The 237,910-nt window shown below is 38.8% G+C and overlaps 2 protein-coding genes across 3 annotated transcripts in view; one reads left to right on the forward strand and one right to left on the reverse strand.

The window, feature by feature from the left end:
- Positions 1-225: 225 nt before the first annotated feature.
- LOC119883478 (cell adhesion molecule 2-like) lies at positions 226-152,321 on the reverse strand. Of its 2 annotated transcripts, XM_038694128.1 has the most exons (11): positions 151,931-152,321; positions 38,970-38,996; positions 25,740-25,889; positions 16,476-16,628; positions 15,628-15,765; positions 8,020-8,178; positions 7,616-7,706; positions 7,220-7,398; positions 2,597-2,623; positions 760-882; positions 226-645 (listed from the first exon to the last, which is right to left on the reverse strand). In XM_038694128.1, exons 1-11 carry the CDS (start codon positions 151,989-151,991, stop codon positions 527-529), a joined length of 1,227 nt encoding a protein of 408 aa, XP_038550056.1. In that variant the 5' UTR covers positions 151,992-152,321; the 3' UTR covers positions 226-526. The 2 variants fall into 2 exon arrangements, with proteins under 2 accessions (XP_038550056.1, XP_038550057.1); XM_038694129.1 differs by lacking the exon at positions 2,597-2,623 and having other exon boundaries at positions 151,931-152,318.
- A 37,463-nt stretch (positions 152,322-189,784) lies between these two features.
- gbe1b (glucan (1,4-alpha-), branching enzyme 1b) overlaps positions 189,785-237,910 on the forward strand; it is an 85,221-nt gene continuing 37,095 nt past the window's right edge. Inside the window, exons 1-12 of the mRNA XM_038694127.1 lie at positions 189,785-189,985; positions 200,437-200,606; positions 203,464-203,579; positions 205,873-205,998; positions 206,771-206,906; positions 210,396-210,486; positions 213,600-213,809; positions 223,977-224,092; positions 225,100-225,227; positions 225,532-225,630; positions 235,435-235,545; positions 235,637-235,808. Coding sequence (XP_038550055.1) covers positions 189,888-189,985; positions 200,437-200,606; positions 203,464-203,579; positions 205,873-205,998; positions 206,771-206,906; positions 210,396-210,486; positions 213,600-213,809; positions 223,977-224,092; positions 225,100-225,227; positions 225,532-225,630; positions 235,435-235,545; positions 235,637-235,808 — 1,573 coding nt within the window. The 5' untranslated portion in view covers positions 189,785-189,887. The remainder of the gene's footprint in view (positions 189,986-200,436; positions 200,607-203,463; positions 203,580-205,872; positions 205,999-206,770; positions 206,907-210,395; positions 210,487-213,599; positions 213,810-223,976; positions 224,093-225,099; positions 225,228-225,531; positions 225,631-235,434; positions 235,546-235,636; positions 235,809-237,910) is intronic.

The raw sequence follows: 237,910 nt of genomic DNA on the forward strand, positions 1-237,910 counted from the left end.
GTGTTTTGTTTTGTCAAAGTGTTTGGTCTATTTTACGATTTTTTGAATTTATTCAGTATGGCTGTGGTGGGGAAAATTCCAGGCAACATCCAAATCCCTAAAAAGATTCTTCTGATATATGATGAATTGATGTATTTAACATATTCTGTTCTTAAAGCAAAACAGTTTGAAAAGCTAAGACTTGAATCTTACTTGAGTTTAAGCACATATCTGGTTGCTTCTGAATAAAAAAAAAAAAACAAAATCAGCAAAAACAGGTAATAGGTCAATTAAGAGAGTAGAGAAATAAGCGAATGCAAGCCATTAAAGAAATGCGGAATAATGTACAGCATTTAGGCACCGTAAAACTTAAATGGAAATTATCCAACAGCTTTGAAAACAAACATATCCAAGCATGAGTTGTCTGGAGAAGACAAAAGAATAATAAGTAAAGTAAAACAAATCATAAAGTGACGCTGAGGCAGCTTAAAATTGCATGTCCGCTGTCAAAAGTTGTCATTAAATGAAGGAAAAGAGTAACAGAAGTCTAAATGAAGTACTCTTTCTTTTCTTCTGCATGCACATGGTTTCCCTCAGCATTGATGATGGCTGTGTCTGCGTCGGGGGCATCCTCTGCTCCTTTGGCCTCGTGTGTTAGATACGTCCCTGTAGACATACAGAGCCACAGCGAGTTATCCACCTGCTGAATCGCACTGGACATATACATTTACGCCAAGCAAGGAACTTGTCATTAAAGGGAGCTCAAGTGACCTATTTTACCTTTATGTCTGGCCAGATATCGTCCAAGGACTATTATCAGACATAAGGTGATGAAGACCACGACTGCAACAACACCGCCGATTAAAGCGTGGTCAGGTCCATGTTGTCCTAAAGCATTAGGATCTGAAACAAAACAGAGACAGAGATGGAGGGAATGGAGGGCAAAGTGGAGAGACAAAATAACACCAGCAAGATGTTTCGCTGCTGTCTAATGCAGCTGTTGAGATTTATTAAAATGTAATCCTGCAATGGTCCTGAAAAAATCCAGATGAAGCTTTAACACGCGAACAAAGCACAACAGTCCCAAATGAGCTTCTGTCATATTTAGAGAAACATGACATTGCTGCTTTGAAGTGTTTGAATTGAGGTATAAAATAAGCAATCATAGGAAATACCACAAATCTCTGCAGTATTCAAAAATGTGCATTAGCAGCAACGTGCCGCAAGAAAACTGAAGTCTAGCTCTGAGTGATGTTTTAGGTTTTTTTGCCAAAGCCTTAACACATTCTGTCTTTTTTGCTTTCACTATGCCTGCTGCCACAGCAGCTGCTGCTGCTGAGGATCAGGTTTTAAAAATAAGTTTTATTTAATATGAAGCGTCCTCCGGGCAGAGAGCGAGCTGAAGGTTTGCAAGGCAGGAGCATGCCTTTGTCTCTGCTGTAATAAACTGTAAGTGGATGTGTCTTTACTGTGCACCTTGTGTGCTCTCATTATCTCAAGCTGATGAATGGCTATGGCTTGTGCTCAGTTTTGCAAAGTGACCCTGGGAAATGACGGCGGGAATGTTCCTACAAACCTCATTATACTCCTCTGCTAACGGAATGCAACCCTCATTTTCAGCAACCCAAAGTGTGGGACGTTCAAAATAAAGATGAAGTTGTGAAACATGCAGTTTATTTAACTCCATGCAGAATCGAACCACCACAATTGTTTTATCAGGGCCCCACAAGCCGGTGCTTCAGACTTTGACACAATAATTAGCTCAGTTTTGGTTGGATATCGATGGATATAATGATCTGTACAGATGATTCCACTGTCAACAAGGGGCATAAGCAATTTTCATATCATACTTGGCCGGTGCACACTGCTCACAGGAATGAAACAAGATGAATTGCTCTTGCTCACACTGCAGCTGAACTTGTCATCTTAACAGAACTTGCTACTTATTCTTTCACCTTGAGGTGTGAGTATTTATACTTGTCCAACCAAATATTTGAGCTTTGAGTCACATGTAAATACACAGATTATTCTTATGTCAATCCTGTAACAAAATACACAGAGGCAACAATTAACATCAATCCTTAAACTCTACACACTGTCACAAAAGGAAAACAACAGACATTTCAGCGCCACACAGGGACACCTTGTGTCGGTCCTGTATATATCTCACATATAAATTGCATATCAAACTAATTTGATGCAACCACATGCAATGCACAGATTACAACAAGAACGTACCTAAAAAAATATAAATAAATATAAATAGTTCCCAAGAATACCTTTGGACTTTCCCTTCCATTTCTGCTGTAATCACATGATCTGAAATCAAATATTTACACACCGGCACAGATACAATCTCTAGCCCAGCTCCACTGAGATAGAGCCATCTATTTCATTGTGCAAAGACAAACCAAACCAGAAACATATTGTGTGATAACTTATGCAGCCTGTGACATGGCTGGAGAGAAAGCAGCTGGTGTCAGCAGAGTGAGCATCCATGCATGGTGATGGTTTGGCTCATGCTGTGTGGAGGTCGTGATGTGTCCTGACCCAGATCCAGATCCAGCATCACACACTGTAAATCTGGCTAGCAATGATCATCTAATGGGATATTTACCTGTTGTAGGCCCTGGAAAGTCTTTGGCTGTTGCCATGGTTGCAGACAGTGACAGCAGTAAGGGAAGACGAGGGGAACAACACCATGATAAAAAGGTGACCACAAAGTTCAAAGGAAATATGAGAAATTAGCATGGTCTGTTTTTCTGAGTTTTTACTTTGACAGCGTGCAGAAGTGACTGAAAGCGAAGCTTGCCGTCAGAGCCAAACGCATGCTTAACTGGAGTAACTAGAAACAGTCACAAGGAGAGCAGCACAAGATACATCGACAATTACAAGATGAAGAATAAAGGTGTACATACTAAGATTTGTGGTGTGTAATTGACAGTGTACATCCTTAATAAAGATGGGTCAGTTGACCAAAAAAATAAACATATTTTTTCACTTACCACTAGTGGTGTAGCCATACAGATAGTTTTGGTATTTGCGCTTGTTGAAAGAAATCTGTCTAATAATTTGTAACATGTTACAATCTTAATTTAATGCTTTAAACATGACAAATGAAAATTCCATTCATCGCCATTGTTTTGGGGTGGAAGCATAGATCTTATTGGGATAGTAAAGCTCTATGATGTATAAGTAATAATAAAAATGCAGTCAAATGGCAAAGTTGTAGCCTTTATCGAAATGTTTTCTTCTGCTTCATTATGAGAGGCCAAGAGCTTACTGTTTAAAAGGTACCCTTTGGCATTTTTTTTTCTTTTAACCACTAGTAGTACTATGAAGCAATGTTTTTATGAGTGGGTTTTTATTGTGAGTGTGCACAGGGGACTTAAATGCTGCAATACACATTCCTGCCGCCAATTTCAAGCTATTCCACTGATTGACAGTTGCATTTCCAAAGGACAACTGCAAGCTGGTAAACAATGCACAATTTAAAATATTAAACCAAAAAAGCTTTGCAAATAATTTATGACGAAGAAAATGCATTGCAACACGTTTGTACCTCAAGGATACATATAATGCATTTTGGTGAGAAACAGTGAATATAAACATAACTTTTGTTTATTTACAGAAAAACTCCACAGGTCGACTTTGGTTGACCATCAAAGTGAAGTATATCCCAAATCTAAGTGACTGTTTTCTGCGTTTTCTTCATCACAGTCTTTTGACTGTCATGGCAACCATTTAGCATGTACTACCAGCAGAATGCTCTTGTGGCTCAATAGAACAAAGTCATACACAAACATTACATTTTGGTAAACATTATTCAAAGGTAAGTGCATGTGTCATTATTGTTTGGTTGTAATGGTAGATACCATTCAGCCTAAGAACAAAAGAGTATGAACTCATGAGTTTTATTTTCTGCTTTTGCAAAGATTTTCTGCTCTGTGAAATGCTTTACAAACAGTAACTATCACTTACTCTTAAAATGTATGCATATTATAAGTTAGCAATAATAATACTAATCAGAAACAGTAATAAAAATGCTGGTCAGGTAACTTTGCTGTGTATAAAAAATAAAGCAGAAAGCAAAGCAAAAATAGAGTATTGAAATCATGCAGTAAACGAATGCTATTTTCTAGCTCAAAGCCTGGTTGTTAGATCATCAATCATCAACTGTGTGTTCAGTGTGTTGTTTGTTAGTGCATGGAGCGTTGAGGTGGGGCCATGGGGGGGTACGAGCGTACCTGCGAACGCAACTGTGACTACCTATGCCTGATGCGGGAATGTTGCTTTAGCAGAAGAATAGAGGCTAGAGGGAGACAGAGGAGTAGTAGATGGAGGCACTAAGGTGACGGCGTCTGCTAAATGAAAACAGGAACAACAGGGAGCAAAAACAAATCTCTCCATGGGGAACAAGTTCAACATGCAAAAACTTACAGGAAAATCAAACAGCACAAATCAATTACTGCATGTGGCTGGTGCAGTGGGTTAATTCTGGCATTTTACCTCAGTGAATACAGGCAAAATAATGAAAAGAAATGCAAAGATAATAAAATAGAACAGTTGCATAAATGACTCAAGCTAAGAGTGAGTAAATTATTTCACTAATAACACTAGAAAAAGGATGAATCATACATAAAGGACTCATCAGCTGTTGAGGAGGAAATGTATAATAGACGAGTGAAATGTAAGGGTAAGAGGGTGAGAAGCAGGGCTGCAGCTACACAAACAGATGCATCTGTTACAATCTCTATTACATCTCACTCAGAGTAATTATCATATATGCCTTTTTTCTGCTTTATTTAATACGGTGTATTAAGGACCATAATTCCAGACATTGATGAATTGCGGCAGAGCAATGACATTTATTGCTGCTCAGCTCTCCTGTCATTAGCAAATTAGGCTTAGAGGCTGAGATGATCCGAAGAGACCCGGTAAGTATTCAGCCAGACACGGTGTAGCTCTGAAGAATGACTGTCATCATCAGTGGAAATGAGCTTGTCTCACACATTTTTTACCTGCTCGACTCAATTTTTCATCCTTCCCTAGCAACCAAGACTTTTGTATTTAGTGTGAGGGCTGCTAAGGCTTATACGTTTAGCTATTTTACTCTGTTAATCTAAAAAGTGAAAAACAGCTCCCTGGTATAACTCTAACAAACCAGGTTAATTCAACAAAATTAAAGTGTTTCTTTTTAATTTGAAATGTAATCTGACTGTGAAATGTGAAAAGTGAAACGTTGGTCCAGCACATGACTCCCAGATATGACAGGATGATATGGGGTAGCCTGACGTTATTGCCCACCCTTGTTCAATCAGCATGCTGAAAGAAGACACTAAGATAACAAAAGCGAAAAGAACAAATGAACATCCTCCTTTTCCTTCGTTTTTTACCAATGAAGGGCTTTCTCTCCGGAAAAGCCTTTGCCTTTAAAATCGAACGAAGAAGCTGCTGTGCATCCAATAACTGCTTGTGAGCTCGAATAAGTCCAGCGTCTGAGCTGTGATAAGTCGCTCCCAAACAAACCAAACTCTCGTGTGGGAATGTTTAATTGGCAAAAATGGAAACAAATAAATCCATGTTGAATTTTAATATTCTGTCCTTGTTTTTGTATTTTAACTTGGCTGTATTTGACAAACGTTATAAACATGTGCTGCATAGGCCTTAATGATCCGTTTCCTGCACCATGCTGTCTTTATTCTCTCAGCCGCTCCACTGTCTCAGGATTAACTTATCTCTCCTCCAGGCGGTACTCGGAAGCTAAATTCTGCATCCTTAACACTTTTTTCCCCTGTTTCCTCATAGGAAGAGTCCAAAAGTTAAACCTATGTAGCGATATGTACAGCACAGTTTACAGAGGTAAACTGGGTTATCCTACACAGTGCCAAGGCAAGATTTGGAAGTGAATTGGAAGTGCTAAGTTCAGTGCTAGTCCTAAAATGATGTTAGCCTTGATTTTATATTTGATCCACAAAATGAAACATATTTAATAACACTTGAAAATAAACTTACTATCCTTATTTTCACATTTGTGGTCAGATGTTGGAAGCCACCTGTTATTCTATATTTTATCCAATCCTGCACCTGGTACAAAATGCAATGCAATGTAATCATTAACTACAAATCACATATACTTCACATCACAGATAACCATTTGCATTCACAAATGGGTTCTAAGAGGTAGAGCATGTCATGGATTAATCTCAGAGTTGGTGGTTTGATTTACATGTCGAAGTGTGTTCGAAGTGTTCTTGAGCAAGACACTGAAGCCTAATTGGTGTGACCAAGAAGCTATTGGTATGAAAGTGTGAATGGGCGAACAAGAGGCAAATTGTAAAGCGACGTCAGGGTTTTTTCCTATGTTTCTAGTAGTAATTACTACTACTAATAACTACTATTGTTTTGTTATTGATTTATTTTCCACTGATTGAGGCCATGACGCCGATAGTGGTGCATACGGTTAAAGGGCTACCACGGAAACCCATGCATGTTATGGATTCACTGTGGTTGCGCAGTAGCATTTATATCACAGACACAGTACTTAAGTAACAGTCTTCTTGTACTTATTCACCAACTACCTAGCTATTTGGCACTCAGTTAGTGTGATGAACATCGTTTTATCAGTGCTCATCATTAGTGAACGACAACTCCGACCTCAGTAACGGAATAACTGGTAAATTGTTTGCTCTCATCTGTGATATTGTTAACTACTTTCTACCTGTAGGGCTAGTATAGTTTCTAGTCGATACATTTATTTTCCATTTACTGAGATTTATACCATTTTACCAGAGATTGGTTAAAGCCAACTTTTAGCTGGCTAGATGACAAAAGTTCACTTATTGAGAGGGCTTTGCTGCTTCACTGTGGTAAATTATGCTAGCTAGCTTACAGCTAGACCATCTGATACCTGTCACAGTGGGCTTTGGTCAAGAGATCTTCTGTGGACCCTTGTTGAAGATATACCAACAGTGGGCGATGTTTTTTTTTTCCAGCTAAACAGTTATTTTTACTCAAACTGTGCTGCGGTGAACAGTGTGGCTAAGTTACCAATAGGCCAAAATGTTAAGTACACATTGAATTGAATTGAATATCGTCCCTCTATGCAGGCTTTGGGTCATTATCTTTATAAAGAACACCAGCCATTTTTGATTTAGCACACAATGTGCTGCAAAGCCTTAAATATGAAGCAACAGAAAAACTGATCATCCATAACAAGACTAGCCATTACTGTACCCACCATATACAAACAGTACATATTCAGCACCGCTGGTCCCCAGGTGGTTGCTGGCCTCGCAGCGGTATGTGCCATTGTCTGTTTTGTTTAGTGTGGTGATGGTAAGTTCCCTGCCTTCCACAATCATACGCTCGATGTCTGGCAGCTCTCCTCCATCTTTAGACCAAAGCACTGGTTCAGGTCTGGGAAAGAAATCATTTAATATTATATATGATATTTAATTTTTTATCTTGCTGCTTATGATTCCCTAAATGTAAAGAAATAATTATTAGACTGAATAAATAGTCTTGAAAAATAACATTCTGTAGTCAAAAGAAATCACATTTCAAGTCTAATTTCTGTTCTATTTTCATGCCAGTTGATGCACCAAATTGAAGTTGTAAATAAATGCTAACTTACATTGGGTTGCCTATGGAAACACACTCCAGTTTGAAGTATTGCCCTTCCTGTGGAATAATCAGTGAATGCGTGATCTCCAGATGGGGAGCATCTGTGAAGAAGAGACGAAAAAATCCAAAGTACTCTGTGTTAGAAGCTTTAACTTTAACACTGTGTTGGAGGTTTTAACTCTAACACTGAAAAAGTATAACAGTAGTTAGTTCTTAACTCAGTGGGCAGCTCTTAGCTTTAGCCCATATCCCTGTTCTGCTTTGGTACTAATCCCTTACCTGCAAACTAATCCTACACTAATCCTGGGCAAATGCAAAGCTAAACCTGCAGACATAAATGTAATCTCATTCCTTGTTTTCTTCTCAATGCTAATCTTGCACCTAATCCAGCTTTGTGTGTATGACTGCACTCACAGTGGACCTCCAGGACCTCGGTTGTCATGTAGGGGTTGGAAAGAGACACATGCTCCACACTGCAGGTGTAAGCGACGCCGTTGTCCCGTCTGTCCACCTGGAACTGAAGGCTACTCCTCACTGTGAACGACTTTCCTGTTGCATTGACCTCTGTAGTGCCTGCAGAGAGTCAGTAAATGAACAATAAAAAAATTATTAAAATTATTGGGGAAAGGCCTTCAAGCAAATGTGTTTTTGAAAAAAAATGTAGAGAACAGAGCAGAAATCAGCTTGTATGTTAACGAGAACCTGAGAAACATCAAATTTTATTTCAACATGTTGCTTTTCTGACAGACAGTTGCAGTGTTGCTGTTGTTGTTTTTCTCTGAATCTCCTTTGAGGGAGAGAATCCTTGGCCTTTGAAAGTCAAGTCAAAGAGTGAATAGTGAGGGGAGAGCAGTATGAGCGTTGACTCGGTTGGTTGGGTGTGTTTGCTCCTCCAGGACCATCTCTCAAACATCCCAGTCAACACAAACAGGCACACACTCCCCTGGCAGTGCGTAGTGGATTTCCATAGTTGTAGTCACACCTTTCCTTTCTTTCCCTCCTTTGTCTTAGTTTCATGACCAAACATTCACCCTTTACACAGCTTCAGATCTTGATTTGTGTTTGTTTTTCCCTGCACTGTGATGTCGTCTTCATTTAGAGATGCCTTTTAACTTATAATTGGAAACATTTCTTTGTAGTTTGCTGCTGCTCTCCTGTCAATGCTTTGTGTGGTAGCGTCACTTTTCTCTGGAAACAGCTGTACAAGGCTAATGCGCCTGAACAAGGAAAAAAGGACAAAGGCATTACTTGATGACGGCCTCAGAAGGACTTTTCACTGGAGCTGCTACCCTCACTCACCCCCTTAGATCTTCTCCGCACTACATCCTCCCCCCTCCACCTCTCTACTCTCCCTGGACTTACTGCCATCCAGTGCAAACCCGAGTCAATCAATACATTCGTATGTACTCACTCCACTCCTTCACTCGCCAATACGCGCACACACACACACACACACACACACACACACACACACACACACACACACAATTGTTCAATCCCTCGGTCTATTAAATACTAAAACCCTTTGCAATGAAACCCAGATCCCCCATATCATTACTATTTTGGCCTGATATGACCCATTTGTTCCACTCCACTGATTATCTTTGATTTTGTCATCTGCAAGGGTATTCATTTTTTAGTGGAATTTTCAGTGGAACTACTACCATTACCACTACTTCTACTACTACTACTACTTCCACTGCTGGTACTTTTACTAGATATGACATTTTATTTTTTCAGCAATCTTTGAAGTGTGTGCTTCATTCTGGGTCTGACTATTAATTAAGTCTTTTGTATGCATGACACAAAAGTAATAATAGCATAATAGCAAGACAAGGAAGATGATAACTACATAAGAAGGAAGAAGAAACAAAAAATTGCCTTTTACATCCAACCTCATCGGCCTTCAGGACATTGCGCTCTTATTGATTAATGCATCACAAATATGACTATTTTTGACACCTAATTTTTTATTTCATATCATTTGAGTAAACAGGAATGTCAGAGGCCTTGCATTTGAGAGTCAAAGGCCATGCATTTTGCCCTGAAGTACAAAGGGGGTATAGTAAGTACCTCTGGTGCGTCAAACACAAATCTCTCTAGCTTTTCCTCTAATTCATCAAGTCGCCTGCAGCATCAGAGCTCCCATAGAGAAGCTGTCAGTTTGTTTCAAGGCGGCTTCTAGCATCGCCAGAGAGCATGCATGCGGCAGCTTTCATAAGAATGTGAATGTGCCAAGGTGCACCTGCTTTGAACCAGAACTCCAAGAGGCAAGCAGATCTGCATTCAAGCAACTGGGGGTGCTCCTGTAATCACCACCTCTGCATCTGTTTTAACAAGGCTTTCCAAAGTGTAGGCCTATTATAGTTTAATAAGAGTGATATTAGGGTTTAATTTTGGCTTCCCTTCAGATTATTATTGTTTTATGTTCTGTGGGTCAAGTTGTCTTCAGCTTTGAAGACATAACTGCATAACAGTTTGAGCCTTTGTTTATTTCATGAAGGCATCAGAGGCATTCTGTAATAGCACATTCACTTTTTACACTATTTCAAACTGTGCCGAGCAGGAGGTTCTGGCATTAAAAGAAGCACAGTTTGCAACCTACTGCCTGCTGACCAGTAATTACAGCCTAAAATGTTCTGAGAAATGTTATGTTTTCTTTTTCATTCCGTGACCTAATTTCTCTATTAATTTGCTGTTGAAAGCCTTTTAAATATAAACTCATTCACAAGAAAAAAGGCAATTTAGCAGTTGTTAAGGTCTTTAATTTTACATAGAAACTTGTTTCCTTAATGAACATTCTTGCACATTTAGTATTTTGGTGTTTGTTAGTTAGATGCTAAAGAGGCATAAGGGACATCCTAACAACTGCTCCGCTGGCAAATTTGTGGTTGGGTTCCTGTGTGAGATGGCAAATGTAGTTCATTTTCTACCAGTTTCAATCAATGTGGTCTTGGGCAGCGCACTATAATATCCAGGCCCTTAAACATGATTGGTTTCTAAATTTTATTCTACTAAGGAGAAGTGAGCGTACATCATCTAAAATAGCTCAAAATTACTTTGAGGTTCTACAACATATGCTGGTATATTCCTATAATGTGACTCATTTGTAAAATCCCTCAATAATTCGGCCCCCTATCTTAAAACTCAGAGAGTGGGTAAACAAAGGAACTATAGAAAACATTATAAGCCAGGGAATTGTGTGTTAAGAGTTACAGATGATAGGCTCATAATGGAAAAAATGTCAGGGTTAAACTGTGCGCAAATATGTGCAGCAACACATAGATCATTCCTGCTGCTGTTGGCTACAGGTACTCAATACAACGGACATATCATTCATGCTCATATACCCTTTTGTAGCACCATAATGAGCTCCCTCATGAAAGCGACACATGATATAATTTCGTATCATGGCCTTGATGAGGATGAGAATATTCAATCTAAAGAAGGGAAGTACAAGAAGGTAATCCTCTCAGACATAGAGGACAAACAGACAAATAATAAACAGACCACAATCCTGAAAACAGATGATGTCACATTCTGGTCAACACTGTCAACACTATGCCATACTGCATCTCATGTCTATGAAAACACACACACTTGCAGCTAGAGGAGAAAAAATGCCCTCAGGCCCATTATTCTACAATTAAAGTGGTTATTTATCAAGTTATGTAGCTGTTCATGTTGTTATGTTATGGTTTCAATCAACGCAACAGTTTAATTATAAATGTTAGAATAGTGTTTTTGTTACAATTGTGTCTAAACTATGACATATACTGTACCAGTTCCCCAGGTAGTTAACTTAGGCAAATAGTTGAGTTAATTAAAGCTATTCAATTAATTAAAACAATTAAATAAGACCTACACCCTTCTGAACAATAAATTCCCTATCCATATACATTCCATTTGTATAGATCTTGTTATGTTTCATACTGGAGATGATGGCGCAATGGATAAGACACATGCCAATCCCCCACTGTGACCCATGCACCATTGTGTCCCTGAGCAAGACACTTAACCCCTAGTTGCTCCAAAGGCATGCGACCTCTGCTATGTATAGCAATTGTAAGTCGCTTTGGATAAAAGCGTCAGCTAAATGAATAAATATAAATGAAATTGCTTTAATGAATAAGAGCAAAGTTAGTATAATATCATGCTATCAGTTTTGTACAGTGACACAGCATCAAACATATTCCAGATACAACATGAAGGCCAGAAGTTGTCTGATGACATGATGCACTGATTTGCATATGAAAATACTTAACCACAGCCCCCGCTTTTCGCTACATTAGATGTTGTGTATAGAAAACGCTGTGATCATCAGACGTCTTCAGATTAGAGAACCATGTAAGGCAAACATGAATCAGCTGGACCAATTTGATTCTTTGGTAGTAAACACTTCTTAACATGTTTTTAAACTGATTGGAGAAAGTTGCAACTTTTTGCCGCTGTTCACATTTGATAATTAGAAGTTGCAACAAAGTCGATATGTTGATGTGAGCAATCAGCAAACAGCAGAGAGAAAGAGATGTACAGTATACATCTGTAACGTAAGGGTGCAATATTGTTGAAATTAGAAACAAAAGTTTGTGATTTTTCATCTTTGTTCTGCTTGATCTTACAGAACAGGATGGGAGCCCAAATTCAAAATGAAGAAGCACACAGATTTAATGGGTCATTTCTGTATTTTTAAACCGGGTCACTATTTTCACATATTTTTGTGTTGCAATGACTAGTTGGTACAAAAAGTTTTGGAATCCATGCAGTAGATGGCTTCAAATGGCAGCCAGGAACTGGCTGCAGTGGCTGCAACGTATTCCTTAGGGGCAATTGAGCCCATCAAAATTACGTCCACAGGCTCAGACTGTTGTATGAGATGCCAAACAACATCATGGAAAGGATCCCTACGAGTCACTCCCAGTGTGTTTGTTTTTAACAAGAAGTCTCACTCAAGGAAAATTCTCGCTCTAAAATCTCGTGAGATGCGAGTTGTTGCAGGAAGATGATGGTGGAAATGTGAGTCCGAGTTGAAGAGAGGTGTTTGTTGCGTAAGGAAATAAAGTCTTGTTAGCATTTTCTCTATGTACACAACAAACCTCTCTCTCTCATTTCCACTGGTGTTTACTGCAACAACACGCCTCGCACAAGATTTAAGATCAAGAATTGTCCTTGAGCTAGACTTGTGTTCCCTTCCAATAGGCATCACCAGGAGCCACTCACAGGTATCCTTTACATAATGTTATTAGACACCTTGTATAACAGTCTTAGCCTGTCATTGGCGAAAAGAAGCATTTTTGTGGACGTAATTGCCCCAAAGGAATACGCTGCAGCCACTGTCGGCTGAAGCAATCTACTGCACGGATTCCAAACCCCTTTGTACCTACTAGTCATTTCAACACCAAAATATGTGAAAAGGGTCCCAAGGTTTAAAAACACCAAATTCAAAATAATATCAATAATATATATATTTATTGTCTAGATTCAAATGTCTTGATACCTTTGAGTCAGTGTGAAAGGAATATATAGGCCACTTTATGTATGCGAAGAAACTGACAGTGGGTGGATTTTTTTCCTCAATAGATTACAATTTGAAGCCTGGCTGTCATTCAGCGACACAAGTAATTTGTATGGCTCTATACACTGCAAACAAATTATTTGACATTGGATGACAGTTGCATTTTGAGGTTTGTAATGCTGTGTGCTTCTAATATAAATTGTTGAAAAACAAATCATCAGAGCATGAAATAAATATGACATGTTTTTGCTATTACACCTACTGTCATCTTGGAGCTTTGTAGACTGGTTCCCCAGTGGGGATAGATTTGACTGACAGCAGACACTGGCGGCAATGATCTACCGCAGAAGAACCAATGGCAAAACATGCTGCTCCCAGCACATACTCACTAAAGAAAGCTTTAAAGCAGCACCTACAAAAGACTTGGATTTGGAGCACTGATTGACATTCCTTCTCTTTGACACTTTGACATGGAAATGAAGTTTTTAAGTTGAGCCCTCCAGTCTCTGCTTTGTTCTTTTGACTTGGAGATGCATCACACCAGGTCTATTTGCCCAAGTGGTGTAATAAAACCCACCATACACAGGTAAAATGAATAAAAGCACATTTGTTAAGATACCAGTTAGGGGCAGATGTGGGGCATATGATGTTTTGTCTTTTTTTAGATATATGCAATTCACACATCACACATTAATGCCATTTCATACATCAAATATAAAGGTAGAGAATCTTTCTTTTGTTTTAATTTTCTTTCATGCATCTTTGTGATGCCTGTTAATCTGGGAATGAGAGGAAGGTATTACCATTTTTATTTTTATCCACAAAGGATGGAAGTTGAGTAATGAGTAAAATTATGGCACCCCTTGAACTCTGTTACTTTATATTGTGCCATTTGATTTATGTGCACATGTCCATATATGTTCAGCATATTACATTTTGAGCTTTGAGGATTTATTTTGAAGCATATCTCAACACACAAGTAAAAATAATAGATTATCTCAGTGCCTCTTGAGATGGACAGCAAGTCTGGATATGCTGTGTGCCAGTGCTCCACTGGCCTTTCAGGAATCTACGTGCATGTCATTTCAACAAGAAAACTTCATATCCCAGCCCCTCTCCCATCAATCATCATGCCATGTTGGGCAGACACAGACAGAACCACCAAGAAAAAACTCTCTGGTGCAAATCTTCAATAAAGAGCTACTGTCACACTGAGTCTCCACAGCAGGCTCCATTACATTAAAGAGCTCCACACAGCTTACCTCTGCCATCAAATTGAGGAAAAACATTCCATTCCTATTTCTTAATGTTTTTGAATGTTTTGTGCTTTTTAAAAGCAGAAATAAGATAAGTGATAAAAGCTACAAAAATACAAAGTGGAGAGCTTCAGACAGTTTGGAAAGAGGTATGCAAGAAAGTGAAAGCTTGTAAGACACACAGTGTGAAACCACAGAAAACTTCTGCTGGTTTAGTGTGATCAGCACACATTACCCTGCACCATCTGCTGCCTAATGCATTGTCTCTGTCATTGTTTTTTTCAGTCTGAGTGAAGCTAGTTACGTTGCCTTTCTGAGTTTGCATTATTGTGCATTCTTGTATCCTCCTTGACTTGTTTGACTAATCAAATCACTGTTGCTGCAACGAAAAAAGAAGCACTCTGCGGAAAGAACAGGAAGGCCAGCCAGATCAACTCATCACATGCAAACAGCGCTAATAGTAGTGCAGAGAATTTCAAAGCATGGAATACATTCAAAATGATCGTTTTAAGGTAAACAAATACATGAAGCACACAGCCTGTCACAAGATTATGAGCACAACTGCATGCTTACAGTTTAAGAGGCAGTTCCTCTCTAAGACAGTTTGGGGTGGGATAGCCTACCTCTAATTCCCCATGGCATACTTGACCAGTGTCGAAATGATTTGTCAATTTATCACTGAGTCGATAGTCAATCAACAGAAAAAGAAGTGCCAAAATTCTGGGGGGAAACTGTCAAACATTTGCTAGTTTCAGCTTTTAAAATGTGAAGATTTTCTACTTCTCTATTCTATTTCATTATAAATTGAAAACAAGCAAGAGCTGACCTTTTCATTTTTGATGATCACCTTTAGTATTCTGTGATTGTGTTTGTGTGATTGTGCTATTAATCAACCAGCTGCATGCATCAGCACCACTAACAGTGAAAACAGAATGCTGTGCAGAACTTGTTGTTGATGTACACTTTACAATTAGAATCAATACGATGCACTCCTATATGTCTTCACCTTGGTTGGGTAGTGAAATGTGGACTGCTCCGCCACAGTCCAGCAACATTTGGACAGCTTCCAACGATAGCAGCAATGCTGGCTGTGAGCCAGGAGAATCATGGAACTGCTAAACAGCGGCCAGCAGAACAATGCATGAATATGAGCACAAAAGAATGCAGCAGCTGAATGACTTGACAGTAATGATGTCTCCAAGAGGGTAAGGGAAGATACAATGCTCTGTGAAATCCACACCACATGCTTACCTTGGACCTCCTTGTTATTTCGGAACCACCGGATGTTGGCAGCTGGTTTGCTGCCCAGTGTGGTGCATGTCAGGGTGATTACATCCCCCTCCATGGCAGGCTTGGTGAATCCTGTGATCTCTGGTCGTCCTGGCACTCCTGTTGTGCATGGAAATATAATTATGAATAACATACTGAATACATTGATATGATGAGCTGAGTAATAACCCAGTAAGTGGTATAGGATGTATTCCCATGACAATAAAAAACACAATTTACTGACTGACAATAATTTACAGATATTCATGCCACCTTCTTCTTTCAGTGACAAGATCAAGTGTTACATTTGCTGTATATTAATTTTTTTTTTAAGGCAGGACAAAAAGAAACAACACAGAAAATGTAGGAGTATCACAATGAAACAGCCACCAAAATCAAAACAATAAGGAATTCTATGAAGCAGATGGTGACTACCAATAATTGGGAAACTAAATATGTACAATTTGTGTGGTTTATTAAATACAGTTAATAAACGCAGGTTTGAAAAATGTAGTCAGTAAGGGTTGAGTGGGATTTCTGCATATCCTTAAGGACACCTGTCTTAAATAGGTGTTGAGACACTCATTGAGCTTTTTGTGGCATTGCAAAAAATTAAATATAACACTACTAGCTTGCGAGCTTAACTGGCATCCTTTATTCTAGCAGACAAGGGTAAAATGTAATGCAGAAATGTTATTTTCCTACAGCGCATGCTGAAGAAAAACAACAGACTATAATTCAAAATGTCCAGGTATTCATGCTGTCAGAACATGAAGAATTAGCCACAAGTAATTGCCCTGTGGAGACTGGGCCAAAACAGAAATGCTCACCCAGAACAGTGAGAAAGGCCTTGGTGGTCTTGACAGGCATGGTGAAGAGCGAGCAGGTGTACTGGCCTTCGTCTGACAAGCTGACGTCACCGATTCTGATGGTGAGCTCCTGCCATGAAGCTCGCACCAGCTCAATTCTGTGGTCCCTTAGAGCTGTATAAGGAGGGATGGATGACACAAATAATCACAAAGCGCACAGAAAAAAAATGACAGAAACAAGGTTTACTAATAGGCAAATTCACACTAAATTCAGAGACGGCAATTCACTTGTAGAAGTACATTTTGTAATTCAGATGACCTTTAGCAGAAAAAGGGCGAATGCACTCTGCTTTCAGTTATTTCAAATATTTGTCAAATGCTGCAAACACATACTGTGGCCAATGGTTTGAAACATTTTCTTTGCATTTGCATTCTGGGGTGACAGTCTTATTCACAGTCAGTGAGAAAACAGAACACATTAGCGGGATGCACTGAAGCGTAACAGCAGAAAAAGCTTATAGTCCTAGATTACAATATCTATTTAGGTAATCACTTACATTCCAGGTATTGATTTACACTCACTTTAACACTTTTAGCAACTGGCTCTGCCTGTGACATTTCTCACTTTGAACATTTATACCAAAACCTTACTGGCTTAGAACCACTTAGCCTACAGTTACTGTGAAAAAAAATTAAAAAAAATTACATAGTGTATTAGTTCTGGGCTGACTAATAATTCAATATAATGTTTATTAAATGATATTGTATCATATTAATTAAATTATTTTTGTACACATTTCTGTTGTTAAAATTAAATTTTAGTTTAAAGAATTAATTAATAATAATTAATCAGTAATTAAAAATAGCTGCTACAGCTACACACAAATAAACCTCTACTTCTAATAAGATTCATGATAGAATAGTCATGACGAATAAAACCTTTCAGTGTGTTCTTAATATACCGCACACCTTCACTACTGCTCATTCAGTTGTGACTACAACCTCATAAAGCTGAGAAAACCACACAGCTAAGCTGAAAAAGGTCATCTTGCAGTTGTCATCTCTTATACAATTTCAAATTCAGAATCACCTGCTCCCACAAGCGACCAACCACAGAGGGCAGGAAGGAAAGTGCTCTTCATTGAATAAATTACACATTCTTAATCCCCACTCCCTTAAGGCCTGGCCAGCTTTCTCCCTGGACACTCTTTCATCTGAAGTAATTTGAATTCAATTGGATTGTACTACATGGGGCAAATCTGGCAGAACGCAGTAGAAGTAGGTGTTGATTTGGATTTAATTAATGTGGCAAATGTAAAATGGCAGCAGATAAAGAAGACATCTCTATGAAAATCATTATTCACCTGTTCTGTCCCATTTATTTGATATTAGTGATAAATATACAGCACAGACATGTGATACGCAATTCAAATAGATTGGCTGAAATGATTATTAGATTAACACAGACATAGGTCATTATCAACATACTGTTCTTCAGCTTCAATTACACCATATCATTTGATGATCATTATCTTATAATCACAGACACATAATAAAAAGAAAAAAATAAAGATTGGCCATAAAGATTTTGATGGCCCTAAGAAGTTTCTTATTAGTGACTCTTTGTTATCCAAGAACAAAAAGTAGTGTAAATAAAAACAATCTTCAAGCCAGAATTAAAATTTAATAGCAAGTTGTGCCATCAGAGAGCCAGCATATTATGTGCTATGGGGCTTAATCCAAACATTTGATAGTCTTACTGTAGCAAACCGCATCCTGAAACAAAGCTGCCTGATGTTCTTTGTAGTTAAGCATCCTCACTACAGAGAATGAAAATGCCCAGAGGCTCTGGTAGAAAACAGCAAACCCTTTGGTGGATGGATGCATTGGAGAGGTGATGGGGTCTAAGCAAACATCGTACAGGAACTAAGGAAGATATGGAAGTACAGGCTTAGAGGATCAAAGCTTTGGACAAGATGACATACTGTACTTCCCCTGACCCATATCCCTCTATCTCTGCAATGCACAGAGAAAAGACAGGGAGAAACAGACTCAGACTTTTCTTCTTCTTAACCCCTGTTCCTCAAAGCACAGACACATTTGAGATGCTGATAAATGTTCTGGCTGTTTCTTAAGAGGGATTTGTTAAGAGAAAACAGACATATTTTGGTTAAAGTAATATTCCGCCCACAATCTGTAGGTGTAAAAAGTGAAAAATTTGCTGTTTACTCAACTGATCAGTTTGATTTTATGCTACAACAGATTTAATGTGGACAGGATTATTTGGAGAAAAAATTATATAACCAAAATGCTCGTGGAAACTTCACAAACTACTGTAGCATGATGAACTTTTCTGCTGTCCATTTAGCACCATTGCTACCTTCGATGCTTAATGTTAATGTATTTAGCCATATTTCATTAAAATTATGACTGTTTAGAAAACACTCAGCATATGGTTGGATAAGAAATGGATTATGCTGCAGGAGTGGTTCTAGAAAGGTCTTTGGACTTTCTTTAAATGTGTTTGCTGAAACGCATTGCCTTTCAATGCATTGCAACTACCAAGAAATCAACCTGACTGTTCTCTGAAATTAAAATGACCTTTTACATTTACAGTCTGTTTCTCTCAACACGTAAAGTGTCACTTTAAATACCAAAAAAGTGATCAAATACAGTCCAGACCACTGATAGTTTCCAGTGACATTTAAAGTACCAAGTAGGCTACATGTTTTCTATCTATAGAACAATATCACATTACCATCCATACACATACAAGTACATTTAACTGTCAGTTGCTGAAATACTGTTTCAGATATTTTGAAGTAGTGGCTGAGAAAAAACTAACAGTTAAATAAAAGATGGACTTGACTGATGCATTTTTGTTAGACAGCCACTGGCACTACACAGCACGTGAATCACTGACATATTGATAGAATGAGATGTACAAAGGTTTGAATAACCCAAAGACAAGTGTTATCTATTACTCAAACAGCATATGGCCAGGAAAACCATACTACTAGATTCCAATCCAGGCTAGAGGCCCAGATTGTGGTCAGATTCGTCACAATCAGACCCAAATGCCAGTGGCTGACAAAGCTTTTTTCCAGGTGCTTTAGGAAATCAATGTGATGAAAAGGTTCATTTCCCCCAAACCCTAGATAGCTCCTGCGCTGTTCATTCTGCTTAGGAGGAAGCATAAATCTGCACCCTGACCTTGTGTATGCTACAGCCTTGCAGCATGGCAGCTTAATGTGCAGTACATCTCCTGTGATGGAGGCCTTACCAAGGCTGTCTCAAATCAGTAAAACTGACACCGCGGCTCCCCCCCAGGGCAAGGCATACTGTTGTATGGTCCTTTGATGCAAAGTAATGTTTGTCTTGTTTCCCTGACAGTTTTGCACGAACAACCATGTCAGTGGAAGACCAGTCTGAAATCTCCCAAGACAAGTGTAGATGTAGGTTTGTTAGATTCAGTTTTAACAACGTAGGTCAATTTTGCTAAATGTTACAGTAGCTGGATGTACTGTTCCACAAATGGTTTTAGAAGAAACAGCTGTTAAAATGACTTATTGTAATATGGTGCAATGTTTTAATGTGTAAGAGAATAGCTTCCAGTCTAGTTGGTAGCTACATTAGCTCTGTCCCCAGATGAAACTGGAAGCAGAGGAACTCTGAAGTACACTTTTTACATGGCATTCACTTCTACACTCCACTGAGCAGCAGACAGATGTTAACCAATGTTTTTAATCCAAAATGATGAAGTATCTCCTGACAGTCCAGATAGAAAAGGACATTTTACATCTATCCATTAGTCTTGGAAACAAGCCGATGGCTCTCGGGTTCAGCCAAAATATGTTACATCTGCAATACCGAGTGTCCCCATTTGGCCATTTTTGCATGGCCTGTAACCACTTTGAACCAGTCCTGGAATGTGAAAGCACTAGCTGTCCTTCAGCGAGAACACAGGGTCCTGGCGCACCCCCCTACTCTCCAGCCAGGGGCTCCACTCTTTGCAATTAGAGTGTGTTTGCTACTGGCTGTGCGCACTCAGTGACTGTGTGGGCGATTGTGGACATGTTCCAGGGCTAGTGGTGCAGGCAGGGGGCTCTTTCCCACCACACATGTGGCTGCAATTAAGAGAAGGAAAGGGCCTTGTTCCAGAGGGCCATTGTTACTGCCTGTGCTCTCAGAGATCCCACAGAGCAGATGCTACTCAAATTGGGCTCATTTTCAGTGCTTGAAGGACGGAAGGAAAGAAAGGAGGAATTCTCACAGCAGCTACACTACGTCTCTTCAAGTGGTGAATAATGACACTGAATATATTTTTGTCCGTCCATTTTTCAACCCACTGACACAAGCTTGATTGTACACTGTGGGATTTTTGAGTCCCATTTTTACATATGAACTCTCTAAATTAATTTTTTATTAAAACAAGTGCCAGTGGGGTTACATAATTATGTTGGTTTTCAATGCAGTTTTACACATTTCTGGATTTGTGAGCGATATTACAGTACACACATAAAAATGACTTAACCCCTGTAAAAGGATCTAAACATTTTTCAGGAAGGTCTCAAACTTCATTTTCAACATATTTCTATTTCATTGTTCTATATAGCTAATATATATTACCCATGAGAGTGCAGTGTGGCACAAAGCTAAGTATAGTACATACAAGAGCAGCTCTTCACATTAGTGATAATAGCCTGATGTCATAATGGTAGATTCACATTTCAGTGAAGCTGGAGATAAGTCTTGTAAGAACAAACCAGCATCACTTCAGAGTAAGAGATATCCTGAGATGTCTGAAGAAAATCTGCAAAAGCCTCACCTGAGATATCCATTAATGAAATCAACTTCATGGTATGTTTAAGTCTTACACATTTTTTTTCTCTTTTAGTTTATATATGTTTGTCAACTGTATTTGACTTTTTTCCTTTTACACTTTCCTCTTGCTTTCCAGATATTTTCATAAAATAACAATACAAAGGTAAATCCAAAATAAATAAAAACAAGAAAACAACAATAACAATTACATTTAATTAAATTATATAAATAACAATAATTATAATAACAACAATGAGAATAATGACAACAACAACAACCTGAATATGACAGTTCTTGTCAATTTCAACCGAAGAATAGATTTACACACTGAGACAGAGCTGAGGTAAGTGTCCGCTACACTATGTTCATCACTACACCATCAAATGTTGTGTGTTTACTAGAATGGACGTTTAAATGTGCTTTCATTGGTGCTCACTCCAGTAATTGCATCCTTGGTAATTATCCTTCATTCTCTCAAGCTAATGAATGTTTTAATGCTCACATTAGAGCATTAATTTAGCACATAACAGCATTTTGATTACTACAAGCCAATTAAGATCAATTTTGCTTTGTGACCTTTATGATCCAGGCTGAATGCCCCAATTAAATGTCATGAATAATGAACCATGAATGTCTGAGAGATGGAATTGAGATGAGGAAATGAGACACACAATTTGTCAAAGCTCGAATGTATATGTTACATGTCTCCATATCTTTGGTACAAACAAATACTGTAGATCAAATGATCAATTTGTTATCTGCAGTATCTTCCCATTAATTGTATTATTCATATCACCGTGTCTGACAAAAGATTCGACTTCCATCCTGCATGCCTCCAGGAATGTCAACACCACTCTCTAGCATCACTACTTAGGTTTTATCATTTTCCCACAGAAGCCAAACGTAAATCATAATGAAGACAGCAAAGGACAGCTCTGGTCTCATTTGTCCTGCTCAGTAATAATAATTCATAACCCCAGCAGCTTATAAAAGGGATAATTCTACAAAAGACATACAGTATGGCCCAAATCGATTTCTTCATCGTGGCAGACCACCACAGAGCTGCTCCCTTCAACAGCCCCCGCTAATTGGTCTAATGTATGAATGATGTGTTGGCCTGGCTATTAAGGGGATCCATCTCTGCTGCCTGAGGTCTGTGGCGGTAGTGCGTAGGAGTCTGCAGGCTGGACTTTGCCATAGTGTAGTATGAAGCCTCTGAGGTGGCAACAATCAACTAAGACTCAGATACATAATGGATGAGGAGGAGTGTGCCAAGGAACCAGCTGGCATGATATAAGAGGAGGGCTGTGTTCAGCTTTAGACAAATGTGCAAAGACAGTCAAACCCATATGGATCGGCTTTGGGAACCCAGCAAGGTTAACAGTCTCTTGGAGTTCCACAAGGTTTGACTGAGCCTCTTATGGGATAGGATGAGATAAAGGTCTCTCCTATCATTTAAACTGTCAAAGATTTTTAAACAATTGAGCTGTCACATGCCCACTATTTCTTTCTCACCTGCAAGCACATCTCTTATCCTCCTTCCAGGTCTGTCACAAGACGTGACATTGCTGTGTAGACAAATTATAGGTCACAACGCACTGCTGGGATTATGTTTCACCTACCTACCTGAGAACTCCCAGTGGGTTCATAAACTAATAGTGCACCATTGTGATCCCTCCTTTTTTGTATGTTGCAATTAAATGAACAGAAGATTAATTTAATGACCTATGGTTTTGTTGTCTATAGGTGAGTAAACCAAAGGCAGAAGTACTGTGACATGATGTTGGGGTCAATGACTGAGCATTCATTTTCTGTCCCCTACCAACTGTCAATATCATATCTTTTCCTGATCTTATCCAGGTAGTTTAAATGGCCTAGACATAGCCAAACCTTTACCATAGAGGTAGACGATGCACTGACAAACAACCATTATGTACTAGGACTTCCATTACTGGCCCTCATGTATGATTAATAATATATGTTTGCTGCAAAAGATACACATATTGTAACACTGGAGCATTCAGTGTGCATTCAGTGGTATTCAGTGTCTTTAAAATTCAAAACACACAGAGATCCCTTTCTCCTTGGCTGTAAAAGCTACTCTTTGGGGCTATTTTCATATTCTCATTTGTCAGACCTGAATTAAAATGGAAAAAAATTATTGTCAGGGCAAAGATCAGATTTTGTCTAACTTTACCCAGCAGCTGTCTCAATTGATATAATAAGAAACTTCAGCCTCTTTACAGATAGTTCTCTTTACTCCACTATAACTGCTCAAAAGGATTTAAAAGGTAATAATTTTATATATATTTTTTATTTTTATTTTATATTTAAATGTCCTTATCTTTAATAAGGAGGTTGATGGAAAGAGCAAGAGTGGATTTTAAAAAATGCCTCACAGTGCATTTTGTCTAATGTTAAGACAACAGCAAATGTATTTTTATCATCATAACTTGTATGTGCTGAGCATCCGGAATCACACATAAAAGCTGAATCTCCATTGGATTACACATGCACAAAGACAAACCTTTGTGAAGAGTGAGTGGGGGAAACTTGCATGTGTTTCAAACAGTAACATATGGCCGTGCTGTCATGGACACCCAAGGGAATGGTAGTAAGCAGAGAGATGGACAAGACAGACAATGGACAGAGACAATAAGCACAGGGAAAAAGACATTTTTCTAAACAGCAGGTAAAAAAAGATACCAAAACATCTTGAACTGCATTAAACTAATCTACTCACTGACAGCAGTCTATGACCAGCTGTTCATCAGAGGGAGAGAACAGCCTGCCCTAAAGCTCAGCCAGTCTGCAGTTAGTTGTTGGACTGAAAGGTAGCATAAGGTTGAATCTAACATTTTTCATTGGCTCCTACAAGAAGGCACAACAAACGGTGGAAGAAGGACAGTAGCAGCCCTCTGCCAAGCAATTAACTGGTGATTTGGCACAGCAGAGATTTCTTCCCAGGTGTCCCACCCTCTTCCTCGCATGAAGCTTGTGTTGTTCCACACCTCCCATTTCTCCTGATGGCCTCACAGGCATCGTATTAGTTGTGCCAATAAAGCTTTTCATTTGGCTGTTTAAAAGGAAATGGAGAGGAAGTGTTCCCACACTTAGCCCTGGCAACCTCTGCTGAGTGGACTACATTCATTTTGTCATCCGTATTGCTCTGAAAAAGGATTCTGTCATGCAATATAAATGGCTGCCCAAGAAGGGCAAAGTGGCTCATACATATTGTGCTCTTCAAGCTTTCCTAACATGCATATAACAACAGCATTCTGGGAATACATGTGGACACAGATTATTGCTTTGTATTCACAGGAGATCAGAAATGTGAACAAACCACAGTTAACTAGCTTCAGGCAAAATTAAATAACCAAAAGATAAGATTTAAATGATTCATCATGTGTTACATCTCTTTAAAGTACAAAGAAGCGAATGTTTTTGGGTGTTTTCTGATATCAATTTTAAAACTAATATTTCACAGGGAAAAGGTAACAAAAAAGAATGGATGTGGTTCATTGACTTTTGCTTGAATTCAAATCCTTTGGTCACATGCACACCACTCACACAAGAGTATCTATTTAAGATTCAGTTAACTTTCGTTTAATTGTATTTGGAAGTAATTTCATCTAATAAAAACACCTTACACCTCATTATTAAATCCAATCACTTGTGAGGGAGAGTGTATTTCTTCAAACCACACTGTGACTCTCATTCTGCTGGTTCACTCTGGCGTCTCTCTCTCCTATCAATTGTAATTCAAATAGAAAGCTAATCTTCAATCACTGAACCAATGATATTGTATTAGCAGCTACAGCATAAATGAAATGGGTAATATGCTGTGAGAAACACTGAAAGATGGACACCCCAACCCTTACAAGACCAGTCCACTGTTATATTCCCTTTCACCCCAATTCCAATTTATCAACTCCAGACTCTTGTCACCTTTATATTGGATTTGGCTGGTGAGAGCACATTATAATTCATTTTGGCTCGCGCCTTGTTTCACGAGGTTGCAACATTGTGCTTCCTTGTCAGTGACATCCAAACAGCTATACAAATGTAGGGCAGCTAAAATGCTAATTAAGCCCAATCATCTCACAATCCACAGACGCTACTGGGTTGTAAACAACACTGTCAGTGTTGCATGATTACAAAAGTTCAATTCAAAAACAGTCTATTTCTGTTTAGTATGTGCCCTAGGACATCAATGGAGACATAAATTCATTAAAAGTCTGCTTTGACATTACGAGTAATGTATTTCCCTCTTATTCTGTTTTCTTCCTGTATTCATTCAAATTGTGTGCTCACAGGCTGGCAGGCAGGGAGAACTTTGCACATTCCAAACTTGGGATAAAAAAAATTAAGAAGACGACTCCTGTAGTAACATAATCTGGATAAGACATCATATTTCATCATTTTATCATTACGACCATCATCCCCAGGAATATTACTCACCTTTCTTGTCCCCAAAGAATAGGGTCTGTTGTGCAGGATTTGACCACTGGAGGGAAGTGTTATCATTGTAATCCACACGACAGGTCATGTTGGCCGTGCCCCCCTCCACCACCGTCACATTCTGAGTTATGGGGAACTGACCTTGGCTACCTGTGGGATTATGAGACAGAGTTTGAGGTCATGGCCGTGACATAAATAGACTGCTATTTTGTACTGGTTGTTACTGTCTTTTCATTGAATCACATTAATGTACCATTCAGACTTGACACCTTTCAAAGTTAATGTTCTGTCATCATACAGCCCAATTACCTTAATGTCTTCATTACATCACAGTAAAGCAAAGATAGCTTAATGGAAGTCAGGTTGACATGGACTCTAGCCTTCGACAGCTGTTGGAGCTAGAAAACAGTGGGGGTTTTTTCACAGTGGAAACAATGGTAGGTTTTACTCTCCCAGAGCGCCTTCCTTACTGCCTTATTGCAGGGCCCTAATTGGTAGCATGGCCTAATTAGAGGTAGTCATGTTCTGCTGTAGTCTAGAGCTGCAGCTGGGTGGTAAATTGACACATAATCCTAGACACTGTGGGCCTTCGATCCGAGCGACTGCCTTGCCCTGAAACAGCCGCTCGTCACAGTGTGCAGAAGACATCCAAATGAGGCCTTATCACCCAGCCTTGCTGGATTGTACCTTCTTATTCCACATTTGTACTTGTCGTCTCAGCAAAGTCCCCTAATTACATTGCAGAAGCGTTTCTATCCTGCCTGTGTTTTACTGAACCCTGCCAAGCTTCAGAAACAGATGTCTAAAACCAATATTCTTGTGAGGAATCATGAGAAGACAAAGTGTAGGCTAATATGAGCCCGACCAGAGTGGCCCTTTTATGGATGACAACAGTAAACAACAACTGTGTTGAACTTGAGTTCATGCATGAAGCTAAATGTGCTGTATTTGCCTGGGAGCGTTTCACTGTCCACAAGCTAATCTTTGTGCATGTTGTCTCTTGATTTCACATTTCTGCTTTGTCTTCCTCTTGTAACGTGCCTGAATGTGAAGGTGACATTGTCTCTGCCTCTCCCAGGTACAGTTCACCACGGGGACATTTCAACTAAGGGAGCAGCTGCCTGCCTCATTAGTCCTGCTCAAATGGGGAAGCAGAGGAGGCTGGGACAGCCAAAGGTCTGTGGACCTTCCTTGACCTCGACTGTCCTGATGGAGACCATTGTCAGTTAGAGGTGAAGGTGAGGCGGACTATAAATAGCAATGGGACAATGATTTCAACAGTGCGCATTACTTATCTGCTCATTACACCCAATCACACAATATCACATCAACAACCATGTCACCATCACAAGCTAGGTAGTACACCAAACCAGCTATACACGTCATATTAAAAATGAAAATGAATGCGGATGCATTGTATGCCGGTACCATGTGGAGGTTTTGTCAGTTCCTGCATGACTTTCATTTTTTTGTCATTATCTACCCCACCATCTCTCTAGTATCTTTGCTGTCTGTCTCCAGTGTATACTGCTCACTATTCACAGAAATGCTATGAAAAAAAGTTAAATCCAAACAGTAATGAATAGAACTCTCAATCCCTCAGGTTTTACCCTGGTTGAGGTATGTAGAATTGTAAAAACCCTTTGCTGAAATACCTTTAATTTGCCTGCAAGGCCAATAAAGGCTGTTCACATAATAAGTACAGGTCGTGAGTGTTGTTTTAAAATAAGAGTCATTGCAGGTTATTGTTTTTTTTTAGTGTACACAATTCTGTCTTGACATTCTGTAGCAGAGTGTGGCAAATACTGCCCTTTTTGTGGAAACATAATCCCCAGCGCCATTTACAGTGTTTGTTTGTTTTTTGAGATGTTGATTGGAGGGTGGTCAGCGTTACTTCTACAGTACAGTGCCAAACTATATTCTAGAAAGTCTGAACCGCAAACTGTTCCAAGGACGCTACATTGTGCTGTGTGTCCATATACATTAACCTCACTCTAAAGAAGCATAATGTTCAGGTGTGTGTGACAAGGAGAGATTTTCCACAACATGTTTAACTTGTAGCACATTTTTGTGTGACTTGTATGACAAGTCAAAATTACTACTGGGAAAAAAGGCCTATTAGTTTTATTGCACCTGTTATGGAAAGTCATAGTAGTTATATCGTTGATTTTTTTGAATGAGTGAAACAAGACATAACATGCATTTGGTACATAAAAAGGTTTATAGAGTTTGGTGACCTCGTAATCCCATTGAAACTCCTCCAAACTTTAACCTGACCAGAGGTCTAACTAGCTACATTAAGACCTTGGGTGTGCGACTTTAACGATTGGTGGAACAAGTGTGCAAAACTTTGCTAAAAATCAAACCAGGTCGAGCTGTTTTTCAAGCAAGCAACACATTGCTTTGCCAAGATAGGACATCTTCATTGGGAAAAACTGAAACAACGTTCTCTCGTTCCAGTTAAGAAGCTGTGCTACACTGCACATTTATTTACAAATAAAAATGATGACATCAGAATAAAAAAAACACATTGACATCAACAGTAAATAAACAATATATAATGTAGGCAAGGAAAGATGCAATAAAATCTTCTAGGTAAAAGTGTAGATTATGTATAGCCATGGCTGTGTTTTCCTATAAAAGCAAACCCAGTGAAAAGGAACAAACTCTTCTGAGAGAAGTAAGTAGTAGGTATAAAGGTTGTCTGCTTCACTGATGATCCAAGACGACTCAGTGAAGTGCAGTGATGAAATGAGGAATAAACCTGCACTTTTGCAATATGCCTTAGGGGAGGATAGGACATCGTTTAAGCACAAAGCATATCATCTCTACAGGCTAAAGGACTTCAACATTGCTGTATTCTTTTTCCAGAGCTTAGATATATTATACTGAATGAATGAGAGGGAACTACTTATTTTCAGTCAAGGCCAGCTGCAGGTTGACAGCTTGCTCATACAACACACAACATGCCTGCCATGACAGCAAATAGGTGAGGTGAGGATTGAATAACCCAAGATATTTTGATGAAAGTAGCTGGCACCCTCTGAAACACGAATACCATTAGCTTTTGTTGTTCTCATGCCGGCGACTCTCCTTTAATCCATGGATATCATGAAGTGCTTTAATAAAGAAATTCAACATGTGTCACATCAGTGTTTCACTCTCCCTTTTTCCAATCCAGCCTCCTTACAGCTTCGCAGAAAGGGAGGTTAAGATAAAAAATATGGAATGATGAACTCTGAACTGAAAATGAACTCATTTTCCCATTAAAATTTAATCAATTAAAAGCCAAGCTTTTTATTGTTTTGTTTTTGTGTGTATGTGCTTTTAATCAAAACATTTCCAACATCAGCCTGCTTATGGGCCTAACTCTTAAAGCTATAATTGGTCCCTTGGCAGAGCTTTCCCCTTTCACACAGTTTTTTATGACAGTAACATGGACCTGAGATCTGCTGGGGTTTTTTTAGTGCTAAAGGAAAGAGCCCACTCCAGTGAAAGCTGAAACTGGCAATATCACCCTGAGCTGGGAGATTATGGTCCACATTCAGGTGGGCCACAAGCACACTGATCATCAGTCACAATGTCAGCACACACAAGATTAGTCAAGTTGTTTGCTGTGCTTCACACTGTCAGAATGTTGCTGACACATCTCCCCACTGTGACATAAACTTTCATACAGATTCAAGTGACACTGCCTCATGAATCAAATATTTACCTGCACGGCTGAAATTAGGTAGACATGTAAATGCGGGGAGAGGATAGGATCTTTATTGTAAACACAAATATTTGATTATTAGATTTTAAAGAAGAAGCACAGAAACAGATGTCTGCTAAAACCCAGACTAGATGTAGATGTCTGCTCTTCATCTCTATACATTCTGGTGTTTGATGAGATCTGTGCAGCAGGTGTATAAAAATGAATACAGATGTTCAGAATGGCTTGCATTAACGATTAACTATTTCATTTCATCTCAACCAGCCTCTCTTCATGCTGTTATCAGAATGCAGCTTAAACCGTACCCTGATGGAGTCTGAGTCTGACAATATTAGAAGCCAAGAATATGATACTTAGGTTATTGATTTTGCAACTCTTCTGGTCTGGGTGGGTATCTAGCAGATATAAGAAAATGAGGGAGATAGAAATCTTTATGACTGTACTTAAAGGGAAGATTAAGAGAGTTAGCTGCTGAATGTAAATGGAGGGCTTTATCATTATTGATGATGTGGAAATCTTTTGGTTCTGTTTTGATGCGATACTCACGGAAAATCATGGCATGCTGGGATACCAGCTCTGAAAACCAGATAATTTGAGAACTGTGTTGCATATATCATTTCACTGATTGGTCTAATGACCACTGATCCAGGGCATAAGGTGAAAAATACAAGGAACATCTCTGTTGAGGAAAACAGAGAGTTAGTGGAGGAAGAATGAGCCATACCACCCCAAAAGCCTTTCTCAGTTTCAGCTGACTGCACCAAATAATGGAAAGCAGTGCCTTGATGAATGGCTGGAGAGCAGTCAAGCACACCACTGCAGAATAAACTGTAAACTGCAGGCAGGATAAAAAGAAAACAAATAACTCATAAAATAGTTCAAGAAATAGACGTTGCCTCCATTCATTACAGAATAATAACAATTATTAATTTTCATATGAAATAAATTCCAGGCAGTTTATCAAACCACCAAGTTCACCTCTGGTGCTTGATTTTACAAGGGCTCCTTTGCAAATAGAGACATTGGAGATGCTGAGCTCCCGTCTGCATACTAATGAGTTATAGCAACTTCATACAGTACCAATGACAAACTGCTGTATAATAACATGTCTACAAATCACATATGTATTAGAAGTCTGACATGGATTTGTTGGTATTGTAATGTAAAGGCTGCCAAAAAAATATGATTTACAAATTACTTTTATCTACACAATTTCCAAATTTTTGGAAGGAGATAAAAAAAAGGTTCTTGAATGTCAAATATGTAAATTATTGCAAAACTTTCCCAAACAAAAACAACAAAAACAAAATTACATTTTTATAACTAAAACACACACAATAAATGCTGTGAAGCTGAAAACTAAAAGTTTGAAAATCAAAATCAAATGTCTTGCCTTAATACTCACAAGGTATCTAAACAGACAATAACTCTTGAGAACACAGTAATTAATCACTGAAATTGCTTGACAAAATTGTAATTAATTGGCTAGCTCTAAACTGTGTGGCCTATTTACCAGCATGTTGAGAGAGAAGCAAGTTGAACATCCGCAGTGTATAAATATTCCATTTAATTAAAACTTGAGGCCACTTGTGGTGTGCATTCCTTGGTGGAGAGAACAAGAAATAATAGAGCTTGCTGTCTCCCATGTGAGACAAATACAGACAGCTCTCTGTTCCAAATCAGTGTGAAGATTTGTAAAAGCGTGGCTTACATTTTGCTCTTAACATCCTGCTAGATTCTCAGTGGTACTCCTCTTTTACTTGTCCTCACTTGGCTCACTCACTTTCTCCACAAGAAGGAACACTTCATCATATATGACACATCAACCAGTACACCAGACATTATACCCACTAAATTCTTCAAAGAGGTCGTTGTAAATATCTCCAGAACTAATGGTTGTGTCCCATATTTTACAATCCAGTATAGCCTCCTCTTGATTCAATCTTCCTTATACAATATAGACCTATATTACTCAATGCTCTTTTATCTCAAAGATTCTGGAGAAAATCATTTACATCACATCACTTAGCATGATGTGTGAAAGTGCATGCTCTTCAATAAACATCAAGGAAAGAATTGTTTGATATGAGAGCAGAACACTCCGAATAGACATGACACAAACATGTTTTTCTTCTTTTGGTGACCCTGATTCCTCCTCCTCAACAGTTACATGTGGTATACACCAAGGCTCAATTATGGGACCTGTTTTAATCTCATTACATTCCAGTCATACTGATGTTTCCTCCAGTACTATGTACTAAGTGGGCTGTTTCACACACCCTGTTGAGCTGGTGTCCTGGACTACAAATATCAGAATATTCTGTAGTTAAACCCCCGAATTGACAAAGCTGAATTTTCTGTCATTTCAACTGGATGCTTTTCAAAACTGCTTATGACCTTCAATTCAAGCTTAAATGCCAGGTGGTAATTTTGGTTCAGTGAACATTTTCTGTAAACAGGAAATCCAGCCAAGACGAAATTGCTCTACTAATGCAGAGAGTCATACAACCTTTTATATCTTCTTGTATTATAACTGTCATGCTGTACAGATTCTAAAGCTCCTTAAGGCTTTGTGACTGGACTATATAAATAAAACTGGCTTGACTTCTTTATCTGTTTTAGCAAACAAGCAGACAATCAGTATAACATCCAGGAAGGTTTTTGACCAGGGCTAAGTAAAGGAGCCATATGACACCCACTTTGGCAACCATTCATTTTTTTTAACTGGAATTTTTTCCCCCTAACTGTTATGGCTTGTCAGGGTCTTGACCTCAGCTATGTCTCTGACCTTTGGACCCTCATGAGTCAGGGTGCAGCTTTAACACCACAGGCAGGGCTCTTGGCAGTTGCTAAGTCTAGGCTCAAGATGAAAGATGACTGGATTTCACTGTGAAGACACCTAGGTTGTGAAATGTCCTGCCATACATGCTCAGATTGCCAAATCAGTATCACCCTTTAAAATCATCTCTAAACTCCCATCTGAACAAATAAAATTGTTTGTATTGCTGTTTTATTTTTCTAATGCTGTTGCTAGAACAATAAACACTGTACATACTTAAGCCAAATATAACATGCGGTAAAAGCAACAGTGTGAGATCTACTATATAGCCACTCTGACAATAGCAGATATGTCAAGGGAAATAACTGATGATTACCACATGAATTCAGCTTTTCTTATTAATTTTTTCTTAGTATTTTTCAATAAGGTTATTGAAGAGGCACATGAGAGTGAGCCGAGGGAGCTGTGAAAATTTAACAGACAATATCAAATCTGTGAAGCCTTGGTATAAATGGCTTCCAAGTTATGCTCAGTTGTCCACTTATAACCACAATACCAGCACATTTCAGGAGGTTTTAATCTTTTATATCTTCACATTGCTGCAAACAACAGCATTTTCTGAAGTTATGATGAAAGCAAAGTCAATCTGTTTCAATAAAACTGGTCACTGTGATAAAAATAATTTTTATTTTGGCAACTTGGGAGCGGTAACAATGCAAAGGTACATGGTTCAACCACCGAAGATGGGGGTAAGAGGGTGAAACTACAAAAATACACGAAACACTTCTTTGTATTTGAGTTTTAAATCTAACTTTGGTTAGATTTAAAACTGCTTCAACTTATAAAAGCTTTTAACTGTGTAAAGACAAATTCACAAGCATCATGTAGCATGAACTAAAAATTATCAGCTTCTCATTTTTTCTCTCACTTTTTCCAGCACAATCCAAGACCATCTAATCAGGACAAACCATTTTATAGTAGGTTTATTAATGTAAGGAACGCACACCTCTGAGTATATCATCATGTTTATGGTGTAGCATGGTTCAAAAACATTTCTCTATTTCAATAATCAAATATCTGTTTATAGTTTGGTATGAATGTTGAAAGTACTGGTGATGTGGCACAGTTTCAATATTGCCTTTGTACAATATACTGCATATGAATGCATGTTAGTTACTGTAGGTGGTTAGTAAATATAGCTACTAAATCTTTCTTATGGTTGTATTCCTGCATTTTATTGTTATTTAATTATCTGAAATAAATAAAATGAGCACCTAAAAAAATGAGGTTAAGATCCTTTAATATGAACTTGCAAGGTCACGTACTGTATAGATGTGCTTTGTTCTACAGCACTCTTTTGTTCCTTTAAACTTTGCTCACTGACATAAAATAAAATAAAAATTACATCATCAATACGTACATTATCTAAAGCGGATCCCCAGAGAACCTACACTTTGATTGAACATCATTAATAGATTATAGTCAGACATGTGTGTTAGCACAGAGCCAGACTAAATTCCAGAGTGATACTCTGTTTGTTCCTACTATATTTTAAGTTAATATGACTGTTTTTTGCAGCTTAATGTTCATGTCTAAAATGATTTACTGTGATTTGTGTGATTCACACGTGAAAAATCCAGAGACCTGGATGATTCATAGAAGGTAAGGATAATGTGTAATTGTTCAAGATAACTAGTAAAAAATGTATTAAAACTGAGTAGTTCTCAGCTCAGAGAGACCCATAATCAGTCCTGAGAGTATCTGTCTTGGGCTGTCCAGATAATGGCTGCCTGTCACATGATTGTCCACAGCAGTATTTATATTATCACTTATTATACCATTTATGTGACCTTCCTGCCAAAACTAACACCACTCCTTCAAAGGGAGTGAAGTGGATTAGATTAATGCTGACCCTTCTGTTGAAAATAAATACACACAACCCTCCATTCTAAGACACTTAAACCAGTTCATACAATGGTTCAAGAAATCTGCTAAACTAAGTCATCTGTAATCTACAGATCCACTAAACTATATTTTAAGTCAATTTCAATACGTATTTAATGAGTATATTTCACAAAATTTTCAAAACTACTAATGGCAGCTCTGGCTTATCTGCTGATTCTAAATAGATATCACATTAATATTGCCTGCTATATGTTACTGGGGTGTACCAACACTCTCTTTGAAGCATATCATGTAAACAACATGTTCCATTCATGAGTCCAAATGAGACCACTTCTGAAAATTCAATTTTGCCAGCTTGTACAATACTAATGCATGCAAACCCAGTATGGTGGTTACTGTCTGTCGCAATTTTAAATCTTAAGATTGCAACAGCTTTGTTAGTAGCTGGTACTAATTGATAATTGATTTGGGGCTTATGATAGAACATAAAGCTCATGTAAGTAGGGAAAGTGATGAAATTATGTGAAAATTACAAAAATATATCTGTTTGTATTAACAAAACAAGAAAAGAAGATGCAAACAGTTACTGATCAAGTTAGTATGCAATGCAAAACTGCAGCTTTCAACTTAAACATTAAAAAGCTAAGTACAGTGTGTAAACTAAATCCACGCATACAGGCACAACTCCAGCCAACTCCTAGTCATTCGTTATCTTGTCTGCCCTGTTTTTACGTGCCACATACCAACTCTCCTGTCATTTCAGAACCAGACACTCCTTGCACTGCAGTAACCTCTTTCACACCTTTTCCATCACCTGACCTTCCCCGCCTACCTACTTCCCACTTTCTCATTAGCCCTACAGTATAGGCCGGCCCATTTCCACTTATTCCCTGATTCCCTATTCCCTTGTCTATTGTGCGTATGCCTTAGCTTTTCAGCCTTTTATTCTACCTGTCTGACCTAGCCTATATGATCCTTTGCCTCACCTTTGGACTTCTGCCTCTCTGCCTGACTCCTTTTTGGATAAGTTTGCTTGTTTTGATCTACCTGCCTGGTTTTGACTATTAGAAAACCTTTAACCTTTACCTAACTTGCTTGTCTTTGTATTGTGCTTTTGGGTTTATACTTATCTACTGAGCCTTTGCGTGATGAATCTGACCACGCCCATCATTTGAATAATATCTGAATTAATATGCTTACTGACACGTTCATTAACTACCTTAAACTGTAAGTGTTGATAAAGGAAATGGTTTCAATGATGATCAATTGCCCCGTCAAAACTGATTGTTTTCACCTAAAGTGACCTGAACAGTCTTATGAGGAAAAACATATTTCATATACTTTATTTATATAATGACTGAGATGTCATGTTGCCAAAAACCATAAATGATTTATGCTGACAGTGTAATTTAAGTCCTTTTGGTTCAACATCAACAGATATGCTTCTTATGTTTATGGCAAATGATTATGGTCTGAGGTACTCAATAAGCTGTGCCAAAAGCTATCAGCGTAGTTGACTGGAGAGATTTAAGCAACTATTTAAGGGCAACAGCTAATTAGCACTAAATCTGATCCATTAACTGAAGCTAATCTGTAAATTACCTGTCCAAAGTGATTCATGTTTGAAAACGACAGCTACTGGTTTGAACATAGTCAGCTTCAGATAATATCACAATTTAAAATCAAAAGGGAACATTTGAAATCTTGCTATACAGGCCTTTATTCAGTCATAGAAAATCCATATGTAATTAAGGTAAAAGCAAAGGCTGTGAGTACTTTCGTCCAGATTAGTGATGTACTCCATGTCACTCTCTTCTACACCCAGTTTGCATCTGGCAATAAAGTACAAATGCGAAGAGGCTAGAGGAGACAATATTAACAAAATGGATTCAGATGCAAACCCAGCTGCTGCTTCTATCTTAACTGCAGTTTTAATCCCAGATGCAAATGGCTCCTGGGTATTTTTTTCAAAATCAAATATGAATATTTCTTGCATTAAATGTGTTTGTGTGGAACCTTCTAAAGACATTTGACAGTAAGCCTCCTCCTGCACTGGGATTATAGTGGTATTCTACAATGCTTCCATCACCTGTAAACAAGGACATTCACAGCAGATCAGACCAGGCACAACACAAATGTTGTGATGACCCACCACCACACCACAACTGTGTATCACCTCTGTATTGTATTCTTAGTCAGCACAGATAGTGTGATCTTAAATGATGCAGTCAGTTGATTGAGCTGTTACAGAGCCCGATGAAGCCTATTAGAAAGGAAATAACCAAGACGGAGTGAGCTGTCTGTCAGCTTTACCCTCCATCAAAAAGGACATTTGGTGCCTGTTACTGAGTAGCACCTGAGCAAAAGTGAACCTCCATCGACTCAGAGGTGGTACTGAGCGCAGTCTACCCCTGTGATTTGCCACAGTGGGGGAGGTAGGGGGTGGACAATCCACAGAACTGGCAATAAATATCCCAGCTGGGGAAACTCTTAGGAGTGTTTTTTTCTGCTGTGCGGGAAAGGGGAAGTGGCGATATATCAGTTTCAGAAAGTGGGTCAGAAATACAGTACTGTCTCCAGGTGAAACAGGAAATTACACGTTCAACTGGTGTTACTTACAAGACTGTGCATGTGATGCGCCTTAATAGAACTTTGGGAATGTGTTTTTTGTCAAATCCTGGAGCTTGTAGGGATTCTGCTACACACAGATAAACTGGCAAAGTCTACATAGTGAGAAACAAGTGGCAACACTGACAACAACAAATGCTCCTAATAGGGATCAACCCAACTCCAGAAGACTGATAAATCCTTTAATTAATGTGAATTCAGTGGAACGTAAGCTTGATTGTGATTTATGTGGCATATTTTCTGCAATAACCACAAGTATGGATTTCCTTTAAAATGTTGAGGAGCCAAGTGGTGGGAATGCATGAGACTAGTTACCACATGCTCTTCAAGTACTACTTACAAGGACTGTTGTGTGAGATATATGCATTCATCTTTCATCTCCACAAAGCCCACTGAATAATGTGGTCAGAAATATGCTGCTCTTTTAGATGTTCCATAAAACCTTATCACAACAAGAATCTTCGCCCTGTAAAATGCACATTAAACCTGCCTAAATGTGCCCTTCATAATGTTTACATAAGAGAATTGTAAAAACAACCTCTATAATTTCAGTTTGGTGTTTTACCCCTGCCATCCAGTTTACAACTAGTAGGGAAGAGCTGCATTTTCTCCCATTTGCTTAGCAAAAATGCCCTGTTACAAGTTGCCGACTACTTCTAGCCGAAAAATGTGAGTTTAGGATGGCCATGAAATGGAGTTTACCCTCAATTTATTCTTTATACAGTGTCTTCACTTAATAAAAATGATTCTCCTTTTCTCTGCACTGGTCAAAGCATTCATACGCTCAAGTGAGTCCTCAGAAAATAAATAAATCTATTCATAAGGTCTCGGTAAATAAATCTGTGATGATTATTATCTTGGCCGTTTAGACCTTACAGTTTTTCTTCAACAGTTACTCCACAGGGTAATTAATCAATATTCAAGACTGATACATGTGGTTATATTCATTATCTTCATCGTTATTAATAAAAGTTATTAACCGTAATTAGAGTGCGAAAAGTGCTGTTGAAAAATGCTTCCCAATGTTGAACTAGATTCCAGAGGTACGGATGCTGAATGTGTATCTTCTGTTAATTAAAAACTGGCCCCCTAATTACTTCTGTAATTAGAAAACACTGCATTTTCAAAAGGGGGGGGGGGACTCACTGTTCATTCATGAACATTAACAGCATTAATTAGAGGTTTTGCTTGAAGTCATGTCCAAAAAACAAACAAAAGAAACGACAACAAAAAACCCTGAGCAAACAACACTTGCCTAAATAATAAAGTATATTATGTTTATAAGATGTTAGGAAGCTAGATTTAATTTCACTGTACAACACAGAAATGACAACAGTAGACTCCTCAAATGTCAGACTGGTCAAGCAAAAAAAACTGAAGAATGACATTTTTACAGAATTCATCAGTAACCACATTAACTGTGGAATCAATAATCACATACGTGTCATTGAGACTGTTAGGATGCTACATTAGTACCAACCAGCAAGAAAATGAACAATAAGAGAAAATGTATATATGAAAGGAAGAGAAATGTTCTGTAAATCATCAAATATTCTGTGGCAGGATTTTTTTTCCCCAAAAGTTAGAAGTTATTTGTCAGTGAGCAGCAGGAAAGAAAAAAAGTGCTTAATTTCTCTGCTCAGTGTATAATGGATCTGAAAATAACAATTTATTAGGCAATAGATCAGGTTCAATGGCAATGAAGTGAATACCTACACCACCAAATATCAGGACAAGGCATTAACTACTGAAGTGCGGCAGTAAAATAAAAAAGTGTGAGAAGCAGGCGTGTAACCAGAAGGTCTCCAGTTTGAATGAACAATATGTCTGGGAAAATCTGGTTTGGGAAATAAATGAGAAACGCTCACCTCCCTCATCTACCACTGAGGTGTCCTTGAACCAGGAACAACCCCCCAGCTGCTCCAGTGGAGCTGCACACTGGCCAAATAGCAGCTCCCTGGTGTGAACATGTGAATCTATACATATGTGAAGCAGGCTGTATCTGAGAAAGAGCAAGCATGTTTTGCAAACATCTCCCAGAGAAATAAAAGGTTAAAATAATGCCCAGAAATCTTTGCAGCAAGCAGTGTATGTTAATGCTTCCCAGGCTCCAGGGGGAGATAAAAGGGCGATCCAAACATTGTTTATTGGGAACTGTGTGCAACATAAATCATGTAGCAAGAAAATGGAGGCAATAACTCACCTTTCGCTTTGCTTTTTGTTCCAGCCACTGATAGCATGAGGGGGTAAAGCAAGGAAACAGCAGGTTAGATAAGTCGTATGAACGAGAAACATTGATAGCATGATTATTTGCTCTACCCTTGGTGACAGGATATTAAAGATTAAATGTTGTGAATGTGGAAATGTGAGTAGTAGTAGTCCGTATTAATGTATACCATACCCTGTCATGACACGTCAAATTTTAGCACTTAACATAAATACAACATTACAAAGAGACAAGAAACAGATAATGGTGGATAATGGTGATGGCGCAATGGATAAGATACATGCCTTTGGTGTGAGAGACGTGGGTTCCTCACTGTGACCCATCCACCAATGTGTCCCTGAGCAAGACACTTAACCCCTAGTTGCTCCAGAGGCATGCGACCTCTGACATGCATAGCAATTGTAAGTTGCTTTGGATAAAAGCGTCAGCTAAATGAGTAAATGTAATAATAAGAAATACAAATATTACAGCTTTATTTAATTAAACCCTCCAACAACTTTAGCAGCCCAGTCTTCTAGAAATTAAAGTGGTGGTATTATGCTTTTTGGCTTTTTCCCTCTCCTTTATTTAGTTATATATATTTTTTGTGCATGTAACAGGTTTGCAAAGTGAAAAAGCCCAAAGTCCAGCACAAAGGGAGTTCCCCTCTCCCACAGAAAACTCTGCTCTGAACCGCTTGAAAACAGCTCGTTTGTAGTCCAGCCCCTCGCTTTCTTTACTTGTGACATCACAATGAAAACACGTCATAAAGCTTGCCAAGCGGCTAGTGGGGTCTGGCACGCCCTCAAACCAAGCTAGTCTGAGCGGAGGCCCTTTGGCTCGACTCGCCTTTGTTTGGGTTTCCATTGTAGAAATGTTGTACCTGTACCTGCTTCCAGGTACTTTTTTTCATATCACCTCACCTCCATCGAGGTTCCAAGCAAGCTGAGGGATACTAAAATGTAAGGTGAAAACACGACCGTCTGCTGATTGGTCAGAGTGAATTGTCACTATTCACTGCATCATCATTGCGTGCGCCAGACAGAGGCCAGCAGTTTTCATATGGAATTTCATCACTAAATCCACTTCTGAGAAGTTTTGAAGTGAGAAATCAACTGTATAGATTTCGAATATTGACAGTTTTACGAGAAGTGATGGCAGAACAAAAATGTGAGTTGAGGAGCTCCGCAAGTAGCTGCGGGGGATGCCTGTGCCAACCCGCGGGAGGAGCGTGCGAGGCCGGCCAGCCGCCCGCTCACAGAGCCCTCTGCTCCCGCCGTCACACAGACCGCTGCAGCAACAACGGCAGAGGAAAACACAGCTGGAAGGTTTTCATACCGCTTATCTGTCTTTACATTCTGAGTAATGTTGAAACGTTTTAACTTAAAAAACAGAAAGCTGTGTGGATCACTGGTGTGTGTGTCGCACTGAACATTACGTCGTGGCAGTTGTGTGTGGCGTCGCTATGACGACAAGCTACGTACTATCTCTGGGTACTATCTGCAATGGAAAACGGAGCAGAGCCGTGTAGAGTCGAGTCTATCGATTTGTGCTATGGTAGCATTTTTTGGCAAGGCAGCATAGATCGTCAGAACACCGGCAACAGTTCAGCATTTAGTCCTGATGGTAAGATGTGGAACAATGATGTTGTGTGGTTGTGGACTTGTGAGTAACTTATACCATCTGTTACGGTTGAACCATAAATGGATGAACAAAGAGTTTTAGTTGTTATAGTTAAACAAATGTCGTTAGAGGTCACATGGTGAATTAAACTCATGTATTTTCTTTGTACAACCTCTGTTTTACATTTGTATTTACAGCCCTGTGTCTTTGTCTTTACAGCCCTGTGTCTGCTGTGGAAACCTTCAGGTTTCTGGGTTCCACCATATCCCAGGACCTGAACTGGGAGCCCAACACTGACACCATCATCAAGAAGGCCCAGCAGAAGATGTACTTCCTGCGCCAGCTCAGGAAGCTCAACCTGCTGATCCACTTATACACAGCCATCATCCAGTCTGTTCTCTGCACATCCATCACTGTCTGGTTTGGATCTGTTGCCAAAAAGGACAGGGACAGACTACAATGGACAGTCAGGACTGCAGGAAAGATCATTGGTGCCAACCTGCCCTCCATTCAGGACTTGACTAGAGTCAGGAAACGGGCAGGGAACATCACTGCAGATCCATCTCACCCCGGACACAACCTGTTCCAGCTTCTCCCCTCTGGTAGGCGCTACAGAGCACTGTACGCCAAAACCAACAGACACAAGAACAGTTTCTTCCCACAAGCCATCACTCTGATGAACAGCTGATTTCTGAGCCACAGTGTCAGAACAATTCCTATTAATAATCCAGTAACTCCAATCAGCCACCTGTTTACTGGTTATCACTTATTATTTATTCACCATTCTCTATTTCAGTGCTGTTCATACTGTTATATTGTACATCCTTTGCACTATTCTCCATCGCACTGTGTACATGTATGTGTACCTGTATATCACATCCACCTCCGACATGTACAAAATAATGATAATATTTTACTCCTGCATCCTTTGCACTCTGCTCACTGCATTTGTCAATATGTCTATATTGTTTTGTTGTGTTGTTCATAGTGTGTATATTTGTGTTGTCTACACTGTAGCCTGTGTCTGATTTATTTTATTATTGTATGAGTAAGCACATCGTGCGCAATGTACAATCCTGAGTCAAATTCCTCGTATGTGTACACATACCTGGTGAAACTTACTTAGGGGCAATACTAAACAACGCTTTACTAAAGCATCTACTGGGACAATGAAACACCAGCTTCAGTTATCACAAACAATTATTTGGTGTCATAATTTTGATATGTATAGATACAATAAGTAAGTTTGTCATTCCTACAACTTTACCAGGATGTATTGTAGCTCTGCTATGCAATGTATGATTAAAACAAAAAATTGGGGCATCATTTATAAATTGTCATTTCTTTTTTTTACCTTTATATAAGTGGGGTAGAGATTCATCCATCCTCTATACTGGCTTAACGCTGGTCAAGGGGGGATAGGGCCTATCCAATGGTCTATTGCAGCTAACTAAAGATTTGTGCCCCTTAGGATTCGCAGGCTAGGCGAAACCTGACATGACACTAACACTAATGATGTCTGTGAAGGTTCTCAGTCATCCAGGAAATAGTTATCCAATGAAGGTTAAAATCAAGGGCAACTGGACTTGAAGATACTCAAAGACATTTCGCCTCTCATCCAAGGGGCTTCTTCAATTTTGAACTGAACCAAACTGTACAGAACTTAAATAGCCTCTTCAGCCAAGTGCAGTTTCCCTTGATTTTAAGCATCCTTAGACAACACTAATGATGCATTTAGGCAGTTCTAGATAACTCATGAACTTGTGGCTAGCAGTTCCTGGTTTATCACTAAGAAGTTGAATGAAAAGTAGTATTAAAGCAAATAGTAAGTATTTACTTAAGCAGGTTCCATGATACCTGAGTGCATAATACAGCAAACTATATACCAAGTTACCAGTAGAAAACGTCTTTTCAGGTGTGGGGGCAAATTGGAGCTTCCAGTCAACTTAAACTGCATGTCCACACAGAAGAACCAAAACTGAAACCAAGGACCTACTCTGAGGTGTCAGTGTTAACAATTTAGTAGGTTAAATGTCATTGGAGAAAACCTGTTAGGTTCCATTTACGTTCAACAGCAAAATGAAATTAAACATCAGGCGTAATAAAAGAAACTGCAATAATATGACCAACGTTGTAAATAAAGAGTTTAAATTACAATTTTCTCATAATGTGTGTCTCTATATTTGCTGTTTGTCTTGTCTTTGCTTGTATAAGATTAGTGTGCTATGGATAATTATGTTAAATGTGCTTGTTGTTTGGATTAAGAATACTTGTTATCACTATGTAAAGTTACATATAGCTAAAGGATCAGGTTATAGCAAATAAACCAAACAATTAAGTGCTGTAAAATTGTAAATCGAAAAATAAACTAGTAGTTCTTTCTAATCTGTCTGACAGTGCCTGGGAAGAATTCTGCTCAATGACGTTCAACTTTCACCTTCTGTGCAAATTACACGCTGCTCAGGGTAACATGGCAGACTGGTAAACAATTTCCTTTCATCATCACTCTAGAGACAGGCACTTTGTTTGTCTCCAGTAGTTACATAAAAGAAGGTGCTGTCTTTCAGGTAGAGACACTTAGTTAGAGATAATGAGGACAGAACATTGTTACCAAAGGCTTCAGACAAGAAGAGATTAACAGTAGATTCACCAGTAAATCTCGAAAAGGACTTTGCATAAACTGCTAAATCAGCAATGAATGTTAATCAGCAGTAGAACTACGCCCACCATAAGACAAACCAACATGAAACACAGAAAATGACCAGTTTCAGACAAGTTACCACCCTCCAACTAGACTTGTTCCGATTAGCGATTGGATCAATTATCGACGGTTGAAGGGATGATCAGCGATTGATTTTTCATGCGCCAATCTGAAGGCGATTTTTAACTCACTCACTATCAGAACTAAGATGACATAAAAACAGTAACTGGAATTTGCACCACACTGCAGCGTTTCCCATTCAGTGATTTATTTGAGGTGACACGCCACAGTATCAACTTTGACCGCTACATACTAAATACTATTTAATATGAGGTAAAATCATAATTCACGGTGGAGCTGCGCGCAGTGCATAGATTCACTCAGCACCTCCTCTTGCTCACTCCCGCTCCGTCACAAACACATTGAAAAGGAGCCGTGTGTATATTAAAAAAAAATAATGCATTCAGGTTAACTCTGAGAAGTTAGTTTATCTATATTCTTAACACAATGCTGTCACTGTTGGAGACCCACCTTCAAATAAGTTATAAGCAAGTATGTGTAAGGAGCCTAGTTAGACAAACAACAGAAAGAAAGTTAACAGACAGAAGTTAAATACTAGGATGAATTCAAAATTCACATTTAGCTGTCCCCAGGTCATAAGATGGGAAGAGGAAGATCAAACAGGCAAGCACACACCTCAAAGGTGACAAGCTTACGTCTCTGTCTTGTACACAAAAAATAAAACATGGTAACACTGTTGACATCATGACTTTCATTGACAACATTTGGCCCAGATGTTACACATTTCACAGCACACATCAACAAAACAGAAAACTGTCAAAGAACAGAACCTTGAAGGTAAACTCACTGCTGGTCCTTCTGCAAGATCTTGCATGTTAAAGTCAGTGAGGTAGGAGATTATATTGATTTACAGCTCATATCTGATTTCTCCGGGATGTTGCTGACATTTTTCTAGCATGATCTTTAGTTAAAGTAATTATCTTGATGATTGTAATTTAAAAAAAATGTCTGTTAAGCCACTATCTATCTTTGAATCAGGTCATTCAGTGATTATTGAGCCTATGGCCTGCAGATTAAAGCCCTTGCATTATAAGTTTTACAAGGTGGGTGACGACATTCCCAGAAAAAAATGCAGTATTAGGTTAGCTACTGTTAATGCAAACCAAACATTTCCTACTGCTGCAGCTTCACATTAAAAGCATTTACCTTGCAAAATACAAGTTGACTTTTATTATGAAGTAGTCACACAAAATGAAATGTGTTTGTCAGTGAGATTAGCACTGATTGCTATCATTAGTCAAGAATGTGTTTTTTGATAGCGGATCAGTTTGAAATATTGCAGAAAGTAATGGGACAAGAAGAAGCAGCCACAGTGAGCTGATAGATGAAGAGCTGCAGGGGACAGGGGGCACACCTCCAACTTCTCAGCCAGGTAACCAACTCCTTTCACTCCGCCCTGCTGTATGTAGACATCAAGGTTGCTCATAGAATGAAGGAAAAAGGCCAGTTACTGTCTGACTCCTTATTAAAACAACAATAGTTAGTTTTGCTGCCCCTAAACTGCCCGCTAGACATTTATCTAGTGTAATGATACACACTCACAGAAGAGCCTAACATTTAGCTATTTTTATCCATTTCTTTTGTTCAACACTGAAGCGTCTGACAGAGCTGCAGGTGAAGCAGGACTGGGGGTTTTATTAAAAAGCCTCGGTCAAATCTAAACTGACTGTGGGTCACACAATGTGCTGTTTCTTGAAGACGCAGAGGTTGACTGACAAGAGCACTTCTTAGTTCCTTGAGATATAAGCTCCTCTTATAGTATTTACCTCTCTTCCACCTCTGGTCTACAAAGGCACTGTGTGCTGACACATCCTGTCTATTATGGGAAATATCTAACAGCTAACAGGCCACCGTTCACTTCCAGCTGGAGGTGCCGGTGACATTGTTCACGCTATGCACACCTCATTTCTGTTGTTGTCAAGGATCATTTTTGGCTCCTTTTTTGGCTGCTAAAAGTTGCATCTGTAGTGCAACATGCTCATCAATGCTGCATTCGTGTGTTTCCCCAATGCTGATATTTGAGAACCGCTGGGCATCCATCATAACAATAATGACATGTTTGCAGGGAAGGCTATTTCAGGGGCAAGGCTCCGTGTGTGTGTGTGTGTGTGTGTTTATATTTTGGTACCTTCAGTATTAGGTAAGCTGAGGCTAAAAGATTGTCCTGCAATCTGCATTTCTTTCCTCAGTAACCACCATCAAAAGGCCAATTTAGACACAACACATTTCGTTTTACCAGGCTAGGCCAAATATTCAATAGAAATAGTGATCATTTCACTCATTACCCATAGCTGTCGGTGGAATAAGGCCTGGTGGAAAAAAAGTACTATTTCTGACTTAAAAATAGGTCAGTGTTAATCTGAAGTCTGCAGAAAGGACAAAATGTTTATCTATAAAAATAGGTCATTTCTTGGTGATCCTTGAACAAGCTCTTATCTGATGAGGAAACTGGGAAGACCAAACAAGTAACGTATGCCATTCTACAATCTAATGGAAAATTCATTGTTTTTGACACTCATTAATCTTTCTGTATGCTCCCAAGCCTGCGCCTCTTCCTATTTTCTTCTTACGTGGAAGTTATTAATCTCTGACTCCCTCTAAATTTAATAGTGTTGACAAAGTCAGACACCATGATAAGATTCTCCTTGCTGTGAACTGGAAATGTTTGCAAGCACATGGCAAGCATATCAATATATTCTATCTGAAAAGTATAACGCTTTGACATTCCTAAGAGGACTTTCACTGAAAATCAATAGCAAGGCACATATACAACACACTTCTCTTCAAGAATGTCAATATGTTTAACACATTTATCGCATGGATAAATTACGGCATTTTTACCATAATCAGCAAAATTATATTACATTTGTGTCTCTTCAGCTACAGTCACTCAGTTATATTAGCTTGGACAGGCAACATGTAGAGCGCAGTCATTAACACTCCTGAACACTGTTTATCACGTAAAACCATGTACAGATTTTTCCAGGTACAGGTTGTTTAGTGAACAATTAGAGCTACATGCTTAAAGCATACTCATTAAATGATTCACAACAAAATTCAAATGAGGATCAAACAATGTGTAGGTTATCTCTAAGTCTAGTCATAGGTGTTACGTTGTGCTATTTCAGTTGTTTTTCAAAGCGGAAATGGCCCTGTACCTACCAATTTGTCATGCCCATGTCTAAAGTTTAGAACAGTAAACAACAAAACATGTACAGGTAAATTTGCCATAGTTTCATAACATTCTGTTAATTTTCTTCCTAGAAAACAGTGCATCATCAAGTTGATTACTTAAGTTGGCATGAATAATATACTCAAATGAACTAGGCTTTTTAACAATACTGCTTTACTGCCTCCTCGTGGAGATTTAAAAATGCACGTCATTATGACCTGAGTAGGAAAATGGCAACATAATGTTGGTTCAGAAAATAACTCCTGAAATAACATGAGAGTTTTAATTCAAGATAAAATTATGCTGAAAAATTTGTTCTAACAAGAGTCCAGCAATCATACACAAGTGATGTTTATTGATGATGATTTTGTATACAGGCCCATATATTGCAAACAATTCCTCAAATGTTACTGAATGAATAAAAGAAATGTCGAGTACCAACCCAATAAAAACAAAATAAAGAAAAGGGAACAATAGCTTACATAGCTTTACCTAACAACCACAGGGAGAACACCTTGAGAGAAAAAAAACTGAAGAAACCATTTGCAGGATAAACAGGGATCCCACACAAGACATATAAGTGCAATATGTGCCGGAACAAAACAATAAGATAATAGCATGACAATGGGATAAGAAAGTAATAAGGAAAAGAGAAACACAACGAAGCAGAAAGATGGGACTTTTGCCATTTTGGCCACCAGAGGCATACATTTGGAGCAGGTAGCCTGCTTGTTAGCTGTATTTGCATTGTGTGCGCCTCTAAGTGTAGCAGAATGAAGTTCATTCATTCTGCAGACTGTCATACTTATTTCTGAAGTGGGGATGCAGGTCTATAACGGTAGTCCCTGTGGTGATTAGTTTAACCGACCACTGAGAGGTTTGTCCTCTAACACAGTGAGAGCTGGCCTCTGTCCCTCAGCTGGCCATCACAGGGGTCACTGCTCTCCCTTTGCCAGCGTCACACAACAAACTCTCCTGGGACAACGTGGCTGTAAGTAACCCTTTGACAGTGAAGCACTTCATCATATTCAGCTCACACACACACACACACACACACACACACACACACACACGAGTGGAATAACAAGGCCTTTTTAATAGCTGCTCTAGGAAGCTGTGCATGTTGGTGGCCCTTAAACAGCAGCAGCAGAAATCTTGTGAGATAACAGTGATAACAGAGATAACCAGTTTTAGGGCTGCCTAACAGTATTACTTTGTTTTGACTTAAACAATCAACGGATTATCAAAAGACCCAAACCCCCCACCCCCATTTCCGTTCCTGGATCTACACAAATTACCTACTGTATTTTGAATTCAAAATGGCAATTTTTGTAGTTTGCACACCTGGTTTATAGCAGACACTAGAATTTTATTTGATAAAATGTGGAGAATCTGTAGTGTCTCATTTAGAGCATTTTGAGTGTTGCAAATCCAGTTCATGATACAGACTTACACAGTAGGTTTGTAGAACAAAATCTGTATATCTTTTAGCCAGTCACAAAAGATCGACACAAAGCTGTAAGTGGAAAAAGTAGAAACTTTGGAAGGGCAATCTATTTAACATAAGGTGACACAGCTGGTAAAGTTCAACAGTGGTAATATCCTATCACCTGTGTCCAGTTTTGTGAGTAATTTAGTGCTTGGTGGATTATTGACGAGGTTGAGACATAAGCTCCAGCTTTTTACAGCGATAATACCAAATGAATTATCCCATTAAAAGAGCCAACTCCTCCATAAAAAGCAGCGTCTCCCTTCAGAGCAACACAAGCATGTTCTCCTTTCTCCTGGCAGCACATGCTGCTGCAGAGGTTTGTATCTCTACCACAGTTTAAACACACCTCTAGAGCACTGTGAAAGGTAGCATTACAGGCACACATATTGCACCTCCCGATGATGCCCCAAACCAATTCCTTCTTCAATTTTCTCATCTTGTCTCTACTGTGTTTCCATCGAAGCTCTTCATGTAACGAAAGCCTGCGAGTGTCCCTCCAGTTAGAGCAACACAAGCATGAGAAGGCAAGCCAGTGTAATTGAGAAAACTTGTTTTCACACAGCATCGTCATGGTGTAGACACTGTGTGTTGAATAAGACCTACTCATCTTATCATGTCACACTGGTAAAGAAAATTCAACATACAATCCTTGTACACGGTAATTGAGCCTGTCAGTAAAACCTGAACTTCACTGAAATCCAGACAGTAAAACAGAGGTTTATTTTTCTCATTTTCTTCAACTCGTTTCTTGACATCAAGTGCAATTTTAAAACACAAGATGTCACATATTGGTCTTCATTTACACTTTCTGCAATGTAAAGAAAATAAATAAAAATGTGATATGTAAAACTACTTTATAGCCATTTTGCAATTTCATCATGTTAATCAGTTAACCTAAGATCTACAGCTATTTTTTTTTAAGTCTGACAAATGCAAATTTGCTCACATACATTCAGGGTACTATCAGACATTTTTGGTTGATACTTTTCGGTGTATGCCAGTCAAGCTGAACTTGTCTGTTCATTTCACTTTGGCTGTTCAGTCCCTTTTACATATAGCTACAACTGTATTACAATATATACAACAATATGACAATACTTGGGTTAATGACAGCCAAGAGATATTAGCAAACCACCTCTGGAAATACAGAGGTAAGGATATATTTTGAAAGTGGCCAAAATCATGACATGGGTCTACTGAAAGAGCATTTAACCCAAGTTGAGTAGTACCCAAGTAGTTCACACAAGTCAGCCATCACAAGTTGATATCTGATTGTCACCGTTAGTATAGACTCTTGTATTCACCTCTGCTAAACCACAGACTTAAAAATAATTACATGAAACAAATATGTCAAGTTTCTGTTTCACTTCTCTCCTTGTGTCCATACAGTACACTCTTACTCACTCATATGCGCAGTGATCCATTCAGATAGACTAGTGAAACAGGTTTGACCCACATCTCCATATTGGGCTAAATCGGGTAATAGACTCATCTAAAGAATGTGACTGAACCTGGCATTACATACATGTGCATTACATTAGAAATAGAGCGCTGATATAGTAGTACTGTATGTGTACACTCAAATAGCAGCATTTTTTGTGTGACAAGTTTCCTGGTTTGCTTGTTTGATTTAGTTTGTTTTGGTCTGACTTCAAAAGTCTTAAAATTTATATTTAGCATCAAATAATTGGAAGCTTTTAAGACCCTTATTTAATACCTTATATATAATTAATCACCTAACAATTAGGCTGGCAGCACTGCAATTTTAACGTCAGCAGCCACTAAAAAATGCTCATTGGTTTTAAGTCTGTCAACTGTCAGTATAAGTGCCACCTTAAACATTGTACTGACTGACCCGATCATTGCTAAAGATGCTGTTTAAGCTTACAGCTATGGTAGAGAACCTGCCCTTTGTTTAATTCATGAGCATGGTTCTGAAGTAGTAGCTTGTATGCAGCCATTAATCATGCTGGTGAGAACAGACGTCATGGCTTTCAGACTGGAGTCAGATTGATGCCAAGATGAAACTCAAGCATTTCCCATGATGTGGTGGATTGTGATGCCTATTACTTTTCTTCTACACCATTCTGTCCATAACAGCCTTGAACTTTACCATGACACTTAAATCAAATCTTTGTTTTTGCTTCAGGCACAACCTTTTAAGATTTACCATTTCAGTAGCCCATTAGACACAAAACTGCCTTTTCAACGGAGGCTGTAATAAGATGTTTTCAATACAGCATGAAAGATTCAGACCTACAATTTAATATGAAAAGACATGCTTACTTCTGTTTCGTAGTTGTACTGCCCACACCCTCCAAACAAATCAGGTGTATAGCAGAAATCCTTCAATAGACCAAACTATTCAATATTATTGTACAGGTATGCTAGACAATAAAATCCCTGTTTCTATGGCAGCCATGACAAAGGAAATACACCACAACAAAGCCAACCACAGTTCCTGCAGTTCCCCTATCACTCAGCATTACCTGCAAGATGGTTTATGGTGTGCACGCCATGGGGTGCGTGACATCATGCCATGAGGATACGCTTCAGTCCAGCTGAGCTGTATTTGATATAAACTGAGATGTTTCAAAATGATTTTAGAGTGTCCATATCTACTCCCTGCTCTACTAGAAATCAAATTTCCTTGTGTTACAGAAAATTGCTTGACATTATGTGACTGCACCAATGCCTTGCAGAGGCCCTGTGCATGCAGATGAGGGTCCCCCGCTTAAGGCAATCTAGGACTCAAACCTCCCAAGTCTTTATCTGCCAAGCCCCAGGATAATGTCAGACCTACACACACACACCACTCCTCTCCTCTGACTTCAGTCTAGCATGATGCGACACTGTCAGACTTCATATCTTCACATAGCACATAAGGGAAATGTCTAATGCCAAGCGTCAATTTTCAGAATCAGAATCAGGTTTACTGTCAAGTAGGTTTACACATAAAAGGAATTCGCTTTGAGAACCTGCAGAGCTGCAGTCTCTTTAGTAGGGATGGGGATTGTTAATTTTTTATTGATACCCTTATTGAGACTGCTAAACGATACGATTCTTTATCGATACTTTACTATTATTTGGTGACTGTTATTTGGAAAGAGCAGACCCAACAGGCATGAGGTAGGCCTGTACAGTATGAGAAAAATATTCAATGTGCGATAACATTGCTATATATTGATATGACATATCACTTGCAATAAATAAACAAATATTGAAGTGTGGGTACGAATGGCCTGGTTGTTTTTAAATCAATTATAGGATTAGAATTTAATATTTTAAATACAACTAAATGTTGTTTCTAGAGATGCAACATTAATGTTTACAACAGCAAAGTCACTATATATAAACTCAATATCTGACATCACAATACTGTGATGTTTAGAAAGAATTAAAACTCTGTATCAGTCCCTCCTCCTCCCCCCTGTTATTTACTGCCTGCAGGTAACGTTACCTGGTCGAAGGCTGGTTTGTCTGAGAAATTTTGGTACCAGGTCCTTTTAGAACCAGGTATCGATCCCCATCCCTACTCTTTAGTCACTCTAACACTGTACATACAAGCTACACTGAGACTTATTGTTGACCATTTTCTCTCTGCTCTGCTTGCCTGCCATTCACCAGTCTAGTGCAGAATTGGGCATGTCCGCCGACTCGCCGATTGATTGATGGATTAAATGATTCGGTCGTCCCGCAAAGTTTACGCTCAACTCTGCACATCACCGGCACACCTGGTGCTCTGTCTCCCTCCCTCTTCTACCACGCACCCACCCACACCCACCCACACGCTGTGTCACACATGCGCACTGACTCCCCCCTAAAATTTTGAATTTATTCAAGCATTTTAAAAAGATTTATTTCACTTGTTTTTTCACAGCATTATATGTTGATACTAATACCAAAACAGGCTGTGTACCCCGGTAAGAAGTGAACCACGTCCTTACCCTGAAAACCCAGGGTTAAACCCTGAAGTTACCTTGCTAATCCCAAATCCTGCTTCTTAGTACAGGCTTCTGGTGCTGGAGGATGTGAAGGGCAATATTTACAATTACTCCTGTAGGACTAATTATAAGAACAAGAGTAATAAGAATAATTTGTCATTTAGCTGATGCTTTTTTCCCCACCAAAGGCATGTATCTTATCTACTGCATCATCACCACCCCCATACTGCAGGGGGCCTATCACCTATGTGACAGCACAGGGTGCTCAAATTACTTCTTTGCCACAGAGGTCAGGGCAACAGGTCTGTAGTTGTTAAGTCTTGTGGTCCCTTTTTTGGGTACAGGGATGATGGTGGAGGATTTGAAACAGGCCAGCACATAGCATGTCTCCAGTGAGGTGTAGAAGATGTCTGTGAACACGGGAGACAGCTGATCAGCAAAGTGCTTCAGGGTGGATGGAGAGACAGCGTGCTGGTGAAAGCCGTTAATGGAGGGGTGGGGGTTGGGCTTTAGGTTTGTAGTTGGTGATCTGTCTGAGCCCCCTCCAGAAAGAAGCAGACTCATTAGCTGAGAACTGATGTTGAAGTTTCTCAGAGTACATTCATTTAGCTTGTCTCACCTAAACCTGTACTTTGACTCCCTAATACTGGCCCTGTCCCCAATCCAAAACGCTTCCTTCTTTTCCGACCTTAGCCATCTGTCTTCTGCAGTGAAACAAGGATTGCGACTGTTATAACTTATACTAGTGTGTGATGGTATACAGCAGTCCTCACAGAAGCTGATGTAGGTATCAGTCCTGAAAACGCCCCAGTCAGTACAGTCCAAGCTTACAATTTTACAATCAATGTAGAACAATCATGATGAAAATGAGGCTTATCACAAGTTTAAATGAGAAAAAAACCTACATATTATGCAGACATTTTCACTAAAGCATTTTGACTATAGCACTGCACAGTTGGAATGCACAGGGCTGTGTAAGTTAATTCAGTCAGAATTGGGCACTAAGAAGGAAATATGCAGTGGAAAGTATTTTCTGGATGACTACAAGTGTAAGACTTTAATGTTGCATGAGCACATTTAGGCAAAACGTGTGTGGTGTCAGGAATGGGTTCCACAGGAGACTATTTATGTTCAAAGTGTAACCTAATATTCAGGAAAGCAATCTTAAGAGAAATGTGATCAACAGCAGGAGAGAGTAACAGATGCAAAATATCTCATCACGTTTTGCTGTTCAGAGGAATGAAAGACTGACACAAAACTGATTATTTATTTTTTTTACAGTTGTCTTAATGTGAGTCGAAGTCAGTTTTGGATAGATTTGCAGGTGTTTACATGAAGTTTAAACCTTGCATGATGCCTGACCGCTATAATGGGCCCAAGTTTTTGAGATATTTTGTAATGTGTTATCAAGAAAGTTTTTAAAAGGTAAAACTGACTGTCTGCCCTTCTTTTCTGAGAGGATTGCTGGTCACTTGGAGCAAATACGTCACATCTGTTGAATGAAGTGTTTCTCGCCAAGTACTTTACGTTTATTTTAGTGCTGGGCAATGATAAAAAATTTTAATCGCGATTAATCGCATGATCTTCTGCGTTTAATCACAATTAATCGCATAGTTATGCGCTAAATTGAATAATGAATTCTAGTAGTAGTAGTAGTAGTAGTGTATTGCGCACTTTTAATTTAAATGCACTGCTATATACACAAAAGTGCAATAGCATGTGGTTTGCAAACACTTTAAACAAATAAGGTGCTTTTTACCAGCAGTATTCCCTTTACACAGTAGCAATAAAATATTTCTTGTAAATCTTAACTTAAACATTAATGTAATCAAATCAAATATAAAACCAAAGCTATTTGCCACTGCCAGGGCATTACCTTTTATCTACCATCAGAGTCCAGAGCCACGATCATAATATCATAACAGGCACCTTCTGAGCAACAGGTTAAGATGTGGTTTTTTTTCCTCAACAGGTATCAGCAGAAACATTTCACTTTTATCAGGGAGCAGCATAAACAATCTATGTTCAGTAGCAAGTGTCCCTGTTAGAGTGAAGTGGTCGCCTCACGCACACGTCTGCCCGCTACTGAAGTTGAATCGTCTTGAACGTTTTGTATGCGACGTGAAGCACAAATCATTGAAAGAGAGACTGATCCTCACTGTTTGTGAGTTTCCAAAATCTATGACTGTTTACTAAATAGGACATCAACAGGAGGGAATTCACATGGCAGAGCATCCCCACAAAAATAGATGTAGGCCTATCAGGTAAAGTTATGTAGCCTATAATTTTAACTTAAGTTAAATAGGCTACAGCTGTTTAGTGCACAGAAGCTGTTCCCATGGTTACTATCCATAGAGCACCTGCCGTTTACTCGTGGAGCGCTAGTCTCCTGTTCACCTGAGGAGCACAGAGCAACCCAGCGGGGCCAAGCGACTATGTTGTGATTTTAAGAACGTTCTTAACGTTGTCTTGCTTTTGTTTATCTACTTCTCCCACACACTGCAGCCAGCGTAGTCTGCCGAAGCCTCCCTCCGCTGCTTGTTTGGGTGGGTGATTTGCAGGCTGATCAAAATCCCACCCGTCCTGACCCATGGTTTGACTGTATGTGCATTCAGAGCCAGTGAGCAACGGACTTTCAAAATAATAAAAACTGTGTTAACATGCAATAAAATAATTATCGTGTTAATTAATTAATGCCTTAACGCGATAATAATGCGTTAATGTGCCTAGCCCTAGTTATTTGTCACTAGTCTGTCATGTCAGGCCTGCATTCATGTCTTCTGCCTTGGAGGTAGAAAAATGGATAGAAATGGAGGATGAAGAGGTGGTGACATTCTCAAGGTTATTACATGCTAGAAACATGGGAGAGAGCATGTTGTCATTGGTGACGTACCTTTCAATTTAATGTAATTCATTCAAATGTTCTTTATCAAAACTGTGTGTAGTGCTATGTTATATGTAACCACATGCGAGACACACACACTCTCACTTCATCATCCTCCTGTCACATCAGTCCCTTATCTTTCAAAACACACTCACAGTTGTGTTCCATGTCCCAGTGATGGAATTCTAAAGAAGGTCAACCTCTGGAGAGTACTTTCGGCCGCAAAGATAATCCACTTTGATGAATCTGTTCACATTCTCAAAGTGTCATCCTTAAAGCCTTTTGGAGGCATCGACTTCCACCTTGATATGAAATAGATGCTTCATAAATCACCTCGGCTCGCAAACACTGATGGTGCTTTACGACACATCAGCCTGAATTGAAAACTTGTTGAGAATGACAACATGATGTGTTGGTGATGTTAAAATGAGGAGCACTTAACATTCTCAGTTGTTTAAAAACAAAACACTGCAGCCAAAATAGTGACTTTGTTCTTTGGCATTTACAACAGAACTGTAGCATTAAATCTAAAGTTGAAAAAAAAAAAAAAGCAAATATTGGAATTGGAAAAACTTTTGTGGCTGAAAAGTTTTGAAATGAAACAACACCATAAAACAACCGGCTCCCAGTACAACACAGACTCCAAAATAAACTCCACATAAGGATACAAAACAACAATAAAGGTTTATGTGCTGAAGCCTGTCAGGCCAAACAAGATTCAGACGATGTCGGTTGAAAACACAGTGAACATCAGAAAGGCTGAAATCACGGAGAGAGTCACGTTAGCTCGCCGAGCAGTTGCTAACGTTATCCGGTGCAATGTATAATATGTAACGTTATGGCTTTCCATATTACTTCACCAGCTAATGTGAACCACATTACTATTTTGTGTACCACAAGTGTCAAAGTGTTGATTTAGCCTGCAAGAAATTATGTAACGGTACAAAGCAAATGTGGAGCAGTTTGTTTATACTAGCCTTGATGCAAGGCAGGAGCAGCCAGATAACGCACCTTAGCACGGATCTAATGCTGTTTGCATTGTAACGTTACATTTGGATTTATTGTTGTTTTACTGATACTTAGGTAGACAGTAGGGGTGCAACAACTATTCGACGTAGTCAACGAAAATCGATTATTAAATTAGTTGCCAACGATTCGTTCATGACGTCATCAGGCCATAACGTCAGCTTAACGGAGTAAAGTGATGTGATCAGTAAAGTTACTAAAACAACATCAGCGCTACAGTTACACAACCCAAAACCTCCAAAGTCTGGGACCATTTCAGTCTTCACTCAAATGTAATGCATGACGTTATTCCTTTCTTTGTATATAGGGGCAGTTTGTCCCGGTGTGTTGCAGTACTGGCCTGTAAACTGTTCCGTCACTAAACAGCACATCAGGGCTTGATTTCAGTGGAACTTTCTGTTGCTGCAGCAGAAACGTTCATTAAAAGATGCAGGCAATTTTTGAAAGCAGTATTTATTTTATTGTTGTGACCGTTAATAAGCACTTGCCTAAAACAACATCATGTTTGTTGTGTGAAGCTGTCTCCCTGTCTGTCTATAGAAGCTGTCACACTGCCTTTTGTCCAGGAGGATTGTGCCAACATGCAGCTCGCTGCGCTGTATGATCAGGGACGTTGATAGAAACAGAGCCTGAACATGTCTGTGTGAAAAGCTACAGCCGGCATGCTGGTGTTTCCTGCGATTGCAGGATCTCTGAATGAAAGCGGTTGTGTTTCAGATTATGCTCGCTCATGAGTTCAAGTGATCATGTGTACGAGCACACACCTGGTTGCAATCTTAAAACCCCTTTAATGACATTGTCTCAGTGTTTTTCTTTTAGGCTTGTTTTCCCCCTGTCACTCTTGGCAGAAAGAGGAGGCGTTTGAAGTTCGGGAAGTTTGGTGATTTCCATATACTCTATATAATGAGAAGGCAGCATGACTGGTTGACCACCTTTTATGCCTTGTATGTTAACTTTTTCATTAAAGGACAAGCTCATAATCACCATCTCCATGTTCCGCATTCTTTATGACACCACAGGTGAGCTTACATGCAAAAAACATGGTGAAGAAAAAAGTTGTAAACCAGAAAATCTAATTTTATTCATGCCTCTTACCAAGGATTAAAACTTCAAGAACCATCATTGATGAGTTCTTGGAGAAATAAAAATTATTGTGCTGTGTTGGCTCAATAGACTGTCACCCAGTTTCCACCACACTCAGGGTTACAGTGCTGTAAAATATAGTTAACATTTCATGGCTGGTGTAGATGCAAACTACTGCTTCCAAGTAACTGATACTTAGGGTGCCTGTGGCAAGGGAAGTGATTCTGGTACACAATGTGAATCTGCTTTTCGACAGAGAATTTTACCACCTACTCTTATTCTTAAAGCTTAAGAGCTGGGACCCATTTGTCAGTGATGAGGCATTCCTCTTGGAGCTCTACTCAAAACACCAGCTCCCAAGATCCCATTTAACTTTTAAATACAGGCTATCCAGGTTCATTAGTGATTGCAACTTTGGGATTTTGGCATTTTTATGTGCTTGGTCTCCACCCTACAAAGTTGCACTACAAGAAGGCCACATGTGGTCTATAACTACAACAGGAGAAAAAGAGAGAGCCTCCTGGAAAGGATTTAAGCAAGGCAGTTGGTATTCTATCGAACGCAGGTGCCAACAGTACCACCAGGTAGGTGCTCAAGGTGAGGAGGAAGATGACCAGGTGACCAGGAGTCTCACAGCAAAGTGGAATGCAATCTGCCACAACTGCTTCAGTTGAAACTTACTCCACCCAAAGACCCTTTTATGGACCAGGCATCACTGTAATAAAGCAAATCCAAATTTTTATTTTTAATTTCTATATTTGCTTTTAATAGGAATGGTATAAAACGCAAGCTGAGGAAATATATTTAAGTACATGGTCCTTGAGTTAAGATTATTTTGTCAAACTATATTTTCAAGAATGAAATTAAGCTGTTAAAAAATTTAAATGTGAGCATAGTGTTTTGTGCACACTATTGCCCAACTGAAACAGGGTTTTTGAGGCCTATACAGATATTGATAAGAGTTTGAATTTCACAGTACTCTAGAACTTGAAATATTTCAATATAAAACTACATAGAATTAGACTTTAAGGCCATCAACCACAAACAACTGTAGTAATTTTATATTTTTATACCAAAATGGTAGAATTGTCTTTTTGTGTCAGTGTACAGTAAAAGTTTGAAAACCCTCTTAAAATATTATTGTATGAATAAACATGAATACCTATTCTCTCATTGTGACAGACAGGCCAGAGATAGAAATAACAGTGAACTCTAAGAGAAAAAACACAAACAGATACACAAGGGTTTTTTTCTCCTTAAAACCTTAGTTAGTAGAAACTGTATATTAAGGACAAACTTCAGTTATTATAGTCTGTGTCATAAAGGAGTTGGTGAATCTTAAGCTTCACAGTCACTTTCTTTAGCAGTGAAAACAGTTTGAGATTTGGCGTCAGGCTTTTGGCAAAAAGTCCAGCTCCCTCATTTGCCTCATCTTGTGCCTATTTGGAATCCCTCTACACAGCCTTCAAAAGCTGCCGCTGGAAGAAATTAAGAGGCCGTTTGGATCCGTGGTGCCTTTTACCTGGTCTCACCTGGCTACAACAAGGTGCAGCTGCAGCTGAACCAGTAACTTGCCAGAGGACTGTGGCAGTAAAAACATAAAGAGGGTCCACGTAATGATGGATATCTGTTGCTTTGTCCAAGCAACACAAAATGATAGAGTTAAATCAAGTGAAAATGTATTTTATTTAGCCCCACATCAAAGAAATGTCCCATTTTTTAAACACAACTACATAATTTTAAACATTACTACATAACATACTGGATCATACAGCTATCTACGTTCCCACCGCTTATTGTTTAACACATTCAAAACAATCCAAGAATTTTTAGAATTCTATAACTGGCAGGTGAAATTCCCCTAAATGGTTTTAAAATCTTTGCTACGTTACTGTTAGCAATGCTAGCATGTGGTGTTTGCTGCCATTGCTTAATGTGCTCATTTCATGCTTTTGCAAAATGTACATGCAAACTCACCTGGGAAGCCCAACTTTGCTAAAATCTTTTCTCTCAGGTTTTGACATGCCAAATGATCGCTGGCTTTTGCCTTTGTCTTTTCTTCTTGCCTGTGACTTAGCTTTTTAAAAAAAACTTTTGCAATAAAAATGTTTATGTAACTTTTTTCAGTTAATGTTTTTATCTCAATGCCAGTTTCTGTTGTTTAATACAATTTTATTTTCAATACCGAATATTAGTTATTTTACAGTAGCTCATATTCACTTCATATTGCAGATGGTGTTTGATGTTGATGAATTGGTCATCTCACTTTGAGATATTTTCTACAGTGGAGTCCTTTGCATTTAAATTTTGATACTTCTTAAAATGCAGTGCTACAATGGAGTGAAAAAAAACAGCCCTTGTCAGCCCTTTATAAACAAAGGCTTCTTCACTCTGGCTTTGTCTGCCTTTTTATTACTAATGCTAGCCATGCTAATAATGGTCATATAGATAAAACCAATACCAATAAGTCAATGAAGATTTTCTAGATGTTGTTGAAAGTAATTTTGGCAGAAAAGAAATCATCAATATTAAGCAGTAATATGGGGTGAACCATGTTTAGGGAAAGTCTGTGTGATGCTCAAGGTATTGATACCTGAAGAATATCCACAAGAGGACTTAAGGTTTAAAGTTTACACTTGTAGCATATACTGTATATCATTTTATTGTTTATTTATGTATCACTTTAAAATAAATTTTGAAACATTGTTGCAATTTCCAAAAACAAATAATGTGGTTGTTCATCTCTTTAACTGTATATAAAGATGGATGACATGACAGCAAAAGGGTCAAAAGGGAAGGCTGACATCATGACTGACAGCTTAGCCCTGTTCTGATCGAGCTGGCTCCAACCCTGATCACTACTGTGCAGACTAAATGACGTCACCAGCAAAGGATGATAGCGCCCGTCTCTGGGATATTTTGGCTTGATCGTAGTGGGAGGAAGTAGGGACACGTTGTCCATCTTTACATACAGTCTATGGTTCAGATGGTCAGTAGCCCAAATCTCATGCCAGTGATGCTGTCACTGCTATGTGTCTCTGAATTAACACATCCAATTTCATTCTAATCAACCATGTTTGTTCTTGTTGCCAAGATAGTGCTGCTCAACACTATCACAACAAATTGACCTAATGAAGCTAATCGCTTCATTTATGTCAATGCTTTACAGCATTAGGATAAGTAATGCAATTAACAGCTACTGTGGCCCCAGTCTAAAATTCATTAGTCATGCTTTTGGTACAACCACCTATTTTGATATTATTATAATATATTATTGCATATTTTTCCCACAAGATATTGGCGAATAACAAGTATATCAATGCAATAAAGACACAGTGAGTAAACACGCTATCCCCGGACTAGTGAAGGTACTGCATGGGTCAGAGGGTTTAAGGTGCACAATTAAGGGAAAATGCTACATTTTAAGTAATTTAGATGCAATCACTGAATAATATTTGTACATTCAAAAGAACAGCTCAGTGTATCTACAGTACCGCATACTGGTGTAGTAACATGATTTCATAAGGGGGACACCAAGGCAGTACAGCCGTCTCATGTTTTTGTGGCAGTCGATTCGCCTGATACTTTGTTGATGGCCTGAAGAGTAATTTTGAGTTCATGTCTGAATATTTCCTGCTGAGAGCTGTTAGGGATATGAAATCGTTCACTGATAAAAGTGAATCAGCATGACCAAACATAGCTTTTATTTTTTTGGCTCATGGCAGGACTCAGTCACTGCTTAGTGCCAGCTGGTCAGAGTCGCTCTGTGCACTAAAAAAAACATTCATATGATTTGGGCATTCGGCAGCCTTCTGTTGTCTTTAATGGGAGTGTAAAATCAATTTCATCCAGTTAGTCAAAAATCCTTTCATTATTATTGTGGTTAGATAATGAGAGTTAGTTTTCTCTTTACATCTTTTTATTTTTTATCATTATTGCCTACCTACTGCTCTTCCCTTTATATGGCAAATGGGGAGGTGGTAAAGGATTAATTATTATTTGTAAATGAAAAAAGGCAATTTAATCATGAAATACAAACTAATATCCAGTACCCCACATAGTAGTGATACAGTTTCAGGAATACAAAATACAATATTTGAAGCAGTTGAGAGAACAAAAAATTATTTGTGTAGCACATTTTCCCATTTAAATTTTTCCCCTCAGTGTCATTGTCAATGTGACTGTCCCTTTTGGAGACTGACTGAGAAATCAGCTTCATTCAGAACTAACAACAATTGTGACACTAGCTGGCACTAAACCCAGCAGTATGGTCAATACTACTATGTTTTTTCCTCCCTTTTTTAGCGTAATCAAGTAACCACCACAGTCATACAGGCCAATCGAGTCAAGAACAGTCCAGACCAGAAGTGAGCTTGGGGATGAGAGGAGAGGGAAGGGTTGGAAAAAATTACTACCACGACCAGAGACACGCCCTGCTGTGGATGAGATGATGTGTCTGCTGGAAATTAGCCAGAAGACGCACCCAGACTGGGTCTGAGACAGAGTGTGTGGGAATTCACTTTCCTTTGACACCAGTCACACCATGGTTTCTGGCAACACGGCAGCTACTTGGCTGACAGTAGGAATTCCAGGGAACCTGCTCGCGTCAAAAACATCCCCGTCGACAGGGTCATTTCCAGTAGCTCAGTTCCCAATGCCATAATTTACTCTTAAGCTCTAAAAGACACTCTCTTTCCTTTCTAAAACAATGTATAATATCTAAGCAGAGCTCTAAAAAAGAGAAAACACAATTCTTATATGTAGCTTTAGCAGCCCTATTATGTTTATTGCTGGATTTACTGCAATAAAGGACACAGTTTGACAGAGAAAGAGATAGGCAGAGAAAGAGAGAAGAACATGGCACAAAAAACAAAATAGCTCGAGGAAGAGATTGTTTGGGTTCAAACAAGGAAATGCTTATCCACTTTCATCCACATATGGATACGGTGGATTATTACTGACACATTCACTGTGTAATTGAGTAGATTTTCAAGGTGACAAAAGCAGAATGCAGAGCATGTACATGCACTCAAAGATGTGCAAAATCTTCCACCACGACCTACACGCTTTGTCTTCTCAGGTAAGTATTTCAGGTTACCTGTGGAGATTTTGAAATATTTGCAGATTTCTGCATCCATCCCAATTCAATGGATGTTAATTGCATTTTTAAATCTATATTCAAAGAAATTCAATAGTAATGGGTCTGTGCTGATACACTGTCCCCTTACTTTGGTTAATCCAAGACCTCCCAAAGCAGTCATTATAAAACTGTTGACACTGTGTTCTGTGGATTATCCAAAATAACACAGACACTGATACTGGCTGTGAAACACTATGAAAGAAGATTCTGCATATAGATTTTTCTGATGAATTTTTATTAAAGGTGATTAAAAAAAAATAAATCATAGAAATGTTATTGTTAAACATAAATGTAATTCTGAAGCTAAAAGCACCACAAGTAAAATTCCATTCAACTGCGCTGTATTAGGGTGGTGTCAGAAATCAAGAAATGCTTTGCCATTTGGATGAACTGATCGTCTTTGAAAAATAGATGGGTTTGAGACAGACTACCTGTTTTATTAACTGTTTTAAAGGAGTTCTTATCGCTGGCTTCACTGCATGTCACTGCCTATGAGGCATCTTCCTCTGAGAACTGCTACATATTCTAATTAGTGAGCACACAGGCTGAGTGGGCTCTTTAAAAATAGCTTCCCTGTAGATTAGCACAGAGAGGTACAGAACAAGTACAGTAGAAGAATATGATATGCTCTTTGTGAAAAAAAACATCCAGTGGCTCTGCCTTTCAAATGTAGGTATTCTTCATGAGAACAAAAACTGTCATGCAAATATTGTTCAAATAGAAGAAAAGATGGCCCATTAAAATATGTATTTTAACAGGTGACTTAAAATGGCCTCAAGGTACTATATGGTACTAGAAACCCGCGATCACACATCGGAGGAGTGGACATATTCTCATCTGTGACAAAACTTGAGTGTGCTGCAATTTAATGGATCAGAGTTCTGTGCATGGCAACAGATGGGGGTCTAGCTGGCATACCCCTCATTATTGAGCCTCCAAGCCCTCCTCTCTAGCATTGCCACCTGTCCAGCAGGTCTAATGTTATTCTCGCACCTGGGCAGGCCATCACAAGCCATCATCAAAGTTGTGCTCTGAGGGCATCCAGTCTTTCTGCAACATGCCACAGAGAATAGAAAGAGAAATGACACACATTCACCTTGAGACTGCACCATCCTCAGATTACAGTTACTTATGTGCTTTGAAAGAAGTTGTCAAGTGTCTTGGCAGCAGGATATTGTTTTAAATAACCTATGACTGTAGGTAAACTGAAATATCCCTTGGCTAACCACAAGGGCACATCCACATGTATTTTGTTGATTAACAGGATATGCCTTTATTCAAACTATGTATTCACACACTAGCCTAAATTTCCTCTTATCTGTGATCAGGAGCAAAACTGTTCCAATCATAGGAAAGAGCTGCTGACAATGATTCAAATCGGCTAGAACAATGCTCTCAAGCAACTGAGAGATCCATATGTATGAAGATAACCGTTGCAACAAACAGCTGAGTCCACTTGTTTACGTCTCTCTAAACAGGAAACTTTGCCACGTCTGCCATGCCTTCATGATTATTCCCGTATTTTGTGTAATGAACAGTCTTGAAAATGAGTCACCAGCTAAGCATCTTTTTCTCTCTCTGTGTCTTCCTTGATGCATCAAACTTGTGTGGAAGTGTAATGTGGCATTACTGTAATAAAAGGTGCATTCAACATGTTGTGGTTTTTCATACTATGTCACCACATAATAAGAAGATATTTACTGAATCCTTATAAAATGGATGTCAGCATTCTGCTTATTAGACTTTTTGGAGCCTTCATTCAGGCTGTTCATCCATCATATGTAATCTGTTGTTTTTGCAACAGATATCTTCAGCTGAGAACAAACACTTCATCTGTCATCAGGGCTGTGTTGCACCATTCAGTCTGTCCACCTCAGATGAAGCCAAGAGTATGAGGAGAGACATAAGTTGTTAGGATGATAGCTTTGCTAACATCTTTTGCAATGTGCTGAACCGTCAATCCCTGCCTATGGACGTAGGGTATGTGTTTATTCATTGCTTTCATTAACAGATCTCTAAAGCTACTCTTCAGCACAAGGTCTACAAGTTGATTAAAGGCATGTTTGCTTGGAGGCAGGAAGAACAAAAGGTTCCACAGCGATGCACAGGGAGCACAGTATCTGCACGGCTGCCATTAAAAACTGTAATATCGGTTTAGCCTCCCGGACCCCAGACATCAATAAGAAGGTCTTCATGACTGACAAAGGCAAACAGCAAACAGCTCACAGGCACAATCCCACCTGATAAGGCTCATAACCTCATTCACTCTTCACTGGAGGAGTTAATCGAGTCAGGCTGACATCATGAACTGAGATAATGCCAATAAATACCATTTTCTCGCACCATGTTCGATAATTATAGCTCTCTAATCCACAAATTGCCGGGGTCTAAGGGTGAAGACACTGCTTTAAGATAAGTCTTGGTATGTTCATCATTGCAAATACATGGAAACTGTTAGGTCTACTTTTTTGCATTAAAGAATTGATCTGCTGTGTATTAATAGCACCTTTTTACTCCAAGAGAATTTCATGTTGTCAAAAGTTCTTACTCCCCATCCAGCATCATTGAAGAGAAAGTGGAATTAGTTTATTCTTTAGACCAAGCAGCTCATACTAATAGGTCTTGTAGGGGTTCTTGTGTGTACTGGACTATTTCGCCTTTGTTCAATTATGTATTCATGGCTTTACTCTTCACTTCAGAGAAAATAGGAAATACATAAATATTGACTGCTGTTGCCCGGGCAAGCTTCTCACATTCTCAATACAACATCTTCAACATGTTCTGATCTCAGCCCCCTGTCCAAACAAGTGTCTCTTTCACTCGCTTCTCTGCCTCCTGTGCAATGTGTAATTTTGCACTGTCATAACTGATATCTATGGCAGTCTTGCTGATAGTTCCTTCATAGACTAACAATCACCAGATTTGCTCATGTCCCCATGTTGACAGAAAAACAAGAGCTTCAATTTTATCAGCATTGTCAGTTCAGCAGTCATCCCAGTCAAGCCACACTGAATGCCCTTGACTACAAAATGCTCTTCGGTGCAGGCAATTATTCTTGTTTGTTTACTACATGCCACAAAGAAAAGGCATAGCGTGATGTTTACCCTGCGTTTATCAACCTACCTTTAAAGCAACATCTTTGCAATTAAAATAAAATCACCTTCAACTAATGTGTCTCGATTGTAATGTGTCTGTACTGATGGATGCATGATGTGGGAAGGGGCTGTACACACACCGTTGCTGAAGTATCATTTCAGCCCCTGTAGAGAGAGCAGAGTTGGGTTGGGGTGTTGCCTAAGTGATGTCCCTGGCTGAGCCCTCCATCACACTCCTCAGAAGATGGACAGAGAGAATACTCTTCCTCCGCATAGATTGATTGCCAGCAGTCAGCTGTCGCAAGAGATTAACCTTGTGAGCTATAAAATGTATGGATCTATTTGTGAGCAGGGTACTTTTCATATATCAAGTATTTACATCAAAAACGGAAAATCTAATATATAATAAGAATATTTAGGTTATCAAGGCTATTCTAATAAAGGTGTGAAATCCAAATGGAGGAGATCAATTGATGTGTAAATGGTATAGCTAGGCTAAGTGATTATTAAACACATTCTTGAATGACTTGTTTGATTATTTGCACTTCAACAGACTTGAGTTGCCTTTATCATTTGACCCCTGCAAAGGGTCAAACAGAAGCTATTTTTCAAATGTCACAACTGCCTATTTTCACTGAAATTCAACAGAACATCACGAAAACAAACATTTCACATATCAGACATGAGATAGTCTTCCATTTTTTTGTTTTACAGTTTAACTACTGATCTAGCTTCAGTCTATCAAGCCAAACTCCACCTGCTTGAGATTCATGTCATCTGTATCACATAATTAATACCAATCCTTAATTATGGGCTCATTCATGATAGCCTGTTATGTTCCTAATGGAGGCAGTCTGCATGGATTCACATCTTCAGCAGAGTAATCACTGTCGCGTTTCAGAATCCTGAACATATGCCAACCACATACACACTGCAGCTGCAGCAGGAGAGACTTAGGCAGTTACAGAATGCCCCATATCAGAGGAATTCATATATTTCTCTGTTTTTTCCCTTTTTTTAAATTAACATTATTGATGCTGCTTAATACAATTTTCATGAAAATGGTCAAATTTTAAGTAATTGCAAAAATTTACTTGATTTTACAGGCAGTTTCAGATTTGCAACAGTGATCAAATTACAAAACAATTAATGGAAGTAATTTATCCAATCAGACCAGTTTGAAGCACTTAAACCTCCACTCAGTATGTTTTCCTATAACAGTGAAGTCCGTGTTGTCTGCCAAAAAGGGTCCAGTATTATTGTAGTTCTGGTTTAGAAATACACTGAATTTAAATAAGGCAATTCAAAGTAGGGCTGAAACGATTCATCGATGAAATTGATTAATTCGATTACTAAAATGCATCAACGCAAATTCTTTGCATCAAGGCTTTGTTTAATCTATATAACTATATAGCACACTGTTTCGCATGGACATTTATTACTGTCGCACACAGCGATTACCTGGGTGAACACGATGTGATTATAATGGCGCTGTTTGCAAAGTGGAGAAAGAGAGAGAAAATAGCAAGGGACGAAGAACAAAGTGTCCAAAGTATGGGATTATTTCAAGCTAAAACAAAACAGCTCTGTAATGTTACAGTCCGTCCACCGTAAAACGAAACTTTTGTCGCCTAACGTTACCGCAACAGCACGATGGCACCTGATCAGAAAGCACCCGGTGTTATGCCAGCGGACCACACACAAGGTAACTATAACAGCAACTTTAGCATTTAACTGAAATCATGGTTGATAGTTGAGTTGAAGGCAAGCCAAAGAAAGCCCTCAGCTGAAAATGTACACACGTGCGTTTGTTATTCTCCCAGTTGGGCTGTGAGTTTGGGTTGTAACATCACAGTGATGAGTTAATTGGGTGTCGGGGAGTTGTAGTATAACTTGTTTAGCACGGTGATGTTTGTGTTGGTAAAGCAGTTGTCTGGTTGTTGGTCTGTTGATCTTGTTGGTCTGATGTTTGCTGTATGACACACTATGAATCTCCGAAAGGACTTATAAATATCTATCATCTATCAGCGTACACAGCTGAAGCAGTTACCAGGGTGGGGGGCGCCGCCGCCAAGCAAAAGTACTTCTTAAATGATGCATCGATGAAATAATCTATAGCTTTGAGTACTAAAATCCATTAGCTGCAGCCCTAATTCAAAGTTTACAATATTTCTTTGCAAAACATCACGGAGATGATTATTCTTATCCTTATACCCAATAGTGTTTGAAAATAAAAATATGAAAAATGTATATTGTGGGAATTTGAGCTGAGATTACAGAGCAACTGTATTTGAATTCCCTGCAGATGCAATTAGTTAGCAATAACAACTCAATGTGCATATTAACTCTTCCCAATTACTGACTCATCTGCATTATAAGTCAGCTAAAACTATTAACTTTTTTATTTAAAAATGTTGATGACAAGAAACTAACTACTATTGTGTGCGAATACAGAATGTGAGTGGTTTTAATACAATTTGTAGATATTGGGTTTTTTTGGAACAAATCTGTCACTAAACTTTGTGACTACCTAAAAACTTTGTGTAGCTGCTTCACAACTAAATGGGCAAAGTTACAAGATATTAGAGTGATCTAATACAGGGAGGATGGGGATACCTCTGTGGGATGAATGCTACAGCAATCCCCTACACATTACATAAAGTCACTTGATTCAGTGTTAATATGAAATGATTAATGGGGCTTTAACTAATCAAGCCACCCACAAAATTTAAAGTGTAACCTAAAGTGTAAGGTAATGTGTGAAATGTTTTTCAGTGTTATTCATCTAGTACAACCACTCAGATAATAGCACAAAATGTTTTGAAGCAATCAATTTCTCTTACTGTTATGGTAATATGACTCAGGGTCAAAAATGTTTTAAGTGGAACTGAATCATTGTCGCAGGATGGGCTGATCAAAGATGATGTCCCTGATGAAGTTAAACATGACTTACAAGGCCTCAGTTTATGTCAGACTATAATACCTACAGTTCCAGTATCTGGCCCACAATACTGACACATCTGTTGTGAGATGAGCACCCCATAACAGAGCCGCAAGGAGAGATTGCTCTGGTTTTACAGGGCAGCAGATATTGGACAAGAGATTGCAGCTCAAACAACATTTTACACATGAACTACAGTAAATGTGAAGGTTGGAACAGCATCAGAACCATCAAAAGTGTGCTACAAGTTTATAATGATTTGTTGACACGGGTGACAGAACATCAGTTTATCTGACCACTTGTAGTCACAGCTGGCTGCTACAGCCAACCTCAACAAAAGTGTAAAGATAAGACCAAATTTGTCACATTGTTTCAGTCATTGTCTGTGTTTTCTCCCAGTTACTTCATGAGTCTGTGTTCAGGCTTTAGCTGACAGAGTTTGGAAATATAACACTAACCAGGACAGCAAGCATAAAGTATTTCATACTGAAAGTCTATATTTTGAGTCTTAGGGGAATAACATTTAACTTTGATATTGCTTGGGTGCATTTACACCTGTCATTGATGTGATGTGAATAATGTCCAATTAGGTCAGACAAAAATAGCAGAGCAAATAAATCATGTTCTCTGCTCCTGAGAAAGGAATGCACATCAGAGACTGTCATGTGTGCAAACGAAATTACACCTCCCATGGGGAACGCGGACCATGTACTTCATTATTCCTCTTTTGGAGAGGGATAGAAAGTGCACTCATAGCACTTTTCTTACCCATACACCTACAGTACCATTATTTCTGACACCAGCAGCTTGGCCTGACAGAACTACTATAGCATAAGCATCTGGGCCAAGATCCATGACGAAAAAGAGAACTAATGAGCTATACTGTAGGTATGCTACTCGACTGGGGAAACACCAGATGAGTTCTTCTGTGTCTCAGCGTGTGTGTGTTTAAGGAGGGTCAAGGCAGGGTAAAAGTGTGGTCTGCTGGCTCCACAAGACCTGTTTTTTCAAGAATCAACAAGCTGCATTTGGATAATAACACTTGTTTGTTGTACTTTTCTGTTTACAAGTTAAAAGATGTAACTTGGGGTAAAGCTACAGTATCACTTAGGCAAACCAATGTTCTTTCATGAATAGTAACAAATTATTCTGTTTCTACAAGCGTTCTGTTCATTCAATTTCATAGGCACACAAGAAGGAGCCAGACTGAACAGGTTTAACATCTCTGAAAAGAACCAATGACTCATGACAGAAGGACGGTCTCCAATTTTGGCGAGGAAGCACAGGCAGAAGACAGAGGCACAAAAATCACTGAAGTTCCAGTTGACTGTATCATCAGCTCGGCATGAACGTTCTCTTTCACTGGAACTATCGAACCTTGGCTTCCCAGGACTCCAGCGTAACTCACTACGACAGCTCCTCCAACTCTCCCGCCCAACACACCGCTCAGACTTACATGGTAGGGGTAGTTAGCCACAACACTTAGACCTCCTTCTCCATGTAGAGGACAGTATTTTCTTTAGGGAATGGAAATTGTTTCTAATGGTACAAATGCACCTTCTTGTCCTACTACTTCTACTAACGTGACTACTTGTGGACTAGAAGTGGAGGAGGAAGTATTGAGATTTTTTACTTAAGTCAGCAGCTCTCAGTCTTTGAGTTGTCCCTGTGCACTACCACTACTAAGACAGTAATACCGATACTATTTATAATATTATCACAATAGACTTGCAACTATAGCCATACACCAAATTAAATAATAATAATATTTTTATATATAAAGCACATTTCATACTCAACATAAAGTTTGAAGTGCTTTACATTTAAAAAGGAATAAATACAGGAACCAAATTAAATTGAAAAGAAAGCAGGTAAAGATAAAGTGCTTAGCGTTGGAGAGAAACAAGACTCATTAAATGAAGGAGAAAGAACACATTTTAAAAAGCAAGACTAAAACAGTAAGGTTTTTGAAGTGGTGCTACAGGATTTGACAAGCCTGGTTGCTTCAGCAAGTTGTCTCAATGTGTGATGGAAATTGTCTAATTACCTTTCACAGATAAATCAGCACATTGATTGATAAAAACAAAATACCACCTAGATTTACCAAATCTACAACAGACTTGTACGTTGTGAGCATTTCAAAAACTGAAGATTGTACAGTCAATGAACCTTGTGCAGACAGATCAATGTGCATCAGGACGGCTACGGCGTGTGACCCCAGTTCATCACCCCCTATACCCAAATCCTCCAGCTGCGTCCAGAATATCCATATGATCACGCACACACACACACACACACTATGCGCTTTTCTATTGTATGAGGTTAGGAAGCCACACTCTTAAATTAACTGGTCTACTGAAGCAGTCAAGGATAAGCTGACACTCTTAAGAATTATCATTATACTGCTCCGTCAGAAATGGGTATCAGATTATCAGTGATGAGAGTGAATACTAACAAATCTCCCTGCAGCCAAGTAGCTTGAAGAAAGCAGGGTGGCAGCTGTTGCCCTATAAATCTGATCATGTTTCTGCTCCTGGAGGGGCCCAGGAGGCTTCCAGAAAGAGCAACCAGAGCTGCCCAATATGTTGGCATCGAGTATCAGTGTTCAGTTGCACCAAATTCACAACTTCCTTTCCTTCTTCTCTTTGACCTTAGATTTAGCAGTCATTCTCTATGGCAAATGCCTATGTTAACTGATTATGCAAGGGATGAATTATCTATCAATTTTAAAACCCTTGGGCTTTTCTAAGTATAGCATTTTTATTTAGACTATAATGACTATATCCAGGTTTGCACTGTGGTTCAAGGAAACTGGACAACAGCAATGCAAAAACTAAAAGGAACAGCTCTGGCAACTTTACCAATATCACTGGTATTGTACTGTACATATGATATCTCACAACATTTTCCTTTTCTCATAAGTGCTTAGCTGAAGTGAGAAGCACTTCTTACACTAACTTCTGAAAAATCCCTCACAGAGAGCTCAGACAGTCCTCTGGAGCTCTCAGTGATGCGTCCATCAAAACCATTTTCTCTCCTTCCATTCTCTTATGCTATAGGCAAGGTGTTTGTCCCTAGCTAGGGAAGACAGACTGTAAATACGACCTGCAAACAACCTAAATATATTGAACATAGTGCATGGGGAAAAAAAACAAGAAATGTGTTATGATCCATTTTGGCTTTCATCACAATCCTGCAAACACACAATTTGATATCAAAGAAAGTGAAAGAGCCCAGGCACTTAAAAAGACATCAGTAAACCAACAGTCTGCACTGTGAGATGCTAAAGGCTATTAAAGAAAGCCACACATTTCCACTCATTCTGAATTATGAACAATACATCACTGACAGACTGACCATAAAAGAAGAACAGCTCTTCTGTCTGTGTAGCACATCCTCAGGGTAAACTCTATATCACATCAGACCCACAGGCTGTTCTGTAATAATGTCCACTACCCAGTGGTGGTCTGTGGTGCCATGGGGTCTGCACATTGTGATCTGCGGCTCCATGACAAAGTGCTAAAAACCAAGGGCATTATTTCATGCTGTTCCACAGGCCCATAGCCTGACTCATCTTTTCTGATATATATCTAGCCCTAGGGATGATGTTCAGTTTAATTATGGATACACGGGACATCAGTCAAAGTTAATGTTGTTCTTGTTTTACACAGCCATCCATACAAGCTGCCTCTGCCACGCCGTGAACATCCCAAAGAGATATGAAAGGAGCGTCTCAGAATCTTAGGGCCAGGAACTGAGCAAAGAAGCCAGGTGAATCTTTGAATAATTGATAGGGTCTAATTTTCAAACCGGAGCATGTCTCCAGCTGCTGTCATCTAATCATCATTTCACATCATATCATAGACAGACATCATAGTGGTGTTGCAGCAACGGTTAATATCAGTGGGATTTTCCTCCGTCAATACTCAGGAACGCTCTAAGTTGGAGTAGGGATCTTAAAATGGTTCTTATACAGGAGCCATGACAAGTACTGCGCTCAGCCTTCCTCTCCTGACAGTGGCCTCCAGCAACACTCATCCCTCCCCTGGTAAAGCTGCCGGCAATATGGCCATTACCGTCAGCCCTGTGGAGCTATACTTCCCTGGACAGCCACACACTCCGATGCTGATGCTCCTTATAAAGGCTCTTCCTTATGGCAAGAATATTAAAAATGTGCCTGGTGGTGCCCACTTGGGAAGATGTCCATCTTTATTGTGTGGGGATGTGAGCAAAGGAGCTAATGCGCAGGTACTGCTCTCTCCCTGAGCCGACAGGATTAGTCTCACTCGGCAGAGACCACTTAATGTTATTGTAAAATGCTAAATTAGACAGTTTCGATTGTCTAATACATCTACGAATTTGTATATAATTTACCCATTCCTTTGTTTCAACGGAGTATGCAGCCAGCTTTTCATGGAGGCTCAGATTTCTTTGTAAAATAACAAGCAGTGTAGATTAATTGCAACAGTTCCAGCAACAGAACAGAAGCGATTTCTCCAAAAATATGCTGCTAATGACTGGGTGTCAGCCTCGCTCTCTGTGTCTATATGTATGCACCTATGTGTTCGTGCCAGATTGTAACAAGCCAGTCTGATGTGATAAAAGAACAGGAAGATGCACAGATGGCTAAGGTCATTACTTGATTGATTTTCATTGTGATTGTTCTTAAAATGGACCATTACACTGCATTTGTAGAACAATAAGGAAAGAAAGCTTTCTCCAAGAAGAGTTAATGACTACCTTTTTATCTTTCTGCTGACATATTCCCCAATTACCTCCACGATTTCCAAACGGATGATGAAGACTGTCAGCAGCGAAAATGCAAAGTAACTCCAACATCGAGACCAACACATGCTCTCCACTGCTGGAGCCAGAGACTCTTGGCTCAGAGTGAGAGCTTCCCAGCCAGCTCTTCTTGGCACTGCTGGCTCTCTGTCCTGGGCATACTGATTCTCATATCAGGGTTCATTTACATAATCCTGCCTGCAATTGGTCTCAGTTTAATGAAGGGTGGTAATGCATTTCTATAACAATGTTTCACCCCGCAACATGCCAACATAAACAGAATGGTGTGATGACATCTGGCGAAGCACTTGCTGACTCTATAATCATAAAGAAGAAAAGCAAGTCGTCGTTCAGCGGTGTCAGGGCGCCGGCATTTTCAGAGACAAAGGAGCTGTCAAACTTTTTTCTGGATTCGTGCTGCTGGCTTCCAATGTGGCAAAGTGAGCAGATCCAGCCTACAGTGGAAGCCACCAACAAAAAATCCATCTCTTCTGTATCTCTGCTGCAACTATCATCCAAACAGTGCTGAGAGTGACACTGCAGCACACTCTCTAACCCTCTTAAATATTGTAGATTAGAGAAATGTAAATGGTTATTTGTCTGTCAAAACCATAGTCTTTCAAAGTACTGGTGTGTGCCAGCTCCTTATGTGCTAGTGCTTGAACAGGGAACACGTTAAATGTTCTAAATCATGACCATTAGAAGGGGAGCAAAAATGCAGCAATAGAGATATTTATAGTAAAATAATTTGTGATAATCTCAGAGAATCCTATTTGACTTTGTACTTTTAGATACCCTATAACGTGGATGATTGTGAAACATCATAGATACTCTTAATTAAAGAATAACTAGACATTTTTTTATGATTTACCCTATCCCAAAAACAACAAAACCAAAAAATATTTTCCTATTATCTTGTGCTATCAGTGGTCCAGTAAGAAGTTAAAGATCTAGGTAAAGGAGTACAAAGATTTTACAGATGTTACAATTGCACTAATTAGAGAACCACCACACATAATTCTGCGCGTCACACTTAACAATCAAAGTCTAAAAAAAAACCAACACTCAAACAACTAAAACAACAGAATTCAACTTTGACTGAACCCCAGTTGCAACACGTAAACAGATGGCACCTTATGTTGACTCTGGGAACTCCTAATGGGAAGTTGGGCTCACACTTCGAACCTCCCAACGCAGGGTTCCTCCTGAAACAATGCAGCCATAGTGGGGAGATTAAGTAGGCTGCCATGGGAGTGCACAATGCTTCATTAGGCCTAGCAAGGAGGGATGTCTGAGCCCGAGTCAATCTGGGACCCAGCAATGTGTCGAAGGACCTCTAATGCAATCTTGCATGCTACTCATTACAGCCCACTGTATTGACTATATTAAAGAGAGCTAGAATGATTATTCAAAGGATCGAATCAATTCTTCACATAATGCCTTCACTCAAGATCTAATCACGGCATGCTTAATGTATTTGATGGTGCTAAGGCCAGCAGTGCAAAAAACCATATATGTGAAGGTGGTGATGTTAATGACTTGAGTAACTTGTGACTCCTAAGAAAATCCTTTAACCAGTGCTGCTGTGCTGTGACAGTGGAATCCTATCAAGAAACTTTTCAGAGTGTTAATTATACTGAACAGTTAGCTCTGTCAGTCAAGCTACATGTCTGCTACCAGAAACTTCTCTTTTGGACTCACAAGGGTACGTTAAATTAGGGCTGGAAGATTAATTATTAGGAATAGAAACCAAAATTTTGCGCCTCTAACTGACGTAACCTCCCCATGTCGGTTATTTAATCCTGTTAATATTGTGTGTGTTTTTATGATACTTTCCTTGAAACATGATACTGCATGTGTCGTCACGTGACTCCACCCCGTCCAGTCCTGCTCAGCCTTCAGGCCGGAGTCTGAAGCATGTGAAATGTTAGCCAGCTCTAACCGCCTTCATTTTCCAGCAGTTATGGAAACAACAGAGATACTTTAAATAACGGACACACTGTGACCTATACTCCTACACTGTACATTTACTGCCAGACTAACAACTTATTATACGCTCACTTTCAGCGTCACTTTCTGCCACTCGCTCTCTCTCATTTGCTCGTCTACTCACTCACTACACAAACACATTGCACTGCAGTTAAAAGACCTAATTCTGCTGCTCTTATAACAGCCAGGTCTGTCACATAGATGTGAAATCTTCAATCAATCAATCAAAATCTATTTACACAGCACTTTAAACATCCAAAGTGGACACAAAATGCTGTACTGAATAATAAATGAAAGACACTAAATACATAGCTCACACGATACATAAAATATAAATAAAAACAATAATAACCATACATTAAAACCAATACAATCAAAAAAAAAAAAAAGAGTGGAGCAGAGGAGGACACAGAATAGCCACAGCTGACAGAAAGTTCTACCTTCCAAGTAGGACCTGAACCATTTGACTGCTATGCCCTTGATGCCCACCCACCTCTCCAAATGAGAGATCAGGATTTCATGGTCCACTATGTCAAATGCAGCAGTCAGATCAAGAAGCACAAGAATGACACAATCCTCAGAATAAGTAACTAAAAGGATATCATTAAAAACTTTTATAATTGACTGCAAACTATATTTACAAGGATTTTTTACAGAAAGGTTACTTTGGAGATAGGCCTGAAATTAGCGAGATCTACAGGATCAGATTTTTTTGAAATGTCGCAAAAAAGAAAAAAATTAGGTGTGTTTCCATCAGCTGGTTCCACATGGCTGTAATAAACATATGCATTCCAAACCAGAAACATTTAGCGCATTTACTCTTTTTCGACAAAGGCAAAACCAAAGTTAAGGATTTTTTACCCTGAATTTAGCTGTTTCCATCAACCTTTTCTAATGCGATACTTCAAAATACGCATAAAAATGCTGATGGAAACACGGCTTCTGTAACGTGCACGTCAACATTAGCTTATTAATTAACATTTAGATAGTGGATTTGTGAAATCTCTGATTCAAAAAAATAAGTAAACCCAGCTTTAATAGTTGAGCATATTTACAGTACAAACCTTGTCAGTGTCAGGATTAGGCTTTGCCACCTCCCCCTTCCTTATGTTTTCTCCGTTTTCCCTTCCCTGCTGTCTCTGTCAGTTTTGTCTGTCATGTCCTGTCTGTGGTCGTGTCTGGCTCCGGCTCCTTGATGAACCGATTTGTTTTTGTTTACCTGGTTGACATTTGTCATGTCCGCCAAGTTCTTAACAGACTATATGTTAAGGCTGAGAATTTCATTCCAGCTCAGTAACCAAACGCCCTGTCCAGAATGCACCATTCACCCGCAGACATGCCCAGCTCGGACACCATCCGTCCCCCCAAGTGTGTAGTGGCGGCCATTTCTTGGGAGATCGAGTCAGTCATGAGGGAGGCCCAGAGGACTCACCAAGATCCAGGTAAGAGATGGTAGGTTTTGCATTGTGTGTTCAATTGTTGCCCACTGTCACTTTAATATATACTGTATGTAATAGTGATAGAAATGTGTTGAATGCATTTCCATCCTCATAAAATATTTGGAGAGCTGACTTTTTAAATATTTTGTAATCTGCATGATTTAAATCTATGTTTACTTTGGCACCATGCTCATGTGCATGCACAAGATACAAATACAACAGCAAACCAACTCATCAAAGCATTGCTCCATAGTGATACTTGTGGTTAATAATTGCATTTTTATTAAATAAACATGCATTTGACTAAAGCCAATCTCAGGGATAGTGGTTATGTCTCATATGTGTGCTAATTAGGAGTTATTGGCAGTAAATCTAATTTCAAAAATAAAACTACAGCTGGTCAGTTGGTTTTGAAGCTATTGGTAAGACAGTGAATGTTAGTATTTATAACTTTAGTATTAGGACCAGACAACTGCTTTACCAACACAAACATCACCCAAGTGTTACACAAGTTATCCTAAGATGTAGCTCCCCGACACCCAGTTAACTCATCACTGTGATGTTACAACACAAACTCACAGCCCAACCAGGAAACAACAAACAAAGGACTGCGGCTTACTTTGGCCAGCGTTCAGCTTAACAATCAATCGTGATTTCAGTTAAATGCTAAAGTTGCTGTTACTGTTACCTTGTCTGTGGTCTGCTGGCATAACACCGGGTGCTTTCTGATCAGGTGCCGTCGTGCTGTTTCGGTAACGTTAGTTGACATAAGTTTCGTTTTACGGTGGACGGATTGTAACATTACAGAGCTGTTTTCTTTTAGCTGGAAATAATCCCATACTTTGGACACTTTCATCTTTGTCCCTCGCTATTTTCTCTCTTCCTCCACTTTGCAAACAGTGTCATCATAATCACGCCGTGTTCACCCAGGTAAGCGCAATGTGCGACAGTAATAAATGTCCGTGCGAAACAGTGTGCTATATAGAACAAAGCCTTGATGCCGTAGATGCATTTTAGTAATCAAATTGATTTATGAATCGTTTCGCCCCTATTAAATATACATTATTCTAATTATAATATCATGCTACAGTATTTGCTGGTAGGACTAAAGTAGACATAAATGTAGTACAATATATTATATGTTTTATTAGACAACCTATATTGAAACCCATATAGAGGCATTTAAGTACACTGAAGTTTAGTATTTGCTCTAAACATCCATGCTCACTATATTATAAAACGGGAAACATTGTTTAAGTAAAACTTTCTTAATTATGGTGATGTAATGTAAATCCATGTAGCAGAGTCAACAGTGCAGTCTTTCCACAGAATTGTGTAGAAGCTTGAAGTCCCTTAAGAATTGGGGAAAACCCTTATTTTTTATGCAGTTTACAAATGGCACAATGTACAGTAAAAACCCTTTAACCCAGTTCTGTCACTGCATAAGTTACAAGTTATTACACTTCTACAGTTGTTGAAGTCTTATGTATTTATAATGATAACAGATGTTCAAATGTCTGACAATTCTCACATATCCAGGTCATAGTTATCCAAGGAGAGTTAAAATCAAGGGCACTTGGTCTTGGACGTTTCGCCTCTCATCCAAGAGGCTTCCTCATTCATACTGACTTGCAGGGAGTCCCAGGTATTTAACCTCTGTGCGGTTGTTATGAACATGACATGTTGATAACATATCACATGACATCTCATATGAGGCCATCTCATATGTGACAATGCCAACACCGGTATTTCAAACTTGACCTTAGGTGACCATAACAACTTTCCACCTATTTCCAGTACAAAGGAGGATTCTATAGATAGAAGCATGGCTGTGCCATGTGCTTACCAGTATCCCCTATTGTGGTTAACATCTACACAGAAGAAGTGGAGAGCAAAGCACTCAACTCTTTCAGAGGAACAGCACCGAGCCACTGGTACAGGTATGTGGATGAAACTTGGGTCAAAATTAAAACTCAGGAAGTGCAAACCTTCACAGAACACATCAACACCGTGGACAGTAACATCAAGTTCACACAAGAAGATGTCCACAACAACAGTCTGGCATTCCTTGACTGTGTACACATTGAAGAGGACAGCTGCCTTCAAATTGGGGTTTACAATAAACCCACACACACCGACCTATACTTTTTCCCACCACCCACTGGAACATAAGCTAGGGATCATCAGAAGTCTGCAACACAGAACGGACAACATACCAACAAGTGCACAACCAGAAAGAAGGAATGGAAGCACCTGAACACTTACAACCTGTGGGTACACTAAATGGACCTTTGTGAAAACAGCCACAAAATCCAGGAAGAAGACCAACAGTACAGGGGATGGGGAAAAAAGGTCAAATGCAACAACATTGTGATTCCATACATGTCTGGAGTATCCGAGAAACTCAGGAGGATTTTCAACAAACACCATGTTCCCGTGTTTTTAAACCCAAGAACACGCTAAGACAGATTCTAGTACACCCCAAAGACCGCACCCCCAAACACAAGAAAAGCAATCTAGTGTATGCGGTCCAATGCAGTGAGGAATGCACAGACCTGTATATAGGGGAAACTAAACAACGACTACACAAACGCATGGCTCAACAGAGAAGCGTTAACTCCTCAGGTCAAGACTCAGCAGTTTATTTAAATCTGAAGGATAAAGGACACTCGTTTGTCACCAGGTGTACATTTTAGACAGAGAGGATGGATGGTTTGAAAGAGGTGTCAAGGAAGCCATTTACACCAGGCTTGAGAAGGCATCGATGAACAGAGGAGGGGGTCTACGCCACCACATATCCCCCACTTACAATGTTGGATGAGGGACCAAACATCTTCTAGTATCTTAAACCAAGTTCAGTTGCCCTTGACTTTAACCTTCTTTGAATAACTATGACCTGGATGACTTCACATACCTGTTTGGTAGGGGGGGGGGGGGGGGGGGAATCAATACAGCATAGTATCGTGATATTTGCCATGGCAATACTATATTGATACACGGACGCCAAGTATCGATATTTTATTATATAAATTGCAGATGGAAGTTTTTGGTACTAGAATAATAAAATCTATTGCTTTTTTAGTCCACTAGAAAACTTAACAGGACCATTTAGAGGACTGAAAAAGTGATATGAACAAACAGAGAAATGTATCTTTTTAGATAAACAGATGTTGACAAAGTTTGACTTTAGGGACCTAATTGGAAGTTGGAAAAAGGTAATAAATTGCAATATATCTCAATATATTTAAAATCGCAATAAAATCGAATCGCAACATAAATATCGTGATAATATCGTATCATGGGGCCTCTGGTGATTCCCACCCCTACTGTTTGGACATATGTTCACATGTTCAATTGTGTTAAATTACAACATATATCACTTGTGCTAATATATTAAATACTAATAATTATTTTTTCTTTTCAACATGGGGTGAACTGAATATGGCATTCTAGAAATGAAGGGCACATCCTTAGTATGGATCCCTGGTGTAAGTTTGAATAAATAAAACGAGATAAATAAAGTTGAAAAATATTGGGAGATCAGTGTTTTCCAAAGGGTGGCTTACAGAGAAATGCAATCCAGGAGGAACAGTCTCTTGGCATTTGGAACCAGTGGCCTGAGCTTTGAATTTATTCGGGCTTTATCAGCACTCTGTCAGTCATTTTCAAACAGGATCGAGCAAAGCAGATTAGCCTGGCTCTACACCGGCGACCCTGTTGACTCATTTGACTCACAGATGAATACAAAATTATCTCTAATTTGTTCAGAACAAGCAAATAGAGGAAACGGCATGAGGCTGGATGGAAGGTGTCGTTCCAGGATTGTTCGGCTTTTCACCTCTGCTTGTAGGACATGAAGGTCAAAGCACACGAGGCGGGCCAGCTCTCGGTAGAGAGGCAGGTTGGAGGGACTGAGCTCCATCTCCAGGAGGCCAACAGAGTGCCACTGTCATGGAGAGTATATACCCTCTCTGCCACAGAGAGCGGTCAAGTGGAAGGGGCCAGCTCTTGAGCAGGCAGAGTGTGTGTGTGTGTGTGTGTGTGTGTGTGTGTGTGTGTGTGTGTGTGTGTGTGTGTGTGTGTGTGTACACGTATGTATGCAGAGGGAGCAATCTGGAGCGTGCTGGAGGCTATGGCCTCTTTGACGTGATAGATTCCCTTTGCAGCCTGCAAAGCCAGGAGGGAGCCAGTCAACATCCTGCCACATGCCCCGCTGTTTATCTTCCAAAATCTGGTGGCGGGTTGCATCCTCTGGGCATGCCCCAGCCGCTCTCTCCTCCCACCGTAATCACCATAACTTATGGTGACATAAATGACCATGAGCTTTCTAATGTTTTTGCTAGATTGAAAGACTACGGCACTAAAACTGATTTTTCCCCATATGGATTTCCTGCTATTGAGCTGAGAACACCGTAACCTGCAAGCGGCATTTATATGGGTATGCAAATGTTCGATGTGCTTTAAGAGATTCAAACTGAATCAGGTTTCCCCGGAAAAACAAGGTAGATAGCTCAGAGCTCTGAGATCATAGCCTCTTACTGAAGAGAAAGAGAGAGCTGGGAGGGGAAAAAATTCAATTCCAAATCCGCAGCTTCAAAAGTGGATGGAAGCTGAATGCAAATAAAGTTCTGTTTCTCTGTGTTGTGATTTATCACTGTGCCGAGCAGTAGTGCCGGGGCAGGCGGTGTATTGAACGGAATGACTCTCCTCACATATTGGAAAAGCAACTCAACAACAAAGCATAGGAAAAATGGAGCCAGACAGATGGATGACCTTCAGTCCTCCTTGGTAGGAATAGGTAGAGGAATTTGTTTAGAGAGCTAATCGTTCACTTCAGTAAATTAATTGTCTGGAGAGCCCATCTATACTTCAAAAAAAAAATCATGGCCATGAGTCACATTTGTGAAGTCAAATATAACGACGAGGGGATGAAAGTCATGAATGATGGACAATAAAAAAGAATAAATGAAGCAAGAAATATAGGTATATGCCATTTTTTTTAACTATGTCTGTACAGAATGACAACGCTTTTATCATGAAAAACTGTTATTGAATAAAACTCTGTATCAGTCTGAGAATGAGAATACAAATGCCTTTCTTATCAAGAGCCACATTATGGATGCACCATAACCAAATATTAACACAACATTTGACATTTCTTTGTGGCACAATGACACTGCAGCACTCCACCCCATACCATGCACTGTTAAACAAGCCTGTTGTGGACTGCAACTGTGTACACAGAATCCTGTTTCAGCTAAACTGCCAAATGTCTGCTGAAATGCATCTTTTTAAGCCCCTGATGCTTGTTTTCCTCCATCTATAGAATCTAACTAGGGTTTTCTATGGTTCATTGTTGAACAAAATTGTGAAAAGCATTGGGAATATGGGCTTTGCTGCCGTTAGTTTGAGCCATTATTTTTGTGTTGATTGCGAACCACTGGGATATTGTGCTATTCAGCACATCAAGCAACATTCAGTAAAAACACAAAATCTACAGTCGAACAAACAGCAGCACTGTGTATTAAAAGCAAGTCGGTTCCACGCTTCCCGTTTTACTGTACTCTGATCCTCCAATTTGGTGCTCATTGGGAATTTCTAGTAAACAAGACTGATTGAACATGGGCCTTGTGTTTTCCATCTCCCTTCTCTCCATATAATTCTCAGGTGATGAGTCATCTCACCATTGCTCTGCCATGGCTGAGCCTCAATCTCTGTGCCCAATGACTGCACCAGAGAGCAATCCTTCAGCGCAGTCCTGGCATCAATCTTGCTTGGAAGCAGTTGGCGATCAACCTGGACTGCCTTGAAAAGTTCTCTGGCTGACAGCTTCCATGATCAGCCGTCACAGCTGGCTGTCTGATTCATACCTGAACGCCACATCAAGAGAGAAACAGAGAGAGAGGTCACCCTTCTGCTCTGCTTCCATGTTCAGTGTTCACTACAGAAAACAACAGCGCTCTCAATCCTCCTTCAAAATGCTCCATGAGTTACATGCAAAATAGAGAATGGGGAAACCTGTCATACACGGGAAGACTTGGAACAAACACAATAGAACCTCTAGTTTTATATTCACCTCGTATGTCCAAGTAACTAAAGCTGGTGCCCTGCTGGTCACTTTCATTTTTGTTTCATATTAATTTCCAGGATAGCAAGGAATACATTTTGAAACAACCAAGGTCTGTCAAGTGTTTCATATTTATATATAATAAAAGAAATTACAATGAAGGCCATATGGTAAAAGCAATGTTAAAGGATCAGTTCACATAAATCCCCTAGCAGAGCCGTGCAGATACAGAATTTTTGGTTTCATGTACCAAAGTTTTTAGATATCCATAACTGAACAGTCAACCCAAAACAATGGAGGTGAATATATTTTTGGTTATATTGCTTAAAGCATTTAAAATTACATTTATTCATTTTGCTGACGCTTTTATCCAAAGCAACTTACAATTGCTATACATGTCAGAGGTTGCATGCTGCTGGAGCAACTAGGGGTTAAGTGTCTTGCTCAGGGACACAATGGTGGATGTGTCACAGTGGGGAATTGAACCCGGGTGTCTCACACCAAAGGCATGTGTCTTATCCACTGCACCATCACCACCCCATTACATTTTAATCTTGCGTCTCTAGATGACCCAAGAAAATCACTGATCAATTTTCATCACAAACCAAATTTAATTCACCTCCATTGTATTGGTAAAGCTACAGCAAAAGATATCCCATAATCTCAGATAAAATTTAAACTCACTGCTGCTAGGGCTAAGGTATGCAATATGCCAGTATTTATGTATTGACTTTGGGAAGGCTCACAGAGTTAGGACCACCATCTGTTGTTTAAAGTTTACAGAAACTGTATTCAATACAAATTCTAATGTCATATTTTGACATTAGCAAACAACAGAGATCGAACAATAATGTCTTCAATAATGTCAACAAAGTCTTACGTCTACTGCATATCATATAATACATATAAGAGCAAATATACATATCTTGTGCAAATACTGCAGTAATAACTGCTTTGCATTTGTATGTTTGGTTTAAAACTGTGATTGGCTGAAACTTTTATTTTGAAAGTAAGGAATTTCAAACTGTAGCAAAGTCATTGTTAAGGTGTGGTTAACATCCCTGCAGATATACAGCATTAATTCAGTTTTGTGCCATGTGAGAGTAGAAATAGTACAGATTTCACCTTTAATATTCTAAAATTGGGGTGGTGGAAAAACAAAACTGAAAACGCTGATTGACACACATCTGACGTTGTCAGAGAGCATAAACATGGTGCCTTGTATCTTGATAAAAGGTGTGCAGAAACAGACTGTTCTCACTAACCGACACGCTTCCATCTCCGTATTTGAGCTGAGCGAGTAAGCTCACTGCTCCTAATCCTCTCTGACTAATCTGGGAATAAAATTGTCATTCACTCTGAAAACTGTCTCACAGGTATGCTCAATCCATGCAAAGTCTTTAACGGGGAAATCTTCATGATCATGTTTAAACTCCATTAACCCAGTGATGAGCTTTTAGTCGAGCTCAGTATAAAAGCAACACTGTTCTATAGTCTTGGAAATTTTCTGTAACTAAAAAGAGGCATGTACATGGCCATCTATTATCACATACATATACAACATTCTTTAATCTGGCAATTACCGTGTTTAGATAATGAACATTTGTTTCATTTTATTCACTGTTATTTGAACACTAATATAAAATGTCATGTATGTGTTCCTATATTTTACTAAGGTCATGGCTGCAATGGCTTTGGCAGCTGCATGATAATGAATTATTCTTTGGCCCACTTCCATTACTTGCTGTGATGTTTGAGGAGCCAACATTTGGCTAAGATATACGTGACCAACAATTACCCTTCCTTTGTGTTGTCATGCTGACTCTTGCTGGCTCATTCCTAGAGGAAAAGAAAAATCAATTGCTTCAGCTCATATTTGAACACTGCATTTACATACAAGCCACACGCAGACAGAGACATCTATTTTTTGTAAGACATATGAGTGCCGGAGGAGAACTTAATACTACATCACAATCTGAAGTGAAAAAGGTTATTTAATGTCTGCCATAATACTTGTCCTGCCCATAACAGAGAGAAGGTGTAGAAACTAAATAACTTTCTAAGACAGTAAAGAAATAAAGTAAAGAGTAAAGAAATCAAAACCATGACAAGCTTATAAAGCGGCTTTCTTGTGTCTTCAAGCTATTATGCATTCTTTTGCCAGCACTGCAGAGGGGAGTTGTGCTCTAATTAAACTCACCTCCAAATATCCTTGCAGACACCTCCAGAATACTCAAAAGCTTTTAAAATGTGCCTGTGATGGGAATTTGTTATGCATGTACGCAGCAGTGCTAATAAATTCCCTGTTTAGACTTCAGCCAAGATTAGCGTTGCAACCTGCAGAACACATCTCCAGTGTGCCCACAGAGTCACAGAGGTCACTATTCAAATTCTTTGACACATGAAAGCCTCCTGTGATTGAACCAGTCCTCAGAGGTAACGCCAGCTACCGAAGCAGGGCTGTGTGAACTGTTAACTACCGCTGCAAACATCTGTGTGGATAAAAAGATTTTCTACAATTCAACGTTATCAAAGCTAGGAAAATAAAGCTCAAGCGATGAAGCAGCACTCAATCCAAAAATGGTGGGCGGAAAAATGTGGCACACCCAAGACTGCAACACATTTTCTGGGTGTCCTCTGAGGTAAAGTTGAATTTTAGTTTAGACTGTAAACTGTGAAGTTAACGCTCCTGACCAAATAAAACTGATCTTACTTTTGAGAAACCAGGGAACATTAATAATTGCAGAAAAACAAGAAATTAATAAGAATTAGCTTTCAAATTTCGAGGCTCAATCAACCCATAATCATCTGTGCATTGTTGATCCCTAAAGAGGGCTTTTAGAGCAGGCAGGACCTTTGAATTGATGTTAAACAGTTGAATAAACACACCCGTCAGCGAAGAGAGCAGTGTGTTCGTTCACAGCTCCATCCCCACACAAAGAAGGGAACAAACCTCTTCAGTGATAAAAGCTTATTAACTACCTGCAAGGATTAAATCTGATCACTTGGGGCTGTCGCAGCAACAGTAAATAGATGCGATTCTACTTACCTTTCCAAATCACATGCATTTTGACTCCATTATACGCCCGCAAAAAATCTCTGCCAGGCACCAATTTTTATACCCAGTAAAAATGACATTGTCGTCACCTTTAGAGATATACCTTCAAACATGACTGCTAATCTGCTGCGTTTATTAAGTGCTTGAGGGGAAAGGGTGAGTTATTAAGATTGAAAGTAAAGACATCCTAAACGATTAAACACATAATTAACAGCTACTGCATGAAGGGCATGACTTGTCAAATCTCAAGGGATTCCTGATCGGCCGGCTTATATCTCCCACAAGTAATTCTTCTGCTCAAAACACAACATCAGCTCAGACACATAAACTAAACCACTGCGCCTGAAGCAAATGAAAACTTCTTCAATCTTCCAAAATATGGCTGCTGTTATTCTTGTGATTACACCGTCCAAATATCCCTGGAATCCAAACTTAATTCATCTTTCTGCAGTAGCCTTCTGCAGTATTTTAAAACAGCACTAGAACTACATCTGGGCTTTATGTGACAGCCAAACTAACTAAGTAGGCCAAAGAACTGTTCCAAACAAAAATCGGTGTCCAGCATTTTCAACCCCCAACCAAAACAAGTTCAACAATTACATCTCTTTGAGGAGAGATAATTATTCACCAATGTGCCAAATGAACAATTTTGTTTGTCTGACAACAAAGTATAAACCACCAAGTCTTGTGTGACAATCCAGAAAATCAAGCTGAGCTTTGGCCGCTGCCCCAGAACAAGCATCTGTCAAAACAAATGGATCTTGTTTTCAAAATATATAAATAAATAAATAACTTATGATCCATGGATGTAAAAAAAACATTGACAAAAAACTGTGGCATTTGAACAGACATAAGTGTGACAATCATAGCAATTTTACTTTTGGGCAAACAAGGAAAAACATCAATGGCTTTTGGCAGAAGAAATAATGGCATTATTCCAAACTGCAAGATTACATTATGAAGAAAATAACCTTTAAGGATACTGATGTTCAAGTAATTCAAACAGTGAAAATAACCTCTAACACTGAATTCTTTAAGACATTCTCTTTAAATAATAACAATCAACAGCTGTATTTTATAATTGTTTTATTTCATACAGGGCGAACAAGAGATTTTGGCACTATCCAACAGCTGAAGTACGACAAAGGGCAGACAAAAATCTCAGAAGCTTACTTGCCAACAGAGGATGCATTAGACGCGGACTTTGGCTAATGGGATAGAAAGGGAAGCCACATCATTTACTGTGAGGACAATGCATCACATCCAAAATACACTCTAGTTTGTACATACTGTAGCTGGTTCAATCAGACGGGGAAATTATATAAATAAATAATTCATTCACTTCCTTATTGTTATTCAGGGTCACGGAGACAATCCCAGCATACATTGAGCAAAACGGACAGCTCCACAGTTAATCATAGGGCTTCAACAATCACACTTAAATTTATGCCTAAGGGCAATGAATGTGACTTGTATGTGCTTTCAATATATGAAGGAAACACCATGCCATGATGTCACATTGTCTGTAACCAGCGAGTTATTCATGAGAAAGAGAAAAACACTACGAAACAACACAATTATTTCAATTACAGATTACAGGTCTTGTACGTGTATTTATAAGTCAAATGCATTTTCCTCATGACCTCAGACCTTACATCCTTTCTGATTGACAAAACCTTAAAACACAACTGGCAAAAAAAGGGGACTTCAAAAAATAACCTAAATGAAAGCCTGACTTACTTTTTGGCTGCTGTTGTGATTTTACTAAGCAACAGAGGCAAACCATAAAAGCAGCCACAGGGACACATCAAAACTATCTCACAATGGCCACTTCAACGGGGACATGACACCTCCTCTGAACATTCACGTTGCCTGCAAGGCCCAATAATGTCTCTTCACAAAGGTAGCCACCATTACCCCAGTTAAACACAATTCATTCATAACTAACAGAGGGCCACATGAGGTGATGTCAAACAAGGCTGTGGGTGTTTGCTGGGTGAGTGTAAAGAGGTGTAATTCTCACAATGCTCATAAATGGGACAGAGCCACTGTCAGACAGCATCACAGCCATTGTGTGCTGCTGGATTATTAGCTGCAAACACACACACAAACACTCATGGGCACTGACACACTTTCCCTTCCTCATTGCTTGTTTTTTTATGATGATGTGCATTCTCAAGATTTACAGAACAGGTGAATACTGCAGCACCTCCAGTGTTATAACTTGACAACTGCAGTTGAATTACAGCTGACCTGATTTGGAAGACAGCCGATTTACCATCGGCTGTCTTCCAAATCAGGAAAAAAGTTGCATCAGTTCACTACTTGGTCTGTGTGTGAGTTGAAATGTTTACTGGTTGAGAATATTTCCTTTAAATAGGTGTTTCAGTAAAATGTCTGTGGCACCTATAACTCAAGGGGGTGTTAAAGCATCAGACACAGTAGGCCAATCGCCTCTCCTGTATTCATTTCAATAAAACAAGGGCAAAAAACAGGGTGCGCTGTTACCTAGTGGTCTCAGACACATACCAGGAAACAGCAGCTTCTGAAGTTTGCATACAGTCACTAGGTCTACCAACTTTTCGGATTATGAATTACTCAGTGCTTCACATTTAGCTATCAGCTTCAAAATTTTGTTTGAGGTTGTTTTAGGCTTTTAATGGATGTTTCTGCTATTGCAACAGAATGTTACACTGAAATCAAGTTCTTTCATTGACCAAACAGGTATATACAGTAAGAAATAACTGTGTGTGCAACAGTGTGCGATGCACTCAGCTGTGCAGCTGATCTGTTAACAAGGCATATAATTTATCTCGTAATAGAGTAGCTTACATGACGGTACTGCAACACCTCTGGGACAAACTGACACAATATGTTTATACAAAGAAAGGAATAAGTTAGTATTACATCTGCCAAAATTTACAAGAAGGGAAAATAATAACAAATGTGTAATTGACAGCGTTTTACAAACTTGATAAAATTCCCCTAACTGGACAAGATGTCTGAAGACTCTCAGTCATCCAGGTCATAGTTATCCAACGAAGGTTAAAATCCAGGGCAACTGGACTTGGTTGAAGATACTGGAAGATGTTTCGTCCCTCTTCTTAAGTTCTGACTGACTGGCAGGGAAACTCAGCTATTTAACCTCAGTGGGGTCGTTTGCCAGGATCGTCAATACTGCTGGTTTGTTAGTGTTCCTGGTTGTCGTTAGGAGGAGTTGTTAGTCGTTCCTAACAACTAACAACCCTGGACAACAATTTATTTAAAGAGAATCTGGGGCGAAATAGCCACCACCTCAAATTACCCACCTGGAGGACAGATCTGATAAAATGGATTGTTGTGTGCAATAATTGTTTGCTAGTCTTTACGCCATTAACAAGTCACTGAGCAAGAGAAAATGTATAGAACACATTACAGCTCATAACGTGAAGTAACATGGCTTTTAACATTAAGCTAGCTAGCTTGCTAACTGGCTTACAGAGACGATTCTTCATCATCCAGAGAGTCAACATTACATGCCTTCTCTTCAGATGCTCCTATGCCACGAAAGGTCAGCTTTGCAAATGCTGCAGTTCCTAACCTTTTTGGAGTGAAATGCTGCCACACTTTGGATGTTTTAGGTTGTGGAGTTGAATACCATCGCTGACATTACTAACTTTACAGTTTAATCTATAAAGCTGATGTGATGAATTAATCGACAATTACATTTGCTGGCAACTCATTAATCATCTGTGTTGATTCTTCGTTGCACCCTTACAAGCCACAGACCTCTCCCTCCCCATGTGTCCAGTCCGCCTCCACAATACTATCAAATAAAGGCAATAATGATCCAATAAAGTCTTAATAATAGTCATGAGTCATCTGTTCACAGCCTCTCGAGATCCTGGATCTCACAAATTTTCATGCTCTGGAATGTTCCTTTAATATGCAGGTTTGCAATTCAATCCATCAAAGCAGAAAACTTTTCAACTTCTTATCATTTGTGCCTGATATCGACCCAGGAGTGCTGGTTACATTTACTAACAAGATAACTGCTTGCTGATTATGCCTGCCTCTGATTTCTTCTGTCTAGTGTTGCAACACAGCAACCGATCTAAATGCTCAATATGTACAGAATCATAATAAAAAAAACATTCTATACTTCCTTACAAGGTAATGAAATTTCTTTCCTTTTCTACAACAACCATTCATCAAGCTGTTCACCAAGCTCAACTAGAACAGTGATCCGCTATGGAGCGGCATTCATTGCCAGCCGATTGTTGAGTCCATCACATGGGGGTGGCGTGTTTTAGCAGCCTTTTTCTTCTGTCACCCACCATTTGTCGAGCCCATTACACTGTACTTCCTGTATCAAGAGAGCAGCTTGTCAAAGCAGACTGAATTTCAGTAAATAAAAGCTAATCAGTTGTATCTCAAAACAAATGATCCATGTTACGTTGCCAGATGAGCAGAACTCCATGATGGCACCCACGGGGGTTCGAAATGCTTTATGGACTCCTTTTCAAAAATCACTTAACAAAAAGAATGGAGGTTAACTGAGCAGGTTATCACCTCTTCATCAGTCTTTAGTATTCAAATCTAGGAGAAAATTGGAGAGGAAAGATTTATTTTAGAGCCTTTTATCCACAACTGTCTCTTGAGTTTGTGAAAAGGGTCAACGGCTGTAAAAATAATTATCAATCAGAATATTCCTCATAACTAAGAACACCTTAATTACATTTTAGAGTATTTTGTTTGGCAGGGTGTGTCAACTTGTCTGTTTTACTGCTGTCACTTAAAACATGTATAATTACACTTAATAGAGAACTACAATTTAATTGTTTCATTTGTGACTCACTGTGTGGTATGTCCTGTATTATGAAGCTAATTAGGTCATTTGCTCCATTGAAGACACTGTTTGGAGATTAAGTTGCTCTGACCCATCTGGCTAATGGCCTGGTAGGGTCTCAACTCCTATTAAATATCTGCCACAGAGGACAAAGAAATATACTGAATGCTATTATTGTCGTAATCTAATTATTTAACATCAGTGGAGTATCATTTCCCCATGGCCCCTGACAATGCAGCCATAATTGAATAAGAAATCCAAAAGGATTTTTAAACTTACATCATTTAAATGCTGATAATGTGTGCATATTATATATGTGCGTATTACTCAAATTATTTATTTCATTTATCTGAATAGTCTCATTTAAAAAATGGAATGTATGTCAAGCCATAATCAACTTCCTATGACCATGATGGAATGGATTTTTGAAATGTTATCTAAAAGAATAGAGTTGCATTACAGAAAGCACTGACTCCAGCAGTCAATCATTTTTCATACAACCTCTTAGCTAAAAATGATGACATCCAGTTCTAACGATCCCAAAGTGAAAAAGTAATTAGGAAGATAACGGTTATACCACATAGCTAATGGGAAGCTTCGCAAGTTCCCACCCATCTGCCATTTCATCGACCACTGGTTGGCGTAATCTTCATCTTATGACTCATAACCATCTGTCTAGTCTAAAAAGGACTGCAGTGATACTATGGCCAGCTCTAGTGCCCTTGTAACAAAACAGCCAGCCACTGGCACCAAATCTAAAATGGTACAGACAGATGCTGTCTCTGGCATGTGTTTTAGACATTGGCAAAAAATAGATAAAAACAGATAATAAAACACTTTAAGCAGAGCCTTAGAGGCTGAACTCTCTGCCTTGGTTATGTCATGTTGCTAAAGTTGGATAACTAAACTGAAAATATAGAGTGGTGTTCTGCACACTGATTTCAAATCAGAAGTCTGCCTTATCACTGGGCTGCCAGTAAACTGTCCAGCAATTTAAATCAAATAATTCAACTAAAGTAAGAACAGCAGAGTTGTTCTTGAAGTCTTAACAGGTGTCAAAGGAAAGACATGTGGCTCCACAATGTGTACTGTGTACAAACATCCATTAACCACTTTAGACTGCAACAATTCTGTAGTCCATGTTTTCCAAATTGTTCATCTTTTCGCATCTATTAATGAATTAGCATGTTCCATTTCTATGAGCAAGATCCTGTTTGTGCCAGTGAAAATATTTACTTTACTCCTCCTTCAGGGTAACCCAAAATTATTTTGGTAAATACATGATTTAGAGTACAATTCGTCATGTCTTTAAATAAAGGTCTAGGTAAAAGCACTTTTAACAACACAGTTGTGTTGAGTGAGTTAAAGTGAGTTAATATATTATAATTACATCACAACTGCATAACAAAATAATTCATCATTAATCTATCATGAAGAGGTTATGACACTGTTGTAACTAAGTAACTAGGCCTATGTAGTTCATTTAAAGCACTGCCCCAGTACATTTAAATGTCATTATAAGGGCATCATAATGCATGATGTTACTTTTCTGAAATTCCCCACATACTGGAAAAAGCTAATTATTACACCTGTAAAATAACTGACCAAAATTGGCTTAACAACCTATTTTTTCTTTCTCACTTTTTCTTCCTCACAATGCGAAAAAATTTGGCAGTAAGTGTGAAAGCAAGTTCTTCCAATTAATTTTCCACTAAGGGAATGCTGTGAACGAAGAGGTAAATAAGAAATACCCTTGATTACCAAAAGACTTTGTGAAGTCACAGCCACTTAAATGTACAAGAATCTGCACCATGTAATGTAAATATATACACACTGCAAAGCACATGTTTGTCTAGAGTTATCATGTAACTACTGCATTGCCCCATTGTTCTATTTTCAGGAAACAATTCAAGCTGAAATAATTTATTAAAAGATTTACTGGTTCAATAAAACAGTACTTTTTAAGTAGTGTTTTGTCAGCTGCAATGTCTATCAGTGTTATACAGTTACATGCTTTAATGAAGATAAGAAAACATACAGCTTAGCTTGTCTGACGACAGTCATATTCCTTTCAGTTCTGTTGATAAAGATCTACAACTCCACCTCAGCTGTAGAGGAGCTGCCTTCCTTAAATTGCATAAGATGTTATGCAGAGTTTTCTGAGAGCCCTCCAAGCATGATTTTTGTGATTTTCAGGTCAAACTGCACACTTAATAGAAACAGAGCTTCTAGCTTCAGCACAAATCTAAAGTTTGCTCAATCTCCCTGATTATAATGGGGTCGTTTATATAAGCCTCCCACAATCAGGTAAGACAGAGATCATCTGTTGTCTGCCACCACAACTAATATCAGTGTTATACTCTAATCAACAGCAATCATTTCTGCGATTAAATGGCTATAGCTGGTCGAAACAGGATATGTGAAAAATGTGATCATGTAAAAACTATTAAAGTTGTTTTTCTAAGATGAAATAAATCTTTCAGTGTCCATACTGATCTAATAACTGTTGACACAAACACTATAGCAATCTGAATGAGGTTATCTTAACCTGATAGAAGACAAACTGTGAAAACTTGCAGTAACTGACAACCCCATAGCCTTTTAAATTATGGATCAGTTGTCATTTTATGTTAAATTAGTATGTAATAGCCTCTTTTTTTTACATTTTTATGACAACTTGATTATGTATTACACAAAGATTGAAAGCTGAGTGCTCATGATGGCTGCAATCCTACATTCAGAAAATTAACTTAATTTGCATGGCGGAGTGCTAAGAAATAGCCTCAAAATGGGACATCAAGCCCTGGATGCCAACTCTCCCATCTCAATTAAAAGGCTAATATCTTTTCAAGAAAGACAAACATGGCCACAAGCGGTGCTTAAGTCAAGCAACAGGAGGCCTCGCCAAGGGCAATGTGACTGCTGATAAACCCACGAGTCAACAGCAGATTTAATCTCTCCGTCCCACATGGCACATAATGGGAGAGTTCAGACAGATTTATCTCAGTAAGTCTTTGCACCTACGTCCGCTCTATTTTCTATCTCATCAAGTGAATGTGGCATTGAAGAAAGTATGACAAGTTTCATTTCCAGTGGGTGGTCATGACAAGCAAGCCCTAGATCCCAACACAACAAACAAACTTAATTAGAAAGGAAGAAAGTACTGCGGTGTACCTTCTGTTATGCCTGCAGAAACAAAGCTTTAGTATAGTAAACTTGCAGTAAGTTTAGCCTCGTTATCACCTGTGTCACACATCACCATTCAGGCAATCTGATTCCCTAATTATTATCTCCACCAGGCATTTGGGCGTGCGTGCGTGCGTGCGTGCGTGCCCACTGCTAATCTCGCATAATACTGGACCCATCAGCCTAATTTTTTTTTGTTGCACATTTATGACTGCATGCTGAAGGACCTCTTGTGGTTGACTAATGCAACATTTGACCGCTTCTTCTTTTTAAATGACGAACTGTAACCGTGTGGGTCATCAAGATCTAATTACTCCCACCCGCTTGCAAATGTTTGTAATTTAACTATTGTATGATTGCCTTTTATTTTTGTTATTATATTACGTGGTTGACTGAGGTGGAACTAATGTAAAAAACTGGCAGTTTCTGTGTTTGGTAATCCTATCAGCAGTTTACTGCAAGGTCAATTAACAGTTAGTGATAGGGCTGGGCGGTATATCGGTATAATGAGGTATACCGATATAATTTCAAAAGAGATATAAAATTATACAATACAGTTTATACTGATATAGTTTGTTGTTGAGTTAATTAATATATTTCTGTAGGCCTGCCAGCGTTTGCTCCTCTCTCTCTCCCCCTTACCGTGCAGCCCCGCCCCTCACTCTGCGTCTGCACGCAGCCGTCTACTAGGGTTAGATTTGTACGATGTCTACCATCGTACAACGTCTACATTTAAACATCGGGATGGACGAGGACATCGGGGCACGATAGCTGTCGTCTTATGTGTGGTTCACTCGCATAGACATCACTCTGCTAAAACCTTGGTAGCCTATGACGTTACAAGTCGCGGTGGATAATTTACAAGCACGGACCAGGTAAAGGAGCAGTGAACACACAGGGTGCAGATGTTGGTTTCAGTTGTTTGATAGGCTGCGTCATTAACAACGCCACAAGTGGCTCACCTGCTGCCGTGATAACAGATTGCGGGTGAAAAAAGATGAAAAAAAGATGAGTTCTCTGTCTTTTAGGTGACTTTATAAAACATACTGCTGATGGAGAAAGTGGAGTAGACGGGCAAGGGGGAGACAGAGAAAGGTAGGGCAAGCCGGGGTATTTACCTGATTTGTAGGCCTCGTGTGTCTGAGTGTGGGGAGAAGAGAATTCCGAGGAAGATTTATGGAAAATTTATAATAATAATGTTCATGGTGATTAAAACCTCCTTTACATGGCAGTATTATGTGAAAAATTTAGATTTTTCTTGCCGTCTGTCGGCCCAACCCTACCAAACTCTCTAACAACATGGAGGGAGACACAGTGCCGGTCGACAGTCCTGAATTTTTCAAATCGAAATTGCGATTTGAAACAACGCGATTAGCTCATCGTGAAGACGGTGATTAAAATGTAGGTTAATTATACAGCACATCTGACCCGTTTTAAACAGTCATGCAGTTGCAAATTCATTCTGTTGTCATCCTTGTGTGACAGATCTGCGTACTACTGACAGTAGTCACAGTTGCCGACATATAGGGAGAGAGACGGAAAGAAGCGGGGGATGCTGACATGTTTGCAGCAGAGGTACGTTAGGTCTGTGAGTGTGAAGAGAACTGAAGGACGCGGATTCATTAAGTGAGTCACACTTAAGATGGAGAATGAATTATAATGAAATAAGAAACAAGCTAAGTTACTACAAATAGTAAAAACTATATATATATATATAAAAATCAGTGTTACAGCAGAAAACCATGACAGCAGCAACTGCATTATGATATTGACAAAAATGAAGGCCTGCGGCAGTCTCACTGAATAATTAAGCAGTTATCCACTGTAAAGTAAAAGCTAATCAATAAAATAGTTATGATCTGAGAGTGTTTCAAAAACAGGCTACATAACCTCTCTTCCTGCCTACCATAGTCCTCCTTGCTCATCCTAATCGGGCTGCATGTGACCACGCCTGAGTCCAGGCTTCTCTGTTTGCTTAACAATGCAGTCCTGAGGTGTATGCTGAGTGGGCTGGGCTAGCTGTGGGAAACACAAGCTGATAATATCTAATCCTCAGTGTGAAGGACATATTTGTCTTCCCACCCAGTATCCAACATTTTCATCAACCGCACAATAGCTTGCTGAAATTTGATGCAGCATACCCATTCATATGGTACTGGAAAACATGCTTCTCTTTTCTATTTAAACCTTTGATACATTATGTTGAGATAATATGCAGTAAGAGTATTAACATATACATTTGTGTCATAACAAACATAAGCTTGTCAAATTATACAAGTAAGGGCTAAAAATGGTCAATTGTCAATTGTGTGACCTATAGTGTGTGTGTATATATATATATATATATATTTTTTTTTTTTTTTTTTTTTTTTTTTTTTTCTAAAGACTGATCTGGGTCTAAAAATGGATTTGACTCCATGTTGTATTGAGCCAAATACCTCGCCTTCAAGGTCAAATACAATTCTTTTTGCCATTGTGCCTGAGCCTGCAAGTTGATCTCTATATCCTGGTAAGTTAGATAAGACTTCATAAGTTCATCACAGCGTAAGCTGTATAGAGGAGGAGGAAGCAAGATTTCTCACTCTGGTCGTGTGTCTTGATATCACAGCATCATCACAAGGCTAGCAGAAAAAAAAAATCCAGCTCTACAGTATTCTGGTGCTGAAGAGAAATTTTGAGTGATCTGGATTAACAGATCACAAGCTGAGAGTGCTTCTGGTGTGCCGTCTAAAGGTATGTGGTTGAGATTAAAAACTTTAACAATAACTAGTTGAGCACTTGTTATGTTGTGACTTTTCTGTTCCCATTTTGTGTGCTTATGTGCTTATGCAAGTGAGCTGACACCCACTTTGCAGACAGCCATATTTGAGTCTTTGCATATGCACCATCCTTGGTGAGACACATCTGGCCGCCATCTCCTCTAAAACAATTTCACCCTGCGGAATTGCCACCTTGCAATACTTGCATTATGCTAAGCAGTCAAACCAATCAGGCCAATGCATGCACTGTATGCAAGTACCAGCTGTTGTAACAGATATCACTCATCATTTTCATATTCACGTCTTTGTTTACCTGCCGAGGGCACCTAGTGCTGAATTTTACTCGTGTCTAGCTTAGGTTTAGCGCAGACATTTCACTAACAAATCAATCAAGGATTTCTAGACTTTCTAAGATAAATCTGTGCAATCATTTAATGAATTTACACTTTTTAATTGATTAACCAACGTTTTAATTGATTAACCAACGTACTAAAAAAACCTTCAGCTCTAGGTAGCTGCTATTGTTATTTATAACTTTGCTACTTTGCTGATTTCCATACTCATCAAAACCAACAAAAGCACCTCAGAAGATTTGTCTGGAAAACTGAATGAACTGAAAGGGTTTTCAATTGGCCAGCTTCATGCTGAACAGGGTCAAACGGGTCTTGCTCTCATATGAACATGACAGCTTATCCAGCAAGATTTCCTATTGTTCTGATTGTAAGCTATTGCGGCAGCATTACTGCCAAGATGTGTCACCTAGAAAGCTTTCCCCTCGCAGAATCTGAAACCTTGAAATTTAGCTGCATGCAGTGAATCATGAGGGGAGAAATTTATTTTGCTAACTTTCATCCATTCTTGTCCGTGTCTGCTGTGTGTAATTATATCTGTCGAAGCAAGAATCTTATTGTAAATGCTGAGTAAACAAGTACTGTACCTCAATTTGTCCAAGAACAAGTGAGTGCGAAAAACAACAACACCTGGAGTTGTAATAATGCAGCAGTTTGACAACCATTTATTTGGTTTTATCAGGCAGGACCATACGCATGTGATATTATGTGTGCATGACAGCTTTTGTGTCTGATGTCTGTTTTTATATCCATCATTTATCAAGAAATGTTGAAAATTCAGAGGTGATGGTGCTTCTGTGTTTTGTTTTAATTCACTGCTCTGCCTGAATTTTGTTAACGTTGTTCATAATGTTGTTCTCAGAATTGCTCAGTATGCATCACAGGCCTCTGGCCACAGAGCCGTGGCAAAACAGGACCTTCACTATGCTCCAGACAACTGTAGTGAAATGATATTAAGCTAACACGCTGGGCTTGTTATCAAGCTAACTGCCACTTTATAGAAAATAGCTATTCCTAAGATTGTAGCTTGCTACAAACGGCTTTAATTTAGAGTCCTTGAGTGCCACTGGGGTTTATTGATGTAAATGTGTAAATCAGCATACCATTAACTTTCTTTTTTCATGTTTTCCAACTTACACTGTTCTTTAATTGAGCAACAGATTTCACTTCCAATGGATATTACAGGATATAAAATGAAAAACACCTTCCAGGGGGACTTAAGAAGGCACCCCACTAATGCAGTCTTTGCCAGCAGTCTAGCTTCTCTCAGTCTCTGATCCAAAAAATGAACAAGGAAACAAGGTATGTTTAGCTGCCACAGTTTTAAGGTGATAGCCAGCTCGTGGCATGATATGTCATGACACCTGAGTAATGCTGACAGAACAGATTTTATATGAGGTGCAAAACATAAGGTGAGTGATATACAGTACCTGCTCCAGGGAGGTGGAGGAGGGAAAATATTGACAAGCAAGCACCACTGGAGTGTGTTAAAGCAAACTGAGTGGCTCATAATATATTAAAAAATTATCGCTGCAGCCTTAGTTTCATCAAGCAGCAGAGAAAAAAACTTGGTTTAGGATTGTTTCTGATTGTCACTTGAAACTTGAAGTGCTCCACATTCAGCAGCTCAGACTGCAAACCCTCCACATACACGACTAAAGAAGTTGAATAAAACCCCTTCTTATCCGATTTGCTTGAAAGAAGTCCAACTGAAGTGAAAAAAACGGGGGTTGCAGCAACTGAGGAGGGCCTTTACACAAACCCCTACATTAAAAATGTACTGCAATGCTTCTAAACTGTGTCACCTGCAGCTGAAAATAGTACGGCAACAATTAACTGATCGACAAAACAACTCAGATAAATTCAGGTCATATATCAAGCAAATATTTATTGGTTTAACCTTCTCAAATGTAAGGATTTTCTGCTTTTCTCTGTTTTCTGTAAATTCAATATCTTTGTGTTTTGTTGTCGGTTGATCAAAATTTGAAGACATTACCTAGGTCTCTAGAAACATGTGATTAATTTTTCACAATTTTTCATCATTTTATGGGCCAAATGATTAACTGAAAAAGAACTGATAATGAAAAATATATTAATTATCTATGCTAGTGAATCCTGCAAACATGGAAGTTGTGCAGTTTTAAATCCTTGGGTAAAAGACGTACTAAACTCTGAAAATGCCAGTCAACAAAGATAAGAATTCCAGCGTATCTTCGCTTGCAGCACATAGTGTAAAAAAGATTAGACTAAAAGGGTATAATTTTAAATTAGAATTACCACCTGGCGATTGAATGCCTCTGCTAACCATTCAAGTTGCAGTTTACATCCATGTCTGTAAGGTACTTGATTACTGTGTAAAGATGGTTTCCTATAGAGTATAGCTACAAAATTGTGGTGCTTTGTTTTCTCCTGGCATTTTTTGATGTGACGCCTCTCTATGAGCTGTTAGTGAAACTTACTCTCACTCACTGAGACTGAAAAAAAAAAAAGCACATTCCAATACATTGTTTGCAGTCATGTGATTCTGCTGACGCTCCACATTAAAAATGAGGTGGGATGTAGACAAGATGGAGGAAAGCCCGTACTGTGCTAGTTAATTGTTTACTCATTGTCATCACAGTCAACATGTGTGTGTGAAATCTGGAATCAGCCAATTCATTTTTAAATTAAAAACCCTATTTTGAGGTAACCTTTGAGTCAAAAGTGTCACCTATTCAGTGTCTGACCAACTGTAAAATATGGTCACAATCTCCCCTTCTGTTCCTGATTTATGGTGTTGAATAATAGTAAAAAAAGATATTATGAAGTTGACCTTTTGGGTAAGAAAAAGTCATCACTTCATCGTAGTATCTCATTAAACATCTGGATGATATTTTGTCATAATTACCACATCAATTCTTGAGTTATGGCCAAAAATGTGTTTGTCAAGGTCATTTTGAGGTCACAGTGACTTTCACCTCAGAGACAAAAGTGTCACCAATTCATTGTCCGACCAACTGTGTAATATCAATTCTAGAGTTACCAAAAACATGTTTTGTGAGGTCACAATGACTTTTTACCATCAAATTCTAATCAGTTCATTTTGTGCCAAAGTGGAAGAAATTCCATCAAGGCGTTCCTGAGGTATTGTGTTCACACGAATGGGAAGGATCCAAAAACATAAGGCCTCTGGTCAAGGCTACTGTCGGCATGGAGCTATAAAAAATAAAAATAAAAAAAAAAAATAAAAAAAGGAACCTTTGGTTTAAAGGATTGCTAAATTAAAGGTATTAAGCACTGACCTTGCTCAGACATATTTCCCTGTGAACATGTAAAAATCTACTACAGATCCTGAGTGGCATGTTAAAATGTCCTCTGAGGCCAGCTGTCTTAACAACTTAATGTAAGATTACTATCAAAATCCCAAAGTGAGATGAAGCAGAGCAGCCATCTCTCTGGGGTGAAGTGCTAATGTATCATGTAAGTACAGTATCCGTGTTTAGTGGTGTCCCTAAAGGCAGAAGTGTGCTGCACGTGTACATTTAATAAAATATTAGCTACGCACCCTGTTAGACTATCAATACCAGTAGCAAAATTATTGCAGGTTGATTCTGCAAAGCGATACAGTACAACCTTCCTTTTAACCCTAAAGCTCAATGTTTCAGATCTTGTACGGCTTCACCTTAAAACAAATTGGGGTGATGTTTCTTAAAAGGCCAGTATTGCACTTTTGTTGTTTTCTGATTCCTCTACCTGCAATTCAGCAGAGTCTTTGTGAGAAGTAGTGCTCCCATGCTCTTTCCAGGCCATGGGCCGTACAGTAATCAATGTTGATGAATGAGTAGGAAGGCTCTCTTTATTCCAGCCCTCGCTGAATAGAAAGTTTCCATTATCTCTCACAATGTATTCACTCTATCAAAGTGACAGGGTTGAGGCAAGCCACACTCCATTGCCCTCACTGTGCCCATACCTACCTTCATCCGTCTACTCAAAAGAACAGGGAAAGCCGGAAGAGACTGCTAAAATAACACTGCACAAACCTACAAAATCTATAAAACTTTAACTCTTGAGTCTCATCCATCAAAGCTGTAAGGATACAATTACGTGCATTGCGTTGTGCAAAAATATCCACTGTAACAGGGAATAATGCAATAGAGGATGGAGGTTGCCATTTCTTTTTTTTTTAACAATTTGAAAAAAGTCCCTTTAGTACATTTTTAAAGAGAAAGGAAGAAAACAACAATTTACCTGCTTTTTGTTCAAACAGTATTTCACTTTGCTAAAACAGATTAATTTTTCAGCACACTTTTGTAGCTTGTCTGACTTGGCTAGCCTTCAATCTCTTACACTACTAACACAAAGAAATTTGTACACACCACTGTCAGTCAAGCTGTTTCCAGTGTCTCTGTAACAGAGAAACCTAAAGCAATAAACAAAAAAAAAAGTTACATTATTGGTTTTAATACTGTTCAAGTGTATGGTACTCAAAGAACAAGACAATTACAATCTCACATACATAAACGACACATTTATGTCCACGTGTAAGCCAAAGCCTGGAGAATAACTAACGTACATGACATTACAATCCAACTACATAATTTTTCTACCAGGCCAGTAAAATGTGAAGTTTAGCTGTCTGATCTAAGCATCTGTGCTGTAAGTTACGTTCACGTTTTATTGCCAATTAATTGGCTTATTGTCTCACAAACTAACCAACAGATTTCTGTCCAGTTGCAAAGCCAAGACACAGTTGGAGAACAAAGTTAAAAATTACCCTGGTACTACATATTATTTCTACCAGGGCAGTAAAATTTAGCTGGCTTATCTGAGCTTCTATGCTGTAGGCTACGGTTTTATGGCCAATTAATCAGCTGATTGTCTCATAATGTAACCAACACATTTATGTCCGCAAAGCCAAGGCCTGGAGAATAACTAACGTTATGTGACATTACAATCCAACTACATAATTTTTCTACCAGGCCAGTAAAATGAGATGTTTATCTAGCTGATAGAAGCTTCTATGCTGTAAGTTACGTTACTGTTTTATTGCCAGTTAATCAACTGATTGTCTCACGCGCATAAGCCGCACATTTCTGTCGAGCAAAGCCAAAACACACACTGAAGAATAATGTGAATGAAATTACAATCCAACTATATATATATATATATATATATATAATAAAAAACATTGACAAGGGTAACACCTCACTTCTCTCGGTGATGGCCAGCTTCTAGCTAATGCTATCAAACAACAGTTTGCATTTGCATCGCAACGTAATTACCTGTCCAGCAGAAAACAGGCAACTTTGGCGCCGATTTGAAAACATTTGTCCTGCATCAGCACCTTCCATCTGGGAAAATCCACGACGAAATATCCTTTATTTCTGCCGTGATCTGTCTGTCTCTGTCCCGACATGTCTGGCTTCATCATGTTATCGCTTGTTGACGGCGAAGACGCATACACTTGTCGGCTTCTGCTAAATAATAGGTGTAGCCCTCCATTTGTCTAAATTTTACTTCTCACTTCTAATAAACCAGATGACTGCTCAGAGACATTATATTATTATTTCCTCCTCCTCTTCTTCGTGCACATGCAATGTAGTGACGTGCGACTAGCAGCGTCTACACTGCCGGAATTATACAAGCAGAAGAAGAACCTAATGACGAAACGCGCTCTGTAGCGCTGTTTGTCCGTTTTTGGCTACTGTAGGAACATGGTGACGCAACAGGGCGACATCCATGTAAGGGGGACCCGCGTTTATGTAGACAAAAATGGCTCATTCTAAGGTAATAAAAACATAACGGTTCATTATGTAAAGGTCTTTATACACCACTGAAAACATATATATAATGTTATGGATATTATATTGCATTTCTGTCAATAAATCCACAGAAATATTACACACTGAATCTTTAAGTGAAGACCTTATATTTAATTTGGGTGGAAGAAAATGCTGAGCACTTCTTCTGAAACCCAATCAAAATTTACTGGATTGACCAGAAATTATTAATTACCTTTTGGTTCGGTTGTTAGCTAGGGGTGCTACAGTAGCTCTGGAGGAGCAATGTCTATCTGCTGAGATTCATACAACATACTCATACAGGTGCATCTCAAAATATTCTAGTAACTTGGAAAAGTGCATTGTGAGCACCATAACCAGAGAGATTAAAGGCTCAGGATACCATTGTAGGTGTTTTGAGTTAATTAGCTAATTAGAGTTCTTCTCAGGTCGACATTCTGTATTATAAATTCTTTATTTTAATAGTTTTGAGATACTGGAGTTTTGATTTCCAGCCATAATCATAAAGATTAAAATGAAAAAAAGGCAAAAAAAAAATTATATATTTCACTTTATGTGTAATAAATCTAGAATATATGAAAGTTTCACTTTTCAAAATAAATTATGGAAGAAAATTGACCTTTTCACGATATTCAAAGTGTAGCAGTTAAGCACCCATTTAGGCTACAAGATATAGTGCAGTCAGTGGCCAATTTATCTAAGATTTAGAGATAACATGTAGATTTGTCCACCCCATCGAGCCAATACATTTCAGTCAATCAAGATGTATAAAGCACATGTATAAATAACTGAAAAGGGCATACCTCAGAGTGTCTGGATTTTATATACGTAAATGTGCAGTAGCATAGAAATACAATTTAGCACAATTTTCTCAACTGACTGAAGTACTAATGTCAGAATAAAAACTGGATCTGGGAAAACTGGAGACAAAACCCCTTGGTCCTCAGGATGTTAGCACTGGTCTCATAGTTTAATTTCCTCTGATCATTAGCTAACCAACTTCTTCACATCAATCACAAAAAAATCAATCAGATGTATCAGCAGCAAAATGATTTCTGTCACAAGGATCCCAAAAAAAACAAAAAAAACCAAGGTGAAGATACAACCAGGTGGTTGCATGAGCTGGATTCCTCCATGTGTGTCCATTGGGACATGTTACATTATCATATTGCTCTGTACATCTGCAAATCATTTACAGTCATTTAAAAAAAAATGCTTAAGTGGGTTGCACTGGAAGTGACGCTGGCCATAAAGAGCAGCCAGAATTGCACACCGGGCCCAGCTTCCTTTATCATTATGTTTGTCTGCTGTGGTTGCCTTTTTAGAGGCTGAACTCATTATTTTTTCATGTTGTTGATCTTGGGACTTTACAGTCCCCTGAGAGTAGGGTCATGCTTTACTCTATTAGTTCTGTTAAATGGCCTGCTCCTTCTATTGTTGCAATACAACAACACAAAACCAAGATCAGGTAGTGCATAGATTAGTGAAATGGAGGATGACTTTTTCTTCATACTGTCAGAATTGCAGTGCTAAGACAAAAAAATATTTTCCTCTCACAATTTAATGCTGAAAGAGGAACATGTCTCTTCAGAGTAAGAAGACATGTGTCACATCATCATGATTATAATAGTTTATTTCTGTGAAAATTAAAATTGTGGTGCAAAAATGATCATTCCGACTAATCGTGTCACAAATCATCATCATCTATCAAAATAATCACTCAATAAATTTTACTATATCGTGAAGCCCTACTTGTGATTAAATAATATGTTGTCTTACTCATCTATCATTCATTTGTTTTTGCATTTCTTTACACCGCTTGTTGTAAGTGTGGAGCATTTGGTGATCTAAAATGTCTGTTTTGAGAGAAATGTACTTGTGATATTATTAAACATGACAGCTCAAGGGCCCACTAGCTGTAATTATTAATATCACTGGATAAGTATTAAAAAAAACAATCATGAATGCTGAACAAAATCAAAATTCAGACACCTTTGTAAGTCAAGCAATGAATCTAATTATATCTGATGTTCCACCTCTTCTATTTAACGTAGTGTGATCACGCTGCTACTTATCTCAGGAGCTTAAAGCCACTAAATGCCATTTTCCACTGTGCTACTTTAACTGCTTGCACCTCAACTGTGAAGCTGGTATTTTAAGTTTGGAAGGTCATACACCTCAACTATTAGATTTCAGAATGTAAAACATCAATTAAAACTTTGGTGTAATGGGGGGGGGGGGGGGGGACTTTTGGAAATAGACAGCTGTCTGTGGAAATTTAATTCATAAGGCTCTAATTATTTTTTCCTGGAATCTTCCTGTATTGCTGAAAAGTAAACCACTTAGTGTTTCCACACAACCAGATGGTCTTTCTTGTAACTCTAATACTGAGAAGCATTGAGAGTAAACACGATGAAGAGGCTCAGTCTGAATGCATTTAACCAATCAAAGGCATTCTTAAGGTTGATGATAAAATATTTTCTGTATTACATAAAGCCTAAAAAATGTAAAGCAACAATATGCTTTACAATCAGAATAATGAACACAACACAAAACACAGCAAACTAAAAGAGAACATCAAGAACACTTTTCTTGCAGCTTGAAATTGCCATTCTGCAGGAGATGGATTTCTAATAAAAGTCTAATAAAAGCTGAAATAAGATGAAGAGGTGTCTTGACATTTTAAATTTTAGTTATTCTTCACCAGGCTTGCATCACATAATGGGTAAAGGCTTTAATAGTTGTCTTTTAGCCAAAATAAAGACTTCTTATTAGGATTTTCATTTCTAAATAAACATATTAAAATGCTTATTATATCCTGATATCGGTCTGACCCATGTTTACAACACAAGAAGAGTTCCATTTAACTGTGGCTGCTTCAAAGGACCACACAGTTTACAGTATCAGGCATAAGCCTCTATCCTCCTTATTGTAAACCCTGAATACAAAAGCTGAATTGTCTGTATTACTTGTAAAACTGTGGCATATAAGCACTTTATCTGGACTGTGTTGTCTTTTTCCAAAACATCCCAACTAAAACCTGAACTGGAATATGAAACAGTGCATGAGCAATATTTAGAACACTGCAATACACTCAAAAAAAAAACAGATTGTATTTCCTTCTATCAAGAAGCAATTAGCTGGAATAAAAGCAGGTAGGAAGCTTGAAAAGCTCCCCAAACGTACAATCTGCGTTTAGATCTCATCTAAAGAGAGAGACAGATATGATGGGCATAAAAAGAGATGTACCTATATCTGACAGAGACCAGTTCCTCCTGAACTGCACTTAGCCATTGCAACAGCTTTCATCACTGATCCTCAAGAGACTAATTTCCATCTGCTTCGAATATTTATGTTACCTAAAACGAACCCGATTGCTTACACGCCTCCTCATCAAACAAGGGTTTGCCTGTCAGTGTCATCGGCTTACTGGGATGTAAATACTCCTCATTGTGGCCATAGTTTGTTCCCAGGTGGATGACTGAGCAAAATGATGCGACAGCTCTTTGGCATTAAATCCATTCCCATGTTGTGGAATGTGAGATTTCCATGTTTTTTTTTTTTATTATAAAGCAGGTCTAGGTGCAATGTAAACACTGTGAAAGTATCAAAATCAATCCACAGAGAAATGCACACAGCCGGTATTCAGAAATTGTGCCTTTTAACAAGCTGTAAGGTCATGATGACACAACTATACAGTCCCCGTCCTCAGCTATACACTCAGCACAGTCCACCCGGACCCATGGTCCAACTTTTTTTTTGTTGACATTTTAACTTTTTTAACAGCAGCAGCAACACACCCCCAGTGCTCTGAGCCCCGAGTCCAAGCAGAGTCAGCTAATAGGACAGCTAGCTGCAAAGCTAACTGAGCTAACTTTCTAACGACAGTTAGCGTTAGCAGCAGTTAGCGGCTTAAGTAACTGCTAACAACAAGTAAAGTTATCTGTCCATCAGCAAACGTATCCATTAAAAGTTGAGATGGAGCAAGACATCGGAGGGAAACAAAATGTTTTCTCCATAAAATATAATCCAGTTTCACCCAAATAAGTGAATAAAGTTATAAAGTTGTGTTTTTGTACTGTAATCACTTAGGCCCGGCCCCCAGAAATACTCTACTCCGGCGGCATCTATCATTTTTCCAATCTAATTCTTGTGTGTGTTTTTTAGCACTGTGTTAGTTGCTGCCCCTCAGCAGCTTCCGGAAGTTGGTCAATCAGAAGAAGGTGGACCTTCTAGGGAGGGGGGCCTTAAAGAGGCAGTGTGTAAAGGTTCTGTAGCAATGAACAGTATGAGGAAAAAGTATGTGGTTTTTCAACATTCAAGCATGTACACATGTTTTAGTAGATACCTAAGATATAACTATGAACCTGAAAATGACTATAATATGGGACCTTTAAGCATATAAGGATGCAGGCATAATCACAGCATGCTTATGTTCTTGATGGGAATGACCAGAGTGCTTCCAAGGTGACCGAAAAACCTGTCAAATTAAAATGTTATTTATTGCAGAAAACAGATGCATCGAGGACCAGTTATTCAACTAAATTAACATGCATTTATTCACTGGTACAGTTATCCTTTATCAGTGAGTGCCGTTATATAACTCAGGCAGTCTAACAACACGTAACATAAACCTGGAAAATAGAATTGCAGGTTTTATCAAACAAAATCTTAGATATTCAGTGCAGCGTCCCTGTGCCTTAGATTCAAATAAAGAAGCTCTACCTTTGTACTCCCTTAAAATGGCTTCATCTTTGTTACTCAGAAAGATATGCTGTAATACTGAGCTTTATGGTTAGGATGCTTTTTTCACCTGTGTTTTTGCAGACTTGGAAAGATTTACTCATTGTAGGCTCATCCTGCAGGATTTGTCATGTGCAATTATATCTATTGCACAAGACAAATGTCATCATACGTCAGCTATGCCACAAAATGAATAGATTGTGTCAGTAACTGTCAATTACCATGACTAAGATTTGACAGGTTCGAGAATCTTAAAATTACTGTGTTGTTGATGAGCAAGCAAAGCACCTCTGCCAGCCTCTAAAGCTCCCAAAGCTTCAAAAGCCTATGTTAACACAGACGACAATACTCCAATATTTGTTTAATTTCACACAGCATTTTCAGTCTTGGCTCACATTGTTACCTGCCACCTGTACTGTGTTTGTGCTGAGATCAGTGGGTCTAACTGCACAAACTCTTCCACCATGATCCCTATGCAGACTTTCTAAGAGACTGTTTATCATATTTGTTTTATTCCAAAAGACCAAACTACAGATCTCAATAAGTTGGTCAATTTAGATGATGTTAATCTTCTAACCTGACTATCTTTTACAGCAAGACAGGCCAAGCTTTAAGTTACAGTAAGACCCAATGAATTGCAAGATAACTCAATGAATCCTTAAAAACAAAATTACCAAGAAAATCCGACACTTACAAATCTCCTGCCTAATCACCTCTCACCAGCAACACAAGAAAGCAAAAACAAACACAAAGTATAATGAAACAGGCTGAGCACAAAACCCAAAATAATTAGCCAATTAAAGGTGTGAAGCAACAAAGAAGAGGCAGCGTGTGCAAAGTCTCAAGGTCAAACACATTTAAATGCAAATTCAAATAACCGATCAGTAAGGAGGACATGTGGTTTAACGAGCACATACAAATGAAACCATCTGCCTCCGTATAGCCAAAAGTAGCTGAATAGTTTACAGAAATATGCTTACGTTGTGTATTAAATGAGCAAATTGCCTAGATGAGCTTACTGTGTAATTACCAAACATCAAGAAGTGATATTCATGTAAAAAGGTACAACCAAAGCCTTAATGGTAAATGCAGTTTAGTGTTTACAAAAGAAGCCTGAGAGGAGAGGAACTATTGCTGTACTTACTTTGCTGCATCCTACATGTTTGTTGATTGATAGCATGCGCCAACACACAGCATTTATTGATAAGTGATTTTTCAGGCAAGGCACCACGCAGTAGCTGGCAGGATAAGACAAAGTGCAGGAAAACCACATTTGAAATGCCGGGGGTGTAGAAACATGGATAACAGAATCGATACAACTAAAACCAGGCTACACAATTTCTTTGTGTCAAACTTGTTAAAGGATTTTTGAGAACAGACCTGTCAAATATGTAGAAGACATATTCCAATGTCGGCCGTACGCAGCTTTTGGTCAACCAGAGTTTTCATTGAATTACCCCTAAATCTATAGTGATCACATCAAAATCAGACACTGGTACTGGGGAGAAAAAAAACAACAGACAAACCAATATCATTCTGGCAGCTTAACTCCACATCTGACATAAACAAGATTTACCGTCACTGAAAGTAAACTTGATCCTTGATGATGTGTTTTCGCTTGAGTGTATCACCCATTATTTTCTGCCTCCTCTGTGAAGAACTGCTAAATGAATTTCAGTGGACGCAGCCGCCACACACACAAACACTCAGACGTGTGCACATACAGACACACAGACTGTCTGCACTCAAGTGTGAATTCCACAGATTTAATTAGAACCTAATTTTGAGTCATTATACAACTGCAAACAATATGGAAATGAGCTCATAGGTTCCTGACAGTTCAGTTGACTTTAACCAGAAAGAAGCATGCCGACTTGAAGTAAAATGATATGAAAAATCTCTTGTTTATTAGCGTTACTCGTCTAGTTTACTAACCAATTATCTGATAGCTGAATGGGGCATTATAAGTCAAAAGAGGGGGTTTGAATGGGTCATCTTCAACATTTCTGCGTTTGAAATAACAAAGGATTTTCTCTTCCAGCAGCTGTTTACAGTCAAATGATTTGAAGACTGATCTTCAGGAGCTCTATTAACATTATTTGTAACCACTGATGCATATCCTCGATTATTACTGGCAGTGCACAGTCTTCCAGAGAAATATTCAGATAAGTTTGTGGTTATTTTGCGAGTCCCTGCTAGTGTGGGACTGTTTCATTTCCCAATACACACCACTGTTTAATATTAAAGAGCAATGTGAAAAGTTGGCAAAAAAATTCCATGCTAGCTGAAACTCTGCAGCCCAGAGAGTGTATCTCCCAAAATTTAGTATAATCACAACCATCTCCGTGCACTTTTTTTTTTTTTTACTCCATAGCACACAACTTTGCAATACCTCCTGGACCCAAGTTGTGGGATGTGTAATGTAATCTCTGCTGGAATAGTAAGAAAAATGCAATTGCTGCCACTTACTCCTCTTCTAAAATACTTATGTGAGCAGCAGCAGTGAACATATCTATAGATTCTGTATTATAGGGCTGTGCGATATGACCAAAATGTATATCCCGATATAGGTCATTTCATATCCCAACAATACATATCCCGATATAGAAAAATGTTTGTAAATTCAATAAAATATGGCATTTCCAATTGTAACTCGGGATATTTCTCTGCATTATAAAGGTGGGGTAACTTAAGCGATTCTGGATAAATCCATCACCATGACAAATACAATGATCAAGTGAACAACAGCAAAGCAAGTAATGTAACTAATGTTAGGTAGGTTGTGGATTAGCAAACTGATGCTAGCTGCTGCTGCAAAGCTAACGTGAGAGGAAGAGATTCAGCGCAGCAGCTCCAAACAGCGACACTCACAACTCTCCTGCTGCTACCATTACAGCTTGCATCACAACAACAGCATGTCTTGGTAATCTATAAAGTAAGGCAAGTCATTAAACGTTACCTGACTAACACACACATCATGGCTGGCACTGCTGGATAGTGTTGTGTGGCTCGTCCATTATTTTCAATGCAAATTTCTTCCCTGCAACACCGGGCACATATGGAAGAACGGACTGAAGTTAGTTTTAAGTCGACATCTATGGAATGTCCAACGTAAAACTAACTAACTTCACCACAGGGCATAGCACTGTCCCTCACCAAAATATTTCAGTGAAGTGTGGAATTTGTGACACAAGATATAAATGATAGAGCATAGTTGTAAGCGATAGACATTTTTCTATCGTCAAATAATGAATGTAAAAGATGATCTCTTCACATCTGCACTTGGTATTGTGGCACATTATCTAGACCCCCTTTAGTTCTGGCCTTTATGCATTTTAAACTGGAGTAAGTGCAAAGTTATGAGTTTTTATTTTTTGACATATAAATTAACAACTAACAACTCAGAGCAGAGTGTTTTAATGTTTAAATGTTGATGCTGTCAGTCACCATCACCACTAAAGTAAACTTTTTTGATTACATTATGATATGTATAATGCACAGGAAGCTGTAGATACAATTTACATTGAATCAAAATGCTAATAAGACCTAATTGCACATCAGTTGTTTTAAGCATAAATGTCTAGAAAGGTCACTGACACCAAGACTAACAGTACTTCATACACACTGATTCAGATATTATATTAAAAGCTTTATAAATTAAAAAATATTTTCTTTAATGATACTACTTATAACCTTTATAACCATTTATACATTTTAATTGATTAAAATCTGTCAAGAGACCAAACATTTGAATTTGAAAATTGCAGTATAACATCTGAACAAGGCTTTTATGAACTCTCATATACTGTTCAGAATGTGTGTGGGGCCTGATTTGATGTTGCTAACAGTTTAGAGACTTTAACAGGATTTGCAAGTGCATTGTGCAAGTGCTCATTGAATAACTCCCTTTTAATATTTGATGATAATGTCTGATTTATTGTGTAGCCCTAATGAAATGCTATTTATTTTCAGTGCAGTGTAATTTATATTGACTGTCACTGCACAGAGTGATGATTCCATGATACAGTTTACAACAATATCCTACTAGGATTAGCCTATGTAAAAAAAAATCCAGTCAATAGTTCCAGTACTACCCCTTTCTCTAACAGGGCTTTTAGACAAAAAGTTGGATGTTGTTCAAAGCAAGACCATTATTACCAGGACAGAGAGTGGCTGCACTTTCTTGGGCAGCTGTGTGAGCTATAGCATCGCACACTACACCGACTGTCCACCAGATTGTGTGGCCAAAGTTGAACAAAATTTTACTTTAGCCCCAAACATGTTAACCTCCATAACGTACATCCAAAAAACGTACATCCAAAAAACTGTTCAGTCTTGCACACTATGTCTGAAACCGGCTTAACTGCGTTTCCATTGGTTTACACCATCAGCTATAACCATTTGAACATTTCCTCCATACATTATATTTCATTGCCACATTCCTTTTCAGCTGTAAATGCTTGAAATAACAAAACCTAGTTACACACAAAATACCTTTTATTGTAATAAAAAAAAAAAAACTTTCCTGTATTCCTGTACACCAAAGTGACAAAAAACTATCCTTCTAATTACTTGAAGCAGATAAAATTAGTCCTCCCTATCGCACTATCAATAAATACATACACATGTGAAAAATTGACACATTCATTAAAGGAATTTCTACTTTTGTAATCAAAAAAGCCTATACATCAGGAGGATATTGATAGAGAAAGATTGGGTCTATTCTCTCTGTTCAGTGAGACATGTTAAGGCCCAAAGTATCCTGATAGTGGAAGCCTAACACTAAGTTAGACCCTGTACGTCTGGAGATCAGTTTGGCACAGACACATGATTGTTGGTAGAAATTATACATAATTACTGGTCTGGTTTGTTCAAAAGTTGTCCTTCGCTTGAATATGGAAGACCATTTGCTCAAGCAACCTTCAGCATTTTTCTGTGAAAACTCAAGAGCTCATTGCAATTGCTATATAATGGAGACAAAATAAAAACAGCAGTTTGTCTGAGCTGAATCCATCAGGCTTTTAACCCTGCAAGGATAAGTACATTTAGATGTATATAGTAGTTTTTCAAGTTTCTGCATTGTTCTTAAATCTTAATGTATAAATCCCACAATTAACTGTCAGGCCTGCTGTGTAAGACTAGCAGATCCCAGGTTCCCTACAGCAGCTGCAATGTTCCTAATTGCTGAAAATGTCACATTTTACTGGATAATCATCTTTTATAATAAGAGCCTCTACACCCAAACTGGCAAAGAATGATTATCTTCCTGAATTTAAGTGATTCTTACAAAGCACTGTGCAATGGGATGCACACACAACATATTGCTGTAATGACTGAGCGTGGGAGATCAGATGGAATTGATAATCCCTCCTCTTTTGGCTCCTCTGACACTTCCTTTTATCTGAGTAAGTGCGCTTTTTTGCTGAGTTCTTGTGCCACATGGGGATTATTTGCAAATTTTGTTGGTTATCTTGTTTAGCACATTTAACAAGCTGGCAGGGCATGCAGAAGTGAGAAAACATAGATCCAGCACATGGAATATGACCTGAATACACTGTACATCCAGGCCTTAGATGATTTGTGAATTTGCAAAAGTAAAAAATCTTTAAGGGTCAACTCACTCATAACAAAAAAACATTTTCCCACTTATCATTAACAGTATCCAGCCATGCAGATTGTTTTGGCTTTGTGCATAGAGGTTGTGAGATACCCATCTGTGAAATCAAACTTCTGCTGTCCAAATCAGTGAAGGTGAAACTAATTTTGTTTCTGCTCCTCAAAACAATGTCCTGTGTACTCTGAATAATCCAAAGACCTTGTTATACATTTCAGAAAGACAGTTAGTGGTATAAAGAAATTCCATTGAAACCTAGTTTGTGGATTATCTGAAGTAACTGGGATACTGTTTCTGGAAAGATACCTTGACTTTTCCAAAGCTTTGAGCTTCATTTCATTGACCTCCACTGTATTGGGCAGCAGCAGCAGCAATTTAAAAGATGCATGTCTCAAATCCTCGGGACAATAAGCCAAAGCCCAGCGCTACTAGGGATTAAGTGGAAATAGACTGTATGTCTTGGGTGCAATGATCCTTTAAAGTGCTATGCAATGACTTGGCACAATAGTGACACTATGGAAAAAGAGTAAGAATTTACAACTGTAGTCTGGTGTTTCTGATGACATTAGACAATAAACAAACAATTGCAACAGATTTTCGTGGATCAGGAATCAAATTTAAAACATTGTTTTAAGCCTCCTGGAAGTTTACATATTTGGTTTTTGTGTGAAATGTCTCAAACTGTTTCATCATGAAATTTTGTCAGATATACAAGGTCCCTGGAGGATAAATCCTATCAACTCTGGTGATCCACTTAACTTTTCCTGTTGTGACACCATGAGGCATTTCGGGAAAATTGACTATTAGATTTGATTGCCGTGAAATTTTGTACAGATATTCATCTTTCCCTCAGGATGAATTGTAGTAACTTTGGTGATCCTCTGACTTTTCATGTATTGCCATCATCAGGTCAACATTGAAATTTGACTAATACCCTCTGAGTTAAGGTAAATGCTTACTAACTTCCTGTATGAGCATTGCTAACAATAAAAGTTATTTTACAATGGGAAAAGTAATCAAATGCATTTTTAAAATATCCAGATTCAATAACTTACATAATGTAAGCCTTTAGTTCAAAACTACAGAGGCATCAGTAAACTAATGCATATTTATGAGCACTCATTTGGGAAAATCTGCTTAATGCTTACCATAAAGCTGCCCTTAAGCAAGGCATGTAACCTTCAGCTGCTCCAGAGGAGCTGCTCAGTGATCAGATCAGTAGTATAAGAGTGTAGTTGTACTGGGCAGCTCTCAGGTGGGGTTGTGTTTGAAATCTGTGGTATGGACTGGAGGTGAGCATGTGTGGCCAGCAATCCTTGCCTGAATAAATTTAGATGAGGAAAAATGAGTCTGCTTGCAGCCACCACATCCATGATTTAGAGGTTTGAACATTTGTTTAGAGTTTATTGTTAGAGAGCTTTATTAAGTTACATCTAAAACAATTCACCCTCACATTAGGGGTTTTGTTAAAGGAAAATGAAAATTGTTCTTGCAATTTATCCTGCATCATTTTAAATGACACTAATATTTGGCAAAGTTCAAAGGTGCATTTTTAGTAACAGGAAGAAATATAATTTGTTGAAATCTCCTGAAGAAAATATTAATTTATCACACAGTTTGGATCAGAGATACACATCTGAAATGCATCTCTTTCACTAAAGAGTGGTAAAAATATTTTTAATATTAATAATTTAATGTTTTTGCCACAATTACCACATGCCCTCTGTCTGCTAACTTAGTTTCTCAAATAGTAGTTAAATCCTGCTTCAAATATTGAGAAAAATATCAACAATAGGATTTATATTCTGCTTTTCTGCACATAAATTTCATTAATTTTCAAATAAAGGGTAAGTTTTGAATATGTTTCTGATCCAGTAGCTATGATGCCACCATTAGGACACTTGTGCAAAAATCTGAGTATGCATCGTTTGGGACTGGCCCACACGGCTTTACAAAATGTCATGGGTTTTTGTTCATCAAATGGCAGGTAAAACAAGCAAATTCAACACATTATTACTTCAACAGATAAAACAAAAAATATGGAAAAATAAACAACAAGTTTACAGACTACCACTAATATCGTTTATGACCAATGATGATCAGGTTAAGGCCTTAACTAGGGCTGCACAAATAATCGAATATTGCGTGCGCACCCTCCTGCTGCTACAGTCCTGAGTAGTCCACGAGTCCGCATGCTGCTGCAGCTGGTCGCGGCCCTTCTAGTCAGTGCTTGGGAGTCCATCAGACACAGCTCGTCCCAGAAAAATGACAGATGCAGCTCTCCGCTCCGCGAAGAATACACAAGTCTATTTTTGACAGAACCCGCGTCAAGCTGCATAGAATCCGGTCAATTTTCAAAATAAAACACCCTGTGCATACTCCCAATCATAAATCAACAAAAGACACAGTTGAAAACAGACAAAAAATAACTATTTATTTACATTCCCTAATTAATCATAGAAGAAGCACAAAAATCAAGCACTGATTATCAAATCAACAAAATCTAAACATGTCAGCAGCAAAATCAGGCAGGCAAAACGCTCTGATTTTTGAAATGCTCCCTGTGGCAAATGCAGCTGTGCATATAGCTGAACAAAACCGGGTTGCAGAGAGCCGCTGCTGGTAAGCTGAGTACAAGCCATAGGTAGAAGCACAAAAAGGACAAAACAACAAGCAAACAATGTGCTCAGCTCCTAAAATGCATCTGAGACGCTTCCAGTGAAAGTTAACGCTGTGCAGAGGACAGGACAAACTGTTGTGTAGCAGTAGCGGGACTCAGTGGACTTCAATAAAATCAAATGTTATGTATATTTTGCTTCTAGGAGATGATGCACTTTAAGGACAAGTCTCATTTTAATGCAAAGATTTGTACATTAGCAGAAATGCAGTACATCATGGATGTGAAAACAGTTGCCTGTTTATTTAAATTTTAAAGTGAAATAAAAATATGTTGTTCCTAAATCAATGAATAATCGTGATAAATAATCGTGGTCTCAAAATAGATAAAAATAATCGTGATTATCATTCTGGCCATAATCGTGCAGCCCTAGTCTTAACATCTTTGGTTATTATCTGTTTTCCTAGAGTGCTGTATGTTTTCTATTCTGAGCCGCTTGAGTCACTGCAGTGACCCCAGACACCAAAGTCACACTTACAGGAGGCGTGATTTCCTTGCACTCCTGATGTCTTATCACTTTCCCACTACAGCACATGAGGACAATTATTCAATCACCACTTAGCTCACAGCAAAGGCTTAGGTGCAAATGCTCCTCCAAAGCATTTTATACCTGCTGATCAGTAGGTTTTTACATCGTTTAAGACCTGCAGTAGGTAACTTTGCACTTTCCAGTCCCAAGTGGCAGCAGGAGATAGTCATTTCAATTTATGAAAGTTTGAAAGTCTTTATCATCTGTTATCTAACATGACCTCAGAAAACAGCATATTATTCTGACCTAGAATATTTCTTCTTAGTGGCTGGTGGGAGTGGGGATGGTGAAAGAGGAATATTTTCACTGTAGTGTCCAGCTTTTTCAATAGGTGGCTCACAGCTGCTGTTTGGAGTAAAAATGATTCAATTTAATTTCTTAGTTTAAGCTAACAGGTCAATATAGAGGATCGAAACTGAGGTTGCGTTTCAGCTCCCATTTGTAATGATGACCACTAGGATAGGTTTATTTGACTTATCTCACCGCACCATACCCTGACTTTAGAAAGAGTAATTAGTGAGTGTAACAGATGAGTGGTATGTTAAGGATCTAACTGGCGTTTAAGAAGACTACTACTGTCTTATTTTCTGAGCCAATGGGAAATCCTTAAGTGTGCAGGACAGAGAGAATCACCTTTAGTAAGATAAACCCTCCTCTGTTATTTGGATTGCACTGTTCAAACAGCGACATAATGAAACTAGAAGAGTGCAGATCTCCCCCAGGCCTGGTATCACCAAATGGAGTATGAAAAACATGCCAATCTCTTTTCAAAGTAATTTCGCATGTCATCAAAACACCTATTTTCCTATTCGTGTGTCATTTAATGTGCAAATGTCATAGAGAAATTTTTTTACGTGACGTAGTATAAGAGCGACAAAGTCCGTGTAGGACTTTCACCCAGTATACAGCTGTTCGTATCACAACAACCACGAGAAGTCCTTGAACATGAAGTCAAACATGCAAAAAAAAAACATTAGGCTGATGGGTCCAGTAATATGCGAGATTAGCTGTGGACAGATACAGAAGTTGAATTGTATCTGATAGTCACTATGGCCTTAACACATTAAAACTTAATTAACGGGGTTTTTTTTTTTAAAACATGGTTTACATTTAAAAATATTTTAGATTAACTCATGATTCTTACAAAATTACAAATTGTTACAATAATGTTTCACAATATTGAAATTGTGCCTAATGATTGAAATTACCTGAAAGTTTGACAATCAACAAATGCTATTTTTATCAAATGGTAACAAGCAGTTATATTAAATCTGTGCGTCCTATCTACTGATTCATAAAACAAATGACAAGACAGACACTGGGCTCATTTTCACTATTTCTTATTTTAATAATTTAATCATCAATATTTCAATCACACAGCACATGGAAATTGAAACATCCTATAATCTCAGTAAATTATCTACCTCTTCATCTAGAACAACAAATTGTCTCTTGGGTTTCTTGACCAACTATAGCAGCCTTGAAAAAAGGAAAGACGGTTATCTGAGGTGCCCACAACAACATGACAACTGCCATGCATGGGTTCAACTTCATTTCCTGACTAGTAGCGAGATCGAATGTAAGCAATATGGTTCACTGAGAGCTTGTTTTATCTCGGCCGCAGGCTGCCATGCCTCCGCCAGACACTTGTAATTGCATTGAGTGTCAGAGGGGATGGGATGAGCCCTCACAGTAGATGTGTATAGACAGATGGACTGAGGATCTGCATTGACATCCTGATGGTGACAGGCCATGATACCTCACACTATGTTGGCCTGACAACAAAGGAGCCTTCCACGGTGTAATAATCTACAACAAGCTGTTCCTTAGCCATTCAGACAGCAACAGGCTTACAGCATGACATACAGGACTGAACAATTAATGTACAGAATCCCTGGCGCAATGGAAAGTTGACAAGCAATAAGGAAGCATGACAAAACTTCTGTCTCTTGAGATGACCCTCCTAAAGCCATGGTCATTTTGGGATTGTCTTTCACCTTGTGAGTCTGGCCATATTAACATGCAAGGGGTACCAAGGTCTTGGATCCACAACCTTAAAGGTATGGCAGTTAGTCGATGCAAAATACTGAATAATTTATGGGAGGACAAATAAATTCCAGTCAACAACACAACATCGTACTCTGGGGCCGATTGGTTATTAACGTAAAGTTGGTCAGGAAACTTTGGGCTGTTAAAAAGGCCAATGGCTGAATATCTTACTTGAAGAATTAGTATGGGGCTTGCCAGTGCATACAGAGGCCAAATCAATGTGTCAGGCAATGAATTTAAGCAGCAGTGGGAAGTAAAATACAAATATTATGAATGTCAGGATGCAATTTGATATTTCTTTTATGTTATTTGCCTATCATCTATCATGAATAAGGGTTGCCACTGCATTGACAGGCATTAAATCTGACATTTCTTCACAAGTCCAGGCCCTGTGAACTTTCAGCACCATTTAACCTCTTTCATGCATTTGTGTGGTGATCTGCAAGCAGTTCATTTTATCACTGCTAAGATGCATTTGAGTGACTCAGCAGAACTCCCACAAAAATGAAAGATTTATTTTTAGATCATTTCAGGTTTGTTTGAAGTTGAAAGGAGACTAACTAGACATCTGATTATATGACAAATACGCTGACCGACATACTGGATTAACTAAGTGCAAGTAACACAAGGAGCATTACAGAGGCATACTAAAACTGACTTGTATGGGCAAGCTGTGCATCAGAGTAAAGACACAAGTATAGAATCAAGCTATGTTAGAAGCAGGCTTTTATTTCTAATTTCCCCTGATTTGCAAGTACATTTCATCATATTTTAGTAAGAAACCACGCTGTTTTCAAATCTGTTTCCATTTAAATTTGCTGCTGATGCTGTTTGGTGTTAATGTAAGCTCACAATTGTTCCATATTTAACTGCTTTCTTAATAAATACAGAATCATCTACATTTCTACAGTCCACAATTACAACATGATATTAATGTCATACTCACCACTCTTCTGCTTTGAGCAATACTGTTTTCATTCACTACTTATTTCCAGTCACTTCTGTTTTGCTGTTGATGTGATCGCTGTTAAGCTACCGTCAATGTAACTTAGCGCACCATGCAAAGATAATTCATATTAAAAGCTTTCAAGTGTTTCAAATGGCACAATCCCTCCTTTTCTAGGTTTAATGGAAAATACCCACAATATATAATATAATAATAATAATATAATGTATATAAGTAGTAAGTAAGTTTCATTGACGGTATCTTAAAAGCGATTAAAAAAACAAGTAAAAACTAATTGAAATAATGAATTAAAAAACTCTTTCTGTAAAAAAAAAGGAGAAAAGGAGAAACTTAGAGCAGCAGGTTAGTGATTATACTATGTTGGTGAAGAGATGAAATTAGTCGGGGCTAAGCAACAATAAGGACTGCCTGATTGCCCGGAGAAAGTACAATGCAATGTAAATCTAACCCGATACTGGCTTTGTAGACACTGTACAGGACAGCATTAAGTCAGAGATGCTTAGAGCAGCATTCACAAACACAAGCAGCATTTGAAATGCCGGGTGGAAATATAAAACTATATTTAAAACATTGAACGGCAGGGAAAAATTTGATTGTTTTTGTGTTCTGTGTGGTGAAGACGTCACCAGTGGAAACACTGTCACGCAGCAGCCCCCACGCTGCAGTCCAGCCAAACAGACCACACTTTCTTCCTCTCTTGAAGTCATGAAAAAAAGTCTTGAAAAAGCCAATACCTTATCAATACACCTGTTCAATAAGCATAAAAAAGTACTAAGCAATATTTTATTCTTCTCTTTCCACAGTCTCTTATCCACTGTTGCTATTTTACACAAGAACAGCACGCTAGCTCAGCTAATAGCGAATTGTTAAAAACAAGTACATAATCTCTCAACCATTCTCCACATGCTTTATTTATATTATATCATGATCATGATGCTGTTGTGCTACTACACATTCAGTTAAGGCCCCTGGGATGAGCACCAGAAATTTTTCACAACTTCCACAAAGTCCAAAGCCATATCAGATACACAGAATTGTGGCAACTGCATATGCTTGATGTTGATCAGAAAGTACAGCTGGTCATCTGATATGATAATAACATCAAACTCAAAAAGATGAGGCATCTCCTTGCCATCTGCTACATTATGGCTTTGACATTAATCCCTACTGTGAGAACACTGAAGCACTGCAAAGGGAACACTTCATAGCTATGGTACAGTTACACTGAAGGTAAAAATGAAAATGAATTTAGCTAAAATACTTTGAAAAGTTCCAAATACATAATGGTGCAATTAGAAACACTTCTGCTTTGTCAGCTGACCTCATCCATTCATTCATGCTTTTAACCAATATGAGAGGAATTAAAAATGGTTTGGCATTGTTATATCAAATGAGGACTCATCTGGTGTTTAATATATCTACAGTATAAAGTTGCATATTAACACTGCCAATTTCATCCTGTGAGAATCTGTATTACGCAGACATACAGGAAAAAAAAAATCTCAATTCAAATAACTGGTGAAGCATAAAATGTTCCCTCTGTGATAAGCTCTTTGGAAAACATGAGTGACAGATATCCACAGCATGGGCCTTCCCTGCAGGCTCCTGCGTGGACACACGTACACACACACACACGTGGACACACACACACACACACACACGCACGCACACACACCTCTGACAACTGGAACACAGGACAGCAGTTATCCAATACTGAAGACACGGGTGCTCAACAATTACCTCATGCTACAACGAATGCAATGGTAAAAATGGAAAATAGGTCACACCATGAAATTAGCGCTTAAACAAGAAAGTCTGAAATAATGGGTTTTGTGCTTTTATTACTGATGTGTCACTAGACTTTCTTGTCATTATCAGGGTTTGTCTGAAGGGAATATGATTCCAAGTCAGTCTTAACAGATGTGGAATGTGTTCAGTGTGGGTTTTCAAGTGTGGGATCAACGCATGGGATCACATTTCTAAATCAGATGCATCAAGACAAACAAATATCAAGTTTTATCTTCACGCAATTTAGTTTTGAATGTCAGAGTGTCTCAGATATATAGGGTCATGTCTGTTGGAGCTGACAGGACTAAAAAGTTCTGATTCGATAGAGTAATTTACTTTCTGGTTACATTAATAAAAAGATGACAAGCAGAATAAATTTAATTTATTAAGACGCTAATATTTTCAAGCACTGAGAAGCCTATTGTGTGAAGAACAACAGAAGCTATTGTCAGAGCAGCCTTGCACTACTTTTACTTTGGCTCCTGCTGCTGCTGTCTGCTGTTATATTTAGATAGGATTTGTAGATTTTTTGTAACACAATTAACAGCAAGAGGTCACATACTGATACAGAGAGAAAATTTTCCAATGCAATATTTCTATAAATCATAACAATGACTACTTTCACTGCAATGAGAATCTGTTGTCTTATAAGATGTGTGACTGCGGACTCATACTACAGTGCTTAATGAAATAGTATATCTGTGTTCATGCAATAACAAAGAGGGCATAGTATGTTGGGCTAAAAAGCATCAACACAAATTCTCTGCATCAATGCGCACAGTTTCACACGGACATTTATTACTGTCGCACTTGGCGATTACGCTGTGTTAACACAACATGATTATGATGGTGCTTTTTGCAAAGCGGAGGAAAAGAGACAAAATAGCGAGGGACGAAGAAGAAAGTGTCCAAAGCATGTAGGGATGAAGTATTATTTCAAGATAAAAGAAAACAACAACTACGCAATGTTACAGTCTGTCCACCGTAAAACTAATGTCACCTACCGCAACAGCATGACGGCATCTGATCAGAAAGCACCCAGCCTATGATAAGTCCATGGAGCAGACCACAGACAAGGTAACAATAACAGCAACTAACAGCATTTAACTGAAATCATGATTGATTGTTGAGTTGAAGGCTATCAAAAATAATCCGCAATCCTGAGCTGAAAATGTATACACGTGCGTTTGTTGTTCTCTGCCTGGTTGTGCCTTTTGTTTGGGTTGTAACGTCACAGTCATGAGTTAATTGCTTCTGTAGAAGCTTTGAGTACTAAAATAATCGTTGCTGCAGCCCTTTGTAAAAATGATGTGAATGCAACCAAAATTAAAAAATTAAAACAAAAATGACAAAATGCATCCAGTCAAAAGTCTTGCACAAGCTATACTTTAAAACTTTGGAAGGTTTCAGTATTTGTGAAAGGACAAGAAGAAAATGCCAAGGTCCACAGATGCCATACTGAGCCTAGAGCGCCAACAACCATGGCTGAATGTTGAAATTAATGTGGAAGTGCCTTAAGATCCAGCTCCCTGATGACTGCTAGATGCTGGCTCTGAATAAAACTGTTTTGAAGTAAATGGGAAAACTTCCAACTTCTCTCTAGAAATACAAAGTCAACTGTTTTGTTTTGGGAGTTTTTGCAGAAGTTAGGCTCTGAATAGCTAATGCCACTTCTTCTAATGTGTTTCCTTTTCTTTTCAGAAGATATAATGTATAAGGGTTGTATGTTTTGAGTAGTTTGCATGACTGACAGGGATCTCATGTTTTTACACTCCACTGAGACAGCTGCTGCCCCCCCTTAATACCTCCCAGGCCGGACCTCTGATGTCCAAATTTAGATTTTTTAGCTCCCTGATGAAATGGCATTGAAGTATACCATTTCATATTAATTAACTTTCTTATCATTTTCTTGTTGTTTTGCTCAACCTTCAAACAAGATGACATCTTTACTCTAAAATAGTCTTTATATCATTTTCAATGATATACAAACTGAGAAAGGCAGAAAATCCTTATATTCAAAGAGCCGAAGCCAGCAAAGGCTTGGCCATTTGATGTTTTAAAACATCCCTTCAGAAGCCTATGGATCATATCCCAAATAAAAGTATATTTACTGAGCTTGCATGTGTCAAAGCAGCACGGACCAGGCACATACAACAACCACTACACCTAGAAAAACACAATGCAATTTGAAAATGGTGCCCAGATCTCAAAGTGCTCATCCAACTCTCCTCTCATTCTACTTTCTGGTCAAGTGATTTTTTGGGCAACATTCACACACTTGCGGGGCTATACAGTGGATGAGGCACATGTCTGACCCACCTCCTCTTGCTCAGCTCTGCAGTGAACATTTCAAGACGTCACAATCACGGGCTTGCGGCTTGCTATACCAAAGAGTGTCTGGAAACCTGTCTGAGAGCTCACTCAGGTATAGCAGAAGGCCCAGCAGTGCCTCAATGCAAATCACTTCTGCACATTGGCAGCTCTTTTGTTGTTATCTCCTCTGATACAGTACGTCAAGTTCATTTAGAGATCTCAGAGAAGCCCGGCCAGAAAGCATTCCAGGAGCCTGAAAGTGCCATATTGGCATAGACTGCTCAAAGCCAGGCTTTTCCTTTGAGTATTAGCCTATGATTCATCACTTAAAACTGACTCCTGCCCCATTTCATGATCATGTGCATCCATTCTCTCTTTCCTGTACAATACTGCAAGCCCACAGCCACCCAGCTCACTTTTAAAACCTTCAGCTAAGTTTCACTTTGAATCCGTAATACAAAAGGGTCAATTACAGAGAGATAATCCATAACTAATTTACTTGATTGATGGTCTAATTATGCCTGTTTATGTCATGCTTGATAATTCACTCTTTGATAAGCGTAAGCACCCTCTTGAAACTCAGAGCAGTGGTAATAATGAGCCTGAGAACATGGATATTGCTTGGAGCTTTTCAACGACCCTCAATAGGTGCTGAATCCGAGCTGGTTTAGATCTTGCAATGTCTGTGTCTCACTATTGTCTCCGTACAGTGTACACGCAGAGTACATCTGTGACCAGAGGAGTCTTTTTTGTGTGTTGCTGAAATTGAAAACGCATTTGGATGTCAACATTTTTAGATTGCTTCTGTAAAATCTCTGTCCACAATAAAACACCAAAAACAGTAGTCTTTCTCCTTTCAGCAAACAAAATTGCAGTGAGTGAGACTAAGCAATACTAAAAAACAAACAAACTCTGGATTAGCTAATATTGGCTTTTAAACAAATATTTTGAAATGCATCCTTTTTGTGTGGTTATTCAAGAGTTGTGACCTAGGTACCTGTTGACAGACATGTGTGTCGATACCAAGTGGCAACCTCCAGGTCTGAAAAGTGTGAAGCCAGTGCAGAAGTGAGTTAAACTTGCATTCTTTCTATTGGCCAGCAGGGGCATCTACAATGGCTATAAAATGAAGTTAAAATACGATTGCATTGGAGTCCATGACAAAATGACCTCTAACTTGATTAATTACCTCAGTAAACACTTTCCTAATGAGTTTGTGCTCTGAATTGCTAGTTTCAAGTCTTCAATAAAGCAGGATCATTTGGTAAATGATGGTCCAATTTAGAGTAAAATAGTCGATAAAGCAGGGTATGCTTTAGGGCGTGGCTACCTTGTGGCTGGCAAGACGCTACCATGGTGACCTGTAAATCAGGATGGAGGCAAATCATATACACTGCACTGTGTACATTTAGCTAGGCATGAACTTGTTTTTGGGGTGCTGTCAGTATTTTCGTCAAAGAACACCCTTTCACAGTGTGTTTATAGTTCATTGTTAAAGTTAACTGAAATATTTTGGTCACCTAAAAATGTCTTGTTCAGTATTCAGTTGTACTAAAAGACACTCTAAGGTAGGGCTGGATGACCGATTGAAAAGTAATCAAAACCAAAATTCAGAGCCTCTAAGCAACGTTATTTTCCCATGTCAATTATTTTCGTTTTTTTTATCCGATTAATATTTCCCCCATTGTGTGTGTTCATGTGCTTTCATCTAAAAACATACTACCAAGTGTGAGGTCATATGACTATGCCCCGTCATTTCTATTATCTTTTATACATACATATGTAGAAAAAAATGAGTGAAACAACTGTACAGAGTTGTGTTTAGTTTGGGTTGCAGGAAGTAAGTGACTGTCTTGGTGGTTTTCTTTTCCTTGTTTTGTTCTGTTCTGATGGTCTGGCTTAGAGCTCATCTTGCATGTGAGATGAACTTGCCCCTAGTACATTGACTGTGAGCTCCCATTGCATTGGGTTAACGTGTCTGCTGGTCATTATATTTACTGCATGTCAGCTAGTGTGTGTTTTATGGGCTCATTGAAATCTCAGCCAACCTGTATCTTTGTGCTTCACTTTGTTTTAATACTTATTTTTTGATTAATAAAGGTTTAGATTTTAATATAACTGATTTCATACTTGCCTTCAGGGTGCTAGGGACCTGTTGTTTATGACTCCAAGGGGGCTACACTATCTTCCAATTTCTTAGCTGTCCATCAATTGTATTTCACCTCCATTTATTGTATTTCACCTATTTAACCAAGGATGATAGAGCTAGAGATGATGTAATGAATTTCTTGGGACCACTGAGTAGTAGGATTAGTATAGCTTGCTCTTAGGGTTTTCTGTATGTAGGTTAGAAATTATACTGTAGATTGCATGTGCTTCATTTTTTCGCAGTATTTAGACAATGTGTTAGTACTTCAAAATATATACATATATTTGCTTAGTATGCCAATGTACATGCTTCAAAAGGGTGTCCCTTTTTAAAAATCTGCAATATTTCTAATGATTGTCCTTGTATTGTAATGTTTGATGAAAAAACTAAACTGGAATGAACTAAACTGAACTGAGTTTGGCATCCTGCAGTAACAAAGACTAAAACTAACACTGAAAATAATTAAAACTAAATTAAAACTAAGCATTTTCAAAAAATAAAAACTAAACTAGCAAACCCATGTTAAAAACTAATTAAAACTAAACTGAAATTGAAAACAAAAAGTGGAAATGAAATAAAACTAATGAAAAATCCAAAACTATATTAACCTTGCTTTCCACTAGTGACAATAAATAGCTGATATTACTGGTTGTGTGAAATTTTTGAAAAAGGAGGAACACATCTCTTGTTTTATGCCAGACTGTACAATGTACAGGCCACAAACTGTCTGGCGCTGCACTTCTGAGGTCCGCCATTTGCTTTCCGTCAATATTAAGTTATCAATTAACATTTAAATAACAGATTTTTGACAACTGTGAATCGAAAAAAAATATCCCACCTTTAATAGTTGATTGTATTTACAAAACTTGTGAACTATGAGTGCAAAAAAAAAAAAGTACAAAATTGTTCATTAATCGTAATCGAGGTTAAATGTTCAATGCACCTTACTATCCAAGCTAGCTGAAACCTCTCATCTAAATATGGTCACTTCTGATTCCAAATGGGTGGAGACGGCCAAAATGCCAAATTCTTTGACCACAAACCAATAGGTGACATCATGGTGGATCCACCTCTTTTATACAGTCTATGGTCAATACCCATGTGATAAGCAACCTATCAGCCAAAAACACAGGCTCTGCTGATTAAACCTCTATTTTGTCCCCTCCTGCCCTTCAGTGTGACTTGCAATGTGTATCATTAGAGCCAAACTCACCAGTTAGTTATTCTTGTTGGTATATTCTATTGCAATTAATCCATTCAGTTGTTCATCACCAAATTTCCAACTTGCAAACCACAATTTTCCACATAAGATCATTTCATATCCCGCTATTTTGACATATTTCACTAATTAAAAAGATGCCATACCATACAAGAGCCCTTTAGGACTCTTTATCTGCAATTTACAAGTGACAATCATTTGTGAAATGTGACAAAGCCATTGTTTACAAGGTACTGTTTTATGTTCGCCAGGAAGCATAAATACACCTGTAGTGAACAACGGTGTGGATTTGTGCATTTTACATGGAATAAATGTGGAGCTACCCTAAATTCCTTTCTCCTCCCCAGAGAAGAAGGGGAGGGGTCAAAGTTGCTTTCTCTAAGTGCTATCCCGACCATAAAACTGGCACCTTTTTGATTCCGAAGCTGATAATGTGGGGCCTGACTGTTAAACTGACAAAGGGACACGAGCCAGCCATTGGCATCTCCCTGAACAGCCTATCTAAACTGCCCCCCCCCCACACACACACACGTTTCCGTGGCAACTGACCTTATTCTTTGTTTTATTACCACATCAAAAAGGGAAACCCCTGTCTCACCTAAGTGTGACATTGTCCAGACACTGAACTTTGGATGACAGAGGACTGCAGTCTCCAAATACTCAAAGCATTTAATTAAGTTAATTAAATCTTTAGTTGCCTGAATACGTTTGCCTCTATTTGAGTAGTTATGTTAACTGTTGTTGCTATCTGTTGTTGATATTAGTGCTGAAAGAAGTTACTTGTGCAATGTTTTTATTTTCAGCAAGACACTCCTTCATCTAATGTAATCAATGCTTGTTCATAATACTTTCTTAAAAAATCCCTTTAGAAATGATGACAAAGAAATGTTTTACTATACTCTTAATCGCCAGCTTGAATTTAAGGATGAATCAACAATATTCCCCGGTTCCTAAGGAAAGACGATCTTTGATTTAATCCAAGCTTTCCTCATGTAACCTGAGCTCCCCCAACTGGGCGAAATAAGTATTACATGCCCTCGTTTGGAAATGCCGTTAAATGTATAAACATCCTGACCAATAATGTGACAATTGTTTCCTGTTACCAAATGCCTAGAACAGTACAACCGTTCAACCATTGAGGTTCGATTGTGGAAAATATTTGATTATAATACGTGCAAAAAGATTTCTTAGACATTAAGTTTAGAAAGGCGGTCCCTTGGGAAACCTGAGACGCCCCCTGGGGAACCACGCCCCAGACAACAAAAGAGCGACACGCGACCTGCTCGCTCTCTTCTCTTCGCTGTTGGCTCTTCCACCCTTCGGCACGTGTGGCGTGCCTCGCCAGGCAACGCCCAGACTCGGCCAGCGAAACAAACTTTGTTCGCCTGAAGCTACACACGTGAAGTGCCGCGACATCGATCTGCCTTCAGTTTGTTTTATTTTCTTTATTTCTTTTGTTTGTTAAAGTTATGAGTCCGTTAAGTTACACTGGACTAATTCAGGAACGACCAAGTTCCATTTTAAGCCTTTTTCGTCGAGCCAACTTCACCGAGGTCAGACCAAGCCACGTGGTCTCGCCAGCTACAACGAAGGAAACCTGAAAACAGCCGAATTGCCAGACGGAGGAGGCGTTTTCAATCAGACACGGAGAACCCGAGAATCCCTAGCAAAAAGCCAGGATCGGCAGCTAGCGTGGGACCCGTGCAACAGGCCAAAAGCAAGCTATCGACAAGCAGTAAGACTTAACACACGTCCTGTGATCAGATGTCCATTTTAACTCCTAAATTATAGCATTAGTTTACTCTCATTAGCTCTTCTATGCCGTATGAGTCAAATGCTTCCCACAATCGAACCTCCAGGCTCATTGTTCAGCAAATGTTTATGTTCCCTGTATCCAACCATCTTTTTATCACCTTAGTTAGAGAATAAATTCACTGTAATATAATCAAGAGCTGTGTGTGTTGCCTATTTATAGTTCCTGCCAAGAGAATTGACCCTTTAGATATGAGACTGACTGACTGATTTAAGATAATTGAGCGATTATTAACTAACTGATCACTAGTAATAATGTATAATTATTCAAAACTACCTAGAGGTCCGGAGACTCTAGGATTATAACAACTCCGGTGGTGCCCTTAACGAGGAAAAATTATTTTATGAATCTTAAAAATTCATAATTGGGTATCAATTCTCATAAATTTATTAAAATGCATAACTAATAAATTTAGGTCTACTACACACCTTAATGTTATACAGGAGGGGTTGTCCCTGTATTAAAAGTATGTAATCGGCTGTTAACTGAGCAGGTTATTGTTTTATAAAAGCACTTTTTTACCCATCAACAGCAAAAAATGAGTCAACAGGAAAACATCAGCTTCTGGAAAGTATTTTCAAAATAGGTCTGAAGAATGTGGGCAGAGTGTGGACAATAGGCCAAAACAGAGAGAAAAGGATAAAATGTGATTTTTATTCTTTACACTAAACTAGGTCTAGTTTACATTAGGGGTGTAACGGTACACAAAAATCACAGTTCGGTATGTACCTCGGTCTTGAAGTCACAGTTCAGTTTATTTTCGGTACAGTAAGGGGAAAAAATACAAACATTAAATTGCTGTTGGTTTATTATAAACTTTTGCAAACATCCAAATTAGTTTACAATTTTTTCAGCAAACTTTCAAATTAAACATAATAAATAAATTATATGAAATAAAAAATAATGAGAAATTTACTAATAAAATACTGCAGCAAACTACTACCAAGTTCTCCACTAAATAAAATATTCTCAACACAATACCACATATAGCTGATAAATATATAAAAAATATATATAATACTATGGATTACAAAGCTGCATTCTTCTTCTTTTATTCCGTCTATGAGAAGTATCAATCCCAGCTTGAAGGCCAGCTCAGATAAAAAAAATAAAAATAATTCTGAAGTCCAAAGTCTGTTTAAAGGCCAAAAGGCATTTGCACTATGCTCGTTTTTGTTTGTTTTTTCCCCTTGTAAGGCGGAGATTTGGTCCGCCACCTCAGACGCCATGTCTGTTTGGAAACTCAGAATTTACTTATGTTCCACACAAAACAAGCCTAATATTTAACATTAAAGATTGCATTCGGTGCACATGTGCACCGTTCCGAAAGTCCTGTACCGAATTGGTCCGGTACGAATACATGTACCATTATACCCCTAGTTTACATACAGCTTCTATGTGGTTATGAGTACTAATGTTTAGATTATATCTTTATATCTGAAATGCACTTTTCATCATTCTAGGATACAATTTAAAAAAGTTACTTGATTATTGCTGTCCTCAAGGGATAAGCATACTTCTTTGAGTACTTCATGAAAGATTATAATTCTTAATCTCAGTATTATTACTTCAAATCCCTACATCAAGGCCTAACATACATTTTTGAGCTTGATTGAAAACCGCAAGCAACAGGCACCCCTCTATAATCTCTTGTGAATGCAGGCCAATTACGTAACAGCTGAACACAAACAGGCCTATAAAGCTGCTACTGTGCAGCTTTTCAGACAGTCAGGGCGAAAAGCACTTAAGCACCCTGGTTTTAGAAATAATGTAACAACTGTGGAAAGTTCAGCTTTTATTATTAGTCCATCACAATTTCTGGGATCTGTTTTCCACCATATATATAACAAAAGTAATTATTTCTTGCATATTCAGGGTTTCTCACTTAACTGTAAGATAGTTCCCCAAACAAATCTATACAAAACCATGTGAGAGGCCAGTGTAAAGGTAAGATGAGCCAGGACTTATTGTAAAGATCACCAAAAGTTTCAGTCATGTCAGCACTTCAGGAGGTTTTGTTTTGTCAAACATCGACTATGTGCAGATATGTGACTAGATGTACTCCAAATTTCAACATTTACATTTCTGCAAATGTCTCTACTAATTTGGGAAGCTATTCTCAAGCAAGTGCTCTTTACTCAAGTGACAAAAAAACGTGTAAGATGAATTAAAAAAAAATGTGGAGTGCGCATTACTGTAAATGTATTTTTAAAAACTTGGGGTGCTTCCAGGTAAATGAGTTTAGCTTTAAAGTTTCTGATGGATGACAGACAGAAAGTAAGCTATAATGTGATCACTTGCCGAGAGATTATGAAAAAATCCTTCCTGCCAGTATCCTTAAGGATATAGCAAAGGAAATACATTCTTGATTTGATTAGAATGTAACATGAAGCAGCATCTGAGCACCCCCCACCCCCCAAATGAAGAGTCTAACTCCTCTTACAGTGGAGCTGCTATTCAAGTACAAGTGGTGAAAAAGGAGAGGATTTGATAGCTTTAATGCAAATCTTCCCTCTGTTTTGGTGTATTATATTGAGAAGGGCTACCTTTCACTATAAATCAAATGTCATGGTTATTTTCTAAGCATGGCTTTATAAATAATTGTAAATGTATATAAAATAAAAATAGAACCAATTTTTTGAATAACGAAGGACAAAAGACTGCTGGAAGCTTCTATACAGTTCCACAGTATGTACACACAATCAGAAGAGATGAAAGCAGCAGACTCTGCAGCTCTTACGGGGGTGGTATTTGGTAGAGGCAGGGGAAATAACTGTAAATTAAAGGATAATATAACCAAGGAAAAACAAGTCATAAAATTGGGAATGAATGCAATGCCAGAAAATGATTCATTAGCAGTTTACAATGTTACTTGGACTTGCTGCCTTGTCGCGCTCACGCCCAAACTTAATTACAGTATTTTATCTGCTAAGAGAGGAGACTTGTATTCACTCTTTAAGAACATTAAAATGATACATTCGTCTAAATGTGTCATCAAAACCATGAATAAATGTATCACAGATTGTGTGCTACTGAAGCATTCTAGGGATTGTCTTTGAGTGCCCTTATTTAAACAAATTTAAACATTTGAATTTAAACATTCAAAATCAATATCTGAAAAATAAATAAATAAACACCAATAAGACATGTTAATGCATATAAAAGACCCTGATTAATTAGTAACTCTTTAGCACCTCACATTGCTGATTAATAATATATAAAATCAGTTGTTTTGATAGTAAATGAAAAAGGTTGACTGTTTGCCTCTAAATTCAGAGAGGCATGTTGTGATTAATCTACTGCAGTATCATTATGTACAACCCAGCGCCCAGCAGACCCACTGCTGCTACACTTAACTCAATGTGGTGTATAAATTTAGAGATCATACTGTACTTACAAGAAATTAATTTACATGAATTACACTGACATTAGATATGGTTTCTGTCAATTTAAAGAGGAGCAAAAAATGTTTTTCCTACAGTAAATCACCACTTAAAAGTGGCTTTGTCGTTTCATATCATCTCATCTATGGCACTTTCAGACAGCCCCAATCAGCTGTTTTTCCAAGGTGTAAGGTACATTAATGTAAGCAATGATTAAACAATCTATCAACCTAACTACTTTTGCCATTACAGTCTCCCACACCCATCGCTTCCAATAATATTACACGTCTAAAACATGGAGGGGAAAAAGCGCTGTTTTTTTTCATACTCAGTATTCTGAACGACCTTTGAGGATTTGCTGCAGGCTCTGTCCTTTTTTTTATACAATCAGCTATCTGCATACTTTATACTGTATATTCTATAATCTTCAAATACAGATCTCAGATCAGATCTCTGCATACAAGTAATAAAGTCAGTATAACATCAAGGTAAGTCAAAATAACGGTACAGTTAGAACAGTAATTAAACCAAACTACAGTATGTTGGTTCCAGCAGAAATCTCCCTGTGGCTGAGATGTATTTGGAGAGATCTGTTATAATCTGTTATAATAAGAATGAAACCAATGGTTGGAAACGATTAAAAGGGCTTTGCTCTTTGACTTCATGACAGCATATTGCAAGTGCTGTTTCCATGGTTTCTATTAATTCATAGCAATAATGTATCAACTTATTTTGCTCTTAAATCAAAGGAATTTGAGGACTATTTATAATTTGCAAAGACTAAAATATGAATGCCATACATCACACCACCTGATCCACGCATCATTACCAGGTGTATCAAACAGCAGGGTGCTCTGTGTACGGCAGGATTAGGTCAATAACTCAATACCATGATGTTGTGTGTAGGCACACGCGGGAAACATTTCCCATTATTCCCTGTACTCTAAAGCAATTAATACGAACAATAACTTCAAATACTTTACAGAAATGCAGTTTGGACACTTTCTAAAGACAGAATTTTCTCCCTGTTGTGCTTATTTGTAACTGCAGGAAATTAAAACTGTACTGTCAATAAAGCTTTTATTTATTCACTACCTCTATTATAAAACATATCCGATTCACACATGTCGTAGGGTTAACCGGATAACCAGTTAACCTAGGTTGACCACGTACATCATGTCTTCACTACTTGTTACTTTTATTGTACTCTTCAATGTTTCTTATTAGCTTGCAATGACCACACACAACCAATTGTGTGGTAGGGTGGTTTGGTAGGTGCGAGTCTATGAAATGTAATGTAGTGTAAGTGTATGATAGTACAGTATAAACATAAAATATAACCTCAAATATATAAATTAGTTTATTTAAACAAATACATTTTTCATAAACTGCAAAAAAATTTGTTTCGTTTTCACAAGCAATAGGATTTATGGTTTAATCTACATTATATAAGGGCTGGGTTGCTAAAGAATCCAGGTTTCAAGGTGTAGGCAAAACACACATGCATTTAAGGGTTGAGTGTCTAATCATTTGTGACACATAGTAAAAGAACTACATACTGATGGAAATATTTTAATTATAAATATATCATGCATACATCTCCAAGAGGTTTAGAAAAATGTGCATCTTTACACACATGTTTTCTTAATTGTTCATTCAGTTTAATTGGTCATTTGACCACCATTATCACTACTTAAATTAATATATAGTATAAATAGTTTTTAAATAGGAGTTTTCATAAATAATGTAAAAAGACATTAGGAATTACTAACAAGGATTGTGAAGAGATTGTAGTCCAATATGAGCCTACTCATATCATCTGGGTGTGTAGAAAGGTTTGAATGTTTAACTTCCATTAGAAGAGACACAGTGAGGCTTAGGAAACTGATCAAATCAACTTTACACCATTTTTTGTGTTAACTCTGCATAGTGAAGAAATGACAGTGGGCTATGGTTTCAGTGTTACTTCTGAATGTGAAAATCCCACAGGAGTCTGTCAATCTGGGCTAAATTTGACAAAGTCTTTGTGGAGCAATATATCTTGAAAACCCATATTTCCTATTAGTGCTCCTGCATTGCCATTGGCAAAAGTGTAAGTAATTCAGAATCACCTTAGTACAGTGTTCAAGAAGAATATCTTAAAATATCCTGATGGTGTTTCACTGATTGTGTTTTGAAACTGAGAAAAGTAGAGCACAGAGTTTAAAGTCAGAGACAATTACAAGTATCATCAGTTAGCCTATACCTGCAGTGTGCACATTATTACTTTTTTCATGTGATAAATGCAGTGATGAAACATATCGTTTTCCATTTTCTTGTTGCTCTTTAGGTACATTAGTAATGAAACAGAACTGAATCCTCTCAGTGTGTGCTAAAGTCTTTTTTGTCTTGTAGTCAGTGTGATTATATTATGATTAGATTATGAGTGTGACTCAGAGCCTTAGTTTTCATAATTGTCATGATATTTAAAAATTTTAATGGCAATATTGTGACATTTTCTAGCTACAAAAATGTGAAAAAAAATAGTAATGGTCATCGTGTTGCCTTGTTTACCTTTAGAACTCGCTTTATTTGTATAAATACCCTATATTTCTCTAAATATAATAGCTTTCCTGTTCAATTTCTACTCTGATGCACTCATGCAAACACACAACAACTCCACTAACTGACTATACTATATTTTTAGAGGGAGAGAATTTATCCACCCTCAGAAAAGTGTTGAGAATACTGTGGATTGTGGGACAGACTTTTTGTTGAATGTGAACAAGAATGTGGATCTGCAGTGATGAAGAAACACATGTTAGTTTACTATCACTTAGCTCCACCTACCTTATTTGCAGATTGAGATCCAATCACAATGCAGCCAAAAAACGAGATAAGCAGAACACTAACCCAGGGGTGAAATGCAAAGACCTGTGATCAGAGGTCATTATCCAGATAACATACCCAGATCCAGATGCAAATGTAAATGAGGTAAGAGAGAGTTTGGTTGTGTCACTGTTGCATCCAGTCTGCATTATGTTAAGTTGAGCACAAGGTTACATCAATAATGTAAGCTTGACTACAGTCACTGTGATGTTATCCAGGTTGTTCACACACAGACTACAACACACACACACACACACACACACACACACACACACACACGTGTCTATGTAGACATTCACTCTCACACACACACACTGGGCTGTCTGTCTTAAGTTCATTCAATCAGCCAAGTGTGAAAATATTATAGTAAATTATGCTACTGTAGTTCATATGGAAGTGTTTCTGCACACCACACACATTTTGTTTAGTATTTTTATGGTGTTAAAAGTATAGTAAAAAAAATATTACAGGAATTTGGAATATCATTACATTATTCCATTTCTTGTCTATATTAGATTAGTGTGACATGATAATGTGATGTAATGGTTTTCATGATATTTCACTTATATTACCCTTACACCTTATAATTTACTTTGTATTATAAAGGACTTGGTGCCTTAAGGTACCTTGTGGATATAAAGCAAACCTTCAGATTGTAGATTGGCAATCCCTGGTTCAGTCATATCAGTGCTTCAAGCCCAGCACCGTAGAATTGGTGTGTGTACCACAAAAAGCAATTGTGTCCAGAGAGCCCACTTCTGCATCAAGCTACCTCACACAGTGATTGTTCAATCACAGGGCTGAAACTATACATACAGAAAAACTCCATACACGGTTGCTTTTTAGAAGGAAGATGATCTAAATTTTTAATCAAACTTGAAGCTGTAAAAATCCTGAATTGTTTTATAGAGTTCAATTAATTATTTCAGAGCAACCACATAATTTTTCAAAAACATTCTAAGCATTGTTTCCAAGGGTCACTAACGTATGGGCCATGTGCTGCTGTTCTGACTACAAACATTCTTATGTGAAGTTTAACTACAACAGCGCCTTTGCTACAACATTTTGGGTGTCAGACCCTCTGTTTTTTTCTAAGTAATGTGTTAAAACTCCAATCATTTACAATTTTGGTAAACTTGCCTTTTTGGAAAATAAGAGTCAACATCGTCTGCTACACAATGACCCTGGTTTTGCCCACAACTAGGCACTTTAACACTCTGACAAGCAATTTGAGAACTTTTGCAGATATCTGCCATTTGGCCAGCGTAACTGAACTACAGCTTCCACAAAACACAGTCTTCACAAACATGTGAAAATGCCAACCATGTCTTTTTTCATAGCACAAAAGCCTCCTACAAGTATGCGTCCATTTGAAAAGTGTCTGTCGGCACCTTTCCACTGCGAGTCCATATGGTCCCTGTATTTATGGGGTGATGAGGCCTGCTCCTGGGGTTCAGAGTAGTCATTATCTGGGGGATGCTACAGCTCCAGTAGTTAAGGTCACCTGGTACACACCGGATGTCCTCACACTCCACCAGTAGTGGGGGATACTAAATGTGTAATCATCTCTGAGCCCACAGAAGGCAGGGTCTATCCATACTGGCCATTATTGTAGGGTCCATCCTGGCTTTATATCCTGCTATTTCAGCAGAACAATCCAAAATACTACATCTATCCTGTGGTATTATAACAGATAGCAGAAATAGCTGACTACAGTGAAGGCAGGACTCTTATTGGGCTCAAAGTTCATACTGAGAATAAAACTACTGTCTACTATTCTGATTGGTACCACTGTTTCCTATTCTTGAAACCAATACTTTTCTGATCAATGAGTATTTATTGAATTCTCAAATGTATCTAAATGCCAAAAAAAATATTGATTATTAGCATTAAGCAAAAAGCTACTAAAAAGGTATGGTATATTCCAAGACAAGCAACAGTTTACATTAGAGCTTAAGTGTTTAGTCCATTAATCGATTAGTTGAAGGACAGAAAATTAATAAAACATTTTTCAAGCATTTATTGGTTTAAGCTTCTCCAATGTGAGAATCTTTCTGTTCTATCTCACTGTAAATGCCAATAACAGTGTCAAACAATTAATCAAAATCTTATCAAAATCGCACATGGCCTACTGCAATTTTCAATTCGCAGGAAATGCAAAATTGGCAAAATGTGTGTCAAAATACCATTTTAAATAAAATATTGTCATGCTGCAGAGATGTCCCAGCCTACACCTCATAACCGCAATTAAAAATCGATCAATTTTAGCCAATATCATGACAAATACCATGAAATAGAGAAAACAACGTTAGCTAATGTTGTGCGTTAGCAAACCATCGCTACAGTTGCTGCTGCAAAGCTAACATGCAGAGGTGACAAGATGGTTCCCAGAGCCTGCACACCAGCTCCAGACAGTGATACTCACTTTCCTGCTACTATAGCTAACATCACAACAACAGCATGTCCTGGCGAACTACAAAGTAAGCAGAACGTGGGTATGTCATTTAACATTACCTGACACACAAATAATGTTGTGTGGCTTGGTCCAGAGCCAGGGCTGTGTACAAACACAGAATTTATTTTCAGCACACACATAGAGCGGACAGCAGACTGTGAAGAGGTATTTGCTGAATTTGACTTTTGGATCGTATTGGATTAGAATCGCATACCTCACCTTTAATGGAGAAAATACTGCTGATTAAACAATGATGAAAATAATTAATTACAGCCATAGTGTGCACATATTACAATTACAAAGCTGATGACAGGGGTGGAGTGATAACTGCTAAAAATCAAATGTTTCACAAAAATTACAAATTATTATGTAGTTTTATTTGGGTTTCCATTGCGGTCATTTGCAAATTCAAGACAAAGCCTGCCTTGCTCCACACAGTGGGTGCACCGACATAATATCTGTAGTAATATCGCAATGCCATCTCAAAAAGCTGACAAGAATTACATTCATGAACTTTCCTTTACTCCCCATACCCACTTGGGCTTGGATCTTCTTTGGTAATTTTAACTTCAAGCTCTGCATACAGTCACTTTGAAGGTATAATTGCAAAGAATTTAATTTGCCATGTTTTAGAAAGATAATGACCCTGCTAAACCTAGGTATTTTTACTACAAGGTCGTTGACCCTGTTTTAAATGAAAGACCTTATGACACATCAATGATAATTGCCTGTTCAGCAATTAAACAGCAAAATGCCTTAATGATATAACTTTATTAAAACTGTAGCTCTAGATCTAGCTCTTTAATCTCGAATAATCTGTTTAGGGCTGTCCCGGACTAAGGATTTACATAGTTGAATCAGAATCATTAAGTCCTGCCTATAGTTGACTGATAGTCGAATCATGTGTGTTTTTGTGCACGGAGATTGCGGGCGGGGGGGTGGGTTTACACATGGTGGCTCCGCTTTAATCTTGAGAAGCTGCACAGCTGCAGTCTCTTTTCACTCAATTTACACCGTAAATTTCCAGCTAAACTGAGGCTTTTTGAAGACCCTTTTCTCTTGCGCGCTCTCGCCTGCTATTCAACGGTCTTGTGCCGTACTGCCAACAACTGCAAGCACATGGCGGTTCCTCGCGGGTCTATTTCAAGTAGCCGACTATTTAAAAACGATATAATATTCTTTGTGTGGTTTGTCAACGTTGATAAATTATCGGATAGTCCCGTGAGGTGCGGACAACTCGGCACAACACCGGTGAAGCGGGGGCTCCGCTCAGTCTCTTCAGCAAGTGTTCCTCCACTGCCACTACACATACACACAACGCATACACACGTGCATTGACGACCCAGGGTTACAACTTTAAAACATTTATTGAAAGTTTTTTTACAGTCTTACATTAGACAGTCTTTTTACATGTTTATTTACAGTATTAAACGTTGAAATGTATATTGTAATATGCTGTATATTAAGTAAGTGGGTAAGTAAGTTCAGACGTTGAGCACCCCCATATCGCCAAAATGGCATGATCCTTGTTTCGCTGTGAAGCTTCGACTGTGAAATTGACAGTCAAATCAGGCTCCGCCCATCAAAGCATCAAATCTTCGACTATTAGGGGTCAGCCCTAAATCCGTTACACCAATCAATGATCCACGATCAAGGCTGTTGTAAATAAGGCTGCAACTGACAACGCCACTGTAGATACAATGATAGCCAAGCAAATCACACTTCTGCTGCAGTCAATTTTGGAGGGTTAAAGAGAACAAAACTCAACTGGATTCTCACCTTCAGCTCTGTTGAGTCTTTAAGACTCTGAGGAGTTTAACATTTCTAGTTTTCTGTAGACCACATCTGCTATGTGACTACTTTTTTTTTTTTTTTTACCTCCAACATATTTTTATGTACCTAACTTTTGGCATATTTGTTGTGCTTATATTTACTGTAATTAAATATGTATTTTTAGTGCCGTCATTGTACTGTTCAAAAAGGTCGCCTCCCTCCCTCCAGAGCCCAGTTCGGCCCAACTATGGAGTATAGAAGCTATAAATTTTGTACTTGGCATAATACAACTGGTTAGTGTGTCTTCCCTACCCTCTCTATAATCAATCATATGGAGCATATGGATTTCTGCTGTCTTTTTTACTCTACTGAAGACAAACCGTGTCAAAAGTTAGTCCTTGCAAAGTAATTTTAAGAGGCTCTGTTTGCTCCAGTTTCACAAAAATGGAAAATCAAAATGTGCAAGGTATCATGCTGTATTGTGGCTTCACCTTCATTCTCAGAGCGGTTACTTGCACACCTGCACTTCAGAGGCATAGTTCATGCCAGCCAAAATAAACCAAACTGAAATAATAATGCTTCAGGGTTCGAATAAACTGCTCCGAACATGCTCAGTGTGAACACACCCCAGAATGTCACGCTCGTGCAGCAGTCAGCATGTGGTGAAACATTTTCCATAAAGACAACTCCCAATGTAATGTAGTCTCTTTGAAGAGGAGGTCACCTATCTTTTTTAATTGTAATGCTTCACTGAACACAGGAAACTCACTAAAATGTGTATTTATGTTTTCCTTAAAAATCTTAAGACTCTTGTCCTCACAAAAATCTGTAAAGAAAATTAAATTTTTCTCCTTTCCTAAAGTCTCACCAAAATCAGAAGTAAATCTATAAAATGATAAAGTACTATGTTATTATATGTGTAATGGTTTAACCTTCATTTTAAAAATGCATTAACCCCTTTTAAATATCCCATTCATAGCAGGTGAAGGAAATGGTAGATGCATCTTACATTACACCATGACACTTCTCTCTGCTTTTTGCAGTTTGTGTGCCTTCCTGCTTCACACCTTCTCTTCCTTTCCCCTTCTACCCCTCAGCTTAGCGGCTTTAAGGCTTTTTTTCCCCTCAGCAAAGCATGCTCCCTGGCTCTGAGCACTGGCATCTCTTGCATCGGTATGCAGCTCCCGTTCAGACTGCTGATCCCTCTTTATGAGGACATGAGTTTCAATGCTTTTATCCCCCACCTTCAATTGCAAATATGCCTGCATTCAGTATCTATACTCCAGCTTTAGAGACCCGTGGGAAGCTTTTCAAGAGGAAGTCAATAAAAGTGTATAAACATGCATGAGCTTAAATTTGTGCTTTTTGCATCTTTATTCTAAAGTTAGGTTTTTGAGATGGCGTTGGAAAACAAAATAATTTTCCAGTTGTTACACAGAAGCAGAGCTTTTAATATTTCTGCTTCTGCATTGCATCAAATTCAATACCTTGTGAGCAGTGATTAATTGCCGGTTTAAAACAATTCAACACATTACACTTGTGAAGACATTTAAATTTTAACATTTGTGTAAGCTTTAACAGATTTGGTTAACATTTTATTTCTATTAAATAACTGATCTGCACATTATGTTCATATTTGAATTATAATGGACATTGTACACTGGGCAGAATTAACTATAACCTTCACTCTCTAGTCATTATCTATAGACTACACAGCATGATACGGATGGGTGTGCGAAACAGTCTTTAGTCCATCCCTATGCTAACCTGGAATGAAGCCAAGTGTCATATATAAGATACTCCTCTGTGGCACCAACAATAATTCTTACCAGAACATTTCTTACCAATGCAGCAGTGAACTTGATAAACTGTCAGGGACTGGTTCTATAATGCGACTGAAGATGCAGGGACTCAGTTGCATGTTCGACTGCCTTCAGACAGTGTACGCAGTGGAAATTAGTCTGATAACTACAAGCAAGTTTGCTCAATAAAATTGTCAAATTTAATTGCTGTAAGAAAATAAACAGGTTGGACTGGTGCAATTTTTTTTCAGGATGCTCTCAGGCAGTCGCTTTACTTATATTATAGTGATAACACCGGGGAGTAGAGAAAAACCAAGAGCACATGGGAAAATGTCACAAAATACTCTGAAATACTGCCAGACTTGAAGACACTTTAATTAGCCTCCTCTTTGTTAAGTTTTACAGTGTGTGCTCTTTAATTTGGCATGTTTTCTCCAAGTTCCTGCAAGTTTTCTTTCAAATTTATAGACATAAAAGTCTGAAGTAGACTGGAGACACTAAACTGCCTTACAGTGTGACTGTTATTATCTGTCTGTGTACAATGCCCTCTGTGATGGACAGGCGACCTGCCAGGTGCACCTGCCTGCATCCTACAAAATGTATGCTGGGATAGTCTACACCTCCTCATGACCCTGAGAGGGATTCAGCGAGCTGAGAATATGAATGGTTTTCATTTTTGCCCCACCAAATGGTTACAAGTCTGTCTCACAAGTCAACAATCTGTTCTTAGCAGGTTTCCCTTTCTATCGTTTTTGTTTATTTTCAGGGTCTTTAATTTTGTATTGTGCACAAGGCATATCAAATCATATAGCCATTAAATGCAAAACATTACCCTGGAATAAATAACTACATTTGTCTTGATTTGCTGCTTGCAAGTTTATGAAAATGCATGACTTATTCCAGCAAGCTATCAAATTTCCAAAGATAGTGCAACAGAGGCTCCTTTATCTGGAGCTCAGACGTCCAGCCTGACTGCTCGACTGAAGGGGCTTTATGAGCACAGCAACTCACTGATGCAAAATCCTATTGACTGTGTGGGACTGATGGAATTTATGTGTAAACACATAAAATAGAAACATTTAAAACCAGTGGTCAGTGAATGTATAAACACATTACAACCGATAAACTAATATCATCAAAACAAACAATCATTTACATTTTTGAAACATTTAGCACATCAATATGCTATTCGCTGAGGACTTTTGTTCCTTAATACTAAAGCTTTAACCACAGAAAGGAAAAGCAATGGTTGTGTGAACTGAAAGCACATGGCAATCGTCATATCTGAATAACATACACTAAACAAAGGCTCCCCAACTTATTGTCCAATTGCATCTTTGTTTGTGCACTGGCAAAAGACCCTGACATAACTCAAAACAAGCGTGGTCCCTTTTGGTCAGGCTGCCAGGTGTTTGGTTGCAGTGATACCTTAGACAGTCAATAATTCTTTTTGGAAGCCTCCCAAACATGCACAGCAAAAGCAGAACAGGACATCTATTATAGCAACCACATTATGTCAAATATTTCATTGTTAACATTCTGCACTCAACACTTCTGTCACTTGTATTGTTTTTTTGTTTGTTTTTTTAGGAGAACTAGAACTGCTTTTCTAACGATGTCTTCCGTTTCTGTAATAATACCCAGATACGCGCGTGAACATACAACAGAAAACACAGGTGGCATACCTTATAGGTCATACAACATCCAAAATGACTAGAACAGATTACATGCCCGCTGGGTCATGGAATGGTGTATGGCTGTCATTTCTGAACAAAAAATATTAACTTTGTTCATAGAGACTGCAGCAAGAACAGAAAAGGGAGATCATCACAGCAGCTAAATGAGATTCAGAGGCTCATCCATAGTCGGGCACAAAGCCCACTTCAACAGAGATGAGGGCCAAGAGAGATTGGTAAAGGTCAATACTGCAAACGGGCATAAAATGAAGTATTGGCTTCATTTCGGGCACAATACTAAAATGTAGGGAACGCATAAACCTCTCACAGAACGGACACCTACCACCTTTCCAACAGCACTGCAAAATCTCATTCATCAAAAACTTCAATGAGAAATGTTCTTTATTCCATACTTAGCAGATTCTATTTAAATAAGGTTCGAGTCCCTTTTATATATTTTAGTGTGTTTTTTGTGTTTACAGTAGATATCCAAGTAGGATCAATTCTACTGCATCTTTATAGAGTATTGTTTTATGTTGAGGACCTTTAACCCTTTAGTGGTGGACTACATTTGCATAATAAAAATAGTGAAAATGCTACAGTATAAAGACATTAGCTTTTAGTTAGAGTTTAGTAATACTGTATAAAAGACAAAATAGCCTATAGGGCTCAATGAAGTAATTTTTTAAGCTTTGGCTCACTCCAGTTTGCTGTGCTATCGGAATAAGTATTTAACTAACTGCACTTTCTATTTCTATAATTAGTTTGACAACTACAGTGAATTATGGCTGAAAGGGGGGTGGCTAGCAAAAGCGGCTTATAAAGTAGCCGATTTGTATTTCTAGTAGGTTATTTTAGGTAATTTCCCACTAGTGCTGCAACTAACGAGTATTTTGATAGTCGATCGATTATTGAAATGAATAATCGACTATTCAGATTATGAAACGCAAAATGACACAATGCCTCTCATTTAGCTATTAGCCTTTAAATTAAACCTGAGGTTGTTTTAGGCATGTGCTAATCAACAGTCAAGACAATAAAATAAATACTGCTTTCAAAAATGCATCTTTTAATGAACGTTTCTGCTGCAGCAACAGAAAGTTCCACTGAAATCACGTCCTGATAAGCAGCTGATCTGCTGTTTTTTTTAGGGGAGTTTGGGGCGGATTGCCTCACGCACAGACAGGAGAAATGTTTTCTCATTTTAGAAAGTATGAAATTGTCCGGTGTTGTCTAATCTTGGGCACTCGGCAGCAACACGTTCTCCAGCTGGGAACGTCGCCATGAGCGATGCGTCGTTTAGGATTGTAAAGTCAGGGCACATCTGGAATGTGGACCCGGCCTTTGTGTATCATAATTATGTGCTACTCACAGCACCATTACTGTAACAATCAATCAAGTTGACCAACTGTATAGAAAACAACAACATTACGCGCCTCCTCTTCAGATGCTCTGGTGTTTTCAGGAGAGCTCAGCTTTGCTGCAGTTCACGACCTTTCTGGCTGTGTGAAGAGTGAAATGCTGCCACACTCTGGAGGTTTTAGGTTGTGAAGGTGTTAACGTTACTGCAGCTCTGATGTTGTTTTAGTAACTTCAACGTTACTGTTCACATCACTCTACTCTGTTAAGCTGACGGTGTCGCTACGGCCCGATGACGTCATGAATGAATCGATTACGTCGATTAGTTGTTACACCCCTATTTCCCACCTTATTTTAGTGTTTATTCACTACTCGAAATTGCTCCCCTTCTCTTCTCTCCACACTCACACATGCACCTAGCCTTCACCTCTGGTCTCTCACTGCAAACTCACCGGCTTGCCCCGCCTCTTTCTGTCTCTCTCCCTGTATGCATCTCTGCTCTTCTTTCATTCTCCATCAGCAGTACGTTTAGAAAGTCGTCGCAATTAATAAACTCACCTGAGATTTTCAAGTGCACCGCATGTGGATCAAAGCCAACGTGGTACTGAGTGTCATCTGCAATGGCCCGCCCAAATAATGTAAATGTGGGAAACACTGTATTTAAAGTTAGGGCAAGTTGTAGGCCTATGTTTTGTAAATATTACACCATAAACCTATTTTAATGTCTTCCAACTGCGTATGTCACATGACTATTTTGGTCAAGTCATGATTGACTGATCATGCTTGCAAGTAAATCTACTTTAATTAACCCACACAAAACATTAATAACAACAATATAATCACGCACCCCCCCCCCCATTAGATTTAACAAATCTTGCCAGAAGTACGGCAAACTCATCTTTCTTAACAAAAGTTTGAATTGCAGTTCTTTTAGAGAAAATACACTGTCTATTCAACAGAAACAGTTCTACATAGGCCAATAAGGTTGTACTCGTCTCCTCCCATTAAGGTGTGTGAACACAGGTGCCTCTTCAGGAGTCTGAGACTGATGTAAGCACTGCTTTAACCACTTTTCAGCGTGACCAATTGTGGCATTCAACTTATCATGAGTATCTTGAGACAGACGTCTTGGCAAGTAGAAAAATCTCTTAAGCTCTTTCACTCAAATACAGGTCAAAATAATCTTTAATAGTGTAATTGCCCTTACAGTCTATCAACTTCATTGCTAAGCTTATACCCACTCAGAGGGCGCATGGCGTGTTAAAGTGCTACGACAAAGAGCATGGCGAAGGGAGACTGACAGCACACGGCATAGTTGGGGCAGCAAGCGGCTAATCTTTAAGCCCGTTCCCCACTTGTCTGAGCACATTTGCCTCTGGCTTGAGGCTTATCCCTACAGATGTATATCTGTCAACAGAAAGCTAGCAGGGCAACACTGGTTCTTTTGGAGCACATTTGTTCCCTTTACTGGATTATTCATTTGCAGTGGTATAGGCCTATACAGCACAGCACCAGAGCCAGCACTTGGCAGCTGGGAGACATTCTGCAGGGATAAACTAACCCTCAGCAGTGACGAACAGGTATCTCTGAATGTAAACCACCTTCCTCTGCCATACCTTGCTTTCAGCTTCGCCAGCTTATTCCTGTTGCTTGATTTTTGCAGCCCACAGGAGATGCACCCAGGCATACTGTACATCTCACAGGCTCCATGTATCCCATATATTACATGACATTTTGGGGTTCACTTTCACTTGGGTCCAATTTGTGTTCATTTCAAGAGATTTTCACTACACCCACATCCAAGCTCAAACAACTCCATTTTCACAAAAAGGACTTGAGAAGTTATGCACCAACTGCCATCTTATAGTACCCTCAAAAGGGCAAATCGACTGTGCAGGTAGGAGGTTATTCACATCTATGTCCACTGTCTGAGTGTTGTGAAAGCTGTTGCTGGAATCAAGCATTTTAATGACTACTCCTCATGGCATTCTATAAAAGGCCATGTGGTTTTGACCCCAGACAACTGTAGGCTACGCAAGAAGGCTAAAAGAAAACATTTTGATACTGATCCTCTGAAATTCTGCTGTTTAATTTAGTTTTTATACATAATGAATAGTTTACGCCATTGTTAGGCTGGTGAAACTGATTGGATTTTGTGACATAATTATGCAGAATTCTAACCATATGCAAACAGAGCAGAAACTGTTCATATACATTCATTTATTTAGCTTATCTGTTGGAATTTCCATCCAGATGAATGCAAATGAAAACATTTAAATAGTTCAAAGCATTTTATAATGTGTAATTTATGCATTAATATGCATGAATGTATTGTGCATAATTCTTATTTTTGAAAAAGCTATTTATTGGAATTCAAATACATCTGTGTTTAAAATTATTCCTAGGTTCCTGCAAAAGGATGTAAAGAAAATACTAATATTGTATGAATTTCATTACTGAATCATAATCAAACAACGGCAAATGATGAAAATGTTGTTCCAGAAAAATAGATGTTATTTTGGAACTTTATAAAAAGGTCCCATGGATCATCAATTTGTTCTGTGGTCTGGCAAATGTTAGACATTTTCTGACATGATTTGATGATTATGATGATTTTGCCTTTTCAATAACAACTACATAACTTTGTGTAATAATTTATCTCATCTATTCATATCTCATCTATACATGAGCTTGAATGAATAACATGACATCCTGTTCTACCATTCACAATACGTTCACAAATTCAATTTAATAATCATAAGTAGGGGTCTTATCCCACAAAATTGGAAGGGTCTTCTATTATAGGCCAATATTTGAAGAAAATATCAAACGCTTACAAGGCGCTTTTGCATTTTTAATGGCTTGCCTCAATTCCCTCCTTAATCAGGGGAGACATGTTTCATTTACATTATGAGAGAATTATTCATTGTCTCTTTTGTGTGTAGTTTTGATGTCTGTGGTTTTGATACCAGATTAAATGCTGTAACAAAAAAAAGAAAAGAAAAAAAAAAAAAAAAGAGGCACTTTCATTTATTCTCCGCTTTGCCCTCATTACTGCCCCCACACGTTATGGTCAAACACACACCAACGCTCAAATGTCACCTGCAGGTTGTACTTGCCAAAATGTCTGACGAGATAAGAAATGATGAAAGGCTCCAAGCTCAAACAAAAGAAAAGTTCCCTTGGCAGTATGGGAGCTTTTTGGGCTCGTAAGAAGGAAAGTGATGAAACACTTGAGTAGAAGGAATGTCAGACCAAACCAGAGAAGCTATGGCCAACAAAAAAACTCACAGATCATAAAACTTGCATCTCTGACACAGCTATCCCACAAGTCTGTAAAGAAACTAAGCATAGCAGTACCGCATGGCTAATTAGCATTACTAGCCTGTCTGCTACCTAACCTGTTAACTGGCTCTGATAAGTCCGGTTAGCTGACTTTGGTGAGACTGGTGCAGTGGTACACCAACACCTCACAGAGTGACATAAGTTCCCATTGGTGCAGAAACGAGCACATGGCAGGAAACACAATAGAGAGTATAGATATTCAGTAATGCTACATAGGAATTGATCTACTCTGTCACTACAGCATATTAAACATATAGGCAGTGAAGCATTCTGTAGGCTGCATCTATAGATGACAGTTCAGCAATGCATTAAAGCAAAATACTAATAGTGTAGTTGTTCTAAGAAGGATGAGCCTGCCTGAAATGACTCTCAGCATTATGGAGCATGAACAGAGCTGCTGAGGCTGAAGTCTTGTCTACAGTATCACTGCAGTGTGTGATGCGGCGCACTGCAATTTAAATGTCGATTAGGCTGTGATCGCATAGAAGATGCATGCACCTTATTACCTTCACAGAGGAGGTTGTTTTCATCCCCATTTGTCGGTTTGTTTGTCTGTTAGCGAGCACGATATCTCAAAGATTGTTTACAGATAAATGAAATGGTGAAAGGTCTGGCCATGGTCTAGCACAGAACCAAATCTAGATGCACACAGGCAATTTATTTTAACAAAAAACACAGAAATACAGGAAATTCTTTGTATATTTGACACAAACTACTACTACTGAAAAAAAAAAAAAAAAAGACATACGTGTCCAATAATTGCCCACCTCTGTGTATTTTGCAGATCACAATCCCAATGCAGATTAAACATTTCTGACCATTTTAATAACAGATTTGGAGGATTGTGCAGCCTTGTTAGAGGACTGTGCTCTCCGAGTGCTTTCTACACAGGCTTTTGGGGCACTGCCCTGGGCACTCCTAGGTTATGTGTCTAAACTTGAGCCACATAGTATAAATATTTAAAGCAGCTCTTGAAGTGGGCACTATCTTAGCACAACTCTTGGATGAAGATGATAAAACTCTCTGTGCCTTGTTCTCTCTGGCAGGATGTCATGAACCCAAATCTGTTGCAAAATGGGCTAGCTTTCTGCTGTCCATTCGTTTTCTCAACACTGCTATCACTGTTGTGTTAGCTAAATATGTTAATAGTTTTATAACAAAATAAATCATATGCTCCTAGTCCATGAACATTTTGACCTCTTGCTTTCCATGTTACAGTATTTATAGATGTACTCTAAAGCAGGAAAAGCATAATTTCTGATCACAGCCCTCTGATACAGCCCACTATTATAAACTGTCAAATTCATACTCCAAAAAAGAAGGGGGCATCATATCACATATCAGGTCACAACTGCAGTTAGCTAGTTAGCTGTGCTTAGTTGTCTTATTAGTCCTGAATGGTCACCAGTGAAAACATCTGGCTGGGACCAAACACAGACTCTGAGACTGACGGAGGCCAGTTTGACAACAAGGAATACAGTACTGGGTCATTTAAAGCAGCTCTGACCAGAACTCTGACTCCAGGGACGACAAAGACATGGCGGGTTCAGACGGGTACAGGAGTGGCGTCAAGTGGGAGAGGAGTGAGAGGGAGGTCGGGCTTCAGAGAGTCAGCGACAGTCAGTTTGAATAAAGTATGTTTTACAATGAGTTAACAGGGCAATTAGTTTGTGAAAGAGAGACAATTTGACAACTCATGAAAGTGTAGGGTTGTATTTTTCTGTTTAATAAGGAAAACAGATGTAAGAATGTTTTATTTCTTGACAGATTGTGAGTTTAGTTGGTTTAGAATAAAAATGCTAAGAGAGCTTTTGTAACTTAGCAAAATCACCGCTCGCACACATATCCCAGCTGAAACTACAGGGGGTGCGGGGGAAGGCCTGAGCTATAGTGTACGACTATTGCTCCTTGAGGCACAAGTAATATTACAAGACAGGACGGACCGGGGCTAGCTCCTTAGCATACTAACTCCAGTAGATACCTCTGCAACATGCATTAAATAGACATATTTGGCATAACGTCAGAACTGTTACTATTTGACATTCTGTTAATAATGTTGGTTCATTGTTTTGAATGTATTAAACAAAAATTCTACCCATATCTTTGACTGCAACTCACATGCACCATTTCACTTCAAATAATTTTCCAGAGCATACCATCAGTTTCAATTGTTTCCATTCAGCTTTAAAAATCATCCTGCTGAAACTTAAAAGGTGCTTAAGAAACATAATCCAGGACTATTTAATCCACTTTGTTCTTCTTGTGTAAACCTTTGCAATAGAAAGCTCTTCCTTTTGGGTGAGCTGAAGGTGCCGCCACCTTCTAATGCAAGATGCTCACAGACTCACATTCCTATCCTTTTAAAGAGGTGGTATTATGGTTTTTGGCTTTTTCCCTCTCCTTTATTGAGTTATATATGTTTTTGTGCATATACTAGGTTTGCAAAGTGAAAAAGCCCAAAGTCCAGCCCAAAGGGAGTTCCCATCTCCCACAGAAAGCACTGCTCTGAACTGCCTGAAAACAGCTCATTTGTAGTCCAGCCTTTACTTCCCTTTCTTGTGACGTCACAATGAAAATGCATGTCATAATGCTCGCTGAGTGACTAGTCCGACACGCCCTCAAAAACACCGGTAGAAAAACACTGAGCTGCAGCACACCTCTCCCTTCCAAACATTAGCTACCCTCCAAGCAGTCAATGGACATGAAGTTGTTACTGTGATATAGAGACAGAGCTCAGTTAAAACTTTATGGATGAAAGATACTTTTGTTACAGATTAATAACTCACCACTCTGAAACTCTTGCTCCAGTCCATGTTGTCAAGCTGGTCGGCAACATGTAGCCTACAGCTGAACCGAAGCGGTTTACCGTCTTTTCGCTGACTTGCCCTTCTCTGCTTCTGATTGGCTAGTAGTCCTTAAATAGGAACTGCGCATGTGCAACTCCCAACAAAGATCATTTAGAAACAAGATGTATCACTCCATTGCTAAAAGGAAGCCTTCAACACAGGGTGAAAAGAGGAGCTGCAGCAATGTGCAGTATGACAAAATATGGTGTTTTTTGAAAATTAAACCATGTAAATCTGTTCTGGTACAACATCTAAATAGGAGTTTGAACCTGAAAATGAGCATAATACTACCTCTTTAAAATCTTTATTATTTATTTTATGTTGTGTATGGCTTTCAGCTTAGCCCATGGATGCAATTCTTATTGGAGGCCAATTCTCATATCCCAGTAATGGTTAAGTTAATTTCCGTACAATATTGACTAACACTAATGGATGGATGGTAGGAAATGATCTAAAAAGATATGGTGTGCTTTCCAAAGAATACCATGAGATTAGCAGTTATGCAACATCTACACTGTTTGTAGTTAATGGACTATAAAACATGCATGGTCATTTAACCCTAACCATGATTCACTCCATAGGGGGCACCGCTTCAGAGGGCATGGCGCAAGGTGGATGTGGCTGGATGCGTCATCAGGTCACAGCTGGATATACAACACTTGATGGCATCTCAAGTTGAACAGCTCAGTGAGATGAAACAAATGTGTGGGGTGGAAACTCAGCGAAGACAGCATGACTGCTAATAGCAAAATATATCAAAGCAAAAAAAACATTTTGTAAGAGAGATAAATTTAAAAGTCAGTCTTATAAGATTTAAGCTGCCCAGCATTTGGCCTAAGCCATCAGGGCTTCTTAATGATTTATCTAATTTTTGATGCAGTTTGGAAATTGCATGAGCAGCTATAGAGACTCTGGACATGGGTTTCTTACCGATTTGATGGTTTGTATTGGGACTCAAAGTGGAGTATACTTGAGGGAAATCTCCAACAGAAATTGTTTAAATTAATTCTAAATCATTAAAATTATCAGCTCTATAGGAATGAACAATGGGATCATAGGTCACTCTCACTACAGTTATCTTGTCACTACAGTGTACTGAATCAGCACTGAGAAGGAAAAAAAACCCAAAAACATCTTATGTCTGATGTCATGGGAGACAAAATCTTTTTAAATTGGGGCCAGCAGGGGATTTTGCTTTGCTTTGATTTGGGTGTTCCTGATGTAAAACCCTTTGACACCACCCCCTACCCCCCACAAGCTGTGGGTGTTATGTATCTGCGCACTGGTCGCCTACAGGGCGGTGGCTGCGTAAGCATGTCCAAGAGCGGGACTGTCTGGGGAGTTAAGGGAGTTGTCATGAGGAGACACTGATGCCTGGCTGCAGAGTGGTATCACACACGCAACCTTGCCTGCGTCTGATTCTAGCAGCCCAACTTTGAATGAGCGACTACGTGGCTTGCACGGTTAGTAATGCATACAGGCACTGGTGGAGAATGCGTCCGCACACACACGCGTACACTTAGCCTATACAGTATGCAAACTCGCCGTGCTGGAGACAAAAGCTCCGCTCAAATGCAGTCATTGCTATATCGAACACTTATTGTCACTGATTTAAAGGCATGCGTGAAATTGCTTTTTTTTTTTTTTTTTAAAGGCCCACAGAGACCCGACAGCAGGACTTAAAATGATCAACTCAATGACAGCGGTCTCACACCAAACAAGACGCACGCCACCAGCCGCTGTAACATTTCCTGCATCCCTGTGTCAGCTCCAGGGGACATAACTAGATGAAGAGACAAACAGGAGGCGACTGCAGGCGACTCATCTTGAGCCTGATGTTTCATCTGTCACTTAGTACCAAAGGAAGGGCAAGATCCAAGTTGCCTCCGATACAAAAACTTGTGCAGCCGCATTCTGCTTTTCATTGCGTTGCACAATTCAACTTCCAGGCATTCCAGCACAGTCTGCCCTGACAGCAGACGACAGCTGTCCTCCTGGCCAAAACTGCTGCGCAAACACACATAATTTTAACGGAAAATCAACTCTTTGTATTTAATAGGCTACTTGAACTCACATGTGACATGATCACATATGATCTTTACACTTAACAGCAGCCACCACCTCTCCGCACACCACGCCCGTCTATACAGCAGCATCCAGCGCTCACCTTTAAAGACGCTTGCACAGAGGCTGTAAAGGATGAAGATCAAGTGCTGCTTGACAATCATATTCTTCTCTTTTCCTTCACAATTTTACGTCGACACTCCACTCGCGTTTGTCGCTGTCTTTTTCTCTCTTTTTCTTTCTTCTCGTCGGGATGGACTTATCCAGGTAAACAGCGCAGGTTCGGACTGACCGGAGTTAAATTGATGAACTCTGCCTTTTCCAGAGAAGTCCCTGTGTATTTTCGCAGATCCGGGGGCAGCGATTACTGTAGTCTAGCAGGACGGCAGAGATGCTCGTCTGCAAAGTGCAGCTCCTGTCTCCCTTTATTGCCTTTCTCTTTGACTCGCTGCAGAGAGCAAGAGTCCCGCCCACGCTTTTTGACTAATAAAGATGCTTCACCAATGGAGAACACCTAGAAATAGTTCTGATCTCTGGTAAACTGTCAAAACAATTACACCATGTGACATAAGGGTTACTTTCTTACATGCATTTCGAGAGAAAACATCAGTAATCCCATGATCAATACTAGAAGGATAATATAGTAAATACCAGAGCAGAACAATAAGCCTCTGCAGGAATATGGTAATAGTTTGAGCCCATTATAAAATATCATAAAATATAATAAGATAATGAGGGGCCAATGTGAGCTTTCACATTCACCCTCCAAGGCTCTAAAAGGAAGCAATGATGATGGTCTCGACTCCATGTTTTTTTTGTCAAAGCAAGTCTTAACTGTGAGAGTGTAAAAATCACCATGCCAGTGTTTTAATGTATTAAAATATGCCCACAGCAAGAAGAGTTCATTTAACACTTTTAGACAGTTTTGAACAGACAGCCCAGAATCATAACAGCTTTTTGAGCAGACAGACAAGCCTGGAGTCAACACAATTCAAAATAAGTGTCACTGCAAAATTGACTCTTATCACTTTGAGCATGTTTATAATGCACACTGAGTATCTTTCTTGGAGTCTTGGAAATACAATAAACGGGACAGCATGCAGTAACCGAAGAAAGACCTGTCTATGTTGTGTGAAGAGGCTGTTGCTCTCAGAGGTTGTGACCTGGTGTCTGGGTGTGTGTCAGGAATCAGTGCACAGGCGCAGGGGAGGGTAATGGGCTACAGGACATCCCTCTTTCTTCAAAAGGAGTGGTGCACAGAAATGAGTGTGACCATCCCAAAAGACAGGTGGGGGGAAAACGGTGGCTCCAGTCAAGGATCATTTTCTAAGCCCATCGCAAGGATTTTACACATGGTTTAACATGCTGCCGGTGGAATTTGGTTCAATTTTGCACAGTGGCCTTCCATGCCACTCCCACTTCAAATCAAATCGCTGACCTGGCCATACCTCTTGAGAAAAGGCGGTGGTGCTAAAAATATATTCCAGGCGTTTAAATGATTGGCTTTTCTGTCAGTATGAATAAATGTAAATTACATGATGCTCCCCCATTCATTATCAAAACAAGAAATCAACTCGGTTACTAATTTTCATTGCCAAACAAAAGGAATGCAGCTTTTTTCAGCATGTTCTAATCCATCACAACTTTTAATCAGAATGGGTTAAATAGGGACCTTGTACCAAGACGTGCACTCATTCTCTTTTGTATGCTGAGGCTGCATTTTAGCTTTTAAATTGGAACCATGCACATCTCTAATCCCTGTGGAAGCTTTGTTGCCTTTCTGAACTGTAAACCTTGAAGGACTGAGTGCTCTTGTGTGACATACATTCTCTATACACCTCACTTATAATTCAGAGCAGAACTATACAAAGCCAATTACCATGAGGATGATGGTAAAGAATCAATCCCATGTGTCCTGAAGGGCAATTCCTCGTCATTTCATTAGATCTTTGAGAGAACAATTCAACTCATGCCCCTTTTAAACAGTGAGAATTTATTGACCATGTGGGTTCAGCGCAAAAGCAGAAGGTGCTGACACAAATTTGTAATGCAGAGGAGCATTTGCCTCTGGAATATTACACTGCATACTGTGCTTTGTATGATTTAAAAATGACCAACTGTGTGCATTGCCAGATTTAACAAGGTCACCAGCTACACTTGAGAATCCCAACTACCTGTTAGGCTATAATACAACATGAAAAGGCTTTATCTCATTCTACATACTCATACTACATTGACTGTTTTGATCCTTACATTTAATTGATCATTTCCACTGACAATTCTAACATCAGATTCTAAATTCAAGTCTGCAAATCCACAAGAGATAATCAAAACAAAGGCAAAAGACAAAAGTTAAGATGAATTACATTAATATGCATTAACCTGTCACTGATAGCATTTAATCCTCCTGGCTGATTGAAAAACAACTCATGCAGACACACTCTGTGCACAATCCATTTCAGAATTGGCCTGAATGACAGCAGTCATGAAGGCTGAATGCTTTATGTAAATGGACCATTCCGGGTGAGGTGCTGCACACAGGATCAGGAGCAATAAATAATAAGCCATAAATACTGTACTAAACACTGCAGAATCCGGGAAAACATTTTTCTTCAATGTAACTGTGTTAACATTTAATATTTTAACACCTAAACAAGAGCGTCATAACAACTACAACTTATACCCTTGGTACATGTGCTTCTCCTGCATATGAAGTTTTTTAACAAATGGAGATTTAAAAAGTAAGACTGTAGGATTTTTTTCTGTACTTTTTAAAACTGTTGTAAGTGAGACCGGATTGTCAAATGTACTAGCTACACCCTGACTGATAAATCACATAAATATTAACTTATAACAGATATATTGGTCCCAGTGCATACAAAATCAATGCAGCAAGAAATTACAGTACAGGTGTCTGACCTTTGTTTATATTTGAGGTAAGTTTCGCCATTACAAAGTTTGTCCACCAGAGAGCAGTTTATTTCTCAATTGTGAAATGTCCTGCTCAGTACATATCTTGCTTATAATTATTTTGTTAAAATATGAATACAGACTGATATGGATAGCTGACTTTTTATGCCTCAAATATTGATATTGGTATCGCTACTATTCATATTACTTCCTCGTCAGCTGAATCACTGGACAAACAAAACTACCTCAGTTGGACAGTGCTGATACAGATTCCCATTAGAAATGTGGCTGTAGAACATAAAAGCAAAGACAGGACCCTGTTATATATGGAAAGTTTCTATCAGGTTTAGGTTTACCAACTCTGCATTAAGTAATCACAGATGAGTTACTTAAAAATGCTGTATTAAAAAGTGTTCCCAATATGCATCTGTGTTGTTATGAATCAGAAATATCATGAAAAGCACTGAAATTAAAATGTTCAGTTTTCAAACTAATTAGCTCCCAAAACACCCTTAATTAATTCATTTGTAAGATTCAATTAAAAGTATCACTCACAAAAGCATTGCAGTTTGGTTCTTACCTTGAGGGAGTATTACAGTTGTGTTTTACACATTAGGAATACAAAGCCTAGTCATCTTCCCATCCCTTTGTAATAACCTACTAAATACATAATGCAAATGTTGTCACTGAGATTACAACTTTTAATCCTATTTTTCATCAGATACATTTTCAAGCACTTCTGTGTCCCTCTATTGAAAGTTGTCTAATTTTGAAAGATTTGACAGTTTTTGGATGTAGTTCAGTTGCAGGAATTTCATAATTTAGGGTAACATTTCAGAAAACTGGAACAGGCATGCATAGTATTATACCTGCAAATATACAGTAGTGTTAATTTGTTGTTCACCCCATAAGTTTGTTACCATGTAAAAGAGGTGGCAAATAGAACCAGAAAGATAGAATATTTTATTTAACACTAAGCTACTTTATCACAATGAGACAAGCACTGATATTTCTGTCCACACGTCATTTTTCTGCATCATGCTTCAGTGTAATGATGTGCAACATGCGTTGCGAAGACACTAGCAGACAAAGATGAAGAGGAGCATTTAGGATTTCTCTAAAAGATGTGTGTATATCATGCCTTTTCACCACTGTGCTGAGGGTTAAAGCTCAGACTACAACAGTAGCACAACACTTACATATTACTTTCTATGTGAGTTTGTTATAATTCAGTGTCGCAGACACATACATGTTTTTTCCTGTCTATGCTCCACTGGGAAATAATCTACCTTCCCAAGGTTTGTACAGCTTAAACTTTAGCAACGTGTTGTAATCAGAGCTTTATGTTGTTTGTGCCTTTCCTTATTACTGTAAGAATATTTGCTATTGATGGCTGGTGGGAATACAATTCCATCAGTTTATTGCCTTATTGAAGGGATACTTGGAACCACTAAATTTGATAATGGGTTTTCTGTACCAAAAAACATGCAAGTTGGCACTCTTTGCTGCAACGGTATCCATTCATTATATGCAACATCATATGTAGTCGGGAGATATGTGCACCTCACGTAATTTCAGCATCACATTTACACAACGTGCCCCATCATGATTGTTGTACATGCAGGTTGTGATTATAGTTTTTAGATTTTCGTCTAATCTGATCAGCTATTCCACCTACCAAAAAAAAAAATGCATTCTTTATATCAGCAATATGCTGCCAGCAAGCGAAGCGTCAGTCAGCTAGACGAGTGACATTCAAATCAAAAGTGATTCAGCTTTGTGAGGCAATGTCACAGACAGAGTTGAAGAGAACCCAAAGCCTCTTTAGTAACATTAGAACTTAAACAGTCATTACAGGCTTCATATTGGCTTCATTAGACATTTATGAAAACCTTTTCCACATTTTTCTATAATATTGATAAAGTGAATTTAGATTTGGAAAAGGTTTATGTAGTTTACCTAGTGGTCATCGCCTTCCCTACACTAACCTTAGGGGAAAAGTCTTTTTAATGGTTCATTTTGCTGAGTAACTCTCTCACATCTGGAACATAATTCCATCCATAAGTAACACAAAGACAGAATGTATGACTATTTTGGTCATAGGTTTCATACACTTTCTGTAATAAAACATCTAAAAGCAAAAATGCAATCAGATGAGGGACCTTGGGACAAAATCTAATATGTGTCAGTTTAGGGGTCCTTGATGTGAAAAAGTTTGAGAACTAATGCTCTATTCAAACAATTAAACTACAGTGCACTCTGCTGCTCAAGATTATTGAAAATATAATTCAACAAACTGCAAAGCAAAACCTCAGAGTATTCTAATATATAGCGAAAGTTGAGATTTTCCTTAGAATACAAATATTTGCACAATATTCTTTAAAAGCCCTATTATCCAACATTGATCCTCAGCTCTCAAGTAACCTGACATATATTACAGCTCTGGCTATGAGTGTGTTTGTGCTTGAGTCAAATATTTTAGCACCATGTAATCTAGAAGTACTTACAAGGACACCCAGCAAATACCACAGTGCACTGCTGTATCACTGATATCTGGGAAGAACTGTAGTATGGTTCATTAATTGTAAATTAAATGTTAAATAAACATGGTGACATAACAGACTCCTCCACCTTATTTTCTACTGAAACTACTACTGAAAGATGAGTCATCTTTGGGCCAGAAGAGGTGAATAGTAATTACTGTATCATTACTGCACAGCTCCAGAAGCGTGGCGCCGTAATAATTCAATCAATATTGCCCTTTTGTCTTAACTTTACAAACCAAGCGTCTTTTCAAGGGCACACACCAACCCCATGAGACCAGTACAGAGGCATATTCCAGCAAACGCTTCCCTCTCCACCTCTCCATCCTTGCCGATACAAACAAAACCTAGTGCCCTGGTTATGCAGAGTGAAGTGCTTTGTGTTAGGGCTCACGTCCACGATAGCCCACAGCAGCTGGTGTTCTCACAGACCACTGCATGGAAAATGGGCTGATTTCAGGATTTAGCTGCCCATGGTGGATTTCTCACTCGGTGCTCATCGGGGCCGGAATCACTTTGAAATGGACTTGTAGAAGATAAACAGCGAGATTTTAAGTCCCCGGTCTCAGTTTTGTTATGTGCTGGTCAGTGTTGCTGCCATTTATCGTCATTATGCAGCTCAGACAAAAGCAGCCTGATTAGCATACAGACATTTAATATTTTCATTTGAATTGAAGATTCAAGCTTCAGTGTTATGATAGTTGTGATGTCTGGAATAAAATAACATGCCACTTTAAACGTCATCAAGGCCACTGCATCACAATTATAAAAAGTCAACAAAGACATTTAGCAGCTCTAACATTAACCCAAATGACACTGATATTATAATTATGTCATATGATGTACAACATCTAAATATATGAAACCTAAAGAGCGCCATCAATCAAAAAGAAAAAGCACCCCACTATCAGCTAACCCCACGCTAGAGGATAATTGGGCAGATTCTGGGTCCCCTCCTTACAATTGAGGAAGTGTTCCTGATTTGAGGCAGATATTTAAAGGCAGTGTGAGGGGTTTACAGACATTGTCTTAATATTACTGACTGGATCGGAGTCTGCACCAAGCAGTCTGACACAGCAGGCTTCACCAAAAGTTTTGATACTTGCATAGCTATGTTATACACAGAATTATGATCCCCGTGTCTCATAGCTCATCAGCACTCTCGGCACCTCCTTTGCTTATCTTTGCATAACTACACATCCTGGTCATGTTTCCTTTCTCCTCCTGACCATCTGTTACCTGCTGCCAATCTTCTGAGCGTGCCAGCTTCTGCCTCTACATCCTCTCCCTACTGAGTCAATCTTAGTATTGATATCATATTCTCCCTCTGTCCTTCTCTCTCTGTTTCTGTCGTCCTTCTCTATTTCTCACACACACACACACACACACACACACACTAGTGCAAGTGTGATAGAGCTGCAAAAGTCTTGGCAGAATGACATACAGACTTTGTGATTTAAGTCACGCTTCTTGAACATGTTTTATAAATTGGCATCTGGAATAATACTGTAAAAATGACAACCAATATTCTTTGTAATTTGGATATAGAAGATTAAAAAATAAAACTATAATTTATTATCATTTTAAGCAATAACGGAACACACCAAACTATAACAGAAATGCAATATAATAGACATAATTGTTTTCAGTGGTGTTTAAAGACCTTACATAATGAACCGTTATGTTTTTATTACCTTAGAATGAGCCTTTTCTATATACATACACTGTGCGCCGCCATGTTTCTATAGTAGCCCAAATGGACAAACTGCTCTACAGAGCACGTTTCATCTCTACGTTGAATACGTACAAAGAGGAGAAAAGGAAACAGAAGTAGTAGTAGCAGCAATAGAAGTAGTGGTTGTCTGGTTTGTTAGAAGAGACATGAAATTTGGACAAACGGAGGACAACACGTATTATTTAGCACAAGAGCCGACAGAGCTTGTCAGCCATCGTAGCTTCTCCTCCGCGCTTGAAAAGGGAGGGGTGAGCGGTGACTTGAGCAATTGGTTGCAATTCCCAACCCTCACCTCTGGATGCACTAAAACTTACACACTACATTTAAAAGATGTTAATTAGTGCTGAACAATGTTCAATATTCACTGCCAGTCTATTTTTGACGGAATCCACATCCTGCAGCGCAGAGCAGATGAACCAGGCAGGAAGTCAGACACAGAACGGCATAGAGAATCCAGTCGGTTTTCAAAATAAAACACACTTTGCAGACTCACGATTGTACATCAACAATAAACACAGTTACAAAAAAGACTACAGACAAAAAAAAGAAACAATTTAACTACATAGCCTACTTCACCATAGTAGAAGCAAATCAAAGATAACTGAACAAATAAGCAAAATCTGAACAAGTCAGCAAAATCAGACAGGCAAAACGCTCATATTCTGAAATGCTCCATGTGGCTATGTAACGTTGTTAGCCTGCAGAGAGTGGAATGGAACGGGCTCACATAGCTGTTATCCGTAGTTGAAGAACAAAAAATTACAAATTAACAACACGTTAACAACATGTGGGCTAAACGCTCCACTGCTGAAACACTACAGTGCGAGCTGACTCCAGACAAAACCTCGGCACAGCCACTGCCTGTGACCACTCTGATTGGTGAGTACGACTGTAACAGGAGGTGCATGGAGCTTGTGATTGGCAAACAGATCTGTCACACAAGGATGACAACGGAATGAATTTGTTACTGCATGACTGTTTAAAACAGGTCAGATGCGCTGTTTAATTAACCTACATTTTAATCGCGTTTTTTCAAAACGCAATTTTGTTTTGAAAATGATTCATCATTCATTTCATGTTGACCATAGCTAAAATAGCTAAAAAACTAATTAGCTAAAAAAGCTAAATCCCACTATGTTGTTACAGAGTATTGCAGCTGCTGGTAAACCCTGATTCTGGCAATAATGCCGAAATCAAAACCAGAACAAGTGGTAGTTTTCCCAATAGTAATATTTGCGATTCCACTGAAAAGTAGATAAACAATCATCGTGATATGACACAGCTCAATTTACTATAAACTTGATACCCTTTAACTGAGCCTATCTGTTCTCTCTCTGCAGATAAAATATTCAACTTCAGCCAAATGTGTGAGAAGATTGCATATTGTCTAATAAAAAACACATCCGTTTTTTCTCCCACACTCCATTACCGTACCTGTTTCTTGACAGGCCTCTACAATCACCACTCCTCCTGAAGCTGGTGGCTGGCGTCCACTCCAGTATATTAAGAATCTACAGCTTGCCTCAGGCATTTAAAGGAATGACTAATACACTCTTTGCAAACCAGTGAGAGACTGCTGTTAAACATTTCAACTTAAACAGAGTGATTCATGTGGGTGCCGTAATACACTGTGGTCAACACATTAAACAGAGAGGTCTGTTTATTCTGTAACATTTTCATCAGTAGTGTTTGTAAAAAATATTATAGTGTTTGGAAATGATTTTCTCCTGCTAAATACAAGCATCATATAGCCTTTATGGCAGTTAGTGAAATAAAATAAAAAAATACTTTCATAAGTTTTGTTTTTGGAGAAAAACAGGAATTCCATCAGTGCATTATGCATAACTAATACATAATTCACACAAAGATAAAAATTTCATCAAGGAAATATGATGACTGAGGTACACGCAATTACAAGCTTTGCTCACATCAAAGTAAAATAAACTGATATAAATAAGTGATGGAATGTAAAGAAACATGCATTCAGGCTAAGTTGTAAATGATGTTTTTTTTGACGAAAAAAACTACCCCACTGGCAAAATTAATATAGTATATAACATGCTGCTAATGCTTAAATGTTTATACTTTTTGTATGAAAGTCCACTCATGTTTTAGCTGGTTCAGACTGTCTCCAAACAGTTCGTCAGACCACAGCAGGGTGATTAGTCTGTTGCTGTGCTGTGTGCTAACCATGGCTATGTTTGCAGACCTGATAGGTGTCACACCAGATCCATTAAGAGGCATTTGCTCCTCTCCCCTAAAGACAGTATTTCGATATGTTCTCTTCGGTCAAAACAAGCTGCCACAGTGGCAGTGCCAGACCCCAGGGGACAAGGTGGCGTTCTGCCAGACAAAAACCTCAATGTGAATTATCAAGTGAAAGAAATGACCGAGACTTCAAATTATAAACTTATATATCATCTTCCAGTTTTATAACCCTTGAAAAATATTAACCATTGTCAAATTTTGGTACCAAATGCATTACATTTACTCAAAAGTGGAATATTTTACAGTGGCTGTACTCCACTATTGTACATTTTCTTAGGTTCAATCAACACATTTTCCTCTCAGCACTCTCTCAGTGTTACATTTACAATTTCACTTTTTTCACTTTCACAAAGACATCTGCTTTAGAGGTGAATTAGCCTTTTCAGCTAATGGCTAATTCACCTCTAGAGTCTATTAGCAGGGTGCACTACCTGCTGTTTCTCAAACTGTGCTGCTAATTTTAGATGACTCTCTGCTTGCTGTACATGCAAAACAAGGTGAACCACAAAAACAAAAGCATACTTAACATAAAGCCTTTATTTCAGCGCTACACACAGACAATGGAAGGATTTTTTATGTCTGAAGCTGTCAATCAAAATAGATTTTCCAATTTGTAATTTTCGTACGGTTTAATTTTTCACATTAAAGCACCAGAAAACAAAACTAGCCTTGTAAGTAATAATTTCCCCTGGGTATTACCTCTAACTAACAGTGCAAGAAACAAATCTTGATTAGTTCTCCTGTGATTTGTGTGGCACTCTGATATAGCTCATTTACTTGATAACCATTCCAAAACCAGTCCCATAAAACTTTTGATTTCTGTTGTTTCATTTGACACATTTCATTCGCCCTTTATGCAGGTAGATTTTGATTGATTTCTACAAATGAAATGTCAACTTGTTATGGATCAAACCAATTTCCCAGTGTTCCTATTGTTGCCTGGAAAATTGGGAAGGAATTCACCTGACAAAAATAATGTATTTTTATGCAGGGGTGAGGCAATACATCAAAATGCTGTGATTCTTTTACCAGACAGAAAGCAAACACTGATGTTACTTTCAGCATGCGCAGCATTTCATTTCGCCGAATTTGTCAATTATCTCGATACACACTCCGTCTGTGCATGCAGGGTTACATTCATGGTCTCCACTATTATGAGCCAGAAATCTGTTGTTTTCTTTGAGGTACATTGCAATGAGCCATTTCCAAGTGTGCTTAAGTTTTTCAGATTCAGCCCTAGGAAATGAAATGTGCCGTGTATCACTTTGAATGCATCTCATTTGAACTTATGAATATTTCAGGTGCTATAAGCTATAATAAATCTAATAGTCTCATGCAGTACTGTGGCGGGAAGGGGGAGCTGGTTACAGCAGCTAAATCTGCTGCTCTTTCCCCAATCAATTAGATCTGTGAAATCCATTTCTCTTTGCATGTTTGCTCTTGTTTGCAATAATTACAACCTCCACCCCAAACAGGCATGATAAACACCCCCTGATTTAGAAGTGTTTGTTCAGATCGGAGGGACCTGCTGCTTGTCTTGCTGTTTATAAACCATGGAAATCTACAGGGATTACACAGGCTCATCACCATCTGTGGCATTACTCCAAAACAGGTCTGCACAGAGAAGAGCCCTATCGGGGCACTGAGAGGAGGAGGCAAAGTCAGACTGACATATAATGGGCTTCTCTCACCTCATCTGCAGAACAATGCCATCACCGTTAATTGGGCTGTTGCAGGAGACAACCCCCCCCACCCCACACACACACACACACACACACACACACACACACACACACACACTCGGTACATTAATCTATACTCCATAGATTGGGACTGATTTTAATCATAGACTGTATAGATTTTAACTCATATTTGTACATTAAGAAAATCGCTGTTAGGTTTAATTTCTTAAGTATTTTAAATGAAACTACATTTTGTAAAGTTGCCATTTTCCCTGTTACCCCATTTAGAAAAACTTAACTGTGCTGTTTTTAAATGAACAAACAGCATTGATATAGGCTTACTGCATCTCATAACAATATTTTCCTTACTAAAAAGAAACATGATTTATTCTTGTGCAGTGAGACATTCTATTGTTAGCAAGGATTAAAAAAAAAAACATTGTAAATATTTCAAAACTCTGTCGTCTATTTTATCAAAACCAACATGTTTTGTTGGAACAACTGTGACCCACAGGAATTACACATACAAAACGCAACGCACTACAACAAACTTCAGGATACGTCCTCCATTACAATGCTTCATATCAGATAAGGATCATCTTGTAGCGATTTGTAAGAGAGGCTTTTTGAACTTGATTGACTTTTGATTGACAGCTGTCACAAATCAGAGTCCTAATTATTGACAACACTGTCAACACATCTGACAGTGACAAACACTGACAATAATAGAATATTTTGCAACAATGATGCTCATCTCAGGTATAAAACATAGCCATCAGGCAATCAAAATTCAACTTCTAGCCTCATTTTAGGCCTTGGCTCACATTTTATGTGCATGTATCCATGCATACACATCTGAATTTTAATTGGATGCAAATATACCATTAAAAGCACTATTGATATTCCTCTGATCCTTGACTAATATGCTGTATGCAGTATGCAGCAACAACCTTATTCTAGTAGTCCTAATAGTTAAAGAGAAGATTAGAGAAGAAAATTATCTGGTATTTCCATAAAATCTGTTCAAATTCAGGGAACTACAATGTCTTGTCATTGTCAGCATAGCAGTTAAATAAATTTTCTTATCGAGAGCCATGAGATAAACTTTTTTTACATACATAGATACACACTACTACATAAAAAAATCATAATATTTATAGAATTTTCCTGCAGAGCGCAAATATTCTCACAAATTATGAAAAAACATCTTCCTACATGTTATATGTTTAACCACTTTTAGTACGGTACCTATAACTGTCACACTCTGTCTCCCTTTTTTCTGTTTATTTAAAAATGAAATGGTGCTGCCTTGAACACCCTGTTATGCACTAGCGGACTGGCTGTCGGGAGAGGCCTGTGGGCCGTTTTGGCTTGCCGTTAATTGTCAACTTAACCAGCAGCAGCGATAACATACCAAGCTTTTTTTTTTATAAGCAAGCAGGACAGTCGGCGCATCCACCGTATGCGGTCACTGAACATTGTAATGTTCAGTCAATAGTTTTTTGTAGGCCATTCTTTTTGGACTTTTGCATTATAGGCCTATTCCTTGTTTTCACGTGATTTCACATTCCAAGGAAAACACTCCCTTGGAGGACAAAAAATACATTATTTTCTACTGCCTGCCAACCAATAAGCAAGTGATACACTGTTACTTTGAGTTTGTTTGCAATTTTTAACGGCAGAAATGCGGCCCAACACTTGCAGTTTGTGTTCATATCTTTCTTTTTCTTAAATTGAAAGTTGAATAAATAAAATAAGCAGTCAAATAAAATTTGCTTTTGCAGCGTCTCTATGGGGGAGTCGCGATGTTGGTCTGTTGTTTTGCCCTCCAGGTCACGTGACTGAAAACAACGAATAGGCCTACTTACTTTCATTGTTGCAGGTTATGTTCAAGCATGCGTGCGTGCGTGCCTCGTTTTTTGATATGATTGATGCTTGAATATAAAGATAAAATTTCAACATTTGAGCAAACTCTGTATATCTCTTTCTATTCTTTAAAAGTGTAACATAGGTTTATTTTTTGTGTCTAGCTTGTACATTTGTATGTGATATGATTAGTGTAGCTAACCTAATTTCTCTGGAGTTTTTTGAGGGTGCACCAATAGCCATAGCATACCTTGAAAACCCAAATGTCTGTAGATGAACATAGTTGCAAAGACTTTACCTGGTTTGGTACCTGTTACAACAAACAAGGGTTAGTCCACAAAAACCCGCGGTCTGGTGGTTTGTGTGAACAGGATAGCCTGAGAGTCAAATTCCCAGCCTGAATTATTGTGCCAGTCCGCTCCTGCCATTGTGTACGCAAGCACACTGCCTTTTTAATAGCAGGGGTTTACATACACATTGCTGCTGACTGGGTAACACCTCTGACACACCCACCAAAACGTACCTCAAAACCTGTTGCACACCATTTTGAATAAAGATAATGTACCTTAGCAAAACCGTGCATAACGTTTTCAGATTGAATGTGTGCGTCGGTTCTCAATTGCTTCATCTGCTCTGCAGATACCTGGACTTCCCCACTCACCTCCTCACCTGCATCTCGTTCCCTGACCAGCCACTCACCATTTATACCAGTGTTCTTCCTTTGATCTTTGCCAAATATTTATGTCATGTTGCTGTGTGTTTCATGTCTTGGTTCCCTGTTTATGCCCACCTTACCTGTGTGGTTGATTTTTTGCCTGTTATTGGATTCATGCCCGCTCCTTATTGGATTTCTTTGCCTTTGTTGCAGCTTGCCTCCAGACTCAGTTATTTTTTCCCCCACATCAGAATGTTGACAACTCTAATTTGAAGCACACCAGCTTTGCATTAAGTCCTGCCGCCTACCTTAAGCAACCAGCCTGCATCCAAACCATCCATTCAAAGTCTCTTTTCCGCCACTGTCCAGCCCTCAAGCCATTTGCTTGACATCCCGTCTCCCAGGCCACTTGCCCCTGAAAACCCTTGAGTCCACAGACCCATTGTAGTGTCATTTTGCATTCTTCTGTACTTGCGGGTTTGAGTGCCTAAGTGTGTTCATAATGACAATTATGGCAAAATGCAGTGCACTATGAGTATGCCTACCTTGATGGTGTACTTATAACGGTCAAGGTTCAGTGTGGAACACTGGACACTTCTAACCCTCAATGGTCACCATCTTGGCTACATTGCGGAAGGGGGAGGGACCACCAACCTATTTTCAAACTTGTGAAAATGGCGGCCAAGGTAGCTGCAGCGGTTGTGATTGCAAATAAAAGCAAGTATGTTAATATTTCTTAATTTTTAATTAAAGTGGATCAAGTGAGCAAACAACCTGGCAGATATTTTGGCAGGCGACAATCTCGATCAGATGTTCCATGCCACAGTCCAGCTGGTCCCCACCCAGAAAACAACACCATAGGTTGCTAGTTGAAGGGCTTAAAACGACCAAATTTTATGTTAAGAGTGACGTCTTGCAGCCGTGTGACGAAGTCCATGTGGAATTTCAGAGAGAACACCAAGTATACAATATAACCAGAAAATTCCTATTTTGGAGGTGGTGGGTAGGCTGTGTGATTAGATGATTAGGCGATCTTCACCTAAGTGACTGGAGGCCAAGGCCTCGGCCGATGTGCCTGTTCCCCTGTGTTACAATGGGGACCAAAAAACATTTGTCATTTTGGAGAAAACACTCATATGTCGTTTTGGGAGTCATTGAAAACACTCGTAGGTCGTTTTGAAGATAACCTTTTCTGTCGTTTCTATACGAGTATGTGTTGCAGAGACAGTCTCCCAGTCCCTTTTCTCCAGCCATATTTCTATTTTCCCTGGTCCTTCAGCGCTATTCTCCACTAACACACCATATGCCCTCCGACTTTTCCTTATTTCCCTATCACCTGACTGACCCACTATACCCACTACACACCTGTTCTCACTCCACGGTCTTCTTTTGTTTCTTGCCAGATTGTTATGTTGCTGCAGTGATTCATGTCTTGGTTCCCTGTTTCTGCCTGCCTTACCTGCATTACCTGCATACAGTCATGGCCAAAAGTGTTGGCACCCCTGAAATGTTTCCAGAAAATCAAGTATTTCTCACAGAAAAGTATTGCATTAACACATGTTTTGCTATACACATGTTTATTCCCCTTATGTGTATTGGAACAAAACAAAAAAAAGGAAAAAAGCTAATTGAACATAATTGCACACAAAACCCCAAAAATGGGCTGGACAAAATTATTGGCACCCTTTCAAAATTGTGGACAAATAAGATTGTTTCAAGCATGTGATGCTCCTTTCAACTCACCTGGAGAAAGTAACAGGTGTGGGCAATATAAAAATCACACCTGAAAGCAGATAAAAAGGAGAGAAGTTGACTTAGTCTGTGCATTGTGTGTCTGTGTGTACCACACTAAGCATGGACAACAGAAAGAGGAGAAGAGAACTGTCTGAGGACTTGAGAACCAAAATTGTGGAAAAATATCAACAATCTCAAGGTTACAAGTCCATCTCCAGAGATCTAGATGTTCCTTTGTCCACAGTACCCAGCATTATCAAGAAGTTTGCAACCCATGGCACTGTAGCTAATCTCCCTGGACGTGGACGGAAGAGAAAAATTGAGGAAAGGTTGCAACGCAGGATAGTCAAGATGGTGGATAAGCAGCCACAAACAAGTTCCAAAGAAATTCAAGCTGTCCTGCAGGCTCAGGGTGCATCAGTGTCAGCACCAACTATCCGTCGACATTTGAATGAAATGAGTGCTGAAGTGGCTAGCAATGAGTCCAGATCTAAATCCCACTGAACACCTGTGGAGGGATCTTAAAATTGCTGTTGGGAAAAGGCGCCCTTCCAATATGAGAGACCTGGAGCAGTTTGCAAAGGAAGAGTGGTCCAAAATTCCAGGTGAGAGGTGTAAGAAGCTTATTGATGGTTATAGGAAGCGATTGATTTCAGTTATTTTTTTCCAAAGGGTGTGCAACCAAATATTAAGTTAAGGGTGCCAATAATTTTGTCCAGCACATTTTTGGAGTTTTGTGTGCAATTATGTCCAATGTGCTTTGTTGCCTTCTTTTTCTTGTTTGGTTCCAATACACAGAAGGGGAATAAACAAGTGTATAGCAAAACATGTGTTAATGCAATACTTTTCTGTGAAAAATACTTTCTGTGAAAAAATTTCAGGGGCGCCAACACTTTTGGCCATGACTGTATTTGACTTTCTGCCTGATATTAGACTTTGGATTCCTGCCTGCTCCTTACCAGATTTCTTTGCCTGTGTTGGACTGGACTGCTTCTCTGGTTTTGACCCTGGCCTGCCTCACCATTCCATAAGCTTTTGTACCTTTTTTAGTGTGTGGAAAAAACACTGAACTGCACCAGCTTTGGCGTCTCTATTTGGGTCCTGTTGCTTGTTACCCCACTTGCACCATTCATGAAAATAACAGAACCAGCCAAGATTTTTAACCCCTGTTGTTCCAGATCACTTTTTTTAAATGGTAAAGGTAAATGATCATCCCATCAGTAATCTGTGCAATGTTGTTGTTGACATCAACATGTACCCATGATGACCCTGTGTTAATCCGAGTTTGTACACATGCCAAAAACTAAAAGTGAATGTATGTTCAGGCTGATCGGGAGTATAAGCATCCCTTTCCAAATGAGCTATGACCCCCAGCTAAGTGCACTGACCACTAACTAAAACCAACTACAGCAACTAACCAACAAATATTGTCTGGGTTACTCCCCGCTTAATTGCCAGTAAGTATCTGTACACTACAGTGTAAACCTTAAGTACAAAGCCTTAGAGGAAGACAGAAGCAAATTAGAGTTCTGACATTTTTCAAGGTATCAACAGGAACATGTTCATAATATCAAACATATCTATTTAACCTGAAAGTTGGTTAATAAGATGCCAATAACATTCTTTGTGGAATTTAAATCCATGCATTGACCTTCTCGTTTCCTTGTTCATTTCTACTTCAGTTTTCTTCCATAGCCCAAAGACATGCATGTTTTTTGCTTATTGCACAATGCATACTGGGATAGGATCTCCCTGCAACCCACCACGGGATGAGTACGAATGAATGGACTGATGAAAGATTTGTTGTACTGAATAATATTTCATCACAATCATATTATAACTGCAGTTATATCCTTCCATGCCAGTGTCACAATTATTTTATAATCACTGAGTATGGGATGAATATAATGTCACATTTCTAATAATCTAAAAGGTTTTTTTCCAAGATTGAAATTAAGTTTTGAGGGCTTGCATAATAATTTTGCATAAAAAGCACTAGCATTTGCTCTTAGCCTATTGTTTGCTTACCAGGTTTGGTAGGTAGGTAGGTAGATTTGTCACAATATAACAAGTTATTGAGGTTGGGTATCGTTTAAAACTTTACGATACCAGTACCAAAACCAGTATCCTTAAAGTGATACCGATACCAATTTAGTACTTCATTTGATACCTTGCATAAAATGCCACCTATTGAAGCCATAGTAATTGATTGGTAGCCTATAATTTTATTGTTGTCATGAACAAGCAAGGTTGTTTTATTTTTTCTTGTTTCAAATAACTTGCATAGTGTGGGGAAACTGTGTGCAAGTGTTGGGAAACTGTATCAGATTGCTCCTTATCATAATTAGGTCATCTTCAGTGGTAGTATTATCCTATAAAAGTGGATTGGATTGGAGTAGTATTATCCTATAAGGGGAAAGACTACAGCTTGAGAGGTTTTTTTTAAATATTTGAATGAGAGGAGTGAAATAGTTTAGTGAGCAAATAAGTTGTGGGAAACAAATTTAAGGTAATTTTTGATACGTGTGTTGAAAGTAAACAGTGTAAAATTTTGTTAACTTTCGAACATTAAACTGAACTGAATGATCTCCGCGAGCGCTTTTTTACTTTATTGGTGAGTCCCAAACCTCCTCCAAAAACAACAGTAACAAGTATAAAACGAGTAAGGAGTCAGTTTAAACAAGTCACTTAACTACACTAAAGACACAAACAGAGGAAAAGAGGGGCTGCACATCCAGCCGATCAAACCAACTACACTTGAAGCAGCCGCAGCAGGAGGCTCCCTGAGTAAAATCAGCTGATCGCTGCTGCGCCACAAAAGCGTTTAATTGATGTGACGGAATACAGTAATCAATCAGTGACAAGCGATGTGAATAGCAAATAAAAATGTACAGAGAAGTGTTAAATGATACCAGAAGATGTAACCAACGGAAAGCCAAGCTTGTGGTGATAAACTTGCAAAAGTGACAAACATGCCTGAGACCGCAGCTGATGGTGAGCGAAAATTACGCATGGACTCTGTGCGTGCAGGCCTTTTTTTATACAGTTTATGGTGCAGGCACAAAAGGGGTGGAAAAAAAAGGCGTGCTCTTCTTTCTTTCAGTGTGTGTTGTTTGCCTGTCTGGCTGCAAGCAAAACCATACAAATAGTAATTTTTTTGCCGTGATCTGGTTACAAAAAGTAGGATTGTAGTATCAATCAAAAGTACTGGTTTGACTGGAGACGTTTCCATTCTACTTGATACTGGTCTGTTTCCGTCGATAAGGTATGGAGTAGCGATACCCATCCCTACAGGTTATATAGTGAAATTTAGTTTGTAACTCCCTTCTGCTACATAGCAGATGATATACATTAATATAGAGGCAATTGTAAAAATGGTTAACAGAAATAAACTATAAACAATGAAGCAGTGCTGAGGGTGAATTTGAGCTTAAAGAGGTGGTCTTATGCTCATTTTCAGGTTCAAAATCTTAATTAGGGGGTTGTACCAGAACAGGTTTACATGGTTTAATTTTCAAAAAACACCATATTTTTCCTCATACTGCACATTGCTGCAGCTCCTCTTTTCACCCTGTGTGTTGTACGCTCCGCTCTTGAGCTACAGAGTGATGCATCTTACTTGTACAAAATCTTTGTTGGGAGTTGTGCTGTTCCCAGGTAAGGACTACTAGCCAGTCAGAAGCAGAGAAGGGCGGGTCGTAAGAAACAAGGTAGTGTGATCCAAATCAAAGCCGCTTCAGACTGCGACCGTAACCTAGAAGATGGTATAAGTTACTCACTAGTCCACCACATCATTGTTCCACATCTTACCATCAGGACTAAACGTTGAACTGTTGCCGGTGTGCAGATGATCCATGCTGTCTTGCCAAAAAATGCTACCATAGCGCAAATCGATAGACTCGACTCTACTCGGCCCTGCTCCGTTTTCCATTGCAGATAGTATCCAGAGACAGTACGTAGCTTGTCGTCATAGCGACGCCACACACAACTGCCGCGACGTAATGTTCAGTGCGACACACACACCAGTGATCCACACAGCTTTCTGTTTTTTAAGTTAAAACGTTTCAACATTCCTCAGAATGTAAAGACAGATAAGCTGGATGAAAACCTTCCAGCTGTGTTTTCCTCTGCCGTTGTTGCTGCAGCGGTCTGTGTGACGGCGAGAGCAGAGGGCTCTGTGAGCGGGCTCACACGCTCCTCCCGCGGGTTGGCACAGGCATCCCCTGCAGCCACTTGCGGAGCTCCTCAACTCCGAAAATATTCAAGTATTTTTGTTCCACCATCACTTCCCGTAAAACTGTCAATATTCGAAATCTACACATATGATTTCTCACCTCAAAACTTCTCAGAAGTGGATTTAGTGATGAAATTCCATATGAAAACTGTAAAATATAAAACTTTCTGTTGCTGGCCTCTGTCTGGCGCACGCAAGGATGATGCAGTGAATAGTGAATATTCTCTCACCAATCAGCAGTCTGTCGTGTTTTCACATTACATTTTAGTATCCCTCAGCTCGCTTGGAACCTCGATGGAGGTGAGGTGATACGAAAAGAAGTACCTGGAAGCAGGTACAGGTACAACATTTCTACAATGGAAACCCAAACAAAGGCGAGTCGAGCCAAAGGGCCTCCGCTCAGACTAGCTTGGTTTGAGGGCGTGCCAGACCCCACTAGCCGCTTGGAAAGCTTTATGACGCATTTTCATTGTGACGTCACAAGTAAAGGAAGTGAAGGGCTGGACTACAAACGAGCTGTTTTCAAGAGGTTCAGAGCAGAGTTTTCTGTGGGAGATGGGAACTCCCTTTGTGCTGGACTTTGGGCTTTTTCACTTTGCAAACCTGTTACATGCACAAAAAAGATATATAACTCAATAAAAGGAGAGGGAAAAAGCCAAAAAGCATAATACCACCTCTTTAAGAGTCTGATAGCTTGGGGGAAAAATCTGCTCTGCAGTCTTGTGGCGCGAAATATGTTTCCTCATTCCATAAATGAGTAGCTAATTTATAAACACACATTAGGCTTTGCTGTTTTTATTGTATAATTTTACAAGAACTGTGTGATTTGACATTTTTGAAGTGCTCATCCTCTTAAACCCGCTTAAATTCAGTTACTAAATCAAAACGCTTTGCATTTTGTCATCTTGAGTCTTTTATTCTGTAAAAAAATAAAATAAAAATAGATGTGTTATTTGTCTAAGTATTGTTTAACAATAGCATATTTGTTAATCTAAAGCAACTGTACATGTTAGTGCTTCATTTCACCCCTAAAATGATGCACCTAGACTTGCACATTTTATTTTTAACTGTACCTCAGTGAATTTTCAGATTTTATTTTCAGAAGTCTTTATGGCACTTCCCAGTACTGCCAAATGAGTAAATGTAATGTATGTAAATGTACCATTAAAGGCAAATGAAAACCGCAAGAGGACCTGCATACTTGTTTCTAGTATCTAATGTGACCTTGTTTCTTTAAAAAAAAATAAAGTCATATGTAAAGCCTTTTCACTGCTGTCTGAAGGCACTTGGGCATTCAATTCTCCCTCCTGTGACTTCCTCAAACATTTGAAATGTTTCAAAAAGGCCTTGCAAGCAAATCACTGGTTCAGAGGGCAAAGAGGGAAAGACAACTAATTCACACTCTGCAGACCTGAACTTGAGACATCTGGAGATAATCATATCGCTCTTTGTAACGTACCTCCATCAAAGCAGCCAAGAAATTTGAATAGTAGAAGGAGGCCAGAGAGGGAGGCCTTTAAAGTGTAAAGGCTGAACTTAAATGGAAGGTTATTAAACTGCCTTTTATGGCATAATGAAAGAATTGTCATAATTCTAGAGTCCTGTTGAGTAAAGATAGACCTCATAGTTAACCACTGTGCCAGTTAGGTCACTGAGGGCTCATTATTTTATAATCAAATGTCAAACATCTCAGTAGCTTTTAAAGTAGAATGTATCTTACAGAATATAAGGTTGACATTTTGAACTTGAATGCAAAAGCCTTCTACATTTGGTGCCATTTGTTCATATAACACTCAACTTTTGTATAGAGCACTTTACTGTCCAGTTTTGAAGGAACTCGCCTTAACATACCTTGTCTAGATGCCATCGTTTAGTACAGCAACTGCAGCTACACTTTTTAAAAAGACATTTTAAACCAATTCTCTTTGAAAAAATTTCCCTAAAACAATTTTAAAGTGATACATATAACTGAGACAGGCCTCCTTAAAGTAACAAATGACCTTCTTTTAACAGTGTATGCTGGGGAATGTTCGATCTTAATCCTTTTAGACCTCAGTGAGGCTTTTGATACTGTAGATCATGCAATTTTAATTGACTGCCTCAAGCACTGAGTGGGTATCAGACATCCAGCACTGTTGTAGCTCAGCTACTTTATTTCCCATAGAATCTTTTCTTTCACTGTAGGCAATTTATCATCCTTCTTGCAAGACATAAATTGTGGGGTCCCTCAGGGTTCAATTTTTGGTCCTATCTTTTCTTTGTTTATGTTCCCGCTTGACCATAACATCCATAAACTATGTAAGTATATTGATGAAAAAAAGATTTAAGAGCACAAGACAAACTACTAAAAAAAAACTACTCGGTCAGCAAGTCAGCATGTGAGTGTACACAGGCATGGTTTCGAGCAGAATCAGATTTGAGTATGCAATCCCGCATGCTTGTTTCTGAGTTTTTTTGCTTCAGCAACCATTTTTGATTAGAAGCTGTGACAGGACACACCCACATTTAGATGTCCAGGGTCCTGTCTTCAAAGCTGAAGTCAACACAAGGAAAACAAATACTTAATGAATATATTGCTCCTCTGTAGGGAGCATTTGGTGACCATTTGACTAATCAGAACAACATTCGATTTACATATTTAATACCTACACTCTAAAGGATTATTAGGAACACCTGTTTAATGTCTCATTAATGCAATTATCTAATCAACCAATCACATGGCAGTTGCTTCAATGCATTTAGGGGTGTGGTCCTGGTCAAGACAATCTCCTGAACTCCAAACTGAATTTCAGAATGGGAAAGAAAGGTGATTTAAGCAATTTTGAGCGTGGCATGGTTGTTGGTGCCAGACGGGCCGGTCTGAGTATTTCACAATCTGCTCAGTTACTGGGATTTTCACGCACAACCATTTCTAGGATTTACAAAGAATGGTGTGAAAAGGGAAAAACATCCAGTATGCGGCAGTCCTGTGGGCGAAAATGCCTTGTTGATGCTAGAGGTCAGAGGAGAATGGGCCGACTGATTCAAGCTGATAGAAGAGCAACTTTGACTGAAATAACCACTCGTTAGAACCGAGGTATGCAGCAAAGCATTTGTGAAGCCACAACATGCACAACCTTGAGGCAGATGGGCTACAACAGCAGAAGACCCCACCGGGTACCACTCATCTCCACTACAAATAGGAAAAAGAGGCTACAATTTGCAAGAGCTCACCAAAATTGGACAGTTGAAGACTGGAAAAATGTTGCCTGGTCTGATGAGTCTCGATTTCTGTTGAGACATTCAGATGGTAGTCAGAATTTGGCGTAAACAGAATGAGAACATGGATCCATCGTGCCTTGTTACCACTGTGCAGGCTGCTGGTGGTGGTGTAATGGTGTGGGGGATGTTTTCTTGGCACACTTTAGGCCCCTTAGTGCCAATTGGGCATCATTTAAATGCCACGGCCTACCTGAGCATTGTTTCTGACCATGTCCATCCCTTTATGGCCACCATGTACCCATCCTCTGATGGCTACTTCCAGCAGGATAACGCACCATGTCACAAAGCTCGAATCATTTCAAATTGGTTTCTTGAACATGACAATGAGTTCACTGTACTAAAATGGCCCCCACAGTTACCAGATCTCAACCCAATAGAGCATCTTTGGGATGTGGTGAAACGGGAGCTTCGTGCCCTGGATGTGCATCCCACAAATCTCCATCAACTGCAAGATGCTATCCTATCAATATGGGCCAACATTTCTAAAGAATGCTTTCAGCACCTTGTTGAATCAATGCCACGTAGAATTAAGGCAGTTCTGAAGGCGAAAGGGGGTCAAACACAGTATTAGTATGGTGTTCCTAATAATCCTTTAGATGAGTGTATATGCCTTATTGTTTAGCCTACAATTTAAAGTTGTGGGCATGTGGATGATCTGCACTGTAGATTCAAATTCAGCCAATCCAACTGATCCACTTAACTAGGTGACTAGGAAACTAGGTTTATTCATGTCAGATTTGCACCATTCCTATTCTGACATTCTAACTATAGCCATATCCCATGAAAATTTAATTATTACTAGTAGTATTTGTTTGAACCTTTAGTTTTTTAAATCCCACATGTAGTCAGATCATATAACAGTAAACCCCACCACCCCATACCACCCCATATTTCTGCGAGCAGCATTCAGTTTAGAAGTGGCATGAGTTTTCCAATGATTTTCTCTGTTAAAATTATCCACAAAAAAGGAAAAATAAGCAGACCCTACATCTGGTTCACAAAACCACACTAGAAATAAAATTAAACACAAAGCTAACACGGCCACTATGGATAATAGGCTACAGACACCAAACACTGCTCTTTGCCTCAATCTGGTGGTTAAAAAAAAACAGCACTGCTATTTTGAAAGTTCAACGATCAAACTGAACAGGTGACACTTCTTCAGATTTCCAAAAGTCAGCACAAACAGCTTTGACCATCACAAGAATGAGAATCCTCATTTCTGACTTAAATGTAGTTAAAACAATTCCACTTGCATGCTCAGATCATCAGTTAAACTCAGGATTCGGTCCTCCCTTACACACTAAATCTGCTCATACAAATTTAGCTGTGCCTCATTGCCGATACTTCCGTTAGTACACTTCCATGTAGTACACTGTGTACACCATTTACATATTTGCGAGTGTGAATCTCAACAGGATAGTAGTGTTTCCCCACAGGAGACTATGGTGGGTGGGCATTGATCCTCGGGGGCATGCCCAAGAAAAAAAGTGTACATTTTAAAGTTTAGTGCATTAATTTGGTGAATTTTAAAAGCAAAATAAAAGAGGCTAGATCTGTAAAGAACTTTGCACTCTTAACAATTTTGTGCCCCAGTAAACAATTTCATCACAAATACACCGTTTAGATATAAATGGTGATGAAACAGCAAGGAAAGTAAACTTTATGTAAAATGTATTTAATGTTTTTCCAGCAACCCTAAATCAAATAATTTGTAAGCAATTTCCCTAACATTTTATTTTACTTTTTTTAATGGACATGTTATCAGTTTAATACTTCCTGTGAATTTAATCCAATTAATCTTATTTCCATACTGTACATGTTGTGTTATCCCCTTATTTTGTCACATGTGTATCCTCACGCGATTTGATACATTATATTGTAGTTGTGCTTGCTATTTAGCCAAGTTGGCAATCATTGAGGTTGAGAAGTGTCCAGTGTCACTTGTGTGCAGACTACACGACTTTCAGCGTTAGCTGATGGCCGTGCCGTTCACACTACACAACTTGCCGTCATGTGACGGGAGTCTTGTTTGACTGATTGGTGACAGGGGGTAACACACACACTACACGGGCTGTGTCACCCGACGCTGTGCTCCAAACCACGTTTTGTCAAGAAAACAAACGCGAAATGTGAGACGGGAAATGAGCGATCCTGCACACGAAACAGCTGTTGTTTGTTATTATAAAGAGAGCAATTATAAAGACAAAGAATATGGGTGAAAGGATGGATTAGCACACGCAGGTAGCATGGATTGTCTGAGCTAAAGAGAGAGCTACAGCTCCCCGACAGCCAGTTAACTCATGACTGTGAGGTAGCACAGTTAAAATTGGTACAACTCACTGCCCAAAACGGAGAACAACAAACACACGTGTTCACATTTTCAGCTGAGGACTGCGGCTTACTTTGGCTAGCCTTCAACTCAACAATCATGATTTCAGTTAAATGCTAAAGTTGCTGTTACTGTTACCTTGTCTGTGGTCCGCTGGCAGAACACTGGGTGTCTTCTGATCAGGTGCCGTCGTGCTGTTGCCGAGGCGACATAAGTTTCATTTTACGGTGGACGGTCAGTGACACATTACAGAGTTGTTTTCTTTAGCTTGAATGTGCGACAGTAATAAAAGTACGTGTGAAACAGTGTGCTAAATAGTTACATGGATTAAACGAAGCATCGATGCAAAGAATTTGTGTCGATGCATTTTATTAATCGATTTAATCAATTCGTTTCAGCCCTAGTTATGACTACACTGTCGAGGTACTCGTAGTGCACTGCATTTTGCCATAGTTGCCATTGTGAACATACTTAAGCACTCAAAACAGCAAGTGTTAAGTATGGAAGAACACAAATTGAGACACAGCATGGTGTGTGTGCACCATCAAGGTTGACTTGCAGATTGAGTAGTGCTACTCAAGCTGCAAGTCAACCTTGAGAGTGCTCACTCAAATTTGTTTTGTTCTCTCTCAAATCTTTTCTAATATACAGTCCAAGTTCAAACCTATATATAGACTTCCTGTTAAAGAGGATAAACCAACATGAAGACCAGAGAGCTGTCTATGGGAGAAAAGCAAGCCATTGTCAAGCTGAGAAAAGAAGGAAAATCGACCAGAGCCATTGGACAAACATTGGGCATAGCAAGCACAACAATTTGGACTGTCCTGAAAAAGAAAGAAAGTACTGGTGTACTGAGCAACAGACGTCGAACAGGTCAGCCAAGGAAAACAACAGTAGTTGATGACAGGAATATCATGAGAGCTGTGAAGAAAACCCCCAAAACATCAGTAAGTGACATCACCAACGACTTCCACAGTGCAGGGTGAAGGTATCACAATCCACTGTTGGAAGAAGACTCAGAGAGCAGAAATATAGAGGCCACACCACAAGATGCAAACCACTCATCAGCAGGAAGAATCGGAAGGCCAGATTGAAATTTGCAAAGAAGTACAGAGATGAGCCACAAAAGCTCTGGACCACAATCTTATGGACTGATGAGACCAAGATTAATCTCTACCAAAGTGATGGAAAGGCCAAAGTGTGGAGAAAGAAAGGAACTGCTTATGATCCGAAGCATACAAGCTCATCTGTGAAGCATGGTGGAGGTAGCGTCATGGCTTGGGCGCGCATGGCTGCTTCTGGAACAACTCCTTAATATTTATTGATGTTGTAACTGATTATGGTAGCAGCAGAATGAATTCAGAAGTGGACAGAAACATTTTGTCAGCCAATTTACAGAGAAGTTTATCATGCAGCAGGACAATGACCCAAAGCACACTGCCAACCAACAAAGGACTTCATCAGGGGGAAAAAGTGGAAGGTTTTAGACTGGCCAAGTCAATCACCTGACCTTAACACAATAGAGCTGCATTTCACCTCATTAAGAGACTGAAGGGAGAAACAAAAAAACAAAAACACTGAAGTCTTAGTTTTTTCCCCCCACTTTATAGCACTTCGTCTCTCGTGTTTTTTTATTTAAATGGCCTAACGTTTGGCCCTCCAATCTCCACAAATCTGATTTACATTGAACTATGAAGTTTGATTTGAAATGACAGCTATTAATGAGTAGCATTAGAGATTTGACTACATTGAACAAACTTGTTAAAAGGGTAGTCATGCTTCGTGCTATTAGCTGAAACATGGTGCTGTTCTCCACTAAACCATTTTTTCCCCATGCTTTTCGGTCAGGATTTGAAAGATGTGGCACTCCACACTGACATATTGTCAGAGCATCTTTTCATCACCTACCAACTCAACTCATTACCACTTTAGGCCATAACAAATCATAATCAAACTTGAGTATTCATATTTCACATACACCTTTCACTACATAGCTGAAGTCAGTAGCATGGAAGCATCACAATGCAGGTACCTAAAAAGAATCAAAATGAGTTCAGCCACTAACTTTACAAGAATGTGACCCACAACTAATTCCAATGCAAAGATTGCATGAAGCTACATAGCAGCAGCAAAGAGCAGAGATTTAAAAACTTTACATCAAACCCACAAAACAACTTGCAGTGTTTTTAGCCTCCTAGCTTACTAATGCAACTTCACAGAGCATTAACACACAATAATAATAGCACAGGCAGTACTTACCTTTTTAAGTGAAGCTTATGACAGCAGGACACAAACGCCAGCTACTGGCCTGAGGTTCATCTTTGTGGCTCAGATGTCAAACAGTTGATGAATGGAGGTAAAAATCAGTAGCAGGGAGCTCCAAAAAGGATCATTCTCCCAAAAAGCCATCCTAAAACATGTTCAGACTGTCCGCAGGCAAGCTATCTTAACGTACAAAACGCAACAAAAGCAGCAGCAATGGTAGCAGCGGGAGTTTGAAGCAACATTACAGAAGTTTTTAATGGGCAGTTCTGCTTTTCAAAACACACCCCTGACATTTCAGAGTGAGGCAGGCAGCGGAAGCTTAACTAGCACGCTAATTAAGAGTGCGTTATATTACAACTAGCGGTGAGGGCCAGGTCATGTGGGTATTTGCTGCACTCAGACTCAGTGCTGCCACTGTCACTGGGGGCTAGGCTGTTAGGCAACATTACTGAAGTTTTTCACCTTTGTTGAACAGTTTTTAGCAATGAAATATAAAGATTCAAAAAGTCTAAGAAAGAATTCCATTTTTTGTAAGTCTGTTTTCTTTTGACTTCACTCTTAAAATTGAGTAATGTTAACTCCAAAAAAAAAAAAAAAACAGAGTTTGTCTAACATCATTGATGATTGCATTTGTGAATATCTGGTATGGACAAAGTAATTGAGATATTAAACATGATATTCACTGTCTCTGTCAATGTAAGTCCCACTAGCCAACTTAACTATCCCACTGCTCTAAAATAGATTGAGTGAGGGAATTCCATAGTCATTCTATTATAAGTAAAATAAAATTAAATATGTAGCACCATTGTCACAGAAGATATGTAAGGTGTATGATGAAAATAAATAAAGTTTACATGACGATGACATGAATACATATAATTTAATAACATTCAGCCACCAACACACACTATTTGAATTATTGTAGCAAATATCTTTTGGGATGTAATGGAGATCAGGGGTTCCATTACCTGAAATAGTTAACTGAGTGTCTAGGTGGGGATAAGTGATAAAGCAGGAGCCATACACATTCTTATTTTGATTGTTTATTTAAGTTGTTAAATATTTGATAACTTTCTTTGCTGTAAGTAGTTCCAGATGAGGTTGAGGAAGCACAGGAGGATCTGGCCATCCTGCCTGTGTGAAAATCCGAAATACTTTATTGATCCCCGAAGGGAAATTCTTTTGTCAGAATTGCACACTTGTCAAGGTAGATAGATAAAGAGTATATAAATATAAGAGTATAAATATAAAATATAAACACAAATATAAAGGAGTGTGGGTATGTACTGTATTTACATTATTAAGATTATGGTGAACTAAAGAATAAATAGCAGCAGAGAATATTGCTCATTAATTATTAAACAGGTAATATTGCACAGAAAATAGATAATAAGGTCTAGTTTAATAACAGACTGTCAGACAAGGGAGGAGTTATAAAGTTTGATGGCCACAGGCAGGAATGACTTCCTGTGGCGCTCTGTGGTGCATTTTGGGGGAATGAGTCTTGCACTGAAAGTGCTCCTGTGTTTGAGCAGCAAGTCATGGAGTGGGTGGGAGACATTGTCCAAGATGACATGTAGTTTGGACAGCATCCTCCTCTCTGACACCACCGACAGAGAGTCCAGCTCCACCCCCACAACGTCACTGGCCTTGCGGATCAGTTTGTTGAGCCTGTTGGCGTCCGCTACCCTCAACCTGCTACCCCAGCATGCAACAGCAATATTCAAGGTTCACAGCATAGTATTAAGTGATTCTACTCTAGTCCAGTTAAATATCAAATTAGCTCACAGATAACACAAACAATGGTAGTACTCACCTCTTCCTGGTTGTCTTCTCAGCAGGGGGCAGAGGCAAAAGAGTGTGGTAGGCCCAAGCACCTGCTTAAGAGCTGAAGTAGCAAACCATGAAGCTGAGGGTGGGTGGGAGTGAAGATCTCAACAATGCTGATTTATGTGATTATTTTGAGTGTATGTGATTGATTTATTGATAGAAATTTGTATTTATGTAAATATTCATTCTTTGTGCTCTATTTACTCTATGGTGTTGGGTTTTAGGTAAATATTCATTATTTACCCACTTAATTACCTGCAGGAGGGAGTGTATAAGGCAGCTAGTTGCTTTCAGTGTAAGTTTGTTGCTGGTTGGCGTTGGTGTCTCACCTTGTCTGTATGGAAGACAATAAATGCCACGTTTGTTGTTGCATTTTACCTCTGTCTCATGTGTCTCTATGGAAAAAACTTAACAATATACATATACATACACTGGAAAAAACTTAAGGCCACCGCTGGGCCATTGGATATGGGAGTTTTCTGTTTTTTGGTGCAAAATTCATTTTAAAAAAAGCACAAATGAGTTCTTCATTAGTATGTGTATATATCAGTAACTAAGGACACACTATGCTATTGTGAAGAGAATAAACACAGATTTGAAGTTCAATTGTAATATGCTTAGAATTTGGCTAATTTTCAGCATTCTCCATTAACACATCTACAAAAGAAAATTAGCTGGACAGCTTTTTTTCTTTTACTAATTGCCTTTAATAATACATTCAAGCCATTTCTCAACTACTAACATTTCTTCCCACTGTGACAAGTGTCAGGTGAAATAAAATGTTTGAAAAACAGTTGGCCCTGACTGAACAGCTTATGATGTACCTTATATATTAACGGCATGTTCTGTCAAATAATGGGCACTCTACTGAACTCAACTGAATTCAGATTCAAGGCATTCATGCATCCATTGAAGCTAATGGGGAACATGATGTGCCTCTTAAGTTAATTATTTTAATGAAACTGATTCAAATTGATCACATGAAGACTTGTAAAAGGAACTTAAAAGGAGAACAGGCTAATGTGAGTTAAAACACCATTTCCAGACAATATTCAAATAAGTCAATCAGATCACAGACACAAACTACAGAAATGTAGCTTGTGTCTTCTTTGTAACAAAAAAGAAACAAACAATATGTAGCTCTTTTACTCTGAATATTGTTTTTTTCAGTCATGTTTTTGAATATTTTGGTGAGCCATTTGTCTTTCTGAATAATAGCATGTGGCTAAAATATAAATGATCGCCTATTACGTCTGCCCAGATTAGGTTTGGATCCATTTTTGTTTCTTGTCTTTACAGAGAATCATTGTTTTCGTTGCATGGCTTGATCTTGAAAGGTTGTGGAGCGACAAACAAACTGTGAAAAAAGGTAAATACAGCACATCCATTCATTGTTTTAAAACCTCTTTCATCTTTGTAACAAAATGGAAATTGGACATGAAGGGTCTAATACAGCGTTGTTTCTGGGTTTAATGTCTGAGTGTTGAGTAAAAATATGGCTTACAGTATGTTGATTTTTAGCCTAATCTCAGCCAGTATTTTAAAATATCCCCTCATTCTTTTGACTGTTTAAGGAGATGTATTGATCCTCTGAACTCAAGCCTTTTTGATTTGCATCATAATCAGACAATGCAGGTTTTAGACATGGTAGGGTTGAGATTGTCAGGGGACTGAAGCCAAGAGGGGAATGGTATTATCATGGTGTGCCATGCAAGCCAATAATGAACACAGTACATACTGAATTAGTCATTAGAATATGTATTTTTTTAATATTCAAAGGTCAGTGTAATTAGTTTCCTCTAACCTTATTTGACAATTGTCTCCTTGTTTCTGTTAAAGAAGCCTTGACTTTCCCTCACTGAGGCCCAGCTGAAATTCGGCCTCTTCACCCTCTTTCTTTTGCAACATCCCCTGAGCCCCAGCTGCTTGATTTAAACCATTTGGCCGGTTATATTGTGAGGTCAGGTGTTAACAATTCACTTCTTCTAAAGGGGCTGACTAGTCTGAAATTCATAAATTAGTTTTGCCAAAAACCCTGAGTGTGGCGATATGTGCTCTGCTTACCTCCTCATGTCCTGCACTTACATCAGCAACTATGACATTAGCCATAGGAAACCACTTTGTGTCATATATTTTAAACTCTTTTGCATTCAATGCCCATATCCCCAGTTCTCCTGTGAATTATTCAGAGAGAATACACAATGAGCCTTTAGTTAAGAGGGTGATGAGAGAGATATATCTGGAAATCTCAACTCCAGAGATTCATGTACCTGTTGGGCTCAGTCAGCACATGCTTTGTGTTCTGCCTCACATATACACGCTGATATCGCTGCTTCTGCTGCTTCTGCTGCCTCTAATGTCTCTCTTTAAAGATCTCTCTCCTCGTGTCAGTCTCTGGTCCTTTCTGTGATCCCGGCACCTCCATCCTTGAAATTGAAGGCTGGAGTGAATCTTATCGCCTCTCATTAGCTTCATTCCCATTCTCTCTCTCTTTATTACTCAGTGTTAACCTTTTCACTTGGTAGCATTCATGGAGAAGTGGTGTCCTTCTGTCGGATGAATTATATGAGTTGCAGTATTTCAGTAGACTGATCCCTGACATCTCATTTGATCTCCAACAGAAGAAGGTTGTCTGTATTGGGCCTGAATCATATTGCTATATCAAGTTTAATTTATTTTAATTATCAGTTTATTTCCATTTTGTGTCACTGCCGATTGCAGCTGACGCCTCCCATCCCGGACACAAACTGTTTCAGACTCTCCCCTCTGGCAAGAGACTGCGTTTCATCAGGACCAAAACCTCTCGCCACAAGAACGGCTTCTACCCACTGGCAGCATCAACAAGGCCCGGGCCCTCCACTGACACTCCCCCCTTTCAAATAATACAATCGTCTCTGCACATGTAAATATCACTTCATGTCATATTTCATGCACAAACCTAGCACATTGCACATATTTGTAGTTAATTCGTTGTTATTTGTAAATTGTTGTTGTTCCATTGTTATTTTTATTATTATTTTAATTTTTTTATATTGTCAGTTGTATTATTTTTCTCTATTCTTCTGTTATTCTTATATAACTTGCATTTGTTTATTACATATTATATATTTATATCTATCTATTTATGTCAGCTGTCTGTCTGTCTGCATGTAGCACCTTATCACCAAAGCAAATTCCTTGTATGTGTAAAACACTGCTTGGCAATAACGCTCCTTCTGATTCTGATTCCGATTCTGATAGGAGTGTATGAGCAGTTTCATATAGCTCCATTTTAGAGGGATTGGTGCCAAAGAAAATGTATCGTGAAGTGCATACTTTTAGGTTTTCATGGACTGTGAACCACAAAACTGTCTAAACCTAATTGTCTGATGAGGAATTAGGTAATATTCAGGTCCACAGACTTTGAAATCAGCAGCAATTTGAGACACAGAAAATGTATTCTAATTATGTTGTTGGATGGATGCAGTTCCAAAGGCATTGCCTTATGCTTTTGTTAATTTGATTGATGTATTTTGCATTGATGTAAATAAATTGGCCTTTTTTTCCAAACAGAAGAGCTGACTCTACTCCTGTCTGACAGCTAGAACTGGGAGATGTCTGTTATTTTGAAAACCTGCACCTTGGAAAATATCTTTCCTCCATAGACTGCGTTGACACAGTGTCCACACACACTCATTTCCATGAAAATGGTTGTGTAGTTCCCGAACCAAAAATACATCATCTTAATGTTTAATCAAGTACTGGACATACAGAATCACACAATCCTATATGCTTGTGTAAGGAAATCAAATTGGCTGCAAATATGGATTAAAAGTAAAGATTGAGGTGTCCACTATTTATCTGTATTTACATTGAACTAATATGTCCTCTTTGCCTTACCATTTGGCCATGACATATAAAAAAGTTTTTTATAAAAAAAAGGAATGTTTTTAGCTATACTTCCCCCTTTTTTCTGCTATCTGTTGAGATATTTTATCTTAAAAATATCAGGGTGTTACAATATAACTGTTATCTAATTTTGAAATAATATGGAGATTATCTGTCTTTTTATTTGCTATGCTCATTTACTTGCCTATTATAGTTTCCTGGCATGGCCCTCAGAAACATTGTTCATGATTTAGCATTTCATTTCCACATCAAACTGTCAACTTCTCATTTGTGAAGATATTTTGAAAAGCCGTTTTTCTTTACTTATATGTAAATAGCGCCATTGTCTGTGAATGATACATGAATAGCATTTTTCAAAATGAATCAAACATTTCTCTTGCTGACTTTTTCAAACAAAAATACGGAACAAAGAGGTGCAGCAACTTTTTCATGTCACAAGTTCAAGATTTTCTCAAACTTCTACTACATTGCTAGTCAGAAAATGTGTCAAATGATGTTTTTAATGCTTTAAAGATTTTTTCCCTTTTAACCTTTAGATTTATCCAGAATTCCTGCGGAGAGGACACGCTCTTTTTCGGCTTTACCCTGCTCCACATTAATACATGCAATCATATGTTGGAGCCACCTCTTTTAGGGTAAAGTAATCTAACTCACAGCCTTGATTTGCAAAAAGATTCTGTACTCTTGTTTCTTATAAAAAAAATTGTTACAGTTTTAATATTCACTGACTTCCTTGCTCAATCGTCGAGCTTCCAGCAGCTATAATTTTTTGCCTTAGAGGTGTCTCATGGAGGTTGAACACTCTGGGAAGTAATTTTCTCAGCTTGGATGCATTATAATACATCACTGAATAATTACAGGTATTGGAGACTAATTGTATTTTTTCATTACACATGATATCAGTGTTGCATGCTTGTATACTCATATCAATTTAGTTCAGTGAAAAGCTTGTTTGTGTCAACTTCTGTCACACTGTTTGTGTCACACTGGCAGTCAAAACTGGCATTTCAATTGTGTGTTGCATCTATCATCTTTCCAACTAAAAGAGGATTCTGCAGTGGGACATACAGTTCAGCACCACAGGGAGGGAATGCTCAAAACTTCATCATCATCAACATTATTTGAATTCTTCGGAATGAATAAATTAGAGCCACCCAGGGTTGTAACCGTGGTGTCTTGGGGAAAGGAAACAAGATTTTGCTGGGGTGAAATTTGGGTGAATAGGATGAGAGCAATGGAAGCGTGGTTTGCTCAGAAATCATAATGCTATCGTAGGTTGTGATTTGTTTTATATATTTTCATAATGTTTTTATGCAAAACTTTAAATCTGCCATTTTCAGTGTGGTTCTGTCTGTCTGATGTGGAGGAGTTACATGCTTACATGCCCACAAGCCATCTTTGACAAAGCGTTTTCAGGACAAAATATCAACAAAAACATCCAGAAAAACACCTGAGGGGGTGAGGCCAGTGTGACCACAACAATAAACACAAAAATCAATAAACCCAAAGCAACAACACTGTAAATTCTGATACAAAGTGGGCTTATATAAGTCACATGCCAAGTAACATCATTTGTCAACTCCTAATGCCTAATGTGATACAGTCACATTGTGTGAGTCATATTTTCTGTGTCATTTTTTTAGACTGTTAACATGTTAAATAATTTTGCAGTGTTTTTACTTTGGAGCTCTGTTAGCTAATGTGTTAGAGAATCACATAAAGATCAGTTTGCTTGACCTCTTTCATAGCTAACAAATGTCACATTCAACCTTATATAACTCATGTTTGTAGCAGAGATTGTAATATTCATGAAGCGCTTTAGTTATTTTGTCTAATCTGTGTAATTTGTTGTATGTTACAGGAGGACTGGTGTAGGATACTTTACTAAAGCTGCTGTCAGATTAGTTGATTAGACTGTGCAGTCACAGGATCTGTATCATTAGTGAAGTGTTATTTAGCCCTATATTGACTTTGTGCAACATGATCAGTTTTATGAAATGGGAAGCTGTATCGTGGTGTAGAGTTGAATTACTTTTTTTTAGATCTTTGGTGGCAAATATAGTAACCCATAGTCTCTTCAGAGTGACATAAACTTTTAGGGACAGAGTACTAATCTACCAAATAGGTGATTTATGTTTGCTTCTTGCTTCATAGTAGTTCTGTCTGTGACCTCTGGTGGGAAAACAAAAATCTCTTTTTCTATTACGATTTTACATGCAGAACATCTCTATGTCATTCATTACAGCTGAGAAAATCGTTAAACTAAATCCTACAGACTGCCTACAGAATATACATTACAGTTGTGCTCATTTTGCCACATTGCTTGGATAGGATCAATCAACTTCTCACTTCAGCTCATCAAGTTAACATCCTAAAATCTAATATTTGTGTGTGGTGTTGTCATTGGATACTGTGTCTTTCCACATACCCCTGTAAATATTTGTTATTTAGCTGTGAATCACAGAGACAACATTTATTGGCATAACCTTCTGGGGTGGACAGTAACACACTTGTTTCATCTATTACCAACAGATGGCTCTTTAGAATGACACTCCCTTTGTGACCTTTTGCTGGGACGGTTTTATTTTGTGACAAGGACAACAATTTCAAGAGCCGCACTATTTCTTCAGTCGCCATGCATATTTATCAGCCGTTTCCAAGAGGGATTTAATCTAAATTATAGCAAGGTTATCCTTCTCAAGTCAATTTAGTTAGTTCTGCCACTTCTGTGAAGTAGTTTGTGGTAAAACATATTGAGGGCACAGACAATAAGATCAAAACAGTGTGAGCAGTGCATTTTATAAATACACATACAGATTAAAAGAAAAAAAGGATGTACATGTAAGGTGGATGCTGAATGTGTAGAGAAAAACACACATTTGCAGAATTAAAATGGATTAGCAGTCTTAACAGGCAATCCCCTCACCCTCCTTCACACGCACACAAACACTGATGCTGCTGTGTGCCTTGGAGTTTGTTTCTGTGCTAGAGGCAGCTTCATCCAGTTATGTGACAGCAGGCCTTGACACTGAATAAACTTTATCCAAATTAAACTTTGCCCAAATCAATGAGATCTTGCTTCATGACGTCTGTTTCTGTTCATGTACTGTACCAAAGTACTTTTGGACTGAATAATAAGCTATTTAAATCAATGCAGTTTGCTCTAGTTGAGATTCAGTTTCACCATTGTACACAAAGCATACAACAAATGTTTGTATAGACAAATTCATTAATTTATGTTCAAGTATAAAAGTGTAAAAGGTTTACCTGTAAGGCTTGATTTGTACAAAGCCACACGTTTCATTTTCAACTTACACTGGGTAAATGTCACTGACAAATGACTTTCACAAAAATAATGACAGCAACTCAAAAACGTACAAGACTAAAGGCCTAAAGCCCCAGTAGTGGCCCCGAGAGGCTGCACTGTTCATTACACCTCACATTATGAAAAAGTTGGACAGTACAACAACAAACTGAGAATTTTTTATTTTTAGTAACAGTAGATGGACTAAAACCTCCTGAGTGATGCACAAGATGAACAGCCAAAGGGTCATTAAATCAAAAGGGTTCATGTTCCCCTTGCATGAAGGAGCATTACGGTGCAGCCATTTTAATTGTAATCTGCTCCATGGACTGCCTAGTGTGTGAAGTTTAAATTTTGGTATGTGAAAGACATTAGTGTCCAAAATAAGAAGTGACCGTCCTCTGTGGGGAATGAATGTAATCAGCCAATTTCACAAAAAATAAATCAGTTCAATATAGATTTTTTATTTTAAAAAAGGTAATTGTAGCCTGATCATGGCACTAGAAATGAGTCTGGGGATAAAAAAAAATCTACTCTAGGGATTGTAAATATTTAAACCCAATTTTACATAATTCTAGCCAATAATTTGCAAGATAATACGTTGCTGAAGAGGAATTTTGACCTGACATTGGCCTGCACCTGCTTCTCGACAAAAGATCACGAGGTCACCAAAATTATTAGACACCATCCTCCATGAATGCCTGTACCTAAATTAATGGCAAAGTGGCCAGTAGTTACATCATATGTCATACATTTTCTAAAATAAAGGTCACAGGATCACCAGACTCCTTAGAGGTCATATTTTATGACAACGAATACCCATACAAAATGCCATCATAGTGTGGTCAGTTGTCAGATGATGTCAACCAAGGACAAATTATTCTCGGCTAATATTGAGTTCTGCTTTTAAGTCATTAAGACGTGATACATGTTCCTCTCACTGCATTACTGTGATGTTTTAGCAGGTGCACTTCTTCACAACATCAAAAGTCAAGCACACAGCCTACAAAACTGCACATCACTCTGCATACAAATCCAGAGTCATCCTCCTTTTTTCTCTCTCTCTTTATTAGTAGAAAACTATTACCATGACAAAATAAAAGGATGCAGAAAACACACAAGAGATACAAAGGTACATATAGCTAGGGGGACTACAACAACGAAAAAAAAAAGAATATCACAGGAGGACCTTCAAACGAGTACAAACATTAAGTACCTTCAGAGCCTTTTTTGTTGGAAGAGAAACGAATTGTTCTAAAATAAAGTTCAATTTCTTTCTCAAAGACTACAGAGTCATCGTCCTCTGACGCGCTTGTGTTCCTCGGCTGTCATCTTAAAGTTACACTGTATCACGGCACCGCACGGCTCGGCTCTCGTAATGCATGTAACAACATGCTGGAAGCAGCACGTTGAGAAGGGACGGGCTTGGCAGAGAGCCGCCTGACTCGTTGTTGTCTCCGGAGAGTGAAAGCTCGCACGCAGTACACGTCTGTTCATAACAGTGCAAGCGAACGGCAGTAATCGGTGCTCGATTGGTTTCGTCTGAAGAAACCATGGCCGACTCAGAGGATAGTGTAACAATTCCTGAGTTCAGCTGTCTTCTACAAATGGATCCCTATCTTAAAGGGTACGAGAAGGACTTCAGGAGGAGGTAAACATGGCTTAAACGTCGATTTGGTGCACAGCTTGACGCCAAAATCAGTCCCAGGTGAAGCGAGCAGAAGCCAGGTTTACACTGGCGTCCGTGCCTTGAAATACAAATGCACAGCTACCAGATAGAAAGAGGTGTTTGCAACACACCAGAGTCACCTTCTGATTCAGGTTTGACATTTTGAATGAGCAGAGGTCGTATAGAGCTGTGTTTCCCTGTCATGCTCAGCAGATAGGCTAGCCTGCTCGTCTCCCCCTTTTCCAGCCTGCGGAATAATATAATAACATGCGTTTAGACGATGTTGAGCTTATGCAAAATTAATGAACCGCTGCCAGAAAGTCTTCTTATTTTCTGTGACAAGTTGCTGAAGAGTAAGTTGAAGTTGGCTAAACTTCCTCTTGTTTGACAGTTCAAGACAAGGCATGCGTTTCTTAGTCAGCTGACGTCCACGTTGTGTCCTGAGGTGGTGCTTCGGGCTGAAACGCGGTCTGATTCTCGCTGGTTGTTTTTCATGCTGCTGTATAGCCGGTGCGTCACTGTTGTCCAGCATCACAGCAGCCATTGCCTTCTGCAGGCCTTGGTCCTCATTATAAGTTCGTTTGTAATGAGTTTTCCTTGTAATTGTGTGTGGTTGCTATCGAGGCATCAGCTATCCTCAAATGTGTTTTTAAAAGTGGATTAAAATCCAGAGTTGGACACATCCAACTCGGAGCACATGCTGTACCGTAGCTGATTGGTTTGGTTTTTGCAGTGTGACAGGCTCTGCAAAACAAATACCCTCTCAGACATTAATTGACTTTATGCTGCACTCATGCTGCATGGTTTCTCCCTTCAGCTTCGATTTGGCTTCCATACAAATGAATTACTAGGGCGAAAGTCTTAAGTAGCTGACTGTGTGTGTGTGTGTGTGTGTGTGTGTGTGTGTGTGTGAGATGCTGGTGATTGTGCAGTGTCTTTGGGCTAGTGCATTTATTAATTTGGGATTATGTCCAGCACAAGTTCCAATCACTTTTTTTTTTCCTGCAGTTGCAAAGTATGATGATGTCCAACTAAACACAGAAGTAGATTGCATCACCAGACTAGAATTTTTTTGCCTAATGCACCTTCTTCATTGAGTCATATATTTATGCCAGTAATGCACAAACCAAAGCAGAGCGTTCTGATAAATTAATAGTAATAATAATAGTGATAAAATAATATAGCAGCCTTGTTGGCTCACTATAAGATGTCTTAACAGCTGTCTTTGAGATATAAATATATCACCTTTGTGATCTTTTCTTGGACTGCGAAGTACCTGATTTTTTATATATATAGGATTTGTTCTTCAAATGTTTTGGCAAATTGTCCTGTATCCTGTAACATAATTTTGACAGCATTATATAGACAGAGATGTGAGCAAACCAAACATATTTACATGCCACGATTACATTTAAATATACAGCATACGCACGCAGGAGAGAAAAACATACAAAACCTTTTTTAATAGAATCAAGTTTAATTAACTGAAGTTTGTAAACATCCCTTTTGCTAAGTAGTCAATTCAGCGACCCTTAGGCCTGTTTAATCTCTGTCACTTCTGTTTACTTTTATCACCCAAAGGATGCCAAACTTATACAGTGAATATTTACAGGAAATTATTGAGGGAATATTTGCACATTGTGAACACTGAAACAAATCTGAGTTTAAATTCAAATGTGCTTAAATACGTGCAGGACCTTACAGGGACCCGAAAGGAACCACCAGCATGTGTCCTTCAGTGGTAAATGCATTGACCTTAGTTCTTGACTAATCTCCTAAAGTAAACAGACATTCTCTGTAAATCAATAGACTGTGCAGTCTCATGCTATATTTTTTAAACTTCACTTTATATTAATACATTTTTGTGTCATTTTAAGTGCTGTGACTTCTGATTTTAACCTGATAAACAGACTGTACTAAATTTGAAGGGGTGCACATAAAAAAAAATTGCATTATGATTGATCAACAACAAAATGTTCAAGTTATAATAACGCAGTGCTGGTTTTTGTAATCGTTTATTTAGATCTGGAAGGATCCTGTAGGCTCATTTCTAGATTGAAGGGCATCTGGCTCACAAAATGACACAATTCCCCACCTCATGTCAGATTGCCCGCTGGATTTATTTTTTTTAAGTGAGTGTGGTGTTTTTGTACTTACAAGCAGACAGTGATAATGATCTACAACTCATATCGCCATGGTATCTGCTCACTGTTGGATTGTCCCCTAAAACTAGGCCTGCTTAGGGGTCATGTAGTGTTATCCATTTTCATTACCATGTCAGATCTTGTCTCTAATGTGGCAGGTAAGGGACCACCTGCTTTGTATTTGAAGCATGTGAGCAGGGCTCTAGCCTTGCACCGAGATGAGCGTGTCAGTTCCATCTCAGACACAGCTTGGGACTGTTAGGCTTCACAGAGCCCTAGACAAGTCTCAAACACCTGTCTAGCTAATGAAAGATACACATAAATTATTTTACATATAGGATGACTGCTGTGTGAAGGTTACTTATTGATAAGCCCCTGGTGTTCTAAGGCCCCCGAGTCCAAACACCACATCATGAACACAGGCGTAGATATCAAGAGCTTTCTCTGGCTGCGGTGTCACGCTGAGTCCTCTCGTTGAGCTACACAGTGCTAGGAATTCAGCTGGCTTATCAGAGACCCATAACCACTATGACTGGTTCTTTAAATTTCACCACCATGTCACGGCTCAAGGCCACCCACATCTCAGGTTTGTTGAACTTTGGGTCACACCAGATACAAACAGCATGCACAGACAGTTAAAATTATTCCAGCAGATTTTGCAAGCCTTCCATTCTAATGAGTCATTCTTTGGTTGCAGGCAGCTTGTATTTTATTTTATCAGGGTGCTAGTTGCTTCAGATTAATTGTGAAAACAGCCGTTGATGCTTCAACGGCTTCATTATTTACCCTTCCTGTTGCGCAAGTCTGCAGGAAGTACTGCAAGGATTTTGCAGCTCGTGGCACCATGAGTCTCCTAAATTGGACCAAATGAAAGTAGGGAGCATTGGGACTGCTGCTTATTATGGCAAGAGTTTTTGCAAAGATTTGAGTATGTCATCACGACTCATTTCAAAGTGAAAATACAGCAATAAGTCTGAGTCTTACGCTTGTGATGGTGATGCAATATATTTAAAACTGCAAAACTGATTATTGACTTTGAAGTGATGACAACCAATGCATGTGCTCTGACTGAAAAGTAATGAGCTGAAATATAGGAATTAAAGATACGTGAGGAAAAAATTATGGAAATTATTAGAATGACTGGATCAAATTTCTGTGACTACCTGTAGAATTATGAGTTACTGCTTTATGTACCTTGTGTAAAGGTAGCTTTGGTAGCATTTATTTTTCTGTCACCTTGCTTGAGGGCCAACAAAGGTATAAGGTTAGCAGGAAATTTTAGCTTTCATCAATCAACCTCTCTGCAAATGTTCAAGCCCCTCTATAGCCCCATTAATGCACTTAGTCAAAGAAGGACATTAATGACTTTATTTGAAAGTCACCTTGCCACTGGCCTGTATAGAAGCCCTTTAGGTGAGTGGAGATCAGGAGGAGAAAAGTTTTATACTACTTGTGTTTCTCCAGGCTGTAGACTGACCTGACACCTCTGTGCTTCAGCTGTCATCATCAGTCATACACAATGCAACAGACCTGAACACACACTCTAAATTTAGATGCCCGATTGTCTAAAAGTGAGTATATGTACAGGTTACAGAGTTCAGCTGCTCTGTGGGGAGAATTTTAATGTATTATTATCATGACCAAAGATTTTAAGATGGGACTGTGATTTAGTTGAGATACAACATATCATATGTAGGTGTAGGCAATCTGTTTCCTGTTGTTAGCATCATTCCACTTCATCCGGCCTTACCATGTCTAAAAACTGTTTACATGTTTTAGTGCAGGTTTTTCTGACTGTGTATAATGATAGTAAAATAGCACTACTTCTTTGAACAGTGAGGGATCAGAACATTTTTTTTTTTGAGTCATTTTCCTGTTGTAATTCAAATCAATCCATTTGAATAATTGGCTCACCTGGAGACTACAACATTTTCAAAAACTGAATTAACTTTGGCCTGATGGAGCACTAAAAGAATGGTTTAGAATTTGCACACAGGTGTTATGTATCCACTTTGCGATACTGACCGTGATCTGGCAAGATCTGCGGGACTCATTTCCTTTCAGTATCTCTTAGCCACCAACTCCAAACTTTGGTGGGAGAATCCAAATCATTATATCAATAACGTCTGTTAATAGTTTTGAATAAAGCCAATCCAAAGATTGCTTTAGCATATGATGAAGATTAGAATTGTTCAGAAAAGGTAGGAGAAAAATGATTTTGTCTAAAGTTAGACTGGCAGCCAAATGAATTGGCTGAAATTGTTTATATTCAGAGAACTTGTGTTGACCTCAGGGACTCGAAACAAAAGTTTCATGATACATTGGTTTTACAGTGAATGAAAATGTGAGTAATGCAACTAGGGCTGCAACGATTAGTTGAAGTAATCAACGACGTCGACTATAAAATTAATCAACGTGAAATTTCATTGTCGACGCATCTTTACATAGATGCTGTTTAAGGGAGAGATGGCAATCTTCGTATTAGGAACATTTCTGGTTCATTATTTCTATCCGCAATGCACTACAGGAAGTGCTCGGGGCAGTATCGCTTCCACGGTCTGCCATGACTGCTTGACTGTAAGACTGCTCACAAAGAAGAAGCATTCATGAGAGAAACGGAAAGTGAAAGAGGCGAACAACCGAACGGTTTTTTGTTTTTACAAGTTTTGTAGCCGTTTACTTATTAAATACACATCTGAGCGGTTTTGAGGCGAGAGTCAACTGTGTAGGATTTGAATATTGTAAGTTTTACCAAAGTTGATGGCGAATCGAAAATGTGCTCAAACGATTTCGGGGTTGAGAAGCTCCACAAGCGGGCCGGTGCCAGTCACGCCCACAGTTACTCCGTCCACTGCAGCAGCAACATCAGCGTAGAGACAGAGGAAAGGCACTATTTCCTATACGTTCATTTATTTGTGGCGGCCCTACACAATATCAATGCTGACCGCCAAATAACTGATTTTTTAAATTTTTTTTATTCTACTAGACCTATTTAAAATCTTATTTGATTGCAGATCACTGCCGTAGCACATTGGCGCGGCGCATCCTCTCGCTTGTCTCTCTCTCTCATAAACACCGCAGCACAAATCTGCCCAACACAACGCTGGCAATGTCGGAGACCCAGCTTTAAAAAAGTTATTAGTAATGAGTAATGGTTTAAAGTACACCAAGGAACATTTGGCTCGTGATGTAGCCTACAGAACATTCTCCACCTATAAAACTTTTACGCACTTTTGAAAAATAAACTACAGAAGTAGTATGAAAGGGGACTGTTGCTTATTGGAAGTGTGTTGGAAGTCAGTAATTCACTTGAAAGATATTTAATTAGTTAAATGGTTTAATTAGGGTTGGGGGAGACAAAAATAATTGTGACTAGTCGACTAATCTGCTAATTATTTATTCGATTAGTCGACTACCAAAATAGTCATTAGTTGCAGCCCTAAATGCAACACCACCTATTGTTTGTTTGTACCGAATGTCCAAACAACATTTTTTAGTATCTCTCCAACACTGTCTCTTTATAGTGGGTCTAAAGAGAATTGTAGAGATACCTATTCAGTAATTATTCGATTTTTAAAAACTTAATGAATTGCAAGACCAAGAGGTTTGTGGAATGTCATTTTTTTTTGTTTAGCCAGTTTTACAAACAACTATTGAGCAATGTTCTCAACCCAGCCCAAATTTTCGAAAAAGTCAAGGAAAAAGTTCAAAAACCTCAACAGATAATGTAAATGACACAAAACCTCTGGAGGACAATTTGAAGAGAAATTCTCCTGCCACAGAATGTTGGGGTGAAATAGTACTGCTGGTCTTCCACTGCTGAGGCAAATCATGGAAAGATCTTAGCTATCCAAATTTTTTTTTTTTGTCCAAGAAGAAATGTTGGTCAGAGGTCATGCAGCCCTGCTTCTTTGCCCGATCCAGTTCTTTCTCCTGCAGGGTTTGTTTGACCTTCTCTGTGGCCCTGAGGGTGGAGATCTTCTCCTCACGTTCCTGCAGATGATCGATCTTCTGCTGCTCCTCACAGTGCTTCTGAGCTAAAGTCAAGTTTGTCCATTTGTTTCTGATCCTCATTTCTCTTATTCAGGAGAGTGTCCCCCAGCTGGTCCGCTATCTTGAGCACTCTCTGATCCTCAGCTTTCTCATCAAAGAATTCTTTACAGACTCACCTACTCCAGCTAGCTTTGATTTTCAGGCGAGCTTTTATCAACTGATTAGCTTTCTCTGCTTTCTGAGCCATGGTCTTGTCTTTTAGGAGAGCTTTCTCCAATGGTCTCACTTCCAGTGTCTTCTTAAATCCCGTGACTTTGGGACAGACAGATGTTTTCCACTTACAAATGTTTGAATACCACAACAGTGGATCAAAGTGATCCAATTTAAAGCCACAGAAAAATGCATAACTAGCAGTCTGTCCCTGCAACATCGATAATTTACATGTTCTAAGGAATATTGGGTTAATTTAATAGTTTGAGAAGAAGCAGAAATGTGTCCAACAACGAACTGACTCAGTGACTTGACAGGTGCTTGTGTTACTTGCAATGTTGTTGTGTGCAGTAATATCTCACTTTTGCCATATGAAAGAACAGTTACCCAAACCAATAGATAAGACAGCCAGGACTGTAATCTGTAACTCACATCTATAATCTCCTTCTCCTCTATTACCACTGAATAGGGGACAGGACAAAGCTCTTTTGTAATTTTTGGCTACAGGGATTAGTAATGTCTCTCGTCATGTACTACCAGATAATGAGCAGCAGTGTTTCTTACTGAAAATGAAATATTACTTTGTTCTGTTGAGAAGTGGTCAGTATCTCCCTTTTTTTTTCATAATATTCAGGCTAGTAACTGGTATTTTAATGTTGTGTATTTCATAAAGCTGCTATAATCCACATTTTTATATTAACAATGGATCACATGACTACTGAGTAGCTCATATAGACAAACCCACAGCGAATTTTTCATCCAACTCTGCACTTCCTCTCGGATCTATGTAGCATTCCAGCGTAGTTTTAGCTTGTTGTTTTGGTTCAGTCACATCGCTCTCATCAGTGTTGTCACTAGTGGACAGAGAATATGACTCCAAATGAATGTTGCTCGCTGGGTGTATAATAGGCGGTTGTTTGCTAACAAGTTTGCCGTACCAACTTGTGTTTAGAGCTTGTTTCTGCTTCCCTCAAGTGGCCAAAAATATATAATGGCAGGTATTTATTAAGAATAGAAAATGCCAAGTACTTTTAACATTGATTAATTTAACACATTTAACATGCGTCCAACACTCTCAATACAGCACCTAAGTCATAGGAAACTGCAACTTTCCCTTCCCGGTTTAACACTTAAACGAGTCTGTCATGTGTTTATCTTGCAATTAGGAAATAGATTTGAGAGCAACTGAATTCTGTATTGTGTCAGGAACCACTGATTCTCACATTAAAGTTCAGGTTTCGTATGTGTTACTGGCAGACTTGATACTTAAAAAGCCCCTATGTGTTTAAAATGTCTTGTTTCGGTGGTATCATCAAAAAAGGCGCTGGGACTGACCGCAATGCACACCAAACAGATACTTATGCCAGCAGATCCCATAAAAATCCTACACATTTTGGCTTTAGGTTAAAAATAGATGCTCTTCAACATACAGTTGTGCCACGTTACAGTACTATCAAACTGTGACCTGTGTTTTCTTACATTTGGGCCTCATAAAGATTGTGTTTGAAGTGCGACTCTAAAATATTTTTTGGTGGCTTTATTTGTTTGGCTTGTGTAAAGGTTAGTTGGCTGTAATTTTAGCTTTAATATGCATTTGCTAGTTTGTATACATGAGCTGGCAAAATTGCATTTGTAGGAAATTATCTCATAACCTACTAAGAAATGAAACAGCTTTAACCGAAGACAGAAAGACAACAGTTGCGATTGAGCTCCTGTTCTGCTATTCTCACATTGACTTGCCTTTATTAAGAATTCAGGGCCAGCGCTGGAGAAAAAAGGGCTTGCCATATGTGATGAAATGGTCACACTCTGAGGCTCTACTCTTTTCAGCTTGATAGGAGAATGTTTTATGGCCAAATGTTGCCGCTGGATACTGTGTGCAGTTCTGTGCTAGATGTTGTGGTAAATGGTAGAATTTGTAACTTAGAAAATCAAGGGGCAAGGTATAGGGATGTGGCACCAGTGCCAGGATAAAGGAGAGGAAGAATGACAACTTCATTGCAATATAAATTTGTACATAAGGGCACAGAGGACAGCAAGGGTGCTCACATACAGTCTGATATCTGATTATCAATAATAGGAAAATAAATCACAGATTTGATTTTGCCTAGCTTCTGCTCTGTTCATGAATTCCTGTAATGAGTTGTGGCACAATTCATTTGTAATGTGTGGTGTGATCTCGCCTCCTTGCTGCAGTCTCAAGTGGAAACAGACACAAGAGATGCGCTGTGAACACTGCATCCATACAGGATTTTGGCTCCCTATTCCCACTAGTCCAACCTTCTGGAACTCATTTGTTATAATCATAGGCATGGCTTTTATTTATTAATACTGTAGCAAAGGAGCTCTGCCCTTATGTGAATCCTCCCTTTGTCCTTCCTTTTAGCATATTCTTGAAATGGTGACAAAGTGGCAAAAGAGGCATGTGGCAGAATTGGTTGAACTTTAAAGGTTTACTTTTGGCAAGCACTGTCTGTATCCACTATGCACAACACAGGCAGCAGCTGCTGAGAAATCGCACTGTTACTTCAGCCCATCATCACTAGCCCCAGGGCATTCACAGGCCAGTCTGAGCTTGGCTTCAGGGCTATAGGGGAGGGAGTGCACTTAACTTAGCTGGCTGAAAGAGGCTTTCTGTACCGGGGGAATCTGATATGGACACCAGCTGGCTGCAGGAACTTAAGTGAGATAAATTGCAAAGTAGTTAGTCTATCCTTCCCAGTTGAAGGTAGCAGACAGAGGTTTATCTCTCAGGATGTGCCTGTAGTCACACATTCTTGAGGGAATGAGGCAGGTTTGCATCCTGAGGTAGGACCTCAAAGAGATAACGTTAGCATGGAAACATTGAGATGCTGCACTGTACACAGCTAACCTGCGTGTGCTGCAATATTTCAGAAAAGTTGTAAAAAAGCAAAGGAACATTTTCAAACATATACACACAGTACACACACATTAAAACAATTCCATTTGTATCAGAAATCTTTCTTTTGATAAGTGTTCAATAATTTAATATTTAATGTAGTTTTACAGTGACTATTAGCAGAATGACATGTTTATTGGAAACCTGTGAAATATCACCTTTAAAGTGCTAATTTATGTTTGTATTGTAGCTCAATTTATTTTATTTAGAATGTCTGTTTCCATTGATCATTATTCAAGGAAAGAGATTTGATTGATTATCCTAGTTTCTAAGTTTGCCTTAAAGAAATAATCCACTGTAACTGGTATTACTATTAAAATGACTGGGCAACCCATTAAAAGAGTTAATTACACAGAAGTGAGAGGATAATATTAATTATGTACTAAAATAGATTTTTATTTGCAGTAGAATGACATTCCAGCTTGACCGATGATTTAAAAAATTGCTGTCATCACTAACTGTATTAGTATGAATAGCTGTTAATGGGTGATAAGTGATAACACTGACGGGGTACAATATAGGGGCTGCTTTTTACAGTAATTGTAGCATTACTTGTCAATTCTGATATCTTCCTCCCCAGTCATTTTGATGTATTTAGTGAGATATGCATGTGTACATGTCAACATCCTGTGTTGCCATTGTGAGTACTTACCAGAACAAAAAACATTAACAGATTATTATTTCAGATAAGTATTATCCTTCCTGTGGATAGTAGTAGTTCTTTAGAAATTAAGATGGGTGTACCATGTTTTTATGTGTACGCTATTTCACTAAATAATAATAACAGTTAACATCAGGGTTTGTGTCATCCAGTAACTCTGGATCAAATCCTGAACTCACTATATTTTCATCCAGCTGGTCGTACAGGGAGACAGCTGGAGAAACTCTTGCACAGTTATCTCAATTGCCGTTGTTTTTTTCTTGCTCTCCACCTAACATGCTAACTGCCAGACCTGAATGCAATTGATGTTCTCAGGGAAGTTGTCAAAAAGCATTCTGGATTCTGAATGGAAGAAAAAATAAAACAAATCAATCACTTCAGTGTAAAATAACAGAAATCTATTCAACATCACACGATATGACACTGTATCCAACAGATTTTGCATCCAATGGTGGATTTTCCATTGAATTCATACAGTTTTGTGTGTATTCCCTGCTTTTTGAAGGTATGAGCTACTACAGAAGCAGCTTTTCCTGCTGGAAGAGGCAGAAGGAGGTTTTGACCAGTTCACACGCAGCTACTTGACCTTTGGTGTGCAGCGACGGCCTGACAACAGTCTGTTTTTTAAAGAGTGGGCTCCTGCTGCAGAGGCCCTCTTCCTCACCGGTGACTTCAGTAAGTAGCCTGAGGAGAAGTGTCAGCTCCTGAACAACATGGCATTAATGTGATGTTCAGTTTGTTTTCCCAAATTGGTGCTCATTTATTATTTGCACATGCATGTTCAGTGTTACCATTCCTACAAAACTGACCCAATATGGAGGTGAATACACTGAAATTACACCTGAAAGTTGTGGCTTTAACCTCATAGTTACTGTTTTTTGCTATCACTTCATTTGTACAAAATAGTGAGTCTTTTTGCATTAGGAAATCTTCCTTTGGTTGGCATGGCAGGTGTCCTCATTGTTTTTTTTAAGAAGCATGCAGCAAGCAGATAAAAAAAAAAAAAAAAAAAAAAAAAAAAAAGTATGCTTCATTCCAGTGTACTGTATAATAACAATCAAGTTTGCAGTAATAAGCTGGATTACTCAAAAGGAAACAACACTTTAATAGAGAATTACATACACAGTTTAAGCTAAAAAGGAAAAAGAGATTTCAGTGCAAACAGAAAGGTTGCATGTCTTCATGGTGCATTAAATAAGAAATTTGACATTTCTGCACAAAAGGGCCAAAAATTAAGAAAACGGGGAGTGAACTGTAGTACAAGGGTATCAGCCCTTTTGATCAACCAACCTGGGAGCAGGGAATGTGGAAAATATTGATTACACAGGATAAACTTGCATACTGAAGGGGGTTCTTTTGAATGTGGGAGTGTTTGTTAATATTTTAGTAGCTGGTTATTTCATCATCGCCTGCAAAGTTGTTGAGTGAGTGCAACCTCTGTGTTTGCACTGAAATCTCTATTCCCTCCGGTCTCAACTTTGAAAGTAATTTCAGGTTAATAGTCTTTTGAGTGTTATTTTCAGTTAATGTGGGCAGTGAAAATGCAACAAAATAATTTATTTTTGTCATCATTAACAAGATTAAATGAGACTTGCTCTCATTTATCAAATAGATATACAAGGTAATACAAGCCTTCTGTGTCATTTTCTTTCTTTTTTTTGTATCTTTTTTTTCTTTCCTTTATCAAATATATTAATGAGCTGTGCTCTATTACACATGCCAGCAGTAATATATAACTCTCAACGGACAAACAAAAGATACGAAAAATGTAATGTAATAGGAAAAAAAAGAATAACAAGAAGGATGGTAAAAGAATTCAGACCTCTGCCCATAAATCAAATACCGTTTGCCCTGCAACACAACGCCACAGCACAGCGCCACAGCCATTCTGAACTGACACCCTGCAGGTAGTGATAAAGGAAAGCAAATGCTAATAGTAATACCCTCAGATTGATACTGTGTGCAAAATTGTCCCTACACATTTTTTGTGCTAGTTAGTTCTGTTGCTGCCATTCCCTCTTTCCACATTTCTCCTGTTCCTTTTCCTTTTTTAATTATCTTCCCAGGACCTTGGGCAGCAGCTCAATTCCAACATTCAATTCTGTGAGAGATTACATTTTGACACGGCTCAGTCATATTATTTGATTTCAATTTCATAGTAAATGTGGAAACAGCCCAGCAGCCCTAGTCATGAATATGGTGCAGGTTGGATGCATAATGCTCTGTTTTTTTGTCAGAGGAGTTTAAGCAAAGGAAGATAAATAAATTGTGAAAAATATGACTTGGCCTGGCTGTGAAAAGTCCTGGTGTTGTGCCCGGTCACTGCTGGAGCATCTCCTGTGATTCATTTTTTATCCTGCTGTTGTTTTTCATGAATAGCAAACAGATATGGATTACTGAATAAAAATGACATCCTAAATTGACATGCCAATGTGGATGCTTTATAATAAATGTTGTGTGTCCTAATATATTCCTGTCAGTCAATGACAATTGATAATGTGGTATCAGCAGGTTATGAATGAATGGCTCTCTGTTGTTCCTTCAGAGATATAATTCAATGAGCAGTGAAGTGGTATTTTATCAGTTTTTCTTTTAGATGACTGAGCTTACTGCTTTGCTCGCTGTTGCAAAAGTCACAGGATACAGGAGAGCAGTGCAGAGTACAAAAACAAGACAGAATTATGTAACAGGTTTTAGATGAGAGAGAGAATGTAGAAGTCAGAAAAATAAAGAGGGCCTGTGACCACAGGAGGATGTTGAAATAGAGCAAAAGCCACAATAATGACTATCAGCCACAAGCTGTTGTTAGCACAAGGCAAAGTGGCTACACACTGCTGTAATAATGAAGAATGTAACTGTTAATTGTTTTATTTGCAATGAAGAAGAATTGAAGCCCCTATGGTTGGGTATTAAAGTCTCTGACTTTGGCTGCTCCTCGTGGTAAAATAAATGAAAACACTAAGAGCAACAAGTGTGGACTGCATAAATTCCCTTTAAGCGACTTTTATGTAATCAAAACGTACCAAATAATTTATAAGAAGCTATAATCACATAACAATTCCACATATGCAGGCTTTAAATAAAAAATAATGTATATAGCACAGCACAGCTGTAGTAGTACTATGAGCCTTGTTTTGGTCAGCATAGCACATTAAAACGATGCATGAATAATTTGCACATTGGTACAAAATAGAGACCGTAATATTCAACTGAAGTGAAGCGAGGTCTTGACCCCCACTTCAGATAAATCTGAGGAATCGCAAGGTGATAAACAAGATAGGGGCAGGGGAAAACACATTTCTGCTACACAAATGATGTATTTTTTTCAGACTTTTCACAAACTGTGATCACTTCATACCAAAGGATACCAAAGGGACACGAGAAATTCATGTACTGACTTGGCTGCTCTGTCATAGGCATCTATGATGATATGGCTTCCTTTGATCAGGATGCAGCTAATCACAATTGATGCGTGGCTCTGTGCTGTAAACCAATTAATCTGTGTTTAAATCCTCTCTGTGTTCCACCATAGATGGCTGGGACAAATTCTCCCACCCCTACACCAAGAAAGAATTTGGCAAGTGGGAACTGATTCTACCACCCAAGCATGACAAGTCTCCAGCTGTGGATCATAACACCAAATTCAAGGTAGAGAACAGAACATCTTCATACCCATTTTCATGCTTTCCTTAGGTGTCATCTTGCCGTGGCGGTACGAGGAGTTGCCACTGTAACGTACGAGGGAGATTCCCTGTCATGTGTGGTGTCTTATGAACCAAGTGGAAACCTGGCTTGTCGCCGTCAACAACATGTCATACTCACAGCACGCAGAAGGGAGATTACTGTATGTACACAATCTGCACAGTGGAGGGTAGATGCACCTGAGGAGCCCAACTGATGGCTTTTATTTCAGCCCTCAGGACATTGTGCCGTGTTTGTTTGTGCAAAACACAGACTGCAGTGGGTGTAGATGATTGGTTTTTAGCTCTAGTAAATAATTCATCAGGGTTAAATGCAAAAGACGCACCTCCCATTATGCACTGCCTCCCAAGCAAACAGCGCGGATGAGAAATAATCCTGAAATGAGATGCCAGACATGGAATGGATGGCATCATGGCGTCACTCTCCTTGGGACCAGGTCATCGTTGGTACACTCCTGTGCCCTGGACAGGCTGCCCAGCTCCCATTGTCAGCGGAGGTCAGTCTAAGGACGATAAGAAGCAGATGGAAATGCTGGCACCTGGCCTTTCCTTGTGCACCCCTGCTGCCTATGAATGGCTGTCTTGCTGTGAGCTCCACTTTAGAATTAGTTCCACAGCACTCCCTCGTGGAAGCACAAGCCTAGCTCCAATCACTCTCGTGTAGAGCAGCTTGCCCTTCCATCCCCTTTGTTCAGTGCCCAATTTGTCTCCATAAACAAGCAGTGTCCCTTTCTTGGTATTGGGTACAGTATTTGCAATGTGCTCTTTATGCCGAGAGTATGCAAGTACACACTGAAGTGAAGTGAACCGAAATGTTTTGTAGGCGATCAAACACTCGCTTTTTCATCCACACCTAACTAGTCGCATATTGCCTGGCTTAAGTTGTTTTTTTCTGTTCATGCATCCCCTCAGCCTGCCCAGCAGTCTGATATTTCTTTAATGTGCCTAATGCTGGCCAATTGGTCTGAAGGACCACCGCTCTGTCAGGCTTTATGCCAGTCCATTTATCCAACTATCTTTTCCTAATCCTATAAACTGTGAAGCATGTCATAAGGGGAGCCAAGCAGCTAACCCCCAGGTGGCCTGGCCATAATGAAAAAACCCCAGAGGGGGGTTATGGCCAACGACTCGCAGGCAGGTGGCATTGGAACAGTCATTACTTCACAACAGTAGCCAGAATTAGTTGGGTTCTAATGCCCGTTTCTGCAGGGGACAAAACAGGGTGAACACATACTGTGAGTAACACTACAGGATCGATTTCTTGGTGGGTTTTTCCAACTCACATGCTGGCTTTCTTCTTTCTTTTTTGACTGGAAAAGGCAAAGTAGCTTGTCGGTTAGATTTCCAAACTATATTTATTTGCCCCCCTTCCAATCCTGAATTTCAGACATAATAGATGAGAGGCAAAGGATAATGATTTATATTTCCTATTTTCTAAATTGCTCCCTAGCTCAAATCCCATCTCAAGATTGGCCAGCGACTTGCTGTGTTAAAACCAACAGAGGAGTTGCTCCCAAATATAAAAGATAGCATAAAATTACCAGTGACTCTAGATTCACAACAACAAGTATTCTAGTCATTGTTGTAGCTTTTTATCCTCTACACCATAGTATGTATGTGGTGTTCTCTATGAGCCCAGTAAAATATTTTTAAAAAACTGTGATTGTTGCAGTGGCGAGCAGGGAGCTGCTTGTGGAAGAGGGGTGTTTTTATATTGTTGACACATTGAAAAATGTTTGGTTTATTGGCTGAACAATCTGCACCATCTTTTCTGTATAATGGATGGGGAGTAAAAGCACAGTTTTATGATGTAAGCATTTCATGTCTGAAAGATGTAAATAAATGCTGACTTTAAAATCTCATACAACCAGACACAAGAACACACAGGAGTCACAGAGGATCTTTAAGCTTCTGTTGATTTGTGGCCAAGCCTTTTAAACCAGAGGACTGTTATTTCTGGCTCAGTGTTTTCCTTTTTTATAATTATGCTTTCACTTTATTAACACTTTTTCCATTTTACTAGTCTGCATATTATTATACTTTATCCCTCCTTCTTGTAGGTTTTCAGTCAACATTTCCAATTCTGCAGTGTGTGTGTGTGTGTGTGTGTGTGTGTGTGTGTGTTTGTGTCCCCTTCCTCGCAGCTTATGCAAAGTGCCTGTCTTTTGAATGTCCCCTCTTTATAACATTGTTTAAGTGCCCTTGCTATAACATAATACTCATTTGTCTTATTTTCCCAGGTGGTAGTTCACACTAAAAACGGTGAGCGGCTGTACCGGATCTCGCCCTGGGCAAAATATGTCACCAGGGAAGAGAAATCTGTCATCTACGACTGGGTTCACTGGGATCCCCCCCAACCTTACATTGTAAGTTATTTTATATATATATAGATGGATGAATAGATAGATTGATAGATATTTATATACCTTATCACAACTTGAAAAACTTCAAAAAAGAAAAAGTTTTATCACTCTAATCACTTCTGTTATGTGTTATCAAATGACTGTATGATGGGTTTGCTTAATGTAGACTCCAATGTTCTAGTTCATCCATCACTGCTTGTTTTTTTTGCTGTGTGTTACATTTGAAATGAACCTTACATGTCATTTCTACAGCTCTTGTGGTCACTCTAATGTGTGTGCTAGATGGTGCTGATTTGAGAGGGTCTGAATGTGTCTCAATGCTACTTGACGTCCTCAGCACAAGTGTGCACAAGCAAAACAATAAGAGGCTATTAAAGACCACCTTGCTTTCTTTATGGCTTGTTATTTGGCACCGTTTTAATTAGAGAAGACCTCTTACTGGCAGTATATTCGCTTTATTTACAAGTGGCTCAATCATGTACTTCAAACAGTGTGTTCACAAGGCCTGGTGGGTAGCCACCAGGAAATTGGTTCTATGTATAAAACAAATCTCTCTCCCATTGTGTAACACAGACGATAGATAGATCTTTTAATATTTAATGTGTGCAGAACCATCATCAGCCTCTGTGGTAAAATATTGGTGCCAGAGTCCCAGAAAGCCCACACTGTGTCTTTGACCTTATGGTTCATAATTACTCACCAAAGTTCTGTATTTTTAGCCTCCAGCAAGTGCTGGACTTGATGATTTTCTGTCCAATTTTGGTTTCCTCTCCAGCAAATCCACCCACGGCCAAAGAAGCCCACGAGTCTGAGAATATACGAGGCCCACGTGGGCATCGCTTCACCTGAGGGAAAGGTCGCCTCATACACCAACTTCACAACCAACGTGCTGCCTCGTATAAAAGACCTGGGTAAGATATGTGACCACAAAAGATTTTTCTCTTCCCTTTTGGCCTCACTCTTATTTTGTTAGCTACTCAAGTCTGGAAAATGTGTACAATAATCATCCTGCTTTGATCCTCTTCATCCAAGTGACAGAGCTTTTTTTTTTCACTCAACTTGATATTTGTATCTTCTCCAGCCAAGAACAGAGAGGAAGTGAAGCATTTAGGTGATGTTTGTACATACCTCCCTACCCATGAAATCAGAGTCAACAATGTGGATAGAAAAACAATAGTTTGGGGGGTTTGAACATGCGAGGACCCTATTGAAATTCTAAGGATCATTATTCCTTCTCCCGAATGAATTGCAATTTTGAAGCCCTAAAGGCGCTCAAAAACTCACCAAACTTTGCTCACATGATAGACGTGGCGAAAAATTACGTATTTTAAGGGTCTCTCATATGGCCGTGGCAAAATGGCTCCATAGCGCCACCTACAAAATTGGAAGAAATCAGCCGCCGTGCCACGTTCAACCTACATGCACGAAAGTTTCTTGGGACATGTATCATATCAAGACACACAAAAAAGCCTCAAGAACCCATACCCTAAATTCAACAGGAATTCAGCTATTTTCAATTGAAAGTGCGATTATAACCCATTTTTCACCGTTTACAGGGTTCTTACTTTAACTCCTCCTAGAGAATGAATCCGGCTGTGCATTCTAAAGGCATTGACGATGAAAAGTTGAGCTATCTGTGAGTTTTCGTCGATGGGCGTGTCCGTGGTGTCAAAGATCAACGTTTCGCCATAAAACAGGAAGTTATTATAACTTCAATGTACATGCTCAGATCTGTACCAAACTTTACATGGTAGATAACAGTCCCGTCCTGAACACATCTACATGAAAATATTCACTCAAAGTCATAGTCCCTCCCACTGGTAACAGGAAGTAAGCTGTTTCTGACAAAAATCATTTGATTTACATGGCATTTTCACAGCATGGTCCACACTTCACCTACTGCTGCACAACATATCTGCTGTGCTACTTTGAGTGCAGGTGTTGTCTAGCGCCACCCAGGGGGCGCAGCTGCGTGTCTCGGCGCAAGGGCCCACCCAACGCTGCTTGCAGCTTTTTATTTTAGAACTGTGTCCTGTGCCATCTCTGTCAACACTGGTCCATAAAACCCTGCAAGACATGCTGTGCTACTTTGAGTGCTACTGTTCCTCTAGTAGCAGTATTTTCAGTGGCAGACCTGTCATACTCCCTCTGCACAAAACCACATCAGCAAGTCAACATCCTGTTTACTGGCATGACCTGAAGGGATCACTGACTGTTGGACAGCATTTTGTAAAGAGGACTCCACAGCACAAGTCATACAACACACAGCAGCTATGGCTCCAAAACTGACAACTTGTTTCCATTTCCATGATCTTGAATCAGACAGCCAATAGCAGACAAAGGCCACACTGCAAAAACTGAGCTCTCAAAAACAAGGGAAAAAAAGCATTAAAATGGGGGAAATATTACTTAAAATAAGTTAAATTATCTGCCAACAGAACAAGAATATTTCACTTGCTACTTAGGGCCAATAAAACTTGAAACAAGTGAAATTATCTAACATAAAAGCCGCCTGGTAAGAAGAAATATCTTCAGACAAAAAAATATATTTGCTTTCAATTAAGATAATTAATCTTACTAAGATTTTAGTTTTTGCAGTGCATCTTCCTGCATGTTGTATCATTCAGTGAAACAAATGCCCTGAAGACTTGTACTTGTTTTTTTTTTTTCATTCTTGAATTCTAACTGATAAAAAACAACTATTCATTAGTTGACTGTGTCCTTCATATCTAAGACTTTAAGAAAATAATTAAAATTTTGGCAGCATTAAGATTTCACCTTTATTTTATAAAAGAAAATTAAGAGGCAGATGACTCTTAAAAATTGGTTTGCATAGCAAAACAATAAACATAGTTTAATTATTTGTTAAGTTGAAATACTTCAATAATGTTGAGTGTAAGAGTGATTTTCAGTGATACTAGCAGTACATCTTATGGCAATGTCTGCCTACTGACCCAACACAAATTTAGTTTTCTTTACACTTAGATTTTTGAATTATTGAGTGTTTCTATTTCTAGTTGATCCCTTAACCAAAAATATGACTTGCCATGATGAAAATTCATCATGCCTACATAGCATAATGGTCCAGTCTCATCCAAAACAACACAGTGAAAAGTGTGAGAAACTTGATGGTGGTGCTATGGTAACTATTTTAATTTTAAAAATTTTGTGATCCACCACCGTGCTTTCACTTTTGAGCGCTGTCGTAAGTGTTGTCATCACACATGTGACTCTTCAACTGCGATGTGTGATTCATTTTCATAATCACTGAACTTATGATAAAGAGCTAGATTCAAATGCGATTTTGTGGAACAGACAGATCCCTGTCTTGGTTCGCAATTCTGCACATATGAGATGTGGCATTATGTTGCATCCAAGTACAGCCTGCTGCACTGACATTATTAAAAGGCACAGACATGACTTGCACAGCAAACCAGGAGCAATCTGATAAATGCTGTTTCCTTGGTTGTGTCATCCTGTTTAGTGGGAAAGGAAACTGCCAGAGTAAATGCTGTCAAAGAATCTTACCTGCAGCTGCTGAGGGAATCTGAACAATAGGATTCTCCAGGAGGCTAAACTCTACCGTCTCAAGTGACTGCTGCCTTTGCCTGCCATTTCATTTTCTTGACTGTGGAGAGAGTGTGTATATATATATATATAAATAAAAAGAGAAACTTCCTCTCACCCCAGTGCTTTGTCACACTCCTTCAGAAGCCAAAGTTTTTTCTCTCTCTCTTTCTCTCTAGCCTGAAAAGAAGCTGCAATATAAATAAATAAATCTGCTCCACACAACAGTGAAAAACCACAGGGTCTCCCTCTGGAGTGTTCAGTGGCAGTTTAAAAGCCTGTTGTTCTCTTATTCATAGAAGCAGTTTTCGTTGGTCGTTTTGAAATGTTGTACATGACCTCCTGACTCAGATAGCTGGTGTTTCCCTGTAGCCACAGCTTTTCTTTACGATACTAGGGCTTGTGTCGAAAAGGAAATGCCTGGAGCTCATATATACAGTATGACTGACACAGGTCAAATAGTATAAAGTCATAATGTTTCCAGATGCTTATTGTATTAATGTGGCCAAACATAATGTTGTCAGTCTTTACAGTATAGGTACTCAAAAAACTTGTACTTGTTGTGATCTGTGTGACTAACCAACCCCACGCTTCATAAGAATTATTTGCATTTCTAACTGATGTTTGGGATATGATCTATGTAGCTGATGATATTTTAAGAGGAATCATAAGAAAAGAGAAGATGGCAAGAATAATATCCTCTCCACATCCCCAATTTGAGGTATCGGTTAGATAAAGTTAGTTCAAGTATCTGGCGGGAAAGCTTTGAACACTTCAAGAAGAATCATTTGAAATAGAGCAATGTTTTTTCTTTTCTTCTCTCTTCCCTCCAGGTTACAACTGTATTCAGCTGATGGCTATCATGGAGCATGCCTATTATGCAAGCTTTGGATATCAGATAACAAGTTTCTTTGCTGCTTCCAGGTAAATGCTTGTGAATTATTATATTGGTAGTAGTAGTAGTATTGTAGTTTTCATTGTTAGTGTCAGAGTCCACTATTCCTGTGCCAGAATTAAGTAATTCAGAAGAAACAATACATGCACATATTGAACATGAGCCAGTGTGCATTTCAAATAATGTGGAAGAAAACATTGTTCACTGTTTTTCTTAGTCAAAGACAAAGCAGTGTGAGCAACTCCCCACTTGATAGTCACCTTAAATCAAGGTTAGGAAGTCTGACACCAGCAATAATCTCTCTCTGTAAATACATTTGCTGTTAATCCAGAGAGTGGAGGGAGTTATAGATAAAGGCAGAGTAGTCTGAGTATTTATCTTCTTTCAGAGATCCCTCCTTCCTTGCTTAGAGTAGAGCATAAAACCATGGTGTAATGCATATAGTGTAATTTCACCCATGATTGATCTCTCAGTGTCATTTAAAACCTGAGCGCTTGAGTACCGGGAAGCGGTGCCCTGTTTTGCAAGAAAGTTGATATAATGATAGCTAGAAGGACAGACGGGACATTTTTGGACAATATGAGGAATGTATGGAAAGATACACTATGTGTATGTTTGTATATGAACGTGTGTATGAATACACACAGTTGCTCTGTGGAGTGTGCTGTGAGTTCCACAGTGTCTTCTTTATGACCATTTAAATATTATTAAGGACTGTAGAAGAGTTATAAACAAAATCTATTAAATAAACCATTTTAACAATCTGACTAGAAGATATGATCTTTAGACAAATAACCAGAGAAGGAGATTAGGTTTGTGAAATAATATGCTGCCTGTTAATCGTGTCGTTATTCGAAATACAAACACATAATGTAAATAAAAATTTAGTGTGTGCTCTTGTGCTTCTTCTTCAATCATAGGCCGGTTGCCTCTGTGATATTAATTTAAGGAAAAATAAACTCAAAACTAAGGACATTTATGTTGGTCATCACCTTGCACAAGACACAAACCAGATTTAGTTTTGGGCGAGGGCAATCTATCATTTTGGTTAGGCATTAGAATTAGAATAGGTTTATTGTTAGTGAAACTGAAACAACACCAAAATACATTTTTGGTCCTTGGAAAGACGAACAAGTGAAAATGTAAACTTATGTTTGTGTATGTGTTTGTATGATTGTTCTTTTTATATGTATAGTTATGTGGTCCAAATGCTCAAATATAGTAAAACAGTTTGTCTATGTGAGGACATTCTGTCCATTCTTGTTCTAAAGGTAATTTTGACATAAGCATTCAGATTTAAGGTTAAGAAAATAGCCGCAAGCGCCAATTATCGGGTTCCAAGCCAGTCGCGAAAAACGCAACATATGAAATTTTCAGAGGAGAAAAACAGATGCAGACAACTTCAGAGATTAAAGTGATGAAAGAATTTGGACTTTGAGATAATTGGGGAAACGCATACTGGATTTTTAAAGCATCGCCTTGAGATCAGAGAGCGTCATTATATGTACCTGACTACTGGGTGAAATGTTCAACCCACCTGTGACATTTTATGTTTACAAGATTTAAAGTTTAAGCTGCACAAACTCTTTTTAGCAGGGAAAAATTAGAAGAAACTACTAGGGATCCAAATAAAATAGAGAACTTAGACCCACTATGATCTGAACACCTCCATTGCCATTAAGTCTGTCTCGGCCACCTGGGGGTTTGAACATTGGAACTTCAGATCTCCAGTATAGGTGACTTACTCACTGAGCTACTGGTGAGAGGCTGTTTCCACACACCTTCTCACAAGTTGAGGTAGTGACATCACATGTGGCAGACCTGGATAATTTTGTCAGTTTAAACTTAAAACGCTTACAACTGTCAAGATGTAGGTGAGAAAATTCTGAAAAAAATCATGCATCATTCTGCTGGTTTTGGGTGTGTTAATTATTTTGGTGGCATCCAAAACTGAGTTTAAAAGAAAATGTTGTTCATACTGTACAAGTTACAGCAAGATACTGAATATCACTGCAGACTCACCGTTTGACTGATCTGAAAACCCTTTGACACACTTGACATCGGGCCATCTGGAGAACGACTCTGTCGAGTTTGAAGAAAGACTTGTGGAGATATAGATGTTAATTGAGTTAGCAGATTCTGAAAAATATAGAGTGACTGACTTCTGAATTTACCATAGGTTGCAGTGAGGCAAACGTTAGTCATATATCAGTGGATGTGCTGAAAAAGATTCAGCTCTCTAGGACGTATGGATGATTTTCTTAGATTTTTTAAAGTTAGGAATGAGAAATGTCTCAAATAAGCCACGCCCACTTTACACAATCATTACCAAATTTTATAAATCAAATGAGTAGTTACCCGAGATCGTACAAACCGAATTTTGTATGAATCCATCCAGTGAATAACGAGGTATTTTTGCAAGTGTAGCGCCCCCTAGTGGAAGAATATCTCAGGACTGCTCAGCGAAGCTTGGGCCGAGCATCTGAACCGATGCGTCAAGTTTGGTTACAAGAGCTTAAGCCAATTTTTATTTACGGAAATTTATGTAAAATTGTACGTAAAGACACAAAAGTAAAAATTTATGAAAAAAAAACAGATTGACATATCAAAATTCTTTTGATAACGTTTGATTAGCGATGTCCATAGATGATCCTGACAAAGTTTCAGGTCAATTGGCAAAACCGTCTGGGACAAGTTCGCAAAAATAGGTTTTAGAGAAAAGTGATAAAAAGTTGTATAATTTGACATTTTTAGAGCAGAAGACCATTGGAGCAAAGATGCAGATGAATCCAGAGATTACAATAATGAAGAAGTTAGACTCTAAACGAAGCCGTTTTCGAGATAATTGCAAAAACGCAAAGTTGATTGTTATAGCACCACCATGTGGTCTATGAGGGCCATTTCTTTTGCCTGAGTAGTGGGTGGAATTCGCAACCTACGTGCCAATTTTGGTGAGTTTTTGTCCAGCAGTTTTTGCTGCCCAAACACTTTTAGCAGAGGAAAAAGAAGAAAGAAAGAAGAATCAAAACAAAACCGATTAGGATTACGGTTATGTATGAGTTAAATTTAGTCCGTGAAATGGAAAGGGTTTAGGACAGGGTCAAGTTGTGGTGAACTAATACAAATGTGTGTGTATTTGTAGTCGGTACGGTACCCCAGATGAGCTGAAGCAGCTGATAGATGTGGCTCATTCGATGGGCATCGTGGTGCTGCTGGATGTCGTTCACAGCCACGCCTCCCAGAACACTGAGGACGGCCTGAACTGCTTTGATGGCTCCGACTCATGTTTCTTTCACTCCCCACCCAGAGGGGTGCACAGCCTGTGGGACAGCCGCCTCTTCAACTTCTCCAGGTACTCTTTGTCTGGTTCCACTGTTAACTCCTGTACCTTATCTTCTCACTAGTATAAATTAGTTTGATATTAGTTAGATTAGTTAGACTCTTAAGTTTCTCTGTACGTGTGGATTTGGCTTGCATACATGGGTGCAGTCACTGAAAGAAAACTAAAGCAATTAAGGGTACATTTTTAAAGAAAGATATATTGATAATCTAAATGATCTTCTTTCAGCTTTCATGTTAGTGAGAACTAGTCACCAGTTTTAATATGTTTATGGTTGAGTGAGAATTTTTTTTTTCTTCGCTGCTAATGTGCAATGATGCACAACATATTTTTAGATGTGCATTGATGCATATGGTAATTTTAATGTAATTAAAGTTTTAGCTTTTTTCTGAGCCTTTTAACTCTGTCCATAATATAAAAGCAATGAAGTGCCCACTGATTACTTCAATTTCAACTCCTCTCCACATTATGCTCTAGCTATGGAGATTAAAAGCTGGATTTAAATGTTACATATGATATGTTACATATGATACTAAACTCATGAAAGGGATTTAAAACTGGCCATGGCTGCATCAGATAAATAAATGTACCTCTGACAAAAAGGTTGATAAATGAGCCCTATGGTTTTAGGGGTTCTGAATTTAAGACAGAAATGTATAAGCAATATACAAACAGATTGATAAATGAGGCCAAATGGGACCTGACATACCACTCTTTATATTTTCTCAGACTATCTGATACCGCATGACATGCTGAAGGTCAAAAGCAAGACATGATCTCAAAATGACAGATTACATCTCTCACCAAAATCGCCATGCAGTCAATGTTCACTGTTAATCTGATATTCCTAAAGCGGAGAACTGGCTATTAATGGTGAACTTAAGGTTCCTTAACACATTTAGATAGACAGGCATTGCATTTTACTGCAACATGAGTAATGATTTGATGTTACAGTGTTGGTAGGCTTTGGTAATGTTCATATTTTCATCTAATTACAAAAGTGTAAGGAAAAACATAAAAGGCCTGAAGTCTGCAGGCTGTTTTCTGACTCTGCTGGTGCTCAGTGTACACCAAAACTATTGATTGGTGTTGTAGGCCCTGTTAATTAAGTATCTCCTCTTTCCTCTGTACCCAGAAAATGATCCCAGCACACATTAAAGAGGAACAGGCACTGTTGAGTCTATCAAATGCCATTGCCTGTGTGTGTGTGTGTGTGTGTGTGTGTGTGTGTGTGTGTGTGTCTGTGTCTGTGTCTGTGTGTAGCAGTTTTCAATACATTATACCATGTTTAGCGTGAGGCATGGGGGATATAATAAGAGAACAAGGTTCTTCTTTCATTAGTTATTGAACCTTCTTCATATCCGAAGCACTCATTAAACACAGTGCAGACATATGCCACGGCTGGGAGGCATATGAGGAGTCATTTGTAAAAGCCCAAAGGAGCTCAGCAATGTCATAGGAAGTTCATTTGTCTTCTCTGCCTCTCACAGGTTGTTTGGATGTGTCATTTGTGTCAAGCTTCTCTGCTACTCCCTTTGGAAGGAAATGAACCTCAGAGGCTAGCCACGATCCTAGTGTGAAACGCAGCCTGTTTTTAATCAAGCAGCCCTGCTATCAGCCATCACAGTCTGACCATGATGTTCTTATTAGGTTGACAGAAGCTGACTGATGCTTGCTCTGGAAGCATAGATATATTTTACTTGTTGCTGCCTCTTCTGCTCTGCTTCTACTTCTGCATCTTTATCAAGGAGAACCTTTATTTACTTGGTACATATGTGTTTCTCTTCAACGTTTTCTCATAAAACATTCAATGCTGTTTCGATAGATGCCTGCTATCCAAATGTTAACTTGAGTTCCCTCTGATTGACATGCATCTGCATTTGAGGACATATTACAGCATGTTGCTTGCCCTTTCTTAGCGTATGTCAGGAGGTTCTTGGCATCTCATACTTCTGCTAACGAAATTGTTGAATTACTGTAGATTACTTATTTGAGTATAACGAAGGAAAATGGTACACATTATTCACTGGAACCTTTTGCTTCGAGATAAAATATCCCAAATGCTCTTGAATTAGCAACTTATATTTAGCTTGGATATCAACTGAATGCCTGATAAAGACTTCTTAAACTTATCAGGATGTACAGTTTACTGTTTATGAATAAACAAGGTGATGCTCTGTATACTCAGCTGCTCTTGATGTGATAGGCAGAAACTAACTAGGGCATTTCTGCATTAGTCGCCGGCTGTTGTTTCCTTCATAAACCTTTTATAAGGCGTCAAAATAACCTTGAGACACTGACCGTGTGAGCCCATCGTTGGGCATGTAGGGGTTGGTAGCCAGAGAAGCCAAGCCTCTTTGCAGATCAGGGTGTTCACATGTGAGAGTTCTGAGAAGCTTGATGTGGGCTCTTTCTGTAATCCCCCCACCTCTCCTCTCAGAATCATTTGCATCCATTTTTCATCAATCTTTGTGTGAATTCTTAAGATATGAAAAATAGGCCCAGGGCCAGGCTTTTGAAAACTCTTTTCAACTCCTCTCCATGTTCTCATGCTGAGAGATTGGCCCTGTGTTTGAGGACCAAGGAGCAATAATTCTTTCTTTGACAAGATTACTCTATGCGTGTGTTTTTTTGACATTCAAATATTTGTTAATGATGTGTGGATGGAGCAATATAAATGGTGTGAAAAAGATAGCTCATAGACACTCACTAAATAAGATTTGCTCTGCTTGGATTGTAAGTATATTCTACAGAATGAGAGCTCAAATAAGGCAGAATCAAATAAGTTAGGTCTCTGATGTATGATATTGTGCTAAATCCATTAATCATGTTATGTTTCTTAATGTAACCCTGCTGTCATTCACATAAAAATCTGTGTATGTCATACAGGTTCATTACTACAAGCTACTGTCACGTATGATATTTTAGTCTTTGTGTTATAGTAGCGACACAATTATGGAGAAGATGTTTCTTCCTAAGCATGACTTAAGCCAGTATGAGGTTTCTTTGCATCTTTATCACAGAATTCTTTATTGGATGTTTTCAGCTGCTAGGCCTACAATGTGCCAGCTAAACATCTTTGAAATAGGGAAATTCGAAGGGAATTTACACAAGGGAAGCTTGTAAAGAAGCAAAGTATCACCTTGCAGAGCACAAACCATCCTAAAAGAAACATTTGTCTTTTTCTCCCTTTGGAGTATTTATATTTGGACTATAGTCGGGGCCTGACTGCTGTCTGATCAATCAATAAATGCACACTTGACATGTCAGCTCAGTCCAAATTCAGCTCAGTCGAAATTCAGTCATTTCAGTATTTAGTGCACAGAAGTTATTTGCACTGCCCCATGAAGTCGCACATCAAGGGGAAAAGCTGTATTATTTATTATTTTTTGGTTGTTTTTTTTACCCTTTGGTGATCTTCATGTCTTACTTTCTAATAACTATTGTATAGAGTCTAGATTGCAGAGAAAATACATTTGTAAAAGAACAAATTGAATTATGAGTTAATGAGTTTATTATGAGCAAGAGATGTTTATTAATTACTACAGCTATTAAGTTGAGTCAGTCGTTTACTCATTTTGAGTCAATGTTGTTCTTTCACATGATACTGAGACATGGTTACTTGCTCAGTATTACAAGATTGCTCTGCTTTGCACTATTTTGCTAGTGAACTACACTGAGCCAGCAAACAGTTTTGTAATTAGCCTGGAATTCCATACTAAAAAATACTAATGAAATGTTACCTGCTGTGACTCTTATGCTTTCCCAACACCAGGTACTATTATTCTATCAATCAATCTGTAAGGCTTTACTCTTCCTTTAGGCTGGCTGCCAAGTTCTGGCCCAACTCTTTTTTTTTTTTTTTTTTTTTTTATAATCAGTCAATCCTAAGTGGTCAGCAAATGTGATAGTGATGTTTGCCAGCGAGACAGCTAACTGTATAGCTATTGGGAAACATGCCTATTTGTCAGAATGGTCATACCATTTATATAACTTCAGTGATTATTCAGCATACACCTTCAGAGATATCCTGCCGCTACAAAAATATGGTCCATTGGAGAAAACTCTGATGGGGCAGACTACAATTGAATTCTGAAAGGCAGCAAGTACAAGGTGATACTAATTACAGGTTGCTAAACATCCAAGCAGTCTCACAGGCAGCAGAAAATCCCAACCAGGATGACAGGAAAAAGCAGCTAGCTGCCAGGCAGCCTAAAGAATGCCAGACAAATGGCAGATATCTGACACAAAGCACAGCAATACAGGGTGCAGTCTGTCAGGCAGCTAGATGAGTGTTTACCCTGCGAGGCAGCCAGTATCACCAGACTACCTGAAAGGCTGTTTAACAATGTGGTATTAGTAAAAAAGATGTATTTCCTACACATGTCCAGCACAGAGCACATATTTGCATCTTAAGATGCACACAGTGCTCACTGGCTATTGAACCCTGTTTTACTGCAGTGCGGCTTATGTGATGAAAGGATATGTGACAACTAAGCATGAGTAAAATGTCTACCTTTAGTCCCAAAAGGAATATGAAGAAATAATAAATAAGACATTATATAGCATCAGTAAGTCATATCCTTCAAGAGTCTACGGTGCACGTGTAATTATCCACAAGCTGAACGAAAAATTCTGTGATTGAAAAAATAAATAAATCAAGTTTCAACCAAAAAAAATGTGAATTTATTGCAGGTGTCACTGCTGTCAATGTCTCTGTCCTGGACGCATTAATAGCTGCAGGGATTGGAGAAAAGTTTGAAATGCTTTAAATGAGGCACCTTATTTGTCCTTTTTGGTCCAACAAATGCACACCATCCATCAGGCTGTCTAGCATCGTTGTTTGAGCATCACACTTCTTGTGGAATGACCTGTCAGGTTCTTAAATTTATTTGGTCTTATCTGCAGCTTACCTGTGATGTTGTGAAAACAGGGACTTAAATCTTTTTCTCAGCAATCATGACAAGTTGCCTTGACCCCTTATGCAAAACTGACTCCTGGAAACAAAACATATTTTGATATCTGCTCTGCTTCCAACAGAACATAAATGCCATAATATGGAGCACAGTCACGTTCAGCTGGAGAAGCAAATGAGCTCTGATAAGGAGCAACTAAGCATGAAGCTGATGTGAAAAAAAGTTTATTATTTGAATTGACTTGTAGTGACTTTTGTAACTGTGTGTGCTACACAATAGCACATATGATGAATAACCTCATTTTACTCTACAAGCAGCAATATTAGCGCTTTACTCTATTAGTGCTCTCTAACCAGGTTTTACTGTCATGGCTGAGCTTTAGCATGAGGAAAGTGTAATATGCAATTTGCTTTTGTTTTGTATTAACACCACACGCCGAGTGATAACTTCATTGAACTGCATAGATAAGCGGTGTATTGCACTGGGTATAGAGATCTACCTTCTCACTGTAATTGGACTTGATGATGAATGGCATTGTGGGTCCTAATGTGGCAGTATGGTTTCATCTTGGGCCTCTGGCTCTCACTGGCTATTATCTCCATCCCGTGAGGATACATTGTGTCTGAGCCTTTGTTGGCTCTGCGCGGTGGAGTGGAGGACCTAATCTATTTATCACAGGGTCTGCGTGACCACCCAGCCAGGCTGCTATATCGGATCATACCAGGCTCCCTTGTGCTCTTCCTCAAGGGAAGGAGGAAGCGCCGATGTAACATGCGGCTTCACACCTGTCAAACAGTGCTGAGGTTGGTCATCCCTGAGGAATGGAGCACAGAAGGCAACGCATTTAAATGTATTTTGTGTCATGGCCAAAAAAACTGTGATTTTGTCTTTTGCCATAAAAGATGTAATCCTCAGCATGTAAGGTTTGAACATTCAGGGGATGAATCGATGAAAGAGGAGGTATTATTAGGAATAAGAATTGTCAGTGTTTGGATGGATTTTTGTAGTTTGAAATGTTATTGAAGTGTTGTTGAAGCGTGAATCGGGGACTCACTGCTTCACCAACTTTTTGACATGATGAAATTGCATCATTCAAGCAAAAAATGTTGAACTGCCCCTTAGTGTGGTGTCGCAACTAAAACAAAACAAAAAAAGACATTCAGTGTCTAACTTTTCTAATTTAGGGTCTGAATTAGGTTTGTAAACTGCTACTATATAGAAAGAGAGCTGAAGGGAAATCAAAATTCCCAGTTGTATTCCAGAAGTAAGAAACCCCCATTCAATTTCATATTTACATTTTAATTATGCAAATTACAATACAGTATAACTTTGCTTAACAGCATGTTGTGCAGTTCATTCCAGATGTCTGGACAGGAATAGTAAATGTTATGCTACGTAATATTTTATGTTAGTTATTAGTTATTATGTCATGCACATGCATGTGCCCACCCTACATGAACCTCTAACACAGCAATGCCCTTGCAGTGGTGAAACATTTGTTAGACAAGAACTTCTTAAATAACATTTTACATAAACACAGTGCACAATGACTTAGGCTCTCTAGGGTATGTAAGAAAGGGGGCAAAGGCTGCTGTACTGCCAGCCAATGAATGTGGTGCATCATCAATAGCTGTAGTTATATGTTAATAAAGCCCAAACAGTCGGTTTCATTCAAATGGTATTTCTAGGGCTGTCCCTGACTAAGGATTGACATAGCCGAATCAGACTGATTGTCGAATCATGGGGGGGGGTTTACACATGGTAGCTCCGCTTTAATCTTGAGAAGTCTCCATTCATTCAACTTAAGCCTTGATTATACTTTCCGCGTCCACGAGGGTCCATGTGACGAAAAATCATCATCAGAGGGGGTACCATAGGGGGGTACGTATACAGTCTAAGGTACGTCCACGTACCTCATTTTTTGTGACCGCGTCCGCGCGGCGACTAGCAGGGCAACAACCGATCTACTGTGTGGAACGTGTCCGCCAAGCTGACTGCTGAAGGTAGTACAGAAGTCGTCCACGTTCGGGAGGTTCGCAGCTGTCCGCGTCTGCTCCCGAGTATAATCAAGGCCTTACAGAAATTTCTCTCACTCACTCACTCACTCACTCACTCACTCACTCACTCACTCACTCACTCACTCACTCACTCACACACACACACACACACACACACACACACACACACACACACACACACACACACACACACACACACACACACACACACACTCATTTTTATGGTCATTCACTGGTCTTGTGCAGAGTTTGGCCTGCATTCCGTGCTGCCGACAACTGCATGCATGTCGCGATTCCTCGCGGGTCTATTTCAAGTAGCCAGCTATTTAAAAACAATTAAATATTCTGTGTGTGGTTCATCAACGGTGATAAATTATCAGAAAGTCCCGCGAGGTACGGACTAGGCACAACACCACTGAAGCTGGGGCTCATTCTCGTCAGCAAGTGTTCCTCTGCCACTACATACATGCTACCCTACACATGCGCACTGATGACCCAGGGTTACGGTTAAAAATTTGGATTTATTCTTTAAAAACATTTATTGAAAGTTTTATTCTTTTTACATGTTTATTTACAGCATTAAATGTTGAAATTTATATTTTAATAGGCTGTACATTAACTGGTAGTTCTATGTAAAATCAGAGGTTGGCCACCCCCATATTGCGAAAATGGAAAGATCCTTGTTTTCGCTGCGAAGCTTCGACTGTGGCCCTGTCCCAATGTCCACACTACGCCCTAAGGTCTTCCTCAAAGTGGACACTTGTTCAAAGTGCACTTAGCGGAGTAAGTGCGCAAATGCCCAAAGCTGTGAAGAGCAGAATTGGGACAGTTTTGCACATGTCACTATCTATGTCACTTCTGTTGTGATCAGGAGAGCAAACATGGCGCTGGCAACTTCCATTTAAATTTGTGTGAAAGAAATGCATTACAAAATTGCGCCTAACATATACCCTACTAACCAAATATTGTAAAAATTTATAGATATTGATCAAAAATGTGAATTCTGCAAAGATGAAGATGAAACAATTCTGCACTTATTTTTTTGTGTCAATACCGATACACATTGGGATTATGGGAAAAAAAAATTTGATTACTTTGTAACTCAAACTGATCATTTAATGAAACTAGAAGTCAAGGATGTAATACTACACTATGAAAACAAAAATTAAAAAATCTGTAAAATGGTTAACTTATCTTATTAGGAAAATACCACATCCATAAGATCAAGTTCTCAAGATCCTGACCATCATTCGAATTATTTAGAAAAGAAATCAGAATGTATTGTGAGTCAATCCAATTTATAAATGACAATAAATGTGCCTATACAATTACTTTGTTACAGGAACTATCTATAGAAATGTAATGTTTATACTGCCTTTAGTAATATTCCAATATTTTCTTTTTGCCCCTTATTTTTCTCTACATTTATATTTTCATTTGTTATTCCTATAGTTTATATATTTTACTTAAATTATTTACCAGAATGTTTAGGATGTTATTTTTACTTGAATGTAATACCTCATATAGTGGTGGTGGTTTTGTATGTTCAATGATGGAAGATACTCACACATAGGCCTACCTGTTGTGATGCCTAACCTTGTTAACTTGTTGTGAACCAAAAAAATAATAATAATATAAACATGGCGCTGGCCGCAGGTGCGGTATTCACAGTACTCCTGCTAAAATTGATCACAACTCACCAGCAGTTTCTTACCAGAAGAATTAAAACACTTAAAAATAAATTTCTTCTTCATTTGTTTACGCTCTTGCCGGCTTCCTTCTTCTTCTGAGTTTTCCCGGTGACCAGCACCATAGCAACCGTTTTGCTCTCCCATTGGTTAGCTGTTCGAAATGTCATGACACTACAAGAATTCTGGATAATAGCAAAGTGAGGTCTGATGCACACTTGCGAAAGGGGTGCATTAAGTGTGCTGATGATCACCCCTGGAGAACAACATTAGAGGATCGGGACACCCTATGGTCTTGCACCCCCTATTGAGAACGCGCATTGAGGGGCACAAGGGCGGAAGTGCAGATAATGGGACAGGGCCTGTGAGATTGACAGTCGAATCAGGCTCCGCCCATCGAAGCATCGAATCTTCCACTATTTGGGGTCAGCCATATTTCATGAAACTTTTGTTAAAAAAAACAAACTCATTGATGTTAACATAGATACCAATTTGTCACAAAAATAGAAGATATATTAGCTTCAGAGGTATGGTTATATACAGATACACCAGACACACATCATTGCAACCATTGTCGGAGCTGGAGAATGTACAGAAGAAATTCAGCCTATGCAGAGGCAGCAGTTCACATTTAATCCGTGTCATTTGCCTTACATCCTCTGCGCTTTGCTGCTGAGCATGGCATCCATGTGTACAATGTTCGGTTTGGTGCTCATTACGCACACCGCAGAGAGACAACCAAATCTTGAGTTTTAACTGACGTTTCCATGGCAACATACCACTGAATGAGAAGAGGTGAGGTGCATAGTGTACTTTGCCTTGAGTGGCTCTTCAGATCGAGATGACTCTCCCATTGCTCAGTCAGGAACGGGGACTGGAGCCATTTATGGAATCCACCTCCTCCCGCCTCCACCAACACAATCCAGCCAACAGGCACAGAGAGCATTTGCATGCTTTGAAGTATACCATGGGCAACAAAACTCAGCCACAAGTTCCGCTTTCATATTCAGATAGTTTGTTGGTTTTACTCATTTTCTTCTAGAGTATTTGGCCTCTTGCTTGTATGAGAGAGGAACTCGTTATATGTTGAAGATGGAAGCCAAAGCGAGTAGAAGTGTATGATTTATCTTATCCTGAGTAGAGGACGCATGGTGTTTGTTTACCCAAGTGTAGCATGAAATCCTATCAGTTCAAATACACAGGGATGGGCCTGGCTACACTAAATGCTTGCCCAGTGGTCGTGCAAGTGGTCTGATGGGAATTGGTATGCTGTGTACTGTAAGCCACTGATTTCTCACCCTGACAACTGGATACGTGAAAGATGGCATCCCCTCTATGGCGTAGTTAATGAAAGCGCCATCTCCTGTCACTGACGCTCCATCTCCAACATAATGGAGCTTTGGTTATCAATATGTGAATGTCCTGTAGCAGTGAAAATTAATCTCTGGTGCCTAAAGTGCATGATGAGATGTGTGAATAATTCACAGCTTCTTGTTTATCTGACCTTGAGTGTGTGTGTGTGTGTGTGATTGTGTGCCTCATTGTGTGTTTTACTAGCTGGGAAGTGCTGCGGTTCCTACTGTCAAACCTGCGCTGGTGGATGGAGGAGTACTGCTTTGACGGCTTCCGATTTGATGGTGTTACTTCTATGCTGTACCATCACCATGGCATCGGTAAGGCTGGTTTGTGTGCTGTGTGTATAAAGCATGTCATCCTCTCCTTTGAAACCCACAGTGCAGTGTGCACCACAGACTCCAGAAGCTTAAAGAATAAGGCCAATAGGAGTTTTGTTGAGAGGTCTGACTGATCCCAGCCATCATGTGGTGAAAATACTTATTAAAAGCATGTTTCAATTAATAAAACATAAGGCCACAATAGTGTAGGCCTTACTGTTGCCTAATTAATTAATGTGTCTAAACATGGAAATGTTCATTAAGCTCACAGGCAGAACCGTCACTATACTTGAGCCTGATTGGTTGGCAAAATCTGTTCCTCTACAGTATTTCAAATGAGGTTATAGGAAGTGTGTAATAATACATGCTACAAAGTTTAAATTTAATTTGAGCAAATATTCAGTGAGGAGAGCAATAAAATCAAGTAATACCTAAAGTGTGGGGCTTTTACATATAACGTTTGTCATTTTCAAGCTCTGACAAAACAAACAAACAAAAAAAGACCCCCACCAACTTAAAATCTAATAACTCAAACCATCTAATACAATTTCAAAACGCTCTATATCACAGATGGAAATCACAAATGTATATGTAAAAGAAAAAACTGAGTACTAAGTAAAAGATATACATTAAAACAAAAACAGTCGAACCTTATACAGAGGAAAGAATCTATAGTCATTTGCAGTAGCTGTCACATTATTATTGTTATTGTTATTATTATGAAGTTCTTTGAATATCCTAAGTACCAGAAGGTTCTACTGTATAATTTCTAAAGTGGCATTTTACTGTGTAGCCGGTGTACAGATGTCTCTGTACTAGTTTCTAACCTGAATGAGCCTGAAAATGAGACATAAAAATTTACATTTATGTTGCAATATTAAGGACAGTTTAGAAATATGTCAGATAATAAATGAAGTAAAACTGTAGCAGCACGAGGGAATGAAAAATTTTAGACATTTGAGTGGTAGACATGATGAGTGTTGACTGTGTGGGTGTTTACTCCTCAGGCGCAGGCTTCTCAGGGGACTATAGTGAGTACTTTGGCCTACAGGTGGACGAAGACTCTTTGGTTTACCTGATGCTTGCCAATCACATTGTTCATACCCTCTATCCTGACTGCATCACTGTTGCAGAGGTAAAAACACACTCTACCACACACACCTTCAGCATCAACTTACTATTCAATGATACTGCCCACAGCTATTATTAATTAGAAACACTTATTAGTTAGGCATAGCTTACTTACGTATTCATTGGTGTAATTAAGAAGTAATGCAAAAGGAAATTGGATGCCACTCTTTTTTGGCCTGTGGTATAGGATTTTCTTACCTTAATATGTGAGTTGTGGAGTGGTATTGATGTGATCTTGGCTGACTACTGGGAAAGAAACCGGTGCACACAAAGAAAATGTGATATGAAATAGTGTGACTTCTCTGCAGGATGTGTCAGGGATGCCTGCTCTCTGCAGAGGAGTGGAGGAGGGAGGACTTGGTTTTGATTACCGACTGGCTATGGCCATTCCTGACAAGTGGATTCAGGTAAGATGATTTACTTCTTTTTAATCTACCTCTTTTTTGCGCCCATTTTTCTCCCCACCGACCTTTACAGCCACTGTAGGCCTATGCTCACACAGAAACTCCTGTATGAGCCACAGAGAGAAAACTGTAAACGTTCAAAACAGGGATGAAAGACAAAGGGAGTGACAGGGCATGTTTGGATGCATTAAAAACTCTTGTGCTATATTACAGCTGAGCCTGTTGCCAAGCTATTACGTTTACTCATTTTATCCAAAGCGACTTACATTTGAGAAACAACATACAAGCATCAAGAAAGCATCAAATACAGCACGAGATCTACAACTGACAATACATACTAGTAAGAGCAATAAATACTAGTAAGAGCTGATGGCACATATCCGATCAATGTGCTGAATACTTAGGGAAAGAAATAAGAGTTAACAAAAAAGTGCAATCAATACAGCTTTTAAACCTTTTAGGAAGCTTTCAAGTGTAAAACTGTTGTAGCAATACAGTGACATAAAGATCTTGCCCTGTATTTTCCTAGAGAAACCTTCCCATGTTTGGACAAGGAAGCTTGATACAACTGGAAACTTGATGGAACATGCATCAACTGACTTCTGAAATTTAGAAGTACACTAAAAACGCTTATATCCTTCGAAACGTTCTTGTTTCTACTTATATAATACAAGTGTGTGACTAGAAAAACTACAGTGGCCTGCACAATAAACGTATTAAGAGTTGTTTGTACTGCATTATAGACTTTTATGGTCACTTAGTGTATTGGCAACAAACTGAACCAAGCCGTGAATGAATTTACACATAGTATTCCGTACTGATTGCTTGTAATCAAATTTGTGTTGTTTTTTTTTGCCACGTTACTAAAGTAGATAACTTTATTGTTTCAGTAATACCAACTCTATACTATAAAAGTTTTTTTTTCACACAATGAAACCCCACTGTTCTATAATAGGATATTAATTTTATTGTACCTTTCATACTTTACATACTTTACAAAAAATTACATAAAAACAAACCATTTAAAATACATTAAAACAGAGTAGATTAACTTTTTATTAAGCAAGGCTACACATAGTTAAATACCAGACTGCTGACTATAGGGACAATGAAGGATTAAAGTGATAATAAAAAACGTTTTTTAAGCCAATAGTATTCTATTTCCATGAAACAGATAACTGAATATATTTCTACAATTGTACATCACATTCAGAATGAGACGCATTCAGAAATGCAAACAAGCCACATGAATTTCCTGGACTCCTTTTGCTGTAATGGTGAAAGCGGTCTAAAGTCTCTTACCGTGCGAAGAGACTCCACTCTCGGTTGTTTCTTTTACTCGGAGCTGTGAGTTTAAAAAAATAAAATAAAAATCAAACTGAGAAAGGTCTTTGTGCTTTTTCTAAAGCAGTGCTAATTTATTTTTCTTTTTTCCTCCTTAATCCTACCTGCTGTGCAAATGGGAAGGTCATTATTTATCCCTTCAAATACAGAGTTATGAATAAATGATGGCAGAGACATAATTGTTATTGGAAATAAAATGTAATGTTAATGCAATTTTAACATGAAGGTCATTTAGTCACTGATCCAAGCTGAAATTTCTTTTGTGATGTTTTTTTTTCTTAAGTGCAGTATTTGAATAGACTGGCAGTCACCTTTACATTTCACTTTGATTCATTATTCAGTCTAAATGTCTGTCCTTGGGGTAGCTTTATATGATGTCAAAGCAAAGGATATTTCTCAGTTTGAACTCAGTGCTCTGTTGATTCTTCCCAACCAGTCTGACAATCTGAATAGTTGAAGATCAGAAACACAATTTTTTCCAATATCCCATCCTTGTCACAGCAGGGTTATCACCCTCCACTCATCCTCAACTACACACAGGGTAATAAATTAAAGAAGAAAATGGTAGTTACGGTACGTGTGAAGAAATATAGAAAATGTTTGAAATGATGAATTTTCATGAATAACTTGAAATGGCAATAGAGCGTGACACTTTATAGTCCTAAAATCCTGACATTCATTGAGCGGCAAGTTCCCTCGCCAGATCTCTGATGCTTTTTCAAGCATCAGAATATATTAAAATGTCATGGAGTAATTTGTGTGTGAGGTTTAAGTATGGCAAAAATGTGTTAATTCGTGGAGATTATCTTGCTTAACAAATTGAAAAAGTTCTGTGTGTGAATGATCATCTTTGTTCAGTATTTTCTTCAATGCCAAGATTTCACTGAAAAACGTGAAAACTCTGGAGTGTTTTTTCATGTTGGTCTACAAAAAGACATAGTTCTACTTAAAGATGAAATTTGACTTTGAAAACCCTAAGTAGAAAAGGATAAGCTTATGAATAGATATAATATGAAAATGAATTTAAATTTCCTTGTCATTGTTTCTTTTATTTCAACACAAACTTTCAATTTTAGTTTCATTATTCCTACTGTAGCAAAATTGTTTTAACATGTACATTTTAGTTGTACTGTAATATAGCACTTTATCATAGATACTCAAAGTGCTTCACAGTGAAGTGGGGGGGACTCACCTTAACCGTCACCAATGTATAGCACCCATCTGGGTGCTGATGCACAGCAGCCATTTAGCGCCAGAACGCTCACCAAACATCATCTTGAGGCAGAGACGGAGGGAAACATTGAGCCAATTACTACAGGGGATGATTAGATGGCCAGAGGGTGAAAGCCAGGTTGGGTATTTTGCCATGGCACCCCCTACTGTTTGCGACAAGTGCCATGGGATCTTTAATGACCACAATGAGTTAGGACCTCTGTTGAATGTCTCATCCGAAGGACGGCCGATCCTACGGCGCAGTGTCCCCATCACTGCACTGGGGCATTGCCATCTTACTATTAGGATCACAGGGAACACTGCCCCCTACTGGCCCACCAACACCACTTCCAGCAGAAACTTAGTTTTCCCATGAAGTCTCCCATCCAGGTACTGGCCAAGCCCAAACCTGCTTTGCAATCAGCAGTGCCAGGGTTTACATTGATATGGCTGCTGGCACTGTACTGAAGAAGAGCTTGTTTGGAAGAGTAAAGCTGTGAGGACAAATTTAGTTTTGCCAGGTTTGCTGAAGGTTACAATTAGTCATGCCATACAGCATAAGGTTCAGCTATTTGTTCTGCTATCATAGACAAAATGTAGCTAATGTGTACGCACTCAAACATATAGAAAAAAAACACACCGAAGTAAAATACAGTAAACAGTCTCCGCAGGTGGCTTAACAAAAGGAATCGTTGTATGTTTGTTGGTGTTTAATGGTTACAGGACTTGTATACTTATATTTTTAATATGCTGATAATGTTAAGTCATGTAATGTCATGCAAAATGTTACTCATAAATATGCTATGCATGTCTTGAAGCGATGGTTATAGAAGAAGCTAGTTTTATTTACTCTTTACTCTTATTATATTATTATGTCAATCTCTTTAATAACATTTGCTCAAAATAACTGGTAGCAAGAAGAGGCTCATTGATAACCTTAAATGTAAATACTCAGAAATCATTTTAATTTGGCTTTAGTTAACGGCACACAAAACGTTTAGTAGAAAACCTTCTCACTTTTATTTCTATTTATATCATAAATATATCATCAATATCATGCATCACATATGCCAACATTTCATCTGGGCAAACATGGATTTGAAATGTCTTCATTGTGATTTACACTAATGGACATGGGTCATTTTCAACTTTGAATTTTAGTTCTATCCCTAGATTTAGAAATAAATTGTGAGAAAATTAACATATATATATATTTTTTTTTTACATAATTCAACCAGAAACGGTAACAAAAATGGTAACTTTTTAGGAGGGTAACTTTACAAAAACAACTTATATATCAATACTAAAATTGAAAGAACACTTTCTTTCACTAATCATTGCTGGCAAACATAATAACACCATCGAGTGATGTGTTGCCACCCAGCACTGCTTCAGACTGGATGGGAATTTCTGGGTGCCAAATATTCTCTGTCCTTCCACAACAACTGTTGAAGCACCCTTTAGCTCGGCACTTCAGCCCAAACTGCCACTGTGAAAGTACTTAATGGCCCACAATGGGAAAACATTGTTTATAACTGTGCAGCCATCAGGTATGAAAGTCCATAACAGTATGATGTTGATGCCGAGTAGCACAGGGAAAGTGCATGCATACCCAGCCATCCATCCAGAGATAAATAAAGGTTATCGTATTTCTTTATCAGAAAGTTTTTTTTTTCTTGCTGTCTGTTTTAACGGCAGCAATATTCTGCCGTATATGTGTAGAACGCTTTTTTCAACCTTGTTTTGGAGCAGTATTTGCCTCTTCTGGAAAATGTGGGCAGATTTACTGTACTTCAGTATATAATTCATAATAAATTTTCTTGGTCCCCTTAGTGTTTCCTCAAAGCTTCTATTAATAAAATTGCCACCCATTCATCGTCAGTGTGCGACTGTTTTATTATGAAATCAGCAAATATTATTTAAAAAAGTACATTTGTAGGAAGTCAGACAAGCATGTTACCTCTGGGGATGTGTCTGTGTGTTTGGGTTTGCTGTTGGATGAATGTGGATTGTTTCGTGTCATGTCTGTGTGTGTGTTTGTGTATGTTTAGAACAAGTAGAGGCTTTTTCTTGTTTGCTGTTTGAAGGGAAATGCTGTTTGCAGAATGCCTAAAGAGGTTATCTGTTGTAAGATTCATGAAAACGCTGTGCCTTTTTATCCGCTAGCCCACACTGAAAGTTATATTTACTCATATTTTGGGTGAAAAAGCAAAGCAGAGTGTGACCTCGGCGCCACATGCAGTCTCTTGCACTACAGTTTCTCGTGTTTCTCGTTGGGGGAAGCCTATGCATCGTTAATCAAGTCTGTCTCTCACAGCGGTGGGTTTTACTCAGTAGCGAGGATGGAGGGAGGAGAGGAGAGGGGCAGAGGAAGGGAGGGAGGGAGGGAGAAATAGTCCCAGACTTGACCTTCCTCTGTGATGCTTGCAATAGCTGTACGGCAGGCAGTGCTGTACCGCTGAGACGCAGGCTTCTCCACAGTAACCAGAGGTTTCATAGGATTATCCTCAGGATGCCTCCGAAGATGCTGTTGCTGCTTTTACTTTTCAAACAATATTGCTTGCAATGCAATATTTGTCTAGATACCTCTTCTGCTTGCATTTTTTCAATTAAATGTGTTGCTTCCTCGGGGAGACTTGACGCAACGTGAATCGTAAAGCTCGAGGAGAGCGAGAGAGCAGTGAAATTCATGTATTTCTGCGCAGGGAAGCATTCATATGAACATGCCTTGGTATAGTCAGTGAAGTGCACTCAGGGCTAGCCTTGCCTTTTCTCACAGAGTGTCAATTAGGGAGGGATTTGAATGGACTGAAGTGGAGCCTCCAGTGAGGTGTGTGTTGCAGAGAAGGAGACATGGAGTGGGGAGGGCAAGCATTCAGGAAGATAGACCTTCCTCAGACAGACAAACAGACAGGCAGGAAGAAACAGAAGGGAAGAGAGACAAAGAGAGAGCACTAGAGCTTATTTATAGATTCACATGTGTGCACGAATGAATCTCTCTCAGTTCCTCGAGCGAGGTCTCATGCTGTGTTTCGTCCCCAGCATGACTGATTGATATGACTCATTTACTGGCTGCAGAAGGCTGTTAGGACCAACAGGCTGTGAAAAATTAAGATATCCTAATGAGAGGACCAGATAAGGCGCACAGCACAAGTTTGGATGATTCGATCTTATTATGACCATAAAATGCTGTCACTCCTAATGGATAATGTTACAAAAGCCCTCTAATTTAACAAGCACCCTTCCCTCCAGCTACAATAGATTGAGATGTAATTGAAACAATTAGAGGCAGAGGAGGTAGAGGGCTTGCTGGTCGCAGCTAGGATAAGAGAAGGCGATGCAGAGAATTCTCCGCATCCCTCTGCTTCTCTCAACTCTTCAACTTGAATGACCTCTGAGTCAATTGTCCCGATTCTTGTTTCTGTTCCTCCATTTATTTTAATTGAATGAAAATATCAGTCTGCACAGCTCTCTCCTCATTAGTTTCAGGGGAAAATCCATTTCTGGTCCACATACTTTGCTCTGTCCATCATACTGGAAACACTTTCAATTAACATGACTTAATAAAATTCTGGCTGCCAACAAGCAATGATGGAGTCTTGTTTATGTGAACATGTCAGTGCTTAAAGGATGCCTACTCTCTTTGACCGTCTTTGCCGGTGTCTCCTTTAACTGCAGCATTTCAGCTTCATCCTGCTTTATTTTATGGGCTAAGTGCACTCTGTGGTGGGAGGCCCCTTGTATGGTGTTAAAAGTCCTGTATAGAATTTTGTTTCCCCTTCTGGCAGTGAGAGTAATTACACATCAATGTGTGCCAATGACGTATGCCGACAGGTGAGCTCACCCCAGGCTCATGTTCAGAAATAGTTACAGGAAAAACAGAGAGATTTCCACAGCTCTAAGACAATAGTCTATCATTTAGGAAGCGTAAATGTAATAGTGACGTAGCCCTCTGAAAATATTTTACAAATAGCAACCTGTCCAAAAGCAGTAACGCAGCATCCGTGTCTGCCCTCAGTCCCTTCTCTTCTCTCAGCACTGTCAATTGAGGAAAAGTTTCACCAATGATTATCTGTCCCGCCAGTTGCTTTCTTTTTTTGACTGTAATCATAGCTCCGAATGCTGATTTTCTTTTTTTATCTGTGGCATCAGAAACCTTTTTTTTATGTTTCATAAGTTTTTCCACCATATACTCCTAGTTGCTGTGGCCCTCCCACGCAAGAATGTTGCCACAGACACCAGATTTAAAAACCCTTGTGTACTGCGAATACAGAGAGATTTACCTGGTGGTGATGGGCTTGATCAGCATTATGTGAACTAGTTTGGCAAGGTTTGAACGTAATGGACGTTCATTATAGCCTGAAAATCCAGCACTCCAGCTTTAACTGGTTCTGGATTTAGATGGTTCGGGCTACTTCAGCAATGCTTTTTACGGGAAAACTGAGGTGAGCTAAGGAGTGCCTTTCAGTTGGGTGAAGCCTCTGGCAAAGACATTTGTGTGGGCAGGAAGTTCATTAATTTCCAAAACTGTGAAAATATAAAGATAGGGAGGCATAAACTTGATCCATGGGATTGAGTGTTACACACCTTCATTCTTTGCTCATCTCTGGGGGTGGCACTGTATGTGTGAAGAGAGGATGTCCCCATAGCAACGCAAACTCACAGTTCCAGTTGTGTCTGCAAAGACAGGAGAGGCAGGATGCTCGGTCAGCCACCAAATGTAAAACAAGAGCTTTACACTGAACACACCTCTGTCCCCGAGTCCTTCCCAGTGCCAAGCTATGGTAGAAGAGAGGCTTTTGAATCAGTCACAGCATGTCAGAGGCAGTGAAATGACCTCATCCTGCACTGCTAGATTTTAAAAAATTTTATTTCTGGCTCTGCCTAATTAATCTGGGCACTCTGGTTGGCTCCTGACAGCAGGCTTGTAAAGTAAGATTTGTGCACTGCTCATTATCATTGATGAAGTGGAGTGTCAGTGGTGCCAGGAAGCTCTGCTGGTCGGGGCTGATGTGGGTGAGCTGGTGGTAGGGAAGTCGTCAACCCAGTCACTCCTGTCTGCACTCCGACAGTCCCACTCCCAGATTAATTGCTCCCAGACCACTTTTGCGGTTGAATTGAATTGTAATGATTCATAAGGAAGTGTAAAGTGTATGATTGCACGTGGCTGTGGAGGCGGCCGGGATGATCTCTGGGGTATATCCTGCAGATTCAGTTGTTTAGCTTTTATATTGGAGCTAGGGGGGGGGGGGGGAAGCTAACATTTAGAGGTTTTATTTATTTTCATATGGTGTTGTACTCTAAGTTTTAGCTTCAGGAGTGAAATTAATTTGGAAGCTTTGTATTGCTGTTCCATTTATGAATATATGAACTACTGTATTGTAATATTGTCCAGGATGCTACTAAACCGTCCTACCTCAACAAGATACCTTTCATTTAGAGGAACATCTTGAGAATACTAACCTGAACCATCTGCCTAGATTATTAGTATATTTAATTTATTAACTATTCAAAGAGTTAATATTCTTTACACTGTTATATGAATGTTTTTGTATGTACCTGATGGTCTCCCTGATGTTGAATGTTTCCCTCCTTCCCTCATATTTCACTACCTCCTCAAAGAACTTTTATTGACCTTTCTTTTGTATTTCCCATTACAAATATACAGTACCATCAAATATAGAGCTTGAACTGTAAAGTCTTCAAGGTTTATTTTTAAAGTAAAATCTCATGCCAAATGACATGCTCAATTGTTTACCTTTTATTTAAATGTTTATTCCTTTTTCTGATTGTCTCTACCTTTTGATACATTGAGGAGGACTTTGTATAGACACCCTTTTGCTCCCCTCTTTAACCGTAATGCCTTTAAATATAGTATTCGTCTAAATACGGTAAGTGACAATCAAAAATTAAAAATTTAACACATTTTCTTTCAAAGCAATCTTACATGGTAATTACAAAAAAATAATTATTTTAATACTGTTCTGTGCTGTAAAAATCCATTTTCATGGAACAGAAACAGATGGACATTAGATTAAACCTGGCAGCTGGGATGGGTAAAAGCAATTGATCTCAAAGCCCGTCTGTTAACTTGTGATTAAAAATGTGATTTAAGAAATAAAACTAATGTTTGTTCCTCTGCATATTGGGCTTGATCAGTTTTGATGTTTGCTAAAACCAAAGAATAGCCAGCGTGGCTCAGCTTGAGGATCTGAGGTAGCGAACTGAGCTCACAGGGAGTTAAAAGGTCTGAGAATTTGTATTACATGTAGATGTTAAGTCCCTGGCTGAGTTTTTCTGGTGGCATTGGCAATGACTAATATGGCCACACAAAGCTAAGGTGAAGAGTGAATGTGAACAGATAGTGATATATAGAGGAGGGTAGCCTCTATTTAGGTGGACCAGCCAGTTCATCTCAGACATATTGATCACCACAATTTACTCTCTTTACTCAGAGGATTATGGCTCTGTAGAGTAATATAAAGGTTTCCTGGCATGTCAGTCAGCTGTCACAGCCAATTCCACCGAGCAGACTTCAGCCTGTCACTGAGATGGGCTATCTAACTCCCCCACCATTCAGACAGGCTGCATGTCCATCACCATGGGTTCTTGGAGGGTGTAAACTCTATTTTTTTCCCCCTTTAGGATTGACATTGATACTGTGGCTTTCTAGCATCTCTCTGTGCCCAAGACAGTCTATGTGTCTTTACTGTGCCCTGTGCTCTTGTTTGCTTGTGTAACTTGTGAGTGATTAGGAGCAGCTTTGGTAACTGTATAGCAGCACTGTGTGGGCAGATGTGTTCGAGATGCATGTTTTGGTGGCCCCTTGTTTCCTTCTGACCTCTGAAAACGACTCCTTTGGCAGGAAGTGTGCATGTAGGCAGGCCAGTGGCAGGGCATTGATTCCATGGTTGGATTTATTGTTGAATCCCTCCGTGTGGATGAGAGGCTCTGACCTTGGCCATCTCAGGTGGGGAGAGCTGATGCCTTACTACCCATGGGCTGTGGTGAAGTTATTAAAAACTCCATTACCGCCATTCAAAGGTAGACATAACTCACAGTGCAGATATAGAGATGTCAAAACAGAGATTGATCTGAGAAGGAAGTGTAACCCAGAGAAAACTTAAGAAAAGTATGAAGACTGCCAGAGTTGAAGTACTGAGCTTCAGACATCAGTCAGAGCCCGAATGGATCTCTGAGCTACACATCTATCATACCCTTTTTCAATAACCCCTCTCTGTCACTGTGTAGATCCTGAAGGAGTTAAAGGATGAAGACTGGAACATGGGCAATATTGTCTACACATTAACCAACAGGCGCTATGGAGAGAAATGCATAGCCTATGCAGAAAGTCATGATCAGGTAGGCTATTTTCTACAAGATTCTACTTCATAGTGTCAATAAAGTCTGTATTATCTCACTGTTGGTAATAAAACCTAACCCACCTTTCCAGGCTCTTGTTGGGGATAAGACTCTGGCGTTCTGGTTGATGGACAAGGAGATGTACACCAACATGAGCTCCATAATTCCCATGACACCCGTCATCGACCGTGGCATGCAGCTGCATAAGATGATCCGCCTCCTCACTCATGGCCTAGGTGGAGAAGGCTACCTCAACTTCATGGGTGAGTCATCATGGTAACACACAGAGATTCTAACCCTACAGTTACCTAGATATTATACTGTATTGTTGTTGTTATTATTGTAGACTAAATAATATTAAGCATTCATTAAGAAATATAGTACAACCCTTGTTATCTGTTTAATAAGAGTTTAATAAGATCCTGTTCTTGTGTTTGATGGGGTCCTATGATATATTTTAGTGGTGAAACAAATAATCCATTGACAGGAAATTAATTTACAACAATTAGGATAATCCATTCCTAATTTAAATCATCATGCAAGCAAACATGGCAATGAATATTTCTTCTGACAATTTAAATTGTAAACAATTAATTTATTCATCGAGAAGAATAATTGACGTATTAATCTGTAATAAAAATAATTGTGCATTGCAGCCTTAAAGAGGTGGTATTATGCTCATTTTCAGGTTCAAAATGTTATTTAGGGGTTGTACCAGAACAGGTGTACATGGTTTAATTTTCAAAAAACATCATATTTTTCTCATACTGCACATTGCTGCAGCTCCTCTTTTCACCCTGTGTGTTGTACGCTCTGCTGTTGAGCTACAGAGTGACGCATCTTACTTGTACAAAATCTTTGTTGGGAGTTGCACATGCGCAGTTCCCAGGTAAGGACTACTAGCCAATCAGAAGCAGAGAAGGGCGGGTCGTAAGAAACGAGGTAGTGTGATCCAAATCAAAGCCGCTTCAGACTGCGACTGTAACCTAGAAGATGGGATAAGTTACTCACAAGTCCACAACCACACAACATCATTGTTCCACATCTTACCATAAACCCCTACAAAAATCACCATAATTCAACTCAATTTTACATAAAAATTGGCCAAACAATTTGAACGTTAACTCACTTATTTTAAATATAATTCACAACCAATAATTGTGATTGTGTTTGTGAATTTCCAGGCCCAAACAGAGTCAGAGTTGCATCGTCTTTTAGGACTAAACGTTGAACTGTTGCCGGTGTTCTGACGATCTATGCTGCCTTGCCGAAAAATGCTACCATAGCGCAAATCGATAGACTCGACTCTACACGGCCCTGCTCCGTTTTCCATTGCAGATAGTACCCAGAGATGGTTAAATAGCTTGTCGTCACACAACTGCCGCGACGTAATGATCAATGCGACACACACACTAGCGATCCACACAGCTTTCTCTTTTTTAAGTTAAAACGTTTCAACATTATTCAGAATGTAAAGACAGATAAGCGGTATGAAAACCTTCCAGCTGTGTTTCCCTCTGCCGTTGTTGCTGCAGCGGTCTGTGTGAATAATATATAATATTCATAATATTCAACAAATATTCAAGCACGTTTTTGTTCTGCCATCACTTCTCATAAAACTGTCAATATTCAAAATCTACACAGCTGATTTCTCACCTCAAAACTTCTCAGAAGTGGATTTAGTGATGAAATTCCATATGAAAACTGTAAAATGTAAAACTTTCTGTTGCTGGCCTCTGTCTGGCGCAGCAATGATGATGCAGTGAATAGTGACAATTCACTCTGACCAATCAGCAGTCTGTTGTGTTTTCACGTTACATTTTAGTATCCCTCAGCTTGCTTGGAACCTCGATGGAGGTGAGGTGATACGAAAAAAAGTACCTGGAAGCAGGTACAGGTACAACATTTCTACAATGGAAACCCAAACAAAGGCGAGTCGAGCCAAAGGGCCTCCGCTCAGACTAGCTTGGTTTGAGGGCCTGCCTGACCCGCTAGCCGCTTGGCAAGCTTTATGACGTGTTTTCATTGTGACGTCACAAGTAAAGGAAGCGAAGGGCTGGACTACAAACGAGCTGTTTTCAAGCGGTTCAGAGCAGAGTTTTCTGTGGGAGATGGGAACTCCCTTTGTGCTGGACTTTGGGCTTTTTCACTTTGCAAACCTGTTACATGCACAAAAAAGATATATATAGAGATATAGAGATAGAGAGATATAGAGATATAGAGAGATAGATATATAATATATATAGAGAGAGAGAATATATATATATAGAGAGAGAGAGAGAGAGAGAGAGAGAGAGAGAGAGAGATATATGAGAGAGAGAGAGATATATATATATATATATATATATAGAGAGAGAGAGAGAGA

The sequence above is a fragment of the Micropterus salmoides genome, unplaced genomic scaffold (genome assembly GCF_014851395.1).
Source record: "Micropterus salmoides isolate LMB-PRFRI ecotype aquatic unplaced genomic scaffold, ASM1485139v1 Ms_hic_scaffold_3, whole genome shotgun sequence".
NCBI lineage: Eukaryota > Metazoa > Chordata > Actinopteri > Centrarchiformes > Centrarchidae > Micropterus > Micropterus salmoides.

Coding starts and splice junctions, on each gene's coding strand:
- LOC119883478 (XM_038694128.1), bottom strand. CDS start 151,991: ATGATTGTCAAGCAGCACTTGATCTTCATCCTTTACAGCCTCTGTGCA. Junction 15,766..16,475: donor GGCCTTTCTCACTGTTCTGG/GTGAGCATTTCT, acceptor CATGCACAACAG/GAGTGCCAGGACGACCAGAG. Junction 8,179..15,627: donor AAATAACAAGGAGGTCCAAG/GTAAGCATGTGG, acceptor GACTCTCTGCAG/GCACTACAGAGGTCAATGCA.